The sequence below is a fragment of the Polyodon spathula genome, chromosome 6, assembly GCF_017654505.1.
Source record: "Polyodon spathula isolate WHYD16114869_AA chromosome 6, ASM1765450v1, whole genome shotgun sequence".
Taxonomy (NCBI): Eukaryota; Metazoa; Chordata; class Actinopteri; order Acipenseriformes; family Polyodontidae; genus Polyodon; species Polyodon spathula.
The window spans coordinates 71,158,679-71,447,036 of NC_054539.1; the positions used below are offsets into that span (position 1 = coordinate 71,158,679).

The 288,358-nt window shown below is 38.7% G+C and overlaps 7 protein-coding genes across 8 annotated transcripts; 5 read left to right on the forward strand and 2 right to left on the reverse strand.

Annotated features, from left to right (window-relative positions):
- The first annotated feature begins 21,688 nt into the window (after nt 1-21,688).
- Nucleotides 21,689-38,996, forward strand: LOC121317566 (solute carrier family 22 member 16-like). Its single transcript, XM_041253642.1, has 8 exons — nt 21,689-22,024; nt 26,859-27,335; nt 28,458-28,575; nt 30,477-31,017; nt 35,839-35,966; nt 36,430-36,539; nt 37,119-37,218; nt 37,873-38,996. Exons 1-8 carry the CDS (start codon nt 21,978-21,980, stop codon nt 38,053-38,055), a joined length of 1,704 nt encoding a protein of 567 aa, XP_041109576.1. The 5' UTR covers nt 21,689-21,977; the 3' UTR covers nt 38,056-38,996.
- An 11,046-nt stretch (nt 38,997-50,042) lies between these two features.
- On the forward strand, nt 50,043-51,026 carry LOC121317742 (G-protein coupled receptor 4-like). The gene has a single exon (XM_041253887.1). It carries the CDS (start codon nt 50,043-50,045, stop codon nt 51,024-51,026), a length of 984 nt encoding a protein of 327 aa, XP_041109821.1.
- Nucleotides 51,027-57,173: 6,147 nt separating this feature from the next.
- LOC121317568 (cyclin-dependent kinase 19-like) lies at nt 57,174-120,497 on the reverse strand. Of its 2 annotated transcripts, XR_005950510.1 has the most exons (14): nt 120,182-120,497; nt 106,602-106,677; nt 84,753-84,863; nt 84,163-84,303; nt 69,449-69,506; nt 69,093-69,224; nt 67,658-67,801; nt 66,761-66,830; nt 66,308-66,380; nt 66,124-66,221; nt 64,321-64,399; nt 60,833-61,030; nt 60,380-60,466; nt 58,887-58,975 (listed from the first exon to the last, which is right to left on the reverse strand). XR_005950510.1 is itself a non-coding variant. In XM_041253644.1 (13 exons), the coding sequence occupies exons 1-13, from the start codon at nt 120,307-120,309 to the stop codon at nt 58,850-58,852; spliced, it is 1,434 nt and encodes a 477-aa protein (XP_041109578.1). In that variant the 5' UTR covers nt 120,310-120,497; the 3' UTR covers nt 57,174-58,849. The 2 variants fall into 2 exon arrangements, 1 of the variants encoding a protein (XP_041109578.1); XM_041253644.1 differs by lacking the exon at nt 60,380-60,466 and having other exon boundaries at nt 57,174-58,975.
- Nucleotides 120,498-126,319: 5,822 nt separating this feature from the next.
- On the forward strand, nt 126,320-147,694 carry LOC121317569 (S-adenosylmethionine decarboxylase proenzyme-like). Its single transcript, XM_041253645.1, has 9 exons — nt 126,320-126,645; nt 135,489-135,575; nt 137,311-137,437; nt 137,533-137,635; nt 137,865-137,907; nt 143,846-143,993; nt 144,345-144,437; nt 146,588-146,743; nt 146,934-147,694. The coding sequence occupies exons 1-9, from the start codon at nt 126,536-126,538 to the stop codon at nt 147,075-147,077; spliced, it is 1,011 nt and encodes a 336-aa protein (XP_041109579.1). The 5' UTR covers nt 126,320-126,535; the 3' UTR covers nt 147,078-147,694.
- A 12,210-nt stretch (nt 147,695-159,904) lies between these two features.
- LOC121316602 (ribosome production factor 2 homolog) lies at nt 159,905-169,632 on the forward strand. The gene is made up of 10 exons (XM_041251647.1): nt 159,905-160,023; nt 160,229-160,361; nt 162,752-162,789; nt 163,029-163,068; nt 164,053-164,134; nt 164,235-164,311; nt 164,648-164,747; nt 165,229-165,331; nt 167,358-167,502; nt 168,619-169,632. Exons 1-10 carry the CDS (start codon nt 160,001-160,003, stop codon nt 168,805-168,807), a joined length of 930 nt encoding a protein of 309 aa, XP_041107581.1. The 5' UTR covers nt 159,905-160,000; the 3' UTR covers nt 168,808-169,632.
- A 783-nt stretch (nt 169,633-170,415) lies between these two features.
- On the forward strand, nt 170,416-224,088 carry LOC121317570 (monocarboxylate transporter 10-like). Its single transcript, XM_041253646.1, has 6 exons — nt 170,416-171,072; nt 203,844-203,988; nt 208,323-208,746; nt 219,625-219,768; nt 220,702-220,930; nt 223,742-224,088. The coding sequence occupies exons 1-6, from the start codon at nt 170,679-170,681 to the stop codon at nt 223,972-223,974; spliced, it is 1,569 nt and encodes a 522-aa protein (XP_041109580.1). The 5' UTR covers nt 170,416-170,678; the 3' UTR covers nt 223,975-224,088.
- A 12,092-nt stretch (nt 224,089-236,180) lies between these two features.
- LOC121317571 (DNA polymerase zeta catalytic subunit-like) lies at nt 236,181-288,134 on the reverse strand. Its single transcript, XM_041253647.1, has 32 exons — nt 287,362-288,134; nt 273,401-273,590; nt 272,912-272,986; nt 271,851-272,011; nt 267,301-267,454; nt 266,762-266,856; nt 266,079-266,180; nt 263,288-263,372; nt 261,542-261,684; nt 261,116-261,238; nt 258,897-259,128; nt 258,194-258,336; nt 251,877-256,005; nt 250,664-251,526; nt 250,136-250,218; nt 249,555-249,680; nt 248,793-248,985; nt 248,481-248,592; nt 247,629-247,744; nt 246,476-246,591; nt 246,155-246,273; nt 245,195-245,336; nt 244,771-245,015; nt 244,075-244,183; nt 243,304-243,510; nt 242,471-242,580; nt 241,243-241,357; nt 240,698-240,835; nt 240,047-240,237; nt 239,127-239,373; nt 237,062-237,271; nt 236,181-236,532 (listed from the first exon to the last, which is right to left on the reverse strand). Exons 1-32 carry the CDS (start codon nt 287,498-287,500, stop codon nt 236,392-236,394), a joined length of 9,354 nt encoding a protein of 3,117 aa, XP_041109581.1. The 5' UTR covers nt 287,501-288,134; the 3' UTR covers nt 236,181-236,391.
- Nucleotides 288,135-288,358: the final 224 nt, after the last annotated feature.

A 288,358-nucleotide genomic window follows, 5' to 3' on the forward strand; every position in this document is an offset into this window, starting at 1 on the left:
ACAGGGACGGCCACAAAGACCTTCACACAAAGAAAATAAAAAAAGAATAAAAAATAACAATCAGCAGTAGAACAATAAAGTAACAACAAGAACAATACCAATACAATAGTTAAAAGTATTTCAAATAAATTAAACAGCAAAATAATGCTGTGACTTGTCAGAAAACTAACCAACTACAGCCTTATACATAGGATATACTGCAGTTTAAACAACACAAGATGAAGATTGGATCTTAAATAAAAAGGATTATAGTGCAGCCTACTGGACTCTCAAGGTAGTGATTCTAATGGGTCATGAAAGTTCACTGTGGATATTAGCTGCACTGTGTTGTGCCTCTGTGGCTCTTTTATCTGACATCTCCAGCACATTGCGACAGGTCTATGATGCTGCAGATGTGACGTGAATGTCCTCAAGCCTGCAGTGTCTAATAATCTCAGCCTGTTGCTCCAGTTCTAGCAATGGCTCACCAAGCTCCCCTGCTCCTCTCAAGATGAGTGATCCCTCTCTCATGCAGATGGCTTCTTTGTCAAAATACACATAACATAGTTTGAATCTGCAGCCATCTGCACCACCAGAGCCAAGGGTCTCAGACAAAGCCATTCCTAGGGTGTTATCGTACCAGACACTGTAGATATAAAAATACAGGGCTTCTGGTTTAGGGTTTGCCTTATAGTGAAAAAAACCTTTAATGTACTTAAAATGGACGACACTGTACAGATTAGCTAAAGTTGAAATAGATATTAAGTATATTTTACTGCATGTACAGTAGAATGTACAAGTGTTAGCATGTACAGTTTTATATTTTAATTTCCACTACCTATAATATATTTATTTGTTAAATATTACTAAGGATGGTATGTTTGCATGCTCAAACTACAGCAGTAAGTGACAGTGTTTTTTATTATTTGAATATTATACAATATGTATTCGGGATTATGCACAGATTACTGTTCCACATGTCTCAGAAGTGATGCAGGACAGTAGTTTGTACAATCAAATATAATGAGGCAATGAAACAATGCATTGTTTTGTTGATTGGATTGGACCCTCCTTGGATCCAGTTGGCACGTATGTGTTGAATGTTCCTGTTGTCAGGGCACAGTGAGAAACCAGCTTCTGTTCCCACGCACCAAAAACAAGAAAACCCTTCAGGAGTAAAATTTATTTTATTAACTATAATCCCTTTATATGTAAAATTATTAACTATTGTTAATGAGACAAAATACAATAGTTTTTCGGGATTGCATTGTTAACTGGAGGGTGGGGAGGTGTCTGCTGTGTGTAAATGGAATTGGATGGGGCATTAAATGATGGCATACTATATTATACTGTAGACATTACATTTTGTAAATATAATGTCTTATAAAGATCACAATTTTAAATGCAAAAAAACGGCATGGTGGAACTAGCCAGATGGAAAGCTATGTGATATTCTAATCTCTCCTGATCTGCCCCTCAGCTTCAGTGCCAGTCTGTGGCAGTGCTGCATTCGCGGTTCGAAAGGACTGTGCTATTTGCTTGGGTATTATAATTTCATCATTCTGATTTTCTGGAAAGTGGATCTGTTGAAGTTAATCTATTGAAAAGTACAGTAGCACTTCAGAGGTCGGGCTGGGAATGTTAAAGTGTAGTGCGAGTGTCGGAATGTGACTGACTTCTATTGCTAATGATGCAATATAAGAGGCTCTTTTGTGAAGTGGTTAAAGCATGTGTTGATGATTTATCCAGTACTAAATGCACCAGGAACAGCTACACTTTGTATAGCTCATGTTTTAGGGTACAGTGCTGTCCGGATTGAGTTTATGTGAAGACGATCCTGGAAGCAGGGATGTTCCTGTAGAATTAGGCTCCAGACATATTAGCAACGCATGGTTAAAGCTCTCGTCTGGGGAGCGCAGGGGTGCTGCGTGCTCATGCCAACTCCTGCAGGTTTACCAGAAGTCTCCACCCTCTGTCAAACCCAGAGGCCTGTGGTATCATTACAGCATACATGTTTACACTGCTAAACAATATCTCCCCAATATGATACCACCAATCGGCTGATGGAACACTGTAGCTTGAAGGAAACAGATTTTATTAGTGGTACAGTATGCATTACTTGACGACATGGTCTGTGGCAGAGCACAGCTCTGCTCTTTAGAAATTGGCAGGGATGGGGTTAAATTCCCCTACCTGCCTTGGTTCATTGTGTTCAGGTGGCTGGGGTTGATTACATGATTAGTTTAATTAACGATCAATCAGCGCCCAGCCACCTGACATAAAAGGAGGCCTCTGCTTCTCATTTAGGAGGAGGGAGCTGAGGAAGCAGGTTGGTGTTTGTGATTTTTGAATGTTTTGAATCCAGTGAAGGCATTGCCCAGCCTGGAAACCTTTATTTTTGTGAGTGTATTTTTGCTTTATTTGTGTTTAAATTGCTTTGTTTTGGCCCTTGTGCCCTTTCATTTTTGTGTTTATTTATAATAAAATAGTTATTTTTTTGAACTACAGACTGTCTCTGGGCCTCTATCCACTCGCCAGCCTGCCACATGGTCACAAAGCTGAATTTAAAGATGGTGTAAGATGATGCAATTCATTTAACCCATAAGCTACAGGTCATGGGCTGGGCTATTTAAAAGTTTTCTGTACGAATATGTTCAGAGAATCCATTGCTGTGGCCCACATATTCAATGTTTGTAGGCGACATCCTAACAAGCTGTGAAATGAGACCACAAAACTAAATGTACAACAATGCAGCAAAATGAGAATCCTAACATAGAGACACGTACACCATCTAGTGGTAACATTGTTTGAACAATAACCCAACCTTGCATTCCTAGTTTTATTTCTGTCATTTCACTGCTGGTTGGGAATGCTGTGGCAGAGGTCAAATCCATGGTGTAATTGACGGGGCCCATGTTTGTCAAAACTCTTTACTCAGCAAGTTACAAAACTTGGAAAAAATAACTTCAGTTCTCACGAAATTCCCCTCCCGCACCCACCTCATTGCAAATTATTCAACATGTTGCCTTTGCCACAAAGTGCTTGTATTTCCAATGAATCTGCTGCATTCTGCTTAGGGAATTGTCATTGAGAAAATAAAGATCACAGCTAGTCAATCAATCAAATATTTGTTATATAGTGTGCTTCACAGTGAAGTCATCTCTAAGCGCTTCACAATAAAAACAAAGTAAAAAGACTTGTAAAACAAGTCAAGCTATAACAGCACCTCATTTCATTGCTATCTAGCGCTTATCTTTTACCTTAAAATGCATTAAAATCTCTTTTAAATTGCTTCTTTTGTCTTTTTTTCAGTTTGGTTTGATGGCTATGGTAAACTGGTTTGGGTAAACTGGTTCTGGTTTGTCTAAATAATATGTGCCCAAGAAACTATATGAACTCTATGAAAGGATATTAACATTTCAAATACATATGGTAAGAAGATATGAGATAATAACATGGCATAAAACTTGGTCTCTAGACATTATTTTTACTCCTAAACAGAAATTAACGGGGTTCCGAAAAATCTATTGTTCCACTTCCCCACATGTTCCTACAACTGTTTAAATAATGTACCTGTAATGTTTCTTCTCATTGTTAACATCCTGACAACTTTTTACACTTACAACTTTCTTTCACTTTCACCTTTTCTCTTTATATATATATGTTTATGTTTTTGCTTAAATGAGGCAGCTTCCCAAAATTTCGGTATGCTTAACATGTGTGTTTAAAAACAAACCTGGCACTTATAGCCGTTTTGAGTCCATGATAACTACGCTCACTTGTTTCTTTTTAAATCTATTAATGTGATGTCATTTTGTAGTTAATGACGTAACAATCTAGTATTCGTTTCTATTTAAACCTTCAGGCATAATGGCATTGAATCTATTTATCCCTTTATTTTCCTTTATTCTTCTGTATTGTACATTATCTCGTAGTTCTTCAAAAACTACAACTTGTAGGTCATTCATTTTATTATATATATATATATATATATATATATATATATATAAAATATTTATTACTGGATGACCAACATGTGAAAAAACTTCATCCAGTATGTTTTTTGATGAACTTTTTGAAAACTACTTCAAAAACTACAGTAAGTCAGTATATTATATATATATATATATATATTATATATATATCTATATATATATATATACTATATTATATTATGACTATATATATATATATATATATATATATATAATATTATATATTATATATATCATATATATATATATCTATATATATATATATATATATATTATATATATATATATACATATATATATATATATATATATATATATAATATATATATATATATATATATATATCATCATCATCTTCAGCCTTTTTCATTCCACTGCTGGATGAAGGTCTCCCCAAGATTCTTCAACAAAAGCTTGTCTGCTGCATCATTCATCCACGTTACTCTGGCGTGATTCCTAATTTCATTTTGCCATCTTCCTGGAATTCTCTTTCTTGGTCTCTTTATATCTCTTGGGATCCAGTCTAGTATCTCCTTGGTGCTGTGATGGTCTGTTCTTCTTGCTACATTTCCGGCCCGCTGCCATTTCAGTTTTTTCGCTCTTATAATAACATTGCATACTTTGATTTGAGCTCTTATCCATTCCTTCCTTTTCCTGTCTCTTCTTGTTATTCCCAGCATGCATCTTTCCATACTGAGTCGTTTGTAATTTGAATCATTTTTGCATTGAGGGTCCAGGTTTCGAATCCGTAAGTTAGCACTGGCAGCATGCATTGGTCGTGGACTTTCCTCTTGAGGCATAAGGGTAGTTTCCCTTTCAGAACCATGCTTAATCTTCCAAATGCACCCAAGCCCATTTTTGCTATTCAATTAATTTTGCTTATTTGGTTCTCTAAGAAATGGAGAGAACATGGCACAACTGTGAATCTGTCTAGAACAGGAAGTCCTCAAAAACTGAGTATCTGGGTGAGAAGAGCACTAGTCAGGGAGGCCAGCAAGAGGCCTATGGTAACTCTAAAGGAGTTACAGTCTTCCACGGCTGAGCTGGGAGACACTGTGCATACGGCAACAATAACCCGGGTGCTCATCAAAACTGGCCTTTATGGGAGACTGGCAAAAAGAAAGCCATTGTTGAAAAAACTCACATCAAATCTCAGCTAGAGATTGCCAGGAGCCATGTGGGAGACTCTGAGACCAAGTGGAAGAAGAATCTATGGTCTGATGAGACCAAAATAGAGCTTTATGGCCTCAACACTAAGTGCTATGTTTGGCTCAAGTCTAACATCACACAACGTCCTGAGAACACCATCCCTACCATGAAGCATGGTGGTGGCAGCATCATGCTATGGGAAAGCTTCTCTGCATCAGGGCCTGGAAAGCTCGTGAAGATAGAGGGCAAAATGGATGCAGCAAAGTAAAGAAAAATCCTGGAGGAAAACCTGCTGAAGTCTGCAAGAGACCTGGGAGAAGATACATCTTCCAGCAGGACAATGACCCCAAACATACAGCCAGAGCCACATTAGAGCGGCTTAAAAACAAAAAGGTTAATGTTCTGGAGTGGTCCAGTCAAAGCCCAGACCTCAATCCAATTGAGATTATGTTGAAAGAGGTGAAAATTGCTGTTCACCGAAGGTCCCCAGCCAACTTGACGGAGCTTGAGCAATTTTGCATAGAAGAATGGGCAAAAAATGTAGTGTCCAGATGTACAAAGCTGGTAGAGACTTATCCAAATAGACTCATGCTGTAATTGCTGCCAAAGGTGTCTCTAACAAATATTGACTCAAGGGGTGAATACTTATGCAATTAATTATTTTCTGTTTTGTATTTGTAATTTAGATCAATTTGTAAATTTTATTTTTCACTTTAACATTATGGACTTTCTTTGTCTTGATCAGTGGCAAAAACTCCTAATTAAATCCATTTTGATTCCATGTTGTAGCACAATAAAATGTGGAAAAGTCCATTGGGGGTGAATACTTTTGAGAGCCACTGTGTGTATATACATGATTTAAGTTAAATGTGGGAAAAAATACAAGATTTAAGTTGAATCTGGAAAAAAAAGACAATTTAAATATTAACGTTTTTTTATTTTTTTATTTTACACATGGCACCTTGTACTAATGATACCCATTTCTAAAGCTGTTTAAAACAATTAAGTGTTTTGTAAATCCATTTTGCTTCATGATTTCTTATTTACACCAGTTTACACCAGCAAAGTGATCAAATACCACACCCCCTAAGATGCACTGAACAGATCTGACCAGCAGAGGGGTGTCAAAGAACAGCACAAGGTAGTGGAACCAGCGCAGGTATGGTAGTGGGTCTGTTTTGCAATTGTGAACCTTTCTGTACATCATATCGTGCTACATCTCTGTTACGGTTATCAGATGGAGAGAGTGTATTTAATTTAATATTATGAACACACTTCAAGAATGCTGGGGGGAAATGGGCTAAACACTTTTTGGAATGTGTAACATTTATAAATAAACCATCAAATATTATCTAAGCAACTTAAGAGTGCTGATTTTTTTGGTACTGGCACAGAACAAGCAATAGGAAACAATGATACCATAACAAATGTACATAGTGAGCTGCTGAAGTCCGTGTGCCCAGATCACAGGGTTCTTGTACCACGGCTATAAATCGTAATCAGAACTTTTACAAAAGCAACAATATACCAATCTAGAGATACAGAAACACATCTGAGTGCCAGACCTTCTACTTGGAACAATCATTAAATCTACAGCATGAGCTTGGAGGGAAATTGACTCACGTTATGCAGCCTGCCACATGTCTGTTAACCTAATGTGTTCATGCAGTAGCAATCAATGCATAATGGCTGGCTGTAAGGACTATGAGGAGCTGCACGGGGGAGAGGGTCTCTGGAGGATGACGCAGATTGCTCAGGGTTGTCGACAACATGGAAAACTACAGAGACTCTGACCCTTCACCACCACACCCCTTTGTCAATGAAACCATTCAGCAGAGAGGGCACACAGAAGAGGCTGGATTTCAGTGGAGTGAAGCCAATGTGGATTCAAAGAGGAGGGACGCGATGCAGGAAAGAGGGAAACCTGACTCAAGAACCATTAAAGCAAAGAAACAAAACAGGCTTGGAGTTATGTGGCTAGATTGAATACTCACAAGAAAATATAGAAATAACTGGGTGAGGTTAATAAAGAAAAAATGATTACTGGGTAACACTACTACTTCTGAGAGATGGATTTAAGAGACATTAGAAAGACAATCCAGCCTTACCTGTTTACTTAAATGTTGGTGTTTTATAGAAACACTTGACCATTTAAATCAGCCTGTAATTGGTGCAACGTTTGGTTGTGGGTTAGGCTGATGACTGCAGATGGAATTGCCAGCAACCCCATCTTGATATTGGAATGAGACGTGGTTGAGTTTTACACTCGAATAAAAGGTCTTGCAGACATACTTCTCACTCAGGATAATGTTTAGACTCCCAGCCAATATTGCTTTAAGACACTGATAAGTAGTGTGGGAATATTCCAGGTTTGTTCCTATTAAATCAATAACTTAATCGCTATAAATTCAGAACTTAAGGCAAAACCATCCCTTTTCTGTTAGACAGGAGGTTTCCTCTTATTTTATTTTGTATTTATTTATTTCTGAAAAAAAGACTGTGCTTCATTTCCCAGGTAAAACACTTTATAAACTGTTACTTGATAAGGAAATGTCCCAAATTTAAATATTTTACTCAATGGTTACTTGATATAAAAAATGAGGTTTTAACTGGGTCATAATATTTATGTGAATTTACAAAAAAAAAAAAACTTATTGCATAAATATAATTAGTTACACATTTTAACAATGAATATGTTAATCAACAATATGATTACAATGACTAATGTTATTATAAACACAAGCATGTACTATCTATAGAAAACTCTACACAAGAGATACAAATATTCAAATTGTCTGAGAATAATTAACACCTAAAATGGGGCACTGAGCGTCGGTTTTTACATTTAGAAATATATTGAAATATGTTGGTCAAAGACTCCAAAGACCACCTAAACAATGCAGGATTACCTACACCAAAATATATTTCAGATTCCTATTGGTATATTGTTTTTGAACTATATGTTAATAAAATAAACCTGAAAGCTAAGAGGACAGCTATATACACTCAAAAGTCATATTTTTTTAAAATAACTGCACTAAAGCAATGACTTTTTTGTATAATAAAATGAACTAATGAATTTACTGGAAGCCTGATGGAAAGTTTTCTAAATGTGATGTAATATGAAGTATTTGATTTGATGTTGATATTGTTAATTGTGTTATATATATATATATATAATATATATATATATATATATATATATAATATATATACACACACACACACACACACACACACGCACACACACACACACACACACAGTGGTTTGCAGAAGTATTCACCCCCCCCGCAAACTTTTTACATTTTCTTGGCACCTGAGTGTAGTCCACGACTTTCAAATTAGACTTTACATGTAGAATCTACACAAACTACTCCATGTTGATATAGTTAAAAAATGCATATAGAATATAAATAAGTATGATTTACAGAAAAAAAAAAAAGATTTATCTCAACTGAGTAAGTATTCAACCCCGTTGCTACTGCAGCCCTAAATCAGCTCAGGTGCAAATGATTTGTTTGAAAGATCACAAAATTAGTGAAATGGTTTCTGCCTGTGTGTACTCAAAGTGGTGTACTCAGGTATATAAAACTGCAACTCATATAGTGATCCAACAAAGCAACCATGAAGAACAAGGAGCTTTTGAAACAAGTGATTTAACTTGTTTATTTTAAAATAAACAAATCCCCTGGGCCGGATGAGATCCTCCCAGTAGTACTCAAAGAAATGAAAGAAGTAATTTACAAACCGCTAACCAAGATCATGCAGCAGTCTCTTGACACAGGGGTGGTACCGACAGACTGGAAAATTGCAAACGTAATACCGATCCACAAAAAGGGAAACAAAACTGAACCAGGTAACTACAGACCAGTAAGCCTGACTTCTATTATATGCAAACTTATGGAAACTATAATAAGATCCAAAATGGAAAATTACCTATATGGTAACAGGGTACTGGGAGACAGTCAACATGGTTTTAGGAAAGGGAGATCGTGCCTAACTAACTTGCTTGATTTTTTTGAGGATGCAACATCCATAATGGATAATTGCAAAGCATATGACATGGTTTATTTAGATTTCCAGAAAGCTTTTGACAAAGTCCTGCACAAAAGATTAATTCTCAAACTGAACGCAGTTGGGATTCAAGGAAACACGTGTACATGGATTAGGGAGTGGTTAACATGTAGAAAACAGAAAGTACTGATTAGAGAAAAAACCTCAGAATGGAGTGTGGTAACCAGCGGTGTACCACAGGGATCAGTATTAGGTCCTCTGCTATTCTTAATCTACATTAATGATTTAGATTCTGGTATAGTAAGCAAACTTGTTAAATTTGCAGACGACACAAAAGTAGGAGGAGTGGCAAACACTGTTGCAGCAGCAAAGGTCATTCAAAATGATCTAGACAAGATTCAGAACTGGGCAGACACATGGCAAATGACATTTAATAGAGAAAAGTGTAAGGTACTGCACGCAGGAAATAAAAATGTACATTATAAATATCATATGGGAGATATTGAAATTGGAGAAGGAATCTATGAAAAAGTCCTAGGAGTTTTTGTTGACTCAGAAATGTCTTCATCTAGACAATGTGGGGAAGCTATAAAAAAGGCTAACAAGATGCTCGGATACATTGTGAAAAGTGTTGAATTTAAATCAAGGGAAGTAATGTTAAAACTGTACAATGCACTAGTAAGACCTCATCTTGAATATTGTGTGCAGTTCTGGTCACCTCGCTATAAAAAAGATATTGCTGCTCTAGAAAGAGTGCAAAGAAGAGCGACCAGAATTATTCCAGGCTTAAAAGGCATGTCATATGCAGACAGGCTAAAAGAATTGAATCTGTTCAGTCTTGAACAAAGAAGACTACGTGGCGACCTAATTCAAGCATTCAAAATTCTAAAAGGTATTGACAGTGTCGACCCAAGGGACTTTTTCAGCCTGAAAAAAGAAACAAGGATCAGGGGTCACAAATGGAGATTAGACAAAGGGGCATTCAGAACAGAAAATAGGAGGCACTTTTTTACACAGAGAATTGTGAGGGTCTGGAATCAACTCCCCAGTAATGTTGTTGAAGCTGACACCCTGGGATCCTTCAAGAAGCTGCTTGATGAGATTTTGGGATCAATAAGCTACTAACAACCAAACGAGCAAGATGGGCCGAATGGCCTCCTCTCGTTTGTAAACTTTCTTATGTTCTTATGTTCTTATGTTCTTATGTTCTTAAGTCAGGGATAAAGTGGTGGAGAGGCACAGAGCAGGAGAAGGGTACAAGAAAATTTCAAAGGCGCTGATTATCCCTCTCAGCACAGTGAAGTCCCTCATTAAGAAGTGGAAGATGCATCATACCACCCAGACACTACCCAGATCAGGTCTCCCTTCCAAACTGAGCAGCCAGGCAAGCAGGAAAGTGGTTCAGCATGTCGCTCTGAAGCCAACAATGACCTTGAGAGATCTGCAAAGTTCTGTGTCTGAGATGGGAATCAGTGTTCACACATCAACAATAAGCCGGTCTCTACACAAAGCTGGCCTGTACAGATGACAAGAAAGAAGCCATTACTAAAAATGCCTCATCTTAAAGCACACATGGAGTTTGTAAAAAAAGCACGTAGATGATACTGCAGATATGTGGAAAAAGGTTTTGTGGTCAGAAAAGACAAAAATTGAACTTTTCGGTCACCCATTTCACCCAAGCACTGTTTTTGGGATCCAAGCATGTCACTCATTAGGGGTGTCTGGTGGTTGTAAATGACAAAATAATGAAAGAAAAGAAGTTGTTGAATGGGACAATGACAGGAAATACTATTCCTGAAATTTCAAATAAAAATATGTTTGCTATACATGTTTTATAGCAACGTGTTTGCGTGTGTGTGTGTGCACATCATAGTGTTTTATTTCATGTCACGGCTTGCTTTCTACAGGATTAAGGCACCAGCCAAGGTGTGATTAAATACAGTCCATCTGAGGACTATCTCAAGATAACATGAGTTTAATCTATTTTTATATTGTATTTCAGTTTGACACAATTTTACAGTTTCCCATAATTTTGTTATGTGTCTTCTTTTGACTGAGGTGGCTTTTGTACTGTTCTTTAAGTTCAAGGGGTAGTTTGCTGTTTCTCAGTAGTTACATAAGGGGATTATATATAAAAAAATGTTATTTCATTTTGTTAATGCCTTCAAATTAGGTTGTTGGAAATTGGCAGCAAAACCAAACAACACATGTCAGATTTGGAATCATGACAAGCTAGAACAATACTGGTCTTTCGGTGGCTTCAGGAGGCTACCGATGAGCCTGCTTCAAGAAATGATGTACAGTATGCTGTGCAGCTCTTAGATTTGAGAGTAAATGGTGCCTGGGGCTGTGTGGTTGAGGACCTGCAGTTAGGGAAAGAGTTTGCTGCAATAGAGAACTCAAAAAATATATAAATTGAACTTGCATATTCATCTTTAGCTGTAGTCAGTTAAGACTAATTTCTCTGCTGTCAATGTTAACTTCACAATCTTGAGGAAACATAATGACAGAGCAGCAGCAATCTGTGTATGCAGCAGCATGGAAATTCGGAGTACTGGGGGGGGAGTCATGGTTTGTTTTAGACACTCAGGGCCTGGTATTTGAAAAACACTGCTCTTTTAAGAAGTTTTGCATGACTTTGTGATAGACTACACTGAGCTTGGACAGTTCTTTTTCTTCAAGTGTGTGTAGGAGTGTGGTGGGGGGAGGGCTTTCAAACATGTTATTGCTCTATTTAAATGACCACAACATATATAAATTGCATGGCAAAAACTAGGACCAGTATCCTCAGGCCTAGGCTGTTGGCTTAGCCTTGTGCTGAACAACACCCCTAGGTGTGTGGTTATTGGATCATATTGGAACATCTTATCATTTGTTATTGCTTTCAAATACAACACAATAACATTACATTAGGAATTATTAATATCAGATCACCGTGGACTGTTTTGATATACAGATTTAATGACAAGAACATTCTGGATTCAAAAGTATTTAACTTAGGAGAAGCCAGGGGCTTGAAAGGCCATAATATGCTTATTATGTAACATTTAAGATTAGTGGGAAACAAAGGGCTGCAAAGGTGAAGGTTGATCACGCCAAGCCCGCTACAATAGGCCTATTATTGTTATATGAATTCTAATGTGGCTTTCAAACACAAGCATAACTTAATGAAGGAATCAATCCCATGACTCTGTTATACTTTAGTATGTAAACAATTCTGCCATTCCCAACTGGTAACTTTGCTACTGACCCACATAAGCAAGATGACTTTCAACCCACAGGTCTACTAGCTTGAAAAAAGAATGTGGTCCTGTGACAGAAAGACAATGATTCTTGGTAGTAAATCTCCCTCCCGACCTGTGAGGGTACTAAGTAATGGGAATAGAATACTTTGGACTACTTGACCTGACACTTCGTTCAGAGGGTTAAAAGGAAGTCGGTCATGTAGAAAAGAGACAGAGCTTCGGTACACTAACTCATTGACCCGGAGGGTAAATAATGTGGCAGCCGCAGATATTAGGAGCAGCTGCAATCGTTTACCAAGGGGTCCTGACTGACTGTATAAATAGGGGTCGAAGCGATGTATCTGTTCCTTCGTTTTGGATTAAGCATTTAAACCTGTAAGGACCCGTGATAGACCCAGTGATAAAAAGTACAGCAAGTGTTTTGTTTTGTTTGTCTATAATTGTTTGTAATTATTAGACGGCTAAAACGTTCCGGAGCTGTCACCAGGGGCCAGTACAAAACCCGGGACAGCACTTCACTTTTGTCACGAATAAACTTGTATCACCCACCACGAGCACTGCAGCACGCACCCAGGACTGGTGACCGTGTTTGTACATTGTGGGAAAGATACATGTGTTTATTATTTGGAACTGCAACCCCTCCTGTTTGTTTCCAGTGCAATACACATTGTTGCGTATAGCCTGGAATTATTGTTTGGTCACCAGACCAGTGTTATAATAAATAAACCCCCTTTTTCAAACTGGATTACAAATCTCTGTCTGTTCACTGCGTACTGCATCACTCCTGCACCTATAAACAATCAACCACTTTGCCACAGGTCCACACCCGGTCAGTCCTGCACATCAATAGCAGAAGACTAGAAAACCTAAGAATGAGAGGAGTGTCTGGTCTGTGTGCTACACATACTTTTGCTAAGTTTTTTAACCCATTCTTCTAAAAACTTTAAGTCTCTACTAGCCTGCGGCATGGTAGCGTCACAGCCCAGATAGTAATGGCAGAGACAGAGTCTCAGACACAGAAAGCTCCAAGTTAAACTGTGCTGATGTGCTCTTTTAAATAACGGACAAAACCCTTACAAAAACACAAGGACCAAACAAAAGTTTTAGAAATACTCACAAATGTAAAAAAACAGACAACACAGCAGCAGACACATAACAAGGACCTCCACCTCTGTCACCAACATTAACCCTACTAATTATCTTCTAACAAACCTGAACACCTATTTTATAGACCTACTCATTATTTAATAATTTATTCAATTGTCGGCTCCAGCCACATTCCCATATGTTTTGACAGGGAGAAATTGAACTCCCTTCCTGCTAGCTTAATATTTCCCATACACACACACACCCATGCCCCAACAAGGCTTTCACCCTGCCACACTGCCACATAGCCATTCTTTGTTCAGGGCTTAATAGATTATTTTAAAGGCTGCCTATTAACTATTAACAAGCAGCTAATAATCATATTATTGTACATTATTTCTTTTTCTGTTAATTGTTAGTTAATATATAATATGCCAGCTACAACTACAAACATCAGAGCCCTCTGGATTATCAGTTCCCAGTCGATCATATATTTGAAATCGGTTCAGACTGTTACTGTAGTAATGTTTAGCAAATTAAATCAGGCTTTTATTAGTGGTTAACTTACTGTGGCAAAGTGCCCGCCCCTGTGTGTATTTTGTATTATATGTTGTATGTTAATGTTGGTATATAGTCATTGGTACACGGGATATAAATGGGTATGTGTAGCACGAGTGTTTAAAATGTATATTTGTATTTAGGCACGAGGATTGCACAGCACTTCAGTGCAAGTAAAAAGTAATAATATGTGAGCACAGGTAATTGCACTTTATTAATTCACGTGCAGTTGTACCGCAACTCCAATTGAATGATTGATTAGCAATCGAGTCTCGGTACAGCTTCATAAAAGCAACATGTTTTCACTCACTCAGGGTTGTGTGTTTGGGAGTGGAGAACGGGGGAGAGAGAGGAGAAGCGTAATTATAAATATCAATTGCTACGAGTGCTGGAAGCACCAGCACCGTATTTGTTTTGTGTAGCGTTCGTCCACCCTGTTTTGTTAGTTTCTACTTGTTTTGTTTGTCTATTTATTTTAGTCTCAAGTGCCGTGTGCTGTTTTTGTTACAAACCTTTTATTTTCTGTCTGTTTAATTATTAAACTGTGCATCAGCGTCTTCACTATTCCAAAACCTGTGTTCTGAGTCGGTTTCTGTTTCTGGTCTGACGTCCACCACCCCTGCCGTCTTTATGACACTTACCCACAATGTAAAAGAGCTGGTATTGTTTGCATTTGTGGTTACAGAGCTTTTAACCTCATCTCACCAACAGGAAACAGAATCCGTAATGGCTGTGCATTACACAACACTGCCCCTAACATTAAATAATGTATAAGCTCTTTAGATCAAACTGAACAATGTTTGTTAACAGTTAACAAACTAAAAAAAGTAGCCCTTAAAATAATGTGTGACCTGTTATTCATTCCGGTGCTTAGAGATTAGTTCTGTGTTGGTTTGAAAAGCCTTCTCTATTATTCACATTGTGCTACTCGTTCTAATCCCCTAAATCATACTCTGATGGCTTATGAAGGTGTGGGCATTTACAGGCTGAATGGAAATTTCCATTTTCTCTGCTGTTTCTCACTTTGACTGCACAAGTTCTTGTTTCCTTCTTAAAGGTTCCTCCAATGCACATCATAAATGGCTTCAGAACCTCCTGCATTGTATTAAAAAGGCATCACTTTTTTAACTGTGTGGGTAGGTTATCCAGGCTTTTATATTGTTATTCAAACATTATAGGTCACAAATCAGCTGGGAAATAAATCAAAATCCAGATGGACGATCTGTCTATTAAGTGTTGTTTCCAGATGATGGCACAATGCTTGTGCGCCAATTAAACTGATTTGCTCCTGACCAGTACAGGTCACTACAGAATGATGAGGTGAACTAACCGTCCCCCCAATAATCATCCTCCAATGCAGCACTCCCTCTGCTTTTAATATGTTACTTTTCTTTTAAAAAAGTTTTATGATTTTTTCAAGACAATGTGGAAAATACAACCCAATACAACTTCTCCCAATGGAAAATATTCCCTTGATATCATTTCTTCTCTGCTCCTAGCGGTTACATTGTAGACAAACCTTTCCCATATATATATATATATATATATATATATATATATATATATATATATATATATATATATATATATATATATATTTGCTACAGACTTTGTGAATGTGTTTGATCAAGGTTCCAGTAGTTTCTTTGGTGAAACTCCACAAAGCTCACAATCATTCAGAAAACAATTTTATTATATAATCATGATTAGTTACAAGTTGCCACTGTTTTGAAACACATTATTTCTCATTGTGCTAATTTACTTCTTCATGCAGACATGGTTCACATCCTGTGCCAAGTTGGGAACTGGGACTAGCTCCTTTCTTTGTGTATCAAAGACCAGGTGGAGCAGGTGGAGCCTTTGCAGGCTGGCCCCTGTCACCAGGGTTTAGTTTGCTAGAATTGGTTGCTTAGGTTTGGTGTTTGAAAAGAGACATTTGGTCTGACAGCAGGAAAGGAGGTCACTAAGCTGAAAAGTCTAAAAAATGTGTTTGCTATAAGATTATATAAGAAGCTAAATCATTACTTAGTTACCTGTAGCTTAAATCACAAAAACAGGTGCATGGTTCAGCCAAATTCCACATGCTTTTTACTTGCATTGCAGTTGACAACCCAACATTGTATTTTCTTTACAGCCTTTCCTTGCTTTCTAATGCCAGCGTAAAATCATTTTGTGAAATCTAAAGTCTTTGTGGGATATCGTGTTTTACCACCACCTATTTACATTTGCAATAAAATCTTTTTTTTTTTTTTTATTGTAATATTAAACAAAATTAGGAGAATCAGATTTTTTTTGATACAGTGTAGTTCTTTAGTTAAAACTGGGATTTGTATGAACAAATTCCACATTATATATTTTAGTATTATATATATATTATAGTATTTTAGAAATATTTGATAATAACTTTGCACCGGCTTCAGAAATGTGCTCAATGGGCACTACGGTGGGTGTGTGCCTCATGGTTTAGGAGAGACCATACTATTAATAGGTCATTTCATAGGTCTCTGTCATCAAGCCAGAGGGCAGGCTGTTTACAGAGTCAATCATTCATAGAAGGTGTACTGTACAGAGAATAGATTGCTAGACTGTACAAAGTTGACCATTGCAACAGAAGTTAAAATTGAAAAAACAACAAAAAACTGTTGATATGAAATTGAAACAGATTAAAAAATATAAGAAACAATCATATCCTAGTTACAACACAATGATTTAGTTCTAAAATCATAAGGGCTTTCATCATATTTGCTTCCAGCTTGCTGACAGAGAACAGAAATCAAAGGTCTGGCTTTTCAGCTCCTTTTTAAAGCATTTTAAACCAATCAACACCCGGCCACGTTCTGCATGTGGATTTGGTAGGGATGAGATTTTAACCCCATCCCTGCCAAACTTAAATTCTAAATATATAAACTTTAATTTAGAACAACTCAAACAGGAAAAACAAACACACACACATACACACACACACACAAAGACACACACACACTATATTCACAGGTTGATGGTAACAAATTGTCCCTTTAAACTTTGGGGGGGGGGGGGGCAGCTTTCCAGAAACAAGGTTGTATGAAAATAAATTGCAAATATTAGTGAATCGTGGCAGGTAACAGATAACTATAAGGCAAGGTTGCATACTGACTGTTTTGACAACACACTGTGGAATCTGAACCATCTGTAGACAAACACACTCTAGAACAGATGGAGTCTGGAAGGGCCTTGCAGGAGGTTGCAGATTGATTGAAAATGTGATTGACACTACACTGAACTGAAGAGATGTGCACCACTATTTAATGTGTAATAAAACATAGTGAAAGTACAAAGTAAAGTACAGGCAAGCACAGTAAATCACAAGAAACTGTGGTCACCCCACTGTATTAGCAAATGCAAAATGATTGTGAAATTTACCCTCATAGTTACACACTTCAGCAATGCAGCCAATGTAAAAGGCACAGGGTTCTTGATACATTTCAACATGTTCAGATATAAGAGAGGTAAGTGGGTCAAGTAGCAGGGTAATAATCACTCCCTAATGCAAATATTGACAGCTGTTAATGTTTTCTCTGCTCCAGGAATGCAAGAGAATAGTATGGGCATTGGCTCCACTTACCAAACACAGTGAACAAGCTGTCAGGCAAAGAGCAGATCCATACAGATACAATACCAGTGCAGCACTGCTTCTGAATTAGAGTTAGCTAGGGTAAGGTAGCACAAGGCTAAAGGCTGGGCACAGAGTTCATTAATAAAGTGAAAAGAGGGCACTGAGAAAATTTGATTTCTTACTCGCCAAGAAACAAGATCATGTAAGGTGTTGGTGTCGGGGCGTTCCCCCCATAAATTAATCATTTTAATTCATAATAATTGACCATTTTCGATAAGCTATTGGAATTCGTTCTCATTGTTTACAGTAGGGTCGATGAATGAGAATAGCTTTGAGTTTGACAGCATGAGGTTATAATGTTTACAACTTATTTTTTGTAATCCATCAGTTGTACCTTCAGTATGGCAAAGTTTCCGGCTGATGTCAGCGAGTCCTATATAAAAATGAAGAGATGACAGCCCGATGCACAGGAGTCTGGGCACCAGACAGTGCCCAGATCTTAACCATGGCTCACTTGTAAGATCTGTTATAGAGCAGGTATATTTTCCTTTGTGTGTGTTACCTTTAATATAATACAGTGTTGATTCTTATACCAGCTACTCTTACCCTTCGTCGCACACACTCTGAACTGCCAAAAAAATGTTGCAGAAGAGCACTTAGACTCTCCTATGAAGTTTAAGAGAATATATCTTTAAGCAGGATCCCAGAGATGCAGTTGCTGAATGTTGCTCAGTAATCTCTGATAGTGCTAGGGGGCGCTGTTCTGCAGGAGGTCCTCTTTTAGATGCCACTTTGAACAAGGGTCTTATCTGCTCTGACATGTTGAAAAAGAGCAGTGGCTTTAATTAACCTCACTGTGGTTTTATTGAGAATTTATGCAGAAAATGGATCAAGAATGCTGGCTCTGGAATAGAATTTTCAGCAAGCTGGCTCACTCCATGTTCTCTTACTATTACCTGCTTTGCACCTGCAGTAAAAGCATTGCACACTGTAGTGAAACAACGGATTGGAACAGGATGGTAAATTACTGTACAAATTTAACACTGTACATTTGTGGATGTAGAGACTATGTTGCGTAAATCAGTCAGTCTTGTTAACAATAATAATGGCATGCATGTTCATAGGTACTCTACAGATGGAGTAACTATACAGGCAACTGCAGCAGAAAAGTATACTGCAAGAGGAAGCTGGTAACTAAAAACCTTTTTGTTTGTTTGATAGGGTTGTGTTTTTTTTTTTCAGCCATAAGCAACACATTTTCAGATTTTTCCAATTAACCAAAACAATATATTTTAATGATACTCGCCCTGAATATCAAAGCCTTTCCAACTGTTGCGGTGGTACGGTGGCTTGTTGAGGACACTCACCTGAGGGAGACACACGAGTGTCGAAACCGCGTTGTGTGGTGTTCAGCCATCTGTTTATATGCTGCTTTTATTTTTAACAATAAAATGAAAAATGTTTTAATAAGTAAAATGCCAACATTTGGATCTCTATTGAGACTTTGTTTCAATATATTGCAGCGATCTGCCTTAAGCGGGTGTAGTGGGAAGAATGAAACACTGGAGGCAGTGTGTATTTCAAAGCAGTTATAACTGCTCCTTTTATTTAAGGCTCTTTCAGCACTCTCCTATGATTTTTAATTATTGTCTTTAATTCTCAGGAGCCGTTCACACCGGACGTGGTGTGGCAAAAGCAATTGTTTTCAATGAAGGCCGTGACGCACCAGGACGTAAACTACCAGCAACCAAGTAGGAGACTGCTTGCGAGGAAGAAAAAAAAGTAGAATGGAGGAAAAGTTTGTGGTTCTGACTTCTGATTTTCCAGAGTTGTATAATACAACATTAAGTAGGTTTGAAATCTGCCTTCATCAAACTGGAGTTCCCGTGTCAGCCGATGATATTCGCTGCACCTTTTTCTTTTCTTGGGGATGTGATGAACCCAACAGCGATGTTACTTTTTTTTTCCTCCTGTTGCCCCCAACGCTACTATATATATATATATATATATATATATATATATATATATATATATATATATATATATATATATATATATATATATATATAGACACACACACACACACACACACACACACATCACACACATAAGAACATAAGAAAGTTTACAAATGAGAGGAGGTCGTTCGGCCCATCTTGGTCGTTTGGTTGTTAGTAGCTTATTGATCCCAGAATCTCATCAAGCAGCTTCTTGAAGGATCCCATGGTGTCAGCTTCAACAGCATTACTGGGAAGTTGATTCTAGACCCTCACGATTCTCTGTGTGAAAAAATGCCGCCTATTTCCTGTTCTGAATGCCCCTTTATCTAATCTCCATTTGTGACCCCTGGTCTTTGTTTCTTTTTTCAAGTCGAAAAAGTCCCTTGGATCAACATTGTCAATACCTTTTAGAATTTTGAATGCTTGAATTAGGTCGCCACGTAGTCTTCTTTGTTCAAGACTGAATAGATTCAATTCTTTCAGCCTGTCTGCATATGACTATATTTGCATATGCATACATATGCCTCCATATGCATATGATATATATATATATATTATATATATATATATATATATACACTGAGTGTACAAAACATTAGGAACACCTTCCTAATATTGAGTTGCACCCCCTTTCGCCTTCAGAACAGCCTCAGTTCCTCGGGGCATGGACTCTACAAGGTGTCGAAAGCATTCCACAGGTATGCTGGCCCATGTTGACTCCAATGCTTCCCACAGTTGTGTCAAGTTGGCTGGTAGTGGATCTCTACTCCGAATAGCTCATTCCATCTCATCCCACAGATGCTCAATTGGATTGAGATCTGGTGACTGGGCAGGCCACTGCAGAAAGCTGAATTCACTGCAACCGCAGTTTCTTGTGTTTTGCTGAAAGAAGTGGAACTCTGTTAGGTTGTCGGCTGCCATACCCCATTCGTGTCAAGGTACGACGAGCTGCGCATTCTTTTTTGGGTCTTTCAGCACTAATGTTGCACTGGACTGTCAGTTGACTAACTGCAGCCCGTCTGAACGGTAGCCCGGAAACTGATGAGCTTGAAAAACCCAGCAGCGTTGCATTTCTTGACACACTCAAACTCGCCACCTGGCACCTACTACCATATCCTGTTCAAAAGCACTTAAATCTTTTGTCTTGCCCATTTACCCTCTGAATGGCACACATACACAGTCAATGACTCAATTGTGTCAAGGCTTAAAAATCCTTCTTTAACCTGTCTCCTCTTCATCTACACTGATTGAAGTGGATTTAACAGGTTACATCAATAATGGATCATAGCTTTCACCTGGATTCACCTCGTCAGTCTATAAACCCTGTTTGCTATAGGCGCATATGCACATAGAATATTGCATTGATTTTACTCTCATCTAATGGAAATCAGGATTCACAGTGGAAGCAAAGGTCGTGTATATATTCACAACTGTCCAGCTCTACATTAAAGTTGGTTTGGAAAGGCTGACACAGTTTCGAATATCAAATGAATATCGAACGTCAAAGAACTTTACCCCGGTTTTCAACCAGGTCTGAGTGCAATGCTTTTAATGCGCTAAACATTCCAAAATTCCCTTATGGTTCAAAATCAGGCTTAATCCAAAATAATCAGATTTTGTTTATACCATCTGCCATGATGTGTGATAGTCTCCGAACTTCTGAATTTTAACTTCTGCAAGGGAAGTATTGCAGTCTGTCTGCCTGATAAAATGCAACGTCTGGTTCTGTTTTCACTAGATCATTAGTACGCTTATCGTAATCATTACTTCGTTCAAACGTAGTAATTATTTAATTAAAAAAATGTTGCCACATATAACGTTAAAACGTAATAATGGTCATGTTTTAACGTAATAATTTCGTTAAAACGTAATAATGATCACTTAATAACGTAATCATAATTTCGTTCTGCTACATGTGCTGATTTAGCTCTTCCGTTGCCTGCGTTTATAATACGTTTCCCGTGATAGTAGCTTACACCAGTGAGTTATAATAAGCAAGGTGTAAGTTCAGATATTGCTCTGTGCTGTCTTGAACTGCTGAGCTGCCAGTATGCGCTGTTTACAACATAAACAAACTGCTCTGTTTTAAATATTTTGACAATAATAATATTTTTCATTGTGGGACGTTTGTAATATCCACATGAAGAAGGGAAAAAACCGCTAAAGTTACAATCAAACACCCCTTCTTTCCCCATCGATCGCCACAAAAAGTGTGCTAGTGGAAAACCACTGGCCGCGCCTCCTACCTAAACTGTCAAGCTGAGCTGTATAACATTCAGATTGTCAGCTCGAAGACCTCTTTTCACATCGGCGACCACATGAGAAGGGAGTAGGACAGCCCGACAAGCTGAAATCATGAAATCTGTGGAACGTTTTTTTGATGAGCTGGGTCACTTTAAAAGGTAACTGCTACAGGTAGCCAGCCTACCATAATTTGGCAGAATATATCTTGAATAGTACTCAACTTTCTTTTTATCTGACAAAACTGACGGTTAAATATTTTAACCACGAGTAGCTTTGGTGCATGTCTCTAACTCAGCTGCTTTAAGCCTTCTGCTTTGACAGTGTTTCATTTTAAGAGCTGGTAGTAGCTTGAGTTAAGTGTGTCTGTTGCTTAATATAATGAAAGCAGTTTGCTTCCACTTTCCACTGGGAGTTCCACTAGAAAATGCACGATGCAGTACCGGTGTATGAATATGACAAGTGCTCCATTGTAAAGGTTTTGGTGGAACTACGATAGTCAATATCGGACTTGCGCTGCACAAGCTTAGTGTTCGACTCGCAGACAGACTTGAGCTTAACCTCAAAAAAGCTCGATACAATGTGTAACTTTCGAGCTCAATGACATCCTGTTAAAAAAACTGTCAAACACGCACTCTCCTTTGTTTTCAACTGCTGCGGTTCAAACTGTGTGCGTGTTGGTAACAATAGACAAGGGTTTCCCAGGTCATGCAATTAGCCAAAACAAAAGTTGTCCCTTCCACTCCAAGTCTTTGTTCCAACCCTGTTCTAAATTGTTTAATGATGTTATTGTACCTGTTAAACCTGGAATGGAATGGCCCTCCAGGACTGTGATTGGACACTCCTGATTTAAACAATATACCTCACAAGTCATAATTTATTAATATGCAGTGAGAACCAATAGTTGAAGCCTGAAAATAAAAGACTGTTTAGAGAGAACTGTTTTCCAATTATAGACATTCTACTTAACCCCTTAAGCTGAGGGAACACAGACCCACTTTGTGGCTTGGAACTTGGTTTCAGAAGACTAGGTTTTGGGCCACTGCAAGGAGCACCAGGGGAGACCAGGGGTCTTCCAGCCTCCTGGATCCAAGTTTCAAGCCACTATTCCTGAAAAACTGTCTTCATGTCTCCTCAGCTTTAGTTACCAGCTTCTTTCAAGAATATTACAATTAAAACACGGGTTACAATTATTATTATTATTTTTTGTTTTCAAAATAAATTGATACAAATGATTAAACCAGAGTAAATATTTTGTTCAGGTTTGGGTAATTATTACAAAAGTCATGAAAGATGAATTTGAAAAGTGCACCTATTTTAGGTTTGTGTAGTGATGTATCCATTAAGATACTGTTTTTAGCTGCAGATTTGTAGGTCATTTTATCCCTGCATTTGCACACCTTTGCTGTTTATGCCTGAGGCTGCAGTCGGTCGACAGGGGTAGTAATAGAAAGTGTGTCAGATATGTAAAGGCACAGCAGTCTTATTAATAATTGCCTACATGAGCAAACACAAATACAACACAGAGCACTTCTACCATACAAGCTCCAGTTCTGCTTGAAGGAGCATTGCTGCAGAAACCACACAGGAGAGCTTGTGTAAAATGAGAAGCAACTGGAGACCCTCCTGTTTTATAGCACCTGTTGCTTTTAGAACAGATTCAGTCAGTTGCATTCATGTAAGCCTCAGACCACCTGTTACTTTATAGGAGATCACTGTGCTCTAGAAACACAGGTTTATTGAAAATAAAAATCAAAACACTAAAAAAAGAAACCTAATAGCAATGCAACCAATACATGTGAGATATAACAATGTTAGTACTATGCTTACCTCCTATTATAAGGAAAAGTAGCGTGAACAAAGGAATCAGTCTGGTGGAGATCTGCAAGTGATGGACCACTTCACCCTGTCAAGCAAAGGTCTTGAATGTGGTACCCTTTTGCGAAAAGTGTGAGTTTTTATAGGATTCGTCTCCATAGGAATACATGGAGAATCTTTATCAAGTCTAACTCTTATCTCTTTGGCACACAAAAGCCTAAAAATTTAGAGCCTTGTGCCAACAATTAATAAAAATATAACACCTGGTCTACACATCCAATCATGATCTCACCCGCTCATTTCTCGACCCCTCCTCTATCTAAAAAGCTAGGTGAAACAAAGAAAATAATATTATTTTGAATATATGAGTGTTGTCTGAAATATATACAACACTATTAATTATGATTATGTTGATTATATGTATTAATGTCTAATAATATATTCCCTCATGCCATTCTATTCTTCAAATTAGTTTTCCTTCTCTCTTTACAGGCATGTGCTTAACAGATATTATAGGGAACTTCCATCTTATGTTTTTCCCAATATAGAGTTTCTCTTCATGGATAATCTATTTGTTTTTTATTTAAGTGTAAGATTGTAATGTCTCTGTCCTATGAGTTTCCTGACAGCACGAATTCAGCTGAACTGCGGACGACCTCCTATTTTTTTCAGCGGCACAAAAACCAGCTAAAACCGGTTCGCCAGCTGCGCGCTTAGCTTTCCAATTTCCAGCGATAATCAAGGTTTTTTCCAATTTTTCTATGGCGAGAAGACACTCTAACCTTGACGCTGTTAGATAAGAGAACTTCGCTCTTCATGCCAACTATCCCTTCACTTTCTGGCACGACTTCAAGACAGGCTCACAGCAAGTTATAAAGTTTTTACTTTCTTAAAACCCATCTTCTATTCTTTCTCTTAAAATTACTTTTTAAGCTTCTTATTTTATATTTCAAACAACATCTCTTTATGTTGCATCATCTTTTAACTCAGAGTCAAACTAGACAGTTTACTCCCCATAGAACACGATTACTAACTATTTTAAATATAAACCTATCTTAATGAGAGACAATTTCATGTATATTATTATAACAGGCAGTGTTAAGCATATGATCTTACACGCACAAATAGTTTATAGTAAAAAGCAAGTATATTAAACCTTATTTCAACATTTAACAACATTTTCTTAGGCTAAAAAGGGTGCTGCAGAAACTTAGCATTCAAATCTGGGAATCAAGCCCATCTTGATAAGAAACTGCCTAAAAACTGGCCACTTGTATCAAACTATACCAGCTTCTACTGCATGATTTTATATAAAGAAAATACATAAGTTTCACAATTAAGAATTAAAACAGCATTACGCGTTACTTTTGATTACACACTTACACAATTTTCCAAACTAAAGATTATACAAACAATACAAAGGATTATAACACATATTATTGCATTAATACATTTCATTTTAAATAGGCACAAAGTCAAGGGTTTCAGCTCGCTCCCAGCAGGACTCCACTTTGGTCTCAGGTTCAACTCGGGCAGGCTCAGCGAATACGACAATAGGCTCTCGAATCCATCGTCTTGCATCACAGGTGTGAGTCGCCATGGCCTTGACTTCGTACCTACAAGACATTTGTACACGCTTAGTAGGGACACCTTCCTCACATTCTAATTTTCCCAGATGCGCCCATTTTACTAAGTGACCCTTTCACAACTCATGCGTTCAATCCTCTTAATATCTTTTTGGGTTTACATTTAAATGAGAGAAAGAAACACCTACAGAGTCATTGCATTCAAACAAGATTCTACAGTATTTAGCCAAATGACTGCATGCCGGACAAAGTCTGAGCCCAGTCACTGATGACTTGCTTTGGCACATATTACATGCACAATTAACAAGAAGATTATGTTTTAATTTATGTGTCAGGGTTACTTCTGCACCGTGTACAATAGTTCTGGATCTGTACACATTGTTACTATACACTTCTTTCTGCTCACATGGAGACACTTTAGAAGGGATGCCATTCATCCAGAATACAGTAGGGGGCCAAAACTTACTGTTTTTCATATCAGCAGGCACCTAACTTGTAGTTTGTTTATCAGCATTAGTGGGCAAACTCAATACAACTTAGCTACTGAGATTCTCCATACAAAAGGATTCAGTGTTTTACTGACCAGCCTAGCTGATTCAGCGTTATTTGCGACACTTGCCAGTATACATTAATGACAATGCATATAAATAAAAACACATGCAAGTGACAGAGCAGCGCCCCTGCAGAAAAAACATACCGTAGCAACGCTCCGGCCTGTCCAGCCTCACACACCCCTGATTCCAATTAATCTTACCTGACTTGCTCTGAACTCCAGATGGCACTTCTTTTCACTAGATAAGCCTCTTGGTGTCTTTTTTTGGTTACCACGTCAGCTTAGTTGTATTTTTATAAGAAATGTAGTACACACATTGCCCTTTTTTGTCTCATCAGTGTCTTCTTTCCTTAGCAGTCCATCTAGGAATGTGAAAGTGATTGGTGTTGTATTTGCCTCAGTGTTGAACTGACTCTAGTTTACCAGATTATGTTACAAGTTTTAAATTGATCTGGTTCTTAGAAATAAGATGAGGTTAGAAACTGTCAGGTCTCTTGACCTGTTCGGCTGAATGAGTTAGAGAGTTCACAAGGACCCGGTTTGACCGAATTCCCTTACAAGTGCAAACCAATAACTGAAACCAATTACTGAAAAACTTGACTAATTCACTGTTGAAATGACTTTACCAAGTCAATTTTCGTTCCATTCTCATAAATTTGTTCTTTTCTTGCATTGAAGCTATAATCTTGTTTCTTAAAACACACAGGTTGTTAGAGATCTATCTATCTATCTATCTATCTATCTATCTATCTATCTATCTATCTATCTATCTATCTATCTAAAAAGCTAACTAAAAGCAAGTACATTATTTTTTCCATGAAATGTAACCGCGGGTGGGGGGAGGAGTATTTTTTTAAGTGGGGGTCGATGGATGTGCTGCACATACTGTAGGACTTGAAATGGTGCCCAAGTGGATTCCTACTACCTGCTGTATATGTGGTTCATTTTTGAGGTTTGAAGAAAATACCAATGCAGTGTGCCAGGGTTTAATAGTTTGGTTTGTATAACACTAACTCTCCTTTTCTGTCCCTTATCCAGGTTCCAGGCATGGGTGTATTTTGCAGCTGTTTTTCAGGCCATCTCCTGTGGAATTCACTATTTGGCATCAGTGTTCCTGGCTGAGACTCCCAAGTTTGTCTGCAGTGCGCCAGGAAACATCACCGCCTCCATGATTGCAAATTACAGCGGCTCAGGACTGGAAGACATCTGGAGTCAGTGGAACCCGGGACAAGGCTTCGTCCTTGTGGAGATGGAGAGCGGCGAGCTGTGGGAGCTTAATACATGCAGTCGGTCCAGGCGGACAGACAGTTTTCACTTTGACTACTCGTTCAGTGGTAATAAGAGCGAGTTCCCCTGTTCAGAAGGGTTCGTCTATGATCGCACCAACATCCAGCAGAGTATTGTAACAGACTGGAACCTGGTCTGTGACAAGGAATGGCTAGCGAAGCTCACCCAGCCCTCCTTCATGTTTGGGGTCCTCATCGGAGCACTCATATTTGGAGACATTGCCGACAGGTACCTGTTTTTCTAAAACTTAAACTCTGCAGTGATCAAGGTGGAGTTAATATAGTATTAAAGCTATTGAAATGCTATTCATTATCAACATTAAAGTCTTTAATGTCTGTACACATGAGTTAGCATATGAGGATGACTGGTTTGGATTAGCTCACCAAACTCGGGAAGTACCGGATTGCCTCAGACAGAGGAACACATCCTCATTCCTGACGTAAAATAAGAGGTTTCAATTGGATTGAAATGCATACAGCTTCAGAAGCATCAAGTCCTAATAACCCCATTGTGTTTGGCATGGCAGATATTGTATAGAATGAGTCCTGTATAGGTGCTGTGAAAGAAGGACCAGGAACTCTCAAACCCCCACCCATCATGGCTGCAGTAGTAAAATCACTATGGTAACGGTCATCTGAGAGCTAGTGGCTGCTCAGAAAGAGGTTAATTTTTACATCATTGAAGTCTAGTAAAGCAAAAACAGGAGTGCAGATTACTATAGAAAGTGAACGCTATTTTAGAATATTATTCAGAAGTTTCCCTTTTAGTTGGAGATTCTGTCATTGCAACATCATACATACAGCTATGCACGTACTGAAGCCCTGTGTGACATTATGACATTATTACCACATTCGCACCAGTTAGACCAATTACAAACAACTGTACTTGAACTAGGCTCTGGACTTTAGACTTAAAAGGGCCCTCATTTCATATGGAACGAAGGGGTACATGGTCATATTGAGAAATAAAGAAATGCAAATTATTAGATTGAAAGGGGCATAATACTAGTTCACACAGTTCACATAGTAAAAAAAAAAAAAAAAAACTCCCTGTGAGCACAACCACTGACCCGTGCCCATGCGCTCATACAATCATACAGAGGAAGACAAGAATTATGAACCCTGTGAAACGTCATTCAAACACACACACCTAAGTACTGCATACAGGCAGTGAGCAAGTTCACGGAACTAACAGTGCGCAAGAAGTTATGCAGGTTGGATTTGCACTGAATTATTGAGGTTGTGTCTAATTTTATGGAACTTCCTAACAAATGTGGCCACTGCAAGATGCAGGACTACAGATACCAGCATGCATTGCATGCATGTTTTCATCTGGGTTTTTTTTTTTCAGAGTGGGCAGGCGTACAGTCATGATGTTTACAAGCACATGTCAGTTTGTGTTTGGAATTGCAGTTGCCTTTACTGCCAACTATTACGTCTTCATTGTCATTCGTTTCATGCTGGCCATGGTACGTATAGTGCACTTGACAGAGCGTTTTGCCTTGAGGACATGTAAGACTGAATCTATTGTCCCTAGAAAAGAACTGGCTTCGCTTAATGTTCCCAATATCGAAATATCGTATTGACGGTTGTTAACAAGGAAACATTCTTACCAATTCAAGCATAGCGCTTCGTGTTGTGTTGTAAAGTGATTATAATGTAAGGCATTACATGTTTTCTAACACGTTTTCTAACATTTACTAATAATAACAATAATAATAATTAGGGCTGTCAAGTGATTACAGAAATTAATAGCGATTAATCTTGAGATTCAGAAATGTAACTCGGTTAATCTTAGTTTTATTCTCATATTTAATTGATACAATTACTGCATCCAACTCATTTAAATTTGTTTTATTATTATTATTATTATTATTATTATTATTATTATTATTATTATTATTATTATTATCCAAAAACAACCAGGTATAAAAACCCTCTTGTCCTATTTCTGGATTCTCTTTATAGTTTTATATTTATTTACAATCCAGCATTTGCTTTAAATTAGTTTTAACCAACTGCTAAATCACAATGGAGTCAGTTTATTATCACCTTACTGCATTTACAATTATCAGTTTCCTTTACTCAAACTGATGTTTTTCATTGTCATTTAAATAATAATACAAATAATAATCATGTAAAATTCTCTTTCATTAATAACTTGAAATGGCCTAAATAAAACCAAACATTCACTGAGTGACGGTTATATCCTCCATCATTGTAAATAATATTGTTTATAATAAATGTGGTTATTGAAATAAAACAAAGCTACCATGTGAACGGGGTTGTAGTCGGTAGCTATCCACTTTGCAACAGCACTGGTTATAGTATCATACTTAACTTGATTCATTGATTCAACTGAATTTTTAAAGTAGGTGTCAAATGTTGTTGTCTGTAGCAGAAGAACTACTAGAAAGTGTATTTTGAGAAGTGAAAGCATGGTTAGCACACAGGTGGTACAGCAGGCTAGATGCCCTTCTGTGATACAGGAACTCACTTTGACAGTAGATACAAGTAACCCTCTTTCTATCCAATGAACTGTCAGCAAGTTTTTTTTTGTTTTGTTTTTTTAAATAAACTTCCCATTCACAAGTCCTTCAGTTTGAGTGTTTTGCTACATAATGCGGTTCCGTGACAAATTTTATATTCAATGACTACACTCATTCAATCCTAGCATGCACTCAAGTGTATTAAAATGGTGCATCAGGAAATTAATTATGGTATGCTAAGAGGGACAAGACAAGAATGTGATTGACGTGCTTTAAAAAAAATAATATTCCAAAAAATGTACCTCTTAATCGCAGAAGTTACCTGTGATTAACTGACAGCCCTACTAATAAATACAACTATTATTTTATTATTGCAGTTTCTCACAGTAACATTAATATATGAACAAGAAACAGTGAGTAGTAAACTAATGTACTTCATGAAAGCAGCAAAACTCACAACCATGAAAGAATTAATTCCATTCATGCTGCAGGCTACAGCTCCCTTTCCATTTCACAGAATACACCCACATAACAGATGCATAATATTTTACAAGCATAATAGAAAATAGAAACAGCTCCAAATGCTACTAATTCCGAATTATTTTCTTCTCAAAAAAGATTAGGTATATCTTAAATTCAGACATCCATCCAAGAGCCACCCAATGAAAAGCCAACAGCACCCTTTCCTTCAGAACTTGGAGTTTAGTAGCAAGTACTAGCCAGGCCAAACCATGCTTAGTTAATGAAGTCTGAGCAGATCAGAATCCAAGGCTCTATGGCTGAATCACCTTCTGGGGGAATTAAACTTCATTCATGCTCAGCATACCATGCCACGTGCTGTACAATGCTTTCTCTAACAAACATATTCTTGTCCTACATAGGTGTCCAGCGGATACCTGGTGGTAGTGTTTGTGTATGTGACAGAATTCACTGGGATCAGAGTTCGGACCTGGACCTCCATGCACGTCCACGCTGCCTTTGCGGTAGGGGTCATGGTGGTGGCGTTTGTTGGATACCTGGTGCGGGTCTGGTGGATCTATCAGATCATTCTGTCCCTGCCTACGTTTCCCTTCCTTCTCGTGTGCTGGAAGCTGCCAGAGACCCCATTCTATCTGCTGGCTAAGGGCAGATACAAGGAAGCCCAGGACCTCATTGATAAGGTGGCTGAGTTCAACGGTGTTGCCAACCCTTGTAGGGTTTCCGACTTACTGAAGCCTGAGGAGACGGACCTGCTGGAGCGAGACCAGGACTCAGCGCCAGAGAAGAAGCTCAGCATCCTGGATTTGTTTGGTACCTGGAAAATGGCTGGCAGGACTATCACTGTGTGGCTGGTGTGGTTTATTGGAAGCTTGGGATACTACGTGTTCTCACTGGGCTCTGTCAATCTGGGAGGAAACCAGTACCTAAACCTGTTTCTTGCAGGTAGAGGCAACTAATTTAATGTAATTATATTTAACTTGCAGGTGACCAACTTTTTCATGATACTGTCACCTTCAATGTGAACTATATATCTGGACCCTGTATGGCATTTCATATAATTTTACAAATGGAAATGTACTAACAATATTCATGCACTGTTAGATCTATCCTCTCACATCTCTGACTAAAATATCAGAGATGTGTGTGCTAGAAAACGATGGGCATTTAAATGCATGTTTGCAAGCCGGAAGTGCGAATATGACCATAAGGAATTGAATCTGAGTAAAACTACCTTAGATCACAACTGAAAAGTGTTCTGATGGTTCTGATGGTAACACAGTAGAATCACAGTACAATCTAGACGAGCAGTTCCCAAACTGTGGTACGAGTAACCTCAGGGGTACGCAAGATGCGGGACAAATTGTGTAATCTAATGGCGAAAATGTGTGGCCTTTTTCTTTCTTTTTTTAGCATTTTCATTGCCATACTCAGACAAAGCTTTAAAACCCTTTGGGAATTCCTTTTATTTTCTGGCATAAAATGGTGCGTGATTCTAGTTAGTTTCAGAAATAAAAAGAGAGGCTGTGCCGTGTAAGACAATCACGCAGCTGCGGGACACTTGGCTTACATTTATTGCAAACCTCCAAGAGGTACCAATGAGAAAAAAAGATGCACATAGACAATTAATTATTATAGTCATTTATATTGTATGTATATATATAGTTTAAGTGTATTATATGTGTATTATGAAAGCATATATTAAAAATTAAAAACACAAATTTAAAATAACATTAAAATATGAACCTGTATGTGAAGGGTACTCAGACAATTGATAGGTCTGGAAGGGGTTAAGTGACAATCAAAAATTTAGGACCCGCTGATCTAGACGGTGAGCTCTGTATTAATTACCTCGATCCATGTTAATAATTCCAGTGCTGAATTACCCTTTCTCTCACACAATGTCTGTGAATAAGTTAGAGCTTCAACTAGCCTGTACAATGTTCACTGACTACGCTGACCCGGTTCAGATTAGAGCAGACCCGCTACTTGATATTGATTAGCAGTGACATCAACAACATCAACTTTGGAACATTGAGCTGGCAGTTTGTTAATGTTGATGGATCCCATGTACACAGTTGCACTAAGCATGTGTGCTACATTGGCGCTCTGTCCTCAGGTCCATATATATCACACTTTTTACTTCAGTCTGAGAGAACTGCCAGTAGTGATAAAACTTGGCTACAGCATTCTTTACCACAAGCTATTGAGAAACTAATAGTCAGTTGTTCGGCCAGTGTGTCTCTGTGGATATGTGACTATCATGGTACCAAATCCTTACCATACCAATCCTTACTATATATAAGGGATTCACTGGTGCCCCCATACCCAGTACCTTTTTGTTTGAGAGGCGAGAATTACAGTTTGCAAATGATGAACCATTATGAAAAATATAGAAAAATATACATAACACGTACAGTATAAAAAAAAAGCCTGTTCCATGAATTGGATGACACAAGTGAACCGTAACAATGTATTTTACGATGCAATGCTTTTAATAACAACTGTGTCGCCGCTTCTGCAATCAGATTAGTCAGCCCGCTGCTGGTATTGTTCAAACCTAAAGGCAAAGGTCGGCACGCAGCTACAGACACCAACAATAAAGCATGGTCAGTAGATTAGGGTATTCATAAAAGGCGACAGTAATTTCCAGACATTTAAAAAATTTACCGTGCAATTTATAAAACTATTGCCTAGTTATTTTATTGGCCAGTAATGGGTAGAGGTGTGATTTACCGTCACGGATTGGTACCGAGGGATTTTATCTAACCAATTGTCAGAGGTTTACAAATGAGCCAATGGCATATGCAGTCTGTTTACACCTGAATATCAAAGCTTTTCCAACTGTCAGGGAGGCTTTTGTGGCAGGGTTTTAACATTCCAACTGTTTTAACATTCCAAAAATGGCTAAGAATGATGTGAACAGTAGCAAAATTCAAATTCCAGCAGTGTGAGGAACATAATGTTAAATGAAGTGGGTACCTAATTCACCTGGATTTCAGCAGAATACCTTCTGAACCTGCACTAGAAATGAGAAATTTAGGTGTGATCTTCGACCCTACTCTTATTTGAGAAACATATCAAAAAGATTATGAAATCATCTTTTTATCATTTGAGAAATATTGCAAAACTTAGACCTATAATCTCTGCATCTGACGCTGATGACTAATACATGCCTTTGTATCCTTGAGAATTGATTATTGTAATGTGTTATTTTCTGGCATCCCAAAATGTTCATTATCTCATTTGCAACTTCTTCAAAATGCTGCTGCTAGAATCTTGACTAAAACCAGAAAAAGGGAACATACAGTGCTGAGAAAGTTTGTGAAACCCTTAGGATTTTCACATATTTCACATATTTCAAACCTAAAATGTTATTTTAATCTAAGTCCTAATAATAGATAAAGATAACCTAATTAAACAAATGACACAAAAGCATGATACTCTTTCAACATTTATTTATCCACAAATGATTCAACATTCAATATCCATGTGTGAAAAAGTATGTGAACCTTTAGATTCAGTAACTGGTGGCACCCCCTTGAGCAGCAATGACTTCAACTAAGCGTTTCCTGTAACTTGGTCAGTCTCTCACATCAGTTTTGAGGAATTTTGGCCTATTCCTCCTTATAGAACTGCTTCAACTCGGTGACATTTGAGGGCTTCGTTGCATGGACAGCTCGCTACAGGTCCTGCCACAACATTTAGATGTTACATTTAGATAGTTTAGGTCCGGACTTTGACTAGGCCATTCCAAAACATGGAATTTATTCTTCTGCAGTCATTCTTTAGTAGATCTGCTTGTATGTTTAGGATCATTGTCTTGCTGCATGACCCACTTTCAGTTCAGCTTCAGCTCACGGACGGATGGCTTGACATTCTCCTCTAGAATCTTCTGATACAATGCAGAATTCATGGTTGTGTCATTGATGGCAAGCCGTCCAGGTCCTGAGGCAGCAAAGCAGCCCCAAACCATCACACTCCCACCACCATGCTTGACAGTTGGGATGAGGTTCTTCTGTTCGAACGCAGTGTTTTGTTTTTGCCAAACATAATGTTTCTCATTGAGGCCAAAAAGTTCTACCTTTGACTTGTCTGTCCAGAGAACATTGTTCCAGAAGTCTTTTGGATCATCTATGTGCTCTTTGGCGAACTTCAGACGGACGACGGGCAACAATGTTCTTTTTATTGAGCAGTGGTTTCCTCCTGGCTATCCTTCCATGAACACCATTCTTGTTCAGTCTTTTTCTGATAGTTGAGTCATGAACACTCACATTAGCCAAGGCGAGAGTGGCCTGCAGATCCTTGGATGTTACTCTGGGGTTCTTTGTGACTTCCTTGAAGATTTTCTAGTTTGTTGTTGGAGAGATTTTTTTAGAAATGGTTTTGTAACCCTTTCTAGACTGATGAGCATCAATAACTGTTTTTCTGAGGTCCTCAGAGATTTCTTTTGATCGTGGCATGGCATATTTCACACACCCGTATGGTGAAGACCAAACTCAACAAGTTTCTGATCTTTATATAGGGTGGGTCCTCCCAAACTCAACCCTGAAGATCTACCTAATTATTTAAACACCTGATTCTAATTATCCCCTTAGTTGAGATGATAAAACCAGGGGTTCACTTACTTTTTCACATACCCTTAATTACTCATTGTTTGTCTAAATCATACATCATTTAGTTTCAAAAGACATGGAATTGGTTAATATAAACCCTGCTGGATATTTAAGAAAAGACTGGTTTTGATTCAGGAGGGCTATCATGGTAAAACTATGGAATGTCCATAATTATCAATGGGGTTCACAAACTTTTTCTCGGCACTGTATCACTCAGTGTTGGCTTCTTTGCACTGGCTTCCTGTAAATTTTAGAGTTGATTTTAAAATACAGTTATTAACTTATAAGAACCAAAATAACTTAGCACCAACCTATTTAGGAGAACTGCTTACCCCATATATCCCCAATCGTAACCTTAGAGCTCTAAATATGCGATTATTATTAATCCCTAAAATAAAGTATGTTAAATGGGGAAGAAGGGCTTTTTGTTTTAGAGCCCTCAAAGTTTTGAATGAGCTACCAGCACATGTGAGGGAAACCGAGACTCTGTCTGTTTTTAAAACCAGACTAAAAACATATTAGTTTGAGCTGGCATTTTTATAATATGTATGTATGTATCTGTTTTAGTTTTTATTGTTTTATCTGTTTGTATTTTATCTGCATTACATATATATATATATATATATATATATAACTGGTGTTTACATTATCTATTTCTTAAACTTTTTTCAATCGGACATGTTTGTTTATTTTGTTTTTATAAGTTTGACTATTGTTGTCCTGTGAAGTACTTTGAGATAGACCTGTATGAAGGGCACTATATAAATTAACTTTGATTTGATTTGATTTAAGTAGTGCAAGTTAATGTAAATTATGCATCACCTGATGAAATATTATCACATTAAACACTATTACTGGCAGGATAAAGGAGACGGTAAGTTATGAATATGGCCCTAGATCTAGAGAGAAAAATGCTATCCCTCTTCCTTAATTATAAGATCCGGTACCTTTTTGTATAGAAATGAAGCCCTGCTCACCAGTGTGCTGCTTCTATTTCAGTAATGGCAGCTTCAGTAGCTTCAGTTTAATATGTTATCACAGTACAGTTTATTGACTAACACAAAATAAATCAGATTTGTATCTGCCAAGCTATTAGACCAATGAGTTTGCCAAGTAAAATTCTGACTGAGGGAATCTTGTCTATGAACAGGAGCAGTGGAGCTTCCTTCCTACATCGTCGGCTGCTTTGCAATGGATAAACTGGGAAGGAGAAACACTCTGGCCCCGTCCCTTATTCTCAGTGGAACAGCCTGTGCCCTTATTACCGTTGTGCCGCAGGTACAGTGTATTTATACTACAGTTTTAAGGAGTGTTTTTTAAACATTCTTTGGGGTTAAAACAGTGCTTTGAAAAATGAGAATGCACTTCTGTCCCTCTCTTAAAAAAAGGGTTTCCATGAACTGAAAACTTGGTTAGGCATTTTAAAAAAAACAGTCCTTAATCAAACATCCCTTAAAACAGTCCTTAATTAAACATTCCTTAAAACAGTCTTCAGTGACATCAACATAAGGCCTTTAAAAAAGAGGTTGTTGGTGGATTGTTTTACGACAAGTCTAGAGGACTATCAAGCTTAATGTCAGTGGCTTCTGCTTACTTTGTAATAAACCAAATGCCTTGAGCTTAAACCTCACAAACACAGCAAATGACACCGTTTTCATTTCTTCAGCACCTGCACTAATTATGCCCCAGTTGTACGATTTCGGCTTATCAGTATTATGAATGATTTTTTTTTTGTGTGCAGAACATTGCAGTTTTGGCTATTGTTCTGAGCATGACAGGGAAGTTTGCGATTGCTATAGCCTTTGGGCTCATCTACCTGTACACATGCGAGTTGTACCCAACTGTCATCAGGTAAGTCATAGTATGTTGATTGTCTTGATTAACCCATAGCCTGAGCAGAATCTGCTGATTCCTTTATTTGATACTATATGTATTTATCAGCTAGGCAGATTTACATATATAAAGCATCTTTAAGCATTTCTTGTGCGCTGCAAAGGAAGCATGTGCTAACATTAGAGGATCATTTGTATACCTCTGACAATTGGTTAGATAAAATCCCTCTGTAACAATCACATCTAAACCGGGCAGTAGTTTTATAAATCGCGTTTTTTTGAATGGCTGGAAATTACCGCCGTCTATTATGAATATGGCCCACAGAATTAGTGGACACAGAGGAGGTTAAAGATTTCAGATTTCTTCTCTCTTCTACCACAATTGTAAAACATCTACTCGCTTACCACGTCTACTTTTCTTCCATTAAGTCTTCATACATAAACTGTGAGGCAAACTGTTTATTTTGCTAGTTGTTTTAAGTAATGCATCAGAGATTCTACTCTTCCTGTATGTTTTCCATGCGTTTTGTAAAAGGGTATATAATTTAAATGTTTCACACTGTCATTTACATGGTGTGTTTGTTTCCCTCTGTCTCAGGTCTCTTGCTGTTGGCAGTGGTAGTATGTTGTGCCGTGTTGGCAGTGTAGTTGCACCCTTCTGTGTGTATTTAGCATCTGTTTGGACCTTCTTACCACAGGTGAGTCTGTTTTACGGTTTTATAACATTCACACAGCCATACAATCGTCAAATTGGTTTGAAATCAAATTATGACGGCAAAATAGTTTTTTTTTTTTTTTTTTTATAGAAACCATTACAATACAACCCCAGTTACCTTTAAATATAATAGGTACAGTAAAACAGGAAATAGCAGGTATTGAGGGCTGGTTACTACACTGCGCTAAGAGTGACAGGTGGCTATTCTGAACACTGAGCTGTGTTTGGATGTTTTTCTTTCAACCATTTAACTGTATTAAAATAAATTACACATTTTCTCTTTTAGTTACATTCACTTTTAATTTCTCTCCAAAGGTAATTGAATTTAGGTTCTTGGTGATTTAGAATGAACAGCGGTAGAGAAAGCAGGGGCATGGCTAACCACCTCGAACATTCCCCAGTTTAGTACCCATTCTTAGCTGTGTGAGAGAATGGCTGTGGCTGTGTCTGTATCTGTGTCTGCACCGCCAGCCTGCTCTCAAACCACTCTGCTACTCGGTCCCATTCATTTAATGGATAGTCCAAATAGTTGATTGGTTTCTTTATGGGTAATGAGATAGCTCATTTATAATTTGAAAGATACAAAGACTTCACATCAAGACAGCACTCAACCCCTTTTTTCTGATTTCTTCCTTAGGTGATTGTTGGTGTCTTGGCACTCCTGATTGGTGTGCTGACTCTGCTGCTCCCAGAAACCCTAGGGAAACCCCTGACAAGCACCCTAGAGGAGGCAGCAGCACTCGGATCCAAGAAAGAGCCTAAATGCAAACAAGCGAACAGCACATCGGGACAGAAAATTGAAATGAATCCAAAAGTCTGAGCTTCCAGGACTTGCAATATAGACGTGCCAAAAGATGGGTTTTTTTTTTTTGTTTTTTTTTTTTCCGTGCAAGAGTAATAGCAGCAGAGACCTGCATTTGAGGCTGTAAAAATGTGGCAGATTTAATGAGCGAATGAAATTGCCTTTGTGGTAGCTGTTAAGCAGCTGTATTCATCGGCACTTCTGAACCTCCCAAGGACTATCCCTATGACTATCCAGAACAACTAAGCTGCATTCCATGGACTTCTTTACAGCAAGGCACAAGGGACCGGACAGCTTCCTCTAGCTACACTGCAATACTTCCCCAATGAAATGCGATGTCCTAAATCCCAGAGAAGGGCGTTACTCTAAAAAAAAAGCAGTATGAAGCTTGCAAAATGTGCTTAGGAATGATGTCTGTTTCCAAGGTGCACTAGTGTATCTCAGCCATTGAAATACTGTTTTGGCAGGTTTCAATATTTCAGTATTTTTCAGATTAATGGAGGGGAATTGCAGATTTGGTCTGCTCTGCTGCCCGACTTGTTGTGACACTGAGCTAGAGCTCACTCAGGCCATTGCATATGGAGCAGATAGTCATTCTTGAGCTGTGTGGGTGAAGGGCTGCTTTCTGCAGTACCACAGCCTGTGTACGGTTTCTGCCACAATGGTAATGCATTCTGTAACCCTGGTGCAGCCACATCAAGAAATATTAAAGAAACAATATTAGTGTATACTGTAGTATTGAAAATAAAACTACACTTGGAACAAAACTTTTGTAAACTATTGTAAGAAACCTGTAAAAAAAACTGTACTTGCTAGAAGGAGCAGTTATTTTATTGAAGTTGGTATTGATATAGGCACTTACGGATGTCAATTTTGTGAACACCACAATAAATGGCAACTGTGAACAAGCTACCTTTCTTGGTTAACTCAATAAAGAAAGTCACTGAGAGCTGGCTTTAGCATTGCACAGGTTTCCATTTTACTCAACGGTTCTGGTAAACGTGGAGCTTGACTGTGGCACCCCACCTCACCCTGGTCCACAGATCTTATGAACAGATCATGAAGGCATGATAGAGTCATATAGTACTCAATATTACTGACAACTGACATAAGAGTATGAGCTAGGATTGTATAGATGCAAGGCACTGCAGATTCTTTGTAAAATCAATCAATGCTGTCTAATTTTCCAACATTTTTAAAAGTGTTAACAGTATAGCTTACAGTTTATACTTGATTGTATAGGCTGAAATAGTCCTGTTTAGAAGACGTACCTGAATGATAATAATTCTAGCCATTAGTATAAGTACGTGTTACTGTGAGTAATGAAATAGTCTCTCAAGTAACTTGAACAACAGAATTATAGTGTGTCAGGGTGCTGCCTCTGAGCAGTATTGAAGTGTCACAGAATCCCCTGCAGTGTTTACAAGAAACAACCTACTTTACCTTTGCTGTAGTCTCTGTTGTCTTTAAGCTTGAAATGAGAGGTGTATTGAGGGAACAGAAAACCGGCATAGTTTGTGGAGGGAGCGTGATCCTTAGAAGACATTTTATTTTCTCCTGGCAAATGCTCCCAAGCAAAGGGTGTAAAGCTAACTGAGGAGGTGCGGAACACTCTAGTCTTGTGTTGACATCAGGAATGCTTTCACCACAAACATTTCTTATGTTTTTTACTTTTGACATAAGACCAGGAACAGAAAAAGCCCAAAATATGAGAAAAAGTGACAAAGCAAAATTGCAAGCGAGAGTAGCAATGTTTCTGATATAATACTATTAATATATTAAGGCAGGACTTAAATGGCTGCGAAAAGGACATTGTTGGATATTTTTTTTCAGGGTGGAAAATAAGGAAGGCCCAGTGTCTTCATTTTTAACACAGAGTTTAGTGTCTACATGTTCAAAATAACACTGCAGTTAAAATGTAAGGCTGTATTTATGCATACCCCATAAGTTAACATTAAAGTATGTACAGTATTTATTGAAAGTACTCAGGACTTCAAGGTAATATTGTATTTGTCTCACCCAAAATACATTTTACTCATGTAGTGTCTAAATTGGAGAGTAAATTATTCAATGGCCCAAAACCTTATCTGGAGTGCTGATTTATACCGATTGAGAGCTGCCCAGCTGTTCGTGGTGTTATGACCGGTAATTGAGACATTGGGAACAAATTGCAAGAATTCTTGCCAAATGTAAAATGGTTTTAGGTTGCATATTTTCTGAAAGAGGGCATAGTTTGAGTTGGAATTAGATACATTTCAATAAGTTAAAGACAGACTACCGTGTGAAGAAATAACCAAGCATGGATCTTCAGCGGAGTTGCGACTGTAGAAGAAACAAGAATAGAAGTTGGTGGATTTAGTGGCAACTTCATACTCTTCAGCCTCTGAGATGGAAGTGAAAGACCTAGACTAATACACACTGAACTTAAAGAGCCTGCATGTTTACGTCCCAGTTTAAGCCTCTGATTTCAGAATATCAAGTCAAAGTCAGCAATTTAGTGATTTATTAAATGTCATTTTTTATTTAGCCAACTTTTTGGGGTTTTTTTTTAGGATTCAAGCGGGATTTACCAAATAAGGTGGTAAATGTCTGAAATTATGAAGAAGTTGATTGCTTTTCGGACATTTACCAGTTAATCTTATGATTTACCTCTTCAGTATTAATTCATGAATCTTCCACAAAAAAAGTTATTTTAGCAGGATCCAAAAAAAAAAAATTCCATATTTTAAACTTTAATAATAAAAAAACAAGCTTGGTTAATTTGCAGTGTTCATTTTAGAGTTAACTAGGTTATCTGGGTTATCATAAACACATATCTGCTTGTACTGCATGACCAGTCAATGTTTGTACTGTGCAAAGACAATGAACTTTGCACAGTGCAATTTTAAACATGCCTAACACAATGATATCAAAGGTACATTGTGCACAGTGCAGTAGCACCTGACACTTATTTCAAGGTGGCAGGTATTCTGTGACCCTCCCAGTGAAGAGACCTTACTGGTCAGACATTGTCCTTGGATTTCGTTTCATGTCTGATGCTGAATTGGAAATATTCCCACAGTACAAGTGTGGCCAGGCATTCACATCCTTGAAGTATGAATGCCCCATCTATCTGCCTTGGCTTGAGAAAAGGTGTGAGCTTTTGTTGTTTTTCATGAAAATGAAATGGCATATTATAACTGCAAATGTCTAGACAGCCACTCTCCTGATATATCGCATTATGGTCACCAACAAACAATTGTAATAGGAATAAAAAGACTACTGCACATTAATAGATCAGTTTAAAGTTTGCTTCTAGTAACTCAGATGTAAGGCTTAACTGATTTAAAATGAAACTGCTTCAACCTTACCTATTATCTGTTACTCAAACCAATGTATCTGTACCCTACACATCCAGAGACTTGCCAACATGACAACTACATTACCTGTATACTTTTCACTGGGTAAAGTGTTAATATTATATCACAGCTACTTGTCAGGGGAATTGTTGTGTTTGCATGATGTGCAACCAGGACTCAGGGTTGCTACCCTCACCAGGGAACATTTCTGTGAAATAGGAGCTGTTTGCATGCCAGATCCTCCTTTTCCAAGAAGGAGAGGCATTAGCTTTCCTGATAGGCAGCTGGTGGGATTAAAGCAGTAGAAGGCTGTGGCTATTTCCAACACACACTCCTCCTTTAGAAAGCTCATAATTCAACTGGGCAGGTTGAAAAACAGCCATCATCTCTGAGTCACTGTGGGAGGGCTAGAGTCCTGCCAAGGCACGGTGTGTGCGTACGTGGGGAATATTGGGTGTCAGAGAGGGAGTTCAAATCCTCCCTGCAAAAACATGTGGGAATATGGCTGGAGCCAGCAATTGAATAAGTGAATCACAGGGGTATAAATAGGGTGAGCATGGGTGTTAGTGAGTAATACTGTGAGAGATGAAGGGTTATTGTGTTCAGTGCTGTCCCATCTTATTTGCTTACCTCCGTGAGTGTATTTGTACCCTTTTGTTTTGGCCTTTGTGCCGTTTGTTTTGTTTATGTTTTTTGTTCTGTTTAGTGTTTTTTATTCGTTTATTTGTTATTAAAAACTTGTGTCTTAGTCTCTCTTCCTGGTCTAAACACCACTGCCGGAGAACAGATAGATTTTGTTTTGTTTTCTCACTTTATTTAAGATGTGTAAAGTCAATTACTAACAGTTAAGATTGGGTCATTTTATATGCGTTCTGGGACCAAAAAAAGGTCAAAGGTCAAATTTCTGGGTAAAGCATGTGTGTGCCTCATACTTACTCTGCAGCTTTAGCCCATTCAGATCATCATTTTTTACACTTACAAGCAGCACATTCCGTGTTGACATCGTAGCAGGATTTTTGAGAACTGGTTGCTATAGAGCGGTGTTTTTTTTCCCAATGTGTCTTTTTTTTGCATATATGGTATAAGATTGCTGGTTGTGATCAATTCAACTTCCTTTGCTGGTACATGTGTGATCGAGGGTGTTTTTCTAAAGGGAATGAGGTTTAAAAACATTTGGAAGCTAACTTTCCTTTCACTATAGTTTTAAAAAAATGCAACACAGATTTACAGATCAGTGTATTCATTTCCCTGAAAAACACTGTACAACTAATAGCATGGGAATAGACAGGACAAGACTGAAACAGAACAGCTTGAGATGATTCATTTAGAATGTCATGAACAGATGTCGTATATGGCTGACATTGTTGCTTTGCAAGCAGTAACTATTTCAATAAGCAAAACTAAAAATGCTCCAACAGTATAAATAATTGAAATAGTGTAGTACCCTGCCATGACTTTAAATTCACAATTTGTCATTTACAAACTGAAATAGAACATTGTGAAAGTGAGGGCTGCAGTGATGAGTGTGGTGGCGTCACGTAACACAAACAGGCACGGGCTAAAACTGTCGAAGCAGTACTTATTAAATTATAAATCAAAGAAACAAGCAATTTAAACAAACACAACATACAAAAGAAAGGGCACGTTGACCAAATGAAACAAACACAAAACTATAAGTAATTTATATAATAACGAGTACTTTGTTCGCTATGGTAGCATTTGCTCGTAAAAGTATGATGTCAATGAATCTCATGTCAGGAAATGGACATCAGGGTGTGGTAACTTATTATTTATTACATATAATTAGACAATTCTACTTTGATAGAATATTTGAATTACATGGTTTATTGATAAATAAAAAGCTATTCTGAACAGATGATTATATTCAATACATGATTACATTTTATTGCATTCATAGGTTATGCAAGATACAGAAACATCACAATTATTGCACCATATTTTCTCTAGATGAAATAATGGTAGTCGCCTAGCTTAGTCAGAATAGTAATGTCATATTACCTTTTAACTGGGACTGTTCTTACAGACAGAATATGAAGGTATTCCTTTGGGTCTCCCTAGTGGCACATCCAGTAAAGGTGCTCTGCTTGGAGTGCAGAATGCGCCCTATAGCCTGGAGATCGCAGGTTTGAATCCAGCCGACCATGACCGGTAGTTCCTAGGGGGCAGCGCACAATTGACTGAGCGCCGCCCGGGTAGGGAGGGCTTAGTTCAGGAATCGACGGTTCACCTCACACCAGCGACCCTTGTGGCTGATAGGGTGCCTGCGGGTCTGCAGTGAGCCACTCAGATCTGTGTTGTCCTCCGGCACTATAGGTCTGGTGGCCTCGCTGTGGATCCGCAGTACGAAAAGAGACAGATTGGCAGTTGTGTGTTGTAACCATATTGCTTTATATATTATTAATGCTCTTGGTCTGCCAAGGCAGCAGACTGCCTGGATTGTCTATGAGCTGGGATTTGAAGTAGATCTGCGTTAATAAACCAAAGGAGTAAATATATACTCTTATTCGTTAAACTTTGAATAACTGAGTCTGTGTGATTATTCTTGATTAGCTCTTGTCTGGCTATGTGAAAATCTGTAAGCCAGTGCATGAATAATGCACTGTTGGAGTTTATACAATCAAGTTGTCTTCCTGTTTGCATTCCCTTATTCTATTAGAGAATTGAAGAAGTGATCGAACATGATGAAGCAAGAGGATTCTGCTGTGCTGTAAAATACTCCATCAATAACTTACACCAGTGGTTTAAAGGTTTATCAAATCGACTCCTAAGTAACTTTAAACTGGACAAATAGATCAAAGCATCAACCAGGATTTATGGAGAAAAAGGAAGCGGAAGACAGCAGATGGAAATCATAATGAGATCATATATTTCCTATGCGGGATGGGGCAATCCATTGTCCAACAAGTGAAAGTCACTCATAGGGTATCAGATAGGTCTTTCTTTGAAAGTCCTATAAGAACTGGTAACTTGCACCCAGTATTTTGAATTGGTTTCTGAGACATGGCTCCATAAGAGAAGTTAACGAGAAGCTTTACACCTCTGCACTGCAAGAAGATTCTGTACCCTGCAATAAATGAATGTCAAAGAAAGTTTCGTGTTCGTACTGCTCTTAAAGGAAAGAGTCAGTTTATCTATGCGTCAAAAGAATCTTTCCTGGCTTAGAATACTAGCTTCTGTTTTCCAGTCATAACCATAGCATATTGAGACATGTCGGCCTTCAGGGTGAAGCATTCAAAGAAAGAAGAAACACACAGGTAGTGTGCTGAAACCCCAATTTGGAATCGAAGATAAAGGAAGACATAGGAAGTGTGCAGAGCCCCAACTTGGGTTTGAAGATAAAGGAAGACACAAGAAGTGTGTGGAGCCCCAACTTGGGTTTGAAGATAAAGGAAGACACAAAAAGTGTGTGGAGCCCCAACTTGGGTTTGAAGGTTTGTTGCAACAAAATGAAAACTGAATTACAACTGAATATTTATTCTGCAGACTTTTGTTTGTATTCTTCACGGAATTGTTGAGTATATTTGCAGTACCTTTCCCTTCAGCTACTAGTGTAATTAATTGTAGTTGAATACACAAAGTTGACAAAACAATTATGTTAATGTGTGCTTTTAATGCACATACAAAAAACCTCAGAGTTTGAACCTTGTTAAAAGTAATTATAAACTGCTTAATGCATTATTATATGAAATGCTTGCTTTGAATGTATACTTGTGACTTGTTATTGAACACTTAAAGTCCAGCTTTATCTTTGACCTATTACTAGAGAAATTGTATTTGAACAAGGGTTAGTTTGCATGTAAGCAATAGAGGGACTTTCTGATTAGCTCAGCTAGAAACTGTCAGCTGAGGCATTGTCTGTGATGCAAAGCAAGGAACCGTCAGACTGAGAAGTCTGTGCAGGCTTGTGGCAAAGTGGCTGGTAAGGGGAACAGGTGCAGCGGTGATGCGGTGCAGGAGTGATGAACAGACAATGGTAATCCAGTGAATAAGTGTTTATTGTGACGTTTCCAGGTCTGGTGACCGTCAAATAATAAACCCCCGGCAGTACACAACAATGTGCTTTAACTGTCTAGTAGTGCGACAAAGACAGACAATTACAGACAGACAGAAATAATACACAACACGTATAACACTTTTCTTTATATTCTCTGACAGCTCCTTTATATTCCTGAGAGTTTACCTTTCAAGTCAATACGGTCTTACAACAGAGTCTCACTTCTTTCCAGGCTGACTGACTTCCCGGTCCCGGAAATGAACCGTCAGGCCAGCCCTTCCAGATACTTCGCCTCCTGTTCTTTAGCACCCTCACAGGTCAGGAGGGAGATTTATCACCAGAACTCATTGTATTTCTGTCACAATGCTAGACTAACATTGATACAGAATAGTGTACTGTGTTAGTATGAAATGTTGAACCTGTACTTAATGCTAGTAAAACAATAGGATTTCTCTTATATATATATATATATATATATATATATATATATATATATATATATATATATATATATATATATATATATATATATATATATAGTACTGTGCAAAAGTTTTAGGCAGGTGTGAAAAAATGTTGTAAAGTAAGAATGCTTTCAAAAATAGACATGTTAATAGATTATATTTATCAATTAACTAAATGCAAAGTGAGTGAACAGAAGAAAAATCTAAATCAAATCCATATTTGGTGTGACCATCCTTTGCCTTCAAAACAGCATCAATTCTTCTAGATACACTTGCACAAAGTCAGGGATTTTGTAGGCATATAGTCAGGTGTATGATTAAACAATTATACCAAACAGGTGCTAATGATCATCAATTCAGTATGTAGGTTGAAACACAATCATTAACTGAAACAGAAACAGCTGTGTAGGAGGAATAAAACTGGGTGAGGAACAGCCAAACTCAGCTAACAAGGTGAGGTTGCTGAAGACAGTTTACTGTCAAAAGTCATACACCATGGCAAGACTGAGCACAGCAACAAGACACAAGGTAGTTATACTGCATCAGCAAGGTCTCTCCCAGGCAGAAATTTCAAGGCAGACAGGGGTTTCCAGATGTGCTGTCCAAGCTCTTTTGAAGAAGCACAAAGAAATGGGCAACGTTGAGGACCGTAGACGCAGTGGTCGGCCAAGGAAACTTACTGCAGCAGATGAAAGACACATCATGCTTACTTCCCTTCGCAATCGGAAGATGTCCAGCAATGCCATCAGCTCAGAATTGGCAGAAAACAGTGGGACCCTGGTACACCCATCTACTTTCTGGAGAAGTCTGGTCAGAAGTGGCCTTCATGGAAGACTTGCGGCCAAAAAGCCATACCTCCGACGTGGAAACAAGGCCAAGTGACTCAACTATGCACGAAAACACAGGAACTGGGGTGCAGAAAAATGGCAGCAGGTGCTCTGGACTGATGAGTCAAAATTTGAAATATTTGGCTGTAGCAGAAGGCAGTTTGTTCGCCGAAGGGCTGGACAGCGGTACACGAATGAGTGTCTGCAGGCAACAGTAAAGCATGGTGGAGGTTCCTTGCAAGTTTGGGGCTGCATTTCTGCAAATGGAGTTGGGGATTTGGTCAGAATTAATGGTCTCCTCAATGCTGAGAAGTACAGGCAGATACTTATCCATCATGCAATACCATCAGGGAGGCATCTGATTGGCCCCAAATTTATTCTGCAGCATGACAACGACCCCAAACATACAGCGAAAGTCATTAAGAACTATCTTCAGCGTAAAGAAGAACAAGGAGTCCTGGAAGTGATGGTATGGCCCCCACAGAGCCCTGATCTCAACATCCTCAAATCTGTCTGGGATTACATGAAGAGAGAGAAGCAACTGAGGCTGCCTAAATGCACAGAAGAACTGTGCTTAGTTCTCCAAGATGTTTGGGCCAACCTACCTGCCGAGTTCCTTCAAAAACTGTGTGCAAGTGTACCTAGAAGAATTGATGCTGTTTTGAAGGCAAAGGGTGGTCACACCAAATATGGATTTGATTTAGATTTTTCTTCTGTTCACTCACTTTGCATTTAGTTAATTGATAAATATAATCTATTAACATGTCTATTTTTGAAAGCATTCTTACTTTACAGCATTTTTTCACACCTGCCTAAAACTTTTGCACAGTACTGTGTGTGTGTGTGTGTGTGTATATATATATATATATATATATATATATATATATATATATATATATATATATATGAGCAGGCATCCCTGGGCGGTGACGAGTAGGCATCCCTGAACGGAGACAACCTGGCATCCCTGGGCCGTGACGAGCAAGCATCACCGGGCGAGCTGACCTCCCCTGGAAATGGTGAATTGGCACCCCAGGCAATAGTGAACAGACACCCCCAGGCAATGGCGAACCGGCATCCCCAGGCCATGGTGGGCTGGCCTCCCCAGGTGATGGCAGCAGCACTAGGCGTTGCAGGTTTTGCAGCCCCAGGTGCTGGAGGACAGGGCAGGTGCAGTCCCTCGGGAGGTGACGGCAGGTGTGGACATATCACACAACTATAATGTTAAAGAAAATATAAACCAGTATGAAATAAACTTAGAGATGAAATGCAACAGCCATTGCAAAACTTGTGTGCTTTTATAACCTGCATGCTTGGATTGCTCACCCTAAACAACCTGCAGAAAATCAGCATTGTAAATATTTATTTAGGGTCCTTTCTGAATGAAGCTGGAAGATGTTCGCCGATCCTTAATAAACGTCTTTTCAGCAAACAGTTGGTGAGGTTGGTGATCCATGAAAGCAGCATTGTTCAGCTCTTTTCAGATCATTGGAAACATGCATTATCTGTTCATTACATTCTATGGATTGGTTTGCACTCCCAGATAGTTTTATTATAGCTACCTAATTTTCATGCAACACCATTTCCTGTTTTAGCTACAATATCACTATTAATCAGAACAAATAATGTTAGTTCCACTGCTGTTCAAGCTCCGTGAACACTCCCTGCCGTTTACATATGTCATGTAAGTACTGTTATTCTCTTCAGATTGTTTTATTAAGATTGTGATGCCTGTTAATGTGACACTGTAAGATACGCTGTAGATAAACTGCAAGATGTATGGAGGGTTTATGTGCTTGCTCACCTGTTGCTGGTTTGGAGATTTTACAGTAGTGTCCTTATGCACAACACTGGAAAAGGAAGTGCTCTTTATGCATTGTTATGATCTCAAAGAGCTGAGAATTGGGCTAGTTTCAGGTTGTAATGCTGCACCTATGTAGACCTCATGATTTTATATTTAAATGTGTTCTTTTTCGTTTTAATGAAAGATGAGGGGCGGTGGCACTGGTTACAGTCAGACACAGTCCAGCAGGTGTCATGAGGGCCTCCATAGGTAAAATGCAGATGAAGTACAGTGAGTTTAAGGTTTGCAAGAACACAAAAGGGGAAAGCTAGTATGTTGGAAAAATAGTAATAACCTCAAGGTGTATCCCAGAGGTTGTCTGCATTATCTAGCTTAAAACCAATATTGGTCAAGAAATACACAGCTAATTGATGTTTGTTTGAAGACAATAATCCATAACTGAAGCTTGGCTTAATGAAGTGGAAGTAAATGCACTGAAAATGTAATGCTCCATACCTGGACTTGAGGGTCCCACTTCCTCCTGTATAGCCACGGAGCTTACTGGATACTGTGAAAAGGTATCATTTAGTTTACATTGGGGACACTCTTTATTAAATGTGAGCAGGGAGACGGTTAATAGCCTCCCTGTCTAAAAAGATTATTATTTTACTGTTAATTACCCCCTGCACCTGGATGTAATTTTAAATTAGAACCAGGTGCAGGGTATTTAAGAAGCACAGTAATTGTAAATTAGAACCAGGTGCAGGGTATTTAAGAGGCGCAGTAATTGTAAATTAGAACCAGGTGCAGGGTATTTAAGAGGCGCAGTAATTGAAAATTAGAACCAGGTGCAGGGTATTTAAGAGGCACAGTAATTGTAAATTAGAACCAAGTGCAGGGTATTTAAGAGGTGCAGTCAGTCTCCACTGGACGGCTGAGTAGAAGGAAGCAGGAGGTGTACCCTACTGCCAAGCTGTCACTGAAATATGGTGGTACTAGTGGGATATTATGTAAACGAGCCTTGTGGCTCGGGTTTGTTTCGCCCTTTAATAGATAGACCCAGACACAAGATTAAAGGTATAAAGGGTGTATGTGCTATTTTTAATAACAAAAACAAAATGAAAATTAAATCAAACACCTAGCTCTTATGAGCACTAATTAAACCCAAGCAGGAACCTGCTCTAAATCAGCCGGACAACTAAGCTGTTTACCGGCTGAAAACAAAACACACACTTTTCTTTACACTAATCCAAAGGAACACAGTACCTTTCAGTGACGGCTGAGTAGAAGGAAACAAGAGTTGAACCCTGCTGCCGGATAGGAATAAGAGAAAAAAGGCCCTTAGCATGTTGAGAAGTATATATATACATTCTTGTAAGTTTCAATGATTGAAGCCCAGTAAGCTAATGAGTGATATAATGGTGCAGCTCTAATTCATTCCATCGTTTTATTTTGTTTTAGATTAAGTCAATGACTGTCTATTGTACCTGACATCATTGTATATTGGACTACTTGAAACAACCCAGGCACAATCTAGAAGCACTGGGCTTCCACACAGCACCCACGTTTCAGGACAGAATGAACACCACCAGCATTACCACTACAGCCAGCAATGCCACCTTCACTAGCTGTGGCAATGACTTAAGCTCAGATGGGATGTTTCTCCCTGTTCTGTACGGCTTTGTCTTCTGCATTGGACTGCCTCTCAGCTGCCTTGGCATTTACGGCCTGTACTGGCTGGTGAAGAATGAGAACATCCTGCCTATCTTCATTATGAACCTGCTCTTATCAGACATCCTCCAGATCTCCATGCTCCCGCTTTGGATTGACTACTACAGTCAGGGACACAAGTGGCGCTTTGGGAAGACCTCTTGCATCTTCACCGGCACCCTCTTCTACGTCAGCATGTTTGCCAGCATTGGATTCCTGTGCTGCATTGCCTTGGAGCGATACTTGGCTGTTTCGCACCCCATGTGGTTCCAGAATTCCAAAAGGCTCAAGTACACTGCAATGCTTTGTGTTGGCTTGTGGATCACTTTCACGTTCCCTGCGCTGGTATATTTAAACTTCACCAAGGACTATTCAAACAGCTACCTGTGTTTTGAAGATGATTACCCAGATAAGAGATTGGCCATGTTTAACTTGATTACCACGGCGATGACCTTTATCCCGGCACTGCTCCTCCTTGTTGTTCTCTACACTGCCACTAGGAGGAGCATCACCAAAGCAGTGTCCATTCCAGACAATGAGAAGAAAAGGATCAACCTCTTGTTAGCCCTAGTCTTGCTGATATTCATTCTGGTATTTGGGCCCTACCACATTATATGCTATGTTAAAAATGTCCTAGTGATCTTTCAAGAGGATGTCTGCCATTTTGAATCCAAAATCTTTATCTATTTACAAATTGCAAAAGGACTTCTGAGCCTGAACAGCCTCCTGGATTCCATATTATATATATTTGTTTGCAAAAATGTGAGGAAGGAGATGCTGGAATCTTTTCAGAGGATTGTCAGTTTAATCGATCACCAGGAGACACTACAAGCTCACCAGACAGCAGTGTGAGCTGATTTTTTTATTTACTCTTATTTAGTACTTTGAAGGTGCTTCAAGTAGAATACAAAGGTTATTAAAATACACCCCCCCCCCCCTCCCCAACCTTTAAATAAATAAATTGTAATCATTGCAGATCAAAACTTGGTGATAATGACGTGATAAAGTTTTACCAAAGTTTTTCCATTTCTGGTCATGCCTCGCTAGATTGGTTAAAAATTCAGAGCGTGCTCACTTTACAACAGAATTGAAATGGCGGTCTGACTTGACCTCAGTATATTTTCTTCCATTCTGTTGTATTTGCACAGTTCCATCTTCATTTTGCCAATAAAGTTGGTCATGCAAGGTAAAACATCCCTGTGTTATATCTCTCCTTGCCTTCTGCAGCGCATTCAATTTCAGGAATTGTTTCATGCTGGGTAAAAGAAATTACGTCTCAGAAAGCATATCCGTCTAGTTTTAGGTGTAATCCACGCCTATGTAACAGTTAGGACTACGAATGGCTTATTGCATGTGCAGTCAAATATATGCCTTGCTCTGATTATTTCATTTTCATGCAATTCTTTACTACACACATTTTGGGGTTTAAGGAGCCACTGGATGTCATAGTAGACCTGCTTTTCGGCATTTCATTTAAAAAAAAAAAAAAAAAAAAAAAACAAACATTACATGCTAATCTGCACTGTGAGCACTCTGTAATTGACAAACCCATGACTGGAAGACCCAAAAAGCTGTCTAACAAGGATGAGCAATACTTGAAATACTTCAAATCAACAGTACGAAGGTCACTCTTGAAATCAGGAGTTAAAGATGTGTTGCAGTAAGAATACCTCTGTTAAGAAAGGGGAACAAGACTAAAAGGCTAAAATATGCACAAGAACATGGAACAATGGTCAAAGGTGCTTTGGACTGTTGATGGATGGACAATGACACATGTGCCATCTGCCAGTTCTGTTGTCAATTCAACGCTTGTCTTCTTTCATTTCTTGTGTTTTATAATAAGTGCAAATTTGGGGGTAGATTCTTTGCGCCAGAGTACCTCATATAGTGCAAGTGACATTCAATTCTGAAGCCAGTAGACATGTTTAATTTATTATTATTATTATTATTATGATGTATTTGTTAGCACCCACAGATGATGGTAGTTTCTCACTGGGCCAGGACTACTCAAATGATCCCCACATCCACATGCACATGCACAGGAGAAGGTTCCTGTCCTGTGAGAAGTAGTGAGGGAGGCTCGATTAGGGTGGCGTAAAATAATTTAGCACCAGTAGGCTGTCTGGTGCTAAACTTTCAAAACAGTTTAGCACTCATTTTCAAAATGATTTGCACCCCTGTCAAAGATGCTGGGTTCAGGATCAAAGGTTTCAGTGGTCATCTTACACATATGAGTATGCATTAGGGCAGAAAGGCATTAGACTGATTAAAATATTGACGTGTGAAAACCCACGCTCACAAGCAGCACTGCTTAATGGCAGTTTAAGTATGAGTCCGGATTGCTGGTTATTACAATGTTACAAATCATCACACATTCTGTTTATTTCACTAGCCTACCACCAAATTCCAGCCCTGCGGATTCAAAAGCAAAAAACAAAACCCTTCACCTTATTACTGTTGCTGAACATGTCAGCTTGACAGCACAACTGTATTTATAGAAGGATATAAGTGAGGGGAAAATATATTACTTTAAGTAATGCTTAAGTAAATGTATTTTTTTTAAACTCATGTTTAAATGTAATGGCTCTCAAACATCGACACCTCTTCTCACCCACGCTACATCCCTCTTCTCTGAATGGACACGATCACGATTCCTGCTCTCATTGGTTGTTTCAAGTGTCCATTCAAAGAAAATAAAACCTTGAAGCAGCCAATGATAGCGCCTGCAGGGATGGACATTTTAGCAAACTGTAACCCTCCTGCCCTAAGTGAAATATGTGGACTGGTATTTCATTATGGTCAGCGATAAGCATCTCAGTTACCCAGAGATCCCAGGGACCTTGCGACTCAATAGAAAATCGTGAGGTTAGGCAGGTATGAATCACAGCCAGATAATATGCTTGACCTTAAGTGTGAGCACCCTCCCTGCCTAGATGAAAAATGCTTTCCTGTTGTGGCAGTATGCATTTGTGTGTTAAAAATAACATGGAGGTCTGCATTTATTTTTTTACTGTTGTGCATGTGTACCTGCATACCAGTTATGTGACCCACTGATTACAATGAGAGATGCTTCTCTCATGGTGTAAGGACTCAGTTTGGACAGCCAGAACTTCATAGACCCAAACTACACAGAACGTGTCTTATACCAGAAGGTTCGTGAGGGGCATGTCTCACAGTAAATGCATATTTTATGAAGTGATAAGTTTTTTTTTTATGGAAATGTATGTATAGCATTAATTGCTCTTCAAACCAACGGACAGCACAGGAACATATTTAGAGGCACTGCAGTAAACTTAAACAAAAGAATGTCATAATAATCCAAATATTTTAACAGGTTTTTATTCCCGATACAAAGCATTTGTATGATTTAAACATTTTTTTTTTAATTTTAGGAAATAGAATTTATGGATCCATAGCCCAGTATTTTTTTTTTTTTAATTAAATTTGGGATTGGGAAGATGTGGGAACAACTTTAACACCATACTGGATATAACCAAAAGTAGCAATTTTTTTTTAGTTAATAATACCAAATGACCAGGCATTAGGTATTTCACGTAATGCCTAACTACTACTTTCAGACATTTTGCGAAATGGATGATTTCACAATATGCCTGTAACATATACACACACACGTATACCCATAACTAAATATACACAGTTGAAGCAAGTGCTATTTTATTACAATAGAGGATATAAAATAAATGTACATAGCTTTTCATTTAACAGTCATTTGAACATTAAGTTTTGCTGAAAGCAGTATTGTATATTAGCTGTGCATGTATAAACACATGTTCACAGCAGAAAGCGTGATAACATGTCAGATTGGAGAAGGCCAGCACAAGCAATGCACTTTTACAAGGGAAAATGGGAACACGTGCAGTTAAAGAAGTGTTATACACTGAGCATCAAAATAAACTTATCACTTATCAAAAAATGACAAACTCATTTTAGAGCAGGTGCAGTGACTTTATTGTGCTGATTAACAATTGACATCACGAAGATGCTGCAAAATGATCTGTTGATCTTCGGCAGGTTTTGTGACTCTTGGTCTCCCAGTTCGTGGCCTGTCATTGACAGAGTGTGTCTGGTTATACCATCTCGCCAGGTTTGAAATTGCTGGCTGTGAGCACCCAAGATGGCGAACCACAGTACGCTGCCCTAAAACAGCCTCCAACATGTCGATTGCACAAAGGCACTGCTCTCTTGACAGACAGAGCATATTTTTTTTTTTTTCTTTCTGGTATTTTTCTTTATTGTGTTTATTCAAGCTTGCAACTCAACAGCTGAATTCACTCCATATCCAGTGACCAATCAACTGTCTCACTAATTAGGTGATTAAGTGCATGTGCTTCAGTCATAGTCACTCGGGCGTGTCAGTCAAGGATTAATGATCGAGTGACTAAAAAGAAACCAAAAACATTTCTTCAATGTCCATCATTTAAATACCTTCTTTTTTTTCAGAAAACAAATCTGTTATAATATTGATGTTTCTTTTGGTGCTCAGTATATATATTTGGTTAAAAAAAAAAAAAAAAAAACTTTCATATATATTTGTTAAAAAAAGGACATTTACTGCCCCTACAGTATTTCTTCAAACTGTAATACTTTTTAGCCTCTAAACAAGACATATTTATATATAAAAAAGGCAAGAAAAACATTAAATAGTATTATTTCATTACTGAATATTTAGGCGATAACAGTGCATTATGGACATTACCATGGTAATACATTTTCTCTATTTTGTGATGAGGTGGACAATGTTTAAGTGTGGTCTTATGTACAGCACTTCAAATAACAGGCCAATGTTATAGTATGTGAGGTAACTCCTGGTCAGAGTACCATCACACCTGTTTCATCATTCTTTAATTATACAGTACAAGGGACTGAAATAAAACACAACTGAAAAGGAATAAACAGACACTTTTTTTTTTTTAAATGCAAAAATAGTTTTGAGCGGCGTCCTGAATTGAAAGGTAACAACCAGATTTGAAAAGGCACCATTCCCAGCGTGAAATAGATTTTGACAGACCAATATGATATGGAAATAGACATTCAAACACAAAATTATATTTCAGCTTTACCTTTAACTTCTCACATTTTTAGCTGTCAGCTTTTTGTAATCTCCACTCCTTGCATTTCTTAGCACTAAGAGAACATGGTGTGTTTTGTAAGATGGTTTTGTGACTATAAGCTCAAGAAATACTCAGGACAATGGCACTGGCTACAGCCAGGCAGGTGCCATGAGTTATCCTCCACTGCTGAAATTATTCAAGTAAAAAAAAAAAAAAAAAGTACAAAATAAAACTCCTATTAGAACTGATGTTCCATGATCAGCAATGAAGCCAGCATATGACTGCAAAAGCAGAAAACAAATCTACACTGTTTTTGTTATAGGTAATATCCTAAAGAGCTGCTTTTTCTTATATTACCAACCAACGTTTAAATGTGTGTCAATCATGTTACACACCTGTATGTTGCACACTCCTTTTTACAAACCTGTTTCTGATATTCAAGAAAGTATTACAGAGGCCCCTGCAGATGAATCAGAATCATTTCACGATGAATCTCATTAATACGACTTTCCCATTCATTTATGACTGTCCTGGGTAGAGGGACCGTGCTTCTCTTTCTGAACACTGGATTGAATGCAAAGTGAATTTCAGCCCCAGGATTTTAAAATGTTAACCATGATTGTATTGCAGTTATATTTTTCAAAGAGAGGTTTTGCATAGGATTCAGAGTGTTCTATTAGTGTGCACTTGTCAAAGAAATGACCGCAGAATACAAATCCCTGGTAAGGTCAAGTGTGTGTGTGTGTGTGTGTGTGTGTGTGTGTGTGTGTGTGTGTGTGTGTGTGTGTGTGTGTGTGTGTGTGTGTGTGTGTGTGTGTGTGTGTGTGTGTGAGTGTGAGTGTGTGTGTGTGTGCGGGCGCGTGTGCGAGTGCGAGTGTGTGCGTGTGTGCGTGTGTGCGTGCGTGGTTTTTTCAGACCCTTGTTCATTCAGCACATTATATTTATCTGCAGTTTTCCATTTTAGGTTTTTTAAATACCCGACTTGCACTGCATGTCATGAGTGCTTAAGTACTGTATGATTCTGCAAGCAACTTTCTACATGGTACCTTACCACTAACATTATCCTCAGTGCCTCTATTCAAAAGCATCGTGAAGATAGGATTTCATCTTGGCATGCTTGCGGCCAGTATCTTTTTATTTGGACCAAAAAAAAAAGGTGTGTCTGTCTCTCTGTGTGTGTGTATTATATATATATATATATATATATATATATATATATATATATATATATATATATATATATATATATATATATATACACACACACACCACCCACACAATACATACAATAATAAACACATTCTCTCAACAAAGTAGACAATATATTACTTGTATGGATATAATAAAATATCTTAACTCAAACTTTAAAAAGTATGGGAAAAGAGCAGTGCCTTTTCCCATACAGTTGCCCTGGTTGTCTGCATAAACTGAAATACCGGACTGAATCACATCATCACATATGGACTGGTAAACACTAAGTCTGTCTGTCTGTCTTGCATTAAATACTGATAAAAAGTGTCCATTGCTCTGGAAGAGTTTTCACCAAGTAACAAACAAGTGACCAAGTGACACAACCACTAACAGGGTGGGGCGGCCTTTGTCAGTCAGTGACAGTCAGTCAACACAACATAACCGAGTCTTTATAATGACATTCCTGCATCTATGACTATTAGAAACGTTATCACCGGTCCCCTCATTGCTAGATGATGATGAATGTGTTCTTATTGTTTGATTTTTAAAATGCTATAATTAATATAATATATATATATATATATATCTATATATATATATATATTATATATATATATTATATATATATAGATATATATTATATATTATAATCACGGTCATTAACCTAGTTTCTTCACAGTCACGACTTGTTGGAGTTAGTTAGTTACGTGCGGTACGTACTGTTACAAGTGGTAACAGTTAACAGCAATATCAAGAACCAATTCCCAAATTTCGGGAATCAAATTGAGTCGGCATCACTTACGTTGGTACAGACCCATTACAAGCACTGGTTTGATTCACATATACTAGGAGCCACTTTAATGATGTGTTTTTCATATAGGCGTGTCAGTGGATAGCACGGCTGATTCGAAGCGGCACACTTACTGCTTCTAAAAGGGTTTCCCACGTTAACAATCAGTGTCCCTATCCAGCCACAAGAGGTCACTGTGGCATCAGTTTCGTATTCCTGTGCTCCCCATTTGAAGATGAGGTTTGCTTCCAAAATGACGTTTTGCTTGACGTCATGAAACAGGATAGAAAGCACGCAAAGGGGAAGCTTTAACAATAAGTGCCTATAAAAAAAATAAACACACTGATTTAATATTCCAACTGTGGGTCTAAAAGTCAAACACAACGACCAGGTCTAAGTTTAGAAATCTTTTTCCAGGGGTAAAAGACAGGTAAGACCTGAATGACATGCTGTACAAGGGCAGTGTTAATCGAGGTTTCACTATACTGTTCTTTACCTTATGAATGGCACAATGAAAACCTGTAGGGGCCAGTTAAAAAATAGTATGACAAGTTTTAATGATAATGCTCTGTCTGTTGCATTAGTAACTTTGCATTTTAAAAAAGCAATGCTCAGATCGCAAAAAAGACCCCTTTTGTACAGTGATATAGGCCAAATATGGTTTTTCAGAAATGATGACCCTCGATTGAGATGAATGAAATGATTCTTCACACTGGAAATGACCCCAATGACAATATTGTCCGATACCATTGATGTGGCAGCATTTGAAGGCGGCTAAAAGTCTGGCTTTCCAGTAAAGCAGGGAGTATTTGACCTGGTGTGGCACAGCAGCTTGATCGGTTTTATTGCCCAGCGTACGGTCGGTTGCTGTGCTTCTCTCTAAAAAAGCTACTGAAAGAGGAGTGGAATCTCTCAGCATATCTTTGCACAAACAGTATTCCCTGCAAGGTCATCAGCTGCCGCTTGTAAGAAGTCGTTTTTAAAAAAGTAGATTGCAGAGAAAGAGTCAGGTAATGACATCCAAGAGTAAAACTGTACAGTGCATGAAAAGGTTTCCTTGAACATAATGGCGTTCTCCTGTGTTTCTCATCCCATAAGTCTAGTATACAAAATCATTTACAAAACAATAAGCTTGTAGTAAACTTAAAACTCTACAAACAAAAAAACAGGGTCTAGTTACCAAATAGAAAAGGTGCTGTATAGATATACACAGAGCTGCAATTCTAGTCGAAGAGCTACGGTTCACACTGGTCTTCTGTGCATAAAGGACTGGGTCAGACAGACCTGCGTGCTGAACCTATGCACACAATTTCAGACTTTTTTCTTCATCTTGCTGAAAGTAGTTTTCTTTCATTTTTTTTTTTTTTTTGTTGATAATATATTCTACCCAAAACCTCTGGGTAAAAGAAAGTTCTCTGGGTCAGTTTTTTTTGGTTTCTCTGCAGTTCCATTTCACTTCATATTGCTGGAGCCTGGTGACTGGAGTCCACATGGAGTTGCAGCTCACACACCCACACGCAGGCACACGCTCTCTCTCTCTCTCTGTCACACACACACACACACACACACACACACACACGCATGCTCTCTCTCTCTCACACACACGCACACACACCTGCTCATTAGTACCGATGTGATTGGTGTGAATACTGAGAGCTCTGCTGAGATGAAGTTGAGTATCCGATAGTATTCTGGGACTGTGATGGCCCCTGGACGTTGCTTTGGTAACCCAGGCGGGAACTTGAGTGCTGGGAAAACAAAGAGAAATGCATCACTTAGTACCTGCTGTTCGGGAACATTTGAAGGTTGCCATTCATGTGTTTGTACTACATGTTCCTTCTGCTATTTTTAAAACCAGTTCAATGATGCATACCAAACTGGATTGCATCTCTATGGCCAAAAGTTTTGCAAAAAAACTACATGAACAAAATTTTATATCTTATTTAACATAATGTGATCAAAGAAACTATAAAATGATATTGCAAAAGTCTACTGGAAGTCATAATAGCAGTACTCGTAAGATTTTGAAATGTCACATTTTTTAAATTTCCCAGTTTTTCGTTAAGTATATGGAAAACTACAAAGGGGTATGTAATGCAATATGTTAATGTAACATTATTCAGCAGGTTTCATTTGACTATGAAGCAATATTAGTTAATTCTATGCAAAACTATCGCCAGAAGCAGTTTGGCTTTTGACTGATTTACCCAGCATCAGCAGGAAACACGAGCCAAATAAAAAACGCGTTCTCAGGAATATTGCTTCAACTTAATAAGTGACGACAAAATGACTGGCCTGTAAAACTACACTGTAGAAATTCTCTCTCTAGAAAAGATTCATCCTAATTGTCTAATGTGGTGTAAAAAAAAACAACAAAAAGGTTTACACACTAAACATAGCCCTTACATGCATGCCGTCTCCTCTTTGAGACAGAAAGACAGGCCAAGTCACCAAATGTACAGAAGTAAAAGCTGTAGCACGCTGCAGACTATACTGTCAGTGTCACTCTGGATCACCTGGGTTATTTATAGCTCTGCTGAAAAGTGACTTTGGATCAGCTTACAGCTGTCCATGTGCAGGCTCAGCCTCTTCTATAAATAGAGGCATGCAATGCAAGGTGACAGATTACAACACCACACACGGTTTCCAAGCATGTAAAGAAGTTAATGACACCTGGGAAGTCCTGTCCTTTGACAAACAGCCCACAGCATGTCTGAATCCTTCTGTCCTGTTACAGTGAGCACACGAGTACAAACCCTGTCTTGGAAACAGTTCTGTCTTGTTCCTCTGATTTTATTCCTCTGTAGCTAATGTAGGTCCCAAAGAATAACATTAGAGAATTATTACCGATCACTGTTTTAAAAATCTGATAAAGTCAACTGATGCTTTATTGTTATTAACAGAAACCAGACGGCTCTTCTAACTTCATGCTCTAGTTTATTTTTGTGCACCAGGGGGCGCTGCATGTCTAACGATGTGAATTTATACTGGTACAAAAATATATAATTTTTTAGTTAATTCTCATTTTAAAAACTCTTTGGGTTTACTAGTAAAATAGTGGGTTTACAGCTAGATGCACTTTGTATTATTATTTTTTTTTTTTTTTTTTTAACCCACCAGTGTCTGGAATGTCTTTCATTCTTTTCACTTACTGTCCAGAGTGTTTCATTTTCACTTCCAGAATACTTGAGGAGCATGTCAACAACTATCATCTTCTGCAGTGAATTGTTTTACATTTCCTAAAGTAAAAGTAAACAGTCATGAATTTGCAAGGTTCGCTAAACGGAATGATGGCTATCAGGTGATGTCTGGGAAATATTCCAGTGTGCACTACATTATGTATTGTTAACCACCTTAAGCCATGATCCCGTTTCTGAGCGGAATACTGTGACTAATGTATTTGATTAAAAACATTCTTGACCTAGTATGCTTTTGTCTCTTCTCTCATCATGCCGCCTCAAGCATAGCTTGGCAGATTTTATATTAGACTTGGCCTGTGCTTCACGTCCATGTTGTTTTAAGCCTAAATCTTCAGAGACCTGCCTGAATGACTCTGTGTCTATCTAGCATTTTTGTTTGTTACGGATGAAGAGTATAAAGCAGACCTGGTATTCCGACTGCAGGACGCCCGTGCTGGTTCCGGAGGGCCCGAGGCGAGGTTTCTTGTTGGGAGGCCCTTGATCCTGGCTGTGCTGCAGCTCTGCCCCCGCTGTGCCCCCCCCAGCTCCTGCTGTCCCGTTTGTCTGCGTGCTGCTCTGCTGCTGAGCCTGCGCTGGGCCCGTCTGCTGCTGGGTCTGCTGGTTCTACACAGAAAGATGATTGTATTGAGAGATTCCTGTAGGTATACCTGCTACATGGAGAAAAGAGCAACAAGCATTCCAACAAGTCAATCACTAAAATAGTGCACCACTTCTAAATGCAAAGCTGCCAGTCACAGTGTACGATAAAACAGTGCAGGTACGGCGTGTTGGTATTGAAGAGTTGCTGCTACTTCGCCTGGCATCCAGTTCCCCGCTTTTTTAACAAATGCTTTCTACCTTCTGTTCTGAACTTTTACTCTGTTGCCATTTCTAGCTCTTTTGTCCTTACCTCTCAGTTAAATTTGTAACGATCTGAATTAACTTGATCAATACCATTTAGGGTTTTATAAACGTCAATTAAAGTATCCTCTCTCTCCTTTTTATAGGCAGAAGAAATTTAAATATTTGAACCTGTCCTCATAGCTCATGCCATTGAGTCCTGGCATCAGCCTAGTTCCCTTCTCAAGTGCACAAATACATTTTTTGTGGCGAGGTGAACGGAAAACAAGACTCTGTATTCAAGGTGGGGTCTACAGCATTATATAGTGTTAGCTTAAATATCTAAAAAAAGAATACTATTTTTTTTTTTTAAACTGAATTTTCAGAGACTATTTCTATTTCAAATAGAACGGAAAAAATATTTTGTAAATAGTTTTTAAAATAGAAATGATACATATTTTTTTTAATCCAATTCGACTTTTACAACCTACAAAACAAATAACAACACGCAAGTGCCATTATGGTTACTTTCGTGGGGGGAGGGGAGCGTTGGAACAGGAAACAGGAGAATTGTCATTAAACATGTCACTGTTAATTCTTATTCTATACTAGTCTGTACATACTGTTGATATGAGTCATGTTTATCATCCTTTAGCTCTGATTTTGAATTCAAAGCCGAGGCGGGGAATGTATACTTGGTACATACATGTTGATAGAAGCAGTACTGACATTTTTTGTTGATTATGGAAAATAAAAACGTGTTGTTCACCACTACATGGTTTTCTGCATTCTAACTGTGTCTAACATTTGATGACCAATTTCACAGAACTGGTTTGTCAGACAGTGAAATCCTAGAATGGTTTTCAGACAAATGTAAATGCCTGGAGGCAAACTGGACAATCATACTTAAAGTATGCTGTAAATCATATTAGTCTAATCTGCTCCTCTAGTTACTATGAACTTTTTTCTATCTTGGTTCGCCATTTGCAATTTGAGTTTGTGTAAACGTATGTGCAGCTTCTTACGAGCGTCTGCTCGTTTCCATGAGTAGGAGACTCTTACTTGTCCTTCTCAGAATGATACACTGCAGGGCGGTCGAGAGTTCATCTATAAATACAGGCGTATGGATTAACCAGTGATGGATTCTAAACTCGATGAAACCACTCGAATCCTTGCCCTTGCGAGATGCCAGCAGCTCGTCCCATGGGGTTTATTGGCCTAAAATGGATGAAAAGCACTGGATTTCCACAGATGAGAAATGTTAAAACTTTGATGAATGGTCTGGTCTCAGTTCAATCGACCATACAGTTTAGGAACTAAATAAAAGTCTGTCAGCTTTTTTGGAGCCCTCCAGGTTTCTCCAGGTTGTAAAAATACAAGGCTCCCTCTTTAAAATGCAAAGCAACCAGAAAATGTGGTGATTTAGAAGGGTTAAGGGGGTAAAAGGAATACAGACTTGTAGTAAAACCTTGATTTGTATTCATTGCTTACCGACTCTCTATCTTGTGGTAAAACCTCACTTTGTATTTATTGCTTACCGACTCTCTGTATCTTGCCTAGTTGTATACCACATGTCTTTGTTTTATATTATTCCATAAAGCCCGGATTATCACAGTGATAAGCATTGAGTTGTTAGGATGGCTTATACTGTGCACACCAAAAGTGCAAAGTGTAATTTAAAAAATCCAGCTCAACCTAACTGGAATTAAATACAGCACTTGCCTCTCATCTCTGGATGCCTGGTCTGTAGTGCTCTTAATTTAATAAGCTTCTTTACAAACAAAGCACCGCAGCAAAGAATTCTGAAAGCAGCTAAACAGAGAGAGGAAAGGAGCTTACATTTCAATTGTGCACAGTGGAATACAGGTGCATTACTTGCAAGTACAAAATATATTAACCGGAAGTGTACAATGTTTTATTATTAATTGATATAGATGTTTTTGCCCTAGGTGCAAAACAATAATAATAAATAACAGGATCCAGGGAAGTTCAATTTACTAGGAGTGAAAAGTGGGTGCCATTGAAAGACTTGTTACAGTGAAACTGATCAATTTAACCCTCAATAAAAATTAAATAAAGAGCTGCTGATCTTTAACCTCTGCCTTGAAAAGTAATTATGTTATCCAGTTTGGAAATGCTATTAAACGCAAATGCCTGGGAGTTTTAATAATACCTGTAAATCATTATTGAACAGTATTTTTGGCGCTCTCCAAACATCAGCAAAGGGGCTGAAGTGGGTTGCTGATAGCTCTCTGCTGTCAAAATCCACAACGATGCACATTCCAATTCTGTCTGTAATTTTATTTCATTTCTTAACAGGGAGATAACTCACTGCACAGCACAGCCTATTATTATTATTATTATTATTATTATTATTTATTATTATTATTATTACCACCATTGTTTTGATCATTTAAATATTTCATACACATATATACCAGATTATCAACAACAGTCATAGGTTATCATCTAAAAAGCTGTTAAAGTTCTGCACAGATGCATTTTCTCAACCACACTATATTTATTTTGTAAAAGCCATCTTCATTACAGTATGCCTTTAATTTAGAGAGCATATTAAATTAACTGGGACCTGCAAAAGAGAATACACTTCTTCACCTTGGCCGTTACAATGGGCTTGGATCTGGGACACATTAATGCATTGTACTTGTGTCATATAAAAGATTACTGTGCACAGTCTGATGCAATACTGTATTCAGTTCTGTTACATATGAGCTTCCATTGGCATCCAACCCAATGACATATAAAAAGAACTGTGTTAATTTGAGAATACTTCTGTCTGATTCCTCCTGTCTTCCCTTTAAAGAAGAGTGGATTTTTTATACAACCAGTAAAGACTTCATCTGAAAGCCTGCAGCTGGAAGATGGAGGGAAGCCTGTTTATCCACATTAAATAATATACACATACCCTTAGAATCCAGTGAATACAGCTTATATTCATATAGACACAAAGAGAGGCTTAATTAATTACTCTCAGTGTATCTACAGGTAACATCTAATAATTGTTTGTTTAAATGGTATAACATGAAACAGTATAACAATGTCTTTTTTTTTACCTTGTCAATCTTTTCTTCTGGTTCATCTTCATTTAAAAATTCTCTTTTGGGGTATGGGATTTGACAGCCAGCAAACACACTATGTACAGAGGGAAAAAGCAAGGTGAGAGGTATCCCCCATGCCCACCTCTCTTACACAAGTCTACGCACAGACACTTACAGTGCCTATAGGACGTATTCACTCCCCTTGGACGTTTTCACAGTTTATTGTGTTTCAACCTGAAATCTTGACGCATTTAAATAGGATTTTTTTTCATTTGATTTACACAACCTACTCAACACTTTGAAGAGACAAGAGAATTTGTACTGTGAAACAAGAGTAAATGAAAAATAAAAAAAATGAAATTATTTGGTTAGATAAGTATTCACCCCTGAATCAATACTTGGTAGAACCACATTTGGCAGCAATTACAGCTGTGAGTCTTTTGGGGTAAGTCTCTACCAGGTTTGCACACCTTGATCGTGCAATATTCACACATTCTACTTGGCAAAATTGTTCAAGCTCTGTCAAGTTGGATGGGGATCGTTGGTGGACAGCAATCTTCAAGTCCTGCCACAGATTCTCAATTGGATTCAAGTCTGGGCTTTGACTGGGCCTCTAGGACATTCACTTTCTTGTTTTTTAGCCACTCCAGTGTCGCTTTGGCTGTGTGCTTGGGGTCATTGTCCTGCTGAAAGGTGAATCTCCGTCCCAGTCTTGGGTCTTTTGCAGAATGACTTTCCTCAAATTCCCACCGTGCTTCACAGTAGGGATGGTGTTACCTGGGGGTGATGTGCTGTGTTGGGTTTGCGCCAGACACAACGCTTTGCATTTAGGCCAAATATTTCAATTTTTGTTTCATTAGACCACAGAATCTTTTGCCGCATCTTTTCAGAGTCTCTCACATGCCTTTTTGTAAATTCCAAGCGGGATTTTACATGGGCTTTTTTCAGAAATGGCTTCCTTCTTGCCACTGTTCCATACAGGCCAAATTTGTGGAGTACCTGAGCTATTGTTCACACATGGACAGTTTCTCCCATCTCAGCCATGGAAGCTGTAGGGCTTTCAGAGTTGTCATTGGTCTCTTGGTGGCGTCTCTGACCAATGCCCTTCTTATCTGGCTGCTCAGTTTGGGAGGATGGAGTGCTCTCAACAGATTCTGGGTGGTGCCGTATACCTTCCACTTCTTAATGATCGACTTGACTGTGCTCCAAGGGACATTCAATGCCTTTGAAATCTTTTTATACCCCTCCCCTGATGTGTGCCTTTCCACAACTTTATCTCTGAGTTGTTCTGAAAGCTCCTTTGTCTCCATGGTAGTATCTTTGCTTTGAATGCACTACCCAACTGTGGACGTTACATTTAAATGCAACTCCCATTTAAATGCATCAAGATTTCAGGTTGTAACACAACAAACTGTGAAAACATCCAAGGGGGGTGAATACTTTCTATAGGCACTGTACATATACATCCAGTCTTGGAGCCAGAAATCAGGGTTTCCTAACAACTTGAGAACCATGAACTCCCAGAAGGAGAGTTTTTTTTTTTTTTTTTTTTTTTTTAACGCAATTATCAGTCTCAATAATCAAAAACTGAACACAATAGATTGGGTCCACTGGTGCATTGAAAACACACACACACACACACACACACACACACACCAAACAGACACAGACACTACGCACATAGCGTGCATAGACACAAAAGGACACCATTAAATATTAACACCTTCTTTTCTTCCTATTCAAAATTGTGGCACAGCACACAATGAGAATGAGAATGTAAGTGAGGAGGGGAGGTGAGGTAACAGAGCAAGTGCATACTCAGAAGCAGGTAAAGGGTCCTCTTGGAAGTATGGATCCTGCAGAGCCTGCTCCGAGGTGATCCTTTTCGTGGGATCCATAGTGAGCAGTTTTTGGAGCTGAAATATCACATAAGGAAAGTTAAGAAATATAATACGTAGACTGATTTTATATATACTGTATATGTAATACATTTAATACATACCAGAAGAAAAACCTTGCTGTCTGGTTTTACTTTATGTTTCTCCATATATTTAATGAGGCTGCTGTTTGCATACCTGTGCAAGAAAAACATATTACTTGAATTATGGTGTAAGATTTCGGCATTAAGCAACAGCTGTCTTCATTATCTGTATGTATTTGTTTACTGAAACTGTTAAATCACATTTAATATTAGCACATTTATTGATATCTGATTAAATGGAAATCTTAAGATTAAAACCAGTGTGTTGTGTGCTGTTTATTTCACATGATCTAGACTAGAGTGAAGCATTAACCAAGTCTTACAATTTAAAGAATTAAGTGAGATAGGGCAGCTGGAACAACCTGGTCCCTCGACTTGTTAACTCAGGTATCACAGCAAGGTGGTAAAAAATAAGCCGATCTCCACGCCCAAAACCACCACACAATTCATAGGACCACAGACTAACTAACTCACGTTGTTCTCCTGAAGTCTTTCTGAAGTGTTGGGTATTCCGGCATTTTTCTGATATCTTCCCAGTCTTTATCTGGCAAAAAAAGTGTACCGAATTAAATGAAAAACTACAGGCAAGGACTAATTTCTACACAAAGCTTAATTAGATGGATTACTGCAGTCATGTAACAATTATAAAATACCTTTCGAATTCTGTGACTAACTATCTGACTGCCCTGTCTCTGAACGAGTACCCACTCTAGCTTTTGCTCTAGGAACATGTAAAGTGATATGATGCTGTGACCGAAGAGCATAACATTCACAGAAAAACAGTTACAAGTGGTTGAGTTACAGTAGGGATGACCATTTGAGTTCAGACAATTAAAAACAACAGTAGCTTCTTAAGGCAGGCCTGAGAAGCAGTTCAGTAAAAAAACATCAATGTGATCATGAGCAGGAAGCAAAAGTTAGACGGTCACTTTCCTGAGACATACAACTCCTATTTCAGTACAATACCCAGGTTTTCAACTGACGTCTTTTACTTGTGCATTAATGTAGATACTAAAACAAAGCTACTGTAAGGACCACTCCACACAGAGGTACCTGAATTCATTTTCAAAGGTGTAGTACGAAAGTAATAACATTTTTTTTCTTCGGGCCAAAGATCACGGATAGTTTTCTTGCTACTGATGGCTAGGTTATTATCTGTTTGCAATTTAGCAGTCAAATCAGTGATCTATTTCTCACTATGGTAAATAATGGTATTGTCAGCATATAAATTAATATTAGTAAAGCTGCAACCAGTTGGCATGTCATATATAAAAACAGAGAACAAAATTCTAGTATTGAGAGTGAGTAAATACTATTTCTGGTACACCCCGATTCCTATCAGTAAGATAAGACTCAGTTAATGGAAAGTACCTGCTGGGAACCCCATGACACTGAAGATCCTGTCCAACTGGTCGTGGTGAAAGGGGTTGCTTGTTTTGATATCCTCTTGACGACAGTGAAAGATAGGTTCTGACGTGAGAAGCTCAGCAAAGATACAGCCAATCGCCCATATATCTGTATGAGAGAGAGAAAAGCCCTCAGGCACGAAAAGCCCCTCAGGCACGTTCCATATATCTGTATGAGAGAGACAGGGAAAAGCCCTCAGGCACGTTCCATATATCTGTATGAGAGAGACAGGGAAAAGCCCTCAGGCACGTTCCATATATCTGTATGAGAGAGACAGGGAAAAGCCCTCAGGCACGTTCCATATATCTGTATGAGAGAGACAGGGAAAAGCCCTCAGGCACGTTCCACATATCTGTATGAGAGAGACAGGGAAAAGCCCTCAGGCACGTTCCATATATCTGTATTTGAGAGACAGGGAAAAGCCCTCAAGCACGTTCCATATATCTGTATTAGAGACAGGGAAAAGCCCTCAGGCACGTTCCATATATCTCTATGAAACAGAGAAAAGCCCTCAGACATGTTGCTCAAGCAAGGGAAACAACAAGGGCCATAGTCATCCCAAGGTCTAGACATCAATCCTTACAATCAAAAACTAAAAATGCATTTTCATTGTCCAGAAACACTGTGCTGATTGCCCTGATCAGGAGAAAAATGGTGGGTCGACCTGTCAGAGGACTGCAGTCTAGCAGATTGTTCCCTGTTTTGGCAGATGTTCACAGATACACGTGTCAGTAAGAAAAAAAAAAAAAAAATTACATAAAACTTGAAAATAGTTCAAAATAAGCACTTAAAAATGAAGTTAATAAAACCCGAAAAACAGAAGCCTTACATACAACACCTATCTAAGCAAGGTGCCGATAATAATTGTACATATTTAAAACGTGATCAAATAAACAGATCAAAGCCATTATACAATACTGCATGCTTAGATGCTAAAAATCTAATGTGTGTGCATGGCTAAGAATCCATTTGGAAAAAACCTGAAGCAAAAAATGAGCTTGAGAGAAGAGAGTGTGATTCATATTTTCAGTGAAATCAGCAACAAAGGGAAAGGCCTCCATTGTAAATGCTTACATGTATAAATGGGCTTTTTGCTTGGTGATGATCAGCTCATATGTGCAGCTCACTAGCATCAGTACATTATATTAGAAGGTAATTCAGTAGGGACACAACTGAGTGAAAGAACACAACAATTAGTGGGGAAGATTGGCATGCTTTGTGGAAAACTGTTGCTGTGTTCTGCGAAAGCATGCCAATCTTTCTGTCAGCGCCTATGATACAAGAACACTTACACTAAATAGATGCAATTACAATGAAAGCCTGGTGTATAAGAAACGAGCCATATTGTATATTGTATTGTATTGTATTGTATTGTATGACAAAGGCCTGGAATACTCACCAATGGCTTTAGTATAATGTCGGGCTCCTAGCAACAATTCTGGTGCACGATACCAAAACGTTACTACCACAGGGTCCAGATCCGCCAAAGGCTTAAGCGGTGAATTAAACAGTCTTGCAAACCCCATGTCAGCTAACGAAAAAAAATAATAAAAAAAGAAATGGGTATCAATATCATTCAACTGGCAACCAACCCCTCCCCTTCCCTTCCCCCCACAGGACGGGTTCAGGTTTTTGTTTCAGCCTGCTCTTTATTTTTTTTTGTAGTACTGTACGTGTTTGTTATATTTCTGTTGATAACCTAGTTTAAACCATTACTTGCCCCCCCAACCAAGGTTTCCATGGTAACAAGTTTACCTATTTTGACTCTTCCTCTTTCAAGGCCTTCTCCCATTACCAGGATGTTGGCTGGTTTCTGAAAAACAAGAGAACTTGTTTTAGGGTCCTGGATGTTATACTTTCATTGAATATGCTGGTTAACAAGTATGACACGTCATTAGGAAAATAATCTAATTAATTTCAAATGTTTTGTTTTCCAAAGCAGGATAACTAAATTAATAATTAAAATATAATAAACAAACTATAACCTATATACCCTAAATAAATATAAAATAATAATAAAAATATTAAATATAATAAATAATAATAAAATATATAAATGAATATAATATAGATAATTAAAATAATAAAAATCTATCATTAATTAATATTAAATAATAAATCAAATAATAATAATATAAACGTGTTCGTCATCATAATTATAATGGATTCAGAATCCAACCGAGGTAGTCAGAAGGAGACTTACTTTTAAGTGTTTTTGTTTTTCGCTTCAAGTATTTTTCCTAAACGGAAAGAAAAATCCCTTGGGAAATCTAGCAAAAAATCCCATGGGATTTCCATCGTTAATTGGGACCCATGAAAATCACATGGTTTACAACCCATGGAGTTCCTATGGCATTCTTAGAGGTTTATCATGGGTTTTTAATGGGGTTCCTATGATTTTGTTTTTGGGGTTATATACATACATACATACATACATACATACATACATACACACACACACACACACACAGTGGCTTGCAAAAGTATTCAGACCCCTGACCAATTCTCTCATATTACCAAATTACAAATGGTACATTGAAATTTCGTTCTGTTTGATATTTTATTTTTAAACACTGAAACTCAGAATCAATTATTGTAAGGTGACATTGGGTTTATGTTGGGAAATATTTTTAAGAAAAATAAAAAACTGAAATGTCTTGCTTGCATAAGTATTCAACCCCTGTGCTGTGGAAGCTCCCAGTTTGCACCGATGAAAGAAATTGCCCTAATGAGGACACAATTACCTTACCATTGGCCTCCACCTGTGAACCATTAAAGTTGCTGTCACATTTTCTGGATAAAAACCCCACTGTTGAAGGATCATTGTTAAGGCAGTGAATCTGAAGGAAAATAAAGACCAAAGAGCATTCTGTAGAAGTTAGAGATAAAGTTATACAAATGCATATATTAGGGAAAGGGTACAAAATAATATCCAAGTGTTTGGATATCCCAGTGAGCACAGTTGGATCAATAATCAGGAAGTGGAAGCTGCATCACACCACCCAGGCACTAACAAGAAAAGGCCATCCCTTAAAACTCAGCGCTCAAACAAGGCTGCGATTTGTGAGAGAAGCCACAGTGAGACCAACAATCACTTTGAAGGAGCTACAGAGTTCAGTGGCTGGGAGTGGAGTAATAGTGCACCAGTCAACCATATCAAGAGCTCTGCATAACACTGGCCTGTATGGGAGGGTGGCAAGAAAGAAGCCGTTACTCAAAAAGTACCATCTGAAAGCACATCTGGAGTTTGCCAAAAAGCATGAGAGTGACCCAGCTGCGATGTGGGAAAAGGTTTTGTGGTCAGATGAGACCAAGATAGAGCTTTTTGGCTAAAACTCAAAGCGCTGTGTGTGGCGCAAACCTAACACCGCCCATGCCTCAAGACACACCATCCCTACAGTGAATTATGGTGGTGGCAGCATCATGCTGTGGGGATGCTTCTCAGGAAAACACTGCAAGAGAATCTGCTTCAGTCCGCTAAAAAACTGAAGCTTGGGAGGAAATTCACCTTTCAGCAGGACAATGATCCCAAGCACAAGGCCAAAGCAACATTGGAGTGGCTCAAGAACAGAAAGGTGAATGTCCTACAGTGGCCCAGTCAAAGTCCTGATCTCAATCCCATTGAGAATCTGTGGCACTATTTGAAAATTGCGGTCCACAACCGCCGTCCAACCAACCTGAACAACCTGGAGCAAATCTGCCAAGAAGAATGGGCCAAAATCACTCCCACACTGTGTGCAAAGCTGGTACATACTTACCCCAAAAGACTTAAAGCTGTTATTGCAGCGAAAGGTGGCTCTACCAAATATTAATGTGTGGGGGTTGAATACTTATGCAAGCAAGATATTTCAGTTTTTTATTTTTCTTAAAAATATTTCTCAACATAAAACCAATGTCACCTTACAATAATTGAATTTGAGTTTAAGTGTTTTAAAATAAAATATCGAACAGAACAAAATTTAAATGTACTATTTGTAATTCAGTAATATGAGAGAATTGGTCAGGGGTCTGAATACTTTTGCAAGGCACTGTGTGTGTGTGTGTGTGTGTGTGTGTGTGTGTGTGTGTGTGTGTGTATATATATATATATATATATATATATATATATATATATATATATATATATATATACATACACACACACACACACACACAGTGCTGAGAAAGTTTAAAATGTAATAGTAGTGTGTGTGACAGTGTTATTTTAACTGAGGTTTTTATAAATGAAATATTGTATAGCAGCTTTAAAAATGTAATAGTACTGTACATAGCAAGAATGGATAAAACGTGTTCATTTTAACAAAGCAGTTTCTTCAATGTGTCTTAAATCTGGCAAAGGGAATAAATCATTTTAAAGTACTGACAATGTCAAAAGCAATTACTGTACAAGACACAGATGCTAGGAATCCCTACCCCGAGCCCTTTGTACTGTACTAACAGGCCAATATTTTTGTTGGCACAACAGTGTTTTCAATACACTGGTACAAACGGAAATCCATTTGCATTGCCATAAACAATAAAAGTAGTGATTTAATAACCAAATGAGAATCCCAATCCTGTTGAAACTATGCTTAATAAATTTCTACTTGTTACAGCATTCTGCGCATATATTTTATACGCGTATATATGTATGAAATACGCGTATATATATATATATATATATATATATATATATATATATAATATATATATATATATATATATATATATATATATATATATATATGCGCAGAATGCTGTAACAAGTAGAAATTTATTAAGCATAACTTCGACAGGTTGGGATTCTCTAAGTGGTTAAATATATTATGAATACCTGTGACAGTAAAAGCTGTCTGCTTCTTAACTATAGCAAACCAAAATACTCACCTAATTCCATCTGAATTCTTTCAACACTGCAGTGTATACAGTATAGGAAATACAACTCCATTAAAAACCACACCAGAAAGGTATTGTTGGCTACCCTATATTTTTTTAAGCTTTGGGTTATGACTGTGAATCTAATGTCACATCAAACATTGCCTTTCTTGCAAGCAATGTCTGTTGCTATGGGAACAGCACCAGCACTGACTGTTACAGTTCAAAAACACTGGCCACTGATTTCCAACAGCTTTTTTGAAAGTAAACATCTCTTTGATTCAGCTCAATTTGAGCCATTTTCTAACTACTGCTGTGTTTGTTAAGCTGTTCGGGAATGAACTGAATGCCAAATAAACTGTAAAATGAGGCCTAAATGCAAATTACAAACAAATACAAACAAAACACACACACTATGAAAAACGAACTCTATTTCATTACCCCAGTTCTTTCTAGTTTCTACATAAATATGTGAAAGACAAGTAAATTTATTGTTAAAAAGGAACATAGTAATATTTAGCTGGGAAAAAAACAACACGATTTATAACACAGAAAATGTAAAGAAAAACGTTACCAAATCAATTTTTCAATGGCACAACCTGTTTGCATTTTCCACGGTGGGTAGCCGAGTGACTGAGGCAGTGGATGAATCATGTGTTGTAAACCCCAGATCATTGTAATTGATAAAACAATCTCAAGTTAGATCACATCAAAAGGCTTATGTGTTTGTTTGGGGTTTTTTTTAAATCTATGTAAGAACATAGTAATATAGTCATGACTCAAAGATAATTTTCTATCAAGGCTACACAAACCAAGACATCCATTTTATCTCATTCCTCCAATGTCATAGTCTGAAAGATTGTGCTCAAGAAAAGGTTTACTGAACAGAACTCACCAAGGGATCATCTTGACCCTAACTAGTTACTGCAGATTTACTCAGTGCAGCACAAGCCTGTTCTGTACATTTCAAAACACTCCCAAAGGCCAAACCGTTTCCAAGTGACAACAAAAGTGATGGAAAATCAGGATCATCTTAATGTCATCTTTATTTATCTTGTTGGTAAACCTTGGTATCAACACCAATCCAGTGACATAGAAATAGAGCATGTAATAGTACACTCCCTGGTGGGCACCAGCTCATAACCAATGCCAGCTCCTTGGAGAAAAAAGCAAGGCCAATTATGAACTCTCCACTGTCTTGAAACTGTTTGCTCCCCTATGCCTTATTGCATGAAAAACATTCTGCTTGGCATAAGTAAAAATCCAATGCACTTTAGGGTTGCATCAGTCTGGGTCTGCAGGCTTTATTAAAATTAAGGCCCATATATTGTAGCCTCTAAAATACATGGATGTATTATGTGAAAGAGGAAGTGGCCCCTATAGGCAGTTGCCAATGCACAGTCAGGCATGTTTACTTCAACAAGCAGGAGGTACCTGCCAGAAGCATATCAAGGGGTAGGATTCAGAAAACCCTAAATAGCACTAGGGAACACCCAAACCATATGGTAAAAATAATTTAAAAAAAAAAGATCTGGGATAAAGTGAAAGAAGCGTATCATTTTCAACTAAATACTAACAACAGATAATACTAAAATCTTCCACTCACATTTTGTGTAGATTGAGTAAGTTTAGTTTTATTTAGCCTGATCATTTTTAATGTATGTTGGATTAAAAACTGTTTAAAAGATGAGCAATACTTCCATACGCAGATCTATATTAAGAGACAATTTGTGTATGGTTAGTAATTAGTTAAGGATATCGCTTTGCCATGGTAAAAACATGTAAAAAAAAAAAAAATCACAGCTACAAATTGGCCATTTCATGAAATGATCACGGCTACAAAGATTTGAACTTAGTTATTTATAATGCAATGCATTGTAATATTTTAATACTTGTGCTAAATAAACATCTACTTAACATATTTAATGTGTTTTCTTTAAACACACTTCCGATATCCTTTTTGTTAACGTCTATTTAAACACAGCTGTGGTTTTGTTATTAAAAGACGTACATTCAATGCTCACTTTTGATGCACTGTCTGTCACCCCTGAGCATATTGTTAAATGAATAGAAGGAATGTTCTGCTGTTACACTGTTGACAGGTACTGTTGAGCACTGCAGGTGTTGCAAGAGTTGCAAATCAGGGTTTCATGCTTCTCCAAAACTGTAAACCGTCCTCTATTTAGGTTTTGCATTAATCAAGGGCATATACAGGTATCATTTTAAGTCTGCTTCTCCTATAAAGCTGCTCCCTCCGATTTCATGAAATTGTTTTGGGACACTGGTCTGCTAATTGTTTAGAACTTCATTCTGCCACTTCACTTGCTTGTAGTTCTGTGTAAGCATTCACCTTTATTTGACGTCTGCTAACTGCTTTAACTTTGCACTGAAAACAATTCAAAACACTGCTCACTTTTGATTAAGAGTGGAAACAGCAAAATTCACGGGTTCTGTGAAAACATGACAACCGTGATATAATCGTATCCTTAATCATAGTTCTTTTAAAATGTGTTGGAATAGTCAAATGCACTTGTAATGCAAACTGGGTTGAGAGTGTAGGGTGCAGCATTCAGAGATATCCATTGAGATAGTGTAGTGTGCAGCATGCAGCGACAGCCATTGTGAGAGTGTAGGGTGCAGCATTCAGTGATATTCATTGTGAGAGTGTAGGGTGCAGCATTCAGCAATATTCATTGAGACAGTGTAGGGTGCAGCATGCAGAGATGTCCATTGAGACAGTGTAGGGTGTAGCATGCAGAGATGTCCATTGAGACAGTGTAGGGTGTAGCATGCAGAGATATCCATTGACAGTATAGTGTATAGCATGCAGAGATGTCCAAAGCAAATAACTGCTAGCCATGATTTTTGATCACCACAAGCTTTTTAAACTGTCAAACTGAGCCACAAAACCCTCCAGCTATTTCAAACAACTTTCAGTAAAAGATAGCTGCTGCTCAACTGTCCTCTTCAACTGCATAACAGCAGTGCTGCACGTGATGGGCCATGAAATTAGTTCATAAAATATGCTCTGCAAAATTCACCAAGGTTACCGTGCTGTCTGCTGTCAATTAGTCAGGTAAATCTGGCTTTATCTAAATCAGCTACTGTATATAAAATGATTAAGGAAATATGAACCACGGCATATAAAATCGCTGAATTGAAGTTGTGTTTTTTTTTTTTTTTTTTTTTTTTTTTTTTAAATACTGTACCATTTAAAAAAAAAAAAGGCTGGGAAAAAATTAAATGCATACCAAAACCGTAAACAGAACGACAATAGCAGGAAAAGAGATAGCACTGAGAGACTGGGGTGGTTACTCTTGGGGGAAACCTTGGTGAACAATCAGATCAACTCAGCAAAGCAAAGACAAATTCTGGTTATTGATAGAGCTATTCACAGCCGGAAAACAAAACCACACCAAGATAAGAGACTTTGGCATCCATCTGACAAGAAGCAAGAATATAGCAGGATTCAAGATAAGGTTTTTTTTTTTTTTTTTAAATACACAACAAACATGCAGCTGGTCTCGTAAATCATGGCATGTTTTTGTTTTGTAGCGGTTTCCATCCGAAAACAGATTCCGAGAAGCAGTCGAGTTTTGAAGCAGGAATTGTTTGACATCAGAGTATTATATCAAATTGGTGGGTGACACTCTGTACTTCTTTCTGTAAAGGTTTAAACAGAATACAAATGTGATGGTTGAAAAACTATTGGGGGGCTTTCAACATTAGCTCAAGAAACCTAAAGCAATGGGAGGAGCGGGATTTTTAACTACCGTATTGCTTCAAATTTAAGATGAGCTTTTTAACCCATTCTTGTAAAAATTGCACTGCGTCTTATATTCGAGTACTGCAATTACAATGAGCTTGTAAAAATCACGTGACAGTCTGGAATCTGCCGAATGTAAACGTGCTGCGTCAAAACCAAAAAATGTCAAGTTCACATTCGACAAACGTGAATCACGGAGCGTCCGACAGAGATTTACAGTTTTTTGCACACAAAAAGTTATAGAATTTGCTAAAACAAATGGAAATAGAGCAGCAGGAAGGCTGCACGATATTAGCAAATCCTGTGTCAGGAAATGGAGATTGCTGAAACCGAAGTTATCGGAAAGCAAGAAAACAAGCAAAGGGTTCAGTGGACAGAAACGCGGGCGGTTTTCAGAAATCGAGAAGGGATTTACGGACTTTGTAATTGAAAAACGAAGTGCTGGTCTACTAGTCAGGCGAAAAGTGATCCGTGAAGAGTTTGGTTTGGGCGAAAAGTTTTATGAAACAGCAGGGCTTTCCCTTGTGTAGCAAACCTCTGTGTGTCAGAAAACTGCCTGCGGAGTCTGAAGAGAAACTTTTAGAGTTTCAAGCACTTTGTTATCAGGCACCGTTCTAATAAACATCACCAGCTGGGGCAGATTGGAAATGCTTACCAGACCCCGGTATTTTTTGACATGTCAAGCAATACCACAGTTGCGCTGCATGACAGCAGATGGACATAAACTGCCTCCATGCACTGTTTTTTTAGCGTAAAACCATACCGAAAGAAAATTTCCCTGAAGGAATTTTTGTTCAAATATAGGAAGGCGGCTGGATGACAGAGGCGCTTGTATTGGATTGGCTACAGAAAGTGTGGTTTTGGCGACCCGGTGCGCTGTTAAAAGCGAACGCAATGTTTGCACGGGATGCGTATAAAGGACACAGTACTGATGCTGTAAAGAAAGCACTACGCGAGTATAAAACAGACCTAGTCGTCATTCCAGGAGGGATTACATCACAGCTTCTGCCACTGGATGTCAGCATGAACAAACCGTTCAAAGACACACTTAAAAACATTTATCAGAAATGGCTTGCAAATGGCGAGAAACAGCAGACACCATCTGGACGAATGCGCTGGGCCCCTCTTCCCGTTCACTGTGACTGGATCATCAAAGCATAGGGCTCCATAAACACTAAGACTGTGGTACACTCCTTTCAAAAAATGTTACATCTCCAACGAGCTTGATGGAACAGAAGATGACATTGTCTGTGGAATGCCAAGTGAGAAGGAGGACTCCAAGCTCAGAGGACGATGACTAGGTGCTGTACTCTGTTAAAGTATTAATATGGAATAGAGGGTACTTTAACAATATTCCTAACAGATGCATTGTATTGCAAAACTAGTTCAGTACTGTTTCTTATAAGCACTATAAAGGATGTACTATAAAGACTTTCAATATAAATCACTACAGAATAGGTCCTAAAAATCATTTTTTGAAAAACAAAGTTGATCCATGCCTGCTGTGGGAATCTACTGGCACCATGTGAAACCTAGCTTGAGCCCTGGTCCCTCTCTAGGACAGCAGAGGCCCTAAAAGAACAGGAAGGTGTTGTCTCCTCCTAGTCTCTTCAATTTACTGTACTCTAACGAAGAAAGACAGTCAAAACATGTCAAATACTTTTTACTATTACTACATAGACATTCATTTATTTATGTATTGCATTTATCTAGTTCTTTTATATAAAAGTATCACAAAGCACTGTACAGCACATAGTAGAAAAAAGAACAAACCGCAATACATTTGTAAAGCATGTCACACATACAACTGCCACACTTGGCCCATTTAAATACAGATGTAAGCAGTAGACACATAATACAAAAGAAGGAATTTTAAAATTACATTAAAACCCATTAAGACAAGGAAGCCATTTTATAAAAGTGCGTTTTCAGTCTTGACTTGAAAACTGTAACGGTCCCAGCTTCCCTTATAAATGAAGACCCTCGGAATAACCAGCAGCCCTGCATCCTGCGATCTCAAAGTGCAGTTTGGAAGTCGGGGTCAGTAACTCCTGCAAATAACTTGGTGCTAATCCATTCAGGGCCTTGTAAATTAAAAGAAAAATCTTAAAATCAATTCTATACTGCACAGGGAGCCAGTGTAAAGAGGCCAAAACAGGGGTAATATGTTCACTTTTCCTGGTTTTAGTCAGAATTCTAGCGGTGGTATTCTGAACAAGCTGCAAGCGGGATACCACGTTTTGGAACACAAGCACAAAGTGAATTACAATAATCAATTTTAGATTAAACAAAGGCATGTACTAGTCTCTCCGCATCTGATACGGAAATAATTGGTCCAAGTTTGGCTGTATTTCTCAAATGGTAAAAAAGATAAAATAACTTCCCCAATACGAGTCGCAAATGATAGATCAGGATCAAAGATGAATCCCAAACTCTTCATTTCTAATTTAAGTTTTGATGAGAGACTACAAGGGTCGAGCTCATGTAACCCCACATTTCCTTTTAGTTGGTTCTGTGAGCCCACTAGAATAACCTCTGTTTTATCTGAATTCAACATTAGAACATTCTGTGACATCCAATGCTTGATGTCTCTAAGGCAAGTAGCTAATAACACAGAGGCAGAAGTAAAACCTGGCTTTAGAACAAATATAGCTGGGTATCATCAGCATAGCAATGGAAGTTCACTCCGTGTCTGTGGATAATGTGACCCAACGGTAGCATATATAATGAAAACAGCAAGGGACCTAGAATGGAGCCCACTGGAACACCACAGACAACTTCCAATAATGCTGATTTTTACCCCACCAATGGAGACAAACTGAAACCTACCAGAAAGATAAGATTTGAGCCAGGATAGGACAAGGCCAGACAGTCCCACTGTGCTTTCAAGATGATTCAGTAGGATGGAATGGTCTGCAGTATCAAAGGCGTTGATACCCATGGACATGTGGGACGTATCCCTAACACCTAGGAGGAACATTATTTTTTTAAGAGTGTTGTCCTCCAGGGAAGGAATGAATAGGATGATATCAAGATGAGACTGTAGTATTAGCCCCATATGTTGTGAACTAGCGACGCTGTCAGTTCCTGTAAGGGGTAATGATGAAACAAAAAGCCCCATAGTATCATAGTTATAGTCGTAATAGCTTTGTTATGCGTTGGGTTTCAAAATTGTTTTGTGGATGGAGGCAAGATGGCTGGAAATCCTCCAATAGACAGGTTCTCGTCTTTGTTCTTTGTGTCGTGTTCTTGGTCTGGATTATCTGAGTCGATGGTGGTATTTTATTTTTAAAGAAATGCAGTTTTCTCACCGCTCAGCAGGAGTGGACCACGTTTTTCGTAATATGGCCAAGTTTTGGCCATCCGCCTGCTTGTACTACAATTAAACTAATTTGCGTCTCTATTAAAGCTGGCATATGAACACCTGCTGGAATATAGATGTCGTTACCTATTGAATTATTACGAATGCTTTTGTCGTTTGCCATTAATACTTCATTTGACAAAAAACTGAATTGACCAATTATGTCACTGCGTTTCGCGATGATACTCAGTTACCCCCTCATGTCACAAGTGTTGGTTGTTATTACCTGTTCTTTGAAATTTGAAACAGGTTTCTTTTTGTTGGGCCCCCCCCTATGAGATCTAATTGGCTTTCTTGTAACTGTAGTGCAAAGAAACATTGTCCTATAAACATTTAATATTTCATGATATGTAAAGGTGATCACTGAATATAGCTCATTGCTTGTCAGTTTAAGTGCAACTTCACTTAAGCCCAGTTTATAATGTTAAGTTCAAATGAAAAGTGTATTATAATCTTGTCACGTGCAATGAACAATGCGTTATAAACAAACCAGCAATGGGTATGGTGATTGAGGATATTGCAGTCCTAAAGCCGTCCAAATGTCCGCATAGGGTCACGTCGATGTATCAATAATCGTTTGATTGAACTGTGTATAACGCGCTTGTTGTTTTACTTTTCATCGTGGTTGCGTTTTCTATCCTTTTGATTGTTTCTGTTTTGTTGTTTTGCCTTTCGTGTTTTTTAGAACCAATGGCCCTTAAGGTCTTAATATTAAAAAGGGCTCTTTGTTAGAGGTTCTTTCTTGAGTTTTAGCTTTTACTAGCATGGTACCGAATTATAGCCTTTGTCACCAATATTGTTGTTTCACACGTGAGGGTCCATGATTATGTGGATACTATCAAATAGGTAGCATAGGCAGAAAGTTTGCATTTATGAATGTACAGGGCAAAAAACAACAAAAAACCAAAAAATGGCCAAACCACACAAACGAGCACCTCCGTTTTAACCAGCGAAAGGAAAAAAAGAACGAAAGAAAGAAGAGCAAGAGAAAAAAAACCGAAAACACAGTCTTGTAATACTTTAAGAACACTGAAGTTATATTGGTTCTTCTGTCCTTTTTAAGACAAATCTCAAGAACTTTGCAAGTGTCTGTAATTGTTGTGGCCAAGACCATCGCATATGATTTGCAGAGAAGAAAGAAAATGGCACAGCACTCATGAGGAATCTCGAACAAAGTTCAGGCCGGGGCCAAGGGTGACCGCCAGACTTGGGAACTGAACACAACGTGAGGACCGAAGAGTTCCCTTCGAAGAAAGTCTGCAAAGTTGCAGAAACCGGCCGATTTTTTTGTTTTAATTATTTTTACTTATTATAAATGCCCCCACGCCTCGCCCCACTGAAATCACAGCCTCAGTTAAATCATGCTACTAGAAGCTACAGACCATGCCTTAACACTCAGCAACATGTTCATCGGCGGGGAGAGCATTGCACATCCATCGAAGCTGGAACCTACTAACTGGTCTTAAGCGACTTGCTCATGCAAAACTAAATAAACCATTGCTAAGAGTGCAGAATAAGAGGAAGAGACTTGAAGGGGGTCACGGGAAGAGACCCGACGCACTTGCCACGGGCCAAAAAAACGAAAAAAAACCAAACAATAAACACTGGAAATCAAAAAAAAATAAAAAACATCATACCATATAAATAAAAGGGATGTTTGAGCCGGAGGAGTTCACAGGTGGGGAAGTTGGTCGTATGTGCACCTCACTAATGAGTCAAAACCGTTTTACACTACATCTTTGGCGTCCAACGCACGCCCCACGACGTACACGCCTATTGCTGAAAAGCATGCAGAGAGCGGACTGGGGGCCCTCGACACCGCGAATCGCACCTGTTTATTGCTGTGTGAGTCACCACTGATGTAAAGCATGAGAGGCAGAGTAGTTTCTTGTGTCACATGGTTGGGGTTGGCGTTTGGGTTGCTCCGGTGTCAGAGGTCGCTGCTTGGTCAGACGCGTTCGCGTGTCTTTACCCATGTCATGGCAAAGCGCAAACCGCCGGCATATCATACGCCCCTACATCCCCACGAGGGTTATGCCATTCCATCCAGGATTACGGCTTCACGTTGTGCACTTTCCTAGTGGTTTTATTCTTCACGCAAGATATGACCCCAAATACCAAAAACCAACCTCAAACAGTCTTGTCGCCCATCTTGTCTTTTGCAAGAGACCATGAACTATCGGGCGAGAAGAAGGCGAACCGTGACACAAGCAATATAATGACTTCTCGCGCTGTCCCAGGTCTTCAGACCCAACTACCCTCACTTAGCACTTGTTACCGGGGACCGAATCCTGGGACAGAAGACGTACAAAGCCACAGCTAAACCAACCGTTGCCCCAATCTCTGGGAATGCTTCGCAGACTTGTTGATGTGCAAGAGAGCTTATGGCACCGCTAGCCTGGGTGGGGGAAGGACACCTCCCCTCTCGCGATGCTTCGGCGCAGCGGATTCATCTAATGCCTATGACACATGCGTTAACCTCTGAACTCCAATGGAGTACTCGTGTTTAGTCCCTGAGCTTCGTTATTAAGGCCAGGTGTGCACGACCTATTTTGAGGGAATCCACTAGATCTTTAGAGCACTATTTCCTTCACATTGCTGTTATACTCATTACATTTTGGTGTTTTATGATATGGGCATACCGCAATGTACTTCCATGATCTGTCTCAAGTATTTACAGTCACACCCGTATTCTACAAATGTAACCCATTGTCATTATGAAAAAAAAACAAATAAAACAAAACCAAAAAAATAAAAAAAACTAGTTTTTTACCAGCAAGTGCTGTACGCAAAACTTTTGACGGCCATGATGGCTCCTGGACTTTATGTAGCTTTCGTTGATTAACTGAGTTACAATAACATCCTCATTATGGTCACCTATATTATTATTATTTTTTGTTTTAACTGGAGTCATCAATCATCAAAATAAGATATACTAATTTTAGCCCATTTCTAGCTGCATATTGTGAGCGATTTGAGCATACGCAATGGAGGAGTATTGTCTAGCTGCGATCATGATGGTATACAGCCACTTGAGCAGCGGAAGGGAAAGAGCAGAGTAAAAACCAACAGGACTCAGAAAACCAAGGAACACTGTTTGCACAGAACCATGACCACACAGGCCCAGCAGAAAAAAAAAAAAACATTCTGATCATTATCATAATATAAGGACGGGGCTGGGGTTCACATGCTCTAGTGTGGTTAATGATCCAACACCAACCAAATCAGGGTTTTTTTGTTTTGTTTTAGTTGTCTGCTTGAACACAAAGGTGTAATGCATTTTGTTATTTTGTTTTTATTAATTTTGTATGATTATTTTTTTTTTTTTTTTTTTTACAAAAATTATATTACCTTATTATTTTGTAACCCCAATACTGCATACAATGTAAAAACACCAGTTATCTTTCACATTAGTGGTATGTTTACTTTTTTTGGTACTTTTCAAAAGCTTTTTTAGTTTATTTTTTTTTTTTTATTGCATCTAATTTAAACCTACCTATTTAAAAATCACAAGATCAAAGCACATGCCTGTCAAAGCTAAACTATTTTCTGTGGCCAATACATCTTTTTATTAAGCATTAGACTTTTGTTTTAAATAGGAAAATGTAACTTACACACAGCATCACACTCACAGGCACTGTCGGCACAGCATCATAAACATGAATCGAGACAAAAACAGACAAGCAATAACAAAGCAACACAAAAAATACTTTAAAACAAGATCTGCCCAGTATTTTCTTTATCATTTACAACCACGATAACTGTATGGAATAAATAGCACATTTGTGTTAGAAGACGTTATTTGACAAAAGCTTTATTTTGGCAGAAAATGTGACATTTGTCAGATTTTCCATTGTGCAGTGTATAAGCTGGTAGAGGTGGTGAATGGCACAATAAGTTCAGAAGAGATGTCCAAAAAGGTCGTGTGAAATGGCAAGAAAAACTTGGGCCAAAACTCATCAACATAAAAGGAAAGAGCACGGCTAACAACAGTTCATTTATAATAAACAAAATAACACCTACTGTAGAAAATATTCCCACTAAAGGAAACACCCCCTCTCATGTCCCTTCTCTTGCTGTATTTTCTTACTTCACTGAAATCCCATCTCTCTTACCTATAGACTTTTTTAAAAACTTTATTCCTTTTTCCCTTTGCTTATGTGACCAACTGAACCTAGAAACAGTTCACAGCTATGCAAGTTTAAGGTCCAACGTGTGTATAATAAGCACTAAGAGAACCTCAGGACAACATTAAGAGATCTTTATACTTTAACAATACCATTGTATATTTTATAGTCATTACAACAAGTCCTTAAGAAAATTGTCATTCAATGTACAGTTTATTTTAGTATTTCTAAATTTACCACTAGTGAGTGTTTTATGGTTATAGATTATATTTTATTTAAAAGCATTGTATCGAACCAACTGTATTAGATAAGGCCCTCGGATTGGGAGAGTGCTCAGGGAAGGTAGGAAAGCTGCACTTACAAGGTCTCTGTGAAGCACCCAGTTTGCATGTAGGTAATGAATCCCATCAAGAATCTGATAAAGCAGTGATTTGACCATTCCTCTTGGCAACTGCATGGGTTTTTTATTAGCTTTCGAGGAACGGTGAAATTTTATAATATGCTGCAAAGCAACAGAAATGAACATGTGATAAAACCATATGAAAGGAACTATTGAAAGGCAATTAAAATATAAACACATGTTTAGTCACATAATACTTAAGCATTACATTATATAATGATATGTATACCAGGACAGAACAGACAAAACATTTGGCTTACACTAGGCAAACTTGCCAGCAAATATTCCTGTCAATAACTGCTAGCAATTACTTTCCATACTTTTACCACATTAAATTTTCTATTATGCACACACCAGCTTTTAAATGCAATATGCATGTAGGCAGCAATAAGATAGACTATCACAAAACAGGGCACATAAATGTGTACATTTGGAGTTGTGGATTATAACTGTATAGATCATAGCTAGCATATGATTGAACATTTCAATTGATTAAAATCGTTAGCGCCTCTTCCAAGTTAAAACAACTGTAATGCTACTGTAACACATACCCACAAATCATGTTCTGCATAATCAAACAGGAGCCAGACCTTCCTGTCGCTGTGAGAAAGGAACACTTTCTGCAGTGCAATCACATTGGGGTGTTTCAATTCTCTCAAGAGCTGAAAAACAAGACGGAGACAGCAATGACAAAGAGACTCTTCAGAAGAACTGGAGGCACACAGAGGCAGAAACTGAGAAATATTCATAACAATATGAATAAAGAATAAATAATTTTCAGCCATTACTAAATTTTGTTTCAACCATATTATACTCACAGGTTTGATCACATACAGTAAATATGACTGAACAGAAAGATACCTATTGTAGTGAGAAGCTGTTAAGACGCTCCAGGAGACTTTGGGTTTGGGTATGGTAACATCACCTGGACAAAGGAAAAGTTAAAATTGCCTCCATGACAAGACCATAACAAAGTCAACAGAGGGCCACCAAGACTATTTAAAAAGCAATGTGTTTGGAAGACTGTACTTCTGATGTTCACCATCAATTCATATCTGGCTGTAACTCCGTGCAGACAGTATACAGTATGTAACTATGACAATAAAACTAAGAGAGGGGGGATGCTCATAAACTGAGCATTAATTCAACAACAAACCTGGAACCTTGTATTTTCAGATGACAGTTTGTCTCGCTATCAATCGTTCATTTAGTTGTTACAACAGGGGAACAAAACCATATATCCTCAACTGGGTTTTGAAGGGGCCGACCTCTGTATTACATACTGTAGCTACTGTACTTCAAACCAGAACCTGCCAAGAGCAGGGCATTGTGAAAGGCAGCCTTATTTTCCCTGTAGTTTAACTGCAGTTTATTAAGGGTAATGTACATTAACAGTATAACATTAAGTCTGCTTTTCCTGGCATTTTTGTCACTCGTGTGGGAACCTGTTTAATCTCGAGTATATACAATCTGTTGTATACCGATTAAGAAATATCAAGGTCTGACTGACTGTAATCGCTTACTGGAACAGCACAACTATCAGCTATATAAAGTGTACCTTGCAGTGCAAACACACCAATAATTTTATGTACAGATTTAATCAATAGAAAATAAATAAAAGATATGATGGATTTTGTGTGGTGTATGGCTACACCCACTCAGAAATCATGCTGGCCGGAATTAAACCAGAAGTTATGTATGAAAAAGGTAAGCACACATGGCAGCTGTCACTGAAAACATTGAAGATTAACTGAAAGACCCAATTAATTTTAGCAAACAGGGGCCACAACCCTACACTTTTGAACTGCCAGCGAGGCAGTGGGATCCCAAAATCTGTGGCAGATCAGCAACACTGCAAGGTGAGTGTATATTCCAAAATTGTAATGTGTTTCATTACCAAGAATATATGCTTCAGTATTAGTTTAGCAATTGTCTGTTATGGCCTGTAATACCCATTTTAATAATCATGTACAGTAGACATAAGGATTGATGATGGCATTATACTCATCATTACGTCAGTGGTATAAATTGTCGGATGCAGTAAAGTTCAGATAGTTGTTTGTAATCCAGAAATACAGGTTTATAATTTATAATTTATATTCCAACATGGCAATGCCATAACAACTATTTACATGTTTTATATCCTGATGATGCACACACAATAATTAAAGTCTCTCTATAATTTTAAAAGTGATTGCCGATATTAAGACTGTAGGTTTCTGTCAAAAACAGTAATGTAACTGAAATACTGTAACTTACTTACTGGTTAGCTAAGCAAAGAAATTAAGAAACAGACAACACCCAGTGCACTAAACGATTTCCTCTGAGTGGGCATCAATTCTTCCTTGCCTCCCGAACCATCTTCCTCACTGTGTGTGGGGGCAAGTGGCACTTGCATCCTCTACCAGGCAGATTTACCACTGTTCCACTGGTTTTGAACTTCTTCATTATTGCCCTAATAGTGGTAAGTGGTATATTTAGGTTTTTAGCAAGGTTTTTTTTTGTACCCACTGCCTTAGTTATTAAGGTCAACAACCATTTGTCTCTTCTCATTTATGAGAGATTTGCCTTTCCCTATGGTGATGGATGACAAATGGATTTTACATGCGTTTCCTCAGTTTTATACCCCAGTGAAACAGGAACCCATAGAAGGCCACAATACAGTTCCTTAAGACTGAGATGTACTTAAAAAAGTAGAATGTTAATGCAGATTTAATTTTGTTTGATTTTATTTATAAGAATCTTTCGGGGTGCCAATAATTTTGACACCTATCTTTGAGAAAAAAAAAATAAAATTACTTGTTAAAAATAAACGTTTTTCTCTGAGCAATTGTATTAGTATAAAAGAATATAGTTTTCCCATATTTTTGAACATAAAATATAGCTCATTACCTGTGTTGTTTATTTTATACAACTTTTTTGCTCATCTTTATCAAGGGTGCCAATTATTTTGGAGGTGCCTGTATATATATTTTACATTATTATTAATAATGCTAATATTTTTATAAAAAATAAGCTTTAAAAAAAAAAAAAAAAAAAAAATGGTATTGACTTTTATTCCTCAGAGTACAGCAGGTATTGGACATGAGCTGCTATAAAGGAAGACCAAAAGCTAAATCTGTTCTAAATAGTTTCTCTGGGAGCACACCCAAATGTTTTTTAATAAGGCAATCGTGTAGAAATCGCACAGGAATCTGTGTGGCTAGCATGGTAAATTTATCCTGTGGTTTTGTTATGCAACTTCTAGAAGATCCTTGTTCAGATTTGGTCACAACAACACAGTTCAGCCTGTTCAGTATTTATAGAACGATGTATAAGATTGCCCCAATGCCCTGGGTAGAGACATTTAACTTACTGTAGAAGGGAATCATGTAGGCCTATAATGCCCCATGCATGTACTGCATTCTACTGGGACGTGTCAGTAGTTAGTTTCCAACGTGACTGTATAAGAGTTAACACTGTTCCTTCAGTTCTATGTCTACTGATTAAGCAACTTGCAAAACTTTGATAGCTTGAGCTGATGGCTTTACTTGACACACACACACAAAAACCACAAATAACCCCCTACAGTCCTTTACCATAAAATGACTTGTTCTGAAGACAGCAGTGATTGCACTGCAACAGCTCCCACTTTGAACAGTTAAAAAAAAGGATTCAGCATCATACCAAAATGTGTTACACCCAATGTGCTTTTTATTAACCCAGAACCTCTGTGATAACAGAATGCAATAAATGCGGTGACTCACAATAACCAGCGTGGTTCAGCCTACAGAGGTAATCCATTAAAGTACATACCAGACCTACAGTGGAATTAATAGCATGGTTCTTTCTAAATAATTTTGTACCGATACAAAATTTTGATAATCCAATAATCCATGCACCAATTTAGGGCAAGTGGCACGTCTTGGTCTAACCTGATTGGAGGAGAACTTGAAAATGTGCAGAATATGGTCATGCTAGGAGGAGCGGAGGCCCACCTCCAGGGTACAGTTCAGGAGCACCCTACATGCAAGATTTTAGTTCAACAAAAAAATTGACAATTGAATTGCTGTTGTTAAATGTGCCACACACACTGGAAAATGTACAATTACTTTAAGCAATTTTAAGATGGCCCCTATTTGCACACTGTCTTTGAGAAAGTCCAGTACTTCAAAATACTTTCACTGTGCTTTTGCACTGCCTGATTTCTTTCATCTATTTTACTTCTCCCAGCAAAATACTGGAGTTCAGAAGTTCTTCAGTTTGTCTTTTACCTTCCAATAATATTAGTAAATTCCTAAGATTTGTCTTCTTTTTTCATTGCTGCCTTTATATTCCACACGTCTAACATCTCAAACATTTTCGGTCATGGAAAAAATAAAAGAATTTGACTAGGTGCATGGCTGACCTGCAAGCGGTACCTCCTTGGCTGTCCTTACTAAAGTAACATGAAATTCTCCTGTCAGGACACTGCACTCTGATTGGCTATCATATTATTATTAATAAAACAACGAATAATCCTCTCCCAACACCGAAACCCAAATCTTAAGTTCAGTATCCTGTACTGGTCATTACAAAGTAGTTCATGTTTGGCAGTGAAGAAGCATTCCTGTTACTGTAAAAAAAAGTTATTGTATCTATCTTACCTGACCTCACAAAGAGGTCGGCCTTAAAGGGCTATTTCAACTATCCCTGTGAGGAAAGCCTACAGTTGGCATCAGCACCACCTATAGGTCAGGAGGCTGGACATGCTTTAGTACCTTCACCCTGTTACTTATAGAATTGAAAAACAACAAGATACTGTACTGCAAATACTGTAACACACAATTATTGAAATTACAACTCTAAATACAGCCGTTGATTAAATTACAGTACATGTATTAAGAGTCATGACCTTGCTAAATTTCCGTATTAGAATATAAAGAGGTATAACACTGGATAAAAGTGATCTTATGGGTAAGCTTGAAAAAATGTATACAGTACATTGGTTGGTGTAGATAAAACAGCTGCACAAAACAGGATACTCTGCATCAGCGGTCCTCAAACTTGGGGGCGTGGACTGTTTTTTTTTTTGTTTTTTTTTATTACAGTGCACATCTTAACATAGGCTATACCGTATAATGGACAGATACTTTATTTGGGTTTTATTGGCTACTTTGATTGGATCGTCAATAATGCTTCCAATCAGAGGGTTGCATACAGTAGCGATCCCGCCCTCTGTCAGACTGTTATACAGAACAGATTAAAGATGGTTATTTTGAAAACTCAATGCTAACGGTATGCACAAGCACTGCATTAATCTTGAGAACACAGTTGAGGTTTTCAAGGACAACCAATACACTACTTTTGGAAAACAGAGCATAGACAACACAAAGAGGAAAGCTTGCTCAAGATTGTTCTATACTGTACAACCAAAAATAGTTACATTTGAGTAATGTGTCAGACAAATGAACATATTACAGTCCAGATTTCACCAAAGTCTCCCTGCTACTAGCATTCTCACCTTGGCATCTGTTATAAGAACATAAGAACATAAGAACATAAAGTTTACAAACGAGAGGAGGCCATTCGGCCCATCTTGCTCGTTTGGTTGTTAGTAGCTTATTGATCCCAAAATCTCATCAAGCAGCTTCTTGAAGGATCCCAGGGTGTCAGCTTCAACAACATTACTGGGGAGTTGATTCCAGACCCTCACAATTCTCTGTGTAAAAAAGTGCCTCCTATTTTCTGTTCTGAATGCCCCTTTTTCTAAACTCCATTTGTGACCCCTGGTCCTTGTTTCTTTTTTCAGGCTGAAAAAGTCCCTTGGGTCGACACTGTCAATACCTTTTAGAATTTTGAATGCTTGAATTAGGTCGCCACGTAGTCTTCTTTGTTCAAGACTGAACAGATTCAATTCTTTTAGCCTGTCTGCATATGACATGCCTTTTAAGCCTGGAATAATTCTGGTCGCTCTTCTTTGCACTCTTTCTAGAGCAGCAATATCTTTTTTATAGCGAGGTGACCAGAACTGAACACAATATTCAAGATGAGGTCTTACTAGTGCATTGTACAGTTTTAACATTACTTCCCTTGATTTAAATTCAACACTTTTCACAATGTATCCGAGCATCTTGTTAGCCTTTTTTATAGCTTCCCCACATTGTCTAGATGAAGACATTTCTGAGTCAACAAAAACTCCTAGGTCTTTTTCATAGATTCCTTCTCCAATTTCAATATCTCCCATATGATATTTATAATGTACATTTTTATTTCCTGCGTGCAGTACCTTACACTTTTCTCTATTAAATGTCATTTGCCATGTGTCTGCCCAGTTCTGAATCTTGTCTAGATCATTTTGAATGACCTTTGCTGCTGCAACAGTGTTTGCCACTCCTCCTACTTTTGTGTCGTCTGCAAATTTAACAAGTTTGCTTACTATACCAGAATCTAAATCATTAATGTAGATTAGGAATAGCAGAGGACCTAATACTGATCCCTGTGGTACACCGCTGGTTACCACACTCCATTCTGAGGTTTTTCCTCTAATCAGTACTTTCTGTTTTCTACATGTTAACCACTCCCTAATCCATGTACATGTGTTTCCTTGAATCCCAACTGCGTTCAGTTTGAGAATTAATCTTTTGTGCGGGACTTTGTCAAAAGCTTTCTGGAAATCTAAATAAACCATGTCATATGCTTTGCAATTATCCATTATCGATGTTGCATCCTCAAAAAAATCAAGCAAGTTAGTTAGGCACGATCTCCCTTTCCTAAAACCATGTTGACTGTCTCCCAGTACCCTGTTACCATATAGGTAATTTTCCATTTTGGATCTTATTATAGTTTCCATAAGTTTGCATATAATAGAAGTCAGGCTTACTGGTCTGTAGTTACCTGGTTCAGTTTTGTTTCCCTTTTTGTGGATCGGTATTACGTTTGCAATTTTCCAGTCTGTCGGTACCACCCCTGTGTCAAGAGACTGCTGCATGATCTTGGTTAGCGGTTTGAATCCCCTCCCCGGGCTTGTCAAATCATTTCTCCAGACATTTCCAGGGAGGGGCTGAGCTGTAAGTGATGCTGTCACCAATGTTAACCAGTGGTTAGTGTATAATCCCATAGGCCATATGCTGTATTGTGTATTCAATAGTATTTTATAATGATGACAGCATTTTAACCTGAAAACAATGATATTCATTTCCAGATCGTGAGGCTGTTATTTCGGAACAGCCGCACGCCGATATGACGAATTTCACTACTTGACTTGGGGGGCGGGATTTAATCTATACCTTGTCATGACAAGCAACAGCTGGATTTTATTAGAGCATTTTACAGCATTGGGGACTCACCAGGGGGTGTGGGGAGCAGATTAACTGATTAGCTGATTAACCCTTTTAGTTTCTACATTTCACTCGATATACAGTAATAGCACTATCGGGATGGGTTAGTTGGGCTCCAGATGTTCCACCTGCAGAAGACAAGATTGTGCATTGTGGAAGCAATCTCCATTCTGCACAGTCTGGCACTGATCCAAGTGTTCCTTCAATGCTGAACAAGAAACGTGTCCTTTGATCAAGCTCTCGGAGGTCAGACGGGCGTCAAATTTCTATGAAAATGCCTGCGGTTGCAGTAACCAGCCCTAAGCAGGTGGACGCCCATGCTTGTTTTTTTGTTAACCTTAAGGATCTCTGTGCTTTGGCTTTCCGCTGGTAAGAATCTCATTATCCGTTTCTACGTAATGGATTTGCCATCAAAGAGGTTTGAATCATAAGCATACTCTTAAAAGAAAAATCATGGAACCTGTAAGCAGGCAGGCCCACTGAGCCATGTATAAGTACTAACATAGCATACTCAAAAATGCAACAGTGTTTTATTCAATAAACACAGTGGACCACTCCTTTGTTAATAGTAAATATTATTTGACAGAAAAATAGTAGATTTTACGGCTGCGTCCAAAGGTTTGTCGGGCGGCATTCATGCACTGTATGTTATATTTCTTTTTTGGTCAATGTGCGAATTCTATAAAATCACACTTAAAATGTTACTCACATGCAAAATTCAATCTTTTGATTTGTAGAATGCATATTACTAAAACAAAAGTTGTTGTATTATAATCCGCTACCAAGTCGTTATACGTAGCAACTCTATATGGTGGCGCTTGCGTGCAATAGAGCAGGGTATATTATGCAAAAGCACTGGGGGGGGGGGGGGGGGGGGGGGGGTACCTATAGCAGACAGCGGCTGTATTGCTTCAGTAAAATATGTACTTACTACCTAGTGTACAAGACATTGTAAGAGAAGTGCTATAGTAGTACAAATATGAAACACTAACACTAATAATTTTTATTTCGAAAACTGAGCATCGCCCTCCTGTTTCCAGCTCATGTTATCCAGTGGCAGGACTTTAATCTCTTCATTTGCCATCTCGACAGCAAAGTGTTGTACAGCGTCAGCTATATGCAAGCGACTGTTGATGCATCATGGAGGCACATCCAATCTCCAGGGTCACTTGACAAGCTTAAATTCATATTATTATTTAATCTTTTTTTGTTTTATTAGTAGTATTAAAGTAATATAAAGGGACTGTGACTGATAACCTGCTTGGAACGGTAATTGCTAAGTAAAGCTTTCTTTTGCAATTCTTTTAATTGCCAGCAATAAGGTGCTGCTACAATGCAACTTTACTGTATATAATCACAAGCAGCACCAATTAGAACAAAAGTTATTAATGTTGTCCCACTTTGCATTTTGGGCCAAAACTTAACAGACATATCTTTAAAAGTGTGGGTGATACAACACCAGTAATTTAAAGTGACACTTTACCTAGATTTTCAGCGCCAGACTTGTTGGGCTTTCATCTGGGATTTTCACAGATTTCAAACCAGTTTGCTCTGTATTTCTCAATCATTTGCTAGCAGCACTTGAAATACAGTATTACAATTTTAAAAGTCAATTTTTGTCATACTATCAGTGTGACATGGTTTTGTTAAAATGTAATGTATTGTTATTTAGTTACTTTTCCAGTTCAAGGTTGACATTCAACATGCAGCACACAGCTGTGGAGGATATGCTTTGCCTGATTTCATTAGAATTGTACTTATTGCAGCACTTTGTTAGTGCTCTGCTGCTAAGCGACCTTAATATTTGATTGCATTTTCACCGCATCATACAAACCATTTTCTTTAAAAACAACGGTAGAGCAGGTTGGAACTGAAGTATTACGTTTGTGCAACAAGCAAAATACAAACTAAAGGGATATGTGACAGGGTGCAGCCTGTCTTTGTGTTTTGTGGTGTTTAGAGTGGATGCGAGTCTGCTGTGTGGATCTGAGTGAATGAGTTTGTGTGAGGAATGTGTGAAAGGTGCCCAATTAGCTGCAGCACCTGTATAAAAGGGAGTGGAGGGAGTGGTTGGGAGTGTTAGTTGGCAAGTGTTTGTAAGAGTGAGAAGACCTGTGTGTGCGCGTGCGTGCAAGAGAGAGAGTGTATTTTGTGTTTAGAATTTATTGTTAACAGTGTTTTGTGTTTGTTCTGTTTATTTGGCCACTCTGCCTTTTTGTTTGGTAATTATTATTTAATTAAAAGTATTTTATTTGCTGCACCTTCCGTCTCTGAGTCTCCTCACTTTGGCTATCCTGTCACAAGATATAATAAAAACAGCGTGATCCAGTGAAATCACCACACTGAAATTGCTTTCTCAAACAAAAAGTTCAGAGAAGAACTTTGAAATTATAACAATGTGGTTTTAAGGGACCTAAAAAGAGCTCTTTGTTTCCCTAATACAATTCCACTACTGTATTAGACCTTAGACATTTGTAAGTGTGTGCATGGGTTGGGTATCACAACACAGCAACTAATCTCCATTAGGTTTTTAGTTTTTTGTTTTGGACCTGCACAGAATGGTAATTGAATGGGGATTGAAAAGATCAATTTCAATACTTCGGTTTGTGTCAGCGTGATATTTTATTGAAACCAAGTCACAAATACTTGGATACAGTATTCACCTTCTTACAGTAAATGATAGACTATGAATACACTGATACATGTAAATAGAGAAGCTTCCAGAAACCACTAGTGCTGCATTACACTGAAGCAAACCTTAGTAACAAAGTTCATTGCAGTCTAGAATTCCTGCTAGGTATTCGAGTTGGGAAATAATTAATTTGCTAGTTCTGTAAACAAAGCTAAAACATGTAAAGCTCCCTGCTTCTCCCTGCCAGCAATGTCCAAACAAGGAATCTGTAAAGAATCAGAGACTTGTGTCATCGCTGATGCCCAGAACCCTCCAATACATCTTTGCTTGTGTTAATGATTGTAAAATACAATCTCTGGGAATTTATTTGAATGCATCTTACAACGCATATAAAACTGTACACTATACATGGCCACCACCACTTTTTAACTGTATAAACAAAGCATCAAGACTGTCTGGTGTCAATTTACTATTACCCAGTTAAACTGCAACAAAGGAAGTTAAGCTCAGCTAATATATGGTTAACTCGGCTAGCTGTGTTCAATATTTCCTGACAAAGATTTTTATGCAGGATATAAACTATATATATATACCCTTAAAGCAGTGCTGTATTCCCAGTCTTTTGGTATGAAAACATATCAATCTTGCAATTCTTTCAATTGAAGGAAACACAGAACAATATTAATTGTGCCGATTTTCCCAAAATACCAAATATTCGAAATAAACAGAACAAACGCTATTGTCCATTAATGAGATTTTAGGAGCCGAGGGAACTTGGCTCATCTCTCATTTAACTTTTTTTTTTTGTTGTTGTTTTTTGTTTCCTGCATGACAAATAAATACAGATATGTTCAAGTTTTGAAACACAAGAAACATGACAAAACAGATGTGGGGGGAAAAAAGTGGCTCTAGCATTGAATTGCAAGTGATTTCAGTAAGTGTCATTGTTCAGAGCCTTGTACACTTAACACATTGCACTTCACAATACAATACTGTACTGAAACACTGTAAATGAAGTGGAAAATCTGAATCACAAAAGTAAAAAAGCAATACTATGTAAAAGTTAATTTTTTTTTATTGAAAATGTCGGTTTACACAAAATGTTTTAAACATTTACAGCTATCCACTTTTTTTTTCTTTTTTTTTTTTTTTAGCCATGTACCAGAGAGAGACAAGCTACGTACAAGCCAGTCTCTGAGCAAGATGGGCCGAATGGCCTCCTCTCGTTTGTAAACTTTCTTATGTTCTTATCAAAACTACGTTACCGTTTAACAGCAACAGCAGTTTTTTAATTGCTGTCACTTCAGGATTTCGCTAACACTGAGCATGGCATCCAGCATCCTATTTTCCATATTTCAACTATACACAATTAAAGGTGCAGTCACCAAATCCAACACTTACAAAATATACAACACTTACAAAAATATTTAGACTATAAACATGCCGAGTTCTTTGCAGTCATCAGCTGCAGATTAAATCACTCAACAGAATGAGCAAACAAACCAGTGAGTACAGACATTAAGTCACTGTTTTAGTATCACTTTGGTGTCTAAGCAAGCTGTTGTTTTTTAACAGTTGAATATGACAGCAACCAACTTGTTCCTGTAGTAGCACTCAGCAAATGGTTTTGGCGACCATTTTTTTTGGCCAAGGAGCCATTGGCTCCTAAGGCACAAAGTTTGTCTGGAGCCATGTGATGAGAGGATTTGTTGTGAACTTTCAGTTACTGATGGGGAACCAAAGCAGCCACTCTGTGTTGTTGACTGAGGTGAACTCTTGTCAAATAATTAGATGATGACATTTTTATTGAGAAAACCGGTTGTAATGGGGTAGGTCTCTATTTTACAACAGCCGTTTAAGATTGTACACAGTTACTGCTACACCTGGTGGTCCCTGCTGGAAACTGGCACCTATGATGCAAACAGTTTAAGAAACTGGCACCTATGATGAAAATGTTGAAACCACTGTGCTACAGTATATCACCCAATAGGATATTCAGGCATTTAAACTGAGAACCATAGTTAATTACTATTTCAAATCACACGGTCCAATTTCAGTGATGGCAAGAGCAGGATTACTTATTCAGCTGTTTCTAAATATGGACTATCTATATTTCTGTAAAATCATTAAAAAACCAACTTTATTAGGTATTCATAACAGCAGCTATCACCAGTTCATCTTCTGCAATGGGTCTTTCCTCGTGAGATTCACGTGTTAACATTAATGAGTAAATAATGCATGAACCGCAGGTAGGCTGGACTGCAGGGAAGGGGGGGGGGGCGCAGAAGCTCCAGCGTCACCACTCTGGAACATTCCCACTGCAAGAACTTCTTGTCCGAGCAAACAATTCAACTGTAAAAAGAACTGGAAGTGAACCGAAGCCATCTGCTGTGTCTAGTAAGAGTGAACTACATGCCGGAGTTTGCTACAGTGAGTGCCATCCAGCCGATTTGTATAGACCTCTCTTATTTAACTGTGACAGTACAGAGCACTCAACCTGCTATTTATTACACTGCTCTTCAGCAGTAACACAGTTATGGTATTTACAGTACTTAAAATACATGAATACTGCATTATGGATATACAGTGACTCATAAAACCAATAATAATGGGTTACTGTACACTACTTTGGGTAGCCCAAATTATACACTACCATTTTTAAGAATGACAAACCATTTGAGTTGAGACATTCACAAAGGAGGTAGAATCTTGTTTTGCTTACTTGGCTACAGATTACACTTTTTTGTGCATATTACAATTACAAGTTCTTTTCACAGTCAAAACCAAAAGAGATGCAAGTACAGTAAAACAAATGTCTACATAAAGCTGATTCTAGTTGTGTTGCATGTCCATAAACGCCCTCAAGAGTGTTTTTTTTGTGCATAACAAAGCCTCATTATAAAGTAGTGAAGATATACTGCACAGCAGGGAAACCTCTCCAGACCACACTTTCCAAAGAAAACATTTAACAGAAGCTCAGTGGAGTTGTTTTATTTGTTTTTTGTCAGACCTCAACTTCAAATCACACGTGTTCACTGGCAGTGTCACTGTGATTTTTCCATCTGTGAGCTCCATGCCAACACAAAAACATTTAAAAAGAAAGAAGGAAGAAGAGCTGTCTAAAGGGGCAGCAAAGTGTTCTAGGATTTACCTAATTTTCAGGTAAGAAATGGGTGCTCAACAATTCTCAAACAATAATAATAGGAACTTACATCCAGTACAGAAATTGGTTGTAGTTTCACATGTTAAGAGCCACTTGCACAGTTTGCATTCCACTGTGTTTGGATAATTTAGGTATTTCACAAAACATGTGAATATCCTTCAAATAATATAGACTATATTTAATATTCTTTTTTATTAACTGACAGCTTAGTCAGTAAAAAACTATGGTGTATATACAGTGCTAATTTACAGAAACATTTCAGTGATCATTGCCATTTTGTAATTTGGTGTTATTCACCCCCCACCCCCAACGCTAAATATTAACATAAAATAGTAGCTATGTATGACATGGTTCAAGTAGCAGCTACCTGCATTATGGAACAAGTAGGAGATAACATAATAGTGAACGAAACACAATCTTTTGAAGTGGATCGATTTCTGTTTTTATTTATTTGTACATTCTCACTACCTTACATAGTTCTGCTTTTTAACTAGTAAAACATGTGCTTACCTTTTTTTTTTTTTTTTTTTTTTTACTAAATCAAGTGTCCAGCAATGCACCATAACACAATTGTAAATCCTTTGTAATTGTAAATTTCAAGAACTGTTTACTACATAAAGTCTTAAATGTAAATATCTAATATTATATCATCCAGCTGTTGTTTATTGTGATGCAGAACATTCTCCATTGCCTGAATAAGTTTCTATTTCAAATTTTTAGATTTTTTCCCCCTAAGCCCCGTTGTTTGACACTGGTTACACCGGACAGCAAACTACACCTGTGCAGACCCACTGCAGACTGAACAACTCATCTGACCACTGTCATTAAACTCCAGCAATGGGTAAATCTTTAGCCAGTTTGCCTGAAAAATCTATATATTTTTTTTTAACTTTCCTTTCACTGACATCTCTTATTTGTGCTGTTGAAAAAGGCTGTATTTTTTCACGGTGATCATGTTTCCATGAAGTAGAACCAGTGCCGTGTGATATCCAATTCTCTGTGAAATGAATTCTCAAAGAATACTATTTTAAGCATTTAAAAATGCACTGATTAAACATTTGCTTCACCAGCAGACATGTTATAAGAAATCCAGTTGAACTTGCTTATCCTAAATGACTAATCACACGGCAGAGGGATTAAAAATTGCCTTTTAAAAATAATCGCCTTGTCCTTCATGACCTTAACTTTATGCCTGGCAACTGTACCCTAAATTACTTAATTGGACCAATTAAGTGCTTCTTAAAAGCATAATTGGTTCAATTAATTAATTTAGGGTAGTTATTATATCATACAAAAACCAGGAGGGACACCGGCCCTGCAGGACCAGGACTGCAGACCCCTGATTTAGAGTCATATTATTTCTCTCAAATATTTCCTGTCAATGGCACAATTACGATTAATTCATCACAACTTTCTGACGTACAAAAAAGTGTGCTCGTTTTAGTGAAAATAAAAACTACAATAAAAAAAGAGAAATATAAATATGAAATATAAGGGGCAACGTACAAAATGATCTTGTCATCTCATTAGTCACCACCTCCAGTTTTAATTTGCTAATGTTTATTTCTACACAGGTGAAGCCACTACACTTACTGCGTAGGTACTGTACTGGGAGCACCACAGGCTTACAATCCAGAGCTGTGTATGGTGGAGTCCAAATGCCTGTTGCACAGAAAGTTAAACGAGATTGTGGTGCCAAAATAAATTGGCTACATTCAAGTCACAGTGAAAAAACAGTGCAGGCAAATGCAGATGGTGCTCATAATCTCCTAATAGGTGCACAGTCAGCCTATCGAGAGATCCTGAATGATACAAGAGCTTGGTCTCCACAGACACAACCTGGCAGTGCAGCCAGAAACCAGTTGGATCAGACAAGTCTAGCTACATGCTCTGAAGGTCGCATCCCATTGGTTTCAAGCATTGTTAAATAAATATTACATATGCAAAGAAAATGGAAATCTAAACAAATAATGCTCCAAGCAGAAGTCCACCATACAGCTTACACAATGATCAGATGCTTTTAAGATGCCAATGTCTTCTTACTAATGCCAACCACAGACACTACTTGCCATTTACATTTTACAGCAATAAACCCATGGGGTTCACAGCATTTGTTTAAAAAAAAAAAAAAAACTGCCATTATAATATATGTGAATAAGTGTTCGAGGGCTACCTCTAATAAGGTTAAGACTATAACTCCTTACTGTGTCAGATCCAGTGAAGCAAGAATGCAAGTCATTGTCAACCAATGGCAGCAATCTGATATAAACATATTTAACCTGTTTTCACAGAACCTGTTGTGGTTTAAGCGTTTAGAATGCTTTGTCGTTGACATTTTGAGTGCAGGACCTACACGCTCAGCAAAGTGTAGTTACTGCTAATAGGTTCCAAAAGGGATGTGATTTATTGGGCAATTCTGAAGGGTTGGTGGAAGTGAAATTTGAAGACATGGAACATTTTGAAGTCAGCATTAGATCCTACAGGGTTAACATGGCTAATTGCCAAACCCTTTAAGCAAATTTATAAAGCAGACGCAGGTAATTCTACAGAGCTGTACTATACAGTATGTTTAATTGTAGACATCTGAACTAATGCCCAAAGACATTAATGAGCTTAAACAGCCTTCCAAAAATGTCTTTTTCTCAGCGTGCTGTCCGACTCCACGTTCTCAGATGGTAAGACCAACTCCTGTTCGCCCATCTCCTCAGAGACGGCGATGGACAGTATTAAACAATTACAAATATATAAAAATATATATAACCATCTTGTACTGGCAAAAGCAAAAAGTAAATAAATAAATAAATAAATAGAAAAGAAGAGACAAATAAGCTCCAGCTGGAGCTATGCATCCTGGGGGGAGAGCACAAAGTCAGCCCACTTACGATGCTGGGTACCTGGGAAGGACAGACTCGAGTCGCTGGCTTCACGCTGGGCACAAGGCCGCAGTGGGGCATAACCAGCAACAGGCTATACTGCACATAAATACGCAAAAATAGAAAAACCATTTTAACGATTCGCTTAATATCACATAAGAAATGTGTAAAAACACAAACAATGCTAAATATATACAGATACAAGCAACAATTGTACATATGTGAACAAGGCTCTCCATCAGGTCAGTCTTCAAAGGAAAAATGGCGCAGAGGTCTGTAAGCACAGTCCTTTTGATCCCTCGCAGGCAGGATCACCACAGCGTCACAGGCTCAAAGCAGCACCTTTGGTATACAATATTTAGGATTCGGGTCTTTAGGAGGTAAATACCCATTCGGTAATGGTTACAATTCGTAATTGATAGGGAAACCTAGTTGCTTAGGCACAAAACACTGCTCCATTTTAAAGTTATGTGAGCATTTTGTGTTTTTTTCTTGTGTTTTTTATAAAAGCACCAAAGTGCCTTTATGCTGTTTCACCAGATTCATCAAATGAACAATTTTCCACATGGAAACAGGAGCTACCAAAAAGACACAGAACATAAAGTACAGTTAAAAATATTTGAGAGCTGCTAGACAGGACCACCAAGCGCACATGCAACCCCAAGCCTGTCAAAACAGTGGGAAGACTGGAACTGGGGAACAAGCCCTTGATAAACTGTCAGGTGAGTGCTGCGACAGGCAGGGCCGACGTAAAAATAGAGTCAAGAAAAGGTCAACTCTCTCTCGACACACAGCAGTGCTGGCTCATCTGCATTCAGTCTCTGTGGAGCTCACAGAGAGAGAGACTAAAGAATATAACATGGGAGGACACAAGAAAAGGGATTTCTGACTTGAAGGGTCAGTATTGAGGACTTTTAAAACTCTGCCGTTTGTTTCACACTCTCATAGGTGGAAATTATAGGACAGTCAAGTAGTTAATAAAATGATGAAATGGGTACGGAGAATCACTCATATACAAGCAGGTTTTGAAGGTGTAAATTATTTAGAATACTAAGTAACAAGATAAGCCTATAAGAACCTCATTAGAATCTCCTTGATAAACCTTTAAGTATCCTACAGGAACCCCATTAAACTCCTATGATAAACCAATAAAAAAAACATTTAGCTCTGCTCTAATGAACAAGCAGAGGGTTTCACCAGGGAAAATCAGAAGAACTAATGCTATCATCTGTGCAGAGTTAAAAAGGGTAATTGTGAGAGGTGTAGGGCAGACAACTGTCCTGTCAGTGCACTTCAACCCTGCCCTGTAAGCATGCTCCCCCCCAGGGGTGTAGGGTAACCAGCTCCCTCTCTCGCTTTCAAACGCTGTGCTGTTCTTAAACCGTAGACAGCTATCAACAGAGTTCTAAACATCAACAATAAAGCCTGTTTACCTCCAGAGCAGCGCCAGATTCAAGCAAAGGTAGCTCTACAGCAAATCGCATTTGTGGTTCCATATTCATTGTTCAAAATCAATGTCACACAGAGTACTCTGCTCTTTGTACAGTATCATAGAGCAGGCTCCGGTATAGTTGAAGGTTCACAGATTCATTCAATTTATATAGAAATAGGAATCACCGCCTGCTGTAAACCTAAGGAATATGAAACATCTACATCACCATGACCTACATCCACTGTGTGCACATACAGAAATGCATGTTTGACATACAGATAGATGCTTGCATCCAGATTCTGAAACACTCAATACCTTGTGCTCATCAAGTTTCATCCCAGTTTAAACAAGGAGTTCTCTGTATGTAAAACACTGAAGTGCAACACAAAGGTTATAGACTGCAGCACCAGGGTGGGTATAATTAATGTAATTATTGAAGCAACAGAAAATCCAGTTATTGCAAACATCATAAAAATGCATGGGTAAAACTGCAAAAACAGAAAAATAAAACTTTATTCACAACAAAAATAATATACCACATTCATAATGCTTGTGATAAGCTGCAGTTCTGTTTACTTCTAAAGATGTAACAGGGGATAATAAATAATTAATATATGTAGAAATCGATGCGATTTTCACTTCTGGAGGGAAACAAGGCTGTTTTGCATCAATGCCTTATTGACAAAACAGGCTTGCAGTCTCTGAACACCAGAACTGTAGCGTGCATTGCAGAGGCCTAGTGATGGAAATCAAAGTGATGTAATCAGGTGCTTTAATTAGCTGGGTTGCAGTTTTGCAAAAAGGAGTATTCACTGCTCCCAAAGCAAAACCCAGTAGAGACTAGAGAGCTGAAGGCTAGGGAGCTGTGAATACAGCCATTGGTTGACAATATTATTCTAAAAATAGGCAGTTTGCAGTCACTGCTGTTCCAGAAACCCTGATACATATCAAGCAACAATAGAGGTTGCGATTGAGAGGATGAGGTTGCCATCATGCACAGCACTTACTATAGCCAGCTGCTTTGCAAAGAAAGAAATATGCAAATATGCAATATAACACCATGATGTTATTCACAAATACCGCCTGTCCTTGAGGTAGTTGTGTCTTTAAAAACATGATTTGCAATCTCTCTCTCTGTCCAAATATAATTTTCTAATTACTGTCAGGGGCAGTTAACAGGAGGCAATAACAAACAAGTGTCCCCTAAGACGTGTCTCCCAACAAGTTTTTTTTTGCCAACCTAATCAGGAACAAGTCAGCTGACTGGCTTTAATTCTGATGAGATTTAATTTTGGCATGCGTTACATGCGTCAATCTCTAGCCATTTAGCTTGGTGTTAGTGCAACAGTAAAACAGCAGTATGGAATATAATTTTCTTTAGTGCATAGAAACTATCTGAATATTCTTACAAAATATTGGTGCACATTAATTCAAACGCATAAATCTACGTCTGTGTTTAAAATGGCAAGTGATGTGTGATAGTAACACAACATCAACAAAGTGATGCTTCAGATTTGGCAAGAGTCAGAAATCAGGGGATACAGATACACGTAATGCACAACACCCGAAAACGCTAAAACACTTTCCAGACACTGGCCAACCTAGCAAGGGAAATGTTACGTATTAGAGATGGGTCGGTATATCGTTTTTTTGGTTTAGGTACTTTACAGTATTGTTACCGTTCCTTTTATTCTACACCTCAATTATCGTTATTCCTTTATACAACTGTTAACACATTTTTCAAAGTGACTGAGGAAGATCTTTTTGTGAACTGATACTGTATTTTGATAATGGTTTTGAAGGAAACCGTCAACGACACAGAATACACATTTCAATGGCTGCATTCTGTTACCCAGAGCTTGCTGCACTGGCTGCTCTTGGCTGCTGTTTTTACTGTATAATGATATGATGTCATTTGCCTCCACTAACAAGGTGGCAGCAGTAGTTTTAGTAATTACGTGCATTACGATTAGCAGGTCATGAGTGACATCGTCTCTTTGGTTCAGCCTCCCGCAGTAACACTTCAAAACTGCGCTGGCCTGTACAGAATCTGCAGATTTCTGTGGTTGCAGTTGAGTGACATCACACAGCACATCTCCGTGATTCTGTGCAGCGCTGTGCAGAACTGTGGAAACCTACGCTATAAGACCACGACCAATGTATCAACTAAAATTAGCACAGACCCGCGACTTATTATCAACGTAGTTTTGTTTAAACAAGTAATAACAGTATTCTAATTTTCTTAGGTAAGTGAAGAAAGAAAAGCAATGAGCGTGCTTTGCATAATATTTCTGAAGGGTGGAACAGACCACAAACCATTTTATTGTACAGAGCTGGATAGACAGGGATGTTCCATCCTTGTTATGCAAGAAAATACTTTTACAAACTAAACCTGTATGCTGCGTCATTAGCGAACAATTAACCTGCTATTACTATTTTATTACGTATACATACATGTTCCAGAATGTACTGCAGTTGATATTTTGAATACCACAGATTAAAAGGGTCAATTTTAATTAAATAAATATTTCTAAAGACTACTACTTTTACATCTATATTAAATCTCTATTGTTTTCAAGCAGGGCTGATTCTCTCTCTCTCTCTCTCTCGTTTTTCCCATAATTGACAATGTTTTATGTCTTATACATTTCTGTAAATACTTGAAGATGAAAACATATGTTACAATATACAAAACAAAACAGAGTATCAAAGCAATGTTCAAGAAAATAGAAAATTGTCTCTAAATCTTAGATTGCTCAAAATAGCCACCCTTTGCCTTAATAACAGCCTCACAAACACGAGGCATTCGGTTAACAAGTTTCAGCAGGAAATCACCCGACATGTCTTCCCAGCTCTTCTGCAGCAATTCCCAGAGATGTAGGGCACTTGTGGGTAGCTTTGCTTTGACTCTTCTGTCCAGTTCGTCCCATACAAGTTCTATGGGATTGATGTCTACAGACTGGGCAGGCCAGGACATTAGATTGAGTTGTCCTTCACTTTCCTTCTTCGCCATATAGTTCTTGCACAACTTTGAGGTGTGTTTCTGGTCATTATCTTGCTGAAGAATGAAGGCTTGCCCAACTAGCCATAATCCTGAAGGAATGGCATGCCTCTGAAGTATGCTATGTTAGCCATGCTGCCACAGACTTGGTAAAGATCACCAACTCTGTCACCAGCAAAGCAACCCCAGACCATTGCCTCCTCCATGCTTGACAGTGGGAACCACTCATGCAGAACTCATGCTCTCACCGACTTACAAATACTCGGCAGTTGGACCCAAATATTCCAAATTTTAACTCATCGGTCCATAAGACCAACTTCAACTCCTCAAACTTCCAGATTCTGTGTTTTTTGGCCCAGGCAAGTCTCTTCCTCTTATTCTGCACTCTTAACAATGGTTTCTTTGCTGCAATTCTTCCAGTTAGGCCATCTTCACGCAATCTCCTCTGAACAGTTGATGTTGAAACATCTGTACTTCTAGTAGCATTTAGCTGAGCTTGTATTTCAGGGGCAGTTAATCGCCGGTCAGACTTGTGACTCGAATGAACTTGTTCTCTGATTCTGAGGTCACCCTTGGCCTGTCTGACCTTGTTCGTTCCTCATGCGTGCCAGTTTCTTCAAATTGTTTGATGGTCTTGGCCACAGCAGTTAAAAACACTTGCAAAGTTCTTGCGATTTGTCTTAAAGATTGACCTTCAGTTCCTAAAGTAATTACAGACTGTCTTTTTTCTTTGCTTGACTGAGCGTATTTTGCCATTTTCTGCTCCCTTACATTCAGGAATGACAAACTTGTGCCTATGCTACCTGTATTTATAGTAATCATGGACCCTCACCTGTTAACAATAATTGGTGACAAAAGGTTAATTAGGTAACATGCTAGTTAACTCAGAGAACATCTAACAAAGACACTTTTATTCTTAGGCCAGTGTTCTAAAACTGTGCTGTACATATTTCAGACTTTTAACTGACTTGGGCTTAGACTGAAATCCCCTTGCTTTGGGCGACCATTTTATTGAAATTGTCAAGATTTCCATTTTCATTTAAAATTTAAATTTTTGAATGCAATTCACTTATGATTATCAGCTTATATAAGTACACGTATCATATAATGAAATATTAAGTGTTTATAGACAAGTTTATACAGTTAAAAGCATAGATAATCATGAAAAACCTGGTTTCAAGCAGGTGTACTCAAACTTTTGACTGGTACTAATATATATATATATATATATATATATATAGATATATATATATATATATATATATATATATATATATATATATATATATAAAGCAAGCAAGTTTCCAGGACAACAACCTTGTACTTGGCTTGATTCATGCCAAAGCTGCCCGATTCCAGCCTTGCTGAAGCACCCCCAGATCATCACCGATCCTCCACCACATTTCACAGTGGGTGCGAGACACTGTGGCTTGTAGGCCTCTCCAGGTCTCCGTCTAACCATTAGATGACCAGGTGTTGGGCAAAGCTGAAAATTGGACTCATCTGGGGGTGTTTCAGCAAGACTGGAATCGGGCAGATTTGTCTTTGTGAAGGACGCATGAATCAAGCCAAGTACAAGGCTGTCCTGGAATTTTTATTTTTATTTTTAATTTGGAAGAAATGTTGTCAGTAATTTATAGAATAAAACAAAAATGTTCATTTTACCCAAACACATACCCATAAATAGTAAAACCAGAGAAACTGATAATTTTGCAGTGGTCTCAATTTTTTCCAGACCTGTATGTATATATATATATATATACATATACACATACATACATACATACATACATACATATAATTTCTTAAACTGCATGAAGGCTGTACTATGACTAACTTTACATTTTAGGTCCTTTCTGAATGCTCACATAATGTCATGGTCTTGTGGTTTGTCCAGAAATATAATTTACTTTCTCTGCTGCTGTCAAAAGGCAACATTTCAGTTTAGTCTTCACGGCATGATGAAAATATTCAGCCATTTAAAAAAATGTATACACTTACCGCAATCTCTCTGCAAGCCGACATAGATATTCCAGTACCTTCAATTTGTTTCAGTGCATACTCCTTCTCATCGTTCCTGAAGAGAGAAAGAAAAGGAAGTAAAGCTGTAGCTGTACTAACTTTGCTTCAGCAAATTCAGTGATCCTGACTGTAGAAATACCAACTCTCAGCTGTTAAGCCAGACACTTGCCAGAAATGCACGTACTTTATTTATTTATGTGTTCTGAGGACACTCTTAAAATCACTCAGGGGAGACATTTCAGGAGGACAGAGGTGTTTTAAACTCCTGTAAGTGGGCTGTTCGTGCACTGGCAGTGCTATATGTATAGGCAACTTTTTAATAATCAAAAAAAAAAAAAATCACACAGACTCATTCAATTTGAAGTTTTAATGAATCAGAGCAGTAATAGTGCTCCTTCTGTTTATTACATGCTTAATAATAGATAGAGTGGTTGCAAGCCACTTTGGATCCCTGCTAATAGGCAATCTAGGCACTTCCAGTGCCTTTACATGTTTAAACGGCATTCATACTTCAATACAGTAATACAAATATGGTAATCATATGTTTAGCCTTCAGGCTGTAAAATGCAAAAAGTTAAAGCCCCCACAGCTACGTTCTAAAACATTCAAAATATCACTCACTTAAGACTAAAATATAATTTCTATACCTTATAGCAATACATCAAATATATGCTTACCTTCCAGTATATGGAAGTGTAGTGCAGGATATATGAAAAATAAGAACTGTCTTCAAAAAGCAGAGACTTCTGAATACTACCAAACAGCAATCAGTTTTTCAGAGACCCTCAGAGCATGGCCCACATCAGCTTGCAAGATCAAGTTCAATGGAGTCTTGCTCTAGGCTTATATAGGATATTCCCTCCACTGAATACATCAGGAGTCCCAATTAAATCTGATCATCAATCTGCCTTGACAGTTCTTATCTTTGAGTTAATGATATATTCTAGAAGGATCCGGTCAACTCTTTCTAAACCTAACTGGAGTCATATAAAAACATTAATAATTAATTGGATGTAACAACTTTCCAAAATATTGGAACATGATCTCATGGCTCTCATTTTCAACCCCTCCTTTCTCTAAAAAGGTTAGGTGAACTAAAGTTCACAGGATCCTTTGCTACCAAGTAAAATACAAGTTTATATGTGTATTAAGAGATGTTGTTTTATATATATAACATCAACTTGTGTGATTATATTAACCTGTGTCATTATATTAACCTGTGTCTACAATACATTTCCTCTGAGCAGCATATATTGTCAACCTTTAAGATTAGTTTACTTTCATATACAAAATGTGTGTTTACAAAATATTGGACAAAGACTGTAGGGGTTTATCACAATAAAACCACTATGCACACAGTGGCCAGTCAAGTTACTTTAATTTAAATTTAAACTATAATGAACATGTTAAATAGAATAGCCTCATATTAAATGTACCATGCTTGGACCAAGCCTGACCAGGTTTCAGACACCCTGTTTACTTGCCAAGGGTAGTGTTTTTATTAATATGAAACTCTGTAAGCGCTTTTCCAAATTCACCACATTAAGTCATTTTTGGCTCACAAACATCATCCCAATTAAAGTTGCTACCTTTCTGATAAAAACTGCTACAACAGACATCTCTCTTCTAATTTAAATGAAATCCTCATTTCAGCTGCCAAGTTTTCATTAATTTCTATACTATAATGAAGAGAACAGACATTGCCCCATAAACTTCCTTATTCTGGTACCAAAAGGTGTTTCATTCGTTAATATTAATGAGATCACTCATTATAGAGGATGGCTTTTAAAAATCCTGCTTCATCAGAAAAAACCAGTTAGTCTCCAAACGCTGATTTTATTACAAGCAGGTAAGAAGGAGATCACAAAATTTGTTATTTTCCGTCAATCGGTTCACTGCATATAAAACATTACAAAAGGATTGCTTTCAACTAATCTGCTCAGTGTCAGCTCTGTACCATGAACAATGCCTCTTGATCTATAACGGTTTCCCTGACACATTTCATGTTGTTCACAGAGGGTTATTTTAGGAGGTATCCCCTCCATCCAGAATACAGGTGTGGGCCAAAATTTACCATTTTTTATATCACTTGGTTTCCAACCTAGTTTCTCTTGCACATAATCTGTGGGCAGCCAAGGCACCTGTGACACACTAATTGAAGCACATCCATTTTTAGGTTTAATTTGTTCGTTTGAGTTAGGGCCCACTGTAATAAAAAGTACAGTTTATTTTCTCTTGGAACGAAATGTGCAGTGCAGAGAACAATTCGCATACAGTACACCAGAGGCATCTCACTTCAGCCAAATCCACCTTACAAACTGCCTGTAACAGAATGATGAATTATTTTTAAAAACAATACCTGGCTTTAAACGTGCCGACTTTTAAAACATAAACCAATCTCAATTAACCAGACTGCATCATGCATTGCACATGCGCACTGTACTATTTGAATTGCAATTGGGACAGCCAGCAAGGAACACGTTAGAGCAACAAGGTTGTCTCAGTAGTTGCCACTTTTTTTTTTGGGGGGGGGGGGGGCGTGTAATTCTAAAGAGTGAAAATTTTCATTGAACTGGTTAATTGAGTTTGTAAAATACATTATATTATCATCTTGTAAAAATTTGTTGGGAACTTGATATGGGCCTTTAAGAGTTGGTAGGTTTAAAGCCAAGTAGTGTTTTGTCATTTTTATTAGTAATGTTGTCAAGGGTTTATATAAGCTCCTGGTGGAAATATTAAATACTATTACCTTATAATGACCCCTGCTTGTTTTAATATGCTTCGTTCTTTTAGTGTTTTTTTTGTTTGTTTTTTTAATAGCATTCTGGCTACTATTTCTGAATTTCCTCATTTGCAAATGCCCATGTTTCTGTCTGTAAGAAAAGTATGCTGGTTGTAGTGTATACACAGACAGGCAAACTTCAGGAGAATCCTTCACACTTACACATGAAATGTCCCCTATCATTCTCACAGATTTTATCTATCTCCCTACAACTTACGCTTTCTTCCACGAGAGGCATGGGGCAGCAAAATGTGCATTGACACCTGGAAAACAACAGCACAACATTGACATAACAGTAAACAGCCCCGCATTGTCCTTTTACAAGCTTTCACCCCTAATTTCTGATCGCACGCCAAGTTTAGAGCTGTAGATAGTGTTTTCCCACTTTCCCATCAACTATTTTAATAATTTCAATGAAATCAGTCTCATTTCCTTTTATAAACATTTTCCTGAAAATTACCTACCAGTCCTTATTTTGCAACCTCTCAATGTCTCTGGGGACATTTCTGTCTTAGTTGTCATCTGAACTGAAGCCTGAACTTTCCTCACCAGATGTTTGGGAAGGCTCGAATCTTTCAGGCTGCAAAACACCTGCCTCAGATTCCTGGTTGTCAGATGCTGGTGTCTGATCAAATTCGGTGCTAGATTCTGAGCATGCTAGTTAAAAAAAAAAAAAAAAAAAAAAAGCAGCTCACCGCTCTCCATTGTTTTCCATACATTAAAATAGAGATACTGCCGGCAGTCTACCTCCAGTGACGTCATCAAAAATCGCCGGGATTTTGTGTCAGATGAAGTGTTTACACTGTAATGCCTGAATTAACACAGATTATAAAGATTTAAAATGTGTACTTATATGTCTTTATAATAAAAAGTGGGGGTTAAATTTGATGATATTTGGTCTTTAAACAATTATACATTGAACACCTAAGCTTTCCTCTCTACAAATGAAAAAAAAGCTACTGTCCCAATTCAATGAAAAACTTTCAAAAACATTTTTACAGTAGCTACATATATGGAATATTGATATTATACTGCTGCCTGTTATCGAGTCTTGATCCTCTCCCGGGTCACTGGTGAAAGGGTTTAATGACAGCACTGAGCTTTTTCACTGTGCATGTTTCTGAGGACTTGTAGAAGGTGTTTAAAAGCATGTGTGACTGAACATCCCTCTGGAAACAACTCCCCCATTGATCCAGTCAAAAGAGTGTGCAATAGGATGTTTTGAATCTTACCTGACAGAACATCTGGTGAATGACTTTCAATCTGCTCTTTTCCAGAATGAAAAAAAGAAAGGTCCCACAAAGATGCCTGTCAAACCCCCGTTTCAGAAACATCTTGCTGTATAGTGTCTGCCTGGAACATCAGCAATTTCCAATTAAACACTGACACTTATTAACAGCACCTTCAAGGAGGCTTTGCCAGTCTACAGTGACTCCTTAGCCATTCCAACTCTGCCTTGATCAGTTTTTTGGAATCTTTGCAATGTTGTATTTAACTTAGGGATGTTGTAGTACAGTGGCTCTTTAGAACACAAACAGTCATGACACAAGCGTACTGCTTTTTACAGCCTACCGGCAATTTCACAGTTGCCCATAATGCCTTACAATAGGGTCATTCCACACCAACTCAACCCAAGTCGTTGCCTGACCATCTCAGATGAGTTCAGAAACGCTAATCAATTATTATTATTATTATTTTCCTTCAAGCTGTGACCTGGCAAAGGTCAACCTAAAGTGAAAAAGTAACCCTGATAAAAAAAAAAAAAAAAAAATCACCTTGGACTCAACTTAGACCCTACCATCATGTGTAGTAGGGGTGTAAATCGATGTTTAAATGTTAGTAAAGTGTCAAACGTTTTTAATTTTGCTTAATCGTTTAAACTTTGTCAAAAATATCCAGGTCAAATATTAAGAAACGGGTATCTGCAAATAACTGTTACTCAGTTTATGCTTTTGGTCACGTGACTAGTCTGGTTCTACTGAAGGTGGATCTAGCTTGGAGGAGGTGGGGACCAGACATGATAGAGAAATGTTAGAAAATGCCATAAAATTCAGGTTGAAAGCGTAACACGTTTGATTATTGAGATGATCGCAAATGGCATGAAACAATTTCAATTGTGACAGATACCAGATTCAACTTTAGCCTTTTGTTGAGCCAGATTACAGAAAGCTGTGTTGATTTTTTTTTTTGCTATTCTGGGACTGACACTTGGTTTGGTTTTTTTTTTTTTTTTTTTTTTTTTTTTTTTTTAAAAACAGAAAATTTCTTCCATTTTATGTTTATTTTTTGGTCTTTTTTTCTACTGTTGCCAGTCAGATGAATACAAACTATTGCTATTAGTAAATTATTATTATTATTATTATTATTATTATTATTATTATTATTACCAGAATATTGATTATTTCAAATTAACATGCTACTGCATTTGGAATAAAGTGAGTTTGGTGTGAACATAAGTAGTTTTTGTCTCTTATCTACAGTAAGTAGAGTAAATTAGCGATTTGGATTTTAGCACTGGTTGAATAATTTTTTAATAAGCAATTAATGCTCACCCTCCAATCAAAACAGACCATTATCGTACCCCCAATGCTATTATTTCTTCATATTGCTTCACTGTTTATACATTTATTTATATATACGGCTTAATTTAGTAATGTATTTGATATAATTTAGTTATTTTTTTCTTTCAAACAACTGGGCTTTTAAATAGGCCAAGTCTTCAATTGCTGGACACGCCATCGTTATGATGAGTAACTGTATTTAAATTAATAAAGATGAGTCACTTTGGCATTTAAAACGAAAAAGTATGACTTGCTATTTAAAAGCCCATTTAGTGGTTTCACAAAAAAAAAAAAAAACCTGTAAATGAGACCAATGTTACTATTAACACGTTTGTGATTGAGATACATGAATGGATTAACAGGTATCAATTGCACTTAAAAAGAGTAGAAAAGCAGACGTAAAATACCTATTTATAGACATATATGCGTCAATTTATAGAAAGCTATTTATTTTAAAATGCTTAGAGCCCTTGCAGCTAACGCACTTCGCCTAAGACTTCCGATTTTCTCCTGCTGTCGAGACCGCTCAGAGGGGGACGCATACTACCCCCTAACAAAGCACCTTTTCAAAATGTTTTTATTTTAACATTTAAACGTTTACACTACATACAGGCTAACTTCACTATAACGAACACCCGTTTTTAATGATGATCTCAACAGCAAGATGATCTCCATGCAAATTAGCCCTATTAGAACGATCACGTACAGGATCAACCCGGATACGATGATCTCAGTACTGACTGACACCGAACTTACTCCAGTGTCAAGTGTGTTATTCTCTCAGTGAAAACAAAGACCATGGTTGACTAATTCAAAAAGAGCGCTAATTCAAAGATGATCTATTGTAGTACGAATCATGCATGACGAATGCAATCATTGCCTGTCAATCATCTTCGCACAAACTGCAACCAGGCAACAGGCATGAGGAGCAATCTACGCTGGATAGTTTTTTCAAGAGAAAGGACATTTAATTACTGTATTCAGCATGTAAGTGTACATTCTTTCCTGTCATTTCTTTACTGTTTTCTCTTAAACATACCACAGGGGAAAATTAGTGTTGGTGTAACTTATATGTTGAAATAGGTTTGTTTTGTGTGCTTTTTGGAGTTGTTATGTTTGATCAAATGATTGTTTACAGACGGGCGCTCGATTGAGACTTGCTGCCTGTCTGTCTTGCATGTGTCCTCTGTGCGTAACCATCGTTGGTAGCGCCACGTGACCCGTTTGTTTACTTTCAGTTTTCTGGTTAATAAATCCTGCACGCCTGTGCCGGTGTTTCAACTCTAACTCCTGTGTCTTGCAATGCGGTTACCCACACGACACGAGTACATTGTCACAATACAGTTTAAATGTTGGTCACTGTGAAGGAATCTTCATAAAAGTACTATATATTGATGTTCAATTCAACCCCATTATACTGAACACAATGACATAACTAGCATTTCTCCAAGTCCCAGGGGGGATCATTATAGTGAAGTTAGCCTGTATTTCTAAAAGTTTAAACGTTTATTAAATTAAATGGAATCTAGCACCCCTAATGTGTAGCACCTCGTTTGACTCGTAATGAATGGGGCTTTCGAGAACAAAAATCCCAGGAGTACCTAACTCACTTTTGGCAAGTTGCCAGACGAGGGGTAAGTGACAAATTACATTCGAAAGTTCAAACCTTTACCCTGGAGTAGGAGTCTTACAAATATGGTGAAACACCTTTAGTTTCAAGTCACCCCACAGGTCATTAACCCCCTCTGAAATAATAATATTTGGTATTTCTACCAATTTTAGGCCAAAATAACTCATGTAATTTGCCTGACGGTACTACCAGTTGACATCCATAGGTCAGACTAAACCCGCCCCGGATGCCTGTGTCTACCAATCAATGAGTAGAGCCCAGTTACTGGCTGTTGTCAAGTGTCAATCAATAAATCACATCCAGTTCATGATGAGCTTTCTTTTTTAAATTGAAACAAGCTAACAATCGCATCAGGAACCTGTAACGGTACATATACAGTAACTTCATTGGATTTTAGAGCAGGGCAAAAGTACACAAAACAGTCCAAAATTCTCGTGCAGAATGAATTTCACGGTCTGTGTTATGTTTTTGACGGCCGTGAAATGGGTAGGGCCCTAACCATAGTGAAAGGACTAACTACTTAAACCGATTAGAAATGTCACAGCTCTGAAATTTAAAAAGTGGGCAAACTTGTTTTACGGTTACTTACTTCCTCGAGTTGCAGTGAAGAGAGTGAGGCTGAAATGCTCACCCTAATCACAATACAGTTTCTGTAAGCTAAAGAGGTGCCAAATTAATTCATGATTGTGGTGTGCTTTGTCAGTGTTCAAGGAATTAAGCCTCAGGCTTCATTTCTACAGTGAATTTATGGGTTGGTCCCTGTGTGTTCACCCTCTGAATACTTAAACTGTCAGAAAAAAAGTACTCCTCCTGGGGTTATGATTTATCAACTACTGTGTCTAGCTGGGAAATACTGGCATGCATATAACAGGTGCTGCAATGTTTGGCCTTAGCATTGGAAGACAAGCGTAACCTGACCAATAAGTTGCCACCAGTTCCATCAAAGCATTACACACAAAAGACAATATTCCTCTATCCAGAAGTGCAACCACCAAGAAAAGGTGTTAAAACCAAGCCACACCCAGGACAACTGGAAGCTGCTAGAGACTGGAAGGTGCTGGGAGATGTTGGTCAAGGGCTTATTTTTCCACCTGAGACTGCCACCACTAACCTTCGACCAGACATTGTCTTGTGGTCTGGATCAGCACGCCTTGTTCATCTGGTAGAGTTAACAGTGCCATGGGAGGATGCTGTGGATGAGGCGTATGAGAGGAAGAAACTTCGGTAGGCTCAACTAGCTGCTGAAGCGGAACAGCGAGGATGGAGATTCCAAGTTTACCCAGTGAAGGCGGGTTGTTGAGGATTTGTGGCACACTCTACAACCCAGTTTCTCAGAGACGTCGGGTTCAGTGGCTAAGAGTTGCATCGCACAGTGAAGAACTTATCTGAAGCAGCAGAAAGGAGCAACAACTGGCTGTGGTTGAGACGGAAAGATTCTGGGTGGAGATCTCAAGTACAATAGAAAGAAAGCAATGCTGATGTATGGGTAAGTAAGCTGGGCTGAGCTGAGTGGGGGATGGAGGGAGGTGATGCTGGAATGCCAGAATCACTGTTGAGCCCTCTTGAGGTGTCATGGGCTAGTCAACGAAACACTGAGGATAGAAGGTGCCCACTTAAAGACCCCAGAAATGTACCCTACTTAGCTCAATCCAGACGGTTGTTATGCTGATGCGCTGGGGAGACCACACTGGGTTGATCCCCGGAGCCAGCATCGCAGCCTTGTGTGTGCTGATGTGCTGGGGAGGAAAAATGAGCCGATCCCTGGAGCCAGCATTACACTTCAGCAATCAACACCAGACAGAAGGAAATCTACATCATCAGATGGAAAGCAACGCAAATGGATGGAGATGCAGATGGATCACATTAGTTTACTGCAAAGCTACGTCTTAGCTGGTGCATATCTTGGCAAGAGCAGAGTTCAAATCAGCATGAAGTTCAACATCTACCTCATGTAATGGAAATCAGAGTACATTTCTAACAGCAGCTGCAGCAAAAAGTGTCTCGTCCTCACACTACAACTCATATGCAAAAAGGACTGAGACTCGTTTTAGCAGTTCAGAAAATCAGAAGCTCAACAGAATGGGCTCTTTGCCTCCTGCAGAGAGGAAACCTGGGAATGTAAAGCCTCCCACAGACTGGTGAGCTCACAAGAATAGGCAGCAGCTACTGTAAATGTGAACCCATAGGGCATATTGAATAGCAAGCATGTGTTATTGAAACAAATACAAAAGAACTAAAACCAAAACCTTTCAGTTAAAGTGGGTCCTTAAACTGCAAATTATATAAAACGGTTAGGTTCTAATCCTAAAAACATACAACAAGGTGATATTTTAGTATAACGTTTCCCAAAGGCATAGTATTTGTTTAAAAAAAGTTGTTTCATACTTGTGGTTACTTGACTAAACACTTATTTTAATGTTGGGTGTCTATTGCAAACCATGCTGTGCAGAAGACAATGTCCCAATAATAGTGAATGTTGAAAACGTACAGCTTGATCCCATACTTCATATATCAAGCTATAAGGGGTGAAGTGATGTCAAGTTACAGTATTAATATCAATTTTAAACCAGGAAAAAGTGTAAATGCCACAAAGTGACTTCACAAATATGTTTTTTTTTGTTGTTTTTTTTTTGCTTGTTTTGTTTTTAACTTTGTCTTTCGTCCACTTCTTACCAGTACTGTAATTTATTTAAAAAAAAAGACACCAGCACTCCCTATACCTGTATCCCCAGCACTGAAGGAAAACCAGCTCCAGAAAGGCCACTATGGGAGAGCACTGTGGCACAACACAAGGTACATCACGCCATGCTGGCTGACAGCATGTCTGTGAATATGAAAGCAGCCAATTGGTTATGGATAGAAAAGAAGCCAGTGAAGGAATACGGTTAATTTCACTCTCAAGGTGAGATGGCCCAGGAGTTGCAAGACTGTCAAAAGCATGGCTTGTAAAGAGAGATGTGTTAACCATTTCATGTTAGCTACACTATGTGTTTCTTCAAAGCTGCCCATTTGAGACCTATATAATGAACATATGTTCAAGGTGGAGAAAATGTATGGTACTACTGTGTAAGATATTACTTTAAAAATGAAAAAGACAAAAAGCAAGAGATTGGAAGACGTGTTATATTTTAAAACACATTATGTCAATGGTACACGATACCCAGTAACTTGCAGACTTACTAATACTGTAAGGGTATGTTTAAGAACAAGTATTTTATATTTCCAAGGTCATGCAAATAAAGCTCAATCTTGTAACATACATTGTATTCTTGTTATGTAATAATTATCTTCCTAAGTAGGGTGTGGGTATTTGATGTCTACCTGTATGTTAAATTACACGCTATCTGAATACATTTTAATAATACACAGACACAGCACCACACAAGCATGCACATAATTCCAGGGAGGCTCTTTACTACAGTACTTGTGCAATGTACTTGTTCCTAGCAGAACTAGTTTGGCTTGCTGGTTTGTTTGCATTCCGGTAGTTTCAGCTTAGAAAGTTATCACTTAGCTAAACAGACCTGCTCCGCAGTAGCTCAGGCAAACAAAACAAAACAGCGTTGTTTTTTGTTATAATGATTATACAAGTGTATTTTACAGGACATGCGTCATAACCAAAATATGCATTGAATTTTTAATGCGGATTACCATAAACAATGTATAAACAGAATGGCTAATGGCATTCTTTACAACAGTAGTCCCGACTGTTATCCAACATCAAGCACCTGGCCAAAGCTAAAACAGATTGTAGAGATGGGATTTTAAAACACATTTTATAATAGAAAAAAAAATGAAAGTCAATCTGCTCAACTCCAGTTGCCTCGATCTATATGTGGCTTGTGCAATTCAAATTAAACACAAATAACATAAACGATGGACAACAGCAACTGATAACACTATGTAACACAATTTTTGTTCCTGGGTAGCAAGTGTTATTTCCTAATTGCTTATGCCTCAAAAGTATAGAACATGGCTATTATTCCCCACAAACTTTGCTTTTGTGACCAGGACAGTGATATTTCAAAATATCACTATTTCCAATGGGAAAATGGGCAAATGTGTGTCTTTTTGTTCATATAAAGTCAGAAAAAAACAACATATGAATCCAAATTAACATGTATTTATACTAAAGTAATACAAAGATGACTACAAAAGATTTAGAAGTGAGTAGTTTTTCGAGATTTACAATTATACTGTATTTAGTGAATTTACAGTAGAATTGTAAATCTGGAAAAACTACTCACTTCTAAATCTTTTGTAGTCATCTTTGTATTACTTTAGTATAAATACATGTTAATTTGGATTCATGTTGTTTTTTTCTGACTTTATGTGAACAAAAAGACACACATTTGCCCATTTTCCCATTGGAAATAGTGATATTTTGAAATATCACTGTCCTGGTCACAAAAGCAAAGTTTGTGGGGAATAATAGCCATGTTCTATACTTTTGAGGCATAAGCAATTAGGAAATAACACTTGCTACCCAGGAACAAAAAAATAAATAAATAAATTTGTTACACAGTGTAATCAACACACCCTTTTAAAAAAAGCAGCTTTAGACACAAATCACCTTCACAACAGGCAAGTATTACATCGTAACAGCGGCGACATAAGCTAAATGGCAAAATGTGAACGACTGACCTCGAACCAGTGTTGACCTTTGTGCAGAGTAAAACTAATAGCATGAGACACTGTGATAACATTGGTTTGACGTTCGATATTCATTTGATGTTCGAAACTGCATCAGGCTTTCCAAACCAACTTTAATTTAGAGCTGGACAGTTGTGACTATATACATGACCTTTGCTTCGACTGTGAATTCTATAAAGAATTTGTGAAAATCAATACAATATCCCATATGCGCGTATAGTAAGCATGAAGGAATAATTAAGTTTTATATTGAAAACCACATCACTTAGACTGTTCAAACCAGCTTTATTTAGAAGCCGATCAAACCTTTTCTTTAACTGTGAATCTTATAAACAATTTGTGAAAATCAATACAACATCCTATATGCGCGTATAGTAAGCGTGAATAATGCTTTATATTGAAAACCATACCACCTAGATTGTTCAACTTTATTTAGAAGGGGACTAGTTGTGCCTCCAATTAGGTGGGTGGCTACCAGCCGATCAGTGCAGGTGAGAGGACTCCAAGGGTGAGCGAGAGATTCAAGGAAAAGGAACCGAGATCCAGTGATTCAGGATTGGTGGACAACAGGATCGGGTAATACTAGGCAGCAGCAACTGAGATGTTGAGCCCTGGTTGCCTCCACTCTCCTGTAGCAATCAGCAGAGTGTGAGTGTGTGTCTGTTTCTTTTAATAGAACAAATGTTAAGATTGTATAGGCAGTAACAGTCCGTGCTGAACCATTTTAAGTTATCCATTCCCAAAGGAGTGGATAGATGCCGAACCAACACAAAATTGCCCCGTCGGCAAAACACTAAATTGACATTTCTATTGTCTGATCTTCCTTCAGATCCACTTTTCTTAATTTGTTACAATCAGTTTATTTTAGTTTAGATTTGCTCACAAGTTTCGTTGCATTATGAACTGTATACACTTACGCGGAGCTCTTCTTTCAGCGCCAAGACGCTTGCAGAAACCTAGGATACAGTATTAAACTTACAGTCTAATACGCCATATACAAATACAGTAGACAAGTTGTGTTTTGTTTGTTTAGTAAATAACGGATTCAAAGCAAAGACTGGCGTTAAAATTAACAGTCTGGGTGGCATGGCTTTCAATACAAAGCTTAATTATTCCCGCATGCTTACTATACGCGCGTATAGGATATTGTATTAATTTTCACATATTATTGATAGAATTCACAGTCGAAGCAAAGGTCGCGTATACAGTCACAACTATCCAGCTATACGGTAAAGCTGGTTTGGAAACACTAAGTGACACGGTTGCTGATTTATAGCGTATTTAATTAACTCTGCTGTTGGCGCATGTATGGTATATTCGAACGTCAAATCAACTACCTCGGTGGGTACCTGAGAACACCCGCGCATTTCATCCAAACTCAGGATACAGCGCTGCTCAGACTGACTGCTGTGTTATTTTTGGCGTGTTTGTCACGAAATTAACCGATTTACGGTTCTAAACAAATGTACCTGTTGCAATTACTTCTTAAGCGTAATAAAATACATTTTATTAGTTAAAAAATAAAACCAAAAACGTCGCTATGTCTAACGAATAAAATGTGCAAAACTGTTTATATCGCTTTCGATTTAACGGTTTCGTTTTCCATGCTGCAAATTAAAAAAAAAAAAAAAAGCTTGCTCTAAACTAAGTTTTAAAGACTGCAGAAATGAATCCGCCCTGATGCACCCCCGCTGATAACTTTACAAATTATATTTGTATCCATTATAATTTCTATGTCGGTGGGCCGATATGTATTACACACAAATCCACTCAAAACATAAACAGACTAGTATTATGTTGTATGGGTGTACGGCTGTACAGTATTTCAAGGAGAGTGGAAGCAAAACAATCAGATAAGATCATTAAAACACATGCTATGAATACAAAGCCGTCTGCGTGTTTAATTAGTAATGATGTTTGATATACTGCTTACCTGTCTTTGCGCTTGGCTTTATAAACATGCCCGTAGGTGCCTCGACCCACTTTACAACCTTCAAATTCAAACAGATCCTCCACTCTCTCCCGCTCGGCCGCAAGCTTCGTTTTGAAGTCGTAGTCCATTTTGTTTTAACCCATAAATATGTCTTAATTTACAATAAAAAAAACATGTTTTTAAATATTAATTAATTAATAAATACATTAATTTGATAATCTAAGCGTTTTCATCCCCATCATTTCCTTGTTTGGGATTTTGGTCTGCTCCGCTTCTGTTCACTGGTTCGTTGACGTTTCTAGTGAATTCGCTTGGGATTCTGGGGGCTGTAGTTTATTAGGAGCAAGCGCTGTCGTTATTTCCAGTGGAGAGAGCATACCCACAAAACTACAAACATCAACTCACTCCGCGGCCGGTGCACATGCGCGAGCTGGGTTTCGTCTAAAAAAATAGCGGCACAGCATCATCGGTTTATGTTATTTTTTTATTTTGAAACGAAACATCGAGTATTAATTTAAGTATGTGCGCTATGCAACTAAACACTTGTAATAATAATTTCGACATACTCTAGTGTAGCTAACTTTTGGACACTGGCTCTGGAATGCCCTGTGATACCTAATCACTTCTCGATATAGTCCCGCCCCGTATTGTTTAATAGTGATGACTGGTTGGGGAAACAGTAAACAGGACTTGTGTAGTTGGGTTATTACTTTATCAACCAAATTACTCCGTTAAAACTGCAGACTTTTTGTTTTGTTACCTGTTCATAGTGTTTAACATACCTTCCAGTAACATTCCAATAACAATTCTTTGTATATGAGTGACAGAATCAAAGACCTAGTGCACCACATGCTATACAACTATTGCCTGTACTTAGCAATGTTGCATTCATGTCAACAGTTGCTGCTCAAAGGGTTAATAAAATCCAGAGTTTTTAACCTATGCCATCAATTTTTAAAGTGGGGGTGCTGAAAGCCACTGAACAAAACTGTAACCCCTTTATATGATGGAAGCCATGCAGAGCCAAGGGGGTGCTACTGCACCCCCAGCACCCCTAGTTCCAGCGCCCTTGACTGCAAGTTATCTTTTCCATATCATTCCTAAAATTAGTAACCTAAAAGCTAATGCACACAAACTGTACTGTCAACAAACTAATTCGATGGCAAAAAAACAAAGAATCTATAATGGCAGAAAATAGTGGGACATTAGGTTTTGTCCCCAAAAGCAAGCAGGGTATCATTCATCAAGCAAAACTGCTTACAATCAATAGATACTGTAGCAGCTGGCCAGCTGCAACGAGGGACCCATGTGGAATGGACTGTGTTATGAACTGGGGAAGGGGATGAGAAATCGCTGTTTACAATCATGTATAATGTGTGTCTGTTATGCTCCAAGCCGTGTGAGTGAGTGAGTGCACCTAGCACACCACCGTGACATCTGACACTATCATTTCTATGACCAGATGCACCTCAACCAGGAGGGCATAAGGCTATTTGCTAAGGTCCTCAAGGACACTGCCCTGGGCCGAGACCCCACCAGCACCTACGCTGAGACCAGGAGCACACCCAGCCGTGTGTTTGCATGTCTGTACATAACATAGTACATATAGCTAAGTCTCCTATAGAGACAATCCCATATATATATTTATCATTATAATAATAATAATAATAATAATAATAATAATAATAATATAGACCCTAATTTAAACATTCAAATATGAAACATAACAAAAACCAAAAATTGCATTATTTAAAATAAGTAGTTGGAATATCGGAATAAGGCCTGTACTCCTCAACTTTTGGAACAAAGAGCACAGACCCTGACTTTGTAAATAGTGTAAATAATTCAGAAATAATCATTCTCCACAAAACATGGAATCATGGAGATGTGTCTACACACAGTCCTAGCGATCATAGGGAACTGATAGTGCCCTCCCTAAAAAAAAAGCAAGGGGGCATTATCGTCTGGTACAAAGAGAAACTCGCAAACTATACCCCCCCCCCCAGTTAAGTGAGGGCAGACATACATTTGGATACAAATAAAAACATAAATTATAAACACCAATCTATCTGTTCGCAATTTATATGCCACTCTCAGACTCCCAATACTACAAAGAGGGTTTTCAAATCCTTGAGTCTGAAGTCATACATTTCCAGAAACTGGGTTCTGTGCTGCTTGTGGAGATCTCAATGCCAGGATTGGCAAAGAGGTTGACAGCCACCTATTTGGAGACACCCCTTTGTACCACACACAAGTCACCACACAAAGGCACAGCCACGACAGTGTGGTGAATAAGCATGGGAAGCAGACAGTGCAGCTGTGCAAAGGGCTGGGCCTGTACATCTTTAAGGGGTACATTCACTTACAGCTCAGTGTTAGGTAGTAGTGTGGTAGACTATGCCATCACATGGACCCAGAATGTATAAATGCATTTATAGTCATGCCACAAACACTCCTGTCAGACCACAGCCAAATAATGCTGTAACTAAAGAAATAAGAACAGCCTACCAGGGATCCAAACCCTCCAACCAAACTGTTCAACCTTCATCCCACATACAAGTGGACACAGACCAGCATTGCAGACCACCAGGCAGCAATTCTGGCTGTACAAAATTTAAACAACATATTTGAAAAAATTGGCAATAAAATCAAAAACCCAAAAAACAAATGGTTAGACGCAAATGTGCATCAACTAGAAAGCACCTGAGGCAGCTGTCAAACCAGAAACACATAGAGCCCAGTCATAAGGAACTACGCCTCAGCTAACACCAGGCTCTAAAGCAGTACAACAAACACCTCCTCAACAAGAAAAAGGAGCAGTCAATATAGTACAATTAACCAAAACTGATTTTGAGAATTGTGGAAAAAATTAAACACCTCAAACAACAGAAATAAATTGATAATCCAAAATGGCAATATTTGGAAAAACTATTTTGAAGAAAACCAAAACCCATTGTACACCCCAATCACTCTGCTAGAGCTCAAAAAGAAACTGCAGATCCTCAAGCCCAGGAGAGCCTGTGGGCCTGACAGCATCAGCACTGAGATGCTCAAATACAGCAGCCAGCCCTATTTAAACTCTTCAACCTAGTCATGAGAGCTGGCTGTTTCCCAGGGATCTGGAATCAAGGCTTCATTACCCCCATATATAAAAGTGGAGACAAATTAGTCCCCAACATCTACCAAGGTAACTGTGTGAGCAGTAATCTGGGGAAGGTGTTCTGCAGTATCATTAATGCCCGGATACTGGCCTTCCTTACTGAACACAGTGTCCTGAGTAAGAGTCAGATTGGATTCCTACCAAAACACCGCACTTCTGACCATATTTACACCCTACACCCTACACACCCTAATAAATAAACATCAAACTAATAAAGGAAAAATATTCGCCTGCTTCAAAGTGGTGTCGGGGGTAAAGTCTATGACATCATAAAATCAATGTACTCAGAAAATAAGTGCAGTGTTAAAATTGGTAACAAAAGAACAGAATTCTTTACAAGGGGCGTGGGGTGAGACAGGGCTGCAGTCTGAGCCCAACACTGTTCAATATCTATTTTACCAAGTTGGCCACAGTGCTGTCGCAGTCTGCTGCCCCTGGCCTCACTCTGCATCACAAAGAAATGAAATTCCTGCTCTACGCAGATGACCTAGTCCTGCTGTCCCCCACAGAGCAGGGGCTGCAGCAGAGCCTGCCACTGCTAGAGCAGCACTGTCAGACCTGGGCACTGACAGTAAATCTGGTCCAGATTATGGTCTTCCAGAAGAAAGCCAGATCACAGGAATATAGGTACCACTTCACTCTAGGAACCACCATCCTGGAACACACCATTAGCTAAATTTACCAGTCAGCGTGTCAGGGAGCTTCAACATGTCAATAAATGCATTGAGGGAAAAAGTATGAAGAGCCTACTATGCCATAAAGAAAACATTTTACAAATGTAACCTCCCAATAAAGATCTGGCTAAAAATCTTTAAGTGTTATCCAACCAATCATTCTTTATGACAGTGAAATATGGGAGCCACTTTCAAAATGTAATTACAAAACATGGGATAAAAGTCAAATTGAAACTTTCCATTTAGAATTTTGTAAAAACATTTTATATATACATAGAAACTCCCCCAACAATGTGGTCACTTCCCCTTACTGCTACCCATTGAAAAAAGAACAGCCAAATTCTGGTCCATTTGAGCCAGGCTGACCCACACTCTTACCAGCACAAAGCATTGCAGAGCAATCAGCTCTGCTCTGAGAGAGACCCCCTGAGACAACTAGCAAAGAAACACCACACTAAAAAAAACAAATAAACAAATAAATAAATAAATAAATAAAGGAGACGACAGTGGCTGTTCTCCACCAGTTTTCCTTTAACAAAACAAGTTTCTGGAAGAGGTCAGCTGACATCTCTGGGACCTGAAAATTATCCCAGCAAATGAAAACAGATGCTCAACAGGAGCAAATGATGAAGAATGGTATTTAAAGCATACAAAGAGTTTCTTTATGAAAGGGTATTGTTTTAAAGTGGCCAGATTCTTCCTAGGGTCTTCAAAAAAAATGAAGGACTGCCAACTCAGCTTTGTTGTTGCTTGTTGTTGACGGAGTCATTATCTGGGAAACATTTTTGTTATCACTAAAAACAAAGAAGTCTTCCTCTTCATCAGGTCACCAGATACAAGCCCCAGCTTTTTATCGGGTCTCCCACAAGCATGGAATCTATTTTACCCCTTCTCCACTGGCACATCCGACCCGTGAATGCTTAGTACGGTACGGGTACCGGTGGTTCTCCACTGGCTTTTTATCGAGCCGAGCGAGAACCAAACCATGAAACTCCGGCCAGGGGCAGGGTTAAGGGACTTCGTCATCACGTTGCATCAGTCAGTACACTACAGAAAGAAAAACAACAAACAACATGGCAGGCAGTGAGTATGATGAGAGAAAAGGACAGTCTTGGGACGCTGAGGAAGTGCAGACTGAAGTGTTCATGAAGATTTGGAGTCAGAAATTAGAAAGTTTATGCCCGAATTTCTGACGATTTGAAGCAAATGGACATAAACCACAGGTATGGTACACTTAACTCACACAGTCAAGAACACCAAATTCTGCCAAATTTCTCATCCTTTGTCTAGAAAAATGATGTGGCAGCCAGCACATCTTTAAAAAAAATGCAACATTACATTGGATAGGGGAGAGGCGGACGGAGAGGAGGGGAATTACCGAGGTAGGATAATGATTGGATTCATGTTGGCCCATATGGTTATATGGTTGGCTGCCAACATCCGCCCAACATCATTGAGCTGTCTGGTTGGCTTTTGTTGTTAGAAGGAAATGAAAAGTATCTTTATTTTGAACACTACTTTCATTCCCTTCGGCTGTTTTTTTTTTTTTTTTTTTTTTTTAACGTTGAACACAATTATAGATACAACCTAATAATAATAATAATAATAATAATAATAATAATAATAATAATAATAATAATAAACTACTATATTTTTTCTTACCTGATGTGCTGACAAGTAACAGTTTTATTTGGGCTGCTGGCGGGAATTCCTGACTGGACAAGTTATGTCTACTAGACAAGTTAAGTCTACTTTTTCCAGATACAAACATATGGAAACAAAGTACATATTTTTGTTTGCAAAACTCTTGTTGCGTTCTCACAGCAAAAAGGTCGTTAGCATCTGAAATCCTGCAACGAACAGCAGCAGTGTATTTTTGAGTATTGTATTATGAAATTAAATACTAAGGCGGCATGTGTATTTTTTTTTTTGTGCAAACTGCTTATACATTAACATTACAAATTACAAAGCTAATGAAAATACGTATTTTCAATGTCATGGATTTTTAAACCTGTCTATGATAAAAACGAACTCCAGTGCTGAAGTTAATTCCACACTAGTGTTATGAATAGATGGAAGCAAACGAATATGCGTCTAGCTTTTTTTTTTTTTTTTTTTTTTAATTTAGGCGGCACTTGTTATATAAATACCAGTCCACGCCATCTCTTTACAGCCTTGCCTTTTCAGACCAATGTAAGAGAGGAACCCTTCAAAAAATGATTCGTTTCGGAGGTTTACGAAATCCAATAGGATGAAGCTAGCTCATGACGTAACACAGTAGATTATATATGCGCTGCGCAATAGCGCTATGTGTTTCTACACAGTATGGCCGGCGATATTAGCTAGCGCTCGCTCAATGGTATTCTCTGAATAAGGGAAGACGGTGAAATTAAGAAAAAGACAACCGGACTGTTAAAGGACTGAAGTAAAATAATTAAGTTATCAATTTTAAGTAACGATTAATTAAAGTAAACAGAGCCCAACCTATTAATTTCTGTGGTTGGTAGTTCTTGTCTCACGATGGAAGAAAACGGTGCACACTTCTTTGAAGGGACCGAGAAGCTGCTGGAGGTGTGGTTTTCCCGGCAAGATGAGACCAAAGGAACAGGGGACCTCCGTGACATCCCAAGGTTGGTGTGCCATGAATGAAGGACGTGAAGTACAAATATATCTTGTCTACCCGCTTTTTCATCATCGTGGTTCCATGCCCTTGTCCAGGCAGTGTAAATAACTGACAGTTGCCACAGAGGTCTTTGAACGTCTTTTCCCATATTTTGTGACAGTTGTGGCAGTAGTTGTAATTTGTAAAATTAGGCCGGAGTGACTTGGTTTTCTTCTGTGGTGCGTGTGTGGTGAGTACTACTAAAAACTACACAGAAAGGGTTTGCATACACCCGCCATGGCACAGCATTCCCTCATTTCACACTATGAGCTGGGGATAAGCTGGTGTATTAAAACTGTTATCGGCCCTTCGATCTGCCATTTCTGTTTTTTATTTCTTGTTTTATTTCTTCGACCTGGAGAGCTAGTCATGGCAGTACTAGCAGTAGCGCACGTTCGATAGTTAGCATGAATGTATATATTGTTTTCGTTGGTATTATTATTACAGCTGACTGTCTGTTTTCAGTAATGAATGGATTTAGAAATGTATGGAGGTGTCCCACGTTGGGAATTCCTGCGTCATTGCTTTTATATTTGTGCTGTGGCGCAAGCAGGCTGACATGTGGCTGATGCAGACGGGTCTACTTCTTGAGTGAATGACAGAATGAAGGCCACTAGAGAGCACTGTGGCAAGGAGTAGTAGGTTCACGAAGTGCCGCAGTGGTACTTAGTCAGACCGGAAGATTTACTAGCACTGCAGAGTAATAGATTCTCATGAGTGTAGGCATTGAATATTGTAGCCCTCGATTGCATCTGCATTTATCTGCTGGTATTTTATATTTATTTAACGGATAATGACATTTTTATAAGCTTTTTTTTCTACTTTAACCAGCTTTTAAAGTAATCGTACAACCTCTATCTTCCTAAATGCAAAGTAAACTTGTAAGGGGATGTTATCACTGCGTTAAATAGGAAGTTATAACCGTGGCAGATGGTAAAACCGTTAATATAATCTTGAATGATAGGTGCTATGCAACCACATGTCCGTTAGCTGTGGTGCTGCCTGTATAGTATAATGTAGATCTGTGCACACAAGTCTTTACGGAGCAACCTCACTATGTATCATTTAGTGCAGTCCTTGACTTCTAAACCTCACTAGTAGATTGCAATATAAGATCGGTATTATACACTAACGATGTACACGCCTGTCTTTACTGATTTTAGGTTAGATTCGTGAGGCGAAGTAACTCGTGATGATCAAGGCACTATTGGTTTCCTATTTTCAGCTTATCTATTTTGTATTAATGTTTTTATTCTATTTTGGTGTCTAGTATGTAATACCAGAATTTCACATTTAAACCACGACGATGAATAAATTAGTAGCATAAGTAAACGCGGGCAAAAATTAATAAGACACTGGCGCATGCAAATTACAAAATATTGCAACATTCAACAGTGCAGAATTTATCACAACAGTGATATTGTGGTGATATGGTGCACCACTCGTCACCGTGGCAGCGCATAGGACCCGTTTGTTGTATTTCAAACAGTCTGAAACCTCTGTTTTACAGCCCATTTATATATTTAACAATGCTTGTAAGTATTAACCGTGTTTTAAACGCAAAATCGAAACGTGAAGCCACAAGGAATTCTGCTCCAGATTCATTTATGTCATTTTAAAGCTTTAAATGAACACTACCGTACTAAATATAATTGACTGTAAAGTATTCTGGGTTGTGAATGAGAGAAGTATTGCAGCCAACCTGTTAAGAACTTAATTTCAATGCAGGCTGTATTTGAATGACTTAGTAAGATGGTTTTAAGCAGTGTGTTTATTATTGTGCTTCAAGTCAGTGTTTCATAGACGTGGTGGTAAATTGTAGTTGTAAAATGACTGCCTAATTAATCTCCTCCTCAAAGGCCAGATCATTGTATAGTTATACTTTGTTGCCTAGCATCCGTTCTAATCTCCTGTTGTCCTTGGAACATACAAATGCAGGAGTCACCTGAGAACAGCTTTCTTGACAATGGACCAGAACTAAAACAAACAAGCTGCCCTGCCAAACCCTCTAGAGGCATTGCATTAGTGTTCAGGTACAGGTGTAGGAAAAGTGGTTTTCTTATCATTTCCTTGTTGGTAATCTGTTTTAAAATCAACACGTCTGCATTACTGCAGACTAGGAATATCAGCGACGCATAGCAGGTAGGGATGCTTTTCACATGGAGAGCAGGCATTTCAGCAACTGTATCCATCAAGGCCATGCTTGATTGGCCTGCTTTCCTGGAAGTCACCAGTAGATCTCCTCAAGGACTCTCCCCCAAGGCCTGGTGTAGTGTGCTGTTGGGAATTGGTGTCGTAGCCAATCAAGAAATTCAAGCACCAAGTTACTTGAATGGCCACGTCATGTCCAGCAGTCTTTTGTACCAAAATAAAACGATTTCACTTCCTGTGTCCACCGTACAGGTCATCCAACGAATTTCGATTCAAAGGCACTTTTGCCTGCAGGAACACACAAGCAGCAGCCCCCACCACCACCACCACCACCACCGCTCTTGAAACCTCCTTGTCACACTGTCCCTGTAAGACGAATGGTTAAGATCCTCTTATTGCCCTTCCACAGTTTTAGTTATTGATATGCCTGTTAACTAAAACTTCTTGGACAAGGTTTGAAGATGCTCAGAATTTGTAATAAATTCTTTACATTTACATAGCTTTTATGATTGATCGTTTTGTTAGATTAGCAAAATAGAAACAAAGGATTACCTTGGGTTTAAAGTAACAGTTCTTGTAAATATTGCTTCCGAGTCTGAAGGTTTAATGTTTATGTAGCTCAGGAGTTCGGAAGATTCAAAAGCTCATTCAGGTGTGGCCAATTTGTGGTGCCCAGGACAACAAGATCTGTAGGACAACACGGCCACAACAGCTTGCACGCCCGCTGTGTTGTGGTGTCCTGACCTTGTGACAATAGTCTTGATTGACATCTCGCTGTAGTCGTCTGGTTCCCCCTTTACCCCGGAACGCAAAATTGTCACTTCTTGGCGCGTTGATGTCAAGTAAAAAAAAAAAAAAAAAAAAAACTTAAAGATTTGAAATAACTATAAAAACCTTCCTATATGTGTTTCAATTTATTTTTCTGACTTTAAATAACTATCAAAAAAAAAAACATGCATAGTTGTGTATCTGGGAGGTGCTGCATATTCTGTGTAACATTGTTGCCAGGTAATTCACTCCCATTGGCTCTAACAACACAAAAGTTTAAGATGCTTTGTTGGGATGAAGATTATTAATGAATTGTCAATTTTTTTTTTGTTTTGTTTTTAAAGCCAGTAAGCATAAACATTTAACATCCCCAATGTGTGTGGTATTCATTTAATTTTTAGTTTTTAGTACCTGTAAAGAGTGAGTGTGTGGTAAGGAGAAGAGTGAAGAAAGGCGAGTCAGGTGCTTAAGACGTTGTGTGTAGTACTGTCTAAAAATATTAAAATAGCCACAATTAAAAATTAAGTCAGTTTCACAAAACGACAACTGATACCAACTAAAAGGAACAAAAATAAAACTGAATATCTGACAACTGGATACTACAAATAAAATACTAAAACAGCATGGTGTTTAAAATGGCAAACTGGTTTGTAGTGCAGATCAATATAAACTGGAAGATATGACAAGACATCTTGATGTCTTCAGTATCTTCCATGACAGAAGGTATTTTGAGAGGTGTTTGCTTTGATTTTGGTTGCACAGTGATACGTGGGTAGCACAGGTGTAGTGATTTGCTTTTGTTCCGAAGTAGTGACTTTGTGCTTGATATTGTATCTAGGGGGGCAGTGTTAGAAGGTTAGACGGTTCATTCGCTGGCCAGGAATTCAAAGGTAGTGCTAAACCTTCGAAGGTTCGTCAGCTGGCATTCGCACACTGTGTTTTTTCTTTTTTTCTTTTTCTGTTAACAGAAACCATTGACAGTGTGAATACTGTAAATCACATATTAAATGTCACTCCCATGCATTGGAGCTTTTGATTTGTATAATGCATACTACGTAAACAAAAGCTCTTGTATTAAAATTCACTACCAAATCATTATACGTAGCAACTCTACATGGCGCTGCTGCCATGTGTGGAGCAGGATATAGTATCCAGCTTGTGTTATCCAGAGACAAACCTTCAATTTCTTAATTTTCCATCTCGACAGCAAAGCGCTGTATAGTGTAAGCTGTATTGAGAGAAATATCTCAAAACCCCCCTCCTGTTGAATGCAAACTGTGCAAGTGACTCATATCATGGAGGCATAAGCAGTCTGTGGGGTAACTTGACAAGTGTAAAGTTCATATTATTAGTATTAATATTTTTAGTAGTAGTAAAATGTGACTGTGACCAATAACCTGCCTGGAATGGAGACTGTTAAATAAAGCTTTGTTTTGTCCAAGTCAGCTGCAGTTGGTGCTGGTGCAATGCAAGCTTACTGTATATATCACAAGCAGTATCAATTACATGTAAATAAAATAATTTGTATTTTTATTTAAATTATAAAAACAATGTTATTGTTCTATATAATGTATTTTTAAAATACATGTGACTGTTTTATTCAATTTATATGGATTACCTGTAATATAATAGGTATTTTCAATAAACTATTAACAAGTAGCTATGGTTACGTCAGCAGTAAATTATGCAAATTAGTGCCATCGAAGGTTCAAACCTTCCTTCGGGAATGTGTTCCGAACCTTCGAAGGTCAAAATGTACTGTTCGTTGTAGCCCTAATTGTAACTGCTTAGAACACTGATGGATCAATCAGCATGCAGCATTCGAACAATCAGTTTTATAGTTATTAGTATTGTACTATTAAGTGAAATAAATAAATCCTAGAAATAAACAAAATACAAAAACATTTGTCTGCAGTATGTGATGGAGCCTACTGTAAATATTGCTTGCATTTTGGTAGAAAAACACATGTTCTTTATAAACCTGGGGTTCAGCAGTTACATAACTGAAAGAGCGTCATTAAAATCAGAATTCCACAATGCAGCAGTAATAGTTGGCAATGAATGTGTGTCTGTAATGCAACAAACTAAAACACCTGTACATCAGAAGTTGAATTGAGCTTATAAAGAAAGAGTGGAAAAAAACAGGCAGAAGCTGTTTTATTTATGAATAACTCCCAAGTGTTGCTTATTATAGTTGTACACTTAATATGTTATTCAATGTACTAGCAAATGAGTTCCAGACTGCACTGAAAGGAAGGTTTCCTATAAAGGTATGTTATAAATTTGCTGAGGTGAGGTCGGGTCACAGTGAACCCTTTGTGTATCTTGAAGAATTTAGTGAACCAGTCAAGCTATAAGGCTAAATCTGCCCCTGTTAATCACCAATTGATTGATTTGTGTTCACTGTTAAATTAAACTAAAATCCTACAAGTTATATTCTACTTTTTTGTGTGTGTTTTGTGCGACGGGGAGGGGGCAAGTATTTTTAAGGAGAGCTAGATTTTTTCTATCATTTTGTCCCTTGGACAACAAGTTCTTTTTAGAAATTAGCCACCCCTGGTCATTTCTACAGGGCCCAAGTCTGCACTTCAGTCAAGGTTTGGGAATCGGTATGATTCTCTGGTGTATTTTACTTTAGGCAGTAGGCAAAGTCCACACGGAGAACACAGGTGTGCCATTAAGACCTCTAATGATGTATATGTAGCTAGGCAGAGTACAGTAACAGCCAGGATATTCAGTAAAGAACATATTACATTTGTATTGTGTATTTGATACAGTATTATGGTGTTGCGCGTCAGTTGATTATGAACACTAGTGTTGTAAATCCAACCCTGATGCTGACATAGATTGTCGTGCAAATTCTAACAACAATTATTATTATTATAGCTACATAAATCAAAATCTTACCTTAGTACCATGATGAATGTTTAATCTTAAGAAAAAAATGTAATAACTTGTATGCTGTGATTAATTACTACAGTACGCTATAGTCATAATGGTGGGCAGAAAACAAAACATGACGTGTAGTGTGGCAGATACGCAGACGGTAACGGGTGTACAATGAAATGTGTTACTTCTCACAGTTCTCAGATTCTATAATGCATGCAGAGTTATACTTGGCCTTACATCAACACAGTAAGTTAACGTGCTTGATGGCAGGTTTCATTTTCCGTTGTGTTTGTGAAGACTGGTCTGGATGTGGAAATGTGCTAGGGTTGGATGATAATGACAATCAGCCAGCGATTATCGTCTGTAAATAATCACGATAGTCGTGATTATAGGCCGAATAAATGAAATATTTAATATTCTTGTAATTTTAATCAAATTTATACTTGAGCAGCATGACAACCGGCAGTCTAAAGACCTTTGCACACTGGATACGTTCCGTCGTTTAGAATCCGACATCCGAAAAAGTCATCCTTCAATTCATTGCACACGAGATGCATTAATATCGTACTTCAGAGCGGTGCGGTGGAGGCTTTGCAGTAAACATACCTAGCTGCAATATTTTAATAAAAAATAAATACAATTCTGTTAATTCTTACATAACTGAACACTGTTAAATGTAGTATAAATGTAATGATCAGCAAAGGCTGATGGAAAACATTTGCTAGTTACGTTTCTACTAGACTACAATAAAAACATGATATTACACGACCCGGTTGTCGTAGCCTCAGGAACCACATGACCAATATTTAATTTCAAACACTTGCTCCTGTAATAAATATATCTAAAGGTTGGGAAGCCAGCAATGAGCTGCCAAAAATACTTTCCATCACTTTCATGTACTGCCCTCTCTTCCAACTGTTAGCCCTGACCGCTCTCTGTCACGCTTCTTTCTCTAATACGTGTCTCCAGGTTAGGCCATTGTTTCTTTACTTCCTGGACTACAATTGAAAAAGTATATGCTTGTAATAACCTATACTGCACAAAATCCATGTGTTTATATACGAGTTCATAATTTCATGCTTTATAATGCATATCATTCATGCCCAAGTCTGTGGCAATGTCTTTCCAGTAGCAAAGGTGTACCAAAAGACCCCCCCCCCCCCCCCCCCCCCCCCCCAAAGTAATGCTTTTTTTCCCCCCAAGTAATTTGTTTGGCGATACACACAATTAGATTCTCCATTTTGTTCAGGGTACTGCAAGAACTCGAGTGTCTTCCCGGTCGTTTTTCATTGGTGAATGTCATTTTTTAACGCATGTCAAATCAGATCAAATCAAACTGGTTTTGATTCCAAAATTGACGCTTCCCTGTCGTACGACAATTATGCACTCCATGTGCAAGGTGAAATAGGGAATGCACATGTTACTCCCGTTAAATTCGGATGCGTTACCAGATCCAGTGTGCAAAGGCCTTAAGTCAGTAAGTTTAGAAGGAAAAAAAACAGGTCTGTATATGCACCATATGTTTACATTTCTGGTGGGTGCCCAGAACAAACGATAGTATAAAAATACACCTGTTGTAATTCTGTATATTAAATTATGTAGTTTTCCTATAATAATTCATATATTTGTTAATTTGAGAACGTTTACTTTCATGAAAGTGCCACCAAATGTATTACTATAACGAAACAAAATGGCTGACATTCCCTGGAAGCATTAGTTTTCTTTTACTTGTGTGTCGAATCAGCCATTAAGAGATGCTGAGTTTTGCACATGGCTGCTTGTATGCAGACAGTTTAATAAATAAACTGCCTATCCTTCCATTAAAAGCTAACTCCTACCCTTTTTTACAATAGCAACGCCATGGGGAACAGATCTGTATGAGGGTGAACAATATGTTTCAATGTTTAATACTCAAGTTCCATTTTTCTACAGTAATTTTACAGTGAGTTTTTATTTTATAAACAATATTTGTGTTTTTGTTAGAAAATCAGCCATGCTTTGCCAGTGTACAACTTATTATCAAGTCTGCAGTGTGAAAAGACGCGGTCGGCCGACTGCACACGCTTCGGAGGACAGCGTGTGTTCGTCTTCGCCGCTCCCCCCCCAGTCAGCGCAGGGATGGTAGTTATTGATGTTTATTTTTGCGATTCCGACTTTCAAACAGTGTCAGGGTATTTAATACATGTATTGTGGAAAAGTCAAAAACAAACAACCGCGGACATTTAACACAGAGTAATTAAAATTTTAAAAGTGAAAACTTTGGTGGTTCTAAGGTTAAAAGGGGCACAATTTAAATTACAATCAGGTGAAACCTGTGTAGCTCGCCTTTTTTTTTTAATAACTATCTTGGTTATTGCAACGCCAGTAAATCGCTAAAATGAATTTGTGAAGTACTGTACATAGAATTACACTCACATGACACTACTGAACTGTTACTAAGCTGTTTCATATTTCTTTTATTGTAATGCCAGCAATAAAAGTGGTCTTTTTAAAACTCATTTGTAAACTGAACTACAGCGTCACTGGAGGACTGGAAGTATGATTCTCACAACAGCACTGGACATATGTTTTCTGAACTATTGTAATATAATTAAGCTTTCCTGCTTTTATTTTAATGCCATAGAGCCAAGTGATGTTTATAAGCATTATGACATGGAAGTGTCTTCAGGTGCTTTACTTATTATTACAGCAAGAAGTCTGATTGAAAATCTTGGTAATAAAGTGGTAATATTTATTAAATGTATTTATTTTAACTATTAACAATCATTTATAAATAAATGAATACTTCTATAATTCTGTAGCATTCGGGCATGGTACTGTTTTGAAATCATATGGTAAAGTTGTGGTATTTCTATGCAGTTCGTTTGAATCCTGTTCATGTTGATTGCACGTTAGTTTGTTGCAATGCTGCCAGCCAAAAGAACCCCTCAGCAAATGCAGGTCAGAATCAGAGCGCCCCGGGGGTTACTTACTGATTCTGCGCATTTTTGTTTTTACTTTCAGGTTTGAGTGGGACAAGCTTTTGGAGAATGTGCATTGTTTGATCATAAGTGTGACAAAAACTGACAGGCAGGAAGCTTATGTACTCAGGTAAGTGTCTCTGACTTCAGTCTGTGTTTTATCACCATTATCCAGGTCATAGCATTTGACTGTTTTAAAACCGATTTGAAATTAACATTATATTTTTTTAGATACTGTTGACACATCTAGTAGGTGCGTACAGTGAATAAACTTTTTTCCCCAGTACACATTTAGAAAGACATTTTTGAATGTCTTGAATTTTGTTAATGTACATTTTACACTGCAAGTTATCTTTTTGCACTTAAACTTCACAATGTAATTTTAAATGAGTGGCAGCTGAGCGTTGATGCTTTTTATAAGATAGCTGTTAGAAAACAGGGGTGTGACAATATATATACCAGTCATAATATTATAATATCTAGGTGAAAATATTCTGTATTATTCCAGCTGGCCTACTTTTATAATATTATGACATCAAATTATTAATTTGACTGTTTGACAACACCTAGATGAGCTGTAAAGTTTCACAGCTGCCAAGTGCCTTTTTGTCAGCTTGTGTATCTGACCTTGATCTTGGCCAGCACTATAGTGACTTTATGTAATGAAGGCTGCTGTCTGTTAGGCTTTGTTCCTTTTAATATGTTGTTCGCTGGTAGACTGCTGTCAACCCCATTTTGATACATAGCTGTTTCTCCTGTAGCCCTCCTCACCGAACCACAAGTCTGTAAAACTGATAGCTGTCATGTGGAATGTTTGGCCATTTTTAATCGTGACAGATTGTGGGATGCAGCATAGGGCTCTGGAGAGAGGGGGTTTAAATTCGGCCATACAAGCTACACTGCCGGCTTTGTTCTTTCCAATTAGCAGCAATGCAATTGTACTACAGTGTGGGCGGTAGAATAAGGGCAGACCATTTAATCATCTATGCTGTCACTTGTGGAGCCCATCCTACTTGGAATTTCACATCCTCCGCAGATGAATCTCATTTTCATTCCGCAAGAGTCCCTTAAATCAGCGTGCATTTTTGTGTAATCTGCCATTTCAGTAAATGCATTTTATTATTTCTTGTATGAATTCCAGTCCACCCGTCTACTGATCCTTTTAACATTTGTTTACTTTAAATATTTGTTTTTCGGCCCCCTCCCATCCCCCAAGACTTTTTCTATTGAAATGTTTTCTCACAGCTTACAGGCTTTCTCACACTCCCAGAGGAAGGTTGCCATATCCAGAAGTGGTGCTATACAGTGCACTCTCATTGTGCTAGGGAAAGGCTTCTGCAATTCTGAGAGAATCACTCATGCTTCCTTGATTCTGTCCCTACATGGCTGTAAAAAGAGCAACTCAAATCAGACACCATTGGAAATGAAGTGTGAAATGTGCATTTTTCCAGCATGCTATGTGACAACATCTTGGTCAAACTACACTTTAGACGGTTTTGTGTGGAAATCACAATATTGGACAATTCACAAGAAATCTTAACTTTAAATGACAAGTGAAGGAATAGAATGGTTGCCGTTTGTTTTGTGGTTTCCTTCAGGTATAATGAATTGCTTTGTGTGTCAATGGTTAGTCATGTAATAGGAGGTGTGCAGTTGAAACAAGGCTTAACAGCACAATATGGATCATCTAATCAATCGCTATATGCGTTTACTAAAGAACTGCCCATAAAACACTTTAGTTTAACACTCCTTCAGGTCAAATCTTAGTGATTTGTTATTTAACAATAACAAAATAAAAGCCTGGCTGAATGGGGTACTTTGTGATGACGGGAATATCGTGGTTATTGTTGTATTTGTCTCAACAGTGAGAGTAGCATGTTTGTCTCCAAGAGACGTTTCATTTTGAAGACCTGTGGTACCACCCTCTTACTGCGAGCACTGGTTCCACTGTTGGAGCTCGCCCGGGAATACAGTGGATTTGATGCTATTGAGGTAAGGGGTATACGCCATTTAACTAGGTACTACATTGCATTTCTTGGTTCAGTAATACAATTGAATTTCTTGGTGTGTTTTACAATCTGTTGCAGAATTTCTTCTATTCCCGCAAGAACTTTATGAAGCCGGCCCATCAAGAATACCCTCACAGGAACTTTCAGGAAGAAGTGGAGTTTCTGAATAAGATTTTCCCAAGTAAGAGACAGATTGAACAAATTTCGGCGTTACTGAGGCTCTTAGCAGCTCTTCGTTACAGTAAGATGTGTTGATCTCTTAAGGCTTGCATATGTTGTGTGGATTGAAACAAGTGTTTTACACTGGCATTTTAATGGAGTCGGGGGAAGGAGTTTGGGATTCAAATCTGGCAATACAAAATACATATTTTCACAAATCCATGGAAATCTTACGTATGTTTCCCTTCCAGATGGGGCAGCCTACTGTATGGGACGTATGAATTCCGATTGCTGGTAAGAGACCCTCTGGATACTAAGGCACGGCCACGGTACTGTACCCTACAGGACCACACATGTCGCACACAGATACACACGCTTGTGATAGAGCATCAAATTACTTGTGTTTTACACCAAAAATAACAATTATTGGATGAAACCTGTATATCACAAATTGAAGACATTTAATTTGTTTCTGTTAATATAATTTCTCAACTTGAATATAGAAATATTTATTAGCAAAGAAACGCTTGTTCAGAGGTCGCACTAGCTTTTCTGTTTATGCTTTCCCATCCATCAAATATACATTTTAACACAAAAGCTAAAAAATTCCAGGGGTGTGCATTTTGGTGAACTTTTATGAATGTTTAAACTCTGTGGCATGTATTAGTTAAAAACAAAATCTGTCTGTCGATATACATATAAACAGACGCACTTTTTTCTTTGTTATGTATACTAACAGTAGACAGTTTTCATGACAACGAGACTGGATTCTAAGCACTGTTTGTTGCCTTCAATATTTTTCTGCATTCCAATAACGGCAACAGCATCGCCATGTCTTAAGCGAAGATTCTTGAAAAACAGTACATCTGTGTATTTGTTAATTTTTTTAATTTTTTGCCCAGCAGCTCTTTGACACACAGTACATCTTGCAGTCTCGATAAACAAGCCACAAATACTTAATCTCCCATTCAGAATTATAAGAATGTGTTTTTCGTTTGCGTTTTTGTGCATTACTACTGCTTGCAACTGCTTCGGTCACTGTAGTGCTCATAATCGGAAGTAGATGGCTGAGATGCAGATGAGCAATCGTCTTCATGAGAATCCCCTGAAGATGCTAAACTGCTAAGCAAAAAAAAATCCGATTGACAACTGACCTGCTGTCAGTGTACACTCTGCACTAGGTATTAATTTTTATGCTTAAAACAACCTGTAAGGGCATCTAGTGTGGAAAATAACAGAAGCACAACGTTAAATTAGGCGACTGCACTTTGCACTTTTTTACACAGAGAATTGTGAGGGTCTGGAATCAACTCCCCAGTAATGTTGTTGACGCTGACACCCTGGGATTCTTCAAGAAGCTGCTTGATGAGATTTTGGGATCAATAAGCTACTAACAACCAAACGAGCAAGATGGGCCGAATGGCCTCCTCTCGTTTGTAAACTTTATGTTCTTATGACTGCAAAAATGAAATGTGAGTTGAAAGTAGGATCAGGGATGAACAATTCATGTAATTTGTCAGCTCTGTTTGAAATAAAATTAAAGGGACCAGAATTAGGCTCAGGCAAGATATGAAAGTAAAAGCAAAGATTGTTTTGCAATTAACAGCTTTTTCTGAGTTTAATTATGAAACAAATTCAGCTCAACTTGTGTGTGTGTGTGTGTGTGTGTGTGTGTGTTTGCATTTACTTTTTCCAAAATACTTGTTTTATTTCTTAGCAATATGGACCTCTGTTAATACGGGCATAACACATTATTTTAAAATTGAAATACAGTGCATGGTGGGATACTATGGTATTAATTTCCAATATTCGTTGCGCTGTTAGGAACTGTAACTGAAATATTCTAATAGCATTAGTGTGTGTACGCATTCCGACCTACTAAACATGAAACAGTACTTCATAAGAACATAGACCCTGGTCGCACTTACTGAGCTAGCCTTGGGCCGACTCTGGGCGTAAACATTGCATTCCCAGAAGTTAACATAAGAGAGTGAGCTGGGAAATTCGCAAATGTAAGTATGGCCATCTTATTTTTTGCAACACTGTTGGTACTGTACTTATTGCATAAGATACGATAAAGGCGTGTGTTGACAGTGCAGTCGGTTCCTGTGAAAAGAAGAGATTATGTTGGATCATGTGTAAATGCAGCAAACAAAGATGTGTACATTACATTAGTCGCAATACAGATTATTATATTAATGGTGACTGAATATGCAAAGTTGTATGCGTTATTTGTCAATATTGAGATTTACAGTTTTACTGTATATCTGTATATGTAAGTTTTGTCATTTTAATGAAAGCTGTAAGATGAAGAAATACTTACCATTCATGACTGACCCATCATCGTCAAAAGTGTCTGTGTATTCAGTGCATTCCCCATTGCTATTTTCCGGGCTGGAGATCGACGTAGGTCCCATAGAATCCAAGATCCATGGTGGGTTTATCACTGGCCTAGCTGCTCAGTATTTCCGAGAGTTCTCAGAAGAACTTCCAGGTTTTTCTCTGAACTCTACTCAAAAGGGCGTATCCGAGACATAAAGGAGATAGCTGCTTCTGCATCCAGAGCTCAAAGAATATCACATTTGCAGAACTTTTTGAGATGTTATAGTAATAAAATAATGACTTGGATCACACTATTGAGGAGTTTGGTGATGAAATGAGTGATCAGGAGAGGATTTATCAGTATGCACGTCTATAAAGAGGTATGTGAAAAATACAGCGAACAAGGGGTGAGGCTTGGCTGGAGAAACAGTACTGAGTGTCATTTTGCGAATAAATGGACCGCTACGGGTTAATTACTGCATCGTCCCGGTTGCTACCTCTTAAAACCGACATTGTTTGATCTACTACGCTTGACCTAGTAGGGGAGTGGTTTGAGCGACGTCACCGCATTGACGCGATAAGGCCGGCACAGGGCCTGCGTTGGGTTCACACATAGATAGGACGGCCCTGAGGTGGCATTACCTACTTTAGGCTGCATCAAAAAGCTGGTGAGCTCTTACTAATGTAGAGTTTTAACATTATTCCCTTGATTTAAATTAAACACTTTTCACCCTATATCCCACTATATAGTCAGTGTGGATGCTAAAGTTTGAGCTGGATTAATTAAAGTGTTTTTGAGTATGGTTCTCGATCAGTTATGTAGTGTGGACAGGGCCTAAAAGTAAATATCCATAATATTGCTTGCCATGCCAAATATGAGGCTTATTGCTGCCATCTACTGGACTGGAATGTACCTTAGTGCTGTTATGTTCAGAACAGTTTTTTTTTCATTGCTGTAATGTAATAGATTACCACGAATTTGCTTGTCTGTGTCCCTTTCCATTCTGTGCGACCAGTGAACAGAAGACAAAAAATTTTGCATTAACATGACCTCTGCTTGTTATACAAATGTTATTTTTATCCTGAACATCCATTATTTTCAGAATCAAACATGCACATAAACACTTAAGTACTAACAGCATGTTCTTTTAAAAATACAAAACCCCCAAATGTTCTGCAAATGTATAAAAAAATATACACAATTTTGCAAGCAACCATCTATCTACAAATAAGCCAGAACCACAGGTAAATTAACTGGCCCTCAAAGCCACACAAACATAAGGCATTGGCTTAGTTTTCACAATATTATATACGTTTTAGTACGACAGAAATTAAAATTATTCCCAAGTACGAAAATGAACTAGCCAAATATGCTATCCTACAACTATCCATAGTTTTAAAAACCTAACAAGCAAGCAAATGTTGAATAAATATTACAAATACTGATGTATTCTTTCCTTTTTTTTCTTTATAAAAAATTCATCTGCATAAACACCTCTTAGGAATTTCTGCAAGCAATGCCATCAACAGACCAGAGCCGCAATGCAATTGTATCCACAAAGACATTTACCAGCTAGTTTCTTTTACAAAAAAAATGAATTAAAAAAATTAATATAACTACAATCTTTACCTGCATTGTTATGCATCATGAAAACCAAACCACATAAACGCTATATAATATAGCATGGCATAAACACCTACAGCAATTTTGCACTCAAGTAATAAATAAGCATAAGTTGCTGTGATTGTCGAGACACATCAGGGTCGGCAAAGGTAAGCCTATTCTCAGTTCATATGCCTTTTTAATGGTTGGTAAATCCAGTTCCACGGTTTGCTGAAAATAAATCAATCTGTTTATATGTGATATTTCTAGTTCTTGTCCATGGCCATGTTTAGAATTTGATAAATTCCAAGCTTGTAATAAAAAATAAAAACAAGTTACAGGCAGCACGTGTGTGTGTGTGTGTGTGCGTGGCTCTTGTTCGCTTTCGATCACTGCAAACTGAAATCTTTCTCTAGTTGATGATTCTTGCCAGAAGACATTTTTGGTTATTTCCAACTTTTCTAGTTTGCATTCAAACACATTGAGGGTGGGATCAGAGCAACTTTCTCATTATCATGCACATTTTTGCAGAAGTCATTTTAATAAATGAGGCTACAAATGTCCTTCTGCTGAGCAGGGGCAAGTGTACAGCACTGTTGGCATTGTTGAACTGTGCCTTGATACAGGATATAACTATTCAGCACCAAGCTGTTGATCACATTTGAAAAAGATTTTAAAGTACCACTTGTACAATCTCCTTTCATTCTCATAAGAGAATTTTCTGGTCTTCCAAATCCAAAACTACCATTTTCCGATTTTACGTTAACACACTCGGGTATGGTAACATCTTCAGCTGCACGTCTCACTTTTACCTCAAGAAAGAACTGGTTTCTTGTGGCTTGTCGTGTCTGACAGCAATCTCCCACACCTGTAAACCACCCGTTCATCAGCTTTGCACTGCGGGACCCAAGGCAAGTGTTCTGTTGCCATGCAGTGTTCCGACAAGCTAGAGCTGAAGCGAGTGGTCCAGACGTGTACAGTTGTCAATAGTCAAAGTGTCTCCCTTATCCAACAGACCATCCATGAGAGACATAAATAACATCATAGGCCTGGCCAAATTCACTCTTTGTGTCGTTTGCAGCAGCTGTATACGCTTTAAATTTGTACACGTAGCCATTTGCACTGTCAGCAAGCACCCTCAGCTTTATTCAAAGTCAGTGATCCAAATCCTGCCGTTGCTTGCAGTGTATCTTTTATATTCCACTATTCTTTCGTGTCAGGCTTCCCCACTAACCCCATATTCAGCCACAACTCTAAAACACCACATAATCCATTTCTTGCCGCCAGATTGGGACCACCATGGAGAAAAGCAGTTTAGGATTTAGCATTTCTAATACATATTTGTTGGACTTGCTGCAGATGTATTCTTGCAGCTCTGATGAAAACAGCTCAAAGAATTCAGCTGGGCGGTATGAATCTCGGACCACTAACCTCTGTATAATTTTATATTCTGTGTTATTTTTCTGTTCTGGCAATTCTGTTAGTCGGGTCCAATTCGGGAACTCTGAAGTTTTTGTTCAACAGCCGAATTAAAGGCACGTCTTCGTCTGTACTTTCATCTCCTCCCGCTGTGCCGCTTTTCTTCATCTTTGTCCTTGTACTCATTTTAAATCGACATCCCTGTCATCCCCATCCAGATTGCTTTATAGGCTCGCCAAATTATATGTTTTGTCTGCCACAGAAGCCGTAACACCTGTAAATGATTCTCCTCCTTCGTCAGACTTGCAACAAAACACACTTGCTAAATTTGCCATCTCTCAACGGTCAACTCAGAATTTTTTTTTTTTTAAACTAATAAAAAGCTGTGATTCGTTTCACAACTAATTGGCCAATATTAATAGGAAAACTCTCTGCTATTGGTTGGCACATTTTTTTTACTAGGTATAATAGTCCAATAAATACATTTGAGGGTTAAGGATAAGACACCACTCATGAGATTGCCTGAGCATTCCTTTTTTAAAAATGTATTTTAACAGCTCTGTGGGCAAAATTGTTACAATATGCCCCTCTTTGAAATATGAAGTAGTGGTGGCATGTGACTAAATACACTGATTTCCCACGAATATCTGGAACACTCATTGTCTGTCTTTATGCAGGCTTGTTATGCTTTCATAGAAATACCTGCAACAGCGGAGCAGCAGAATTAAAAAGAGAAACATTTTGGTTTTAAATGTAATCGTTGAAACTGAATATAATATAAACCAGGTGAAAACAGAAATGAAGCTGAGAAAGTAAACCTGTAAAATGTACATGTACTCCTGTGTTTTTTGTACTAACACTGACTGCATTGTGTGTGGCCCTGTACAGGTACCTGTTCACTCTGGATGTCCCAGAGAATCGGGAACACAAGCAGCTGGCAGACCAAACATTAGAAGTCTTGATGAGCGATCTTGACCCAGCGGTTATGGACCAGTTCTTTATGAAAGATGGCGTTACTGCAAGTGATGTCACTCGTGTAAGAATGCTGTTATCTTGTGTTACAGGGTGGGATTACAGATTTACGGGTATAGTTTATTTTTATGTGGCCCAAGTTTGTGGGTTAAAATCAATGGAATTATCCGGGGAGGCAGATAATAGTCGCTTGGGTGCACTATATCATACTTGTATACTAATCTTGTTGTGCAGTTTTTATAGAAGTAGACTTAATAGAAGACAAACTGTGCAATTGTCAGATTCAGCCAAGAGCCCATCTGAATGTCTTATCATTAATCAAGCTGTTCTAAAACAGGCAGCTTATCAGTTGCCTTTCGTGGGAATTTCTGTAAAGAAATCTGCATGTAGTCTTTCTTTCAATCTTTCTCTGTAGATGAGTGGAATACGTGACCTGATACCAGGTTCTGTGATCGATGCCACAATGTTCAACCCTTGTGGTTATTCTATGAATGGGATGAAAACTGATGTAAGTTGACAACTACCTGTTTGATTATAAAATAAGGAGCTCAACTGTTTTTTGATACTAACTAGCCTGGGACTTGATTTTAGATGGCCTTTCAATCCTCCATTCTTGTCTTAATGTATCTATTAAAGCTGGAGCAGTCAAAAACATTGTCTGATCAAGTCTCATGAATAAAAAAATAAATAAATAAATACCTCCTCTCAAGCAGTGGTGCATGCCAGGGGCACTGGAACAACCCATGGGTCTCCCCGGTACGGACTATTAATAAATATATATCATAGATATATATATATATATATATATAATATATATATCAATATATATATATATATATATATATATATATATATATATATATATATATATATAAATATTTGTTAATTTGTCAAATTCTTAAAACAGAACAATATAGCTGTTATCCATTCAAAATGATTACACAACAAATGTGGCAAAATATTTCAATGCTTACCTTAAAAACAGTAGTTTTTTTTTTTTTTATGCCCACCTTTTAAATAAAGCAATAAACAAATGTTATAAAAGTTCATATTTTAACCCTTAGTGTTCCATTTATTCATCGCTTGTCAGGCACGTCGGGTCCAATTTATTTTTACATGCGCTGTTTATTTTACACGCACTGTTTTAAAATTGTTTTTAAAAGGCCCTGCATAGCAAAAGGACATCGGTACTGCATCTCCAGCCAAGCCCCACCCTTTGTTCGCTGTATTTCACATATCTCTTTATAGATATGCATACTGATAAATCTTCTTCTGATCACTGGTTTTATCACCAAACTAATAAAGCAATCCAAGTCATTTTTTTTTATTGCTATAACATCTCACTAAGTTCTGTGATTGTCTGATTGTTTGAGCACTGAATGCGGAAGCAGCTATCTTCTTTGTCAGTGTTATTGCTGTGGTGCAGGGTGTATTGCTCAGATACGCCCCCCCCCCCCCTTTTTTTTTTTTTTAGCTTAACTTATGAGACGAGAATCAGCCAGGAGTGAGTCGTCGGTACTCAGACAAGAGTCGAAAAAGACCTCTTTTTCGCTGGTTGACTGGACACGACACGTCTTTTTGATTACTTTTTTTTTTTTTTAAGCGGTACCCCTTCTGTCAGGAGGTTTCAGCTAAAGTACCCTTTACAAGTTCCGTTCACTGAATGGTACCACAGTTGCAATAAAAGGCAGAATAATCTGATTAACAAATTTTTTCCCCTGTTTATTTCACAACAGTCTGGGACTGACAAACTGCTGGTTTAAGACCAGAATACCAAACAGTAGGCTTAATTCGTAAAACTTAATTGCATGTCTTTGGATGCACAGAATTAAGACTGTGTTTAGAAATATTTTTGGAAACAATGTAATTCACTTTCTACTGGGGAGTTGATTCCAGACCCTCACGATTCTCTGTGTAAAAAAGTGCCTCCTATTTTCTGTTCTGAATGCCCCTCTGTCTAATTTCCATTTGTGACCCCTGGTCCTTGTTTCTTTTTTCAGGTCGAAAAAGTCCCTTGGGTCGACATTGTCAATACCTTTTAGAATTTTGAATGCTTGAATTAGGTCGCCGTGTAGTCATCTTTGTTCAAGACTGAACAGATTCAATTATTTTAGCCTTTTTTAAAGACATTTTTATGCCTTTTAAACCCGGAATAATTCTGGTCGCTCTTCTTTGCACTCTTTCTAGAGTATCTTTAAATATCTTTTTTATAGCGAGGTGACCAGAACTGAACACAATATTCAAGATGAGGTCTTACTAATGCATTTTACAGTTAACATTACTTCCCTTGATTTAAATTCAACACTTTTCACAATGTATCCGAGCATCTTGTTGGCCTTTTTTTTATAGCTTCCCCACATTGTCTAGATGAATCATCATCTGTTCCAGGCCTTTTTTACATTTTAAACTCAAACACTAGGTTGTACCTTATTTTTATTTTTTTTATAATATACATGCTTAAAATGTAATTCGTCCTGCAAAGCTATGAAAATTAGTTTGGTGGGGGGGGTGGGGGTTATATTAACCAGTCTCTGCCCCCCCACTTTTAGAAAGGCACTGTTGGTGTATGCAAAGGCACCTTACTGAATGTTGCTAGTTTAGTGACCTGGAATGTGGTACATGTTTGTTTTGTAAACTCTTTTTTAATGTGTTGTGCAGGGAACTTACTGGACGATCCACATCACTCCAGAGCCAGAGTTCTCTTATGTTAGCTTTGAAACCAACCTCTCCCAGGCATCCTATGACGATCTGATCAGGAAAGTTGTGGATGTCTTCAAGCCAGGGAAATTTGTGACGACCATGTTTGTGAATCAGGTAATGTTTAAATGTGCAATAGCAAAGCTGTGCTTCAACACATTAAGATTGTAATGGAACATGATAAATACATATTCTTAAGAAATGTAAATGCCAGCTTACCTAGCTAAGAAATGGCTTATCAAAGGGTGCTCATGGAGCTGTTTTTTTTTTTCTAAATATAATTAATTTTGAATGTCTTTCTTTCCAGAACTCGAAATGTCGCAGCGTCTTTTCTTCAGCCCAGAAACTCGAAGGTTTCAAGCGCCTCGACCGCCAGTTGGCCCAATTCAATGATTACAACTTTGTTTTTACCAGTTACACCAAGACTCGTCAGCAGAACCAGCAGAGTTGAACAGAGAACATGAAGAAGAAACGCAAGAAGAAAGCCTGCAGTGTGGGCCTGGGCAGCCCACTAGATGCATGTAGTACCGAGGGCCACTGGGAGAGCTGTTTACATTCCTTTGGCCCTCGGAGTTACAACAATTCTAGTTTAACCTCCAATTTAAATTGTATGCAGTATTGTTACACTGAGTTAGATATCTTGCATGAATGCTCTTTTCTCTGTTTAGGTATATTAGCTCACTCTTGCTGTGAACTTGAAGTGCATGTAGAGAAATTCAACTTTTACTATATGAGGCTTTCTAGCACTCTGAAGAGCTCTAGCTGCAGGCTGGCATACTCTGCAGCCTTCCTCCAGGCATCACCCCAGATCCCCCACAGACAAGGCTTCCGCGCTCACTAGGCAAGACCCTGGCATGCTCAGATTGTTTGCATTCTATTGGTTTTCACAAATACATGTACACTGGCCTCTATTTTGAGGTGACGAATGACTTGGTCATGGTTTAAACAGGCTTGCTGATGTCTAAGAAATTAATTATAATATATACCAGATTAAAATGAAGTTGTAAGTAAATACCTATAGGTTTTCTGTTTAAAATTCTTAGATGTGTCAAATTATTTTTTTTTTTCTGGATTAAAAATCAACTAATGTGTGTGTATATATGTATGTGTGTGTGTATATATGTATATATGTGTGTGTGTATATATATATATATATATACACATACACACACACACATACTATTCTGTTAACCCATGAAATCTATTTTCCACATGTGGAATAAATATGTTCTCAATAAATGGCAAGCATAATGTAGTTACTACATTTAAATGCTGTCTAGAAAATCCATCTTGCTTGGTAAAATTGAATGTTTCTAGCCCATTTTAACATTTTTTAATTTAATCATTAGTTGTTTTTTTTTGTATTATTAAAATAAGCATATAGACTGCATTCTCCATAAATATATATACATTTTAAATCCCACAAAACACTCCCAGCTTGCGTAACAACAAAAGTCCCAGCTGTGGTCTCCTAGGATTCCAACCTCCCTGCCCCCCATTTGTTTGTCTAAAATCAACACGCCCTCAGACAGTATGCTGTTCCAAAAACTTGATGCTTGACATAAACTTGGTAAATATATCGAATAAGAGAAGATCTGAAAGTAGTGCATGGAATTCTTTCCTTGCTCCTCGGAGGTTCCACAATGCAAATTTGTTATAAATCATGTCATGTCTAATATTCTTTATACAGTATGGTATGATAGTTGCTGTGAGTGTGACTTATTACATTTTAGCAGGGTTGAGTGGCTTGCCTTGGCCAGACGGTTTGGGGTTTAACGTCCCTTCTCTTTTTCTGCCTGGACTTGCTATGTAAAGACAAGGTTAACTGGAACTAATTTCTTGGATGCCCTGACTAAAGCACTTTCATATTGTGGTTCTGATATTCCAAGAGGGATAGGAAAAGTGCTGTTTAGGTCAGAGATTGGAGCTGAGGCCTGCAAACTGGCACCAGTGATGCATATGTCCCAATTGCCTAAGTTGCTATTAAATAAGCGAGTTGCAACAGTCTGGAGGGAAATACCCATTCACCAATACACTATGTACTGCAAGCGTTTTTATTTAGATAAATAATGTTAATCATTACGGATTTTCAATGATTTGCACACCTGTCCTGTTCCAAATCAACCAGTTGGCAATTAAGGAAAAACTAATCCGTCAAGATGTAGTCTATTGCAACTTGGCATCTGTATGATACAGATGTGCCAAGGAAATGCTAGTGAGTGCTGATGCATCAGCAGGGTGGTAAAGCTGAGCACATCATCCAGCGTGACTCCCTTTGCTTTCAAATAGCGATTTGAGACAATCAGATTACCAGAGGATGGTGCTTTCACCCTGTGCGTCTCAACCCACCCCTACACACACACACACACAGACATGTGAGTGAAATTCATGAATGAATGAAAGTAATGAATCAGACTCTGCTTAGTGGAGTGGATTGCCCAGCAAAGCATTTTATTTTTTAAACAATACTTTTTGTAGGAAATTGGTAACTAAAACAATAGACACACCCAGTTTGAGTGTGCCAGGGTCATCCCGGATCATTCTACACTTAATGGTTGCGTAACCTGCCATTTTTATTTTTTCTGTTTTTATTGTAAGCAGACAGTCTGCTTGCATTGGTGCAAAAGGTGACTCCATTGCAGTTTTTGGATTAAATCAATGCCCTTTGTATAGTGTTGGAAAAATCCTGTGATATTGTGGTGCATGTGACTTCTAGTGCTGTATTGCTTGACAGTGTTGTGTACCGCATTCTGTTCCTCCTATACAAGTTCATGTGGTAAATCTTAATGGAACGTACTCTGTATATCAATATAACTGTGTAATTGTAGTGTTTAAAGCGAGTCCTATAAAATCCTTGACTGGGCTATGTTCTAAATCCATATTCAAATTATTGGGAGCAGTAATGAAAGATCTCTGGGCCCCTTGAAGAACAGTGGCTGCAGATTTTAATGTGACTGGCAAACCACTTTACATTTCCTGTGTCCCCTAGCCAGTCCACATTGTCCCTGTCCTCTCCCCTGCTAGACGCAAAGTTGTGAATATAAAACGGACAAAGTGCTTAATGTCTGAAGTACGCATTGAAGTACCTCGTCCAAGATGCGCTTGTTTTAAGTTGTGGTGTGGAGAGACCACACACTTTAAGCACTACATATATTACAACAAAAAGGGAGTTTCTTTGATTGCCAGGTGTCACATTCTTTACTTTTGGTTTCTGTATTTTTGTTCCAAGTGTCTTGTTTGGAATGACTCCTGGAATATTTTTTGGGTTACGAACAAGGATATGGAAAGCAGAAGTATTTTTTTTTTGTTTTGTTTTTTGTTTTTTTAATTGAAGGTACTGCTTAATAACCAGGCATTCAAATAACTGCCCACTCCCCATAAAAATAAAGGACTTATTGAAACACAACTATATTTGGAACCAGAACTATTGAAAATGAAATGCCTGCACTACCAGCAAATTAATTCTACATTTGGTGTGCTTTTTGAAACTCTTCATTTCTGGATTCCATGAGGACCAACTTCTTTTGATGTCCTTGCTGGGAGATGATTTTAAAACCAATGAAAAAAAAGTTATTTTAACCCCTGCTTTAACTGGCACGAGCAGCTCACTTTTAATATGCTGCAGCCACGCAGAATAGGAGCACTGATTGTGTGAAATGATTGGTTAAGAATAATGGCATCCGCATTCTCCAAATATCATTAGAGACAACTGAAAGAAAGAAATTGGTGAATGTCAATAAATCTGTTGGTTTGGAACATTTGTCATTTGCTTTTTATACGAACAAAAATACTGTAGTTCAGAGAACTTCAAATGAAGCTGATGTTTCTATACTAGTTAAGACCACTTTTTTTCCTGAAAATGAGTAATATATAGTACATAATTAGAGGTACTTTTTTTTTTTTTCAGAGGACCAATTTAGCTTCTGTGTTTAACGCAACGTTCCAAATGATTGATATATATATATATATATAATACTATATATATATATTTAATGGGTTGATTGCTGGTGTTAAGAATGGAGGGAAGTTTACCAAAAAGGAAGAAAAAAACCCCACAAAACCATGTTGGGAAATGTTGTGGATGCATTATTTTTGTTATAGGAATAATGTTATTAATATTGCAAGCCTCTATTCTGAAGGAAGACTGGTAGCATTACATCTGAATGATTCTGAAGGGAAGTGTTAGTCTTCTTTTAATTCTCTCATTGCTGTTCCTTTTAAATCGGTTGATGTGCTTTAAAAAAAAAAAAAAAAAAAAAAAAAACTCAATCTGTACCACAAGCTTGATGCTTTAATAAAAACAAGTTTGCTCTTTCTATCTTGTGGTTTGGTGTTTTGCTCTTTGTGTCTTGTGGTGGTTTGGTGTTTTGCTCTTTGTCTTGTGGTGATTTGGTGTTTTGCTCTTTGTCTTGTGGTGGTTTGGTGTTTTGCTCTTTGTGTCTTGTGGTGGTTTGGTGTTTTGCTCTTTGTCTTGTGGTGGTTTGGTGTTTTGCTCTTTGTCTTGTGGTGGTTTGGTGTTTTGCTCTTTGTGTCTTGTGGTGGTTTGGTGTTTTGCTCTTTGTCTTGTGGTTTGGTGTTTTGCTCTTTGTCTTGTGGTGGTTTGGTGTTTTGCTCTTTGTCTTGTGGTGGTTTGGTGTTTTGCTCTTTGTGTCTTGTAACTGCTGTAACTTTTTACAGCTGACATTACATCCCTTGATTAGTAAGTTATTCTGTGTTTACAGTTGTTTTCACCTTTTTTATACCAATGGTACTGTTTTCTTGTCTCTTTGGCATAAACAAGTTCAAAATCAGTTACGAGATAAATAACACATACTGATAAGCAATTATTCCTATTCAGTTAAGTGCCTACTGCTGTTTTGTTTAGTGCAAGGAACAACACAGGGAATTGCATAACAGTGCTCAAAAGCTGTCTGATTTTCTGCATTTGACCATTTTTCATATTGTATTTGGTCAGATATTTTTGTTGGTTGTAGTAGTATATAGAGTGAGTCTGTGAGAAAAAGAGGACACCAAAGTTTGGTGTGCAAGGTAATCAAACATGCAATCTTCAGGTGTGAAAAAGTTACTGCCCCCCCCCCCCCCCCCCCCCAGTTAACCCTGCTCTCTGAGCCTGGGGGTGGGGTTCATGCACTGCAGACCCTGTTCTGAGCCTGGGGGTGGGGTTCATGCACTGCAGACCCTGTTCTCTGAGCCTGGGGGTGGAGTTCATGCACTGCAGACCCTGCTCTCTGAGCCTGGGGGCAGGGTTGATGCACTGCAGACCCTGCTCTCTGAGCCTGGGGGTGGGGTTCATGCACTGCAGACCCTGTTCTCTGAGCCTGGGGGCGAGGTTCATGCACTGCAGACCCTGTTCTCTGAGCCTGGGGGTGGGGTTCATGCACTGCAGACCATTCCTCACTCATTACCATCTTCTAAACAGGCAGTTAAAGCTTTGTAAATAGGGCCTGGTATGGGTGAAGTATATTAGTCTGTACTTACTTATAATTCTACCTTTTTTAAAGCCAGTAAATCTGGAACCAGGAACTTAATTAACTTTTTATGCTATTGCCCAAACAGGTTCGATACATCTTAGCAGATCTGCACACTCTTTTATTTGATTTTTATTTAATTTCCAGCACTTTGAAGAGCTCTAGCTGCAGGCTGGCATGCTCTGCAGCCTTCCTCCAGGCATCACCCCAGATCCCCCACAAATCCTAAAATACACAAAGAAAATCACCCCATGCGAATGATAGTCAGCACAATTGATAATCCAACACACATAATAGCTGAAATAGCAGAAAAACAACTTAGGTCATACGTTGAGAAATTAGCAAGCTATGTTAATGATACAACACAATTTTTAAAAAGACTTGAATCAATAAAGCACAACCTTCCAGAGAATACAATTTTATTTTGCATGGATGTAAAATCCTTGTATCCAAGTGTCCCTCGTAAAGAAACTTTAGAAGCTTGTCAAAAAGCACTAGATATTAATCAATACCAACAGCAGAGGTGCTGAATATGATCAACGTAGTTTTAGAAAACAGTTATTTTACATTTGTTGATAAAAATTACAAACAAAACGATGGTACAGCAATAGGATCTAAATTAGGAATGCATTTTGTTACATACATAGGGAAATTGGAAGAACAGTTACTTAGAAAATCAGAAAGTGAACCTTTAGAATACAATCGGTTTGTAGATTATATTTTGGGGGTTTGGACACATAGAGAACAATCTCTTTTCCAGTTTCATAAAATGGCAAATGAAATACACAGTAATATTAAGGTGGACCTTCGATGGACAAGAAAAGAAATAGAATTTTTAGATACCATAGTAAAACTTGAAGAAGGTTCAATTGAGATTGACCTCTTCTATAAACCTACTGACATGCACCAGTATTTACACATGTCCTCTGCACATCCAATATACACTAAAAGGGCAATCAGAAAGGGGCTAGGAATAAGAATACAAAGAATACGCTCTAAACAAAGTAACTATGTAAAACAAAGACATGTATTAAAAACAAATCTTAAAAAAAGAGGATACAAAGAAAGAATTATAGAGACAGAGTTAAGAAAAGTGGATAAACTAAGAAGAGACTAGATTATAAAAATAGAGATAAAAAGGTCAAGAGAGTCCCATTAGTAATGATGTACTCTAAACTTTTGCCCAATATTTCTAAGATAGTTTGGAAACACTTGAGTATGCTACATAATTCAGAAAAATTGAAAAAAGTATTTCTTAAGGCCCCAGTTGTAGCATTCAAAAGAAAAGCTAATTTAAGTGATATTCTAGTTCACAGTAAACATAAAAGAATAATTGACAGAATAGGTTCTACAAATACTTGCACTAGTACATGTAAAGTTTGTAAATACATGGACAAAAGTAAAAATACAATTAAACATAAGAACACCACATATCCACTAAAAACTAATATCTACTGTAAAAATAGCAATGTTGTTTATGGAATAGCCTGTGAAAAATGTGATGAAATAAAATATGTTGGAGAGACTGGAACAACTTTATATAAAAGAATTCAGAACCACCTTTCATTAATTAGAAATAAAAAAATGAATGAACCAATAGTACAGCACTTCGCCAGTCAAGGACAGGACATAAATGATGTAAAGTTTGTAGTATTAGAACAGCTAAAATTAGACAATGCGACATACAGAAGAATAAAAGAAAGTAAATGGATAAATAGACACACAATTATGCTTTTAATTATGCGTTTTGATACAAACACAGGCTCCCTTGAGAAAGATATGTACAACATATCGAAATGTTGGGCAGCTGGCTCTTTGAGCTAATATATATATATATATATATATATATATATATATATATATATATATATATATATATACACACACACACACACACACACACTCTCTCTAAGCACACTCTTAAACTCAGGGGCGATGTTTAAGGAGGACCCAGACAAGGGTCACAAGGGAAGACGGGTTTTAGGGTCACTTGTGACAATCTGCACGTGAAATATGCTAGAAGTCCTAGCACTTTCATATCAATTGTATTTTTCAGAATGTGTGGTCATGCCCATTTTAGCATAGTGTTACTGAAATGTATGTGTAAAGACAAGGTGTGTCAACGCTAGAAATATCATTGATGCCTGAGACACTACAATACAGCACTGTAACTGTTCCAAAGGTTCAGAGTGTAGGGAAATAAGAAGGATATTTACCAATATGTCAGCATGGAAATGTCAGTCATCTGTTAATGATTCTTCAGCTGGGGTATCAAGCTCATTGCACATTACGGACACCCCCCAACAATAATATTAACATTGTTGGAACAGGTAACAAGCACACCCCTGTTTAAATATTCTTTAAACAATTCCCATCAGTTTCACTGGTGTTGGACGAAACTAATGCTGGTGGGCAAAGGGAGGTAGTGTGGACTAGATCCCTTCAATCTGCCATTATATATCTTGATATATAATAAGCACAGTTGTAGTGGTAAATACAGCACCATATGTACACTGAATCTGCCAGAATAAAATTAAAAAAAACAAAAGCTGAGGGGGGGAAAAAAAGAATAATGTGGCTGGCAAACCCTACAGTATGCAAACCTAAAAGTCAATTGCAAAATATATCAAAACTTATTGTGCCAAGTCACAACAAAAAAGCTAGTGTCATAATTTGGATGGCTCACCTGTCATGGGCATTTTTTTTTACCACCACTTACCACTAGCAGTGGACTCACAGCTCGCATTTGCGTCAAACTGTTGTTTTTTGTGATTAAGCTTGATTAACCGAGGTTGTATTACAATATTTACAACGCGGCGTCGGTCATAAACATAACCGTAGTGGTTATTTCAAAACTTACATGACCACTACTACTAAAACCATTAAATGGTTTAACCCTAACCCTAACCCTTAAATGGTTTAAGTATTTACATTGTTTATTACCAGTAAATAAGCCAACTGTTGGGTTCTTACTTTTTATTGTTATTAGTATTTGTTTTCTATTTTACAAAATGTAACCCCCTGCCCAGTCTGCTGCTGGCCCCGACCCCAGCACAGCTTTATGATTCAGAATGTTTAGCAATGCATCGCGACGATTCCTGCCGGCCCTTTCCATATGAATTCATCCAGGTACGCTGCTGTCATCGTTTCTGCCGTGGTCTGCATAGTTTTAAACTGTTTTTTTTTTTTTTAGCACGGGCCCAGTAGTTCTCCACGTTGTTGGGGTGTATTCCAGTCCGCGGTCTCAATACCTTGGCTTGGTGATGATCGGTGGGAGTGTTAAAGCATCTCGCCGCTCAACAATGGGAAGGTATCCGAGGTGGATATCTGATTGGTAAATGCCAAATGACCACCTATCTGGCTTTCCCAGGTTGCGACCACGTCTATATTTCCCCCGAACCGGTGGTGTAGTCGAGCCGGAACTTGGTTCTGGTACTTTTTTTCAATAGGCAGACCCTTGACTTAAATTAATTTAAGAATCATTTCGATGCATGTGCACCGATGAAGCTATCTCTTTTCCGTGTGGAAATCTAAGTATTCTTTCTGTACCTTACCACTGAATAAGCATCAGTAACCACATTCCCTACGTGTCGCTACTGATGGGAAACGAATCGGAGTCTCCGTCTCCGGTAACCGGCACATATTTCAAATGTTTGCACAGTCGAGTCACACACATCTCCTGATTCCTGCACAGCTTCGATTCAGTCAGTCGTCCTTGTGATGCAGTGAAGAGAACATTAGGAACTTGTATTAGAAACTACAGCACTAAAGTTTAATAATACTAACAATGTTTTTTGGGGTTTTTTTTAGTAAAAATGCTGATGAAGCCAAATAGTGTGATTAAAGCAGCCAAAAACCGCACTTACATTTCAGATTATATATATATATATATATATATATATATATATATATATATATATATATATATATATATATATATTTGTTGTCGTATTTATGCACGATGTGTGTAATAATATTTTGTTTTGTTTGTTTTGCTTTTTGTATCATTACAATATTTGCTACATAAATAATAGCCAAAACGAACAAAATCTCAGAGTGTTAAATTTTTTTAAAAAATAGACTTCTCTAGTTTTCGCCATCCAGGTCGTTTTGTTTTTTTTCTTTTTTTCATAAGTCTTACAGCACATTGTAATTAACAGGTATGTGACAGTTCCCTATGTAAAAAATTATTATTTAATTGTCGTGTCAATAAAACAACCATTCTCGTTGCGTACTTGGTGTTCAAATAGTTTCTCTGTTCGTTTATCAAACTACAAAAATAATTCGATTTTATACTTATATAGTTTACATATAAATAAAAAGTCTCGCATATTTTTTTCCTCCGTATAAATCAATGGTCGATGTGTTTAAATCTGTTGGCAGCAAGTGTAGCAGTGTAATAATCAGCGTCACAGGTTATAAAGCACTGAAATGCACCTAAGCATAATAAAACAATCCAGAGTTAAATGCATTGTTGAACTGCAGCTGTGGTTGAGGACTCGGTTAACAAAGCAGCAGTTTCTCAAAACCCCTACTGCCTCTCCTACTTCCCATCCCGGCATCCATGCTCACACAAACTGCTCATTATATGAACGTCCTCCCAGCTCTGTCACGCTCTTCTATGAGGTTTTATAAAGCATTCAGCTACTAACAAAGTGCAACAGAAGAAAAAAAAAACATCTTAAATTATAAATACAAAATAAAGTGCAAAGAAAGCTTAACCCTTAACGTTGCATTGGCCCCCCTATTGTGCACCAGCTAAGCTGCTTGGCCTCTTATTCTCCACCTATGCCAAAAAAAAAACTAGAGGTCACCGTAGCCGTATTAGGGTTTACTTGCAGTACAGTAAGCGACATTAATATCGTGTAAAAACGCCTTTAACTTTTGCAGACTACTTCCTGTTAGGAGTGCTTGTGCATTCACATGACCTGTAGCGAAGCTGGCAACAATTTCACTTCTGGTTGGTGTAACTAACTTCTGGAATATCGGAAAATAGCGGAGGATCTGTGTAAAATAAAAATGCCGTTTGACCCATACTTTTGACAATGGCATATAATATACATGACATTAAAAAAAAAAAAAAAAATATATATATATATATATATCGTAGTATAATAATAAAGATAAAACATATCTTTTTCATTCACTATTTTTAACCGAGCTGTTACAATATGCATGTAATATTTTAAATACAGATCTCTATGCTAAATAATTTCAAATATAGCTTTCTTCCAATTTTTCAGACTGATTACATTTTAAGGTGCACATTTGTGTCTTTCTACTCACGCATTTTAATATTAAAGTCTTTTAATATGCCACTTTTTATTATTCATACAAAAAAAGCTAATCTAAAATATGTTTAATTCTTTTTTGTTTCTATTGCATGTTTCCTAATTGCGTATTTTTGGTTTATGCATTATATTAATGCCTGAAATGTGCATAATAAATTGTAAAACAAAGTTGAGTGTTGGCTATACTTATTTGTAATCTCAATCACATTCCCTCATGCAATGTATTAATTTATCCAACCACCTTTGCACTGTCAGCATTATTATCCTATTTAAATAATATTATCTTAACCCTATTGTTGCCTAATTTTAGGGTTTGTGCGGTGGGCATGTTTACCACATCCTTGAGTTAACAGTCGTGTGTACCCTAAGGTATACGGAACTGTTCAGAAAGAGAGGGAACAGTCAAGAACAGAAATAAGGGAGAAGGAGACAAAGGCTGCCAAAAGAAATAAAAAAGCTAATAAGATAAGTCAGTCATTTACTAAGAGAAAGGCAGCTATGCAGATTACGCCAGGAGCAGTTATGCTGACAAGTAAAGCACACGGTTTGACAGCAGGTAAGGTGACAGGTGAGGAGGAAGGGCTGAGAGCAGGTACAGTGCAGGGAGGAGGAAGGGCTGAGAGCAGGTACAGTGTGGAGAGGAAGAGGGCTGAGAGCAGATATAGGGTGGGGAGGAGGAGGGATGAGAGCAAGTACAGTGTGGAGGAGGAAGGGCTGAGAACAGGTACAGTGTGGGGAGGAGGAGGGCTGAGAGCAGGTACAGTGCAGAGGGAGGAGGAAGGGCTGAGAGCAGGTACAGTGTGGAGAGGAGGAGGGCTGAGAGCAGGTACAGTGTGGGGAGGAGGAGGGCTGAGAGCAAGTACAGTGTGGAGAGGAGGAGGTCTGAGAGCAGGTACAGTGTGGGGAGGAGGAAGGGCAGAGCAGGTAGTGTGGGGAGGAGGAGGGCTGAGAGCAGGTACAGTGGGGAGGAGGAAGGGCTGAGAACAGGTAAGGTGACAGGGGAGGAGGAAGGGCTGAGAGCAGGTACAGTGTGGGGTGGAGGAGGGCTGAGTACAGTACAGTGTGGGGAGGAGGAAGGGCTGAGAGCAGATAAGGTGACAGGGGAGGAGGAAGGGCTGAGAACAGGTACAGTGTGGGAAGGAGGAAGGGCTGAGAGCAGATAAGGTGACAGGGGAGGAGGAAGGGCTGAGAGCAGGTACAGTGTGGGGAGGAGGAAGGGCTGGGAGCAGGTACACTGTGGGGAGGAGGAGGACTGAGAGCAGGTAGTGTGGGGAGGAGGGCTGAGAGCAGGTACGGTGTGGGGAAGAGGAGGGTTGAGAGCAGGTATAGTGACAGGGGAGGAGGAAGAGTTGAGAGCAGGTATAGCAGGTACAATGTGGGGAAGAGGAGGGCTGAGAGCAGGTACAGTGTGGGGAGGAGGAAGGGCTGAGAGCAGATAAGATGACAGGGGAGGAGGAAGGGCTGAGAGCACTTACAGTGTGGGGAGGAGGAGGGCTGAGAGCAGGTACAGTGTGGGGAGGAGGAAGGGCTGAGAGCAGATAAGGTGATGGGAGGAGGACGTGCTGAGAGTAGGTACAGTGTGGGGAGGAGGAGGGCTGAGAGCAAGTACAGTGTGGGGAGGAGGAGGGCTGAGAGCAAGTACAGTGTGGGGAGGAGGAAGGGCTGAGAGCAGTTACAGTGACAGGGGAGGAATTTATACATTGGAAGAAGATAAAGGTAGGATGTCCACCACAAGGTTCAAAGGAGCCTATTGAATGAAAAAAAGTTAATGCTTTGGATTATAGAGCAATTGCAAATGCATTTCATAAGGTTAAATGTGAACTAGATACAGTTTCTAAATAGAAAAGTTTTTGTTGAACTTTTTGTTGAATCAGATTTACATCATTGTAATGTGTAATGTTACCCATATCGTAGTTTTCAGGAGCACAAAGTAGAACATCCTGACTTTGTAATTCAAACAATATTGTTTCCCTTTTCCTAAGCACTGAACAAGACGGTTTCCTCCAAAAACAATTATTTAGCAAATGAGCAGATGTAAATTCCACAGCTACTACCATCTGCCTGTAACACCATCAGTGTCTTTCTAACTTAGGGGGGTTTAGGCAACACTGCCAATATGTTCACAGTAAAGGCTGTTTAATTGTTGACTCTTAGAAAGTTGAAGGAACTGGTAATGCAATTTTTTTCTGGGGTTTTACTGACTAGAAAACAGAGCTATTAATCGACTTTTCAGAAATGGGCAGTATGTATGCTGCATTAGTCTTGTATTTTAAATACATTTTATTCGGGGATTTATTTCCGATATATATTTAAAAAATTAATTATTTTGATTATTTTTGAGAAAGTACTTAAAACATTGTCCATATTATATTCATATATGTTGTTGCTATTTGTATGTATTTTACTGTTTAATGTATGTACAATTGCCTTCCACAACTTATTTTGAAGTTAATGTGCGCCGCTCCCACCGGAAGTTGCTTATTGTTGCCAGCAACTGTTGCTAGCTTCCCCGCCGAGTGTGGCGTGGTTGTAGTGTTTGTGGATTCCCGTGGAGTATAGTGTGTTTGTAGTGTTGTATCAAAGAGTAGATTTGGATTTACAGTTTAGACGGTAAAATGACACAGCTGGACGGGGTCGTGTAAGTTCTTCATTTAAAATCAAGTTACAGTCGTTTTTAATTGTTTAGAAAAAATGCCTATGGTGTTATGCATTGTTTTCTTACAAATAACCAACCACTCGTAACGGCAACACAAACTCAATATATAATTTATGAATTACTGTTAGGCTGTCCTAAGGCCAAATGTGCTGATGTAATGTAAGTGTGTGTTTTTCTATATCTTCAGAAAACCCAAAACAAAACGATCAAAGAGATTTCTTCAAGGTAGAGAACCCAAACTTAATGAAAATATAAAAAAAGCAATGCTTATTAAAGGCGGGAATGCAAACCAGACAGTAACCCAGGCACTGAAAGACATTGTAAGTACGTTTATATATATATATATATATATATATATATATATATATATATATATATATATATATATATATATATATTTATTAGTAGTATTATTATTTTACACTGAGTTGTGTGTATCCTACGACATCTGACTTAATAAACACGCCTCTTTCTGTTTCATAAGAACATAAGAATGTTTACAAGCGGAGGCCATTCAGCCCATCTTGCTTGTTTGGTTGTTAGTAGCTTACTGGTCCCAGAATCTCATCAAGCAGCTTCTTGAAGGATCCCAGGGTGTCAGCTTCAACAACATTACTGGGGAGTTGGTTCCAGACCCTCACAATTCTTTGTGTAAAAAAGTGCCTCCTGTTTTCTGTTCTGAACGCCCCTTTGTCTAATCTCCATTTGGGACCTTGTTTCCTTTTTCAAGTCGAAAAAGTCCCTTGGGTCGACATTGTTAATCCCTTTTAGAATTTTGAATGCTTGAATCAGATCGCCACATAGTCTTCTTTGTTCAAGACTGAATAGATTCAATTATTTTAGCCTGTCTGCATATGACATGCCTTTTAAACCCAGAATAATTCTGGTCGCTCTTATTTGCACTCTTTCTAGAGCAGCAATATCCTTTTTGTAGTGGTGACAGAACTGAACACAATATTCTAGATTAACTCTTACTAATGAATTGTAAAGATTTAATGTTACTTCCCTGATTTAAATTCAACACTTTCACTATATATCTGATCATATTCTTTGCCTTTTTTATAGCTTCCCCACATTGTCTAGACTCTAGACTCTAGACTCTAGATGAAGACATTTCGGAGGCAACATAAACCCCTAGGTCTTTTTCATAGATTTCTTCTTCAATTTTAGTGTGTCCCATGTGGTATTTATAATGCACATTTTTATTGCCTGCATGCAGTATTTTACACTGTTCTCTATTAAATGTCATTTGCCATGTGTCTGCCCAGTTCTGAATGCTTGATCATGCTGCATCAATGTTTGCCACTCCTTCTATTTTTGTGTCACCTGCAAATTTAACAGGTTTGCTTACTGTACCAGAATCTAAGTCATTAATGTAGATTAGGAATAGCAGAGGACCTAATACTGATCCCTGTGGTACTCCACTGGTTACCTCACTACATTTTGAGGTTTCTCCTCTAATCAGTACTTTCTGTTTTCTACATGTTAACCACTGCCTTGTGCGTGCATTTCCTTGAATCCTGACTGTGTTCAGCTTGAGAATTAGTCTTTTATGCTTGACTTTGTCAAAAGCTTTCTGGAAATCTAAATAAACCATGTCATATGCTTTGCAATTGTCCATTGCCGATGTTACATCCTCAAAAAAAAATCAAGCAGGTTAGTTAGACACAATCTCCCTTTCCTAAAACCATGCTGACTGTCTCCCAGGATACTGTTACCATGTAGGTAATTTTACACTTTGGATCTTATTAAGATTTCCATTACATGAGAGTAGATGTTAAAACTTCATTCTGATTTGAACTCAGCTCTCGCCAAGATAAGCAGCTAAGACGTAGCTTTACAGTAAACTAATGTGATCCATCTGCATCTCCATCTATTTGCGTTTCTTTCCATCTGTTGATGTAGATATCCTTCTGCCTGGTGTTGATGGCTGAAGTGTAATGCTGGCTCCAGGGATCAGCTTATTTTGCCTCCCCAGTGCATCAGCACACACAACGGCTGCGATGCTGGCTCCGGGGATCAACCCAGTGCGGTCTCCCCAGCACATCAGCATGACAACCGTCTGGATTGAGCTAAGTAGGGTACATCTCTAGGGTCTTCAAGTGGGCACCTTCTGTCCTCTGTGCTTCGTCAACTAGCTCACGACACCTCAAGAGGGCTCAACAGTGATTCTGGCGTCCCAGCATCACCTCCCTCCATCCCCCACTCAACTCAGCCCAGCTTACTTAACCATACATCAGCGTTGCTTTCTTTCTATTGTGCTTGAGATCCCCATCCAGAATCTTTCTGGCTCAACCACAGCCAGTTGCTGCTCCTTTCTGCTGCTTCAGATAAGTTCTTCACTGTGCGACGCAACTCTTGGCCACTGGACCCGACATCTGTGAGAAACCAGGTTGTATAGTGTGCCACAAATCCTCGACAACCAGCCTCCACTGGCTAAATTATAGTTATAGTTTACATATAATAGAAGTCAAGCTTATTGGCCTGTAGTTCAGTAGCTCATACTTATTTTAAAATTCAATACAGTGAAACAGGACTTTTATAATTGTGTGCATTTTAATGATAATTTGTATTTAGCATTTACACAATATGGGGGTGGTGGTAATTTACAATCACGTTTATGGATTATGATATAGTCAGTTGTCTACGGTTTGTGGGCCATGTGAACATTTGATTAAAAAGAAAAAGCTTTGTGTTCTTGTTTTCACAGTATTCCTTAAAGAAACCCAATGCAGTTATGTACAAAAAGTAAGTATGAAACAATGCAGACAGCAACAGTGCACGATTGCTGTCACTGTCAAATTCAAAACCTCTCCTGCAGAAGAGTTTCTGATTCTGATTAAACGTTGACATGTGCAATCTCTAGCTTTTTGCAAAATAACCGGCACTGTAACATTGACCTCAGCAAGTGTAAAATATCAGATTCGTTTGTGTTTCATGCTTTTCAACCAATCTTAAATCTTAACGTAATGCCATCTTTTTTTTAGGAAAAATATAACCAGGCCTTTTGAAGACCAATCAAGCCTGGTAAGAATGAAACATGAATAATGTGTGTATTTCGTGCCTATCTCAGGTTCTCGGAAGGAAGAGAATGCTTGCCCAGTGTAAGGGAACTGAAGCTGCAATCCTTTAGATGCAGGTGTGGAACCTTAAGACCCATTCCCCTTTATGTGTGTTACGGTTTGAATTGTAATGTTGGCTGAACACTTGTAACACATTTTATAAGTTATATAGCTAAAAGCTTATGAAAAGAACATTCTTGAGCACACATTTTAAAAACCAATAAGGTATGATTTGTAAGGTGGAATGGGCCTTTAGCAGATTTCTGCAAAGGTAATCATGTGACTGTAGGTCCTATTCACAAAGCTATAACTCAGGAGGTATTTAAAGGTGATACTTTTCTTAGTCTGTTATTACGAATACTGTCACAGAAAATTAATGGCTTCTTTAAGTCTCTGAAAACAATTCTGAAATAACTAATGAGATCTGTGAATAGGGCCCTTATTTTTGGTATATTTCCTTACAAATTTGGTATATTTCAGTTACTAGAAGTACCATGTTTATCGTTCTTTAAACTGAGCCTTTTTGCTTAAATCTAGATCACTGTAATGTTTTCGTTTGATTTCCTAGATGAAGTTTCCGCCTGGCTGGCTTTGTTTGCAATAAGTGTCAAGTTTGTTTTTTTTAATGAAAAATAAATTAACTTCTCTAGAATGTCCTCCAGCTCCACATGGTATAGGTTGAATTTGGGTGTGGTGTGTTCAGCGTATGAGTACAGAAATACAGAAAAGGTTCTTGTGAATTTAATTGGCTGAGATTTGCTAATGACGATGACATTCTATGACGATTTCTTCATAATGACTGTAGGTTTAAAACATTTTTTTGTTTAAATCCCATATATTGTGAGGGGGCCACTTTTTAAATGATGTTGTATGTAATTTAGAAAAGTAAAAACCCAAGTGTCTGCATGTGTCGTCAGTTTTAATCATTGCTTTGTTTATTTTCTTCTAGGAATTCTTTTCCAAGAAGTCAGACTGCTCTTTGTTTTTGTTTGGGTCCCATAATAAGAAAAGACCCAACAACCTTGTTTTTGGTACCCATTTTATTTCTCTTAAACAAAAGAAAGGAATAAAGTGACATGCTTTCCAGAGCAGATGGGACCATGACCCCTTTCTGTTTCATCTGTGCTGCAGGGCGGATGTTTGATTTCCATGTGCTGGATATGATTGAGTTGGGGATTGAAAAGTTTGTGTCTTTGAAGGACATCAAGGTATTGGGGATTTAGGTTTGGGGTCATCAATTTATTTTCTTTTTTATTTGATGCTTGAAGTATCTATTCAACTAAACTAATACCTCTTTTATTTATTAGCTGTTGAACCCAGTAAACATGAAGTGACACATTATATACAACATGACGATGTATTAATAAGACTCATCTTGATAAATGTTGGGATTCCAGTTCATCATAGTTCCCAAGTTTGAGAAGATGCAGTGAACAGCAATTATTTTCATCTAAGCTGTCCTAAAATAGTCAGTCAGTGCCATGTTAGCATCGCACCGTACCTTAATTCATATTTTATTTTATTTATTTATTTTTCAACCGCAGAACAGTAAGATCCCTGAAGGAACAAAACCATTACTGATCTTTGCAGGAGATGCATTTGAGACCGGTAACGAACACAAAAAGCTGAAGAATCTCTTAATCGGTAAGACTTTTTAAAAAATATTTGAATGCTTCTGAATGCTTGCTGAAGGCTATGGTGCCCTTATTTGGTCATGTAGTTCTATAGTTTGATTACAGTGCTTGCAGTTAACATGTCACAACAAGTCATGACTGTAGGGATGTTTTTTAAAAGCATTGGTTAGTTAGCATTGAAGTGAACTTGGTGTAATGCTGTTTAGGTTCCAGCAGGGGTCGTCATATCCAAACACGAATTACTTTAGCTACCGCTCTGCTTTGGGTGTTGCAAACTAACAAACTGACTTGCTAAATGTAAATGTCAACAACTAACCCAGACCCTAAAAAGCTGTTTTATTTATTTATTTATTTATTTGTAGTGGTGATACATTTTTTGCAAGTGTTTAAATTATTTTCTTTTCTCCTGGACATTGTAGGAAATTGTTTCCAACAAATCGCAACAATAGTCATTATATCGGGAATTGGATGTTTGTTGTGTTTGGTTTCAGATTTTTTCCGTGGGCCTACAGTACCATGTGTCCGCTTGGTCGGCCTTGAACATGTTCTGCATATTACCGCGCTGGAAGGGAAGATCTACCTTAGAAGCTACAAGTAAGCTATGTGTGTAGAAAAGGGCTACTGGTGTTTGTTTTTATATAAGTGCTGTTTTTTTTAATGTATAGGTATGAGTATATCTCCATGACCTTAGTAGTTTCGCAACAGTTTCTGCATTTTTGGGAGCTTGAAGACTAGTTAAAAATATATCGTATGGTGTCGATTGTGGTGTTGTATGTGTGCGTATGCATTGCCAGATTAGTTTTGTGTAATTAAAAAAAAAAAAAAACACTTAAACAGAAGACCAGCACTGGCCAGGTATGTTATTATCGTAGTTTATTTAGTGACACAGGGAAATGTGTAACGAAGGGTACATTTTGACCTTTGAACGTTCAGAACAAATTACCGAGCAAATGTTCGAACCTTTGATGGTACTAATTTGCATAATTGAATGAACCGTCTAACCTTTGAACACAGCCCTAGAAATGTGTGTTTTTATATGGCGTACAGTATAAAAAGCTAAATGATTTTGAGTGCACTGGTGGTCTACACATTTTGTAAGAAACCAAAAAATTTCCAGCTTGCAATCAGGTAATAATATGTTAGCATCTAGACATTAACTAAATAATGCTGTGGTGCTCCAGTTTAAATATGGTACTATTCACGTTCTGGTGTGGCACTGAAGTATGCTTCTGTTGGTTTCACTTCCTAGTATTCCTATCTTAGCTTCACTGAATATTTGACAGACTGTGGATTGGAAAATACATTTTGTTAATACAGTTGCTATCCGAGACAGCTAAGAGATACAAATGACAAAATCTTAGACGAAGAAAAAAAAAAGAGCAAATATATTAAATGATTACTTTTTCATAAGTTTTTACAAAGGAAGATACGGACAACATGCCCCACATGTCAGCCTGTTCCTATTCAGTTTTAAATAACTCTAGCACAACAGAAGCATTAGTGTTAAAGGGACTAGGAGCTCTTAAAAGGATCCTCCAAATAGTACTCAGAGAAATGAAAAGTTATTTACAAACCGCTAACCAAGATCATGCAACAGTCTCTTGACACAGGGGTTGACCCGACAGACTAGAAAATTGCAAATGTAGTAGCGAGCCACAAAAAGGGAAACAAAACCGAACCAGGTAACTACAGACGAATAAGCCTGACTATTATATGTAAACTTATGGAAACTATAATAAGACCCAAAATGGAAAATTACCAATATGGTAACAGAATCCTGGGAGACAGTCAAAATGGTTTTAGGAAAGGGAGATCGTGGATTAGGGAGTGGTTAACGTAGAAAGCAGAAAGTACTGATTAGAGGAGAAACCTTAAAATGGAGCGAGGTAACCAGTGGATATTGCTGCTCTAGAAAGAGTGTAAAGAAGAGTGACCAGAATTATTCTGGGTTTAAAAGGCATTTTATATGCAAACAGGCTAAAAGAACTGAATCTGTTCAGTCTTGAACAAAGAAGACTATGCGGCGACCTAATTCAAGCACTCGAAATTCTAAAAGGGATTGACAATGTCGACCCAAGGGACTTTTTCCACCTGAAAAAAGAAACAAGGACCAGGGGTCACAAATGGAGATTAGACAAAGGGGCATTCAGAACAAAACATAGGAGGCACTTTCTTTACACAGAGAATTGTTTGTTTTTTACATAGATCTTCTGGTTTGTTATTACTGGTTTTACATTAGGAATCCAGGCAAACCTACCTTTTCGCTGTATATTATGTACTCTGCAAAATAACAAATGCCACTGCTATACAATGGAGAATGCAGCTTTATTTTCTTTAGAAATGTTCTCAGTTGGTAGCATTCTTTGCGTTATCACTGTGGCACTTTGAACACAGTATTCTTCAAACCTGGTGGGCGTTACATACTGTGTGGATATCATTACCACAGACATGCTGTGTGCCAAAACAGTACATGTACCAGAAACTACATTTAATGCTTGAGATTCTTTAAAGCGATCTCCAGAGACAGTGTTTTACTGCTGTATGTATTTGCACGTCTTGTGTGACTGGATTCTCTGCTCCTGTGCGAGAGTTCATTTATTTTTGGTCTTTGCTTTAATAGGGTTTTGCTGAAGAAGTCTGGGTGCAGGACCCCTAGGATAGAGCTGGAAGAAATAGGCCCCTCCTTTGATTTCACAATGCGTAGGATACATCTAGCATCTGTTGATCTCTACAAGACTGCACACAGGCAGCCCAAAGCTCTTAAGGTATGAATAGAGGGGGTGAAGTGACCCCGAAGATTGATTGAATGAGATGGATGCAGTAATTATATCAATTAAATATGTGATTAAAACCAAGATTACCTAAGATCTTTTTTTTTTTTTTATTGCTCGACAGCCATAATAATAATAATAATAATATAATAATAATAATATAATAAATAATAATAATAATAATATGAACTTACACTTGTCAAGTGATCCCGGAGATTGGTTGGGTCTGCATGATACATCAACAGTTGCTTACACAGTTTACATTCAACTTTTTTTTTGGTCGTCTGGCCATTTAACAAAAGAAATCTCAAACAGCAGAGGGGTTTCGAGCCATTGCTTTCAGGACAGCTTACGCTATACAACGCTTCGCTATCGAGATGTTGTATGAAGAAATGAAATGTTTGCCTCTGGATAACGCAAGCTGGAGGCGAGCGGGGCGGACGGTGCTCAGTTTTCAAAAAATAAAATGATTAGTGTTAGAGTATTTTTCATGTTTCAAACATATTCTACCATAGCACTTCTGATACACTGTCTTGTACACTAGATATCAGTACATATTTTACTGAAGCACTATAACTGCTATAGGTACTCCCTAGTGCTTTGGATACTATACCCTGCTTCATACACGGCAGTGGCACCACATAGAGTTGCTATGTGTAATGATTTGGTAGCGGATTTTAATACAACAGCTTTTGTTTACGTAATATGCATTATACAATTCAAAAGATCCAATCATGTCCATCACATTTAATGTGTAATTTATAGTATTCACGCATTGTAAAAAGGTTTGTGTTATCTGAAGAACTTTCGAAGGTTTAAACACACAGCACTGTTCAATACATAATAGCTATGGATAATTTGATTATTAAAGTACACTGTTGTGTGTGTGTTTTACATTCAAATTGGTTTCAGATGTTACTAATTTAACTTGAATTGGGTACAGTAGTATACTGTATATAATGGCAAAGATAGGTAAATGGTTGATCAATAAAGGTAATAGTTTAACTGGTTAAATGTTTGTGAGAAGAGTTTTACAGTTATGGTAAACTAAAGTTTATTTTTTGGGTAATTAAACCATTGTCGTAAAATCAAATAAACTGCCCTTTCTAGCCAAAGGAGAAGAAGAACATTTCCCACGATGTCTTTGGCATGAAGTATGGGCGTCTCCACATGCAGAAGCAGGATCTTTTCAAATTGCACACCCGCAAAATGAAGGGGCTAAAAAGGAAAGCAGAAAAAGCGGAGGGAGAGGAAACAGAAGCGGAAGCAAGCACTGCAAAGGCGGCAAAGAATCAGTGATTGAAATGCTCGCTGCAGCCTTGGATGGTGGTTTTGTCATTTGCCTGCTGCGTAGAGCAGGTGACCAAATTACTGTTTTTTTTTTGTTGTTGTAGCTGTTTCAGAAACGTCCACAATCTTTCGGTGTGCCACTTTTTAAAACAATTTGTATGTGGTACTAAACATCTGACATCTACACAGGGTTTGGGCTTCTACATTGCAGGCAGTTGCTTAATCGGTGGTGGGGGGGGGGGTTGTGTTCCACATGTAACCCAATCACTTGCCACAAGTATGTACCTTGTTATGAATCTAAAGTCTGTATACATGTATCAGTGTTAGAGTATTCAACAGCTGGTGTTTTTTTCTTTGTAAAAGGTACATTGGAAACTGATATGTTTGCATTTCTCCAGGTTCTGCAAGTAAAATCATTTAAAGTAAACCTGGGCCTGCATCAGGTTGTAAGCTCCCCCTGCTGGGAAAAGGGCCCTCTTTGTTGCTGTACACAGTGCTTAGCAGTTTAACAACAGTAGGTGGTGCAAGATGTTCAAGGACATGTAAACATGCAAACAGTTGAAAACGATGGAATGCATGCATACTGCAAATGTACATTCACACTTTACATCTTTGGCTCAAGGAAGTTTGCAAGCCAAAGCGAACTAATGTAACTCAGGTAGTTGATCTACATTTCAGCATGCCTTATTTTGTATTTGTGGAAGATATTATTGCATAGTAGTAGTTCTAGTATAGATAAAGTTTCTTACTATGTTCTAGTGGTAATGGTCAGGGTTGTTAATGTGCTGGTTTACATTGTTAAGTTAAATAAATAAATAAAGCACTTTAAAGAGAATAGACAGATTTTTAATGTGTGTGTCTAATGTTGTTTAATGAATTAGTTAGCCTTCATGCAGCAGATTAAACTAAATTTGAACAAAAAAAAAAAAACGTTAGTAACAGTTTTCACTATTTTATATTTCCAAAAATGCAGACTGTAAGGTTAGGTTGTTGTTGTCTGTAAGAACAGCTCCTACACTACGCTGTATTGATTCTGTATTCATACTAATAATAATAATGCTGTAATAAATGAGTCATAAACGGTAGCCACACTCGGGAATGCAAACTGGTCAGATTAGCAAAACATTCAGAATATCCCTAGAATTATATTCCATGGGGAAAAATGTTCAAAATCCTATATGAAACATATGCGTATAGAAAACAGACCTGCTTTTCATTTTCTATTAAGCCTTGTTGGTATTGCATAGTTTTCATACATAAATGATCTAGAGTACCTTAGATATGTGCAATTGTATTTCTCGTGGCTCTGCCTTTACGGTGGTACATGCATAGAAGTTTGAATTATGTCACTAACAGCGCCTCATATTACAGTGCATCGCGCTCACCAGCAAAGACACCTCTGCCACAGGTTTACAGTCACATTGACAAGAATCTTTCTGTCCTCACGCACTGCGGCATCACTCTGCACCGGCATCCTGCGTTTTAGCGACAGACAGCAGCACCTGGCCAATCAGAAGACAAACCTTCCAAATATGCGCGTGTCCCATATTGGCCCCGCCTTCCGTAAGTATCTATTTCTGCAATATTGCCACACCAGCATCTGTCACTACTGAGACGTGCCTGTTAGTAGAAAAGGAAAGCCAGCCGTGTGCGGGGTGGCTGGAAAGAGGCTGTGTGATTCTTGAATGTGTTCTTTCTGGCACAGAGGAGTGCAGAGAGCCTTGTCTTCCTTTTTTAATTTTTTTTTTTAATAAACCATAGTAAAGTGTGTTGCTGCAGATTTCAGATTTGCCTCTGCTGTGCAGTAAGGTCCAGTAGGGAGAGGACTGCTATTTTGCTTATGGTATTTGCCTTAGAGGTATTCTGAAAACAGTGCCAAAATGACAGAAAGCGGATTGACAGATGCTCACTCTACTCCGCGAGCAGCAGCAGAGAAAACAAACACCTCGGTGCCGTTTCCTGACAAAGAGGCGACCGAAGAGGACACAAAGACAGCTGAAAAGACACCCTTAAACGAAGACAAGGAGAAAGGGGACAATAATGAGGAGACCAGTGGAAGCTCAGTGATCAAGGTGGTCGGGTCGAGAGACCCCGACTGCGCAGCCGAAGCAAAGTTCGAACACCCCGAAGGAGGATGGGGTTGGATCGTTATGCTGGCTGCTATGTGGTGCAATGGATCGGTCTTCGGTATCCAGAATTCCTTCGGTATCTTTTTCATTTCCCTTTTGCAAGAATTTGGTTCAGCAGAGGACGAATCCTTAAAGTTTAAAACAGGTGAGAAGTATTCCATATTTTCAGATAATGTCAGTGTGGGAGGGTAAGAAAGAGGCGACAGGGTGCCTCATCATAGACAGTGTGCTTGTATAGTTCTATCTCTCTATCTATCTATCTATCTATCTATCTATCTATCTGTCTATCTCTATCTATATCCATGTTCTTGCAGACAGTATGCGGAGTGTTTGATAACGAGTGTTACTGTTCCAAAGCAGTTTTGCGCTTTTTTCTCCCCTTTGCAGTTTCGCGGAAAATAACACGTGGTCACCATCGCCAAAATATAACGGGTGTTCACATTGTGCAAGGCATTGTTTATTGTGTACGAACGGGGATGTTGCTTTTGATTGGCGGCTGATTGTGATTATTTTGTTGTCGCTACAGCTGTAATGTTTATTGTGATAACATCTGGATTAACACGTCATCCAAAACATAGCACGTATTACCCTTCACAAGTGAAACATAAAGGACAAAATAACAGTAATAATCTGCTTTATAATCAATTGAAGACGTTTTTTGTCAATATGCACATTTACCAGAATATCACCGTAACGTTGTTTCCACAAGACAAAAACTAAACCGATTAATTCTTCGTTATTAAACATTACATCTCTAAATATAAATACAAAATAAACCATTAAAACTAAACCTATTGATTTAAAAATCAGAACAATTGGACACATCTATTGGCTCGGGGTTGTACCGGGTGACTTTTAAAGACTACCAACGAGTAGATTCTTGAAGGCGTTAACCTGGAATGCGCTAAACCTTTGAGGCTAACCTTTGCCCCCTTGTACACGGGATTCCATCTCTCATTGGTCGAGGTTAGTTTTTTGGGCATCAGAAGACAACCCATTCACAAACAGTGCAATAAGATTGGCCACCTTCAGCTGAAGGCATTGCATCTGTCTTGAATGGAACAGACACTCCTCTTGAGAATTTACTTACAGTATCTTGTTGATTCCAGTATGTGCAAATATTGAATGCTGCTGCTGAACGATTGTGGAACAGATTCTTTTTAAAAAGTTACTAAATCTAATCTCATATCAACCATGTTGGCACTGTTTTGTTTTTTGTTTTTCTTTCAAACTCACTTTCTAATATCCTTTTCCACCCTTCATTCATTGATAACGGGGTCTGAGATGCATTAAAATTGGGCGACATATTCCTTATATGGAATGTTGGGATGTAAACAATGAACAATGTAACCACTCTTCCAGTCTTCTGTTAGGCATTCCTGTAGTATATTTATCAATACCATATGTAATGCCTTATGCCACAAAGCAGAAACGTGTTACTGTACATCTTTATATTTTTATACATGGTTTAAAAAAGGAATATTTTTGACAGTTGAACTGGTAAATAATCATTGCTCTGTATTCTGTGTGGGAATGTGCGAAAATCAATGGGGTTTTTTAAAAAAAAATTTTTTGGTTATTTTATTTTTTACTTAATTGTTGCCCGATTGTTTAATCGAAAAATAAAACCAGAAATTCTGATTCTCTAATTGTTAGTCAACGCTGAATCAGTGTCAGAAGTCCCTAATAAAAAGAGTAAGGGTTAAATATGAATCAAAAAGCATCAGCTGGCTTATGGTTAACTTTTTTCATTTGTCTGAAATGCATAGATCCTGTCATGTTTTGACTCTATTGCATAAGCTTGTTTTCTGCCCCACCCCCTGCTATGGCCTCTTCATTGCTTAATAACTGCAATTTTCCTTTTTAAAAGGCTAGGCCATTTTTAGCAGGCTTGCTCTCCTCTTTTATCTGATACCGTGCTGAGGGGACTGAAGCAGCAAAGAAAGCAGCGGGAGTGGAAGGCTTTTAATGCTGCCAGTGCTACTCGGTGTCTACAGCTCTGGCCAAAAGCTTCACATCACCCTATAGAATGAACTCATTTAGTTTCATCAAGTCAAATGAAACTTGCTGAATTATGTTATGTTGACATATTGAATTACATACCGCTTTGTAGTTTTCCATATACTTAAAACTGGCAAAAATGGAAAAATGTGACATTTTGAAATCTAATATGAAATACTGTACTACTATTATGGCCTTCGGTAGACTTTTGCAATATAATTTTGTAGCTTCTTTGTTTACATAATGTAAAATAAAGTTTTTTTTTTAATTATTTCTTAATCCTCAAATTCTAGGTTATGCAATACTTTTGGCCATAGCTGTGTGTGTGCGTGAGCGTGTGTGTGTGTGTCAATGGTGTCTGACAGGCAATTTGAAATTTGCTTTGGGAAGGTGATACGAGATAACATTCACAGGAAACACAACCAAGTGTGGGAGGACTTTGACAACAGTTAGGAAAAGCTTGCCAATGAAGAAGGCAAAAAGATGTAGAGATTAATAGAACAAAAAATACTTTCGTCAAATATGTAATGTAGCATAAATATCCCCATGAAGACACCTGTTTGTTACTTTAGCGTTTAAATAAACATTACAGTATCTGATGAAATGTGTTTTGGACTTTCTTTAGCATAGGCTATTGAGTATACAGTGTAAGAATCTGGGTGTATAGGGAAGAATGTGTCTATTTATCCATACGCTTACATTATACGGATAGCTAGACTAGTATATGCTGAGTTCTCGGATTTGCTACCACTGGGAAAGGAACTGTTTCCTCTTGCAGTACCCAGCTCCTGTTACAACTGTGCATATTGCAGATCCTGCAGCAGGCACTGGCAAGCTGCAGATTAGAGTGACTGTGCAGCTGCTTCGGTCCATCTCATCTTCGTGACCACTAGACACTGGGGTTTAAGAAGTTCTGCAGTTGTCGAAAGGAGAGGAAGTGGCAGAACTGCCCACACTAAACCAACAAGCAGGAATGGGAAATAATCACCTTGGTACAGTTTGGTTTTTATTACACAAGAGTGGCTGTCCTTTACTTCATGCTAATATTGGACTCTGCTTTCACCAAGATAAAATGAGATCGTAGTGATGGGGGCCAGCCAAGACGTAGCTTCTCTGTAATATATGAGCCTTCAGCTTTTTTCCTCCACCTGGTAACGTGGATTTCCTATTGACCAGGTGTTGATGGCTGAAGTGTAATGCTAGCTCCAGGGATCATCCTATTTGTGGCCTCCTTAGCGCATCAGCATAGACAGTGATGGCAATGCTGGCTCCAGGGATCAAAGTGTGGCCTCCCGAGCGCCTCAGCATCGCAACTGTCAGGAATGGGCTGGGAGGGCCCTTCAGGGGCCATCAAGTACCTCCCGTCTTGGGTGTTTTGTTGACTAGCCCACAACACTTCTGCCTGGTGTTGATTGCTGAAGTGTAATGCTGGCTCCAGGAATCAGTTCATTTTGCCTCCCCAGCGCATCAGCACACACAATGGCTGCAATGCTGGTTCTGGGGATCAACCACAGTGCGGTCTCCCCAGCTCATCAGCATGCCAACCGTCTGGATTGAGCTAAGTATGGTACATCTCTGGGGTTTTCAAGTGGGCACCTTTCGTCCTCTGTTTCGTAGACTAGCCCACAATACCTCAAGAGGGCTCATTGATGATTCTAGTGTCCCAGCATCACCCCTCTCCCTCCCCACTCAACTCAACCCAGCTTACTAACCTGTACATCAGCGTGTCTTTCTTTCTATTGTGCTTGAGATACCCAACCAGAATCTTTCTGTCTCAACCACAGCCTGTTGCTGCTCCTCTCTCCTGCTTCAGCTAAGTTCTTCACCGACACAACTCTTGGCCACTGAATCCGACATCTCTGAGAAACCGGGTTGTAGAGTGTGCCACAAATCCTCAACAACCCACCTCCACTGGATAAACCCGGACTCACTAATTAACTCATTCAGGTCCTGTGCGAATGTATTTTAATGGCGAGCGCTGTGTCTAGTCACTACAACTTGATGAAAGCTACCTGGCTGAAACATTGCTCTGTTTTAACTTTGTTCTTTTTAAATAATAAAGAATAAATAATGGAAATTTGATCTACAATCTATTATTATGGTGCTGCACCTCTATTTGCATTAATTTACTGTCGTGATAAATAAATGCATTATTCAGATGGTTAGGTTGGAACCAGTAATAAAACCTTCAGCAAGAACTCTACACACTAAGCAATACAACAGCCCTTCTTTTACTTATTCTCTCTTTTTTGGTTCTGCCTGTCTCCTAGGAAACAAGTTAGAACATCTCAGTGGGGCTTTTTAAAAAAAAAAACATAATGAAATAAATCAATTTGTGAGGGACTTTGTTTGAATGTACAATGCAGACAGCTGATCCCACCCACAGGCCCACATGTGAGGAGATTATGAAAAGTGTAATATCTGAAACTAATGTCAAGAGAACTGTAAGAACCGAAACATGACATGTGACATGTGGAATGACAGGTGAAGCACTGTTCACTGGCCAACAACCAGGCCAGGGTCAACAAATACTTCACAGTGGCCTGAGAACTATGTTCTGGAATTTTAGAGATAACATTCTGTGTGTTGTCAAACGGAAAGGAAAATCTCCCAGAAGTAAAACATAATTGCTCCCTCTGCCTTCGCTCTTTAAACCAGGCCAGGGCTCCCTTTATTAAGAGTAAGCTGTACCCTGCAAGTTAAACCCTAATGAAAGCAGCCTGATCCCTGTGCGCTCTGCCCCCTGAGAAGGATAAACACATCACTGTGGACTAATCTAGGGGTATTTGCTTTTGCGGGAAATGTAAATAGATCATAAATGACACTAATTGTCATGATGGGAGGGGGGTGCAGTCTGTCACTATTTTTTTTGGTTATTATTGTCCCGTGAATGGTGATGAATTAGAGAGCAGACTACTGACTGGCTGGTGTTTGGTGTTCCACCCCCACTGCCTACTGCCCATGCTACTACTGTTCCTTTAGCCCTAACGCATGTAACCGTTCCATTGCAGCGATGGAAATAAGACTCCCATTGCTTAGCATGGGCACCGTACCTGGTTTTAATAAGACACACCTCTGCTTGTTTCCTATGTGCTGTGGCTAGTCTAGCTCATATTAAAACCTGTACCGGATTAATCTGCTATCCAATAGGAGTCTTATTTCCATCCCTGCAATGTTACAGTTCGTTTCAGTGTTTTGTGACCTAAAGACATTAACTATTTTGGGGTTTATCTACTGTATTGACTGAAAACAAGGAACATGCAGTAGGCTTTTTCAGCTAACCATGAGTAGCTATTTTGTTTGCGTCAACCAATCTGAAAACCCCACAACCATGTCAAGCCTGCTCAGGGGTATCAGTTCTGAATACCTGACCTTTGTCATTGTTGTTCCGAATAGGGAATTCCTATTGCAGTAGCAGCTGTGCTAACTTGAACAGATTTGCCTTTCACACCTTACCAGGGGTGGAGTCATAAGCCAGTGATCCTCTATTTTACTAGGCAGAGCTGTACATGTTAGTGAATACTTGGTTGGAACGGGTTGGTGGTTTTTTTTTAAGTCTTGATTAGGCTAGAGGTTGAGTGTACAAGCGTCAGTTGTTGACGAAAGTTAACAAAGGAATAATCAGCTGGCATGTGAACAGGGTACTCTGTGTGTGTGATCAAGGTCATGGCGGAGACCAGTCTTCCCTGTCAGATCGTGTTTGTTTTTGTGTTGTCTTGTTTTCTGACAGCAGTGGGCCTTTGAGCTGTTCCTCCTGCGTCCTGCTCGTCTCTGATCTTTGGTCATGTTCAGGAGGACCGCAGTTTCGATTCCGTCTAGAGTATATTACTAACAAACACAAGAGAAACCCTGATTAACCCAAACCTTGGTTTTAATCTCATATTTAATTGATACAATTACTGCATACATCTCATTTAAGTTTTATTACTGATGCTATTATTATTATTATTATTATTATTAGTAGTAGTAGTAAAATTTAAAAACTCAATGAAAGAAGTGTTTAAAAAGATCCCCCTTGCACTTACAAACAAACAAGTACAGGAAGACAAAGAAAAAGACAAAAACTATATTTTATATAAAAAATAAAACTAAATCAAAGTATTTTTAAATCAAAAGGTGCCCTACACTTTAGAAAAATTAAATTATAAAAATATTTGAAAAATAAAAAGTTTAAATTATTGTTTTTAATAGTTTTAAATTGCTGGCAGAGGAGCACCACAAATTTGTGACCTCCCAGTATTATTATTATTATTATTATTATTATTATTATTATTATTATTATTATTATTATCCAAAAAAAAACCAACCCAAAAACTAAACAAAATCCTGTTTCTGGATTCTGGACTCTATTTGTTAGTCCCTCGTTATAGTTTTGTATGAATTTACAATCCAGCATAAATGTTGAACCAACTGCTAAATTACAATGGATTCAGTTAATTACTCACCTTATTGCATTTACAATGATCACTTTCCTTTATAGTCACCTTTACTCATAACTGATGTTTTTCATTGCCGTTTATAAAAAAAAAAAAAAACATAAAATAAATTAGATTATTTTATTAATAACTTGAAGTTTCCTAAATAAAACCAAACATTCACTGAGTAAATGTTATATCCTCCATCATTGTAAATAATATTGTTTAAAATAAATGTGGTTATTGAAATAAAACAAAGCTACAATGTGAACGGGGCTGTAGTCGGTAGCTATCCACTTTGCAACAGCACTGGTTATAGTAGCTTGATTTGGGTTTGCAGTGATCCTGAACTTCTAAAGTACATTTTGTACATTTGTTGTTGCGTTATTGTCTGTAGCAGAAGATTTTGTATTTTGAGAAGCGAAAGTATGATAAGCAGCATACAGGTGTTACAGCAGACTAGATGCACTTCTGTGATACTGGAACTCACTTTGACAAGTAACCCTCTTTCTATCCAATGAATTTTTTAAGATAAACTTCCCATTCACAAGTCCTTCAGTGTGAGTGCTTTGTTACATAATGCGGTTCCGTGACTAATTTTATATTCAAAGCATGACAACACTCATTTAATACTGGCCTGCATTTGAGTGTATTAAAATGGTGCAGCTGGAAATGAATTAAGGTATGCTAAGAGGGACAAGACAGAGTTCAATTAACGTTAACTCTGATTAATTGACAGCTCTAGTTTATATGAGTCTTCATTATATAAAGCTCTCTGAAGTGACACAGAAGGGTATGTGATGGGAATGTGTGGTTCCATACATCAGGGTTGCAAAGTTGGACAGCTGCTCTAAGTCTGTTGTCAGCTTGTTTCTCTCTTTGCACAGTCAGTGCGAAAGTGTGTGGGCTGTTGACCTTTCTGGCAAAAAGTCACCCATTCTCATCTCACAGGAACAGAACGAGCACCAGAGGTCAGAAAAGTCTCCTGCTTTCCTGGATTAGCCAATGATCAGGATTTAACGGATTTTAGGACCATATTGAACAATAGGGACAGGGGACCCACATGCAAATGACACATTTCATACAGGACTTGAAAGGGGCTATTGCTCCATGTGCAGTTGTAAAAGATCATATTTAAGTTTGCGGTATTCTTTTACCCAGAGAAAATGGTTGAAGTTAAATGACGTAGAAAGGGGAACGGGGCAAGCATGTAAAGGAGTTCTTTGCTAAAGACAGGGCTAATTGTTAACAAGCAAAAAAAGATCTAAATATTGAAACAAACATACAAAAGAAGAAGACTCAGAACATGTGAGCAATTCTAATGCTGTATTGTGTACCCCTGTCAAGTTTATCAATACTGTTATGCAGTATGCAGGTTACCTTCATTTATAGCATTGAGGGAGTGAGAGCTATATTTAGCATACAAATACTGCCCTTCAAAGCAGACAAATTGTGTTTTGTCTACTTAAAGCCCCAGTGCAACATAACAGAAGCATCTTAATTGCTATGCCTAATTTATCTGTCTCGGTGGCAGGACAAGCTAGCTTGTCAACGTGTTATAGAACATCCTTATACTTTTTAATCACACATCATGAATCAATTGGACAATACGTTTCTCAACATTTATTCAGGAGAGTTCGCCAGGAGAAAAATAATTCTCATCTAAACATTGCAGTGTATCCAGATCTTGCTCCCTCCTGCAACAATGCTGTTTTTCTGTTCCCACAACACGTCACTGAATTCAATCAGAGCAGCAGCATTGTTGCAGGAGAGTGTGTGAACTGGATACACAGCGATGTTTATAAGAAGAATTCTCTCTCTCCTGGCAAACATTCTCAGCAGATATACCTAAGATGTGTGAATATAAATATATCAAAAGAGTCAGGAATGTGTTGAAAGAAATAAAGGTAAAGGTAAAGTGTTTCTTGTAAACATTGCAGAGGGTTTGCAATGCTTTGTTTTATAGTGTCTGTTCCAATCGTTTATGCTGTTAAATAATAAGACCACAGACATGGGGTAAGATAGGAATCACTTTGACATTACTGTACAAATCATATTTTAGCTATACAATTTCAGCGACACAATTAGAAATGGCTCAATAATGATGTGTCTCCTGGTCTCACCCATCACCTGAGGCTTTCCATGTAAAAACAAGACAGTGTAACAAACCTGTTTAAAAAAAATTACTGCGATTAATATGCACAGCAGTGTTGCAGTTTTTGCTTTCCTATTTTTGAATAGACATTTGCAGATTGTATTTTTGTCCCCTATTTTACTGTGTCCATACGTTTGATTTTGACTGCATCACTGAGTACTCTGTGACGCAGACTATATGCCACTAAAAGGGGGTGAAAGACACGCTACTGATTTTTTATTTAATTCTCCGGACAAATACTAGGGTGGATTTAATAATATCGATGATTTTATTTAATGATCAATAACACTGTTGTTTTATCCACAGTCACAAAATATATATTTTTAAATTGGGCAACATGAGTTCAATATGATAACTGCCTGCATTATGTGTTTTCAAACTTGATGGCACACAAGCATAAGTAAACACTGGTTAATAACCTGTAGCCCAGGGTGGCTCTGTTAGGCCAAGGTTGCTATTGGAGAAAAGGACGAGATGGTAAATAAGATACCATACCATACAATGCATGTTGCACGATTCATAAACAATGCAAAAAAAACCCCCCAAAATAGTACAGGCTAGATCACAAGCTACTCCTATTATGTTGGTCATTCTACTACCCAAATATTCTTCCTTTGGCTGTCACTAGATGTCAGAATCAGTTAGAATTCCAGTTAGAGTTTGCTGTTGTCACAGGAAGTAAGAGCTGTACACATGCACTCTTATACACAAACACAGGTTCCAGTAATTTATAAAACTGATTACAAACATGTGCAATATATTAAAGCTTAAACATGTAAAGTGGTTTAATCCTAAAATTTAAACGGAACTTGAAATGGAAACTAACAACCCTAATATATATATACACACACACACACACACACACACACACACACACATACATAAATTATGAAAAGAATGCAAATTGAATTAAAAGAATAACTCTAATTCCTATGGATTCTGCTGGAGAGGAAAAGGACATCAGTAGCAGGAATGCCCATTAAAACTTAATGAGTGAAATTTTGCCAGGAACGTGGGCTGTTGAGCGACACATGAATAAAAGGGATTATTACAAAGTTCATTTTAAGGCTGAGCTAAATCTGCTAGTATATACTGTAGCAACCTACAGCAAATATCCAGCAAATCAGCCTATAATCAAGACTCCCAGTGGTTTACCCTTAGAACTGTAAACATGCAGGGGGCTGCATATTTTACTTAAAGAACTGGGGGCTTTTAACATGCAGTTGTGCAATGATAATATAAATGTATAGATATCAAGAGAGACATACTGTATACTGTACCCCCCATAGTGATCGCTCTAACTGTAGTGCTGAAATGTTGGCTTGCAGTTACAAAAGTGTGTGTGTGTGTGTGTATTTGGCGAGATCAGAAATTCCTATACTTAGCCGTCTGATTTAATCTTGGCCGTTGTGATTAAAAAAAAAAATAATCCAATAGAATCCAAAGAATAGGAAACATGTATTTAAGAGGTTGAGAGGATGCCAGCTAAAGTAAAGCGGATTCCTATTTTTAAAAACTCTTCACCAAATTTAAAATTAATTTAATTTATATAGAAAAAAATGTGTTCAAGATTAGATCTTTCAACACTTATATAAGCCTATGTCTTGGCAATAACAATCTATTATTTCTTGTTGTGTGGTAATAGTAGAAAATACCAGTTCTGTTATGTTGACATACAACTTTTACAGTGTTGTTGTTGAGTGCTGATCTGACAGGTTGCATTTCAGACACTAATAGCCCTGCTGAAGAACATCAGGTGCATTCACTGATATTTAGGTGATTGGACCTATCCCTTTTAATACTTCACACAGCAAGGGGTGAGTGCAATTAGTGCTCAATTATGTGCTGATCCACAAGGTTTCTGTGCTGGTAAGCGAGTTGAACCTTGGAGTCACACATGCAGGTAATTTTGTTGAGTTCATTATCCCATTAGTAGGAGTTGTGCTGTCTAGCCCCACAATCCAAGGGCTGGTAAAGTTAGGTGCCTATAAAAAAAAAAAAAAAAAGACTTGATATAATATTTACTGCAATGTTTGAATTGTAGTAAAGGATGGCACATTACAATCTGAACCTGCTTGTATTGTAATATCAGTTGAACACAGTTTTATAGCAACTGATTATGCAGAAAAAGTTCTGACTGGTACATCTTGTTGCTCATGTAATGATATTTTTCATTTAATAAAGACTGAGTCAGCAAAACAAAGCACTTAAAAATTAAATAATTAGTTACATTCATTAATTGCGCAATACGAATATTGTTTCCTGAATTAATTGTATATGTTCAGTTTCACATTGATCTTGTAAGTCAATGCATAAGACATTTTACAATGCTGTAACATATACTGACTGTATTTCGTACACTTCCAGTAATAAAGACGATCTTACATAGAAAACGTAGCTTGTTTGTTTAAAAAAAAAAAAAAGTTATACAATGTCATAACTCTGCTCTACGGTTACTGACTCAGATGTGATTGTACGGTTCGGCCTTCATCATCAACATCGCTTGAAAGCTCGAAACTGATTGGTCCATTCACAGTGTCCATGGCCCACATAAGCCCAAAAACGAAATGCCCTCAGAGAAGGAATGTTTTTCTCAATTTACATATGTAATGAATTGTGTTAATTGCTGCTATTTTACTGTAATAAAATAACAATTTTGAATGCTGTTCACTGGAACATACGAGCACTGTAAAAACTAGTCTTTTTTTCTTTTTGAAATAACTATTTAGGCGGCTATTATTCATCTGGCAAAGTAGACTGCAATTTAGCCTGGCCGCCGGCTGGAAATGAGAAGGCTGAGTGTGCCCCATTGAAAGCGATGGATTTCAGATTCAGCGACACTCGGGTAATAGAACTATAGAATTTGATGACCACTGGTTGTGTGATTGATCCCTGGTCCTTCGTGAGCTGGCACGCTTTCCTGGGGATGTGGAATTCGTTCTGAACGAGGGGATGTGGGGGGATATCATATCTGTCCCGCTTTCTAGGATTTAGGTGGAGGTGGTGACCAATCACTGGCACGATGGGGCTGGAGAGGGAAACAGCTGTGAAGGGAGGGCTGCCAGCTCCTCCACCTTGCCATGTGAAGGGAACTCATTTTCCATGTGGACCGTCTCGGTCATATACTGACATTTTTAAAAACAGGGTAAAAGAACATAATTTGGAAGGGCATATCCATATGAGCCAAAGGGTTTTATCAAAGCGCCCGCTTCATGCTAGAAGCAATTTTAATGGAAACAAATTGTGTGCTGAAAATCCATAAAGAGCCCTCATCTTATTGTTTCATTAGAAAACATAGCTTGTAGGTTTTCCTTGGGAACTTTACCCTTCACACTGCAGTGAATATTTAAAAGGTAAAAATGAAAAGAAAGCACTAAGAAAGCATTGCACCTACTCAGTGTATACACATTTCAAGTCTTGAGCTTTACCAGCAACATATTTGAACATTTAACCTTTTCAGCACTAAGTTACAAGGAGTTATTAACTTGTTTTTTTTACATGCCAATTAAGCCTTTGACACTTGCTGTGTTATACACACTAAAATACTAATAGGTATAAATGTACTATAAAATTGACTTTTTGGAATTTTGCAATAAACTTATGAATACATCAGATTAGTTTTTAGTGGGTTATCCTCCTATACTGTAAAGTGATCTGCAGTTTCTAGTGGATTTATCTTTAGTAGACTTATATCCCAGCTCAGCCACTGACTCATTGTGTGACCCTGAGCAAGTCACTTAACCTCCTTGTGCTCCGTCTTTTGGGTGAGACGTTGTTGTAAGTGACTCTGCGGCTGATGCATAGTTCACACACCCTAGTCTCGTATCTTGTGAAGCGCTTTGTGGTAGTGTTCCACTATAAAAGGCGCTATATAAAAATAAAGATTATTATGATGATGATGATTATGGTTATTATTATTATTATTATTATTATTATTATACATGATGAAATTGCCTGAGTTGTAGGCTACTTTAGGTCCCTACTAGCATGCGACAGAATAAGACAGCTGATCTAATTGCTAGCAAGCTCAGGTTTGTGTGTAGCTGCTGTTTTGGGCTGGCTTATTGGTTAGGTTTGGTTGTCAGTTCCCATTGTTGATGTTGCTGCCTGAATTTGATTGGGGTGAAAGGGAAGACCCAGTGGGTGTTTCAATAGCATGCATGATTCGTTAGATGTATAAAACCAAATCTGTTATCTGACGTATGCTTTTCCGTTCAGTTTCACGCAGTCTTCATTTAATTGTGTGTGTACACTGCTGAGTATCACATCAGTGTCCAGTTGACAAGGCAGAAATAAAGGACACACACTGCTATGAAGAGCTTGCCAGCCAGATCCTAGTCCCTAGTCACGAACCCTGTCCTGCACAGACTCCACTCTGCTTATTAGTGCTACTTACCAGCAACTTCATGGTACCATCCAAGGTTCCTGCTGCTTGAGTGACTTCTGCTGCTGTGTTGATGATAGAGAGATAAAAGATCTATAGCTACAATCATTCTATTGAGAATAGTTATACAACATGTTTTGGAAGTGTACACTGTCACAGACGGTTCTGACACGTCCCTTTTGTTCTATAAGTCATTAGTTCCTTTTACTTGGAAGGCCTTGGTTGCAAGGGTGTGCGGTTCTTTGATGGACCCAGATTCAGTTAAAATGTGTTTGCCCACTGACGATGGGAATGAAAATGTAGAGATGGGAGCCCAGCTAACAAGATTTTAGTTTTTGCAGGTATCAGGCTTTTAAAGACTGTCAAGCAGGCTGGAAGCAGGCTGATCTTTGGGAAACAAATTGAAGATTTGTTAAACTGCTACAAATGCAGCAATTGTAATGACTATAATGTGTTTTAAAGAATGTACAAGCAGTAGAACGTATTATTAGCAGATCTGTATAAGGTCTGTCGTGGTGTTTGCAGAACCAGTCCGAGCTGAGCCTGGCGCAGAGTTCGAATCCTGTTGGGAACGTGCTCAGTTCTTAGACATAAATTGGATTATTTAAACTAGCCTGTATTGATTGAAATGATATGATATACTCTTTGTCAGTAATCATAGAAATACTGTATGTACTCTGTTTCAAATGGACCTGTATACCTAGTAGAAAATATTAAGTATCTGTTGTGTACAGTGTGTGTAAAGCATGCTGAGAAAGGGCACGCTGGCCAGCTCTTGGCAGACCCTGATCAGAGGTAGGCAAGTCTTTCATTTAGGTGCCAGACCTTGGTAGCTAACTTTCTGGAGAAAGCTGCTGAGCTGAGTAAAAAAGGAAAAACATACTTTGAAATAAATATATACATGTTCTGTTAGTGTAGAGGTTTAAAGTAGAAAAATAATAAGAATCTTGTAATGGAAAAACTGAGAAAATGAGTGTACAGGGTAACCGGTTCAAGAACAGACCCACAGTCAAGTCTCTTGTTTAAAGAAAGGAGTGAGTCCAATTTAAAGACACTCTGATTTAAAAACAAGTATTCTAAAGTGATATAAACATAATAACAATCTAAGGTCTTAGAACTGCGGCTATATTTCTGGGAGCTGAACAAATTTACAATTTAAATGACTGGGCAGTCATGTGTCTTATTTGAAAAAAGTATTAAGACTTGATCTAAAAGGAGCCCCTGAGTTAGAAGTAAATATTATTTAGATTGCAATAATACAGCTATTAGAATGTTATATTTAAAAGAAGCAAGACGATAAAATAAAAAATAGCGTAAACTGTAACTCTAACAGTAAACTTACTAAAGGTATGCAAACGCAAGTCAAAAAGGAAGTTAGAAAGGCCAAGAGAGAAATAGAAATAAACATTGCTAAGGGGGCTAAAACCAATTCCAAAATGTTTTTCCAATATTACAACAGCAAGAGAACATTCAAAGAGTAGGTTAAATGTCTAAGAGATACAAATGGCAAGATCATAGACAAAGAAAAAAAATAGCAAATATATTAAATGATTACTTTTCACAAGTTTTTACAAAGGAGGATACGGACAACATGCCCCACATGTCAACCTGTTCCTATCCAGTTTTAAATAACTTTAGCATAACCGAGGCAGAAGTGTTAAAGGGACTAGGAGCTCTTAAAATAAACAAATTCCCTGGGCCAGATGAGATCCTCTCAATAGCACTCAAAGAAATGAAAGAAGTTATTTAGAAACCGCTAACCAAGATCATGCAGCAGTCCCTTGACAGGGGTTGTACCGACAAACTGGAAAATTGCAAACAACATACCGATCCACAAAAAGGGAAACATAACCGAACCAGGTAACCACAGACCAATAATCCTGACTTCTATTATATGCAAACTTATGGAAACTATAATAAGATCCAAAATGGAAAATTACCTATATGGTAACATTATCCTGGGAGACAGTCAACATGGTTTTAGGAAAGGGAGATCATGTGTAACTAACTTGCTTGATTTTTTTGAGGATGCAACATTGATAATGGATAATTGCAAAGCATATGACATGGTTTATTTAGATTTCCAGAAAGCTTCTGACAAAGTCCTGCATAAAAGATTTATTATCAAACTGAACGCAGTAGGGATTCAAGGAAACGCATGTACATGGATTAGGGAGTGGTTAACATGTAGAAAACAGAAAGTACTGATTAGAGGAGAAACCTCAGAATGGAGCGAGGTAACCAGTGGAGTACGACAGGGATCAGTATTAGGTCCTCTGCTCTTCCTAATCTACATTAATGACCTAGATTCTGGTATAGTTCGCAAACTTGTTAAATTTGCAGTCGACACAAAAACAGGAGGAGTGGCAAACACTGTAGCAGCAGCAAAGGTCATTCAAAATTATCTAGACAAGATAATAGAGAAAATTCTAAGGTACTGCACACAGGAAATAAAAATGTGCATATAAATATCACATGGGAGATACTAAAATTGAAGAAGGAATCTATGAAAAAGACCTAGGAGTTTTTGTTGACTTTTTTCATCTAGACAATGTGGGGAAGCTGTAAAAAAGGCCAACAAGATGCTCGGATACATTGTGAAAAGTGTTGAATTTAAATCAAGGGAAGTAATGTTAAAACTGTACAATGCATTAGTAAAACCTCATCTTGAATATTGTGTTCAGTTCTGGTCACCTCACTATAAAAAAGATATTGCTGCTCTAGAGTGCAAAGAAGAGCGACCGGAATTATTCCGGGTTTAAAAGGCATGTCATATGCAGTCAGACTAAAAGAATTGAATCTATTCAGTTCAATTTCTCCAACTAAACAAAAACTGTCTTTTAGACATTACAATATCAATTAAACCAAAAAATATAAATGTTTAGTTTATATAAAGATTTTACTACAGTAATAAACAGAGGTATTTATTTCCAGAATAAGCTGTAGAGTTTGAATGTGAAATAAATAATTTTGGGGTCTGCGGTTTTTCTGTGGATGTTTGTCTCAGACACACAGTATCATTCTGGAAGGGCATTAGTCCTTCAAAAGATAAGGCTTAGTCTTTGGCACCTCAAAGCAGGATTCAGTGTTGGCTCTTGAAAGCGGGATTTGCCAACCTTGAATGATAAGAAAGACAGGAGTATGTATCTCATTATATTATAAGAAAATGACAAGAGCTTAGTTATAAAAATTAGGATGTATGCTTTTTTGTATTATCTGAAAAGATACCGGTCCAGGCGCCTCTTGAATCGGCCAAAAATGACTTAATGTGGTGAATATGGAAAAGTATTTACAGTGGAGTTTCATATTAATAAAAACACTAGCCTTGGCAAGTAAACAGGGTGTCTGAAACCTGCTTGTTCAGGTGATGTTTTAGAAACTGAGAGAGAGGTCAAGCTTAGTCCAAGCATGGTACAAGCTAACATAAGGCTATTATATTTAACATGTTTCATTATATCCTGAATTTAAATAGGAATAACTGAACTGGCCACTGTATGCTTATTCAAAGGCTTGTGATAAACCCCTACAGACTTTTTGTTCTATATTTTCTTAACATATCTGTATATGAAAGTAAACTAAACTGAAAAGGTGATGAGATATGTTAGAAGGAATATAGTAGGCTCAGGTTAATATAATCACACAAAACATTGATGTTAAATATACAAAGCAACATCTCTTTTTATACACTATAAACTTGTATTGTATTTCATTATATTATAGCAGGGATCCTGTGAACTTTGTTTCATCTGACTTTTTGGAGAAAGGAGGAGTTAGGAAAAAGAGTGCGAGAAATCATGTTTCAATATTTTTGAAAAGAAGTTATCTCCAATTGATTTTAAAAGGAGTTGACCGGATTCTTCTAGAAAATATCATTAACTGAGATAGAAACTGTCAAGGCAGATTGATGATCAGATTTAATTGGAACTCCTGATGTATTCAGTGGAGAGAAAATTGTATAAAAACCAAGGTAAAACCCCAGTTCCCGAAGGCCTCTGAAACTTTGATTGCTGTTTGGTCGAAGTCAAGGCTCTGCCTTTTGAAGATAATTCTTATTTTTCAATATATCCTACATTACACTTCCATATATATACTAGAAGGTAAGCCTAGATTTTAATTTAATATCTCTTTTATAGTGATGCATTGCTATAAGGTATAGATCTTATGTTTTAGTCTTAAGAGAGTGACATATATATTGAATGTTCTAGAATTTAGCAGTGGGCGTTTTTAGCTTTATGCATGCATTGCCTGAAGGCTAAATATATAATAACCATATTCCTATTACTGTATTGAAGTACTCATGCTGTTAAACCTTTAAAACACTGGATTATCCAGACTGCTTTTTACTTGGGATTGATGGTGGTCTGCGCAACCAAGCAATCCAATATTTAAAGCATTTAATAAACCGAAAAGAGCACTTTTACTGCTCTGATTCGTTAAGACTTCAAATTAAATGAGTCTGTGTGCTTTTCTTGATGATTAAAAAGTCATCTGGATACATTACAAGCCCAGTGCACGAATAATCCACTTACAGGAGTCCGAAACATCTTTATATGTCCTCCTTGAACGTCTCCCTTGAGTTTAAGAGTGTGCTCAGAGTGTATATATCAATAAAAAGAGTACGTGCAAATTCTGACAGCACACTTTTAACAGCTGTTAACCTTGTCTGTCTCTGGTGGAAAATGTAATCAATAATACACAGAACTAATATTAAGCAAAATCTAAATCTAAAAGGTTTAATCTAAACTATGTGTGGTTATGGATTGCATGGTTTACATTGTGTTCAGTGTGTGTCTGCCAATTTCTAGCTCTAGTCAAAAAGGTTGGGAGCTCTGTTCTACAGTAAGGCTCGTCTGTCTTAATGACATTTCCAAAGAAAACAAAAAACAACAGACACCTTCATTCCAATAGCTGCTTTCATGAAAATATGCTTTGAACACGTTTTTATTTTACTGCAGTATGGATAAGCCAGGTCTTGTCAGTGCAGGTAAAGGATTTTACCATGTTCATGTGTCCAAACAGACCGCCTGCAATTATTTCTATTGCTGTCTCAGTCTTGACCCTCCCCCCGCCACACACACGTCACGTTGCAAATGTTTTTTGCACCTCTTTTTCTTTTTTCTTTTTGTCTACACAGGGCATCAGAAAAATCACCACAAAAACAGAATCAGCTTGTCAAATGCATCTGTATGTACACAGAAGGACAATACCAATGCATTGTGTCTCTGTTTATCATCACTGCCCTAAGCAATTGTGTGCAGGTGCTTCTGGCTGAATGCGTGTGCAAAAGATGGGTATGTGTAAGGGACCCGAGAATATAGCTGTGCTCCCTCAGAACCTAATCAATGCTGCTAGTAGTAACCATCAGTGGCTGATGTGCCTGTACTGGGTATTTGAAACCTCACTGTCCTCATGCTAATTCCCAGCTGTCTGTTAGATTCAATGACAAACAGAGCAGCACAACATCAATAGCATTAACACCAGTGGTAACACACTGGAAAGTATTTGTTATGACAGTTTGACAAACATCATTGGACAAAAGCCTCCAGCCAGGCCACTTTGTATTTTTGAAGTCTTCTCGGTTAATGATGGCGCATCTTTTCCTAAACTATTAAAGTTGCAGATTTGCTCTTTCACTCAGTCCTTCACAGCGGGATTAATCAGAGATTAACGTGGCATCTTATTTCAGACTCTGAACCCTGCTGCACAGACGTATATGAACTTTCTATGACGAAACCAGATTTTATTTTCTCCCCAAGACAGCCAGGTGACCTTTGGGGATCTCATTGGTGAATGTATATTTCGCTCCAAGCATTTTATATAGTTTTATATACATTTTATATAGTTAGAACCCTCCAACTTTATGTGGCTACATTCCTTTTTCAATTGCCCTGTGAACTGGCCCAGTTTGGTACAGGTACTGTGCTAATTAACCTTGGATTTATAAATTGGTATCTGAAGCCAGCAAGGGGCTGCTGCTGGTTGAACGGAACTGTGTTGGTTCCAGAACAGGGATAAGTCACTTGTATCCTTTTGTTTTTACTCAGTTCTCACCATTTTTCATCTGCTTTCTTCCTTGTTAAAATATAATAAATCCTGTTTATTTATTGTCTTCCACACACTATGGATTCTGAAATGCGTGCTTTGATCTGTGTTTCTTGTGAAATGTGTATGGCGGTCAACACATCTCAATTTAGGAGCACTTTATTTGCAAGAAGTGCTCTGTCACGCATTCTTTAATGCAGAAGGTTGCCAAACTTGAAAAACAAATTGGAATACGTAGAAACATAAACAAAAATGAGCAGTTCATTGAAAATAGTTTTAACAAAAAGAAAAACACAACATTAGTTTTGGATACTGAAGGTGAGACTGAAAACGACTCTGATTTTAACTTTCTAAATGCACCTGCTCCATGAGACGCTTCAGTGCCACAGCATGACAGTGGAACTGTATGTGCAGAGGGACCTGAGAAGGTAGATATGGTTGAAAGACAGGAAGTGAGTGGGGACTGGGTAACTGTTAGAAAAAGTATGAAGAGGAGGACAACACCAAGCAGTCAACATAGAGAGGAGATTGATCTAGCCAATAGATACCAATAGATAGATACCTTCTCCACCTAACTATTCTCCAAGAAAGCTCTCTCTACTGGGCGAGTAGGTGGACCAATCAAAACTCGGAGAGTGTCTTTTTAAAAAAGCTCATCGTGGTTTAATGATACAACTCGTAAGATGAAATATGAGGGTTGTAAACTAGGACTGAGATGGCGGGAATCTAAACTACATGTTCATTACATCACACGGAAGGACCACCTGGTTAAATATAGGAAGGCTCTGGCATTGGCTAGATCATCATATTATTGTAATGTAATTGAAACAAATAAAAAATAATCCTAGATTTATTTTTGCTACCCAAGATAAATTAATTAATCCTTCCCCTAATAGTCCTACCCTTGACACTGGCTCCTCTCACAGCTGCAGTGACTTCTTACATTTCTTTAAAAATGAAATACTAGACGTCAGAAATGAGATTCCGCAGACACCTTCTATTAAGGACGACTCCAGCACAATTTTACCAACTACACCTATCAAGGCTACTATGGGGTTTTTTCTTTGATTACCTTACAGGAACTGACAGCACTAGTTCAACATATGAGACCTACTGCATGCTCTCTTGATCCTATTCCTACAAAACTATTGCAAGTTGTTCTTGGTTTTATTAATACCCACATTGTAAAAATTATAAATGGTTCACTTTTCTCTAGTATAGTTCCCTCAGCTCTTAAGGTAGCTGTGGTAAAGCCTATGCTGAAGAAGCACAATTTGGACCTTCAAGTCCTATATAGGCCAATCTCCAACCTACCATCTTAGATAAGGTTCTAGAGAGAGTTGTTGCAATTCAATTACAAGGATTTCTAACTCTTAATGGTATATTTGAGAAGTTTCAGTCTGTTTTTTGTGTTGTACTTAGGTTTCAGTTTGTCTCTATTGGGTAGGTAAAATTGGGGAGGTCTGTGGTGTTCCACTGGGCTCCATTCTAGGTCCCTTGCTGTTTTCATTATATATGCTTGTGGCAGGCTGGTGAGTGGATAGAGGCCCAGAGACAGTCTGGAGTTCAAAAAAATAACTATTTTATTATAAAACACAAAAATGAAAGGGCACAAGGGCCAAAACAAAGCAATTTAAACACAAAATAAACAAAATAAAGCAAAAATACACTCACAAAAATAAAGGTTTCCAGGCTATGCAATGCCTTCACTGGATTCAAAACATTCAAAAATCACAAACACCAAAACACCAACCTGCTTCCTCAGCTCCCTCCTCCTAAATGAAAAGCAGAGGCCTCCTTTTATGTCAGGTGGCTGGGCACTGATTGATCGTTAATTAAACTAATCATCTAATCAACCCCAGCCACCTGAACACAATGAACCAAGGCAGGTAGGGGAATTTAACCCCATCCCTGCCAATTTCTAAAGAGCAGAGCTGTGCTCTGCCACAATGCTACTGTTAGGTCACATTATCCACAGACACGGAGTGAACTTCCGTTGCTATGCTGATGATACCCAGCTATATTTGTTCCTAAAGCCAGGAATTTCTTCTGCCTGCTTGTTATTAGCTACTTGCCTTACAGGCATCAAGCATTTGATGTAACAGAATTATGGATGACACAGATAAAACAGGTTATGCTAGTGGGCTCACAGAACCAACTAAAAGGAAATGTGGGATTACATGAACTCGACCCTTGCAGGCTCTCATTAAAACCTAAACTAGAAATGAAAAGTTTGGGCGTCATCGTTGATCCTGATCTATCATTTGAGACTCATATTCGGGATGTTACTAAAGTATCTTTTTTACCATTTGAGAAATACAGCCAAACTTAGACCAATTATTTCCGTATCAGATGCGGAGAGACTAGTGCATGCCTTTGTTTCATCTAGAATTGATTATTGTAATGCACTTTTTTCTGATGTCCCTAAACATGTGGTATCCCGCTTGCAGCTTGTTCAGAATACCACCGCTAGAATTCTGACTAAAACCAGGAAAAGTGAACATATTACCCCTGTTTTTGCCTCTTTACACTGGCTCCCTGTGCAGTATAGAATTGATTTTAAGATTTTTTTTTTAATTTACAAGGCCCTGAATGGATTAGCACCAAGTTATTTGCAGGAGTTACTGACCCTGTGTCTTCGAAAACGCACTCTGAGATCACAGAATGTGGGATGCTGGTTATTCCTAGGGTCAACAGGAGCAACACGGGAGGCAGGGCTTTTTCTTGTAGTGCTCTTAAATTATGGAATGCTCTGCCTTCGTTTGTCAGGGAAGCTGGGACCTTTACAGTTTTCAACTCAATACTAAAAACATACTTTTATAAAATGACTTTCTTATCTTAGTGGGTTTTAATGTAACTTTAAAATTGCTGCTTTTGTATTATTATGTCTATACTGTTTTTAAATCTGTTATTTACATGGTCTGACTGTGGCAGTTGTATGTGCGACATGCTATACAAATGTATTGTGGTTTGTTATTTTTTTCTGTTATGTACTGTACAGTGCTTTGTGATACTTTTTGTATAAAAAGCGCTACATAAATGCAATAAATAAATAAATAAATACATACATTTTATAATCTTATGGACTTTGGGTCCTTGGAGATATATAGAGATAACATTTGAAAACATTTTTTTCAAAGTATCTGCAACCATTTACCACACAAATAACACATCTTAATTAATTCTTCAGAACAGCCTTAAGCTAAACAGTCTGTGACCACATGCATGTCTCTTCTTGTCTTTGTCAGTCTGCTTACATCATTATTTTTCATGAAATTCCAGTTAAAAATCTGTGGAAGCCTATTAGTGCTGTGCTTATACATGCAGATGAACCAGTTTACACTGAAACCTGCGGAACACTAATATACCAAATAATAAGGACATAAATATGATTCCCCACATAAATGAAAAACAGCCATATATATATATATATATATATATATATATATATATATATATATATATATATATATATATATATATATAATATTACTGCTGTATATTATGTTGTTTTGATTTATTGTATATTACTAGAGTGCTCTCCAGTTTTGAGTGGAGTTACTGTACCTTTGCGGTTTTCTGCAGTGCTGAAAGACTTATGCTTGGTGAAGTTTAAACAAACTGTTAGCACATACAGTGTATGTAAATTTCATTCAAGGTGTGATTCAAGTGCTAATTATTAACGATAACAAAGAGAGATCAACAGCTGAAAGTAACCTTTAGTTGAATGAATAAAAATGATAGATGTTAGGAGAATTAATAATAATATAGCGTGCACAGGGGAAGGCAGCAGCAGGGCTGATACATGACATAATCACACACGAAGACAAAAGCCCAATATATGCTCCTTGCAAAGCGGTATTGGCGCTATGCTTTAATGCGAGAAGTTCCAGGTTTGCACCTGCCCTCCGCCTGTGTGTGGATTGCCTTGCCCTGTGTGATGCACCTGTGCTGTTTTGCATGCTTGCCAAAGAGAACATGCTCACTGGTGATGCTTTCAGCACGTGGACCTAACCTCGGTTCATCAGCCTGCTGTCCTGTGGATCACATTTACTTTGCTAGGCAGGTTTTGTTTTACGTTTTAACGTCAAAGTTTGCAGAGTCTCTTATGTAATGTCTGGCTGTAACAGTGTGTTGTTGCGTCCTAATCTCTAGTTGTTTATTTTGAAGAACAGAAATGTACAGTAGTTGAATAACATTTGCACTGGTTAAAACTTAAAGGCACTCTTTATACCATCTGAATTTGCATATATGTTTTTTTAATCATTATTTATTACTGTTTCTGGTCATCATCACATTTTTCCTGTGCTACTGTCTCTGAACAAACCTGAGCAAAGCAGAATTTCTGTAGTGAGGCCAGCATAAAAACGACCACTAGGGATGCACTGTAATTTCTTTGTGAAAGAGTTTGTGAAAGATTTTTAATGGAATAACTATGAACACAACATTAAGACACAATCATTCCTGATAAAGAAACACTGACTAACAATATTGGATCAGAAAGCTGATAGAGTCTCAATTCCTGGTAAGTTCTCACCCTTGTGTACTGTATCAGTTCCACAAGGGCTGCTTAGCCACACTAATTCGGAGAAGCCATGGGGTACAGCAATGTGGATATACATCGCTTAAAGATGTGCACAGCATAATAAAAGCAAATTCTCACCAAGATACTGAATGCTCTAATCAGTATTGTTTTTTACTGTTTTGTATTGCCTTTTTGTTTTATGTAATAAAAAAATTGGATTGTTCTAATATCTGTAAATGCAAGTTTAACATGGTGTAGCACAATAATTGAACATGTAACTATGCTTTTACCATGCATGTGCTATGCATGCTTCATGCTTTTCTGTAGTCCTGTGGTTTACCATGTGTTCAATATTCTGTTACAGGGCTTTACTTCACTTTGCAATTCTTTTACCACATTACACTTTTATAAGAGAAGTGTGTCCATGTCATTAATATAACAAAAGCACAACAGCTTTATATTAAATATTAAACATCTGCCTTTTTATAGAAGTCCCCTGTTGTTTTCATTATATATATATATATATATATATATATATATATATATATATATATATATATATATATATATATATATATATATATATATATATATATATGTTGCCATTAGGTGATATTATCCTCAGGCATGGAGTGAATTTCCATTGTTACACAGATGATACTCAGTTGTACTTGTCTTTCAATCTAGACAACCCCTCTACTGGGGCTCTATTAGCAGCTTGCTTTGTGGACATAAAGTGTTGGATGTCACAGAATTTTCTGATGTTGAATTCTGATAAATAGGGAGGTCATGTTTGTGGGTTCACAGCACCAATAAAAAACATGTTGATTTATACAAAAAATTATCTTAGCAGGCTTTCCTCAGAACTAAAACTTGGAAGCTAGAAATTTGGGGGTCATTTTTGATCCTGTTCTATCATTTGAGTCCCATATTAGGAAAATTACTAAATCATCTTTTTATCATTTGAGAAATATAGGTAAACTTAGATCTATTATTTCGTATCTGATGCTGAGAGGCTAATGCATGTTTTTGTTTCATCGAGAATTGTAATATACTTTTTTCTGGGATTCCAATGTAGTTGGTGTCTTGCTTGCAGCTCATGCAGAATGTTGCTGCAAGAATTCTAAGTAAAACCAGAAAATGTGAACATATTACTCCTGTCCTGGCCTCCTTACACTGGCTTCCTGTGCAGATTCAAATTGATTTTAAGATTTTATTTCTAACTTTAAAAGCCCTTAATGGATTAGCACCCAGTTATTTACAAAGGCTGCTGATTCCATACATTCCTAAGTGGATCTTGCAGGGCTCTTGGTTATTCTAAGGGTAAATACTAATAGTATGGGAAGAAGAGCCTTTTCTTATCAGGTTCCTACATTATGGAATGCTCTGCCTTTTTTTGTCAGAGAAGCTAGGAGTCTTGCTGTTTTTAAGTCAATATTGAAGACTTATTTATATATACAGACCTTTTTATTATATTCTTTTTGTTACTGTTTGTTTTTCTTTTTTTATATAAATATGATGGGAAATGTATTTACTTTTTATTTGAAATAGTCTATTACCTTTTTTATGCTATTTTAATGTTTTATTATTCTGTGAAGCACCTTGGGGTCTATGGTTTAAGGTGCTAAATAAATAAATAAATAAATAAATAAATAAAATAAAATAGAAATTCGAGAAATGATTGGATCAATGCTGAAGTAATTTCTTTTTTTTTTGTCAGCATTTCTGTAAGCTTTTTCGATTAATAATTCTACTGGATATGTTTGAATATCAAAGTGCTCTACAGACATTCAGTACCCTTCTCTGGATTTTGTAAAGCACCTTGGCATTGTGTCCAACATTGAAATCACCTTGGGAAGAAAGTGTTAGCTAGCAATTTCACAAGCAGTCACTGGGAAAATGCATGCTGTTCCTGGGCAGATGGTTTATTTCCCAACCAGCAGCTTAGACTTGAATGGGACGTGGGTAGCTCTGTAATCAGATCACCTGAAGGGTATTTCTGTTTTATTACAGTCTGCGTGTGTTTCTAATTGGTTTTGGTTCATAAGTATCTATCTAAGCATTTTTCCCTAACTTGTTCATATCCACTTTTCTTAAATCTAAGGGGCTTATTGAATGAATCTGAAAGGTTGCACATATAAATACTGGTACTGTTCTTGTTTAAAAAGGAAAACAGTGTGTGTGCCCCCTTTCTGTCAACATCCTTATAGACGCCGACATCAGATAAACAAGCAATTAAATAGTTTCACACTCTAACACTAACACTAGTTTCAGTTTATTCTGGACAACAACTTCTGTGAGAAGTAAAATAAGTGACATTCTGCCCACTATCAGGGCCGTACCAGGGGGTTGCGAGCAGTGCAGCCACGCTGAGCCCGGACCTTGAGGCAGCGCTGACTGGCTGACAAGTAATAAGGCCAAATAAAAAAAAAAATCTGTGTTAACCCACTGAGCTGATAACGGTCTAAACTTTTCGCTACCGATCTGAAAAACTAACCACTCGTGCGATTTTCTGAAAGCCACATAGCAAACAAGATCTTCACTTAATATGCAATGTTGGGGTCTGAGCAGCACGGCTGCAGCATATCGACAAGTAGTTGTTTTGCACTATTGTTTGAAAAATTCGACCACATATTTCTCATGTTAACGGAGGGGCCAATAAATCACAGGCTGGGTGTAAAACACCGATTGTTATAGCATTATACTGTAAGGGGGTTTGCATTTTCATTCACCAATATGATTAAAACTGCTCACTTAGCCTGTCAGGAAATAAAGTTTATGTGCAACGACTCCTAGTCAAGGAGGTATCATTTATATTTTATACAAAGTTCAAGACGAATACAGTCCCAGCTCCAGACCTGACTAAAGAGGAAGCCAGGCTGGATCACATTGTGAAGATAAGGACAGGGTGTATTAGTCTGATTACAGAGCACTGGAAAGGTGAGTTAGTGTGTCCCTATTACTGAAAACCAAATATTTGGTTAAAGAGCATGCTTGTCTAGGAAGGAGAGTAGTGGGTGTGTTGTGCCCTGCCTACAAAACCCACGCTTTCACTGGCTGGTTGTGGAGTGCGTAGCGTTTCATCTCAGCCAGCACGTCAATGAGGAGGACTCCACTTAGGAACACTGTACATTATGCAGTCTTGTGCCCTCAATGAAAGTCAATGGGATTAGGTTTTTAAAAATAATAAGCAAAATGCGTTATTCAAATTCAAATAGAAAGCATGGAAGGAGCTATTTTACCACTTTTATCATGTGACAAATAGACTACCCCTTTGACCTTTTGCAGGGTCATTATTCTTTTGAAAAATCTTTTTTTATGCTTTTGTCCAGCTTGAGTTTTATCAGCAGCTTGTCCTGCAATGTCATGACATTTAGTACAGGGTGAACTATTCCTTTATTTTTCACACTCTGTCTTCATCGTTATTTATCTTGAATACTAGCTTTATTTCTCCCCAATACTTTTAATGTTTAATGTTCCCGTCGCATGTTTTGCGAGCTGAAAGCTTATTGGGATTGGTTTAGTTAACTACCGACTAATTAGGAGCTAGTGGTTTGTTATATTAAAATGTAGAAAGCAGCTAGCCTGCAACTGTAAATATATATAAATATGAAAACATTTAATGGATACAAATACAGTTCGTCCACTTGATGCTACTTTGTAACATATTTGTTTGAAGTATAAAAGGCCAAATAACATAGACAAAAAAATCTGTTCTCTCTCTCAAATCGAATTCTTGTACATCACCAGCTCAGTCGGCTGCTCTGGATAAGTTGGCAAATGTTGTATTGTTTATCAATATGTTTATTAGCGCTGTTATATATTTATTAAACACACACAACTCCATACCATTTTCAAAAGATTTGGTGTCTCTAAATCTACAATTACATTGATAATAGTATCTCCTTACAAGACAAACTTCCACAGTGGGAGCTGGCATTTAACAACAGTTCGTTGAGCAGCTAGTAAAAATGGCAACACTGCTGTTTTTACTAGGCTAGAATATAAAACCTTCTGTTCTTTATTTTATTGCATTTTGTCGTGTTCATTTGTTATTTGTCACCTGCTATTCTGTCTCATTTTAATGTCTTTTTCTTTTTTTTAATTGTATCCATTTTATTGCTTGCTTCTTGTTTCTCTGATCTGTTATGTCTGTATGGTCTTCATATGTTTTATTGTAAAAGAGCTTTATGATACTCTATTGTATGTAAAAAGGGCACAAGTGCTAGGCTAATATTGTTTTTTTTTTTTTTTGCCATAGTAAAAATGACACATGATTTACACATGCTTAATCCTGTCAAGAAAGGATTTGCTTATCCATACTTTTTGGCTCATGTGATTTTGCAAACATGTTGCTTTAACCAGAGGGCACCCCTGTCACAACCATGTAGCAGTGAGCATTACAGTAACTGTTGCTTAATTCAACAAGACTGGCACAATCATTTCATTTGCACCTGGGTTCAGCCAAGGCCCCCCCATCTACCTTCACCAGTTCTGGCTTGGCCCCCGAGCATCTTTGCGGGGCTGCCACTGTCTTCTCACTTGCGTTACCAGTTGGCAGGACTGGACACACTGCTGTGAAGAAAAGGAAAACTTCCTCTGTGAATTAAGCTGCACCTAGTGTGTACTGTTCTAATCCATGTAGGTAGGGGGTCTTAATCTGATCAGAAATACAGCCACTCAGATAGGAGTTTGAGTGGTAATACACTGCATCAGGGTGGAAGGGCATAGTGAAGGGAACATGTTAGTGGAAACAAACACCATCAATCAGAATGGGTTTCCATGTCCTGCTGAAACTATCCACAGGTTAATCTTGCTTCATTATTCCTTTCATGATATTGTCAATGTAACATGTCAGTAGTTTCTTGCTAGTTTTACATACTGTTAAGATAATCTTATTTCACCTGGAGAACTTGTTTTGAAACAGGGCCCCTAGGTAGAAACAAAATAACATGTAAAAAAAAGAGAGAGAGAGAGAGAGAGAGAGAGAGAGAGAGAGAGAGAGAGAGAGAGAGAGGATAATGCTTATAAAATGACACAGTCATTGAGCAAAATAAAGTTGCATAATGTTGTATTTCACAGACCCCATCCCCCATTCCCTATGCAGCTCTGTTCTCTAATATCCCAATTTCCCTGAAATGGGAAGGTATTTCACAAGTGTGTGAGATTGCCAACATTGACTTTCTAAGTTTATTTTAGTGCTTACATGTTGAATAAATCTTCCTTTTTGTTCCTTTATGTTTTTCACTCCAGATACTCATATTAAGCATGTTCTGTGAAAAGGAGGCAGCTTATTTGCTCAACACTCCCCAACCCACCGACTCACCACCCAGGCTTAATAACATGCTATTATGAATGAAGTGAACGCTCTCAATGCGTGTTGATAATGCATGCATTACTTAGGTAATGTGGATAGGGTAGCAATGATTACATGAAACACTTGCTCATCACATACCTTGGACACCTGTGGAATTATTTCCAGGGGATTCAGTATGACTCACTATAGTGTAGACGTGCCTCTTGATTCCAGGACTGCTAACAGATATCATTATCATGTTGCTGTGTATTTCGAGGTGACAGTGCCCCCTCCTGATGCCACTGCACTAGGTGGCTGTGTTTGTAGTTTATAGCCTCCCCCATCCCAAGGAAAACAAAAGGATTCCAAATACATAATACTTGAACCCACTTACTCTTGGCTTCATTAGCAGTCTTAGGAATCTACAGATAACAAGTGCAGGTGTGTCTTGTTACACTTATGATAAAGGTATTATGTCGTGAAATTATTTTTCTTATCCCACACCATATATCTTAGTATCTGCATAGTTCTGTCTTGCATCAGTAAACCATAACTTGAAGCTGATCTCAATCCAGGAGTCTGCTGCACTGGAAAGGTGAGTTAGTGTGTCCCTATTCCTGAAAACCAAATATTTGGTTAAAGAGCATGCTTGTCTAGGAAGGAGAGTAGTGGGTGTGTTGTGCCCTGCCTACAAAACCCACGCTTTGACTGGCTGGTTGTGGAGTGCGTAGCGTTTCATCTCAGCCAGCACGTCAATGAGGAGGCCTAAACTTAGGAACACTGCACATTATGCAGTCTTGTGCCCTCAATGAAAGTCAATGGGATTAGGTTTTTAAAAATAATAAGCAAAATGCGTTATTCAAATTCAAATAGAAAGCATGGAACGAGCTGTTTTACCACTTTTATTATGTGACAAATAGACCACCCCTTTGACCTTTTGCAGGGTCGTTTTTCTTTTGAAAAATCTTTTTTATGTTTTGTCCAGCTTGAGTTTTATCAGCAGCTTGTCCTGCAATGCCATGACATTTAGTACAGGGTGAGCTATTCCTTTATTTCTGCTCTGTTCTATTCAATTCCAGGGTATCTTTGTACAGGTAATACATATAGTAATAATGGAAAGGTAGCAGTGAGTGTGGTCAGTATTTCCTTAGGGTTGCATTCCAGATGTTTTTGAACGGCAGGCAGAAATCTGGAAGTGAATGTGACTCTTCCTTCAAACAGCATGCTACATTATGAAGTTCTTCCACATTGCTGCAATAAGCAACACCTTCACATGTGTATATATTTTTGCTGCAGTCTTGATCAGGAGGTAGAGATAAAGCGACTGCATTTTACCCTTGCTTACTAACATTTTATAACTTTACATGTATTTGAAAATGTAATGATTATCTATTGAAGGATTCAGATAAACCTGGCAATAAATTGTGAGGCAGATTCCTCATTAAAATGTTTGGTAAATATTTGAAGAGGGGGTGATAGCTTGATATGTATTAGTCAGAGGGTCAGAGTGCAGTAAAACTGGCACTCCAGTTGTTTTCCATGTAGCTGTTGTTCTTGTTCTAGGATGGGTTACAGTATTTAGAGCGTTTGTTACACTTGGCACTGTAGTGTTTTTCATGTGATAATATTTTCTAATAAAACTAAAACAGTCAACTTCAGAGTGAGACCTGTATATTGCTATTTTCATACAAGTATTGCAGCTGAAGTTCACTTTTAGACCTCACACAGTGGTTTGACAGACTGTATAGGAACTGCAGTAAACCTGCTTGTCTCCCAGGGTTTTCAGTGGCACTAAGCTACTGATGCCTATTATGTGATGGCTATCCCTAGGATCACATTTCAATTATGACTCTGCTATCCTTATGTCGTCTTTTACAAAGTACAAATAAGAAAACAAACAGCTGTGATAAAGACATCTGATTGATTTTGTTTTAATTTATGCAGTGTTACTGTAGCATTAAATATTTGCACAGAGTTGTCATAGTTTTTGTTATAAAAGGCGGTTTTAGGATTTAAGATTAAGATTTATTTGTATAATAGGGAATATCTACAGTGATTCCTTTGAATTGTACCGCTTATAGAACAGATGTTTTTTTTACATTCTATAGAAATTTGATAATACATTCAGTGTTAGAAGCTGTCTTACACTAATATTGCAATTCCCCCCCATAGTACTGTATTTTTCAAGCAAAAATTAATTACTGCTAGTGTGGAGTAATTCAGATTCCTGAGGGAGCTCCTGTTACTGTTTTATTCAGGTACTACATTCTCACAAACACTGACATCTTGTGCTGTGTGAATGTCCCTGAATATCAAAGCTTTTCTGACTGTCGAGAAGGCTTTTGTGGCAGTGTTTGAACTTTCAGACTGTTTTTCATGTTCCGTGCAAAATTAAAAAATAACCCGGAAGGATGGAACAGTCACAAAACCCCAATTCTAGCACTATGAGGAACGTTATGCAAATGAAGTGGGTACCTAATTAACATACCTCCCATGCAAAACTCAAAAGGGTTGATTGTGGTAATGTTGAGTGTGTTCTGACTGAAATGGTTCTGTCTGTTTCAAAGAGTCCTAATGGGAGTAGGAACCTATTTCAAACAGGCCCTGTGGTAAAATGAAAAGGCTCTGATGTGGGTGCAGTGACTTTGACTATGGTGATGGAGCTGCTAGGGATTGCTACTATTTTAGAGGTTGAAAGGGATAATGCAGCTACCCCCCAGTAAGGAATCACAGGTGATGCAGAAGGTACACCCCGCGGGTGTATCGTCAAAGGACACCATGGCGATTTTGAATGGATAAGGCTACCATATTGTATTTTTGTAATGAAGTTAAAGATGCATTGTCAGTAACACTCACAGCCTCATCATTCTTTGTCATGGGTTGTTCATATGATAGCATATTATACAATCAGGTGTATAAGTTTCATAATATGCAACCTGCTTCATTAAACTGTCATTTAATAATACAGAAGATCCATTTACTAAATTACATTAAAATGAGCTTTCTAACTACGTTTACATCTTTTTCTCTTTGTCCTAATGTACTTGTTTTATTATTGTGTTCTATTACATGTCTCTTCTTTTCTTTATCATATCTACTGAAACACACACCTGTTTTACTACCTTTCAATCCCATCTGTCCATTGACTGAAATTCTATAATGACCTTAAAGAAAGACGTCATTTGCGTCTTTAACATAATGTTTTTTCATTTAAATACTGAATTGTTATTTTGCCACCTTTATGTAAATTGCACCCATTCCACCTGTCTGATAACAGTAGAAACGTGTTTCATTTTATGATGGAAACGATGTTCGAGACAGTGAGTTTTGCTCTGTCAGAATACACTTTTGATATTCAGGGCCAATGTGTTTTATCTGCTTCTTGTGTGCGGTGTGTAGGGTACAGGTTTAGCTGTATGCTGAGTTGCTTTGGCCTAGGTTATCTTGAGTGGAAGGTAAAGTACAGCTATGGAAAATAGCACTTTGGAGATTAATGTGTCATGTGTCAACCTGCTATTTTCCATTTAGTTTCTAAAAATATTGTGAAATGACCTTGTCCGTTGCCAGAACTACAGTATAATATGCACCATGTCATTTTATTATTCGGCTTCCTTGACAATCTGGAAAAATAAGCATTTGCTTGACGATGCAGCAGTTATTGCAAAACAAAGGCTGATTCTAAACTCTGGAGCCAAACTGGTGTGTATGTGTTAGAAACACACCTTCTGAAAACCATGAATCAAAAATGGAGAAAGCATTGTATCAGCTCTAGACCAGGTGCAAGTCCTTCAGTCTTAAAAGGGCTTAAAGATCAGTATCCTGTCAAATGCAACCAAAAAAACTGTCTAGATGAAAAAGCATGTTTAACTGTGTATGAAGGTGTGGTAGCTGAACAGACACAACAGGCTACAATACAATTGAATTCAATGCTCTTATTTAAAAGCTGGGATGACAAACCTGCATTTTCAGAATAGATCTTCCTTCCACAACCACTGATACATTAGATTATCACACCTGTCACTGCTTAACATGATTTTTTTGTTGTTGTTTTGTTTTACATGCTGACCAGTGACAAGGCTATTGGTGTTCTTTCCACAGCCTGGGTCGGCTCTCTGTCAATGGGAATGATCTTCTTCTGCTCCCCAATCGTCAGTGTGTTCACAGACCTGTTCGGGTGCCGGAAGACTGCCGTGGTTGGAGCTACTGTTGCTTTAGTCGGTCTCTTTGCTAGCTCTTTTGTCCGGTATGCTTTACTTTTACAACATGTACAGTTATCCATGCTCCTGCAATTGGAGTGTGAAAAGTGTGTAGGGATCCTGCTCACCTGGTGTGTAGGGTGACTCACATCCTGCGAAGTTTACATCCTGTCTTTGGTAAGTTGCCATCTTAGCTGGGGTTCCCATTGGACACAAAATAGTCAGGGACTGTTTCACCTCACCACACCCTAGTCCCCTACTTGAGCTTGGGCAAAGACTTGTTCTATCATGAACCTGTATTATTATTATTATTATTATTATTATTATTATTATTATTATTATTATTATTTATTATTATTATTATTATTATTTATTAGCAGATGCCCTTACCCAGGACAACTTACAATTGTATACAAAATAAAATACATATCAAGAATTACAGTACAATTAAGAGCAAGATACAGAATACAATGACTTCAGTTCTAATAAGAGCAAATACAAAACACAATATGATTTGATATAAGGGCAATTCAAGAGCAGATAACAGTGTTCATAGTTACATCAGGGTTAGATTCGAATGAAATACAAAGTACTACAGATTGGGTTGAGTGTGGGATTAAATACAGTAAAATAGGAGCAGATAAGTGCTAGTTAAAGTGCATTAAAGGCAGAGTGCTATATTGTCCAGAAGGAAAGAGTTGAGTTTTACAGGTGTTGTCTGAAGAGGTGTGTCTTGAGGAGGCGCCGGAAGGTGGTCAGGGACTGGGCAGTCCTGACATCCGTAGGAAGGTCGTTCCACCACTGCAGGGTGAGGGTGGAGAAGGAGTGGGCTCTGGAGGCAGGGGAGCGTAGAGGAGGTACAGCCAGTATTATAGTGCAGGCGGAGCGGAGAGGTCGAGTGGGGGATTAGGCAGAGATGAGTGTCTGGAGGTAGCTGGGTGCAGTTTGGTCAAGGCATCGGTAGGCGAGTACAAGAGTCTCGAACTGGATGTAAGCGGTGATCAGGAGCCAGTGGAGTGAGCGGAGCAGTGGAATAGCATGGGAGAAGCGAGGCAGAGAGAACACCAGGAGTTAAGGATGACCTGGAGTGGACGGGTGGTGGATGCATGGAGGCAGGCCAGGAGGGAGTTGCAGTAGTCTAGGCGGGAGAGTACCAGGGCCTGGACGAGGAGTTGCATGGTGTAGTTGGTGAGGAAGGGTCGGATTCTTCATATTTTGCTCAGGAAGAATCACCAGGTGCATGCTAGAGTGGAGATGTGCTGGGAGTAGGAGAGGCAGGGGTCCAGGGTTACTCTGAGGTTCTTGGCTGACGGAGGAGGGAGTGAGCGTAGTAGAGTCCAGAGGAATGGAAATAGAGAGATCAAAGGAGGGGGAAGATGAGGAGGGGAACAAAAGGAGGTCAGATTTAGAGAGGTTGAGTTGGAGGTGATGTGAGTGCATCCAGGAGGAGATAGCAGACAGACAGGTAGAGATATGAGAGTGGATGGTTGGGTCAGAGGAGGAAAGAGAGGAAGATCTGAGCATCATCAGCATAGAAATGGTATGAGAAACCATAAGATGCGATGAGTGGGCCCAAGGAGCAGGTGTAGAGAGAGAACAGGAGAGGACCCAAGACTGATCCTTGGTGGACTCCTGTTGAGAGAGGTGTGGAGGGTGAGCTGCGTCAGGTTACCTGGTAGGGGCAGTCGGAGAGGTAGGAGGAGAACCAGGCCAGAGATTCCCAGGTCAGCGAGATAGGATAGGAGAATAGAGTGATCGACAGTGTCAAAGACTGGAGAGATATTGAGGAGAATTAGGACAGAGGAGAGAGAGGCAGCAGGGGCAGAGTTTAGCAAGTTAGTGAAAGACAGGAGAACAGTTTCAGTAGAGTGAGCAGAGCAGAAACCACATTGGAGAGGATTGAGGAGAGAGTGGTTAGACAGGAAAGTAGAGAGCTGGTGGTGTACTGCCAACTTGAGGGTTTTAGAGAGGAAGGGTAAGAGGAAGACAGGACGGTAGTTCTGGAGGGAGGGGGGGTCGAGGGTAGATTTTTTGAGGAGGGGAGTGATAGACTTATTTTAAGGGAGAGGGAAAGAGGCCAGAGCGGAGAGAGGTGTTGAGAAGGGAGGAGATGAAGTGGAGTAGAGCAGGAGCGGCAGGTTGAAAGAGGTGAGTGGGGAGGAGGTCCAGGGTGCACGTGGTGGGTTTGTGGCCCTGCAGGAGGGAGGAGAGGTCAGAGTCTGGGAGGGCAGAGAAGGAGGAGAAGGAGGGTGAGTTAGTAGTTGAGACAGAGGGTGTTGGGGTTGGAGCGGGAGCTGGTGGGAGAGGGAGAGGTGTTAAAGAGTTTGCAGATATCAAAGATTTTAGAGGAGAAGAAAGGCAAAGTCTTCAGAGGACATAGAGGAGGGAGGAGGAGGGGGGAGAAGGTAGAGAATAGTTTCCGGGGGTTGTTAGTGGAGGATTGGATAATAGATTGGAAATAGGAGCGTTTAGCAGAGGAGAGAGGAGAGGAGAAGGAGGAGAGGAGGGAGCGGTAGAGGTCTAGGACAGCAGGGAGTTTGGTTCTGTTCCATTTCTTTTCAGCAGAGCACAGTTTGGTTCTTGCTGAGCAGAGCACAGAGGAGAGCCAGGGTTGGGGAGGGGAGGGGACAGGGGGAGTCGAGGGAGGAGGTGAGGGATGGGAAGAGGGTGGAGGAAGCAGGGTCTACAGAGAGTTGGGAGAAGGAGAGTGGTGGAGGCAAGGGCAGAGGAGGAGAGGGAGCGGAGGTTACGGCAGGAGGCGACAGTATGGGTAGGTGGAGTAGGGAGAGGGCAGAGACAGAGAAAAGGAGATGAAACAGTGATCAGAGAGGACCCAAGGGGTGACAGAGGGGGTGGAGGGGCAGCTTGCCTTGGAGAAGGTGAGGTCCAGTTGACTGACAGCTTTGTCAGTAGGAGGGGATGGAGAGAGAGAGAAGTTGAAGGAGAGGAAGGAATCCGGCAGAGTGGGTGTGGTTGAAGTCACCTAACAAGACAGTTGGGGTAGACAGAGAGGGGAGGAGAGGAGATATTTGAGTTCATCAAGACAGTGAGCGGGAGGTCCAGGGGGACTGTACAGTACAATTAGCAGGAGTTGGCAGGGAGAGGTTAGTTGGACAGCGTGAAATTCAAAGGTGTTAACAGAGGTGAGGAGAGGTCAGGGGGGACAGAAAAGAGTAAAGAGAGAGAGAGGAGAAGACCAGTCCCACCTCCCCGTCCAGTGAGACGCGGAGTATGGGACAGGACGTGGAGAGAGTGGGAGGGGGGGGGGAGCAGAGGGATGAGTTTAGAGGGGTTAGGGGAGGACAGAACAGGGATGTGAGAGACAGTCATAACCGGACAGGTGAGACAGATAGGTGCAGTAGTAGTGGGAGGGTACAGATCTGTCTAGTAGTTGGTGTCTTCCAGAGCGCTGCTAGGTTTGGATGAGTTTTGGATGGTGCTATATAACAGATATAAATTTAAACCAATTTCCAAAAAGACCTTGTTTGTTTTAATGCACAGGTTACTTAAACATAATAGCTGATGTGTAGTGTGAGTGTTTAAAGTTAATAACAAGCAGCTGGAGCTAATTAAAGCAGGACTCACATGAATCTTTGCTATTCTAATTGTGGTTGCACTTAATCCTCTGCTAAGCATCAGCATGCACGGCCAGGTTTTATTCCGGAGTTTAACAATCAGATTCACTTTGTGTCTGCAGTGCTGTGGCCCCCAGCCAGTTTGTTATCTCAGTCATGCATAATATAACCTGATTTTACCTTAAGCTGCGGGATGTGTCAGCTATCCAGCTAATGTGAGCAAAATGAGAGCGGGTAAAGGGTGCTTCGTTCTTCTCCTGACTAATCTTGCTTCTGTGTTCTGTGTGTTTGGACATCTGGCCAGCCTAGCATCATTCATTTAATTTTAGTTGTATACAGCATACATTCAAATAACTGTATGTATGCCTACGCACAGTAAATAACAGATGTGAACTTCTCTTTTTAACTCAACAACTTCCAGCAGCAGAATTAGTTTAAATAATAATTTGCTTTTCCTCATTAAAGAAACTCCTGTGCGAAGGCGGTATTTGCCAACTGGTATGTAATACATTTAATTAACATTTATGTTTTGAGTACAACAGTAAAGAAAGTACTTTAGTAATGATTTTGGTTTTGAGTACTCAAGCCCTCAATTACTATAACTCACCCCGGATGTATTTATTAAAAACCTCCCACCAAAAAAAAACATTGAGAGGAATAATCTTGTTTACAAAGGGCAGGAACGCAGCAGAAATGGTACAATCACTTGTATTAATAACCTGTTGAAGGCAAGTATCTCTCATCATCATGACCAATAACGACCTGCTTACATCTCTTCTGTTTTCTCTTCCCTTTCTCTTGTTCAGTTCGCTGGGTCCGCTGTACTTTACCTATGGGATAGTATTTGCCTGTGGCTGCTCCTTTGCTTACCAGCCCTCCCTGGTGATCCTGGGACACTACTTTAAGAAGCGTCTGGGCCTGGTGAATGGCATTGTGACGGCTGGCAGCAGCGTGTTCACCATCACCCTGCCCTATCTCCTCTCCTTCCTGCTGAACCGGCTTGGTCTGCACAACACCTTCCGCGTCCTCAGCATCTTCATGTTCATACTCATGCTGGCCGGCTTCACCTACAAGCCCCTGATGCCCGAGCCCAGGTCCCCTCAGACTGGTGGGGCTCTGCGCTTGAGCAAGATCTTCAACTTCAACATCTGGAAGTCCATGGGGTACCGGATTTGGGCGCTGGGAATCCCGGCAGCGCTTTATGGATACTTTGTACCTTACGTCCATTTAGTGAGTATTTGTAGTGCTTTTCCGGGGGTAGTCGCAAAGGTGTTTGCTATAGTTTGTTCATAATTATTATTTTATTTATTTTATTATATTTTTATTTACATAGAGACATATAGCTGTGGTCAAAAGTTTAGCGTCACCTAGAATTTTAGGATTGAGACATAATTTAGCCGTAATATTGACAGACATCAAAAGCCGTAATATTAGTACAGTAATTCATGTTAGATTTTGCTAGTTTCATCAGTTATACGTTAAGTATACAGAAAACTACAAAGCGCAATGTAATTCAATACGTTAACATAACAATATTCAGTAAGTTATATTCAACTTTATGAAGCAAAATGTGTTAATTCTATAGGGTGATGGAAAACCTTTGGCCATTGCTGTATATATTTTATTTATTTTTTGTAGTGGGTAAGAGAAATCTAATCGTATCTATTCACCAAACATTTTTTTAGAAGAGTTATTGACTGTCTGGTCCATTCAGACTTCACTTGTGAAGAATGTTCTCTACCACTGTAGTCTGATTGTCAGGGCAGGGTAATGCACTGAAATAAAATAAACTTGTTTGTTTGCAGAAAGCTTCCCATAAGCTCAATTACTTTGGCTTCCTGACAAAGTCAAATGGTCAAAATATACTGAAATAATATTCTCAGAGAGGCAAGGGTATTGTTCCCCATTTTCCAAGAAAAAAAAAAAAGGTATTTTGCTATATTTCTTGTTGTTAACAAATGTTAACCTATAGGTGGGGTTCAAGGGGTGGAGCTAGGCACCAACAACCTATCATCTCCTGTCATCAATTAAATCTACCTTATTTAAACATTAGTCACCTCTACCTAGCTGTCTTGTGTTTTTTCGTTTGGCATAAACCTAAGCGATTTCAAGACCCAGCAACTTTCATATACCTCAATAATGGAGTACTTACAGCAGTTGTCATCGGATTCAGAGGATTCCCAGATCATTCTCCTCCAGCTTCAATCCAGGGTCCATCCAGTCTCCGTTCTTGCTCCCCTTCTGGTATTTCAGTTACATCTGATCAGGCTCCCGATCAGGCTCTCGTCCAGGTTCCAGTTCAAATGTTGCCTACCGTTCCTGCCACTCAAACATCGAATCTGCGCCGATCCAAGCGACTTCGGCCTCAGGACGCCCCTCCGGATCGATTGTTTTGGAAGGAATGGCCCATGTATAAATTGATAAAAAAACCCTCCTTAAAAACGGTAACGCGATTCCAGCAGGGAGTGATAGAGAGTCTCTTTTTATTCTCTATTGCAATTTAGTCTCAGCAGAACCAGTCTTTCCTCCGAAAAAACATAATCAGCAGCGCCCAGCCATTCAGCGTCCTAAAACAGACAGCAGGCAGTCTATTCTGGATCAAATCACCCCTACAGCTAGCACCGCTAACCAGCAGCCAGCCATTGAAATCCAACATTCGCAAATATTTAATGAGATAAAATCATTTATGCAGCCTTTTGCCGATACTCTATCTTCGGTCAGTTCTCAACTGTTGGATCTAGATAAAGGGTATCTAATATGCAACAGGGAAAACAATCTACAGCGCTGTCATTAATTCCAGCATCAAATACTGCAGCGCCACCTACAGCTTCTTCCGGTCCAGCCCTAATTTCAGCCAGCGAAGCAGATCCTCCAGTATATAACCTCGCTACTGCCTGTACATACGGATCCTCCTCTCCAACTATTGCTAGACATCACACTATATCTCCACAAATCAGACGTTACATTCTCGAAGGTAAAGACATTAATCTTGTTTCACTATTAATGACGACTTCGGAATTCTTGGACCATAGAGTAGTGGATTGCGGAGATTTGGCAGTAACTCTAAAATCCAGAGATCCCAGACTGTTTATAAATCTTACATTAGGGGAATTTGCCCTTGCGTTCTCCATATTCAGAGATGTGTTATACTCGGTATATCTTAACCGCAGAGCTGAATTGGACTCGTACGAATACTACATCGTGGAGCTGTCTATCAGATACGGAGGGACTATGTTTTTTGAGTATCATAAAGCATTCTCTGCAAAAACAGCAGCGATATTGGCAGCAGATAATTACATCATCAATTGGACACAACCTGACCCAGATCTATTTAACAGAATTCTTGTTGGTTTAAGAGCTAATGCATGTGGGATCTGCGCTTCAACAGATCACTCAACATCCCTCTGCCCTAAAGCTGCAATAGCATCAACTTCTAAAGCACCCGGTTTCGCCGCTAATTCATACAGGTCTTCAGTACCTAATCCTATACATTCTTCAGCTCCCCTCGATCAGTCCACAAGGAAAGACAAATACGGGCGCAGCATTAGATTTTCAGGAGGAAGACAAATCTGCAGTAATTCCAATACTGGCTTCTGTTTGAATAGGCAATGCAATTTTATCCACATGTGCAGCAAGTGCGGAGACTCTCACGCTAATACAATCTGCCCTTTAAAACGCAAGTGACTTTCCCCGATGCTCACAGTCTTTACTCCTATAAACATCCCAGCATTATCAAGTAAATTACAGAATCATCCCGACAGTAATTTAATTAATTACCTGATCAAGAACCACAATTAGTGCAATCTCTCATCAAAAAAGAAATTATAAAATGATTGATAGTCGGTCCATTTTAGCTCCTCCTTTTCCAGTATATAGAATTAATCCTATCGCCATTACCACGAGGAAAATGTCGGGGGGGGGAGCGTCATTGATTTATCAGCACCATGGGGGTCAAGCACCAGCAGCATTAACTCATTAATCCCCCAAGATCAATTTTCCCTGCATTACATTACTATTGCAGACGCAATACATTCAATTGAATTAGCAGGTCGTGGTTCCTGGTTAGCAAAAGCAGATATATCGGACGCATTTTAAGTAATGCCAATCCATTCATCTCTCCGTCACCTGTTTGCTTAAAAGCTTATTTTCTGAAGTTGGCGTTCCGCTTTCAGAAGAGAAATCAATCAACCCCCTTCATTCTTTGGAATTCCTTGGAAGCATTCTAGATACAGAAAAGTTTGAAGCCGGCCTGCCTGAGTCTAAACTTAACCATATTCGTTTGCTCATTGAGGATTTTCAGATCAGTAAAACAATAAAAAAACGGGCACTGCTTTCATTGCTGGGTTATTTTAACTTTGCAGTACGTTTCATTCCACAGGGGAGGATGTTTATATCTCGACTGCTAGCGCCGGCATCAACAGCAAAAAAGCTGGACTCCTATATAAATATCTCCTCGGAAGCTAGGAAAGACATTAAAATGTGGTTTGCGCTTATTCAGCACTGGAACGGTCTCTATGTGTTTTATGATGATTTCATTTCAGCTCCACACGATATGGCTTTATTTACTGATGCCTTATCTCTGGGATTCGGAGGTCTATTTAACAATCAGTGGTTTTTGCAGTACATGGCCTGAGGAAATCGAAAACATATCTCCTCATCTAAAATACACAGCTCTGCTAGAGATATACCCAATAGTAGCAGCTGCCCAGCTGTGGGGTCATCTCTGGTCTAAGAAATCAATACTATTTTACTGTGTTAATTCAACTACAGTGCATATTATAAATAAAGGACGTTTCTCTTCCCCTCTTATCATGCAATTGCTGCGGCGGCTAGTATGGATTTCAGTCTCTAATAATTTCCTAATACAAGCTCGCCACCTACCGGGCATTTTTAATAATGCAGCTGATGCTCGTTCTCGTTTACAAATTTACAAATTTCACAGTTTGCTGCCCACAGCTTTGCAATATCCAGCAGCAACGCCACAGTTCAATCAGCTGCTTTTCAACTAAATCCAACTATTAATACAATTCTTAATTCAGCTCAAGATTACATGGCATCAGCACTTGCCCCATCTACCAGATCCTCGTACTCTACAGGTTGGGCATGTTATGTAACTTTTTGTTTACAAAGCAGGATTAATCCTACTCCATTCAACCAGGACTGGATCATGGCGTTCATAGTGCATGCAAAGGACTCTCTACATCTGACACCAGCTACAATCAGACTATATTTGTCAGGAATTCAGCATCAATTTTGGTTGATGTCCATCAATTCCCCAACTCTATAATCAATTCCAGTGGTTTGTCTCCTTTTACAAGGAATTTCCAAGTGCTCTCCGGCTTCTTCTGCTCGCCTGCCTATTTCTATAGACTTTCTCAGTAACTTGATTTAAATTCTGCGCCATGGCTGTTTTTCTCCATTTGATGATTTAACTATGGAAGTCACATGTCTGTCTGCATTTTTCGGGTTTTTGAGATGTTCTGAATATACAGTACCTTCTATTGCTGGCTTTCCTACCCTCGGTATCCACTGCAGTGACCTCAAGCTCATCCCAGATTCTCATTTCATGCATTTCAAAAACAGATCATCTGCGGCAAGGAAAATGTATTCAGCTTTCTAAGATCAACTCTCCTGTGTGTGCCTTCACTTCCATGTTGAAGTACATTGCAGAATGCAAGGCCATTTCATCCTCCAACCCTTTGTGTATCAATTCTAGCTGATCCATTGTATCAAGGCATTGGTTTTCAACACACCTTTCCATCGTGGTGTCCAGAGCAGGTCTTCCTTCGCAGTTCTACACTCCTCATTCATTTAGAATAGGGGCAGCTACTTCAGCTGCAAAAGCCAACATTAACCAGCATTTAATGAAAAATATGGGGCGCTGGACTTCATCCGTAACTTATATTCGTTCTTCATCATCTGAAATATCCTCCGCACATCAGTCTATTGCTAGTATGTCTGGAGTGGGGACGACCTTTCTGCCTGAGCCACCAAAGATTTCCCCCTAAGAAATAAAATTAAAAGAAAGGGTTTTTTTCTTTCCACTGTGCAGAGGGTCTTCACATAGTCATTAGGGTACAGTATACCAACCCCGTTGTCACGTTAAGTGTTTGTGTTCTTTAGTCTAAATGTTTTCTCTTTTCTTCTTTCTTATGCATTGGCGGTTCTTTCTTTTTTTTCTTCTTCACGTTGCGTCAGCGGGGAGCTGGGGGTCCATCTTTTGGGGGGTTAGTGATTCCGCTTTCTCCAACCCTTTGTTAAGCTCTGCTTCATTTACCTCATAGAGGAGGGTTCTCCATGAGTCAGAGGAGACCCCCGGCCAAACCCTTCCATCTGCATGTGTGTTTCTTTTGGAATTCTTCTTTCAGGTCTGATGCCTCTATGTGAGGGTCCCCAAGCGGTGGCATCCCTCGTGTTTGTCGGTTCTCCTCAAAGACGATGGCCCCTCTCCTGTTTGTCGGGTCTCCTCAGCGACGGAACCCCCCTTCTATTATGTTGGGCTTTGAAGAGGCGGAACACCACGTATTATATTTTTTAACAAATACTCACTTTATGTTTTCTTTCCGGTTCGCGAGCATCTTCGTATTTCGGGTAACCTCAGAGACGGTGCCCCTCTTGGTATGTCGGGTCACCTCAAAGTCGGTGGCCCCTGTCCTGTTTATCGTATCTATCGATCAAGTAAATGTTGGGCCTTGAAGAGGCAGAACCCCTCTCTCCATGTGTGTATGTTTACTAACTCTGTCAATAAACACTGTCAGGGGTCATAGCTCCGCCCCGTGAAGTTACTATAAAAAACAGACTGGCTAACTGACTGACTGTCTAAAAAGCAATGAAGATCAGAGACATTATAAGGAAAATATACATGGGAATTAGCATGGATAATCAAAGGACAAAGCCAGGTTGAAAGAGCAGGTTTTAAACCAATGCAGTGTATAAAATGTGTATGGGGCTAAACACTTGGATGTCTTGTAAGACCCAATGGTCCAGATTAGAAAATAAACATTTAACAATAGTTATGTACCATTTGCTGTATGTCACTGGAAATAACAGAAAGCTGCCCAGGCATGTGTGTTTATAGCTGGCAAAGCTTTTGCGATAATATTTTCCCTACACCAAGGTGTTTGCTGTCTTTGGTGCATGTCAGAGCTGCCATTGGAAGTCAGTATTTAAGCACTGCTTGCACTCTTGAGCGATGCTGTACTCCACAGATACAGGCGACTCACCCACTCTGCAAGCTCTTGTGTTCTCTCTGGCTGAGACGATGGGCAGCATAAATCAGCCAGTCAGGAGCCGTGCGCTCTGCTCTCATTTAGACATAAACAAGAGCTAGTTTCTTGGGCCAGTCAATGTTTCCACGCTGCCAGGGGCCTGGAAGGGCAGCCTCCTGTTTCATTCAGAGCAGATCCCAGCTATTCCCAGTACTCTGCCAGCATGAGAACTGCAATTCTATCCACAGAGAAGGCTTACCAGAGCACACTGTTGGGCATGCGGGGTTTTCACTGGAAAACAAATATGTTTCCTGAGTAACTAAGAGTTAAGCAAGACATCACCACTGCTTATTATGTTATGTACAGAAGTATTTGTACCGAGAAAGTTTTAGAACTGAATGAGGGGAGGGGTTTTAGTGGAGAGGCCAAGTTAAGGAGTAAGAGGAGCTGTAGATTATGATGTACTTCCTGAGGCCTCCTCTTCTGTTTTTTGGATGCAGTTGGGTCTGTTTTGTGATCTTACATTGCTGTTGCATTGACCTATCCACACAGGACTGAATTGCCTCTGAACTGACCCTAGCGCTTGCCAGGTGCAAACATCTAGCACTGGGGCAGGTACAGGGTACAAGCTGATATCCACCCCACTCAAGGTCAGAGCAGACAGAAAGCATGGGGTGCACATCAGCGTGGAGTGGTACAGTACTCTGAACGATATTCTATATATGCTACAGAAACAAATACAATGTCTTTGTACAGTTACTTCCCATTAGTAGTGAGAGTCCCACTTGCAGCAATATTTGCATTAGTAATCCTGTTTTAATGCACTCCAGTTTAGTAGTAATCCTGACTAAAGTATATTGTAAATGGTAGGTTATAGAATCAAACGATTAAATATGCATGATGGTGTAGAACTTGAAGCTACTGCACTAACAGGTAACTATGATGTGATAGGTGTTACAGAAACGTGGTTGTCTGAGAGTGATGGTGACGAATATAATATTTGTGGGTATACACTGTATAGGAAAGACAGGCAGGACAGAAGAGGAGGAGGGGTAGCGCTATACATAAGAAACAGTCTTGAAGCCCAGGTGTTAAACCTGGACAAAGAAAATAAAACCGAATCAATATGGGTCAGAATAACGGACAAAAATTCAAAGGGCATAATAATAGGAGCATGCTATAGACCACCAGATTCAGACTGTGAGCACAATAATCTGTTATACAATGACATTAGAAATGCGTGTAGCAAAGGAGAAGCCATACTAATGGGGGATTTCAACTTCCCCCAAATAAAATGGGAAAACCCGGTGGGTAGCGCGAAGGATGAAATAGAAATGGTGGAAATGACAAATGACTGCTTCCTAACACAATTTGTCAAGGCACCGACTAGAGGGGAGGCATGCCTTGATTTAGTCTTTTCAAATAACGAAGATAGTATAACTAAAACAGAGGTCAGAGAACCACTGGCAAACTCAGACCACAACATGGTCTCATTTGAAGTGTTTTTTAAAACCCCAAAAGTAATGACTAAAACTAAGGTTTACAATTTTAGAAAAGCAAACTATGAAGGTATGAAACAGAGACTTACAGAAGTAGATTGGAGTAAAATAGAGAAAACACCCACAGAAGAAGGATGGTTGTTCTTCAAAAATGTAGTACTAGAGGCGCAAAACAATTATATCCCTAAAGTAGACAAATCTAAATGTAAAACTAAATTGCCAAAATGGTTTAATAGATCAATTAAAAAAAATATTCAGCGAAAAAAGGCACTTTACAGAGCATTAAAAAAGGACCAAAAAGAAAGTACGCAGAAAGAGTACACAGAACTGCAAACGCAAGTCAAAAAGGAAGTTAGAAAGGCCAAGAGAGAAATAGAAATGAACATTGCTAAGGGAGCTAAAACCAATTCCAAAATGTTTTTCCAATATTACAACAGCAAGAGAACATTCAAAGAGGAGATTAAATGTTTAAGAGATACAAATGGCAAAATCGTAGATGAAGAAAAAAAAATAGCAAATATATTAAATGATTACTTTTCACAAGTTTTTACAAAGGAAGATACTGACAACATGCCCCACATGTCATCCAGTTCCTATCCAGTTTTAAATAACTTTAGCATAACTGAGGTAGAAGTGTTAAAGGGGCTAGGAGCTCTTAAAATAAACAAATCCCCTGGGCCGGATGAGATCCTCCTAATAGTACTCAAAGAAATGAAAGAAGTTATTTACAAACCGCTAACCAAGATCATGCAGCAGTCTCTTGACACAGGGGTGGTACCGACAGACTGGAAAATTGCAAACGTAATACCGATCCACAAAAAGGGAAACAAAACTGAACCAGGTAACTACAGACCAGTAAGCCTGACTTCTATTATATGCAAACTTATGGAAACTATAATAAGATCCAAAATGGAAAATTACCTATATGGTAACAGGGTCCTGGGAGACAGTCAACATGGTTTTAGGAAAGGGAGATCGTGTCTAACTAACTTGCTTGATTTTTTTGAGGATGCAACATCGATAATGGATAATTGCAAAGCATATGACATGGTTTATTTAGATTTCCAGAAAGCTTTTGACAAAGTCCCGCACAAAAGATTAATTCTCAAACTGAACGCAGTTGGGATTCAAGGAAACGCATGTACATGGATTAGGGAGTGGTTAACATGTAGAAAACAGAAAGTACTGATTAGAGGAAAAACCTCAGAATGGAGTGTGGTAACCAGCGGTGTACCACAGGGATCAGTATTAGGTCCTCTGCTATTCCTAATCTACATTAATGATTTAGATTCTGGTATAGTAAGCAAACTTGTTAAATTTGCAGACGACACAAAAGTAGGAGGAGTGGCAAACACTGTTGCAGCAGCAAAGGTCATTCAAAATGATCTAGACAAGATTCAGAACTGGGCAGACACATGGCAAATGACATTTAATAGAGAAAAGTGTAAGGTACTGCACGCAGGAAATAAAAATGTACATTATAAATATCATATGGGAGATACTGAAATTGGAGAAGGAATCTATGAAAAAGACCTAGGAGTTTTTATTGACTCAGAAATGTCTTCATCTAGACAATGTGGGGAAGGTATAAAAAAGGCTAACAAGATGCTCGGATACATTGTGAAAAGTGTTGAATTTAAATCAAGGGAAGTAATGTTAAAACTGTACAATGCACTAGTAAGACCTCATCTTGAATATTGTGTGCAGTTCTGGTCACCGCGCTATAAAAAAGATATAGCTGCTCTAGAAAGAGTGCAAAGAAGAGCGACCAGAATTATTCCAGGCTTAAAAGGCATGTCATATGCAGACAGGCTAAAAGAATTGAATCTGTTCAGTCTTGAACAAAGAAGACTACGTGGCGACCTAATTCAAGCATTCAAAATTCTAAAAGGTATTGACAGTGTCGACCCAAGGGACTTTTTCAGCCTGAAAAAAGAAACAAGGACCAGGGGTCACAAATGGAAATTAGACAAAGGGGCATTCAGAACAGAAAATAGGAGGCACTTTTTTACACAGAGAATTGTGAGGGTCTAGAATCAACTCCCCAGTAATGTTGTTGAAGCTGACACCCTGGGATCCTTCAAGAAGCTGCTTGATGATATTCTGGGATCAATAAGCTGCTAACAACCAAACGAGCAAGATGGGCCGAATGGCCTCCTCTCGTTTGTAAACTTTCTTATGTTCTTATATGAACCAGTATGGGAAGTGATATATTTCAAGAACCTTTAAGAACCCATATCAATCCCATAAACAGAAGTAGTCCCTTATATATAAACAAGGGTTACTATGGTAATAAAAAAAAAAAAACACCTACACTGCAACATCTGGCAGGCAGCTTTCTAAACCCAGCTGAATTTGAGTGGGAACGGCAGGCCTGTTCCCTGACAAGCGCAATGTCTGAGGAATGAACAGACCGGGACCCTGGCTGCTCTGTCCATAATGAAGATTTATTTTGAACCATTTTATTCATCCTTATTTCGTGCCCAAACTGTTTATCTTTTGTTCTGTGGCAGTGCATGCTGTGTACAGTGCCAGAGCCTAACGTTAGTACAAGGATCATTGTGTGTGTTTATAGAAACACTTGCTCTCTTTTATTAAGTGACACACAGTGGCACTCAAGAGCTAAGGACCAGCAGACAGAGAAAGGGGACATTGTTGGTTCAGGTCTCAGCTCAATAGGATCTAATTTAATGATCTAAAAGGCTTTGTCTATTAACATCACCACCTAAAACTCATTAACCTTTTGCAGACCTCCCCATTCTAAATGTTTTCTACAGTATTTTTGCGTGGTTATTTTCCAGTTCACTGTGCTATTCCCATTATACTGTAGTTTGTATTTACTATTCTTTACAATGGCTAAATGTGTTTCAACCTTGTCTTTTCCATAGTTTCCAGTGATTTACCATGCTTGACTGGCTTTGCCATGCTTTCATGGAGCGACTTTATTACACTCTGCTATACTTTTACCATGTTTTACCCTTTAAACTTTTATAAGGACCTCTCCATTGAATTTGTGTTGCATTGGATAGTATTAAGCAGACGCTTTACCCCTACGTTTAAATGACAGGGTTATTTATATCGGCCAATGTTTAGATAACTGAAGTTTACCCTAATGACTTTCAGTGTATCATGGGGTACCCAACAGTAAACCTGGCCACACCTCTAAGTACTGAGGTAAGAAACTATAGGAAACAAAAGGGGCTGATGTAATCAACCAATATCTATTAAATTAGGTGATCCCAGTGGGGTATACATTGATTATAGCAAATTGACCCCCACAATGTTGACTGAGTGTTTAAAAGTCGAAATGCTATTGTGTTATTTTCTAAACCAAGTGTAAAACCTAATTAACAATAGTTAGCATCTCATCTGAAATACATATTTGATGTTTTTGATACCAGATGGCTTTTGTGGAAGAAAGCTTTGGCAAAGACGTAAACAAAGAGATTCTCTTGATGTGCATTGGAATCACCTCGGGAGTTGGCCGCTTGATCTTCGGGAGAGTTGCTGACTACGTTCCCGGTGTGAATAAAGTCTACCTGCAGGTGGGTTGGGTCTAGAAATGTTCATCCCTTATTTTAAAGTGATTTAGTGTATATATTTGTGGCAGGGCAGAAACCCTGCTGGTGTAAATAGTGTGGGGTATGTTTTTCTATGGGGTTGACTCCATCCCTGCTGAATACAGGTGTGGAATGTGGCTAGGTCTTAAGTGAATAATTGGTCAAATAAGACCCAGCCGTATGGTATAAAAACAGGGAGAAATCCTTTGTTTGGGAAGAGGAGTTTGGAAGAATGTGTTTCAGTGATGCCGACTGTGCAGCCTGAAACCATAAGGTGTGTTTATTTAAAGTGGTTTTTAAAAGTGGTTTTGTTTAAACCTTTGGTTTTTGGCCCTTGTGCCTGTGTTTCTTTGTTCTTTAATTTCTGTTTTGAGTTTAATAAAACTGCGCAGCAGCACCATTAAACTGCAGCTTCTGTGTCTGGGTCTGCTTTCCTGCCACTTGACCGCAACGCTATCCTGCTGCATAAAAAAACAAACAAAAAAAAACACTTTAAATGAACACACCTTATACCATGTGGTAGGGTCTTCATTGGAGATCAGTTATTCAATTAAGACCCAGCCACATTCCACACATGTATTCAGCAGTAATGGAATTAACCCCATCCCTGCCAAACAAATACAAGAACACACCACACACTAATCACACTAGCAGGGCTTCTGTACTGCCACAAGAATACATTTCAGGAATCAGGAATTTTATCATTTTGTTTACAAATTTCAGTTTATTTCCTGTAGAGTTACTGTAAAACAGTGTTCACATATCATTAGTTTACTGTGGAAAGAATGGAATAGTGGTGGTATTCCTAGTAGAATAAGTTTTTTTTCCACAACAGCAGTGTTTTAGTAGCGGACTGACTGTATAATAGCAATGAAATGGATTGAAGTGGATCTTTTTTTTTTTTTGATGTCCAAACAGGTGTCCTCGTTCTTAGTAATCGGTTTGATGTCCATGATGATCCCACTGTGCCAGGTCTTCGGTGGTCTCATTGCTGTCTGCCTGCTGATGGGGCTCTTCGACGGGTGCTTCATCTGCATCATGGCTCCCATTGCCTTTGAGCTGGTTGGGTCTCAGAACGTTTCCCAGGCTATTGGCTTCCTTTTGGGGATGATGTCACTGCCCATGATTGTCGGCCCCCCAATTGCAGGTATAGCAGCATACATTGTCAATCCATGTTCAGATGGCAGCAAGTCAGTCCATACAGCACTGCGTTATGGACTTTCTTGTGGTTCAGAATTAAGACTAGTGATAACTGGTACTTGGGAGACCTGTAATATTACTTCTCCAGTTACATCTACAATTAACCCTAAAAGCCTTTTCTCAAGCAATACAATGTGTTAATGCATCTGGATGGAGCTACTGTTTTTGTCTCTAATAGTTTTTATCTGTTGGTGGAAAGAAGTGCCACTCTAGACAGAGTGACCTTCACTGACTTACCTTGTCCACTGTCTGAGGAATAGGGGAGCTAGCATTCAATCCAGCATTATATTGCTTGCACAGGTGGATAATATAATTAAACATAATAGAGGCTTATATGTGTGTGTCATTATCTTTTAGTAGAAAAATGTAAAATAGTAATAGTAATAATATAAAGCAAGTCTGATTCAAAACAATTTTTTAAATGCACACCACAGTGCCACCTGGTGTTCGTCCAACACAGTGCACCACATAGTTCCTGGTCGCGTCATTTTATTTCCTACCCCTATTCCTGAAGAGACACGACAATTTATCTAAATATCTGTCACAGACCGCTTTTTTTAAAAAAAAAAAAAAAAAAAAAAAAAAAAAAAAAAAAAAACTGTTGTCCAGTTTCACTTGAGGAAAATGCAGCCAAAAAAAGCAAACGATACAAGCTAGGGTAATGTAAAAGTTAATAATTAAACAGTTCATAGTTGCTATGGAACACATTTAGTAATCCACGTGTGCTCTATAAAAAATGTCATTGCCTGTGACCTTTGACCTCTCCTAAAGGTCAAATGTAAAACTGCCTTATAGCTCCTTATAGAGTGCACACATAGGGTCATGGTTACTATGTATTAATGTCATTCTGCACTATTTGCTAAAGTGTTTGGTACTGGTACTGGTACTGTTACTGGTACTGGAAGCCGTAAAGTTGCTGGCAGCTGTAGTTTTAATCTGTGATCTTTAGTTGTTTTTGTGCATTTTCATTTGCAAGTGAACTGTGACATTAGGGCCTAATCAAGCACTATATTCTGAAAGTTTGAATACTGGCTTTGGATACTGACTTCAGATTTTCTTTTAATGTACAGTACATGTATGAATAATATATTTCACAGCGCATTAATTTTGAGCATTTTTAATAAACGCGAAATTAGCAAACATTTCTTGCTTGCAAAGTTTTCTTGTTTTACAGTATTTTAATTCTGGACTGTTTTTATTTTGGTTCAGTTATTTATTTGTTTATTTTTAATAACTAAAATGTTTGCCTCACACTTCTTCTGCATGCAGAGAAAAATACGTTTCCTGAGATCTCGTTCAGAATCTGTATATCCCTGTATAAATACATCATTTCACAATTAAAAGAAAACACTGGTGGAGTGTTGGTAACATAATTTTATGAGAGTGTCCCAAAGTCTCATAAACAAGCACTGCAATAGATATTTTATTGTCACATAGCCTAAGAAGAAATTGAAATTTGTTAACCAAACAACTAAGTACTGCAATATAATTGAAGAGCATATTTATGATCACAAGAGCAGCAAATCTAAAAAACGCTGACCTAAATTCTAAACCTGCATTTTCACAGACTTAATTTCACTGTATTTTTTCATTTAGAAACTCATTGAGAAGGCCTGCAGTTATTATTTTATGTATGCTGTTGGTTTCGGTTTTTATACCCCCTACAAAAATGGCGATGAAACGGACGTGTTAGAGATGGGAACCGACACAAGCATTAGTGGGGTGCATTGTAAGCAGGGCAATATTAAAACACAAGCACTGTCCTACAGCAGCTATTTAGAGCATGTATTTCTTGAATTTAAGTCATTCAGCAGTCAATTTGTTAAAAACTGTTGTAGTAAAGTGCAAGTAGCTGGGTTCCGAACAATATAGCACATCCCCACATGTTACTACAACTGTTTAAATAACGTACCTGTAGTTTTTCTTTTCATTAACATCCTGACAACTTTTTACACTTATAACTTTAAAGTCTGTTTCACAGCTCTTTTCAAAATGTCCTCTCTAGTGCACTGGGGTTTGAGTTATTAAATCACTGCAGGAAGAGTGATGAAAAAATCTTAACAGATGCTCTGGCTTTTCAGTTCCATACCACATCATGGATCATTATTGCTGTGTTAACTTTTTAATGTGGATTAGTACCATTAAGCCAGATTCTATTTGATCAGTTTGAAGGACCACTGAAAGCACTGTGCTCCTTTGACTCCCATTGAAACATGGCTGCAGTACAGGAGTTTCAAAACCTCTTGAGCATTGACATGCAGGGATAAACAAACATGCACACTGACATGCAGGGGAAAACAAACATGCACATTGACATGCAGGGGAAAACACATGCACATTGACATGCAGGGGAAAACAAGCATGCACATTGACATGCGGGGAAAACAAACATGCACATTGACATGCAGGGGAAAACAAGCATGCACATTGACATGTGGGGAAAACAAACATGTACATTGACATGCAGGGGAAAACAAGCATGCACATTGACATGCAAGGGAAAACAAACATGCACATTGACATGCAGGGAAAACAAGCATGCACATTGACATGCAGGGGAAAACAAACATGCACATTGACATGCAGGGAAAACAAGTATGAAACATGGAGATGAGAATACTGTGTTAGGCAAGCACTTTATTAAAGAGATTATTTCAATGTGTCCAGTTCAGAGGTTCTAAGCTTAGTTATTCAGCTGTCAGTGTATTTGTGTTTTGATGACCACAGTTGAATCCAGCTATTCCTCCTCTCCTGGCAGGCTTGCTGCGTGACACACTCGGCACCTACAAGGAGGCTTTCTACCTGGCAGGGATCCCTCCCATCATAGGGGGGATTGTGCTGTGCTTCATTCCGTATGTGGAGCGCAGGAAGTGGCAGCAGCAGCAGCAGCAGGAGGTAGCAGCAGACAAAATGCTGGATATTAAAGCCAACAGTGTCCTTCAGCCCTACAATGCCCATGAAGACAAGAAGGAACTGGAGTGTTCAGTATGAATACATCAAATAAAGACTTATGGTTTCACATCTCACAAGCTGATACACACACACACACACACACACACACATATACAGTATAATTAGGGCTTCTGATTTTTGGTTTTAACCGATAAAAACTGACAAAACACCCCCGATCCAAAATGTTAAAACTGTACAATGCATTAGTAAGACCTCATCTTGAATATTGTGTTCAGTTCTGGTCGCCTCACTACAAAAAGGATATTGCTGCTCTAACAAGAGTGCAAAGAAGAGCGACCAGAATTATTCTGGGTTTAAAAGGCATGTCATATGCAGACAGGCTAAAAGAATTGAATCTATTCAGTCTTGAACAAAGAAGATTACGGGGTGATCTGATTCAAGCATTCAAACCTCTAAAAAGGTATTGACAATGTCGACCCAAGGGACTTCTTCGACCTGACAAAAGAAACAAGGAACTGGGGTCACAATGGATATATGATAAGAGGCATTCAGAACAGAAAATAGGAGGCACTTTTTTACTCAGAGAATTGTGGGAGTCTGGAACCAACTCCCCAGTAATGTTGTTGAAGCTGACACCCTGGGATCCTTCAAGAAGTTCCTTGATTAGATTCTGGGATCTAACAACCAAATAAGCAAGATGGGCCGAATAGCCTGCTCTCGTTTGTAAACTTTCGTATCTTCTTATTTACACGCTCGTGGAATTTAAAACAGAATTGCAAATTGCCGCCTAAACACACAAAAACTCCAGAATATGCCTGTGACCATAAGATTTCATTGTGGAAGATAGCAAGAAGGTGAAATTTTTACAAGTACTGTGGAGTTACTGTACATAGTGGGACAGAAAAAAACGAGTCACCGAAAACAGCAATTTCAAACAGTATATAAAAAGAGAAAGCCCTGAAAAAAAAGTCTACATACAGTGGCTTGCGAAAGTATTGACCCCCCTTAGCATTTTTCCTATTTTGTTGCCTTACAACCTGGAATTAAAATGGATTTTTTGGGGGTTTGTATCATTTGATTTACACAACATGCCTACCACTTTGAAGATGCAAAATATTTTTTATTGTGAAACAAACAAGAAATAAGACAAAAAAACAGAAAACTTGAGCGTGCATAAGTATTCACCCCCCCAAAGTCAATACTTTGTAGAGCCACCTTTTGCAGCAATTACAGCTGAAAATCTCTTGGGGTACGTATCTATAAGCTTGGCACAGCTAGCCACTGGGATTTTTGCCCATTCTTCAAGGCAAAACTGCTCCAGCTCCTTCAAATTGGATGGGTTCCATTGGTGTACAGCAATCTTTAAGTCATACCACAGATTCTCAATTGGATTGAGGTCTGGGCTTTGACTAGACCATTCCAAGACATTTAAATGTTTCCCCTTAAACCACTCGAGTGTTGCTTTAGCAGTATGTTTAGGGTCATTGTCCTGCTGGAAGGTGAACCTCCGTCCAAGTCTCAAATCTCTGGAAGACTGAAACAGGTTTCCCTCAAGAATTTCCCTGTATTTGGCGCCATCCATCATTCCTTCAATTCTGACCAGTTTCACAGTCCCTGCTAATGAAAAACATCCCCACAGCATGATGCTGCCACCACCATGCTTCACTGTGGGGATGGTGTTCTCGAGGTGATGAGAGGTGTTGGGTTTGTGCCAGACATAAAGTTTTCCTTGATGGCCAAAAAGCTCAATTTTAGTCTCATCTGACCAGAGTACCTTCTTCCATATGTTTGGGGAGTCTCCCACATGCCTTTTGGTGAACACCAAACGTGTTTGCTTATTTTTTTCTTTAAGCAATGGCTTTTTTCTGGCCACTGTTCTGTAAAGCCCAGCTCTATGGAGTGTACGGCTTAAAATGGTTCTATGGGCAGATACTCCAATCTCCACTGTGGAGCTTTGCAGCTCCTTCAGGGTTATCTTTGGTCTCTGTGTTGCCTCTCTGATTAATGCCCTCCTTGCCTGGTCCATGAGTTTTGGTGGGAGGCCCTCTCTTGCCAGGTTTGTTGTGGTGCCATATTCTTTCCATTTTTTAATAATGGATTTAATGGTGCTCCATGGGATGTTCAAAGTTTCAGATATTTTTTTATAACCCAACCCTGATGTGTACTTCTCCACAACTTTGTCCCTGACCTGTTTGGAGAACTCCTTGGTCTTCATGGTGCCGCTTGCTTGGTGGTGCCCCTTGCTTAGTGGTGTTGCAGACTCTGGGGCCTTTCAGAACAGGTGTATATATACTGAGATCATGTGACAGATCATGTGACGATTAGATTGCACACAGGTGGACAACTAAAAAAAGTTTAAACTAAAATAAGCACTGAAAAACAGAAGCCTTAAGTATAATGTGCAACAATCTTCCTAATGCTCCTTTGCAGGGAAACCTGGTGAAAAATATGCTGCATTGTCCTCCCACGCTGTAGCTCCTGGGCAGCTGCATGTTGAATCTGCATTGTGTAAAGAAGCGGTCGGCTGATGGCACACGTTTCGGAGGACAGCGTGTGTTCGTCTTCGCCGCTTCTGAGTCAGCGCAGGGGTGGTAGCGGTGAGCCTAAATAATAATTGGACATTTCAAATTGGGAGAAAATAAAAAATAATTGGCAACAAATAAATTAAAAAAAAAAAAATCGAAGAGGGGAATACGGGTACAAAATACCCTTTCTCTTCCCATCCTACAAATCACTCGTTCTTGCTGAAGACAGTCTCCTTCTTACTGCAATCACAGCGGCCATGCTTACAGGATAGTGTTTTTCATACTACCTTTTAAAGGGTTGCCAATTTTAAAACTTGCTTTCAAAATTTCTTAACAATTGGTGCAATTGTAAGTGTCACAATTGCCGGCAGCTGTAGTACATCTCATTATAATATTTAAGAACCCTTTTTTGCATTATCTCCAGCCCTTTTTTGTGAATATAATGTAACCTTCCTAAGAGCTTTCAACCAAAGAGTCTTAATGCAACCAGTACATTTCATATCAAGGTATAGGTATACAGTAGGTTTGAAATAGTAGTTTTATTAACTAATGCAACAGAAATACATTAGTAAGAAATACTTCACAAGTGTTTCAGGGGGGTCAGGCTAATGGCAACACTCTGGTATATCAGCTTATGGTAGTTTTGAGGCCACAGGAATGGTACACAAAATGGATCTAACCAAGAATACATTAGTTAAGATAACTGATATTTAAATTATAGCTAACACAATAATTCCTTAAATCTTATCCATTTCATTAGCATGTTTGCTGTTTCAATGCCTTTTTCTTGGGCTATCTGTTTGCTTGTACTTCCTGGGTAATTTCACCCCAACAGTGTCTGGTGGATCAAAGTATTTTACTGGCTGAAAGCATGTCAGTCAGTAGGGGGAGCAGCTGATTGGTTATTGACAGTAAAGTGGTGGGGACAATGTCAATCTCCAGTTGAAATGACATAATCAAAAAGCATGGCTTCCAGTTTTGTTTAACCTAGTGTAGTAGCAGATATCATTTAAAAAGAAAAAACATGTTATGTGTTTCTTTCAAAACTGCACATATGAGACCTACAAAATGAATGGATGTCATTGTATAGAACTATTTTGTTAGCTACAACGACTAACACATCTACTGAGTTATTCTTTAATTGCATTTTTTTTTCCTGTTCTGCTTTAATCATGGGCTTAATTTGATACAATGTACCCAAGCTTAGTTGAGGTAACTCAAGGCAAACTTGGACTGACTCAAACTGCTACACAGTGGTCTTAAATTATTTCCCATAAATGGAATAATAAAAAAAATCCTGGAACAAAAACCCTGCTGGATTGCTGGTGGACTTCAAATTTCCAGAAACTACATTAATTTAGCAGACAATTCCACAGCAGTCATCTGTTGAGACAAGTAACATTCTAAACAAATGGACCAGTTTTACCCAAACAGTCACTTCAGAACAGCATAAAACAAGATACTATGACAGCAGCAGTGGGCAAGTTTTGGGAAAGGGATTAAATGAATCAAAGACGGAAAGACATTCCAACGAAAAACAAAAAGAACATACAGTAGCACAATAGAATGAACTTTGACTCACACATAGTTATTCAGTGACAATTATTATACAAAATATCTTGAAATTATTCCTGTAAGATGTTTGAGCTGTTCAAGTATGGAGAGAGGGGAGAGGGGCAGTTTAATGGATTTGAAAGAACCCTAATCTTTGTGAACATACAACACTGTCACAAATGTGGTTTACCAAACACCTGCTCTAATGAGTGCTGGCATTAATATGACAATGGAATGTATTAGTGTGAGTGACAGGCCTTACTTTCTATTATGGCACGTGTGAACAAGTTGCTGCCCTTGTGTTTTATACCAGGGTTTGCATTTAATACAACAAATACTTTTTCTTAATGCTTGGGTGTGTGTTATTATGTGTGAATGGTGTCTTTTTTCAGGACACGTATAAATCAAGGATTTCTTACTTTGCTCTCTCTTAATGGACATCATGTGTAAGCCTTACCAGTTCTGCTTCTGTTTACTTATGTATGGTGATGTTTCCTTTGTTCACCCTAAACCTCCACATGTGTGACTGTGTATTATCATTTTAATAATTAGTTCAAGATGTCACAAAGGGAAAACTTTTGCAAGAAGCCTAAAGCATGTTTAGTAATTTTTAGGTTATTTTTACAATATTTATTTCAAACTTTATTCCTGGAATCATTCAGAAGACCAGTTAAAATACTGTAAATAATGACAGTACAGTATTCCAGGAGTTTACAGAGCAACTGGTAATTTGTCAAGTACTGTATGACTAAAATATACTGAACAGGATAGCCAGGGTTTTAAAGGGGCTCCACAAAGTTTTCTTTTCCTTGTCCGTTGGGCTTATTTTGTAGATGTCCTTCCACATCCACTCAAGTGTTGTTAGTCAAGGGCTCTTTTGCAGCTGAATTATTTCAAATTTAAAACCAACTTTATCAGTATATTGCTGGAATAACAAGGCCAGCGTCTTTACGACTCTGTAATGTAACTAGAAGGCCGCATTTATGCAAATAACAGCCACTGAGAGAAGCCGGCTACTCAGGAAAGTGTTCTGCGTTGTTTGTAGAAAACTAAAGAGCATTAAAGCTGGATGGGCTCTGTCCTTTCTGTCACCTTTGTATTTATGGCTTCATGCAGTAGAATCTTCAACAAGCTATATCTGTGGCTGCAAGTCTGAACTATACTATTCTTGGACTTCATATAAAGCATGCAAGCAACACTACAGTTGCTTTCTTTTTGCAGATTTGCTTTAAGCTTTTTTTTTTTTTGTCATCAACGATCGTGGTTTTGCATATTTAATACACATATATTGTATTTTATTACACAAATGTTTTTACTTAATTTACTGCACTCTAGGTTGTGTGTTGTTTCCCTCATTGTTATTATTTGCATGATTTTATTGATTCTGGTTTATGATATGCAATCTACCATTTGGACTGAAAGATTTTCAACAAAGTAAAGATTTGTTTAACTTTTTTGAATGCTGGTGTCTTTCTTGTGTTGGATTTTTCAGATGATTCTGGTTTATAGACATATAGAGACTGTTTGAAAATATATGCTTTAAACTATGACCACTGGGCATACAGTTACACATGCATTACTCAATGTTGTGTCTCTGTGCTGAGAATAGCTCTAAGCTTTTGCCAGCAAGACCAAACTCACATGCGGCACACATTTGCGTGTATTTCATGCAGAATTTACATTTACATCAGAGAATTACGAGTCTTTGCCAGCTATAAATGTGAAGCAGAGACAGACTGAATCTTTTGCAGGATTAGTCCAGTATAGGTTTTTGTTTTAGGACCTAATTATTAATTTACACACTGCTAAAAAAAAAAAAAACTTGACTTTGATCTGTCAAAGAAAGTCAGAATTATTAATGCAATTGACGAAATGTCTTCCATTAATTCAAAGTCATTTTTTTTGCTTTAGCTACTTTTCCTTTATGAGACCACAACTGTAATACACTGGAGACACAACAGAGAGTAATACCTGTGGGAGGCTGCAGTCGGTGCCTGTGCATCACCTGTTAACACTTGGACAGTCTTAAACCTTTAATTTCATGTGATTATGAATTAAATACTTTCCACGTATTGGAATAATCTCATGTTTTGCAGGCGTTATTTATAATTACTGAGAACTTTGAATACACAGACTAATATCTTGTCTCTTTGTAGAACAAATAGTCTCTTCCTCTAAAGTCCTCCAGAGGCCGAATGTGGCCCACGGGCCTTGCAATGAAGAACACTGGTATAGAATGTCTTACAGTTTTTCTCAATTGCTTAAACACATTTCCTGAAATGCTATTTACATTTTCAAAACAGTTAACACAAACCACACAACAGTATCGCATTTTGCAAAACGACACATATCACCTGCAAAATGTACTGAGACTACCAAAATATAGTACACGTTTCAAAATCAAATAAGTACATCAAACAGTACAACAATGTCATAAAATGAAAAGCTCACCTTATCAGTATTTAAACAAAGGCTTAAAAAAAAAAAAAAAATACTAAAGTTTAAGCTTCAATGTCATGAAATCCTAAATTCAAGCTTCCTCATGCTATAGTCTACTTGAGACTGTTACTGTAATACTGTATGCATGCTACCACTCACACAATGTTATAGCAACAAAAAAGTTTTTGCATCAGGCTCTATATATTTTACATCCAGCAATGTCAATTCACATATTGTCCAGTATGTAAATGAAAAAAAAAAAAAATAAAAAATTGCATTCTGTAAATTCTGTTAAAATCCAATAAGGTGAAAAAGTATACTGAAGAACAGAAAAACAAAAAAACAATAGATATTTCTATTTGAATTCAAACAGGACTTCAGGGACCAGCCATTCTCTCCTCTGTTTGGCCACAAGTTTTCATCGACATCGCATCTAATGTTCTCCCTTGCAATGCAGCGAGGATAAAATCGTCTGGCATGACGCACCCACCCCCTGCAGTCTTCTGCTGTGATGGCTTCACAGCCTGCGTTCATTGCATCCAGCAGTGACATTTGATCGTGAGGATGGTTATCATACACCTCCCATCTCCATGCTGAGAAGAACCCCTCAGTAGGGTTCAGGAAGGGGGAGTAGGGTGGGAGGAATTCCATCATCAAGTGACGATGTGCTGCAAACCCCTGCCTCACCAGAGCAGAGAGGTGGAAAGTGACATTGTCCCACACCACCACATAGGTTGGCAAGTCAGCCCTCACTTACTCCCTCTCTCAACAGGTATAAGGCTGTTATAGAGACCATCCAACAATGTCAAAAGACGAACAGTGTTGTTTGGTCCAAGGGTGGGGATGTGTGCAATTACACCATTTTCAGCTATTGCTGCACACATTGTGATGTTTCCCCCACGCTGCCCTGGCACATTCACCGTGGCTCTGTGACCAATAATATTTCTCCCATGTCATACACAAACATATGAGGGGATTCATTGGCCTCCTCCACCATTATTCTCTGCAAAAAATTCAATACAATAGTAAAGCAACATTGTTTGTTACTGTATTCCAAAAGTAAGCGTTAGCAAGGCAATATTGCAAGTAAAGAAATGACTGTGCTTTCAAGAGGCCATACCTGTGTATATTGGTACCTTCTCTCCTTCACTCTGTTGCCGTTCCTCTCAAAACGAACCTTGTACATTTGCTTTATACACAGCTGATTTCTCTTCAAAACCCTATCTATTGTAGACAGGCTTACTGCATGCACATTTGCAAACATGTCTTGATTTTGCAGCACGGCACTGAATTTCTCTGAGACGGATGCCATTATTGGCAATAACCTTATTCACTATTGCTGTCTCTTGTACATCAGTAAAAACTTGTCCTGTGCCACCAGAGTGGGGTAGTCTTTCAATCCTGTAAACAAAAATACATGGATATACAAAGTCACTACATAAATGGTAAAACTGCTCTAACATACATTATACTGTACAGTAAAACTGTGTTCATGTGGCTCTTTTGCATGATCACATACTATATTCATACATACCTATTCTCTTTCGTGAAAGTTCTGATAACACTGTGTAACAATTTATTTATTTATTTTTTGTTCCTGGGTAGTAAGTTTCATTTCCTAATTGCTTATGCCTCAAAAGTATAGAAAATGGCTATTATTCCCCACAAACTTTGCTTTTGTGACCAGGACAGTGATATTTCAAAATATCACTATTTCCAATGGGAGAACAGGCAAATGTGTGTCTTTTCGTTCACATAAAGTCAGAAAAAAAACAATGTATGAATCCAAATTAGCATGTATTTATACTAAAGTAATACAAAAATGACTACAAAAGATTTCGAAGTGAGTAGTTTTTCGAGATTTACAATTATACTGTAAATACTTGAAAAACTACTCACTTCTAAATCTTTTGTACATACATTTGCCCGTTCTCCCATTGGAAATAGTGATATTTTGAAATATCACTGTCCTGGTCACAAAAGCAAAGTTTGTGGGGAATAATAGCCATTTTCTATACTTTTGAGGCATAAGCAATTAGGAAATAACACTTACTATCCAGGAACAAAAATTGTGTTACATAGTGTAATTGAAGCCGCAGAGGATCGGCTGAGATTTGGCTGAACCCTTTGCCTAGCCTCTGCCATTGACAGGCCATGATTGATGACATGGTCTACAATTGTACCCCGTCTGTCATTTGAAATGTGTAGATGTCATCCCCTTCCCCTTCCCCTTCCTCCAGCTCTCCCACCTCACATATGGACCCCTCTTCCTCTGGCACCTCCAGGTTGTGGCTCCTCTCTCTAGCAGTGATAATTGATTGAACAATTTAGAAATTAGGATTTCTACCAATGAGAGAAAGATAAACAGATCTGGGCGTGGCTGCTTTCAACTGTGAACAAATCAATTAGTTTTGTTTAACGAGACATATTTGAATGACTTTTGTGTCAAGTGATGAGATTTGCATTTAGTTTTCCAAAAATGTGCCTGACATTTGAATTGTGTCAAAGTAATCATAAACGATACAGCGTTTTGCAAAAAATATTACTGTTGTGTGGTTTGTGTTAACTGTTTTGAAAATGTGAATAGCGTTTAGGAAATGTGTTTAAGCAATTGAGAAAAACTAATTCCAATCACTCTTAAACATGAAATCTAAAACAGAGTGAACATGAAGTCCTGCTACATGAAACATTCTCGTTTTAAGTGAAGCAACACTACCAGTGACACAGCAGCCTTCTTACCTGTACAGTAATCTACGTTAACTGTGAAGTCCTAGGGGCTTTAAAATAATGTTTACATAAAATGTGTGTATCAAGGTTTCTTTTAGTATTAACATTATTGAAAGTATGCTATTAAATAATACATGTGACAATGGCTCACAAGGCAAAAATCACGGAACCAGAGAACACGGCTGCTATTTCAATGGGAAGGATAGTTATTTTTTTTATACTTTTGGCATCATCCTAGTTTCAATTGCGGCAACCCCTCAAAAACAAAAAAAAACAAAAACATGTTTGTTTTAGCGGTGAATGGAAAGGTATCAACTTAAAACAAAGGCCTCAGCTGTTATAATATGAAGGGTTAAATGTGTGGGACACAGCCAGTGACTGAATCGCTGGAAAAACATTGTAGTTATGGCGACACAATCCAAGTAGCAGTTTAAAAAAAAATATATACAAAATAACATTAACTACAGCAAAAGGATTGCACCCAGCTGTACAATCTTCAGCTGATAGAAAGCTGTGGATGAACTGGCAAGGGTGTTCTGGACAGGACTGGGGTGTGACCAGTGCACCAGTGTGTTCCTTTCCCCGTTACAGCAAAATAGATCAAGTGCTATGTTATACATCTAGTGGCTGTAGTTTGAAATAACTAGCCCGCACTAACACTGCTGTAACACCATTTTGGATTAACAGTAGGCGCTTGTCTTCTTTATTCTGTTGTTTTGAGGGAGGGAAGGTCAGAATATTAAATAACCTGCCAACGCAACAGCGAGTTGTGCATTTTATTTATTTAAATTATTCATTGCTTGGTTACAATTAAAACATGAGCAAAATATGCTAAAATGTACTAAAAAATTATGAGAATGTCCAAACCTATTTCTATTTACTTATATATAGGTTTCTATATTTATTATAGTCTGCCCCAATCCAGTTCTAACACACAAACTAAAAGTACAAGACAACTGAAAAAAATAACACTTCCAAACATTGGGTTTTATTCAAATCAATGAAATGATTTAAACCTCCAGCCACAGTAAAATCAAATTTTAGAAAACAAGTCAGTCATAGTTCCTTCTTTTTTTTGTTTTTTTTTAGACAGTTATACAAGTACACATTTTATGTGTACAATTGTTTGGCAAATTATATAAATTAGTCTTTACACAGGCAGGGGACACTAACTTTTGACCATATAGAAAGCACTAAAAATGCGTGTACAAAACACTTTAAATAATTCATACTCTCGCCATAAATGACCAAAATACACTATTGCAACAGTCCCAAAAACTTAACCCTAACCCCTCATTACACTTGCTTCCTTTTCTTCACTATTCCAAACAGTGCTACAATAGTAGCCAAGAAAACATTACAAATTCATCCTTTTCAGGCAAAACAATAAAAATACAATAAAATAAATGAAGACACATACACATTGCACCTTGAAACATAACAAAGAACACAGCAGTAGTCAGTTGCTAGGATACTCGTTCTTTATTTTTGTGTAAAGTCCGATGCACATGAAAACTTGACAAGCCACTTTACAAGGATATACTCATATTTACAAGGCTTTCTGTATCACACTTATAGAAAAGACTATTTTAAAACAGTGGTTCATTAGTCACCTGTCTTCTACCTTGGGTTAGAAGGGGCTCACTTGATTAGCAGACTTAAGTCTTGCATTTACAAATTGCTACAGCAGATTTGCGAAAAAAGAAGTGTACAAGACCTTTTTTAGTCTGTGAACAACATAAACCTTTGCATATTCAAAATTCTAAGACCTCAAATGTTGGTATAGGAGAAGGCATGTCCACAAAAGTAGCAGCAAGGTATAAAAATAATAATAATAATAATAATAATAATAATAATAATAATAATAATAATAAATTCAGCAAATTATAAATACTGCAAAACATAGCTAAAAAACTTTTTTTTTTTTGTCTTGTCAAGTGGTGGTGCACCCCCTGTCCATCTGCAAAAACACACAACAAAAATAAAATAACCTGACAGGTTAAGCCAAAAGCACCATTTGAAAACGTTACTGTGTTGAATCTGCTTGTATTTAACAGACTTGTAGTTGAGTCCTCAAACCTCGAGTCCGAGTGTCGAGTCAGAGTCCTTGAAACAAACTCAAATAAATTTTCATGCAACTAGTGGTAGTAGTGGGGGAATAGTTCACCTAACGGACATTGTCTGATATCCCCTCAAGTAAAGAATGCACAAATAAACAATTTGATTTATTTTTTCTAGCCAGATTATTCTATTTGCATGCCTTTTTCAAGTTGCCTGTCACTATCCAACAGTAAAATCTGCCAATCTAATTTAGGACATTGCCACAACTGTATTACACTTTGTTCTTAAATAGTAAATTTAGTATTTTGACTAAACATTGTTCATAAATGGAACAAAACCATGAAGTTCACACAAGACGGATTCCTAGGTTGACGCTACACAGCATATTGTTAATGTGTTTTTCCCGCATCCATAATAAATCATTTTCATTTTGGTAAATTAAGTGGTATTAAGTTATTCTGTCCTATCAGGTCGGTACTGACGGTAAGCAATCTTTAACTGAATTTGCCAGGGGAATTTATTGCTGTTGCTTGCAAACAGTGATGGCGTGTGCTGGGAACGAGTGGAGATTAGAAGTAAAGCACACAATACTTCACACAGCGACTTTCTGGCTTTCTGATATGAATTAAGCAGCTCTAAAAGTATGATTAGAACTTATAGGATTATTTTTATTCATTTTTTCCCCCAGTAAACACAATTACATATTTTTTTCAAGAATGCAGTTTTAGAAATGTATTTCTACAGTTCTTAAATTTAGAACATGGTTTAAAAAGTAGTAAAGAAAAATTATTGTTTACTATACCGACATCATTTATTCCTTATAGAACTTAATGCAAAAGAGGAAAAAAAGTTTGGGGGGGGTGGGGGGTGTTTTATATAGCCAGTTGGACTTGAGTGGGGGCTGTGTACGCTGCAACCTACCTCGCTTTCAATTTCTTATTCTTACTTGATTGGCTGCAACGACAACAGGGCTAAGCAGTGATTGGACAAAGTTTTGATGGGTGGGTTTTTATTGTGCACAGGTTTCCTATTAACTGTAATATTTGTGAAATAGAAAATTTTGAAAAAGGACTCATCGTTAATAATAGAAAAAAGTCACAGAGCCCAAATAGTCGACTCCAAGGGTCACAAAAAATGCGACTAGTCCTACAAGTCGGATTTAGCACCATGTTGGTTGTGAGGATGGTGATTAGAACTGGTTCAGAAGCTGCCGGAGGTACGGTGCCTTGGAGAGCTCCCGGCTGACTCTGGACAGTTTGTATAACACTGGGCATGCCAGGGACACACACTGCACCTGGCGCTCAACACAGCCTGTACAGTTCTTGCAGATCTGAAATGGAAAAACAAGCATTAATTTAATACTTGTGCTTTGTAAACCGTTTCACGGCCCTGGACATCAAACAACTTCAAGATACGGTATTTAAGTAAATGTGTTTTGCACAAGTGTTACTGGTAGAGTACAGAACCAGGAGAAGTGCTTGATCAACTGACACCATCCGAATCACTCATCTCCAGCTGGTCATTGTCTTGTGTTGAAATCACATACTGACTCAATGGCAGATTTTAAAGCTGCAGAGTGCTAGTGTACATTTCCTGAATTTGCTGAGCAATTAACATCTAAGAAAATAAAAGGAGCCGTTATTACATTTAAATATGAAAATCACACACCCTGCTAATTCCAGGATACTAACATTAACTGAGTAAATGTGTTTCGATTTACTTTCCATAAAATACCATTTACTAAAGCCTCTCTTCCCATGCCGCTGCAATCTTGGGATAGAACCGTGGTCTTTAGTATTGTAGGTATTTTTGTTTTTGCTGTGCTCTTCCCACACTCGGGAAGGACTGTCAGCTCTTACCTGGAGCAGCTGCGCCTGCCTGTGCTCCCAGTCACGGATCTCCTGCAGCAGAATGAGCCCCACGTGCTGCGGCTGACTGCGGCACCGGCTGCAGATTCCCAGCTGGGTGAGTTCGTCACACACCGGGCAGTGCAGAGTGGTGAAGTAGCGAGAGATTGTCCCCTTGCCACCTGCTTCACCATTCCCTGCCACTGAGGATGCTTTCTGGGTCTGGATGGTTAAAGAAAAAAGAGAAACACCCCCCAAAAAACTTGAGAGAGATCCCATTTATAAATAATCCTAAAAACAGAATGAAATGCATTTCTCTGGTATGCATTTTTAAACTGGATTTATATACATGAAAATGCTATTTAAAAAGCAGTCAAGTTGTCATCCTGCACATATATTACAATTCAAAAGTTTTATTTTATATTAGCTATATTAGAACTCTTAGATATAAGAAATGGACCACAAGATGGCAGCAGTGTAAGAACATAAGAAAGTTTACAAACGAGAGGAGGCCATTCGGCCCATCTTGCTCGTTTGGTTGTTAGTAGCTTATTGATCCCAGAATCTCATCAAGCAGCTTCTTGAAGGATCCCAGGGTGTCAGCTTCAACAACATTACTGGGGAGTTGATTCCAGACCCTCACAATTCTCTGTGTAAAAAAGTGCCTCCTATTTTCTGTTCTGAATGCCCCTTTGTCTAATCTCCATTTGTGACCCCTGGTCCTTGTTTCTTTTTTCAGGTCAAAAAAGTCCCTTAGGTCGACATTGTCAATACCTTTTAGAATTTTGAATGTTTGAATTAGGTCGCCACGTAGTCTTGTTTGTTCAAGACTGAACAGATTCAATTCTTTTAGCCTGTCTGCATATGACATGCCTTTTAAGCCCGGAATAATTCCGGTCGCTCTTCTTTGCACTCTTTCTAGAGCAGCAATATCTTTTTTATACGAGGTGACCAGAACTGCACACAATATTCAAGATGAGGTCTTACTAGTGCATTGTACAGTTTTAACATTACTTCCCTTGATTTAAATTCGACACTTTTCACAATGTATCCGAGCATCTTGTTAGCCTTTTTTATAGCTTCCCCACATTGTCTAGATGAAGACATTTCTGAGTCAACAAAAACTCCTAGGTCTTTCATAGATTCCTTCTCCAATTTCAGTATCTCCCATATGATATTTATAATGTACATTTTTATTTCCTGCGTGCAGTACCTTACACTTTTCTCTATTAAATGTAATTTACCATGTGTCTGCTCAGTTCTGAATCTTATCTAGATCATTTTGAATGACCTTTGCTGCTACAACAGTGTTTGCCACTCCTCCTACTTTTGTGTCGTCTGCAAATTTAACAAGTTTGCTTACTATACCAGAATCTAAATCATTAATGTAGATTAGGAATAGTACACCACTGGTTACCACACTCCATTCTGAGGTTTTTCCTCTAATCAGTACTTTCTGTTTTCTACATGTTAACCACTCCCTAATCCATGTACATGTGTTTCCTTGAATCCCAACTGCGTTCAGTTTGAGAATTAATCTTTTGTGCGGGACTTTGTCAAAAGCTTTCTGGAAATCTAAATAAACCATGTCATATGCTGGCTACCAACAAGTCACATTTTTCACAACTGTATGTGGATTGTGGCAAGAGCTGCTGATATTGCTACTGAATTCCATTTGAAAACACACTACCAACTAATGATGCAACTGCTTTCCATGAATGGTATGTTAGTATACCGAGATTGTCATTTTGAATGTTGGGATTGTGGCTTCACTGCACATCAAAATGTTTTCAAGTCTGTTGATGTAGAGCTTTAAAATCCCAGCTCTGAGCTTCAGTACCATGTCCCCTGTCTCCTGATCACTGTTTGATACTCTGAAGGCATATCAGTTGCAGACATTAGGTTAGCTCTATTGCTCTCTGTCCTGGACAAGTACTTAAACAGCATGTGTTAATTGGAAAGGTTCTATCTGGGGGAAGAAAAAAAAAAAAATAGTATGTATTCTTAAGCACTAAAATCTCCTTTCCAAATCATTTTCAAATATTTACTTTTATGCACTCAAGAATTGAGAGCTTACCCGGGGCAGCTGCTGGTACCAGCTGAAGACGTTGACCCCGATCAGGGTGAAGATTCTCTGCAGGGGCGGCAGGATCTGCTTGGTGATGTAGTAAGCAGCGTTGAGCCTCAGGCTGGGGTCCTGCAGAACCTCCAGGGGCCGCCGCACTAGCTGAATAAGCGGCACTCCAGGCATTCCATACACTATGACATAGGGGACCCTCTCGCCGACTCGGGGCTCCGAACGGCGGTCATAGGACAGCATCCGCCTGGGGGGAGCAGGGAACCATTAGTGTCCCTACCATTAAAACAAGCTTGGCTGGAAATCAAAATGAATTACAGTACTTGCTTTACAATACTGAATCAAATTAGACTGCAAGCAAGATGCTGTCACTTTGAAAATGTTTGTGTGCATACCACAGGAGTTTTTTTGCAGCTCGTTTTGTTTTGCAACAATGTTATGCAACTGTAAAAAATACGGCACTGTTTCTGTAGTGTAGTTGTACATGACAAGTACGTTGCTGTGCTATTCCACATTCCACCTTGATAATACTGGTTTGTTTGTTCTGCTCTGCGAGTCATGATTGAGATGTGACCTACATGCTATTGCGCATTATACAGCAAGTTCTATTTTCAGTACAACAATCTACATTGTAGCTAAGATATGAGCAAGCTATCGTGTATACTGATCTTACACATATCCCTCCACAGTAAAAGAGAAAACGTATAACAAACCATTGGTCAGTTTACACTTTGACTGACAGTGAACAATTGTAAGTTATTGTACAAGGAAATATATCCTGTGCACTAGTTTGAAATTTGTACTACAACTAAAATGGAGAGGTGGGTACCAAAAATGGTTTAAAAACACCACAAAAAGTCACAATGTGCAACTTGTCTATGTAGAGCAGTTGAGTCAGTGAGGAGCTGGTGAAGCTGTACCTTGTAAGCTCGAGAGCTGGGACGCAGGCTCCAGGCTGGTATGAATTGCTGCCTCGATACTCTTTAGCGAAGGTCAGGTCCTGTATGCTGACCTTCCCCTCCAGGACCTTCAGACACTGTCTCTGAACATACTGCTTAATCTGGCTGATATCCCGGGTCTCAAACAGAAGCTTGATGGAGCGCTCCAGTATCTGTGAGGGTTAACAGCAATGAAACAATATGCACCGCATGCAAGATACACGGCAATGCACTCCCTAGTGTACAGGAAACCTATTACTAAAGATCAAATGCAATCATGATCATTTCTAGACAGGATTTGACTTTGTATCTGTGGGTGAAGACTCAGCATTAATGAAGCATTATTACCCAAAGCTGCAGGCATTACTGCTCCATAACAGTCTGAAGCTCATGCGAGAGATTTTAGAATCGAAGTCAACGCCACAAGTTCTTTGTAACTCCCCACGAGTCAAAAATAAAGTTTCCGTCAAACTACAACTTTCATATGGGATACCACAAATACTGCTTGGAAGGGCTGTGTCTACTTTTAAAATACTTGCAAATTTTGATAACATGTACTTACATGCATGACGGTATTACAAAAATTAGTTTATTTTTTTTTAAGTACTATTTTTTTCATGCCTATTTGTTCACCTTGGCAACAGCAGGACAGGCATCTCTTCGAACTGTCTCAATCCCTTTAGCGTCAAACACAGGATCCTTCTGGTCCAGACTTTCATACATGTATCCCATATACTTCTTCTTGGTTTGCAACACACAAGGCAAATACACCTGCACAGGTCCAATGGGGAAATCACACTTGTAAATGAAGACTGAAATGTATATGTTGGCATATTCTACATTACTTTTAGAAGTGTGGGCCCTGTTGACAAAGTGTTAGCTCAAGAGTCCGTTTAATATATCTACGCTTATCATCACCCCACTGAAATGCTTGTCTGAGTACTTTACTTTAATCTCCCAAGTGTGACTTTATATCTCCTAGCAGGATATTTAAAGTCCTATGCAGGAGATTTTTATTTTTTTTTTAAATTGGCTCTAGGATGCTTCCGTACTTTATAGACTTTTGAGTGTTTAGTTAAACACGTGCTTCCTCGTTTATTGAAAGCACATGAATCCTTCAGGATGTAAATAATGCCCAAGAAGTTTTGAATGCTAGTTTAAGGCTCTCATTCGGTTACCTTCTCAAACTTCAGCTTGACTGGTTTGGGATTGGTAGCAGTCACAGCCTCTGCAATCTCCTGCCCAATCTTGAAGGCCTGTTCCTTGGTGGCCCCCTTCAGCAGCACAAACATGCTGGAGATGGAAGGAAGGAAGGAAGATAAAAGGAAAGGGTCAGCATTTGATCTCCCTGTTGTACAGTTTGTCTTGGGCATGTTAGTAGTATATGAATATGATCTGTGTTTAAAAACAGCTTTGTTAAGACTGTTGTTTGTTTTTTTTTTTTTTTTTTTTTTTAATAAACCACAGAAATGCACCGCCTGGAACATTATAGTCTGATGCAGTTGATAAAAATAAAAACGAACACAAGTACAGCTTCACTTAATGGGGTCTGGCTAAAAAAAAAAAAGAAAAAAAATTCAGCTTCAGGTACTTAATTTAAAAAGTAACTTGCTGGCAGATCATTACAATAATATATTAGTCAGGGCATCAATCAAAATACGCATAAAAAGCGTATTTTTTTAAAATCCTACTGTTGCCTAGAAAATGCTGTTCTATAAACAAATCCATTTTAGAGTTACAGTCAACTATGCCAGCAAGCCCAATAAAAACACAGTATTAACTGCAGGTCTATAGAGACCACTGTAGACATGCGGCTTTACTTGCATAAAATCGTGTCTGAGTACGCACCACTACACATTTCAGGTACTTGAGTACTCCAATGCTACTCCAGTTATTGTTCCCATCACTGTAGTGAGTGTGGTATCCAGGGGAGTGACTAACATTCTGAACTCAACCCACAGTTAGCATGTTAATACTGTTGATTAGCACTTCTGCACTACCGAGTGGTAAATTTAATGCACTTCCCACAGATCAAATTAGGAGTCAATAAAAGCCAGTGTGACAATGTAGACAGCAAGTTTAGCAAGACAACTGATGCAGTGACACAAGTGCAGTTAAGCTACCTTGATCAACCGGAGTTTGTGGTTTTACTTTTGCAATACCGCTAATTTGCGTACTGCACTTCTCATACGCAACATTTGTATAGCTATCAGTTCCAATGGCATTTGCTAGAGGGCAAAGTGACAGCTATTTCTGGAGCTGTAACACTGTTTTGCAAGCATGTTCAAAAGGCAACACATAATGCAGATGTTCTTATGTGTCACTTCCATGTAGTTTCCGCCAGAATTAAGAATTCTTAAGGCTCAATTCACACAGTAACAAATGTGTTAGCTAAAAGCACATTACCTGTCAGTGTCTCCATAGACCACGTGGGCTCCCCACTTCTTAGTATCGTTAACCAGCTTGATGGCACGCTCTAGTGTCTCCCTGGCTTTGTGAACAATGCTATCACCAACCTGCAGAAACAAAGATGGACATGTAAAAATGAGTTTGCCACAGGCTCCATAATAAGTAACAACTTCACTGTAGAAAAATGTAATTCAATTCACTACCATCCAAGACAGGTGGGTTTAAGCTACTTTACATTACTGTTGGTCTCCAGATGTCTGAAGTGTGACACACAGACCGCCTGTTTTTTTTTTTTCTTCTATGCAGAACGTGGTCAGGTTCTATCTGATTAACTGTCAATTAGACCTGGCTGCATGTGGAGCTGAAACACAGCTCTTGGGAGAGTTCATTTTGAGGAAGGACTAAGAGCAGCAGGCTGTGCTCTGGCCTTACACTAAGACTGGCCATTGAGCTCACTCATCAGTTGCATCCCAGATGACATCTGGAGCTGGTATTGTTTGGTGTCACCAGGAAACACTTCCACAGCACACTCTACATCACGTGACCGCAGGCAGACTGTCTATAAAGTTTGCTTGGAGGAACTCTCGAGTGACCAGAAAGAATTAAGTTGCTAATTCTGGAACTGTAGCCAGAGATGTGAACAATATCACCAAGCTTTGGGATAGAATGAAAATGTATGAGATTTATCAAGATAAACACTGTAGGCTAACTCCTGAGTCCTTAAAATCAAGCTACCAGTTGTGTGTTAATTGTATTGTATGTTTAACAGACTTACTTATTTTGGTTTAAAGGAATTGTGACAAATCTGTCCCATGGGGTGTTTCTCTCACCTCAACACACGGCATTCTCCCAGAGACGCGAGCAGAAGTGTAATCGAACGTGGCATTGGCGTTGATCTTGAGACCCAACTGGCGAGCGTCCAGCATGCGTGTGACGGCTTTGTCGTGCTTGTAGGCCTTCATGGACTGCTTCACCATGATCCTGGTCTTGATCATCTCTTCTAGCATGCTGGGCAGCACACCCTTCCTCACAGACGGCTGTGTATAAGCAGGGGAGAAAAAGAATAAACCATAAAAGAAAAAGCAGGGAAGACCAAAACCATGTTGCTATTTGCAGATTACTGTATATATTGTATAGTATAATGCAGTGTACACTATGGTCTATTTGCTAGGACAGTACAAGAGAAATGTGTGTTGGATCTTATCCAAGGTTCCTCAGTCACAAACATTATACACAAAGAGAGTGCTATGTATCAGTTCAATTAAATTCATGTTGGCAAAGACTGGTTTTCTGTTTCGAAATAGTAATTGCTTTTATTCTTGACCTTCAACCATACCTCTTTGACTATGTAATATTTAGACTTGCCCCAGCTTTTACCTCAAAAGGGCCTTGACTGTGTATTACAGGAATGCATGCTATGTGCAAGACGGAAAGCTGCCCTTCGTTATGAACTACTGGAAGCAAAAGGTTTTCCCTCCAAGCTACTACTTTCACATGATAGCAATGATTCTGTCAAGGGGAGCCTTTATGATGTTTGCTTTTTGAAACTGAACAGCTGAGAGATTTCATTGTTCACACACAGCAATAAAGGACCCCGTTACCTTCACAAATGCAGTCCCATTGGGAGAGACAGTGATGTCATTGCGGAGCAGGTACAGCAGATCTGGAGGTACCCTCAAAGAGGTGCAGCCAAACTTGAACTCGTCGTGACTGAAACGCACAAAGAGAAATAAAAAACCGAATCGGAATTATTTTCTCCTCTGTGGACAGGTTTAGAACCACAATTGGTACAGATGCCACTTAAACACTTAGCAAAATATTAAAAAATCAGAATAAAACACATCTTACATGTACTACAAGTTACAGGAATACCTGAACAAGAAACTGAAAAACAACAACTAGGTGGAGGTCCTTAACATAAGAAAATGTATGAGAGAGGAGGCCATTTGGCCCAATTAACCCTGTAATGTCCATTTCTGTGTCATACATGATACAATGCCTAGCCATTCCTCTATATTATCATTATAAATCTAGCCTCAAGACAGAATTTTTCATATTCAGTACATTATGTGACATTAGACGGATGGAACGGGAACGTGTTTTGTACAAGAAAAACAGAATCTATTTACATAAATAAAAGTAGCTTTTCTCATTTAAGAAATTCTTGGGCATTACAGGGGTAAGCTTGTCTGGTTCCAGTTATTTCACTGAATAAGCCAATGAAATAACCATGCTCACATACAGGGTATTAAATAAATGGATGGAGAAAACATTTCAAAGTGCTGTGTTTCTTTTACCTCCCGAGGTGTTCCACGTGGCCCAGGCAGGTGGAGAAGCAGTAGTTGTAGGCTATGACAATGGAGGGGTACAGGGACTGGAAATCTAGCACCACAACAGAGTTGCTGTAGAAACAAGACTCAGGCTCCATGACCAGTGGGATGCACTGAGGGCATCTCATCTGAACTCGCTGCTGTCTGCTGGTGGTGACGGAGATATAGTTCATGGGCTTAGCCACCCGCAGCATCATCGACTCAACCCGGTACTGGAAGACAGGCAGGGCAACAGGTCAAAACAGGGCTGCCCTCACTCACAGGGTGGTATATACAGTTGGTACATCTATAACATGCATGTATCATATCACACATCCTGAAATGGCTCAGTGCTTTTCATCACTGAGCCATTTAACTGTCCAGTGTATTTATTAAAGAGAACCAGCCTGACCCGAGAACCTCTCGTGAGCACATGATCGAACTGGATCCCAAACAGCCTGGCCAGTTCACTGGTCCTGCCAATCAGGTCATGCTGCTCCAACAGCTGCAAGGATCCACGCACACGGCTGATGTAGTGATCCACCATCTTCCACCTGGCAAAAAGAAGGGACCACACTGGTTCACAGCCACCACGGACTCAAATCTGTACACACAGGTGAAATACGGGTTCGCACCACAATTTTATCCATGCCATTTAGTTGTTTCTTTAGATTTGTGTTTTACATAACCAGTGTCAGATGATTAATTACAAGTGACCAGTAAATATTAGGTCATACATTATGAAAGTACGTTAAAATAAAAATCATTAACCTTGGTTAAGGACATGTACAATATTTATCTTTATTATTATTCATTCATTTCAGTCATGTCGGTACTCCTGAAAGGTGATAGACGACAACAATGGCTATAGGCAGACTGGGTACCTCAATTCTGAGGACCTAAACTGTCACTTCCTGTTACTCAAATCATTTCCATTCTTATACATCACCGGACACATTTTTTCTGTCTGTTCACGGTACACCGCAGTAAGAAACATACTTCAATATTCAGAAGCTCATAAAGACTATCCTCAAAGTCATAACTGATGGAGTTATATAAAGATGTTCCCCCCGTTTAAGTATAAAATATATTATATATTTTAATTATTTCTAGACTGTTAAAAGCACCTGTATTATCTGCATAAAACTTCCTGCATTTAACTGTTAAGTAAGGGCCCATCCTAAGCCGGATTCTGCTCAATCATACAACACGAGAGCGATGTATTAAACGTCTTTAGTGCCTCTCCAACACACACAAGCAAAACTTACAGTAGCCTTGTTAATTTTGTTGGTCGTACAGAACTGGATATATAATTTGAGCACTCTTGCGCGGAACAGTCACCTAAAGTGATATTCATTTAAATAAACCCAACCTGTACAGGTCAGTCTTGCTATCGAACCAGTCAGAGAGAACGCGGGGAGTGTAGAGGGGGAAACGCTGGTGCAGAGCATGGAAGGCCACGTTTTCAAAGCTGTAGCTCGTCAGCATCACCTACACAAACACACACAAAACAAACCAGTTCTTTATTTGAGCCACTGGGGTGTTTAAACTTTTGAGTTAAAGTCACAAGGAAATAATGACCGAATTGAATGTAAACAGTAAGTATGCATTAGTAAAGACAAGCCTGCTATTCCATACCAAGTAGTCCACAAACAGTGCCCTGCCTGACGTTCGTTGTTAAATCAAGTCATACCTCAGTCTTCATCATCCTCCAGACATTGAGCACAATTCGTCCAACGATGTTGATCTCCGTCTTGGTGTTGGCATCATACTCATCCCACTCAGAAGAACGACCGTCTTTCCAATGGCCTGAGAAAATAAGGGGCAAGTGGTATTCTTAGAGGAGGACACCAAGTGTAAAGTTTTTTCAAATGAAGATGCCAACCACTCTCTTCTTCACAGTCAACACAAACATTTTGGGTTGAATCTCGAAGGGTTGAATCCTAACATTCTTCTTTCAACAGAACCAGCAGTCTTTAAATGAAAAGAGAGAACAAGCCCTGTTAATGGCCAGGCTTTTCTGATCCTTCATCATCACACTGCTTGAAGGTTGTACACTCCACCTTAATGATAAGCAAAAAATATTAAGCAAACAAGGAGATGACAGAATTCAACTTCCAAGGTTACCGTCCAAGGTCTGTATACATGGCACCTTAGTTGCAACTCATTCCTGATTAAAACAAAAGGAATTAGGTGAGCACTAAAGCACTAACTTAAGGGAAAAAAATAAAAATAAAAAAATAAAAACACCTAATGAAGATGCAGACTTCCACTACAAATAAACCTGATGTGAATACAGCAGGAGAATCAAAAAAAAGGTCACAAAAAGGCAAGTCCCAGCAGGACTTCGCTCATTACTAAACTTCATACCCAAAGCAAAGCTGAGTGCACAACACTGAACAAGCACCGGGGAGCAAAGGGTCCAGAAGTTCTGCAGCACGAGAGGAATGTCAGCGCTACTCCTGAGACAGACAGAGGCAGCACAGGCTCATCTGTTTGAAGAGATTAATACTTGCAGCTAGACACTTGTGAGCACGCTGTATACGTTCACTTTTTTTTTTTTTTTTTTAAATGACAGCCTTTTAGCTCATGCTGGGCACAGGAACAAAAGATTCTCAGGACTGATGGGTCTCACTCCAGAGATGGCATAACACCCACACAGATTTTGCTTTAATGCTGGAAACGGCAGTTGATTTTTAATAAACCTGTTGAGTTTCTACTGGTATGCAGTTTAAAACACACTATTTAGTCAAAAAGGTACTGCCCATTCAAAGTAAAAAATGAGTGTCGTTCTTGCACTGCCTCTCTCAACCCCTCAAAAGTCCCTCCCCCCTCCCCAGCCTTACCTGGGACTCGTGAAAGCTGCTGGCAGAGATCCACACTGACAGCGGAGGCCCTTTGCAGGAGGTAACCCCAGGAGTGCATCTGAACCTCGTATCCCAGCAGGATGTCAGGGTCAAACCTGTGAGAAAGCAGGGTTACTGTTTAATAAAGCGTAACAGCTCACAGACCATACCGTTTAAACAAGGCGGCACACATCACAGCAGCAGGGCATTTATTTGAAAGTCCTCTCCCTGTCGTTCGATCTGTGTTTAAAGTGGAGTTCAGAAGCTGCTCTTCAATTGAAATATGTAATTTATCCAGCCAGGGTGTCTTTCTGTTCAGAACCGCCCGTACCTTTTTCTGAACACCTACCAAGTTTCTTTTTTGTATTGCTGGCCATACAGAGTAGGTGTTCACCAGCTGCCACATATTAATGAACACTGTTTGGATGGCGTAGATTGTGTTTCTATAGCTGGCAACTACAGTAAAATTGAAGCGCAAATTCTGAAAACTGGTCAAAGCACACGTCATAGTAAGGTGACAATGAAAAATTACTTAAAAAATAAAAAAAAATAATCAGAAAAATTTAGCCACTTCCTCTTAAAAATGGTTCTAAAAAAGTAAAATCACATTTAAAAAGAAGAAAACTATAGTTAAGAGCCACCAGCAAGTTTAAAAAAAAACTGCAATGCAAAGCCTACAAAACAGACAGCATATATCAAAAGAAACACTTTGAAAAAGTGAGTGAGAAAGGCATCCTTGCAAAGCCATTATACAAAATGCTTCTGTTTTTGATGAAAATCTCAATTCAGCTGCTGATTGTATTACAGTGCACAGTAACAGAATGAATACAGGGAAAACCAAAATTGACAAACCTTCTCATAATGCTGACAATTTCTTGAAATAGCTGCTTCTCATCAGAAGCGTAGGTAACTTGCAATCCGCTGATGCCAGATCTTACCAGTAGGGGCGCTGTGGCTCTTGAACCTACAGACATAAAACAGTTTAATACACATAGAATATTTATAGTTATTTTTAAACCTGCATAGCGATATAGATGGCTGGTCCTTCCACACACGTGGTCTTCCATACAAATTTCAAATTAACTTGTTGGGTTGATCATTAAGGTGACCAGGTTGGTAACGTTTCACACTGTTCATGCTTAGGACGGTTGAAAAGCTGGCCACCTTGCCCGAAAGAGCTGTAGTCTTTGTCCACCACGATAGCCCCACAGAGCTCAGTGTTGTCCGTGTCAGGCAGCAGTGCATCAGATGTGATGCAGTAGAATAAGGCACATACAGGATCAAAGTCAGGGTCAGGCTCCAGGTCCCTCCTAGTGCTGGCATGTAGCTCCATGCTCAACAGAGTCAGGTGCTGTACCTGCAGATTACAAACATAATAATGACTCGCTGCAGAAACTGTCAAAACATATCCCAGAACAGCACCCCCAACCCGACTGCTAAAAAGCTGACCTGATTTCTGGAGGCAGCCATTCTTTTTTTTTGTATTATTTCACCCAAAGTATATATTTTTTTAGCTATACTCTCCTTACACAAGTCATGGCAACAGCTATAAAATACACTGAATTTGCTTCTAGAGTATTTTTAAAGTCTTACTCCAAACTAATTAATCGAGGGTGTGAGCATATGCAGTACCAGGGTTAGAAACGCAAACTAGCAGAATTATAAAACCTACAAATTATTAGAATAGACTGCTCACATCACTGACAGCTAATCATGAAATGTTACAGAACAGAGACATGTATTTCGTGTCCTTATACTGTACATATAGACAGATGTGCTTTGATGTCCTCATCAATGATTATTCAGCTGTTAAAATACCTTTACATTGTGTTATTACACCACACACTTCTCATCACCACTGTCATGCTTAAGGTCAGCAGATCTGTAGAATCTGAAAGACTGAATTATCAAAATGGAGCTTGGTACCTCATGCAGTGCTTTTGCATCCTGAAGGTTCTGCATACTGACTTTAAAACCATAAGAACTGTTGAGGGACGGTCCTTCAATTTGCGAGGAGTCTTTCTTTGGAACATTCAGCGCAGCAAATTGATTCTGAAGGAGAAAAGCAACGAATGTCACCAGAGGAGACTCAAGCTGCATTTTTGCTTGTGGAATCAAAAGTCTGCTTTTATAGTTCTTGCTACCCCAAGAGGGTTACGTGTAGCAATAGCAAACTGTACTTTGAAAATTATTATAGGAACAGTGAGCTAGTCTAGGCCTTACTGTCAGCAAAAGGATCAGACAACACTTACATTTACAATGAAACATTACCATTTACATCAGTGAAAAGCAAATAAGCACTTTCATGACTACCGTTTTTAAATCTGTTAAAAATTGTCACTTGTAAACATTTAAAATTATTAGATGTATTATTTTGGATCGTCTACATTTAATAACATGACAATGACATTATTTATAATATAAACTGCTGAGAACATTTACAAAACTCACACAAACAATAGTCTACTGTCAGTCTTATGCGATCTGGATAGAAGAAAAAGAATGACCTTAACTTGTGTTGTTAGGAGTACACTGTTTAGAGTGTTAGCTTTGCTGCCGCTTCGCTGGCTCAGCTTCTGTGATCTAGGCTCTAGGTGAAAAACAGAAAGACTGACTAACAGACACAATTACAGTCACAGACAAAAGTACCGTCATGAACAAATACTTGAAATCGCATCAGCAAATTATATTTATAAAGACTGTTTGTTAAACTGCCAAAAATTGTGTGTTTTGGTTTGTCATATTAATTTATGGCTAATGTTCAAAAAATGCTTGTATTTAACATGTTTACTTGAATGATCTTATATTAAGTGTAGGGTGCCAATACTTTTGTCTACTACTGTAGAGTCAAGGAATGCTAATCTCTTAAATTTATGTTGGTTGGTCACATAATACTGTGCAAGTGAAATTCAGGAGATGTCATCTACATATCTACAGGAGTGAATCCACAACAATCTTTGTCAATGAATACTTGTTGTCTCTGAGGGCTAAGAATTGAAGCCTTTTTAAAGGTATTGATGAGGATGGGGACCTACCTGTTGTTATTGGGGTGGAACAGAGTGGTTCAGATGACCCCTTGCTTTTCCTTCTCTGGTGTACTGGCGTGCTGTGCTGGATGGGGCTAGGACTCAACAGCTGCTTGTCTTGTCTTCTCTGTGTCAACTGGGAACCTTGGCTTGAAAGGAGGGTGCCTGTATGGGTTTCAAGAAGTCTGGGGGATCTCAACTCAAATCTTTTCCCTTTCTCCTCTCCCTTGTCAAAATCCCAGGGGGACAGAACAGGGGAATCAGGAGATCTGTAGTTTCCACAGTAGTCCTCATATTCCTCCCCTGTTTCTCTACATGTTTCCAAGGGCTGGGATCCGTAGTCTCCAGAGCTGTTTTGAGTGTCAGATGACTGGACAGGAGACACCTGTAGAAGCAGCGAAAGATCACCTCTTCCCATCCCACGATGTACTGTTGCCAACTGTGAGGATATTTCGGGATCCACTGCTGTGTCACTGTGGACCTCAACTCCCTTGGCTGGCTCTTCTATGGAGGTCATTGAAACACCTGCCAACTGAACTGGCAGCTCACCCTCATTCTTCTCCTTTCCCCCTCTCTGGCAACGATCATACTTCTTGGCCTGCACCCACAGCTGGACCCGCTGGCGGCTGGGCGCACTCTTGCAGGGCATGACAACCACCTTCTGATCATTGGTGGATGCCAGATGCTTATCCTTGTCTCCCTTGACAGAGTCGAAAGGGCCACCTCTGTTGGTGGTGGGAAAGCCAGGCTGGGTCATCACTGAGAATGCGGTCTTCCAGAACTGCAAACCTTCCGAGGAGCAATCCCCTTCAAACTCTGACAGCCTGTCTGCTAGCTTGGTCTCCACTGTCAGCACACGCCCTCCAATCTCCCTGAAGAGAATAAAACAGGCTTTCAAATAGCGAGTCAATTTCTTTTGGCACTCAGGACAGAAAACAAAACAAAAAACCTTTCATTCACTCCTAAATCTATGGTGATATGTTAAAAGCAAGCTACACTATACAGTCATTTAATTCCCACAAATTTAAAATATAAAATACACAAAACATATCCTTTAGTAATGGATTTGTATTTAGTAAATGGTGTCATTTGCAAAATCCACATGACTTTATGAACTGTGTGAATACAAGGCACAGTAGTGGCCATAAAATAAAGGACTATGGCCATACTGGCAAGTGTGATGAAGAGCAAAATAACACTGAAGCAACAGTAAGGAGATTACCTTGGTTTTCCTGGAGCATCGGAGGGGTCGCTACAGAATGGCTCTTGATAAGCAGTCTCTGCAAGATCCAGCTCCAGCAGTGTTGACATTATTTCATCACGGGTCGGGGGAGACATGAGCGGCTTCAGTATGTGAGCACCCCCTGTGCTGCGCAGTGTATGGCTACCACTTTTCAGCTGGGACAAGGAGCTGATCGACCTTGGAGAACTGCTGGGGGTTGCTGTTAAAGCCTCGCTTCCTTCCACAAGATCCCCAGCAGGGGAACCCAGAAGATCAACAAATGACATGTTGTTTAATGGAAGTGGTAGAAATGGGTCAAAGGAGGTCAAAGGGTTCTTTCCATCATCGAACAAGCCTTGGCTACAGGGCTGAAGGTGATTTTTACTTACTGAATCAACGGTTTGCCTGCTTTGCACAATTCTTGCAGCAGCTAGCTTTCGTCCACTGTCAGAATCAAGCAAAGAAGCAGACAGATGAGTATGAAGTAGTTCCCTGCTTTCTGCGGATGACCTGTCAAAAAGATCTGGGCTAAGTGGACTTGTTCTCAACCACTCTACACCATGATGATGCTGAAACTCTTCACTAGCACTTGGGAACCTCTCTCCCATACTCTCCAGACCCAGAGCAATGGCAGGAACAGGCTCCTGGATCACATCACTGAGAAACTTCTGGGGCAGGTTCTTATCAGCCAGCACAAACTGGCTTCCCATATACAGGCTGCAAAACTCTGTCTGTCCAATGGTGTTGATGTCAAAGTTGTAGTTGTGCGGGAGTTCAGGAGATAAGCTATCTTCAAACGAGTAACAGCTCTCAAAGCCTGGGTCTGAAGGAAATGCAGGACTGTCGTCTGATAAGGGACAATCAGTCTGAACAGGTTCCTCCTCCTTGGCAGAATTTTTCTTCCGGTTCCTTGGCTTCTCTTTCGGGGTCTGGTTTTTAGGATTCTTGGACTTTCTAGGGTACGACAAGGGGGCTCTTTTGATTTTGGCAGGCTTTTCAGTGGAACACGAACCACTCACGTTTAACAGAGGTGTACCGGAAGGATCCTGTAGAGCTGTTCCTTCCTGTACCTTTTTCTGTCTTTTCTGTAGAAGTTCTTTCAAGACAGCTATTCCAGATGGTGGTTCAGTCACATTAGGCAATCTCTCTCCATTCTTGTAAGAGCTATGTAATGCAGAATCTGTTTTGGCTTCTACCTTGCTCTTGAGTGTGGAGCTGGTTAAAGGTTTTATTCTTATAGGTGTGAACCGTGCATGTCCTAAAACATCATCTTTTTCTTTGGGTTCAGATGGCAGCTTTTTAGATGGACGCCTGGATGATTTTCCTGGGGTCTTGCCTTCAAGTGACTGAAGGGACCTCAAAAGTAAAGGAGATGGAATTTCTGCTTGGAAATACGTAGACTTTATAGAACTATGCAGCTGCTGTGGACTAAGTAATCTATTTTGACAGGAGACATCTGAACCATGGCTGTCTGACTCTGTTGTGGCAGGAGAACACGGAGGGCTGGTATTTTGTCCCCTTGATGACAGACAGCTACTTTGGGGGTGCAATTCAGCTGCCTGCGGCGACTGCAAGGGGGTATGCGAGAATGCAGACTCTTCAGTGGATTTATTAATACTGTATAAGTGAAAAGACTGACTGTGGGAAGGTTGAGATTTATGTTGGCCAAGTTGATCACTGGGATCTTGATTACATTGAGAAGTGGATCTTTCAAAAGGGAATCCAGTTGGAGTCTCAAAGGTCAGTTCACGCTCAGGAATGAAGGAAAAATTTACAGTATTATTAGCGTCCATTACACCAGACACATATCCATGAGCAATGCTAGACATGGGCAATTGAGAGGAAGGGGTTTGCCCAGTTGAGAGAGAGGTTTCTTGCTCAGGAAAGAGAACCGGAGAGCTGTCACACTCGCCGCTGACAGGTAGCTCATTATGTTGTTCAGAAAGTGTTTTTCTGCAAGACTTCCGGGTTCTTTTACCACTGGCTAAGCTTTGGCTGCTTTCAGGAAACACATCGTTGCTTTTCTTTTTTCTTCTCCGTCCTCGACTGCTTGGTTTCTGCTTCTGATTTTCCTTTAACGCAGTCCCATCTCCTGCACTTTTGGTAGCCACCTTGCCTTTTTTCCTTTTGGGGCTTGTGGCCGTCACCACCCTAGATTTCCTCAGACAAGTCCTGCTGCGAACCCCTCTTTCCTTTGTTAACTTGCCCACTTCCTGACTAGGTGGGTAATTAACAGGGAAAGCATCCTTCTGTTCAATGGTTAGTGGCAGCTCAGCTTGTGGTTCGCTTGGTGACCAACACCGAGGAGGAGAGGTCTTGGTAGTTCTGGGTTTTTTCTCAGAGACATAACCTAATTTGGACAAAACATCAATGTACTCTGTGGTAAAGTCATTGACTTCTGAATTATAGCACAGTGATGGTGGAGAAAGTGTAGCCAATGTCGATTGCTTTTTTACAGGCTTGGTCTTTTTTCTCTTTAATGTTGTGCCACGGACCTTTGGTGAACCACCTGTTTTTTTCTTTGCTGTTGAATGAACCTTTGCCTTTTGCTTCTGTGCCCTTTTTGCCTTTGGTGAACAAATTGGGTTTTTAATGGCGGTCGACTCCGGGACCTTGGGCCAAAACTGTTTCACAGGTGCTAGCTTTCCATAGTGGTCCAGCTTTTCAGCTGTCAACACAACCTGCTCTTCCTCAGCATTCACTTTTGCCATCTTAACCAGCATGTTTTTCTGGCCTTTAAACCTGTTTATGATGATGTACTTAATGATAATTGGGGGCTCCTTATTCGACATCTTCCTGCGCTTTCGAGACTTTTGGTCATGAATGCAATTGTCTTTTAAGGTTTCTGTTGGAATCAGGGCAAATTTGGACTGCAGGGAGCCTGCAATGGGTTCACTGTCCTCTCTCTCATAGCGCACCTTGCGCTTTGCTCTTAAAGTGTATTTGCTCCCACGCCAACCTGAAAGCTGTGTCGAGCCTAGTTGCGCAGGACCCTGTGTGTGACTCGGCAGAGTAAGCTTGTTATCTCTGGCAGTCTCAGCAACTGAAGCAGCTTTAGTAACAGTAGTCGTTGTAATGGTAGAAGTTCCTGTATCAACAGAGCCCAGAACTGAATTGTCCTCCTTTTCAGCACTTTGGGTGCTACGAGACTTCAACAGTGTGCATGGAGCCTCCTTAAAGTCAGTTTGTATGCTCTCACTTGCACTCATCTTGACCTGCTGGCATGCTACATTGGTCTTCTTTTTACTTAGTTTTAGCCTTGACCGTCTCTCATCTTGGTCCAGCTTTCCAGAGTTGCCAAGACACTTGACGGATGGTCGATTGAGGCAATTAGAGAGGATCACACTGGGGAAGAACTTATAGTGGGCATCCTGCTGATTACTGATTGCTTTTGCAGTCTTGTTCTCTTGATAGTCCTCATACCTGATCTTCAGCTCACCCAAATCTCCCTCTTTGTAGGTTTTCCCAGCCTCCCCCCCTTGTGGTGCCACTGACCCATTGTCTCCCCCTGGGCTTGTCACCAGGCTGCTCTTTTTTGGTGAAAAACTACTGCCTCCTTTCTGATGAATCGCTAGCTCAGTTTTGGCAGGAGAGTTCCTCATCTCAGCATAACAGAGCGAAAAGCTCCTGTGGTTCTGGAGAATGGACAGTTGCCCCTTCTCAGGGCTTTTAATGCTGATGCATTTCTTTCTGCTTTGAGGCTTGCTGCTTTCAAATGCTGTGCTATCTAGTACAGGGTTGCTAATGCCCTTCTCATAGGAATAGAAGGAAGGCATTTCCATTTTATCAGCTTCTGTGTGGGAGATTTCAGTTTTGGGGGTGATTTTACAAGTGGCAGGGTATCTAAATGTATAAGTACTTTCTTTCCTGATCTCATACAAGGAGAGGTCTGGCTGGTTGTCTGGGACCACAGAGCTTTTTAACAGGAAGAGCTTCTCTGTTGGGTCCTCTTTGTTGAGGGAATGGGCTTGACGGGGCTCCAGGTGTTTGCACTCCAACACATTTTTAGCAGAGGATGGGTGTTCCAGGGGGACACTTTCATTGGGAAATGGATTTCTTTTTCCAAGAATCTTGTCAGTAGCAAACAACGATGAATGTGTCCTGGAGCCTCCTTCGTTCAACGTTGCATCTGCAACACAGACCAGCTAAGTAACAGAGTACAATGCTTTCTTCAAGTACATATTCAGCATATTAAAGAGGTCAGTACTATGAAAAATGTAGGTCACTGGAAGATTCATTTACAGTATGTGCAAAACCTTCTTGGAACAAATGTACTAGAACATGTCAGCTTCAAGATACATGCTCAGCTTTTATAGCTGTATTCTCAAACTTCTACCACAAGAAAAACTGAAAACACTGAAAAAGTCTTCTGGTCAAAAGGTTTGTCAATGAATTTAAGTTTAAGTTTATTTTAGTGTTTCTAAAAACCAAAATCGGTATGACTAAAGGGCTCAGTCCACCTCGTTTTAAGCAAGGCACCACTGGAAATTAAATGTGTAATGATCTTATGTAAGCTAATTAAATACAAGTCTATATATTTGCATATTGTATTGTAATCATTTGATTCATATAATTTGTAACGGATTTAATAAACAGTGTGAGTAAAGGGATTGGTGATATTGGGAGTGCAAGGCTAAGTAATGCATTAGCAAATACTCGTTCACCTGGAGATCTACACAGAACTATGAAGATGTGCTGCATTCCCTTCATTATTTCTTCATGCAACCCATCTGCTTTTCTACAAGCATTTCATTATGGTCCCAGATAAATACATTGCATCAATAATGCAAACATGATATCAATTCCTTTGTGTGAATCAAGGTTCTGTATATGAACAATGAGTTACACTAGTGAAAGACAGTAACAGCTATACAGAATAGAGTGGGTGTAACTACTGGAAACTGATGAGGTCATTAGTTGCCTGCCTGCAGCCTGCAAAATGAAAATCCCATAAATCCCAAATGTATTCCCAGTGCAGCTAATCCTTTTCTTTCCTGCTGTCTCATCGAAACATGGTTTTTGTTTCTCTCTCGTCAAAACCTGCTGATTTATGAAAAGTATTAAAGCCGATAAAGAGCACATTGTTACAGCTTAGGAGTAACAACAAACAGCACAAACAAAACTTCCAACTTCTTATCCAATTATACAGTGGAGTCTGTTCAACTGATCCAAAAAGCTGTAATCCTATCAAAACTAGCCGAGAGAAGTGGACTTTGAGGATACAAATCTCTCTAACGGTGTGTGTTAATCTATTAAGTGTATTGTTGGTCATTTAAAATAAAATGACAGGTTTGGGCTTTATTTAATATTTAAAACAGTGGCATTAATTAGATCAGACTTGGGTTAATCAGACACAAAAATTACTTCATTAGACAAGGAATTACTACTTTAATGACATAGCTGTAAATAGTTGCAAGTTGTAAATAGTTGCACTATCAGGGATTCGCTTCTCATCGCAATTTAGATTAACATGCTCCAAGCATGCTTCGTACTTTTAACTACTGCCAATGTATCTTGGCAGCAGTAATTCACGGTGTGTTTTGGATCAGGACCCAAAACTAGAAAACCCTCTAGCTTAAAATGTAATCATTTGTTTTTGTTTTTAAAAAATGCAATTTAAAAAAAAAAAAAAAATTAAAAACAGGGCTATACACACGTCCAGGGCCACTGCGACCATCGTAGTTTAAATGCCACCTTCACTTAGCTGTCACAAAACAAAATCGCAAGACTCTTTATGGTTTCTTCTGTGCCATCACAGCAAGTTACACATCAGTCAGTTTGCTAAAACTAACACTTTATAAAGACATACTCAGAAATAACCTGTGGCAACACAGAACGGCCATCACTCTGACGTGTTAATCTGTGCCAAGGCAATACATCTCCTCTGGGAACCTTGTCTGTCAAATGAGGCCAATATGCAGGAGGTTTATTTTGCGTAGAAGAGTCAGAAGCAATGCATTTTTATCTTGACTGGTAGGTTATAACCTCCAAATTGTACAGAGATTGACATTTTAAAAGAAGGATAACTACCCTTTTATTGTGCTTACAATCATTTTGTCTTTCTGTTTTTATGTTGATTAAGCATAAGCAAATAGTTCAAATAGAATGCTACAGACAAACTTTGGTAACCTGGTACTTCTGCTGTAGGACACACGGCAACAAGACCATCAGAGTGAGTTTAAGATACAACACATGAAGTGATTAAGTGCCAGGAAGCCAAAAAACAGAAGATCTTCCACTATTAGTCATAATTGCTGGTGCAAATACAGACTCCAACTCCTTGGTTAGCACTTTAAGAAGCTGGATTGCTAACTCACCGCTGTTTTCATCGGCAGCCCCGTCCAGCTGAGGGATAGACAGGTTGGTGAAGAGTGAGATCTTCCTGTTCCAGTCCATCTCCTCCTCTGAAAAGTCCTGCTCCTCGCTGCTCGAGCTGTCATTCACGTTTGTACCAGGGAGCCTGAAACCAAGACAGTGTTTACATCCTGAGCCATAATTCAACCAGAAGGAATAAAACAGAACTGGTTAATATCTATCGGTACAACCTACACTTGCTATGTGTGGTGTGACAATACAGCTCTGGGGTGTGATGCTATCAATAACGTGAAGCCTGTCAATCACAAAAAACTGTAGCATTCAGATCTAATGTTGCCATCACTCAAGCAACATTCAAATGCACAGGTAGTGAAATAAAATACAAAAATAAATAAAAATTGCAGAATCCTACTGAGGTTTACAACAGTGGCATTTGTTAACAGTATGAAAAGGACAAATGTCCTGACTCCTCAGGTTTACAAATAAGTAAGGATAATGAACGCCTAGGAGTATCCTATTTTATAAAAATGTATAGTTCAAACAGAGTGCAATTCCTTCCAATTAACCTAAATGTTACTTTGCAATTAGCTTAATTATACTGCAAAAGTAAATGGCAATGAAATTGAATCTGTCACTTAAATCTACAAATCAGACTTTGAGGATGAAGCAGGATTTGAAAAAACAGAAAACCAGAACTCAAGGCACCTCTGTTTGAAATGGTCTGGAATGTCACTGTCCCATCTCTGTGACATCACCAGGCTGAGTTCTGCCTCCTCTTTCTCCAGCTCTGGCACCGCCTCCTCGTCGTCACTGTTCTGTGTCTGGCTGCAGCTCCCCGAGAATCGCTGCTGGGATGAATGCCTGGGACATTCAGCCTGGTACCTGTCCTCCTCCAGGCCAGCCAGTAAGTGCACGAAGGAGTGGTCCTGACTGCTCTCTGAAACGCCAACACAAACTCAATGGGTCACAATTCAAAAAGATCCTGAACAAAAGGGACTAGGTAAGCACGGCGATTGACCTTGCCTCTGTTCTCAGGCTGAGCTCAAGGACTATTCAAATCAGATTTTTGGTGGAGCAGATCTGACAGCTGTCAATTAAACCACTAACGCTGTAATGCCAAAGCATTTCCGACATGAGAAAAGCAACTTTATTTAAGGAACTAGCTTTAAAAAAAAAAAAAAAAAAAAAAAAAAAATGTATATTTCTCTCCGGCATCATATAATGTACTACATATGAAAAAATGATGGCTTGTGAGGCTGGATTTAAATAACAATACAGAGAGGAGGCTAACCATTGTATCACACGGGATATAGAAATGAGCATTACAGTGTTAAAGCCAAATTTTTACTGGCTTTTATCAGTAATTTTTTCGGTGAATTTTGTGCTCATGCAAGACCGGAGCTGAACATCCTGGCCATTCAGTACCAAGACTGTCAATTTTGGGGGATTGAGTTGGTTCTGAAGTACTGGAAACAAAACTCCTTTCACTTGTGAACTGAGCTGGGTGATAAGTAGTGAAGGCTAGTGAATTAACCTGAGGCATTGCCAACATCCACTGCACTGGTGCAGTATTGCCAACATGTGATTTAAAAACTAAGACCTGTTTGCAATCTTGCGACAGTACTGTTGGATCTTGGGATTTTTCACTTTTCGAAAGATAAACTTTAGTCATGTCGAAAAACTCAAAGCGCAAACACTGCAGATGCAAATTCTACCCAGCCTAGAGCAGCTGCTTTCCAGCTCCTTCATACTGCTAAACATGCAACACTCCAGCAGCTGTCTGTGCAGCGGTAACAGGTACAATAGATCATGTTTTTTGTAATGTTGAATGGTGACACTAATAGAGGTTTGAGGTATTTAGACTCAATACAAGCTGTTGTTAACAAAGTTTAAAAAACAAATGAAAATATTGGTTGGTCTCTTAGCATTGAAATATTCTTGCAACTTGAACGCCAAATTTCTTGACTTGTAAGAGTCTGTCTCATGATTTCTGCAGAGGTGCAGTTGGCAATACTGTTGGTGTTCAAGTAAAGTTCATGACAACTGACAATATTTTTATCCAAAACAAATGCTGATAGGATCTCTAATTTAAATAAATTATCTAAAACTAGCTAAAAAAATAAAAAATAAAAATAAAAAAGTCCAGTGACAAAGAGTAAGTTGCAGGGTTCTGAAAAATATAGCATTCTACTTCCCCACATGTTGCACAACTGTTTAAATAACAGACCTGTAATTTTTCATTTAAACTCTGTCATGTTAACAAACTATTGTAAATAACAGACCTGTAATTTTTCATTGTTAACTCTTCATTGTTAACATCCTGACAACGTTTTACACTTAAGTTTCAAAGCTCTTTATCAAAATGGCCGCTCTGGTGCACTGAGGTTTGAGTTTACCCAAATGTTAGGAAGAGCGATTTAAAGCTCTTTATCAAAATGGCCGCTCTGGTGCACTGAGGTTTGAGATCTGTCCTCTAAACCACTGTAGGAAGAGCGATTTAAAAAAACAAAAACAAAAAAAAAAAAACACATAAGTTCTCCGGCTTTTCTGTGCCGTACCACATCATGGATCGTTATTGCTGTGTTACCTTTTTGAGAATGTGGGCAATAATCCTTACACTATCAGTGCATTACAGTGGCCATTTTGAAAAGAGCTTTGAAACAGACTTTAAAAGTTATCTGTGTAAAAAGTTGTCAGGATGTTAATAAAAAGAAATTACAGGTACATAATTTAAACAGTTGTAGCAACACGTGGGGGCATGTAACACTACATTTTTCGGAACCCCGCTACTTACTGTTTAATGGACAGTGAAACCAGGTCTACACTTTGACCTATCTCAGGAGGTTGACACGTCGAGGCATCTGGCTTTTCTTGTTGAAGGGAAACATACTGGGATGTACAGATATGAGTCCTAGAGTTAGTACCTAGAATGGGAGACTGAATAAGTCTTTGAGATGAAGACTGGAAGGTATGACTGCTCTCCAGCAGGCTCAAAATGGCCTCTTCATCAACAATAGCAACTTCATCTGCTGTCATTTTCTTAGTTCCTGGAAAAGCAACCATGGGAACAGAAAAGGATGCAAGTAGATTAGAGTAACTGATACTGAATAAAAATCAAATTTTAGAAGGTTAACAGACCAAGAAAACAGCAGCACAAGAACCAGAATACAACCTGTAATAAAATAGTATAAAAAGAATACATTGGGATACCAAATGTAACTGTAAACATCAAGAGTTTTTGTTTTGTTACAATGACTTTACCTAGAGTACTCTCAGATATTTTAGCGACACAAAAAATGCATGTGCAAACAAATGTTCCCAGCATGCCAAGGACAATGCTCATGCCCCACCTGGCTGGCTGTCCTTGTGCACTTCCACTAGGTTGGCTGGTGTGCACTGAAGGGCTTCAGGGGTGAGCAAGTCAGAATGCAGCGACAGCTCGACAGGAAGCATGTCAGATACTTCATCGTCCTCCTTAGAATCCGACAGAGAGCTAATTACAGACAAACATTTATTAAAATAGATAAAACATAACCCACGTTAATTGCATAGGCTATCCTCAAAATCAGAGAGCTACCCATGACTTGTTACTCAAAGTGAAAGAGAAAGGAGACAAAGGTTTTTTTTTTTTGGATGTACTCAAAAGGTTTAAATTATTAAAATTAATTTATTTCAGGACGTTTCGGACAAAAGCCCTCTTGCACTGCGTAGAAAGTAAAAAACAAGGGCTTTTGTCTAAATGTCCTGAAATGAATGATTTAAAAAAACAAAAACAACAACAACAAAAAATAAAAAAAAACAGGAAACTTGTGTTAAGTGAATTGTATTGCAAGAACTACCTTACAATAAGCGACTGCTACTGACTGTCCAGGACCATGTATAAATAAGCTGCTTCAGGAAAGGTCTGTAATCAGAGTTCATCTTAATGAGAATTGACTGTGCACTGTGGTGTAAAGATTTTCACATATCTCAGTTTTCTATGTGCAAGTTACAACAGCAGCTTAAGTGGAGCCCTATTACCTGGAACAAAGTCAAAGTGAAAATAATGCCTGGAAAGCAAAAACAGCAGCAGCTAAATCAATGAGACTTTTGAGAATGATGTAAGTTAATGAGAGGGAAGAATGGGTTTTATAAAGCCTTGGTTAGTACAATACCCCTGGAGTTACTTAACACCACAAAAATGAATCAGAGATTAGTTTTCAACTGCAGGGGCATTTTCACCCAGTGCTTTTTGGCATGTGTGAAGAGAGCCAGACTCCCCCTGGAAGATTTGCAAATTGAGGCGTAGCATTAAAAACACAACACCATGGTGCCAACAGCAGTCAAAACACAGCGCACAGAGAATGCGTGGCTCTACTATACTGGGGTGATAAACCAGACAAGATGAAACAGCACACTCACTAAAATGAATGGCAATTAATCTTTCAGCAGTGCAAGGCTTGGAGAAGAAACCTGAAATGACAGACAAAGGGAACGTCCACAACAATTTTACATGAAAACTAGAATCATGTATTTCAGTATTTGCAGCCATACCCTTATCATTGACACTGTGCATTTTGGAAGATGGTGACAAATCTCCTTCTGTTTATTGCATTTCCTTGAAAACTAAATGTTAATATATACATATATATATATATAGCTAATATTTAACTGTGCATTTGCACAAAATGTTATTCAAATCTGATCAGTTTTAAACCTACAGGAAGTGCCTAGTTTCTGTTGTACATATTCCATTTGAACAGTCCAGTTTATCCATATTAGTTGAGATTACCATGTCTACGCCTATCATGAGGGGGAAAGAAAGAGAGAAAAAAACTGGTATTCTGTTACCTTGACCTGGAAGTCAAAAGTTTCCCAGGCAGTGACCTCCATGACCCACAGTTACAGAAAGAGACACATATTTTCTTGTAATACTGCTTGTGAGAAAGTGTTATAACTTCACAAACCACTGGCAAATTGAAAGCATGCTTGATGTGCACCGAGCTGCAATTGTACTTGCAACAAGCAAAGTTATTTCCAATCAGCAGCTCTTTTAGACCTGCATACAGAATACTGTACTTAAAAGATACTGTACTGTATCTTTAAATGTTACTTACACAGAGAGGTCATTCTGCCTTAAAATCTCCTTCAGTCTCTTCAAATATATTCTCTCGCTTTCAGTAGAGGCAACAAATTCTCGATCTGGAAAAATCAGAGAAGTTATTGTAGTACATGTATTAATGGTGGACTCCACTTCTCTAACTCAATGCCTTCACCTAACTTGTTAGCAAGGACTAAGACAGTTCATTTGCACCTTCAGGGACTGTGCATGTTCCAGATGCTTGATTACACTATGTAAAACAATTTTTGTTCCTGGGTAGTAAATGTTTTTTCCTAATTGCTTATGCCTCAAAAGTACAGAAAATGGCTATTATTCCCCACAAACTTTGCTTTTGTGACCAGGACAGTGATATTTCAAAATATCACTATTTCCAATGGGAAAACGGGCAAATGTGTGTCTTTTCGTTCACATAAAGTCAGAAAAAAACATATGAATCCAAATTAACATGTATTTATACTAAAGTAATACAAAAATGACTACAAAAGATTTAGAAGCGAGCAGTTTTTCGAGATTTACGATTATACTGTATTTACAATATTATATTTCATATGTTTTTTTCTGACTTTATGTGAAAACCATAAAACTGAGTGATGAAGGTAAAGCTCCCCTGGTTCCAGTCATAAGATACTAGTAGTTAAAAAGCTTTTGAACATGCTACTGTTATGGGTGACAATTTGTGAGAATCTCTCACACGTTCAAGCCATTGTGGGGCATGCATGTTTGCTGTTTTATGCTATTCTAGTTCTCTATGTAAGGACAGCTCAGGCTGCTTTTAATGACAGGCCATGTCAGGACCCAGAGGTCGCGTCAACGCAAATTTTGCGTCCTAGACACAAAATAAATCCATTGGACACAAAAATATTTTGTCTTGCATTCACTGGACACACAGAATGGAAAGGGACACAGACAAGCATATTCGTGATAATCTATTACACTGCAGTAATTACGGTAAAATACTTGCTTGTTTAAAAAACAAAACAAAAAAAACTGTCCTGCATTGATAAGGTACATTTCAGTCCTGTAGTTGGCAGCAATAAGCCTCATATTTGGCTTTGCCAGTAACATAAAAAATATTTACTTTTAGGCCCTGTCAATACTAAATAACCGATCTCTAGAACAGTACTCAAAAACGTTTTTGTTAATCCAGCTCAAACTTTACGTCCACACTGAAGTACCGTTTCATGTTTAGTCGGTCGGAATGCGTACACACACACCACTCTTAAAATAGTTATGTTACAGTTCCTAGCAGCGCAGTGAACACTGGAAATTAATACTATAGTATCCCACCATGCAGTGTGTTTTATTTTAGAACACGTGTTATGCCCCATATTAACAGAGGTCCACATTGCTAAGAAATAAAACAAGTATTTTGGAAAAAGTGCAAAAACACACACACACACACGTGTAGGGCTAAGTTTTCGGGTTTTATTTTTAAACCAAAATGACAAAATGTGCCGATTGTGTTTCATAATTAAAACTCAGAAAAAGCTGTTAATTACAAAACAATCTTTGCTTTTACTTTGACGTTGAACGTTGTGCTTCTGTTATTTTCCTCACTAGTTTAACGGGGATGCCCTGACAGATTGTTTTAAGCATAAAAATGAATAACTAGTGCAGAGTGTACACTGACAGCAGGTCAGTTGTCACTCAGATTTATTTTTTGCTTCGCAGTTTAGCTTCTTCAGGGGATTCTCGTGAAGACGATTGCTCATCTGCATCTCAGCCATCTACTTCCGATTATGAGCACTACAGTGACGAAGCAGTTGCAAGCATTAACAATGCACAGAAACGCAAATCGAAAAATACGTTGTTATAATTTTGAATGGGAGATGAAGTATCCATGGCTTATCGAGACAGCCAGATGTACTGTATGTGAAAGAGTTGCTGGGCAAAAAAACCCAAAAAACACATATGAACAGATGTAGTTTTTCAAATATCTTCACTTAAGATTGCGATTATTGAAAAGCAGAAAAATATTAGAACACACATAGATGAAGGCAACAAACATTAGTTGGAATCCTTTTTTTTTTTTTTTATTAAACTACTACATGCCACAGGAGTTTAAAGGTTCATAAAAATGTATCAAAATGCAAATCCCTGAGTTTATTAGCCTTTATGTGATGGGACAACAAAATTTGGGCATGTGCGTTTCAGGAACGCATGAAAAGAAAAGCTAGCGCGATCTCTGCAAGAGTTCAAAGAACACATTATACCCCCCCCCCCCCCTCCAAAATAAATAAATGAGGATTCTGCATTAGATCACTAGATCTTCAAAATAAGACAATAAATCCAGCAGTATTATCAATCAAATAGCAACCATAATGCTGTTTTTAGCATAAAAAATATGCAACAGGTGCTGTGCTTACCTGTTACAGTTCTCATAAAAGTAAGAAACAGAAATTTCAGTAATTTCTTATATTTGCCAAACAAGAACAACAATGGTGCTTTGAAGACAATGATGTACTTCACGAATATGACAGCAGGGGGCAGATTTGAGCTACTGTACAGAAATATGGGAAAACATAATAGGGGGGGCGGGGGGAATGGGGTTAGGACACAGCAACCAGTCTTCCGAACTCAGCCCCCCCCCCCCCCCCCAAAAAAAAAAAATCAACACTGATGAAAAAACAGTCAAATATTGCAAAGAGGCAACTCCAACCCCCTCCCAGCCCAGACAACAACCTCTATTACGATGGCTACTAAAAGCTTCAAACAGGTTTCTAATTATAAATTTCACAAGTGCTGAAACCAACAAAACTTCAAACCGTGCGTCTGCTCTGACCGACCTTGCGAATCAGACACTTCCACTTGAGAGGACTCATTGTTATCCCGCCGTCGCTGTTTCTCGTCCTCCCAAATGGCTTGCAAACCAGGATTTCTGGTTTCTGCTGGAAAACGAAGAAATGTATTTAATCCTTCTACCCATCAGCAACAGTTAAACTGAACTATCAACCAAAAACATGCAAGTCTTGTTACTACCAGGAGTCTGTTGTCAAGTATAGCGGAGAAAGACTATACAAGGCAAGGCTGGCAGGAGGGAGACCCAGCACGGTTATTTTTTTTTTTTTGTTTCATTTATGAAGTCTAATAAAAAGTGGTTTTGAATGAGCTGGGATTGGAGGACCCTTAGCCACAAGTAACAGATTTTCCACTTGAAATGTAATACAATGCACCCTGTAGTCCTAAAAACTCAAAAGGAGGAATTACAGTATTGCATGCATAGGTTATAACTGTTTTCTTTGAGGTTGAGCGGAGAGCAGGCTCGAACCCGGGACCCCCCGCATCAAAGCATAGCGCCGATACCGCTGTACAAAAGAGCCGGCTCCTTTGCAAGGAGCGTACATCAGGCTTATGTCTCTGTATGTGATTACGTCATCTACCAGCCCTGCTGCTGCCTTCCCCCGTGCACACTACACTACATAATCTAGACCAAATGGTAAAGGCTCCAAGAGTAGCTTGATTTTCTTACTTTCCATTTCCAGGCAATTGAGGATATCTGCTGCTACGGCGTCTGCTTCCAGCTCACAAGTGCTCTGCTTCTCAACCCCCTCCAGGACCAAGGAGCTGCAACACAAGCACACTGGCTAGGATTTCCCAGTTTCCCTTACAATGTCCAGCTGGAATTGACCATTGGTGTAAGCTTACGGGACATGCAATATGGAAATAAATGTAATTTAAGAGTAAAAGGAAAATATGAAAACAGCTATAACTGCAGAAAGTGTGGTTACGGCATCTTTAAATAAGACATAACTTTTACAGTAAAAAATATGGACAGAAATAGACCCGCTTCAGCAAACAATGCTGTGTAAACAAGCCAACTGGGAATAGCCCTGCCTATAACTAGATGTAAATATAAAGATTAGCAATTTAAATGGGGGGAGATTCTCCCACTACAAGACTGTGATAATGTTATTGTAAGACTGACACCAGTTGTATCTCATCACAGTGTTTAAATTCCATAGCCTGTGCTCAGCACGCCTCTAAACATGACAGACCAATCCCCCTCACCTCGGTATGGCTTCCTCCTCCCATCGTACAAAGGCTCCCTCCAGGGTAGAATCTGAGAGCTGGACTTCTGGAGTTGAAGGACTCCTCCACATGCTGCAGTTTAATTTGAAACTGCTGTTAATGGAGCCATCTTTGGGGGTCCCTCCAGCATCATCTGTGGGTATAAGAAAAATGAAGGAGAAAGGATGAGGAAGGAAGGAATATTGGCACCATACATGCAGCTCCTGACTATGTGGTGTACAGTGTTGTGGAGTGGCTGAAGAGCAGAAGTTTTCAAACTGTGAGGTGCAAGAGCTGCCAATACCTGACTGGAAAATACATTTCTGACTTCTTGGCGATTGTACAGAGCTCCGCGGTAAATAGCAGACTCAGTGGGCCTCCAGGATGATTGACTCAATAAACTACCCAGGCGGGGATCATTTTTTAATCTGACCAACTCCCTGTTAAATCTGACCAATCCCTGTCTTCAGAAGTAATTTCAGATCTATCGTAGCTCTTCTACTCTACCGCCGAGCCCTCCTTCATTTCACAGTACACTGGCGGCAGGTTTTAATTAATGCTGTGACGAACATAGGATTTTCATGTTCAGATATTCCCTCAATTTAAATATCCATTCAGATATTCATTTTTCAAAAAGTAATAAAAGCCATTATATTGCGCTGAACGCAAGCAGTGACAGCATAGCGCTGAGGCATGGCGCCTGTGTGTGCCTTTATTTTAGAGCAAGACCTTACAGCACATAACTTAATACAAAAATATGCCAGGAGTAAACAATAAAGAATTAAGACCACAGCACACCAGACCGACCCGATAAGGCACCGACATGATGATTTTGTGAGCATCTGAAACGCGACAATACCAATGGATTTTGCTCGTCAGGCCACCGGTATCGTGTCGCGAGGGTGTTGGTTTCAGACACACACAAAACCGTGTCAGTCTAGTGTGCGGTGGCCTTTACCGCAGTGAATTAGCTGCAAAACAAATGATGCCAGAAATAGGCGTTCAAGTTAAACCTTGTTTTGTTTATTGCCCAAATAAATAGTACATAAAAGTTGACAACGCATTTTTTTTCACTCCCTGCCATTGCAGTTTCTTCACAGTAAAGTGGCCATCGACACGTTTTCATAAAGTAATAACATGAGATTTACTTGTGCCTTTTTGTAGCTGAGCAAGCAAACGAAAACTGAAATGAAACTTTAAACACTTCAAATAAAACAAAAACGTGGAAATGGCGTTGTAAAGTGGAAAACATTCACCGTTTTGGTTCTCGTTTGTTACATTCCACATAAGTTACAACAAAATATATCTAATATATACAGTCTATATAAAAATCACTATACAGCATATTCAGGAAGTCTGGTACTGTTTAAGGAGGCATTTCAGTCCCATGAGATTCCGATTCGCTGTACACCTGCAGTTTATAAATAGTAGTGGTCTTAGCATTTAGTTTTAATTTATGTTTCTGGTTACTGCATGCAGAATGTAGAAAACGGACAAAACGAGGGGCAACGTTTTAATAAATACATTTTTATAAAGTTATAATAAAAAATTAAAAAAAAGCTGGACAAAATTACAATTACTATGTGCTTTTAAATCCTCCACGTCCTTACTTTCTCATTTAAATGTGGAATAAACAATGGGAATAAGTGACTGTATTGATGTTAATACAATCATCTTAAAATATATATTGTAACTTTATTAAAGATGAGTTGCTTATTTAAATGTTGAACCTGTCCCAGCTGCACTGTATCCTAGTGGAACCTACAGCACGCTCAGTGCTAGAATAGTGTAACAACCTAGTGATTTCCATCATTGCAGGACTTATTGACTGTCCTGTTTAAGGTCTGAATGGCACGCCCGGGTCTGGTGAAGGCAGATGGAGGGCACGATTTAATGCCAAGAGATAAATAGGAGTGCATGTCTGAGCGCAGTTGTCTGAGTGAGAGCAAGAGGTAGACTGGAATTTAGCACAGATATAGGTTTTTATTATTTTGTTTTGCTTCTGCGTGATCCTTAATTGTTTATTTGACCTGTGCTAATAAACTTCTGAATTTTAGCACAAAGCTCCTGCCTGCATGGAGCCTGCTTTCATTTTACACACAACGTTACAATGTTATTTTAGGAAAATCATATTTTTCTAAATCTTGTACCGTTTAAAGTTTGGGAACCCCTGCTGTAGAGAGTCATTTGGTCACGGCTTCAGCTCGGGCATTTCAAACACTTAACAAAACACACTTTTGTGATTTACCACTGTAACAGCAAAGCATATTGCTACCTGTCTCTAAATAAATCAATCAATAAATAAATCAATAAATAAAACAGGGGTTGGTTGAAAGCATGGAATATGAAATTGGGTTATGATATTGCAAGATCTATAAAGCTGCATTTTCCTGTTCCAGGCCAGTTTCAGTGATAGGTAGTAAACACAAATTACCGATGTACAGAAAAAACACTACTGGGGATTTCTACACTCGGAGGGATATATCACCACACAGAATATCTGAAATACATTGCAGGCTTGTTGAATTAGCCTGTGGTGTCGTTACACCCTATAGGCCTCTCTATTCACTCTCTCTCTCTCGCACACACACACAAACAGAAGTTATCATAATCCGATGGACTTGTAGGATATTTTCCATAAACCAGTACCACAGTCCTCATATTTACTTTGATTAGATCTCTCCTGGCATTTCTGAAAATGTGAATACACAGAATTAGAAAGCATTTTGTCCAGTCTTTTTACCAAGGGGAAAAAAACAACTAAAAACAAATATACTTCTAGTATTTAAGATACTTAGGTCAAAGAGGAATCCATTGTAGTGCTGCCAACTATGGAGTAGTTTAACACTAGGAAGGCACCGGTTTGAATCCACTGCCAAGCAGGCTGGGGAAGCGCTTTAAACCATGAACCATACTAATTTAGGTAAAGGAAACCCCAGCAAGTGCAGAGAAGCAAACTGAAAAGGAAGTCTATTAAACTAGAACAAACCCTTTAATCCAGTCTTGCGAAGCAGGAGCATATCCAATCCTTTTTAAAGTGAACTGCTTTTGACTGAGATTTTAAATGGTGATTTACAAAGAGAGAATGTTCATGATCTCTAGCCTGCGGGTTTGTTTGTAGTTGCCTTGCATGTGACTTTTTTCTTCCCTCATGCTGACTCTCTCCGATATCCCATTCAACAAACTGGAAGCCATCCAAGCCATTCTCTGCTCATGGCCTACAGGGTGGGAGCTTAGATTGATAAGCATCCCACTGACCTGGCTCATCAATGATGATGACATTCTGTAACCTGACACGCATAAACTCAGTGACACGCAGACAGACCTCAAATTAGATCTGCAGGTAGGTTTTACTGACAGCCGTTTCATGTGACGCGCACTTGTCACATGGATTTGGGAAGATTCAGGGGTCATAGAAGGGAACAGCTATGTAGACTTTTCAGGGGAGGGTGGAATGGGACCAAAACTCCAGTCCTGCATTAAATTTACCCTACTGGCTTTCCTTTAAGGGCCGACGTGTGCACATGCATCAATATCCAACCTAATACCTAGAAAATATTATAAAATTGAACATGGTTTTTGAACACTGTTGGTGTTTCAATATTTTACAACTCATATACCAAACATTGTGGTTATAAAGATAACAGCAATATATCAGGCGCCACAGTTAAAGTTCCCTGCTTGCATGTACTTTCCTTGGCCACTACACTTATTTGCTTTTCTTTGTCTTTCAGGCTTCCGCTCCTTTTCTTGGGCCCTTTATCTCAGTACTTCACTGCCCCCCTCCCCCCCACCAACGGAACACGAAAACATCCTCAGCGCAAGACAGGCCAGTGGGGCCTTGCTACAGCTGGACCTGCCAGGCTGCAATAGCAAGGGGTTCATTTCTGGGGCAGGTTTTTGAGGAAACCACTGTTTAACTCAAACGGATGCAGCATTGAACCTCAAGTGAAAAGGTTTTTAATAGTGGGGAGCGTGTATGCACATGTAGCGATTTCGGTTACACGGCTGGCTCCTCACACAGGGAGAGGCAATCCACACACAGGCGAAGGACGGGCGCGAACCCGGGACCTCTCGCACTAAAGCATATCGCAGATACCACTGTACAAAAGAGCCGGCACCTTTTCAAGAAGCGTACATCAGACTTATGTCTTCATATGGGATTACGTCACCTACCAGCCCTGCTGCCGCCTTCCCCCATGCACGCTACACACAGACTAAGGAAACAAAGTGTTGAAGGAAGAAAAGCACATTAACAGTTCAAGTTTAAAACTTTAAAAGGGTTTAACTGTAGCTTTAAAAAAAGGGCTCACGTAAGATTCCAGGCAGCATGTGTGTAAGTTTATCAGACAAAACACAGAAACACACTGGACTGTGCAACTACATTAACAGCTATATTATACGAGTCATTATATTAAATGAATACTGCTGCTCAAGCATAGTTATATATGGAGTGCCTAAACTTATACTTAGCCTATATACACAACGAGTATTAAGCCAAAGCAGAACACCCCCCCCAATAAAGAAGTGTAATCTCTTTTTGAAGTGACCTTTTCTCCTGCTCTTCCTGAACCTGACGGCTCCAAGTCTGACCAGGTTCATGCCGTACAGGTTGTAGTCGATGAAGAGCTGCAGGAGGTAAGGGATATGCGCCTCATGAGGCTGGTAGATCTTATTCATGACAGCTCCTCCTTGCAGCAGCTCACAAACCCTGAACAGAAACACAAGCATTAACCTCTGTCCTAAACAAGGTGCGTTTTATTTCTTGTTTTACATAAGCAACTTATTTTTAGCTTGCGATTACAAAAATGCAAAAAGAGAGAGTACCCACAAACAATACTTTTAAAACTGAAGCACAGTGCATAATGGAACTGTGAAAAAAAACAAAAAACTCCTTATTAAAAAAGGACACAAAGCAGGATAATCCCAAATGTGAATATATAATCTGCTTAGTATTGCTAACATCATTTCAAAGCAAGTTGTATATCACTATCTGACTGGAGGCTCAGTGCTGGTTCTGTATATCTAGGATATGTTGGACTCTCTTACTCGGCGTGCGATGCAAGCTTGCGGATATAATTAAACCAGACTGCAAGAACATTGTATCCCCTGCTTTTCAATGATTTTAATTTAAGCTGACGAGATAGATTTCCTAAGCTTTTACTCCAGTGCCAAACAAACATTTACAACAGAATCAGAATATTGTCTTTCTACAGCAGCATTTTGCTGGACAGATTTAGATTAAGCTTACACGATTTGGTATTGTAGTGCTGTAAATTTCATCACCAGCCTTTAAAATGAAAAACTCCTAATTGTTGGCCAACACACACAATACTTTACCTGATCTGAGATTAGAATGATATTTTCTGGACAGTCCAGGCCAGACAGGTTCCCTCCTCACCCACCACACCTAGCCCAAAAACACTCAATTCCTGCTATCCCACTGGAATTGAGTTGTATGTTTTTTTTTTTTTTTTTTTTTTTAGGCAGTCCAGGAAAGCATTTAAAACTGAAAGGAATATACTCTACATAAATGCCATTTACAAACTATCATACCATTCCAGTACATTTAAAATACACATCATTAAATAAGGCACAGTTATTTAACTACCTCTTGACCATCGAGGGATTGTAAAGGTATATCTTCATGAATTGCCTCTCCTTTGCATGGTATCCATAGAAAGGCCTAGGAATAAGAAAAAGAGTGTTAATTCGATCAGGGCAACTGCTCATACAACAGCAGCCTTCTCATTGGGCGGGTAATGTATCACACTACTGTACACCATGACGCTTCCATTCAAGTTCTATTAAATTAGAAATAGCTTACAGTGAGTTTCTCAGTTGTAGATTGTCCCCAGTGTCCAAACAAATATGATCCGATATCTGCACACTTGTGAAAAGGTAGGTATCAAAGCTATACAGTACGTTTTACTTATTAGTGATGGGGGGGGTTTAGAAGTGCTTACTTTCCCTTTCAGCTCAAGATGAACGTCAATAGCACAATTACTGACAATAATACGATGGCCAATAGTTATTCACTGCAATAAATTATTAAGATAAATGATTGATATATGTATTATAACACTGGAAAGACACTTACATTCCAGACACCAGTGACACCTTGAATACATGCTGAATGCTGGAGGAAGGGTTTCCCATGGAAACATTAAGTGCTCTGTCGATGCTAACGGCCACCTGCCGTAGGTGGCGCTCTGGCTGCTGCCCGTAGCCATCGTATGGAACATAGATGTAGGGAAATATGCTGTGTAAATGGAGACACGTCTTCTGGCCTGGAAAAACAGAGAACAAAAGGGTTAATGAAGGGTGAACTGCTGCAGTCATTAGACACAGTACATCACCATCCTCAATTTTTTCAAACTGTCCAAATCAAACAGAATTGAGTCCACCCTGTAACCCCCTCTAGAGAATGCTTCCCCCAGTTTTTATACAATTAAAAGAAGACACACCCCCCTTCATTCAATCTGTATTTCTAATTTTCCAAAGTTGTTTACCAAGAAAGGTTGCAGAGGGCTAAAACCTGCAGTAAATGCGGCTCTCCTTTCAAAGGGCAAGTTGGAAAGTTTTGTGGTTGATCGCCACGCATGCAAAACCACCGACTAGTTTCTATGTTGATTTTATTTTCCACATACACTCCAAAATGCAGACTGAGGCCTCATATGCTATTAAATATGTTCCACTAGCACACTAAACATGTACCTGTAAACAGAAACTCTCCATGAGAAAAACCCGGGGACACATCAATATTTTGTACTACTGTGTTCTTGATACTGTAGTGTGAAGAATAATATTGTGTACATAAAAGTACAGTGCTGTTTGTATATTAAAAACTCCCAAATTGATGACACTACCTCCTGTAGATGGATATTACTGCCGTATACCCCAGATGGATACCACAGTGCCCAAAACCCATCTGCCAAAGCCCCCTAGACACATCTATATTTGTAAGAGACTTTTCAGAGAGAGAGAGAGAGAGAGAGAGAGAGAGAAAATGTAACCCAACCTGGCTCCTTTGGGCTCAGTTTGAGTTGTGGAGACACAGATTCACAAGGTAGGCTAATCTCCCAACATTGGTAAGAAAAAAAAAGTGCTGCTGTCAAGTAAGTACCAATATTGCTATAAGAAAGCAGGGTACTTCAGCAGGTTAAAATGATTCAGTATATAAAAAAAGCTAGGTCTATGGGACAAGCAGGAGCATACTAGACATTAGACCCCCTACATGTACTGTAATTGTTCATTCAAAAGGCAGTCTTTTCTCTGCAACACCACCTCATTTGTCTTTGCACTCTCATTAGATTAGGTAACCCAATTTAACTTGGGTCCCGATTTGTTATTCCTTCTACCTATTCTTGGCATTTCTACGGAGTAAAAGCTGGAGGAGTCAGTACTACAGCACCCAGAGGTCTGTCTAGACAGCAATATTCCTGGGGGGGGGGGGGGTCTCACCGTTTGCTAAACTCTGAGCTTCTGAAGTTAAATTCAGATAGACCACTGGGGATACAACGTATGATACAGGCCTGATCTGCTGTTGCACTGCAGTCCTGCCAAAACTTTCACAATACAGGAGTTCTTACATACGTATGAAAGAAACAAAATAAAGTCAGTAACAAACGGAACAACTCTTTTTCAATGTCTTATTCATTTTTGAAACTTACACAGACTCTTAAAGCAGACCTCTACATGTACTTACTCGTCCTAGACTGAATACAGACATACTGTAGCTGGTGTATGAAGACAGACGCTGTACCAAACCAAAATCTGTCATGGAATGCAGTTTATACCTTTTTGGTTCCTAGTGTCTGACAATCATGCTAATTTTTTACAACAAAATACCATGCATTTTTAGAATTTCTGTGCTACGTTGTACCATGATTTAGCCATGGTAGTTTTATCAGCAGGGACACAACTCCCCCAACCTCAACAGGCCAAGCCATTCAGGTCACTGTTTGTATTAGTCATTAAAAGCACGTATTGCAAACACTTGATCTGGATCAGTATGGGATAGCCACTTGCTTGAAGAAAGCTACCTTTTCTGTTTAAACTCAATTTTCTTTCCCAAAGCACTATTTATGGCACCGCTGGTTGCTAGGCAACCAGGATATGCAGCAGAAATCACAGACACACAGTAAACAACCACATTTCCTTATCAAAAAATTCTTAGTCAAAAGAGATTACCGCAAAGTGACCTTCCCTCATTGCCAGCCACAAGTGGGGCTCGAGCTTATCGCACCGACACACTGAATTTTATGAATGAATCAATACCCAGTGTGTTTGCTACAGTAGCCTACACTACCATTCATTATGTGGCAAGGCCTGAAATTGGGGGTGTGATGTGTTCATTCGTTTGTTTTCTAGCAGATCAGTCCTCTGGTTTGTCTTTGTGAAAGTGAAAAAAAAACCCCAGTGTGTTCACATCCCATCAGGAACTTCAGGAAGACACCCAGAATTCCCACAGCAGACAGGTTCGATCACACAGTGGGTATTTCTGAGGCTATGGCGAATAAAAACCATGAAAAGCGTCCGCCGGTGGAAATCTTTAGGACATCCTAGGCTGGCTCTCTGAACAGTCAATCCTATGCAATAGTACTGCAAAGAAGAATCATAGATCTCAGTAGCTTTTAGGCTAGCCAATACGCCCTCAGCACACCACATAATCAATAGAGCGCTGCACACAGGTGCAATTTCCACTGCACTTTCACTCAGCTACAGTTGCTGGAGGCGTTTGAGTGTGTGAGTAGACATTTGACGGAATAGCTGAGAAGCTTTTCAAACATTCTGCTGTTAATGTGAACTAAAAAGCAGGGGGGCAGGGTGAATGATCCCATTCTAGATGCAATAATGTTCTTTTGTAGCAATCCCTTACTTTGCTGCTTACCATTAAAACATCAACATATATACTACATAAATCTGTTCTGACTGAACTTAAACTGCCATTACTTCCTCATGAATTACAATTATTATGGCATATTTTTTTATGGCATATCAAACCACATCGGTACTGTTCAATAAACAGGCAGAACAAACTACCATGTTTGTTTTGTTTGTCTAATCTCCTTGACTCACTGCAACCTTCTAAAGCCTGCAATGTCATTAGAATTTATTTATTTTATATTGCCCATCAAACACCACTTTTCAGTTGGACTTGAATGGTTAAAGTTGCAATCTATGTTTGTGAAAAAAAAAAGTTTGCTTGTTGGAATTATCCATTGTGGATATTCCGTATAGATGCTATACTGATCTTTCTACAGTTCCACAATTCCCAATTACTGTATTATGGGTCCAAATGAATGGCATTTTAAACAGCTTTCTTTAACGTTGCATAGGCCATACTGTAAACATAAGGCTTGAAGCCAACTAGTACATTACAGCATTTCACTGACACACACGAGCTTAGCCAGTCACCAAGGCATCTCCTGGAACACTGCCTATTGCAAAGAGAAACAAAACGAGCTGTCTGAGAGGAGCACTGGATTCTTATCAGCACAGGCAATACACATTTCTAAACTACCGTGAAGGTTTTGGTACAGTACAAAAATATGGCACTGCATCTAAATTAATTAAGCTCGGTTCACAAAAACAACACGCACAGCCTGTTGACAAAAGCCTTCACGGCAGAAGTATTGAAAATTTGCCAGGGAAGCAATTTCCGAGGTCTTTATTTTGGACGGAGCCCAAACTATCCCCTTAAATAAACATGCATCTGTAATGTTTGAGGGTAGAATAGAAAGCGTTGTCTTTATTTAGGCATGCAGAGAAGCTGCACAGAACACTATGAAGAGGCACTGGCAGTGATAGGATTGTTGGCACAGCTGCTAAGGGCACACAGCTATTTCTGGCACCATTAGCAACGGGCTGGTAATGCTGCCAAGCTGAGGCTTCTTTCAATACACAGGGAGCCCCAGCCTCTAAAGGATGCCAAGTTTAGTAATTATTCAAGATATTTACAAAGGTTATCATTCCATTGAAAACAGGTAGCTTGCATCCTTTTACTGTGGAAGTAGAAGACACAGCAAAAGTCATTTTTATGATACCCTCGACAAAAACAGACAGGGAATTTTTAAACAATGTTTAAACAACTGTTTCTCAGCAATACGCACACCTTAACAGTGAGCAATCTTAGCCTTGAACATTTCAGCAATCCAATGTCCAATTATAGAAAAGGCGGCTTCCACACTAATCTTGTTGAAACCACTTAGACGTTTGATCTGAATTCAAAACACTGAACATTAAATAAACATATACTTTATTATTACAAAGTCCACACCAAGGCCTGCACCTGCATTTCACAAGCATATTCCTGATGTACTGCATGTTTGTACAAAATACGAAATGTTTAAATGCTTGGAATCATTTAAAACTCCACTGTTAACAGCCCTGATGCGAAGACACTTTTTAAACTCTTGCTTCGAAAGAAGTGTTTTCAACTTTCTGCAGCACATTCCAACCTGTGGCTCCAGCCAGCAGCTTACATCATCCAGAATGCCACTCTCTGAACTGACATCACAACACCATTTCCAAAAGTTGAAGAGTCTGGGGATTCCCTGGGACTCCAGCACAGCACTCCTGTTAGGAGTCATTTTGAATTAGAAGGGAAAGACATCTACTGTACCCCGTAGCTTTAAAGTCCATTTGCTAAACTGGATGAGACACAGACACCATCCGTATGCGATTTCCAGTAAACCAGATGTTTCACTACTAAGCTCATTCCAAACCATAATGGGACAGCCTTGGAAAATGTGTAAATAAGTCTGGGTTATAAACCACATTTTTACTGATGTGCCAGAGATTTAAAGAGTGACTCAACAGCAAAGCTTTGAATCCTTGGTGTGGTGGTGCGGTGGATGGAGAAAGGGGGGGGAATGGGAGAGGTTCTTTGCACCAACCCAACAGTTTTGCTTTTTCCATTTTCACTGCAGATTAAGATCAGCTTGCGTAAAATATATTTAAGGCTAGACTTGAAAGATTTAAAAAATGTCTCCTTTAATCTTTATTAACCATACTTACACCTGTCCTTTTGCAACCACAGGATCTGCATGTTAAAAGCTGAAATTGTGCAGTGAGCTGTAAACTAGAGTTCTGCAACTTTCATTTCGATCCCCTTTGCAAAAAAAGGACAGTCAATGTAGTGCCGTAGGTAAAAAAACACTATAGAAAAATCAGCATTCTAAAGGGGAGAGAGTGCAGCTGCACATCCTTTTTTTGTATTTAACCTGCCAAATTCAGCTTTTATGATTCAGTTTTTGAAAAAAGAAAAAAAAAAAGGGGGAGAATATGGATTATTTGTAATAGAATAGTTCTGGGTAAAAAATGACCTAAAATCAGTGGTACTCCTTTCTAACCATACCAGCCCCAGACTTCGCCCCAGCCATGTGTCCTTGATTATTGAATTAAGGAGTCTAACAAGATCACCCCACAGTTCTAAGAATCACATTACTTTACCATGCATGTGTTGTCCATATGCTGTAATACATTAATATTCTAATTGGGGACAAATCAGCTGCAGAAACCAAGAATATTTCTCACTGGAGAGAGAGTGCACTGGGCGAAAAAGGGGTTATTTTATGAGCATCATATACTGTAGTGTTTGATCCTGCAACACTGCAAATTCTCTTACTACAACAGTCATTCTTTTCAAATGAGGACATTAGCATTGTTGCAGGAGGGAGAGAGTTCTGGCTACCGTGATGCTCACGGCAAGACAAATTCTCTTTCCTGCAAACTTTCCTTGCGTAAACTTTGAGTATAGTAGTTGATTTATGACCCATGTCAATACAGCCAAAATGAGATACAAAGGTACTGCAAATGAATGCATACAGACACGGAAAACGATTCTGTAATACTCTTCAAGTCAATGGGACAGAGAAACCATTTGAACACACATACAGTCCTGGCTTGCTGCTTATGAAACCTAGCAACACAGACAGCAGACCTGTAACTCGCAGTACTGGAAGATAAACATGCAAGTGGTTTTGTTCACCCTGGGTAAAAGGACTTCACTACCTTAAATAGGCCCCACTAGGAGGCTAATACACAAAACATTACTCCATTGAATGGCTTCTTTTCAGACCAGGCCTGATGAAATGCCATTCAGTAATTATTTTGGCTAGATAATGGAATTAGAAGAAATACAGTATATGCTGAAAACCACACAGTTCAATTGACCACCAGCTGTGTCCAGAAAGGCATTATTCAATTAAAAAGGCCTGCCTGTTCTGCTGAAAGGTAGAGAGCAGACTAGTTCAATGTCATTACAGAAAAGGATTAATTACTGACTGTTTACTACGTGCATTCTCTCCAGTTACTCTTCTTTGGGCTCTTTCCTATTAACACGCCTGTTTGGCTATCCAGTTTGTTAGAATTCACAAGAGGCACTTTAATGCTGAAGACAAACAAGCTTCGTTCACTGAAGCCTGGATGTTGTTCTGTTAGGTATTAATTATGGAAAAAAACAAAAAGAAAGACAATAAAAGAACATATGCTTGTTTCAAAACAAGGTAAGGTCACAATGGTACCATTTCATTGCATTAACAAGCCCAGCAGCATCTTCCCTGTTTCAAGGTGCATGGAATTACTGGAGCAGACAAGGGGATTCAAATGGGTTGTTTTACTGGGACCAGACTCCCCAGCCTGAAAGAAGCAGACAAACCTTGCCTGTCACCAGCCGTTCCAGTTTTTTCAAAATTAACTTCACCCCTTACAGCAGGGTGTTGATGTTGAATACCCAGAGAATTCTATAGCATAATGTCAGGCCATCCGTCTACGAGCTGAAACATGCAGTTTATGCTCGAAAACCCACAAATATCACCGAGTTGAAGCAGTTCTACGTGAAGGAGTGGGCCAAAATTCCTCCACTGTACATAGAGAGACTGATCAATAACTACAGGAAGCGTTTGGTTGCAGTTACTGCTGCAAAAGAAAGCATAACCAGTTACTGAGTCTAAGGGGGCAATTACTTTTTCACACAGGGGCATTGGATGTTGCATAACTTTAATAAGTAAATGAAATACGTATCAATTTTGTGTTATTTGTTCATTCAGGGTCCCTTTTATCTAATACTAGATTTTGGTTGAATTATGCAAAAATGCAGACAGTCAGACAGGGGGCAAATACATCTTCACAGTACTGTACATATATTTAAACATTGTGTTTCAATTCTTAAAGTTCGGAGGTTTACAAATGAAACCTTGCTGTATATTTACAGTACAGCTGCCAAATTGTCTGCACAAGTTCATTATTACAGTATCCCTTCAAGTTCCCCTTATTTAACATAACAGATTCTTCTTAAGCACGCCTGACTGCTGCTCAGTTCAAATTATGCATTCTTCCGCTCAAGTGTTTCACGATTGGACGTTATTTGAATAAAGCCACCAATCCTGCTGTTTACACCCTTCTACTGAACCTCACTTGAGCTAGCAATCAATAAGAAGACACTGCGGAGGCATGGTAAATTGAGAGAGACACACAAGCACAGCAGCCGGAGGTGGTGTTGCTGCTAAAGGACATTTTTAAATGAAGCTTAAACTTGCCAACACCTCCCATTAAAAACATGCCTTCATTGTAAAAAAATAGATTAAATATTCTAGTTTTTGTAAACGCATAAAATATCTACAGTATCCTTGGTCTTTTACATCAAGACATTAGAGCCGAAGGACCGGTTATGGTAGCCATTTTAGTGCTGTAAATTTTAAATTCATAAAACTGTTTGATTAATACAGTACTTTGCTTATAGAAAATACACAATCTAGCTACCATCACTAATATATGATCTAACATTTGAAGCCTTGACTTAAAATGCAAAATACAGGGCCAAATTAGTTTGAGTTTCCACATTATTCAAATAAAGTTTTAGAGCCTAAAACATCCAATGTACTGTACAAATGGAAAAGAGGCAGAAGTGTGGAGCACAGTTCAGAGGGCACAATTACAGCAGAAATCCCAGCACAGTAAGGCAGACTAGATGGTGTGTACAGTACAATTTAAATTGAACTCGAAAAATCTACACATTTGTGATTAATTACAGAGAGCGCTACATTACAATACAGCACTCAAAGTCACTGTTCTGCATTGAAGAACGGATAAGTAAAGAACAAAGTGTAATTTGCAGGACAGCAGCAGACTGCAGACTCGTTAATCACCGAGTCTCCTGCCACCAAACTAATAGCCTACTTTCCTGGACTCTCCAAACATGTGGCCAGTTCCATGTTAAATGGTGGTGTTATCGATGTGTGTATTGAACCAGAATGTTTCCAAACAAGCCTTTGATAACTAATTATTTAAGTAACACTGCTGTCGTTTTAGAAATCTGCAGAAAGTGCATTCTAAAGCTGAACACACCAGAGTATAACAAATGTCTGGACTAATTGGGAAAAAAGCCATTGCAACATCACGTGCACACAGCAGAGTACCTGCACTGCCATGGACAGTGCGGTCAATGATTTTGAAAAGATGATTTGATGCCTTTAAGAATGTTAATAAATAAGGAGTAGAAGTACAGCACAAGATTTCTAAATGGGAATGTGGCAAAGTGGTGAGAGCAGGGGAGTGCAGAGCGGATTAATCAGACAGAAAATGATTTACAGGTGCAAGGGTGTTTATTGATGGTTTCAATTGCCTTACGGCAAACAACTGTAAATAATAAATGTTATAAAGTGATACAGTGACGTGTACCTCTTTGTAATCCCCGGGTTTGACCCGTAACCAAAAGTCCGGTTTACACCGACACGTAACATAAAAACAAATATACTGTTCCTACAGTAAGTGACTTGGTGCTTGTGTGCAAAGACAGTTTTCTCTGTGAAAGGGAAGTGCTGGTGCCTGGGTTTAAAGCTCTGGATAGGTATTAGTAGTCTTAGAAAACAGACAAACTAACAAAACACAACACTCACGTTTCTCAGTAACACAGGGGTCTCCTTTTAGGTTTATTTCTAACCATTTACAAAAGGAACAGATCACTTACACTACACCCCCTATTTATACCCTCGCCCATTACCCCTAGGTTAATGGGTGCATCTGCTCCTCCAATCCTCGGATGCCACGCCGTCTCCCGTCCGGGTCATCGATTTTGGGTGCCGTAGCTCTTCCCCCTTCCTAAATGACTGACTTCCACCTACCCTAAGGAATAAATTGTCATGCAATTTAGTTTAGGGTACTCTGTTCCTTTTACATAGTGCCCTCACAGGTCGGGAGGGAGATTTAACACCAAGAATCATTCGATCTCTGTGACAGGGAATCATACAAAATGTGACACTTATGTAGGCCAACGGAGTTGGCCAGACTTGTACATTCATACCAGAAAAGTGTTTAATGTAACTGTACATGGCACCTAAAAATCAAAATTCCAACCTTGCACTGTAAATTACACCAATGAACTTACTTCTGCGGTGTCGCACATCAAGACGTGACTCACAGGTCTGCACCATTTACCATGTAACTGGAAGTGATCAGAGAACCAGCAAAGCAACATGTAATCAACAACAAAAATAAATCTGAAGCTGCTATGATAGACAACAGAATATCTGAATGTGTTGCTCCAATTCTTTTCCATTACATGCAAAGTTATGATATACAGCAGGTCCATCCTTCATTGACATTGTGAACTGGCTCTCTTGTCTTCTGTCTAAACCAGTCCAGAGATTACCCGCAAATGCTTTTCTTTCTCATTGACACCTGGAGAATGCGTAGATATGTTCTCCATCCAAAAGGGCTTTAGACAAATAGCAGCACTTAATCCCAGCATTCCACTCACTACTACGCACTGGCAGTCTGGACCTTGCTAATCTACTGTTACTACACCAGTCTCAGTCTATTTACACAAACAAACACTTAATATAAAACTGCAACACAGCACTGGTGACCCCAGGACAACTAGAAGCAGCTTGTAGTTACAATGTATCCACTGGTCTTAGGTGCATGTGTGCCTTTGTGGAAGCAGCTGGGACACATTGCCAAGGAAATAATTGAGCAGGTAGGTCACCCGGCACCAAGCTGATCGGGAGGTCCGAATTGGCTTGGGTGGCGTGCCCAGGGAGGTTGCGCGGAGCTAAAAGCATCTGCGTTACAGCTCCAGGCTACTGTATGGCCACAGCCATACAGATGGGCGCTGAGCAAAACATTGTACAGAGAAGGTTTGCACATAGTAGTGGGTTCCTGGAGCGGGAGGTTCCTTTTAGTGGGACTAGCATTCGCCATTTGTGTGGCAAACATTTATTTTGTTTATTAAATGTAACACTAGGGCTACCATTGCTGGTACTCCAGTGTCAGCAACTTGTGTTGGTTAAATCTGCTTACATAAAAACAGTGTCACGAGAATAGACAAAATCCAAACCAAAATTGCGTAACTCCAGCGCAAATGTTATTAAATTAAGCTGTCCCTTGCCTGAACAGGAGAAAGACACAAAGCAAAGCATTGAACCGTGGCTGTATAAAGGCTGTGTGCATGTGCTGTAAGGGTGTGCTTGAGATATAAAGGGGGATATGGTTGGATTACTAAAAGCTCCTGGCTAGAGGAAAAACAAAACTGAACAGCAAGTAATTTGCTACAGAAGTTTAAAAAACAAACCACCAAAAATATTCTCCAACATTATTTTTTGTACAGTTTAAATTGGCAGCTTCTTGTTATTTGCTTTGAGTTACTTAAGTTTTAAGTAAATTACTCAAATTCAGGAGATTTCCCAGTTCAAATCCCAGCCGCTGAGTCATTCTGTGATATTTGCCAAGCCGTTTCAACTCTTTCGGTCTGTGTCCCACCGAGCTGTGAAACTAGGAAGGCCTGGGTCACCTAAGTACTACTATATCAGCTAAAATGTGAACATACAAACTAACAACAGCTTTTTACCCTTTAACTGAAGAAAATAAACAAATATCAGCTGTCCCATTTTGAAGCAAACCAAATGCTGCTGTAGCTTGTTTGTTAACCAGAGTCTTCTTGTCATAAAAGCCCTCTATTTCACTGTAGTGTATCCAGTACCAAACTAATAAATAACACAACTAATAAAACAGAAACAGCTGTTGATAAGGTGTAGAATAAGCTATTTTATAGCAGTTATATTGGTTGTATATTCAACAGGTTAGCCACACTCCTACTGTACTTAACAGTACAGTAAGTAGTTCAATGCCGGTGTCTAGTCTGTATACTGCAATCCACAAAGCAAAAAACAAAAGAATCTAGGAAAAAGCACCAGGAGCGTTTGAGAGATACTATTAGACTAATCTCTTAATTACCAACAGTGTCACCAAGTTGCATTACTGGTATACTGTGAGGCCACTGCTGCCCAGAAGAGAGAAGCACTGAAAAACTTGGTGTGTATTTGGAATATTAAATAGATTTCATATTTTTAAAATGGATGGTTCGTAGACCCCTACGGGACACTGCTGGTAATATTCGTCTTCAAGAATAGAGAGGAACCAGGAGATTCCAAGTGCACTCTGTGGAGTTCATCATATTTAATAATACTATTGCAGGATTACAAAATGAAGGCCTGAGTATGTGGTAGGTATTATTCGGATTAGAATAGATAGTCGTCTGATTTTCTACCATACATAATAGGATTCAGAACAAACTGAAAATGGAGGAGACAAACATGTGACCAGCAGTGTCTATGGATCTCAAACTAACATGAACCGCTGCATGTTGAAACAATACCAAATGCATCACGGTTCCAAACTAGACATTTATTGATGCAGGACGACGATGCCACCTGATCTCTTCTTGGCTCAGATACAAAGTCTCGCTGGGTAGACTTCTCCCTCATGTAAAAGATGTGCAAATACCTTAACCAACGCAGCAAATGGGAGGTGTTTTTAGTGCTAACTAGAACGCAAAACAAAAATAACCCAATGTCATGGTTTAAAAATCAGTGCAGGGGGACCCTAAATACATGAGTCATACAAGACATTCCTCCGAGAACAAACTATTCAACTTGTAAAAAATGCCAGTATGCTGGAATCCATCTCAATTACACAATGTACTACTTTAAGCTTGCATTATGCATATTACCTTCACTGTTCACTTTATGCAGGAGGTGCACTGGTGGGAGAACACAATGTCAACATGACTATGGCAAACACTGAGCTAATGCAACACTTCCACATGAACTCAGGTTTCTGGTTCAAGGCTTTGATACCGAACGACAAGTCCATTGGCCACATTGTATACTATTGTTACTATGGGAACAAAATGACGATACCATCTGCCAAGAGGTGTTGGGTGTCCTTGTGAAAATGCTGCATTCTGCTGCCTGTTATTAATGGTCAAGCTGACAGAACCATTCTTTCAGACAAATATGCATGCTCACATTACAAGAGCAGTTAATACAGCTCTTTTGGGCCCTTAACTGTACATTATTTGTCATTTGGCCCCGTCAAGATTCACTGCCCAGCAGTGAAAACATACATTTTAAACACCATGTACAGGAATGTGACTAACAAGGACTATAAAATCAGTAGAGTATCAGCAGGTCTGTTACAAACCTACCATCCACCCACCCAGCAGATAGGTCAGAAGGTTGTAATTCAGCAACTTACCTACATCACAGTCTTTACAATAACCTCTGTACAACCAATTGCCCTAAACTACATGTGTTCCTTTATAAAAGATGAAAGAACCTCACACTTATTTATACACAGCAATAGTTATGTGGCTATTTGGTAATGTAGTTTCTAGGGTACAGAAGCTTAAATTGTACCTGTCTTTTAGGTTGAGTCTATCATTCAAACCTGGGTTTGGCCAGCAACACACAGTCAAGCTGGGATAATAGTAACTAGGCAAAATATCCTTCTTGATTAAAAACATGAATGCCGTATGCTGCTTGGCAGCCTTGAAAAGGCAAGTCTGCAAACCAATTGTTGAATAATTATTTTTTTTAAATAAATGAACGGGCTGACATCAATGAGTTTTATTTAATACATTAGTATATATATATATATATATATATATATATATATATATATATATATATATATATATATATATATATATATATATATATACACACACACACACACACACACACACACATCTTGACAAGCAAAATCTTGACAAGTTCCATCATATTGTTGCAATATGATGGAACTTATCAAGATTTTGCTTGGAAGTTAACACCTTGGTCTTCCTCTGTGGTACAATCGGAGTGGCTTCCATGGCTAAATGAACTCCCTGTCCTACTCCCAACAGAAGGAATCGCAAAGAGGCACTGTGATCCAGTGGTTAAAGTCCGGGGCTTGTAAGCAGAAGGTCGCCGGTTCAAATCCCACCTCTGCCACTGAATGACTCACTTTGTGACTCTCAGCAAGTCACTTAACTTAACCTCCTTGTGCTCCATCCTGCGGATGAGATGTTAAATCAGTGTCCAGTTGTAAGTGACTCTGCATATAATGCACAGTTCACAGCCTACCTCTGTAAGGAGTTATATAAAAATAAAGATGATTATTATTATTATTATTAAGTTTACAAACAGTCTTGTCTCATCCACTAGTGCCACGTGTGAATGTTTTTATGAAGTCACTAATATATACACTAAAAAGTCTGATCTGTGACAAATTCCCAATAAGAACATACCTTTGAACACTGATTATTCTTGCAGAAACAAGCAGCCCTACATTCGGAACAGTTTAACAGCAGTGGTATACAGTTAAGAACCGCCATATGCCATTGTGTTCTCTTCAGCTGCCAAGTGGAAATTCAGACAGTTTCCTAGATTGGGTCACTTACAGGAGCCTTTTGATTATCAAAATGCTGAATGATATAAATCCCATTCATTTAAATGCAGCAATCCCACCTAAACACACACGTCTATCCCCAGTCATTAAAATGCAGCAATCACCACTAAAACATACGACTATCCCCATTCATTAACTTGTCAATTGCATGTTTTGTTTTTTTTTTTTTTCCAGTGGGCTACAAAGACACCACGAGCATGGTGTGCACCTAGAACTGACCTCTCCCAGAACACAGGTTGAAAACCGAGGTGATATAAAAACACACCACAGGCATACTGGCTGCGTTTCCTTCTCCCTCAGATGTCATTATGAAATGCACACACATACCTGCGGGTGTTGCCCCGAAGATGCGAACGACTGGCACTCTCTTCACAGGATTTTCTCGGAACTCAGAATAGCAAACGTCCAGGTCTTTCAAAGGATTGGCCATGTAGTAATCAGCCGTGACTATTCGGACGGCAAACATGACTGCCAACGAGAAGTGTTGCTACAACTACTATAAAATACTATAAACCCAAAACGACACGTGCAGACACGGACAGGCAGTTAAAGCTGGTGTTTTTCCTTTGTCCCAGTGATAAAGACAGAGCTAAGCAATGGTTTCCTGTTTATTGTATTATTTATTTCGTTATTATATTATTGCAAAACCAAATCTCAGACGTTTAGTGTCGGGTGCACGTAGCTTTTCCCCGTATTGATATCTGAGAATCATCAAGATGCATAATCCGGGCTGCACTAGCTGGAACCATACAGCTATGGAGCCTGGTGCTTGTTCAGTCTCGCTTTTTAGCAGATCATGAGTTTAGCAACGAATTTCGAAGCAATTATGCGTGCATCAAGCTCTGCTTAGCACACCCGATTCCAGCTATTATTACTCATCACCCTGTATCACATGTACTAATAACTAATCGCTTCACCTTGGTGGGTATTCAGATCACTATCTGAAAAAAAATTGAATCCAAACGTGTCTTGTGTGGCAATCCTCAGTTTTGACCGTGTCCTCCTAGTAAGCGACTAAATACATCGTTGTTCCCCCACCCTCTCTGTAATATGAGCACAGCCCTCTTGAGTAACCCATTCCTCTCTAGGCAACCCTCCACTCCCTCCTCCTCCTCCTCCTCCTCCTCGTCCTCCACAGGCTCCCGACACACTGCAGCACTAACCACAAAACCATTGCAGGTCAAGGGGCTTCGAAGTCGGAAGTACCGCCCGAATCCGTCATATTTCTACTATTGGCTCCCATCAGTGACCTACATTCAAAGAGACTGGCGCGCTCTTACTTTGAGCATTTTTTTAATTTTACTGTCCTCTGATTGCAGGGGAT

Coding starts and splice junctions, on each gene's coding strand:
- LOC121317566 (XM_041253642.1), top strand. CDS start 21,978: ATGAAATCTGTGGAACGTTTTTTTGATGAGCTGGGTCACTTTAAAAG. Junction 22,025..26,858: donor GAGCTGGGTCACTTTAAAAG/GTAACTGCTACA, acceptor TCCCTTATCCAG/GTTCCAGGCATGGGTGTATT. Junction 31,018..35,838: donor CCTAAACCTGTTTCTTGCAG/GTAGAGGCAACT, acceptor GTCTATGAACAG/GAGCAGTGGAGCTTCCTTCC.
- LOC121317742 (XM_041253887.1), top strand. CDS start 50,043: ATGAACACCACCAGCATTACCACTACAGCCAGCAATGCCACCTTCACT.
- LOC121317568 (XM_041253644.1), bottom strand. CDS start 120,309: ATGGACTACGACTTCAAAACGAAGCTTGCGGCCGAGCGGGAGAGAGTG. Junction 84,304..84,752: donor ATGCAGAACATGATTTGTGG/GTATGTGTTACA, acceptor GTTGCTTTGCAG/CATATTATAAAATTTCACCG. Junction 66,381..66,760: donor AAAGACTTCAGGAGAACAAC/GTGAGTTAGTTA, acceptor TTTCTTGCACAG/GTATGCAAACAGCAGCCTCA.
- LOC121317569 (XM_041253645.1), top strand. CDS start 126,536: ATGGAAGAAAACGGTGCACACTTCTTTGAAGGGACCGAGAAGCTGCTG. Junction 137,908..143,845: donor CGTATGAATTCCGATTGCTG/GTAAGAGACCCT, acceptor GGCCCTGTACAG/GTACCTGTTCACTCTGGATG. Junction 144,438..146,587: donor TGAATGGGATGAAAACTGAT/GTAAGTTGACAA, acceptor TGTGTTGTGCAG/GGAACTTACTGGACGATCCA.
- LOC121316602 (XM_041251647.1), top strand. CDS start 160,001: ATGACACAGCTGGACGGGGTCGT. Junction 160,024..160,228: donor ACACAGCTGGACGGGGTCGT/GTAAGTTCTTCA, acceptor CTATATCTTCAG/AAAACCCAAAACAAAACGAT. Junction 164,135..164,234: donor ACCCAACAACCTTGTTTTTG/GTACCCATTTTA, acceptor TCTGTGCTGCAG/GGCGGATGTTTGATTTCCAT.
- LOC121317570 (XM_041253646.1), top strand. CDS start 170,679: ATGACAGAAAGCGGATTGACAGATGCTCACTCTACTCCGCGAGCAGCA. Junction 203,989..208,322: donor TTTGCTAGCTCTTTTGTCCG/GTATGCTTTACT, acceptor TCTCTTGTTCAG/TTCGCTGGGTCCGCTGTACT. Junction 220,931..223,741: donor TGTCGGCCCCCCAATTGCAG/GTATAGCAGCAT, acceptor CTCTCCTGGCAG/GCTTGCTGCGTGACACACTC.
- LOC121317571 (XM_041253647.1), bottom strand. CDS start 287,500: ATGTTTGCCGTCCGAATAGTCACGGCTGATTACTACATGGCCAATCCT. Junction 266,181..266,761: donor CAATTGCCTGGAAATGGAAA/GTAAGAAAATCA, acceptor TTCGTTTTCCAG/CAGAAACCAGAAATCCTGGT. Junction 244,184..244,770: donor CACGTGGAACACCTCGGGAG/GTAAAAGAAACA, acceptor TGTGCGTTTCAG/TCACGACGAGTTCAAGTTTG.